This window comes from Pinus tabuliformis, chromosome 9, assembly GCF_031772625.1.
Source record: "Pinus tabuliformis cultivar Carrire ecotype Pingquan chromosome 9, CPIR1, whole genome shotgun sequence".
Lineage (NCBI taxonomy): Eukaryota > Viridiplantae > Streptophyta > Pinopsida > Pinales > Pinaceae > Pinus > Pinus tabuliformis.
In genome coordinates, this window is record NC_142307.1 from 1688686151 (window position 1) to 1688974508 (window position 288358).

Genomic DNA, 288358 nt, shown 5'->3' on the forward strand with positions numbered 1-288358 from the left:
TTCAGATTGTGCATTAGAGTTCCTTGTCTTATTTTGTGAACTAGATTCACCTTCAACAGATTCATGAAAACCAAGACCAGTTTTGATAGCGAGAGACCTTTGACTACTAAGAATATCATCCAAGATCTTAGTACTATCTTGAAATCGTAAGAGCTTATCCTTTTCTTCTAAGTTATCTTTTAGAATATTTACCTCAACCTGAAGCTGCTCTTCCTTTTCATGCTACTGCTTTTTCATGTTTTCTTCAGCTTTTCTTCCTTCTTCCAACTGGTGTCTTAATTCAAGAACTTCGTTTTCTTGTTTTTCAAGAGCTTGGAGTAGTTCTTTATTTTGCTTATTTGATTCTTCAAGATCTTCTTTCAGCGAGAGGATCGTAGCTTCAAGACTTTCATAGTAACTGGATCTTTCTCTGAATTTCTTGATTGTTGTTCTTCTTTCATTTACTTCATTTCTTAATGATGTCACTTCATCCTGCAACTTTTGACATTGATCTTCCTTTTCCTTGAATAGCTTCCTTACCTTGTTTCCTTCCTCTAGTTGAGCTTTTAGTTTGGTAACTTCTTCTTTGGAGATATATTCCCTTTTGTGCAATAGATCGTGTTGATCTCTAATTTTGTCTGTAAGCCTTTTAAATTCTACCTCTATTTGATATCTTTCATTCTCACCAATAAGAGCAAATTCAGTTGTTTCACTATCACTTTCATCATCTTCAAATGGATGAAGAAATGTATCACTAAAGGATAACAAATTCATACATGATAGTTCTTTTGCTTGTTCCTCTTCATTCTGAAGTGATTCTAAATCTAAAGTGCTTCTTCCACATATTCCCCAAACGATTCTCCCACTGTCATAGTTCTTCTGAGATGTCCTCTTCTTCTTAGGCGCTTTCTTCATAAGCTTCTTTCCCATTGTTCTACGGATCTCCTTCAGGCAATCAAACTTCTTCCAAAGGACCTGCTCTAATACCAATTGTTAGAAATAATACTAAGAACGGGGGGGGAGTGAATCACTGTTATCAAATCAATATAAATTTTTCATTTCCATATTCAGATTTATATACGCTACTTCAGTTAAGGAAAAACGCGTGTATACGCAATTGTGTTTAATGCAACAAGCGTATATCCAGTAAACTTATGATTCAGTTAGTTGATCCTTAATGAGTGCATCAGAACATTGTTAACCATATGAACAGTAAACAGGAGTAGTAAACAGAACAGATCATCACACACAAGAAGCACACATGAACACCATGATGTAAGGTGGAAACCCAATGTGGGTGAAAACCACCTACTGCAAGTCGTCTCTATCTTTCATTAATAAGAAACTTCTTTTTACAATATTTCTGTACTGGTGCAGTCTTATACCAGTACACAGGCTTCTACTTGCAGAAGGCTACAACCTTCTCTCGTTCCTCCATCTTCTCCTGGAAGGGAGCTACAACCCCCTTAGCTCTTGTACTAGTTGATCCTTTTACTAGTACGTAGGTGCCAGCCTACTGAATGCTCCAACCATCACTCGTTTTCCAGCTGCTACTGGAAGGGAGCTACAACCCCCTTAGCTCTTGTACTAGCTGATGTACTAGTACGTAGGTGCCAACCTACAGAAGGCTACAACCTTATCTTTCTTCCTCCAGGTACCATGTTTCATAAATTTTCAAACTAGATACTCATGGAACATATCATCATAATCTGAAGGCCACGTTTCATCCAATTTTCATACTGGACCCATCAATATCATTGAAGCACACAATCAATCAACACTAGCATCATCAATCTCTGAATCACCCAATACTGAATCACTGAAACCCTGTCAACAAACTGCAATCACCAGAACACAAAGCAGAACACAGAACTCTGCAACAATTTTCAGATCTAACTGTATCATCAAAAATCATGCATCAGAGTGCATACGCTACTTGGAAGAGCCGAGCCAATGTGTATACGCAACTTCACCAAAGAGAACCAGCGTATATGTCATTAATTACTTACTTATGTCTTCGCTGCACTTCCTGACTTTAGACATAACTAGATCATTACATATACAAGGATAATACACATGTTAGCAACCAGATCTAGTCCATCATATCACATAAATATAAGTCATTATGATCCTGATCCATTATAGATCTCATCCATCAACACTGAAGCTAAACACAATCAACCAAACTGAATATGCAGAATACTGACACCAGTAAACAATCATCAGAACTCATCAACAACCAGAACCACCTGTAACTTCAAACATCATAGTTCATATGGTATAAGCTACTTAGATGTATCTAACCTTCGTATGTACGCACTTTCATCATATTCAACCTGCGTATACATCTGTAAATATTCATTCATGATTTGCAGCTATTCCAAAACTTGAGTTATACCCAGATCATAATATTTACATAACATTACATGTGTCAGTATACAGATCTAGAATAAGTGTGATCAAACCATATAGAGATGATTCATTCCAAGCCATTAGATCCCAATCTATCCTTAGATCTTTTTCTCCATCAGCCGCTGAGATTCCTCCTTAGAAAAGCATTATGAACCCATAACCTGCATACTAGATCTCATACTTCATCAGATATTCAAGACTTTCTAAATACCTTTGCCTAATGATCTTCTTCTCCTTTTATAGTCTTAGTCCTTACTCAATACCATGGTCCAAAATCATTTAGAACCAATACTAGGGACCCAATACCTGGGTTCAACACTTCGGATGCAATACCAAGGTCTAAAACCATAGGTCTAAGTACCACGGACCCAAAAATAAGCTTTCCCACATGTACGCGCTTTTCTGTGCATGAAAGTACGTGCATACGCATACGCGACTTTTGATCAGCAATCCCGTGTGTATATGTGCCATTGTATATAGTGAACCTGCGTGTATAACCAATGTGTATACACTACTTGGTATATAGCGAACCTGCGTATATACGCGACTTGGTATATAGTGAACCTGTGTGTGTACACGACTTGGTATATAGTGAACCTGCGTATATACTTTCCTTTCTTCATTCTTTGTAGTCTAATCATCAATTCTTTGCTACTGACCTACTGCACTATGATCTGTCATCTGTGGGAGTTGCCATCAAGGACAACACTTGTATCATAATGCCAACACATGGATATTTCATTTAAGGGATTAGTAAACAAATCAGTGGTGATTTACTTGGATGATATAACAATATATTCTAAAAAACTAGGTAATCACCTCAGAGACTTAGAGCAAATCTTCCAACGTTTTTAAAGGTATGGAATCTCACTTAACCCAAAAAAGTCCTTTTTTGCATTAAGTGAAGGAAAACTTCTTGGATTTATAGTGTCAAAATCTAGAATCCATATTGATCCCAATAGAATTAAGGAGATTTCCGAAATATCCTTACCACATAATAAGAAAGCCATGGAATCCTTCCTTGGCCAGATTAATTTTGTTAAAAGATTTGTTCCAAACTTCTCAAGGATTGTGTCACCATTACAAGCAATGATCAAGAAGAATTCACTCTTCAAATGGGGCCAAGAAGAATATGAAGCGTTTAATCTGATTAAGCAAGCGATTGTTAATGCCCCATCTTTAGCGACTCCAAATTTTTCCGATCCTTTTATTTTATATACATTTGCCTCTGATAAATCATATGCTGCAATACTCACTCAAGCCAATCAAGACAAGGTGGAAGCCCCAATTTCCTTCTTTAGTTAAAATTTTCAAGGGGCTGAATTAAATTATTCTGACGTTGAGAAACAAGCTTATGCTGTTTTCAAAGCGATCAAACATTTTAGACCCTTTCTTCTTAAAACCCATACAAAGATCATAGTGTCATTTCCAGCAGTAAGAAATCTCTTAGTACAGAAATATGTGGGTGAAAAGAGAGCAAATTGGGTCACTGCCTTACAAGAATACGACACTGAGATCAAGCCAGTAAATATCGTAAAAGGTCAAGGCTTTTGCAAAATGTTGGCTGGAGCATCGCTTATTTCTGAAATACCATCTCCTGATCAAGAAATACAAATGTATGAGGTAAGCCTAAACGATATTGAATTGAGATATGCTGATATCATATTTTATCTAAAGAACGGATATGCTCCTTCAAATCTGAATTATACAAAGAAAAGAGCCCTAAGATTGAAGGCTAAGCAGTACCAACTCGTAAACAATATACCTTTTAGGATGAATTATGATTTTGTTCTCCTTCGATGTCTTGAGAAATCGGAAGCTAAAAAGGTGTTGCAGGAACTCCATGATGAACCAGCAGGTGGACATTATGTGGGAGATGCTACAACACATAAAATTTTGCACGCAGGATACTATTGGCCTACACTATTTAAAGATGTGCATAGCTATGTAAGGAAATGTCAAGTATGTCAAACTGCTACTAGAACACAGAAGAAACGATCGTTGCCTTTGCAACCAGTCAATATCGATCAACCTTTTGATCAATGGGAATTGGATATAATAGGTGAGATTGTTCCTCACTCTTCTAAAAAGCATAGGTATATCCTTACAGCTATAGATTATTTTACTAAATGGGTAGAAGCAGTTCCTCTCAAGACAGCTAATGCTGAACACATCATTGATTTCATAGATCAGTTCATAATTACCAGGTTTGGTTTACCCTCTGCTTTAATGTTTGATAATGCATCATATTTTCTGGCAATGCTATGACTGAATTTGCACTTAAAAGAGGTTTTAAGCTTAAATATTCTACCAATTATTACCCATAAGGGAATGGGTTTGTAGAATCAACGAATAAAAACTTAATCAAAATCATTAAGTGAACCATCGATCAGAATCACAAAAATTGGCACAAATCTTTGATGTGTGCTCTTTGCGTAGACCGAATAACACAGAAAGCCTTTTAGGAATTTACAGGGTAAGTTCCTCAGACAGAACACCAAAGGACACTGCTCACAAACAGATCACAGATCAATACACTAGTACTTTTGACGTGGTTAAAACCCTCAAAGAGGGAAACAGTCCACGGCTTGAGCCAACGTGGCCACTTCAGGCAATTTATTAATAAAAGAATGAAATTTTACATAAGCTTCTCTCATGAACAGTTAACCTACAAATGACCCTCCATGCTCTTTAAATAGAGATCATGGACCAATCAGGTGTTAAACCACGGATGAAGTGTCGGTAATACCGAGGAGAGAATGAACCGTCGAATCACTACATATCATGACCGTCGAATTGTAAGTTACAAAATGTACATAGTAAAGAAACACACTTTACCTAACTCTATACTAGACCAAGTTATACTTAACTATTTCTTATGTGTCGGAATATCCTAACATCCCCCCTTAAGAACAACTTGGGATAGGATTGAAGGATTTACAAATATGACACAATAGGAGAAGGAAGGAGGCACTAGAGCCTATCCCCCCTTAGTGACAACTTCCTGAACTCCAACCATAAATCGAAGTTTAGTGAACTTCGCCTCTGTGAGAGCCTTTGTAAAGATGTCTGCAACTTGATCATCTGTTGAACAATATTGCACTTCAAGAACATGGTCGTGGATGAGCTTTCTGATGAAGTGCATGTGCAGTTCAATGTGTTTGCTGCGCTGATGTTGGACTAGATCTTTGCATAGTTGAATGGCACTTTGATTATCACACCAAAGTGTAGTCGGATGTTGCTGCTGAAAGCCAAACCCTGATAGGATCTGACGAAGCCACAAGGCTTCCTTACTGGCTTCTATAGCACCACGATACTCTGCTTGTGCTGAAGAAAGAGAAATGGCACCTTGTTTCTTGCAAGCCCATGTAATAGGTCCTGAACCAAGAGTGAACACATAACCTGCAGTAGACTTCCGATCATTAGGGTCACCAACCCAATCGGAATCAGTGAAACCAACCAATAGAGGAGATGCTTCGGCACTGTAATGAATCCCAAACTGAACTATACCTCGAACATAACGAAGTATTCTTTTAGCTGCTTTCCAATGACTTTCACGTGGGTTTTGCATAAACCGAGCAACAAGGCCAAAAGCAAAGGAAAGGTCAGGACGAGTATGGGTTAGATACAAAAGTTTTCATACAAGTTGACGGTATAAGGTAGCATCAACTTCAGGAGAAGTACAAGTGACTGAAATTTTGACTCCAGACTGAAAGGGAGAAGGCGCTGGCTTACAGTCTTCCATGTAAAAATGGCGTAGAATATCACAGGCATACTTGGACTGGGAAAGGGAAATACCTTCCTTGGATTGCAAGACTTGAAGACCAAGAAAATAATGTAAGTGTCCTAAGTCTGTCATTTCAAACTTCCTTTTAAGGCTAGACTTCACATGGTTTATAAGGTTGGGATCACTACCAGTCAGGATAAGATCATCAACATAAAGAACAATAATGATAAGAGACTTGCCCACTTTCTTGGTGTAGACAGTATTGTCAGAATGACACCTAGAAAAGCCATTTTCTAAAAGCAAGTTATCCATTTTGGCATACCAAGCTCGAGGAGCTTGCTTGAGACCATAATGGGATTTCTTAAGCCGACATACAAGGCTGGAGTCTGTTTGTATAAAGCCAATAGGTTGTTCCATATAGATTTCTTCATGCAAGTCCCCATGCAAGAAGGCAGATTTAACATCCATCTGATGGACTTCCCATTTGAAAGAGGCGGCAAGGGAAAGAACAAGGTGGATAGAGTTCATTTTGGCAATAGTGGAGAAGGTTTCAGTGTAGTCAATGCCTTCAACTTGTGAAAAACCCTTAGCAACAAGACAAGCTTTATGTTTATCAACTTTCCCATTTGGTCCATACTTGGTTCTGTAAACCCATTTGCATCTAAAACGTTTTCGTCCCTTTGGTAGAGGAACAAGATCCCATGTATCATTTTCCAATACTGAATAATATTCTTCATTCATAGCTGCTTCCCAATCTGGATGGCCTAAAGCTTCTACAAAGGTGTCAGGATCATAATTCACTGAAGCTTGAGCCAGTAAAGAAGAGGCTCTATCAAACTGAGAACGTGTATGTCGTTGATCTGTAGGATCACCGGCAAGATCACCTGCTGCATCCCGAGTAGCACGGACCCATTTTGGAAGCTGAGGAGCTGAAGGAGGATGCTGAGAAGGTGGGGGAGGATTTTCATCCTCGCTTTCATCATCTGAAGAAGAAATATTTTTAAAAGTAGAAGAGATAGGGAAAGGTGGCACATCCGCTAAACTAGGCTCGTAGGCCGATATATTTTCAGCAAACTTTACATCTCTTCTAATGATAACATTTTTGGACTTAAGTGGAATAAGTCTATATCCTTTGACATCTTCAGAATATCCAACAAAAATACACTTTCACTCTTAGGTTCTAAAGCTTTATGTTTCTCATCTGGAATATGGCCCCATGCTTCACTTCCAAAAACACGAAAGTGACTTGCATATGGTTTAATTGAGCTCCATGCTTCTTCTGGAGTGATATTCTTTAAAACCTTAGTAGGAGTGCGATTTATTATGTAATTTGCACAGTTAATTGCTTCTTCCCAATAGTTAAGACTAAGTCCTTTAGATTGAAGCATACAATTAGCCATTTCCTTTAAGGTGCGATTCTTCCTTTCAGCTATACCATTTTGTTGTGGAGTATATGGAACAGTATGTTGCATTTGAATTCCATTCTCAGTGCAAAAGTTGATGAATTTGTTGTTAACATATTCTCCGCCATTATCAGATCTTAACTTAAGAATTTGATGTCCAGATTATTTTTCAACAAAGGCCTTAAAGGCCAAGAACATGTTAAATAATTCACTCTTGAGTTTTAAGAAGTGTACCCAAGTGCGTCTGGAGAAATCATCAATGAAAGTTACGAAATACTTGTAGCCAAAGAATGAAACAACTGGAAGAGGACCACATAAATCACTATGCACGAGCTATAAAGGGGCTGAGGCGTGCCAAGAGGCACGTTTTTCAAAACTATCCCGATGATGTTTCTGAGTACACATTTGGAACAAACACCATCTCTGCAAGATACCATTGGAAGACCTGTCACCATATTTTCTTTACATAGATTCTGAAGGGAGCGATAGTTTAAGTGACCAAATCACTCACGCCAAAATTTGCTCACTTCATCGTTATGAGCAACAAATACTGAGGGAAGATTTGATGACCCAAAGTTGTGAAACTTATACAACCTTGTAGAATCATCAGCAATGCCAGTAGCTAAAATCTGTCTAGGATCTCTTAGGTCCTTAATTACAACATCGTGAGGTGAAAATTCAACGATTTTACCTTCACCTGAATGAGTTATCTGATATATAGATAGAAGGTTGCAGGATAAGGTTGGAACACATAATACATCATTAAACTGACCATTGTCTATATGAACAGTTCCAGTCCCTACAACACTAAGACATCTATCATCACCAACATATATATTTTTGGTGTTACAATCATTTAAAGAAGAAAACATGGCTTTGTTTTTGGCCATGTGATAAGAAGCCCCAGAATCAATGAGCCACTCATGAGAATGAGAAGAAGAAGATACATTTAGTGCATAGCCAGACCAAGATGCTTGACAACCACATGCAGAAAGTGCCATTCCTGAAGATGAAGTTGAGGTTGAAGAGTGCTCCAAATGGATGTTATGCTTCTTCATTGCTGCTTCCAAGGCTTCCATCTTCTTAAAGCATTTCGATTCTATGTGGCCATCTCGATTACAAAAGTTGCAATGTCTATCAGTCTTCTTCCCTTTGTTTTTATTTGTCTTATCATTTTGTTGAAATGATTTTTCATTTTGAGGCTGAGATTGCTTAGGACCCTTGTTTGGTTTAGGACCATTCCTTTTAGGATACAACTTCTTAGGATTCTTTGGATTTGGTTGCTGCTGGGCGGTTAACGCTTTCTTGGAAGAGTTTCCAAGATTAAGAAGACCAAGGAATAAGAGTTTTTCTTGTTTTCTTATTAAAGAATCACAAAAAGAATCAAAGGAAGGGGACTTGTAGTCTTGTCCTTGAGAAATGAAGGCTTCTCTTGTAGAATGGAAGGTGGAAACAAACACAGAGTAGGCTGGTCCCAACTTAGTAAGAATGGAATAGATAAGGTTACTATCTTCTTTCTTAACCTTAACACCTTCCAAGAGAAGTCTAAGGGTCCTGAACTTGGACAAAAAATCTTCAATGCAAGAAAAATTATTGGGGTCCAATGTAAGCAACTCATTTTCAAGTTGATGGGCTCTAAGTTCATTTTTTATTCCAAAAAATTTAGTAATCTGTTTCAATGCTTCATCAATAGTATCAAGTTTTGCAATATGGAATCTAAGTTCTGGAGAAATAGACATCCCTATCAACCCACATGCTTGATCTTGCCTATTTTCCCATTTAGCTGCCTTATCTTCATCTTTCGGTTTGGTTTCTTGGCCTGAGGCTATTCTGTAGAGACCTTTACTTCTAAGTAAATCCACAATGTAGGACCACCATTGGAAGTAGTTGGTGCTGTCAAGAATAACTTGGCATGGATTTTCCATTTTAACAGAAACTGAAGCTATAGATGCTGAAACTAAGTGTTTCAATGGAAAGATCTCGAAAAATTAGGCTGTTTCAAAAAAACGGTTCTGAAAACGGCTTCCGGATGAAGAAGTTATGGCTTTTTGAAGAAAATTTGATGAAGATGCCGACGAAGTGCGGGAATGAAAAATCCACCCCCACAAAAAGGAGACTTGAACTCAAGACCTCTACTCTCATAAATTAGCTTTGGACCAAGTGAGCTATACAAAAACTTTGAGAGAGAGAGAGAGAGAGAGAGAGAGGATCTCAAAAAATTAGGCTGTTTCAAAAAAAACGGTTTTGAAAACGGCTTCCGGATGAAGAAGTTATGGCTTTTTGAAGAAAATTTGATGAAGATGCCGACGAAGTGAGGGAATGAAAAATCTGCCCCCACAAAAAGGAGACTTGAACTCAAGACCTCTACTCTCATAAATTAGCTTTGGACCAAGTGAGCTATACAAAAAGTTTGAGAGAGAGAGAGAGAGAGAGGTTGAAGCTTTGGGTTGCGTGCTTGCTTTGAGAAAGCTTGTTTTCCTACAAAACAAAAAACACAAAACCCAACACGGACATACAAAAAAAACGAACCTTGCGGCTCGAAGTTAGCTTTAGCCGGAAACTAAATATTTTCCTCAATGTTTCTGATTTTCCGAGATCACACTTAGGCGCAGCGGAAAAGAGCATACGCATGAGAAAAATCCTTCCTTTCTATTTTTGATTTTCCCAGATCGCACAGAGTCGCGGGGCAAAGAGCATACGCAGAAATGAAAGGTATAGATCTAGTAATAAAAAAGGCTAAATAAACCGAAACCGAAATAAACAGAGAGAAAATAACTATAAACTGCAAATAAACATTGTATACCTCCAGATCTTAAAAATGACGTAGCTAGGGCTACCGGAAACCTTTTCGCGTGAAACGAAAGGGGTTCCTCACTGGAACAGATGCTCCCAACACAATAGAGTAGTCCTCTTGGCCCAAAAGTAGTCAGAAATAGCAGATCTAGGAAACGACAGTCGGATGCAGTTCTACCGGCTTCATATTTGGATCACCAACGGACGCGGCCCTCAAATAGCTCTGATACCATGTAGGAATTTACAGGGTAAGTTCCTCAGACAGAACACCAAAGGACACCGCTCACAAATAGATCACAGATCAATACACCAGTACTTTTGACGTGGTTAAAACCCTCAAAGAGGGAAACAGTCCATGACCTGAGCCAATGCGGCCACTTCAGGCAATTTATTAATAAAAGAATGAAATTTTACATAAGCTTCTCTCATGAACAGTTAACCTACAAATGACCCTCCATGCTCTTTAAATAGAGATCATGTACCAATCGGGTGTTAAGCCACGGATCAAGTGTCGGTAATACCGAGGAGAGAATGAACCGTCGGATCACTACATATCGTGACCGTCGGATTGTAAGTTACAAAATGTACATAGTAAAGAAACACACTTTACCTAACTCTATAACTATTTCCCATGTGTCGGAATATCCTAACAAGCCTCTATTGGCACTTCTCCCTTTAATTTAGTTTATGGGAAAGAAGTAGTTCTCCCAACTCATCTAGCAATTCCTTCTTTGGCCTTAGTTCAATTTATTGACAAAACACCAACTTCATCTTTACAACTAAGACAAATGCATATCATTAAGCTAGAAGAGCAACGAGAACAAGCTAAAATCACACACGCTCATCATCAAGCATTAGTAAAGGCTTCCTTCAATTCAAACATGGTATCTACGAAAGATTTTCAAATTGGAGATTTAGTATTGAAATGGGATAAGGCTCATGAAGAAAAAGGAAAACATTCTAAATTCCAACGAATGTGGCTTGGACCATTCCAAATTGTTGAAATCATAGGTCCATCAACTTTTATGTTGCAAGATTTAGCAGGGAAAAGAGAATCTTTACCTGTTAATGGGAAGATCCTTAAAAAATACTTTCCATAGAAGATGACCTCTTCTATTTTATGTAAATTATTGTTTATAGATTTATTTTGATAATAAAACAGGTTGTAAATGGTTACCTTTGGAATTCATGAAAAAGATAGGTGTTTCTTTTAGATTTTGTTTTTCGCTTGTATAAATAGAACTGATTTGGAAAATCGATCATTATTATTGAAAGATACAGTCAAATGCTACAAGCCTGAATATTTTACTAGTTTCACCCTTATGAATTTTAATAAAAACAACCTTTAGTGGGAATTTGTTTTATATCAGTCATGAAAAGCATCAATAACAAAGCAAAGGTTCTTTGTGGAAAAGTTGTTTCCGAAAACTCTATAATTATCGTCCAGAGCTATTCTTAAGGAACCAATGACTTCCTCCCTACCTAGGGAATTACGAGTTTCAAGGAGTAACCCAATGATACACTATAGACTTAAATAATAAGAGGTCTCATCACGAGCCGAATTATCATGATCATAGATATTATAACTTGCTGACATTGCCAAAACTGCATACCAAAACAGGGCAATGACTCAAGATTGTTGCAATCAAAAGACAAGGGGTCTCATCACGAGCCAGCTTGTTCAGCAAAGCTATAAATCAATTGAATGGCACTGTCATAATTTGGTTATCAAACCAAGACATTGTTCTTTAAGAATTAAAAGAAAACAAAAGCAATAATTGTGGATCTGGATTTATCTTTGAGCATTGTAAATTTCTCCAAGTAAGATACAGGATCATTTATGGGTAACAGGTAACCCTATCGAGGCTATGAACGCCTACTAGCAGTAGTGGCTCTACCTACGACAAATGAGCATACTTAAAACTGATCTATAGAGAAGTCTTTGTTTTTATCTTTATAAACTAAGTGGTCGTTGATGTAAATACAATGACTAGCTTTTGGAAGGAAAGAATCAGATTTAACACGAAAGAAACAAACTACTATTAACGGCTGAAAGCATGATACACTTTATATTTCTATATTAAAGTTTGATTTTCCAGAAAAAATTTCTGTTTTGGAAGTTTAGAAAATTCAAAATATAATCAAAGATAACTGGTTCTTCCTGGTGATTCGCCAATTTTTGTGGCCAGCAACAACCCCCCCTTTTTATTTAGCATTAGTAATAAAACAAAATAAATGGGGACCTTTCTAAAAAAAATAAAAAAAATAGCACTTATATTTCCCTTTGAATAAAACATACTAGCATAAGCTTAGGAAAACACCCAAAACCCAAAAAACAAGTTTTATGATAAGTTCCGAATAAAATCGTTCTCTTAACAATACAACATCGCATCACAAAGGGTAATGGAGGACATCATCTAAACAAGCTTTCGAAATTGCGAAAACACAATGCGAGATCGTGCGCCTTAAAGACTCATCACACTTCGTGGATTTCATATCCCGCAAGTATCACCTAAGATAAAATATCCTGACCTAGCGATATGCGATAAGCCATCTCGCAAATGCATAAGGTAATAAATGATTGTTAATGAAAAGTATTAGTGATTTTACAATTTGCGATATTGTGATATGTGATATTGCAAAGCAAATCGCAAAATCGCTTTATCGCAGATCAATAGGGCTCATTGTTCAATAAAGTATTTCTTGTAATCCGATACAGAGTTATGGGCATTAATGTCAACTTAGTGGTTTATTAATGGTCATTTATGAGATAATATTTAGATCTAATCAAAATGTTGTTTCACGTAGGGTGATATATTTGATATGATTTCAGAATTAAGAGCTTTCCCGACACTTTATCTCTTACCATTATTCTTTCTTTACTTCAAAAACTTGCAGGAGCGGCAAGCAGAATAATATACACAGTGGTGTGCAAAACGTAATGGGAAAGAAGGGAAAAGCTCCAGTTGCTGAGGACAAAGAGATGATGCCCTTATTCACAGACACCACCTGTACCAGAGATGTCGGCATAACCACTTAGGAAGGCATGTATAGCCTGCTCAATGAAGAAAACCCCAGAGTTATGGAATTCAAAGCAACAGCAGACTCAAGCGGGTCATCTAAGGCATCAATTACTGAACTTGCATGTTCATTCCTTCATCGAATAGTGGCAAGGCCTAAAATACTTCCATACACAAACATGGTCAAGTGGGCACTAGACAGTGCTGATATAACAGACAAATAATTCAAGACTCGGAGCCAAGACCTCATTGGGTCATTCACCCCATAAGATTTAAGGCTTATGTATCATCTACCAGAGCCGCAGGCAAGCTACAACAAACAGTTCGTGGAGAAGTTTGCCAAAGAAAATGAAGATTTGGTGGAGTGCACCAAGAACTAGTCGGCAACGAAAGAACCATTGAAAAAGGACAAAAACGGTATGTACAGTGCTAGTTCCCTCTCCTCCCCATATTTTTTTGCTGCTGCTATGCTATGTAGGCTATTTGGAAGGCCCGACATCAACAAATTTTCATCCGAGTGGCTACCCCTATTAGATGCAGCCACTAATGCCACTATCATGGATTGGGCTCAGATATTGTCTGATAATTTAGCTTCAGCTATTTGGAACTACCAGTCTAAAAGAACTACCTCTCAGAGGATTTATCCTCCTTTCTTTTTAGCTACTTATGTTATGGATGCAATCTGTTATGTTTCCAAATTTCCTTTAATGGGTTGGAAGTGGACTATACAGAATCCCTTGCCCATTCACATTTATCATAAAGAACTGTGGGATTCCAATTTCATCCCGTATTTTTATAGAATTTTTCATAGAATTATGTTACCTTTTCACAAAATGTTGTATAATAGGGATACCCCAAGATTTCCCCCGAAGCAGAAGTTGATATTCTCCCTATCGGAAGATGGTTCGGGGAAGAATTTTTCACCTATATCAGAGTATTTGGAAGCATTTCTCCCCTCATGTGCTACCCTTATATGTTCCTGATAAGTTATTGGCTCGAGAAATTGCCTACTAGACCTGCGAGGTGGGAGGAATGAGCAAAGAGTTGAAGGAAAAGAAGAAGGCCCTTTTCACTGTTTGATTTAGGTCATGCATTCAAAGAAGTAGACAATATGCTGAGTCTACAACTGTTCAAGTTTCCAGGGAGACAATTCGACCCCTTTGATGTCATTAAGAATTTTACTACTGCTGTCAAGATAAAAGTATTTTCTAAAGAAGATGATCTTTTTGATGATATCTTCCAACAGAAAAGCACACTGAAAGAAGTTTTTCATATGGCTCAAATTCAATTTCCCCTAGCAGAATTCCAAGAATTCAAATTGTACAGAGAAAGGAGACTAGCAAACATCCCCTTGGATAAGTTGCGCTTAGAACCAATAAGGGAGCCAACTCCCAGTATCAGTTTAAGTGGAAGTTTGGGTACAGACAAGTCCAGGTCTAAGTCTGGGAAAGAATCACTAGAACGCTCTAAGCAGTCCGAGAGCGACCATAATAAAAGTGAAGGGTCAGTTAGAGATACTGCCCAATCTAAAGAGCGCCCAGAGCAATAGGTCTTGACTACACCATAGGTAAAGGTTCCCCCTCCCCTCATCCAGCCACCAAAGCCAGTGAGAACTGAGCTGGATAAAGAGTGGGAAACATTTAATGAATTAATTAATACTAAGGAGCAGAACACAAAGACACCTAAGAATATGGTGCAGACAATGATAGATATGTTCATTGGAACAGTCAGTAATGCTCCAGAAATGGAGCATATTCCCATTACCCCATCGTCTCAAATCATGCTTAAGATAGAGGAGATTCCTCCTCTAGATGTATTTTATAGTTCGCAGCACAAGGCAATGGTAAGAAGACAAAGAAAGAAAAGGAAATTGGACAGCGTGCTCTCACCTGAGGCAAAGCAGCTAGATGTCCATTGGCGAGACCCTACCACTGACCCTACTGAAAATCTAACTAAGTTATCCCAAATCGTAGGACCCTATGCTTCTGCTACCATTGATAAAGCATCCGAGGTACATCAATTACTTAAGGATAGAGAGGAAAAAAACCATGTTTTGCAACAACAGCTATAGCAGGCTAGCGCCAACCAAGAAGAAAAGGAGAAGTTAGAAAAATTACAACAAGATTTTCAACAAATGCAACTGGGGTATCAGAATAATTTGGCTGAAAAGGAAAATCAATTACAAACTATGCTAGAATTGCATAGAGATGACCCCAAAATTACAAAGTTTGTCTCAGAAGCCCTTGCCTTAAACGACCAACTCTTGCAACAACAAGAGGCATTATGCTAAAGAATATCACAATGGAGTCCCCATTGCGAGATGAGTGATAAAATTACAAATCAAGTCGTGGATTTGTGACTCAATTATGATTTGATTGATAAAAGAATTTCTGATTATTTGAAATGGCAAGAATCATAGGAAGGGAAGAAAGCAAGCTTGCTCAGAATCAATGAAGCCCACAAAGAAATGCTTTTCCATAAGTGGGACACAATGATTAAAAAGGTAGAACAGGCAGCGAAGGAAGTAGCGACAATGGCTAACAATGTCATTAATTGTGTCAATGAAAATCTTCATAGAGCAAACCTGATATCAGAAACCGCTCCAAGATTTCTCCCAAAGGCACAGCAACTGCAGACAAGCTGGAGACAAAAGGCTGAGGAAAAGGCAAAGTCCATCAAAAAGTTAGCCAAGTTGAATTGGGACACTTACTAGCAGTACTTGGTTAGACCACACAGTCAATGCATGACTCTCAAATGCCTTACAAACTCTGCCGAGAAGATAGCGCTAGCACTTGCCAATTTTGTTTTCGCAGGACAACTAAAATTGAAGGTCAGCCAACCGACACTCCTCAAGTCGATGTTGAATTCTTGTGATCTCAAAGAACAGATACATAGATAGTTAATTTCTAGATACAGTTTTAGTTTTATTTTTTATTTATTTTTTCCTTAGATGAGGACAGTCATTTAAACCTCCTCCTATATTTTTGTAATAAACTATTTTTAGTTTTAGTTAGTAGTATTTTAACCCCTCGCATGCATTTAGAGAGGGGTCCTAAACTTTTTCAATAACGTTTCCTCAGAACATGCACTTCTGCACCCTCGAAGGAGGTTTTGATGAATGAATGGAATGAGATTTATTGATATCTGTGTTTAATGTCTGCTACTGAAATGCATTTCTATATTCTTAGTAGATATTGAATTAGGAAGAGATAAATATATATTGTTGAAGCTCATGAGTAGAACTTGTTATCAATGGTACTTTTATCTCTTAATAATTTTTTCTTATGTGTTAAAGTAATATTTTATGTTCAGTTATTTATATATGAAAGCTTGAATTTTTGAGTTATCATTTGGCACTTTTGTACGATGATGACTATTCTGTTTATGCTTAATGTATGAATGACTTATTATGCGATATGCTTCTCACAATTGTTTCGGCTAATTTCTTATATGAAACAATTCATTTTTAACGAATTCTTTTCTCGTAGCAATTGAATGATCTTTATTACCAATTGCTGTTAGAAATTATTTTAGATCACATAAGTGAAAAGTTAAATCCCGGGTTAGTTTTAGAATAGGATGTTTCTGTTCATTAGAATATAATTGCATGTTTTAAATTAGACTTAGATTAAAAGCATTGTATTTAGAAATCTTTAGAAAGGGAAACATCAACTCTTATCACACACACAAATTGGGAAACTAGTCCCATTATCCCCAGTCGGACCCACCATCCCAAACAGAAAAGTAGTTGCTTTCAAGGTCCGGACCGGGTGGGTATCCCCCTTTTTGTAGACCCAATTTTCGGGGCTTCAACATGCCGAAAGGGCCAGTAGTGTAGGGATTTTTTTGGCTAACTAACCCTAAACTTGGGTCAGGCCCCACATAGACAACCAATATGGAAACTCCCTCTACATTCATGTTGTTGTTGGTCCTGCCACCCAAAACTGCATCCTGCTCCTACTACTGAAATGGATTTTCAATCATACCCAACTACTCTCTGAACTAAGTAAACTTAGCTCTTCTAAGAGCCTTTATGAGTATATCGGTCACCTGCTCTCCTATGTTAACATATTGTAGTTGTACTACCCCATGTTGAACATAGTCTATGATAAAGTGACAACGGATATCTATATGTTTCGACCAATCATGAAATATTGGATTCTTAGAAAGTTTGATGCGACTCTGACTATTGCAGTAAACCTTGTTCACCTCCATCCTTTTCCTGAATAGGCTCACAAAAAATTTTCTGAGCCATGTAGATTTTCACATAGTTGTGTTTGATGCCATATATTATGCTTCTCCTGAACTAGTGATACCGATTCTGCTTCCTGCTGCACCAGGATATCATCCCTGATCCAACACTGAAGCAGTACCCAGAGGTAATTTTTTGAGCTACTGAATTACCTACCCAATCTACATTGGTGAACCCATTCAAGCTAATATCCTCTCCCCTATATTACCTCAACCCATATCCGACTGTTCCTCGTACATACCTAAGTATGTGTCTAGCTGCTGCCCAACGTACCCTTTTTGGTTCCACCATGAACTAACTAAGAGTGTTAAATATAAAGAAAATGTCTTGCCTAGTGTTGATCAGATACATAAGCAACCCAATGACTTGTTTGTACAAGGTGGGATCTACTTCTTTATCCTCTTATGCATCTACTTTCTTCTAGTTGGTGATCATGGGAGTAGCCATGGATCGGAAATCTTGTATTCTGAACCTCTTCAGAATATTTGTGACATATCTTCCTTGACCAAGGAAGATCTCCCCATTCTTCTTCCAAACTTCCAACCCCAAAAAATAATGCATCAATCCCAAGTCCTTCATGTCAAATCCAGCTTCAGGATTCTTCTTGCAGTCCTGGATGATCCAATTAGAAATAGATCATCTACATATAGTACCAAAATAAGTGGCTCATTCTCTACCAGTAAATAGTAGAGATTGGTATCAGCATCACTCTTGACAAATCCAAACTATTGCAATTAACTATCAATTCGACCATAGCATGCTTTAGGTGTCTGTTTGAGCCCATACAGGGCTTTCTTTAACCTGCAAACATGAGACTTCTTCTCATGAGTTTCAAATCCTTTAGGTTGTTCTATATACACCTCTTCTTCTATCACCCAATTCAAGAATTTTGTCTTGACGTCCATCTGGTGAATCTCCCATCCCATTTGAGGTGCTAGGGATATAACATATCTGATAGAGGTGTAACGAGAAACAGGGGCAAAGGTATCTTCATAATCTATCCCTTATTTCTGAGCATACCCCTTTTCCACGAACCTCTCCTTGTACTTCTCTATGTTGTCATCTACAACATACTTGACCTTGTAGATCCATTGTGAACCCGCAACTAATCTATTTTCCAGTCTAGGTACTACTTCCCATACATCATTCATCATGAAGGAGTTGTACTTTTCCACCATGGCATCCACCCACAGTTGGTTTTGAACAACTTCCTAAAAGCTAGAATTTTCTCCAACCTGAGCTACCAATGCTTGGTATCTATCTGGTTTTCTGCGTTGCCTCTTCTCATCTCTAGGAGCTCCAACAAACTCCTCTGCATCCCTCAATGTTTGTTGCACATCTCTACTCGTTCTACCACTGGTGGTGGGAAGTTCAACCAATTCTTCCTCTCACTTTGTTGTTTCGTCTGTTAAGAAGCATCTGCATTTCCTCCCTCTGAGGAAATACGAGTACTAATCATTGTACTTGCCCCAAGTGTACGTTCTCCTTCCTATCATTCTTGTCACCCATGTTGTTCTTGGACTAATGGAACATCTCCTGACTGATCTTCTACAGGCATTTCGCGAGATTTCCTGAAAGCTCTGTCTTCCATGAACTTTGCATCTCGTCTTACTACAATCTTCCTGTTTCCTAGAATGTAGATTCTATATGCCTTTGAGGTCTCGTTTTATCCTACAAGATACCCCTTCTCTACAGTTTTATCTAGTTTGCTACACTTCTCTTCTAGAATGTGGCAAAAATCCACGCTTTTGAATATCCTTAGATGACTTACTTTTGGCTTCTTCCTTATAAATACTCCTTCGGGCATTCTCTTCCCCAATGCTTTATGAGGATTTCTATTCTGAATATATATTGTTGTGTTACAAGCTTCTTCCCATAGATACTTAGGTAGATCTTGCTCATACAACATGGTCTTGGTTACCCCAACAATAGTTCGGTTCTTCCGTTCTACCACTCCGTTCTACTCTAGGTTATATGGAGTCCACTCTCTTTTAACGCCCTCCCTTTCAAAGAAATTTGTGAAATCCTTGTCTGTATATTATCCATTGTTATCTAAATGCAATACCCTTATCTTTTTCCCTGTCATATTTTCAACAAAAGCCTTTAACTCCTAGAAACGATCAAAGACCTCATCCTTGGTATTTAAGAAATATATCTACGTTTTTGTGGAGTAATCATCGATAAAATTGACAAAGTATTTGCCACCACTACGAGCCCTTGTGGATACAGGATCATAGATATGTAAGTGTATTAATGCTAATACATCCCTTTCTCTATCGTTACTTCTAGGAAAAGTGTCTTTAGCGTACTCTCCTAGTACACATACTCTACATAAGTCATCATGTTCACTACTTAGGACTGGTACCCCTGTAACCAATGTGGAAAAAATCTACAAAAAATAGGGATTAAATCCTAAAATTGTGATTTTTTCAACAAAACGATTTAATCCTTCGATTTTTTGTAGACTTTTTCAAAAACGAAAAAATCGTGATTTATTCATTACATGCCCGATTTTATCGGCCGTCGGCCCAGAAATTCGGTTGTCTTGAGAGTTGGGACTCAGACAAGACTCAAGATTCAAGAGTTGATTCACTATTTTGATATGTGATGTAGCACTAGACTTCATATACATATTATATATTAGCTTTCTTTACATGTTTATGTGGAAATGCATTTATTTGATGTTGTGGATAGTCTATATGTTAAAAAAAATAAAAAATAAAATGAATATTTTTGTGTTTTTTTCATTTTTCCAACTTTTTGCCGACTTTTTCAAAAAACTCATGACTTTAACAAGTTTTTCAACTTTTGGACCCTTGCCGAATTAATCTCGACTTTTACTTTTTCCACATTGCCTATAACAGTCTCTCTAAGCATCCTCAATGCTCCATGGTGTAATTTCCCCATTCACCTGTGCCATAATTCATTTCGCTCATTCTACCCATTATAGTTGTTGTCTATCAGTTCCATTGTTGATTTGAGCTGCAACCTATACAACTTGTTACTTCAAACACCAATTTTCTTTTTCCTCTTCTAGCCTAGATGCTTAACGTATACTTTCTTTCAGATGAAGTATACATCATATCCCCTGTCCTGTAACTGGGACACTAAAATTAGATTCATCCCTAATCCTAGCACATGCAGAACATTGGTGGATCGGATTTCAGTCGTTGCTTCCGTCTGAAAAGTTCTGGTGCCTCTCCTTGTAGGAGTACACTTCATTTTGTTTCCCATAGTTATTTGGAAGTCCATTTGTTCTTCTTGGTAGCTCAAGAAATGTTCTCGTACTCCAGTCATATGAGTTGAAGCCCCACTATCAATGTACCAAACATCTGTTGATGCTGAATTAGCTAAGCATGTGAATTCTTCATGAAAAATCTTGGATATTTTGAGTACCCATATTGTGTCAATTTCTCACACTAACCTATCCAAGCAACTTCTGTAGGAAAAATTGTCTTCCTTGCTGAGTCTTTTGTTACATTTTTCCTTCTACCACTGATAAACTTCAACTGAAAACACTTACCTCTCTGTCAGCTCGCTCAGAGAGAGTTTCCCACAAAATTTGATCTCTTTGGTTTGAATTGCTCAACCCTCTAGGAGATTTGAATTTCTTCCCTTGCAAGGAATTCGAATTCCCTTCCTTTCTCAGCATTGGGTCTTCCGATTTTCTCTTCTGCTTCCCTATAGCTTTGATACCATGTGAAAATTTCTAAAACGGAAATCCTATTGCAATGATTAATATGACTTCTTCTACTTGTTACTTCGAAGATAAATTATCTATTGTATTCTTACTGGAAATATCGAAACATATTCTATTGCAGCCTTCACAATTAAAAAATTCCAGAAATTAAATGTAAGTAAAATGTCGACACATATACAAACACAATGTCACAGTTTGTTTTGGACAATTGTCCCAGGAAAACCCCAATGTGAGAACATTGGTGCAGCAGAAGAGGGTTTTATTATTCTTCAGCAAAATCAACACGGGAAAAATTTCACCCAGCAATATAGAACTAAGAGATATTTACATATGTTCTTGAACAAGTGTTTGGCCTGAGAGAGAAGTTCCTTGACCCTCTACATCATTCTGGCTTGCCTAGTGTCAATTTCTTTGGCCTGTGGACTGGCCTGTGCAATGCCTATGTCACTCAAGCTAGTGCTACCACTCCCAGCGTCAATATGCCCGGCGTTGTTCCTTATGCCACTTCGTGCCTTTTTCCCTATCTCCCTGACTGATGTTGAACCCTCTCTGGCTCTCCTCCACCTATAACTCTCCCTCTGAGTCGATTTTCTCTTGCCGAACTTCGACTAATGAGAAAATCAATTTCTCTTGGGAAACTGAGTATCTTCCTGGTGTATTTTCCAAATGACCCTCAATTCGCTTCTTATATCTTCCTATTGAGCAATCAACGACCTAGATTAAAACATAATCAAATGCTCAAATTGATATTAACTTGATCGATGGATTTTTCTGGAAGTTTCACCTCTGATTAGATTAATACCCATTAATATTTTAATTTTCCTAAGTTTAGACTTAGGAACCTCATTAAAAATATCAATTATTTTAATAAAATCACTTCTGGGTGGAATTTCCCAAAACGTATTTTGGTTTCTTTGGCATACTTGTACGCAAGCCTCCTCGCAAAATTTGAGGCGTAGAGCACATCCGATGCTACCCTAAATCAACAGATGACATGTTAGTTGTTGAGAAATCTAGGGCAGAGAGAAGAGGTGATTTCTCTAGTAATGATAATTGCTTTTGAATATTTTCTACTTATTTTGATTAGGTTCTTCTTTAGCTAGATTATTATACTGATCTTTTCATCAAACAGCTACCAAAATATAAACAATAATGATACAAGGGACATAAGATGTAGGCGATCAACCAGGACCAAAACCTCTCCAATATTGAGAGGAAAACCAAACAAATTTATAGAACCTTAAATTGATGAATTCCAAGTCCAACCCCCTTAACCTACTAACCTCTCCAAGACCAGGTCATAAAACTTCCTTGAAACAATTCTTCTTCCTTGAGTTAATGCTATTCAAACTGATTGTTTCACCATAGATCTTAGCTTCTCTTTATATTTCGGCCTATTGTAACTGGCCTACAATTCTTAGCCTCTTCAAAAACCCTAGTTGTAGCACGTGAGAGGAATAAACAACGATTTTATCCCTTGCTTCCCTTCTTGCTTGGATAGTGTCTCACCAGGAGCTCAAAATTTCCCAAAACACTCAAAGTGTTAGAATCTTGATAAGCTTAGCTTCATATCAAAGAGCTCATCATTCTAAATCCAATGGTGTGAATGACACTCAAATTCGAGCTCATATGCAGAAGTTAGAGCAACTCAAAGTTTAAGTTTGACTTGTCCACATAGCAAGATTGGATGACATGGAAAAGGTCCCAGCCAATTGGGAGGCGCCAAGTGTCACTCTGTTTTTGGTCCCACAAATCAGCCCATCGCATCGCATATCATAGGAAAAACAAGTCACCATTAAAAATCAGCCCCTGAGCAGGGAATGGTGCGATGTGATAAAGGCAAGCGGGAAGGTATTCGGAAATTGGTCAGAGTTGCGATTAAGATGGATCACAATCGCACATCGGCAAAGGGAACAGCATGAAGAATTAGCCCTAGCACAAACAGGTTGTGATGCAATCGCATATAACAAGTGGATAAGAATATCCCCCGAGGTACCCGAGTTGTGATGCGATAAACGCAATCGCAATCGCAACTCGCAGGAAAGCAAAGTTCCGCATAAACAAAACCCTAGGACATCTGTCGATTGTGATCTGTAGTAAGGAATGGATGTGGTAAAGTATGGGTTGAAATTTATAATCCCTGTCAGATCCACCGATACCGATCCGATACAGCATCGATGTGATATAGATAGTTGATTGCGATTGCAATATCCGATAGGGTGCAAAATGTCGCCTTTACCACCGAAAAAGCCACTACGCATGTGACCACTCGGGCCTTAACTACGAGATAGGCTTGAAAGATGGTGGGACCACCTTTTTCGTTAGAACTACAAGATTTAACTCCATATAATGAATTTAACTAGCAGTAAGCCAGATTTGGAGGAGAAAATTGTGGAAACACTGATAGAAGTCATAACTAAGGCAATTTTCGACCAAATGGGATGCAAAAAGAGGCTATATAGCCATTTTTTGACATTCTAAACTCATTGGAACAAGATTCAGGATCAAAGGAGCACTTATAGATAGGCTTTTTGTAAAGTGAAGCCTATGGGTTCTCTGGTTAACCAGAGTGTTGATTCATTTTATGGAGGAGTATGAAGGTGGAGATGACCTTGCTAGGGTCTTCCAGCCTCCATGTGCTTTCTGTAGCAGCCATTACAATAGTGTTGTAGTTTTATTTCTTCTTTTCTCTATATGTGTATAGAGAAAGAGACTTGTTTAATTACTTCAAGTGGATTTAAGTACTATTTATGCTCTTGGAAGTTGGAGTATGGGGTCTTGATTTGAGATCCCTTAGATTGTTGATTTTTTCATGACTAATTATAGGTTGGCATGTGTCTAGAGTGAGAGTTATTTGCAAATGAATGTTTCCTTTAAGGGGAAACTAGCCACTCTTTTTGTCAACACATTTATATACTCTTTATTACTAAAGAAATTTGAGCATAATGAGAAGGGGTCATGCCTTTAGAGCTGATCCAAGGAGATGTAGCGCAGGAGGGGTGAACTCCTTTATCAATGCCTAGTGTCTTATTGATTGATGCATGCTTCCATTCAGTGTTTTGGTTTCATGTTTTAAGTTTTATTCATGAAACTAACTTAAGTAAAACACACATAAAATTCATTTTTTTACTTATTATTTTGGAGTACAACCTCAAGCCCATTTTTATATTCTGAATGGAGAATTAGCACAACATTACTATTCTACTACATTTCAGATGAAGTTGGTATTAGAGCATAGGTTTTCTTTGTGCAAAGAGGAATTGACTATTGTTTGCAAGTGAATGTGTTTTGAAGCTCAAGTGAGGAGAAAGTTTTGGAAAGGAGATAAAGATTATTACAATCTCTACAACCAAGTTCTACCTCAAATTGCAGTAGAAGATTCAAGCAAAGCATGTTCTAAGGAGGAGAGCCTGCAAGAATATCAAAGTATGTGAAGGCTATAGGAATTTACAGGGTAAGTTCCTCAGACAGAACACCAAAGGACATCGCTCACATATAGATCACAGATCAATACACCAGTATTTTGACGTGGTTAAAACCCTCAAAGAGGGAAACAGTCCACGGCCTGAGCCAACGCGGCCACTTTAGGCAATTTATTAATAAAAGAATGAAATTTTACATAAGCTTCTCTCATGAACAGTTAACCTACAAATGACCCTCCATGCTCTTTAAATAGAGATCATGGACCAATCAGGTGTTAAGCCACGGATGAAGTGTCGGTAATACCGAGGAGAGAATGAACCGTCCAATCACTACATATCGTGACTGTCAGATTGTAAGTTACAAAATGTACATAGTAAAGAAACACACTTTACCTAACTCTATACTAGACCAAGTTATACTTAACTATTTCCTATGTGTCGGAATATCCTAACATCCCCCCTTAAGAACAACTTGGGATAGGATTAAAGGATTTACAAATATGACACGATAGGAGAAGGAAGGAGGCACTAGAGCCTATCCCCCCTTAGTGACAACTTCCTGAACTCCAACCATAAATCGAAGTTTAGTGAACTTCACCTCTGTGAGAGCCTTTGTAAAGATGTATGCAACTTGATCATCCGTTGAACAATATTTCACTTCAAGAACATGGTTGTGAATGAGCTTTCTGATGAAGTGCATGTGCAGTTCGATGTGTTTGTTGCACTGATGTTGGACTGGATCTTTGCATAGTTGAATGGCACTTTGATTATCACACCAAAGTGTAGTCAGATGTTGCTGCTGAAAGCCAAACTCTGACAGGATCTGACGAAGCCACAAGGCTTCCTTACTAGCTTCTACGGCACCACGATACTCTGCTTCTGCTGAAGAAAGAGAAATGGCACCTTGTTTCTTGCAAGCCCATGTAATAGCTCCTCAACTAAGAGTGAACACATAACCTGTAGTAGACTTCCGATCATCAGGGTCACCAGCCCAATTGGAATCAGTGAAACCAACCAATAGAGGAGCTGCTTTAGCACTGTAATGAATCCCAAACTGAACTGTACCTTGAACATAATGAAGTATTCTTTTAGCTTCTTTCCAGTGACTTTCATGTGGGTTTTTCATAAACCGAGCAACAAGGCCAACAGCAAAGGAAAGTTCAGGATGAGTATGGGTTAGATACAAAATTTTTCCTACAATTTGACGGTATAAGGTAGCATCAACTTCAGGAGAAATACAAGTGACTGAAAGTTTGACTCCAGACTGAAAGGGAGAAGGGGCTGGCTTACAGTCTTCCATGTGAAAATGGCGTAGAATATCACAGGCATACTTGGACTGGGAAAGGGAAATACCTTCTTTGGATTGCAAGACTTGAAGACCAAGAAAATAATGTAAGTGTCCTAAGTCTGTCATTTCAAACTTCCTTTTAAGGCTAGACTTCACATGGTTTATAAGGTTGGGATCACTACCAGTCAGGATAAGATCATCAACATAAAGAACAAGAATGATAAGAGACTTTCCCACTTTCTTGGTGTAGACAGTATTGTCAGAATGACACCTAGAAAAGCCATTGTCTAAAAGAAAGTTATCCATTTTGGCATACCAAGCTCGAGGAGCTTGCTTGAGACCATAAAGGGATTTATTAAGCCGACATACAAGGCTGGAGTCTGTTTGTATAAAGAAAATAGGTTGTTCCATATAGATTTCTTCATTCAATTCCCCATGCAAGAAGGCAGATTTAACATCCATCTGATGGACTTCCCATTTGAAAGAGGCAGCAAGGGAAAGAACAAGGTGGATAGAGTTCATTTTGGCAACAGGGGAGAAGGTTTCGGTGTAGTCAATGCCTTCAACTTGTGAAAAACCCTTAGCAACAAGACGAGCTTTATGTTTATCAACTTTCCCATCTGGCCCATACTTGGTTCTGTAAACCCATTTGAATCTAACAAGTTTTCGTCCCTTTCGTAGAGGAACAAGATCCCATGTATCATTTGCCAATAATGAATGATATTCTTCATTCATAGCTGCTTCCCAATCTGGATGGCCTGAAGCTTCTGCAAAGGTGTCAGGATCATAATTCACTGAAGCTTGAGCTAGTAAAGAAGAGGCTCTATCAAACTGAGAACGTGTGCGTCGCTAATCTGTAGGATCACCGGAAAGATCACCTGCTGCATCCCGAGTAGCACGGACCCATTTTGGAAGCTGAGGAGCTGAAGGAGGATCATGAGAAGGTGGGGGAGGATTTTCATCCTCGCTTTCATCATATGAAGAAGAAATATTTTCAAAAGTAGAAGAGATAGGGAGAGGTGGCACATCCGCCGAACTAGGCTCGTAGGCCGATATATTTTCAGCAAACTTTACATCTCTTCTAATGATAACATTTTTGGACTTAAGTGGAATAAGTCTATATCCTTTGACATCTTCAGAATATCCAACAAAAATACCTTTTTCACTCTTAGGTTCTAAAGCTTTATGTTTCTCATCTGGAATATGGGCCCATGCTTCACTTCCAAAAACACGAAAGTGACTTACAGCTGGTTTAATTGAGCTCCATGCTTCTTTTGGAGTGATATTCTTTAAAACCTTAGTAGGAGTGTGATTTATTATGTAATTTTCACAGTTAATTGCTTCTGCCCAATAATTAAGACTAAGTCCTTTAGATTGAAGCATACAATTAGCCATTTCCTTTAAGGTGCGATTCTTCATTTCAGCTACACCATTTTGTTGTGGAGTATATGGAACAGTATGTTGCATTTGAATTCCATTCTCAGTGCAAAATTTGATGAATTTGTTGTTAACATATTCTCCGCCATTATCAGATCTTAGCTTAAGAATTTGACGTCCAGATTGTTTTTCAACAAAGGCCTTAAAGGCCAAGAACATGTTAAATACTTCACTCTTGAGTTTTAAGAAGTATACCCAAGTGCGTCTGGAGAAATCATCAATGAAAGTTAAGAAATACTTGTAGCCGGAGAATGAAACAACTGGAAGTGGACCACATAAATCACTATGCATAAGCTGTAAAGGGGCTGAGGCGTGCCATGAGGCACGTTTTTCAAAACTGTCCTGATGATGTTTTCCGAGTACACATCCGGAACAAACACCATCTCTGCAAGATACCATTGACCTGTCACCATATTTTCTTTACATAGATTCTGAAGAGAGCGATAGTTTAAGTGACCAAATCGCTCATGCCAAAGTTTGCTCACTTCATCATTATGAGCAACAAATACCGAGGGAAGATTTGATGACCCAAAGTTGTGAAACTTATACAACCTTGTAGAATCATCAGCAATGCCAGTAGCTAAAATCTGTCTAGGATGTCTTAGGTCCTTAATTACAACATCGTGAGGTGAAAATTCAATGATTTTACCTTCACTTGAATGAGTTATCTGATATACAGATAGAAGGTTGCAGGATAAGGTTGGAACACATAATACATCATTAAATTGACCATTGTCTATATGAACAGTTCCAGCCCCTACAACACTAAGAGATCTATCATCACCAACATATATATTTTTGGTGTTACAATCATTTAAAGAAGAAAACATGGCTTTATTTTTGGCCATGTGATAAGAAGCTCCAGAATCAATGAGCCACTCATGAGAATGAGAAGAAGAAGATACATTTAGTGCATAGCCAGACCGAGATGCTTGACAACCACATGCAGAAAGTGCTATCCCTGAAGATGAAGTTGAAGTTGAAGAGTGCTCCAAATGGATGTTATGCTTCTTCATTGCTGCTTCCAAGGCTTCCATCTTCTTAAATCATTTCGATTCTAAGTGGCCATCTCGATTACAAAAGTTGCAATGTCTATTAGTCTTCTTCCCTTCGTTTTTATTTGTCTTATCATTTTGTTGAAATGATTTTCCATTTTGAGGCTGAAATTGCTTAGGACCATTCCTTTTAGGATACAACTTCTTAGGATTCTTTGAATTTGGTTGCTGCTAGGCGACTAACTCTTTCTTAGAAGAGTTTCCAAGATGAAGAAGACCAAGATGTAAGAGTTTTTCTTGTTCTCTTATTAAAGAATCACAAAAGGAATCAGAGGAAGGGGACTTGTAGGCTTGTCCTTGAGAAATGAAGGCTTCTCTTGTAGAATGGAAGGTGGAAACAAACACAGAATAGGTTGGTCCTAACTTAGTAAGAGTGGAATAGATAAGGTTAGTATCTTCTTTATTAACCTTAACACCTTCCAAGAGAAGTCTAAGGGTCTTGAACTTGGACAAAAAATCTTCAATGTAAGAAAAATTATTGGGGTCCAATGTAAGCAACTCATTTTCGAGTTGATGGGCTTTAAGTTCATTTTTAATTCCAAAAACTTTAGTGATATGTTTCATTGCTTCCTCAGGAGTATCAAGTTCTGCAATATGGAATCTAAGATCTGGAGAAATAAACGTCCCTATCAACCCACGTGCTTGATCTTGCCTATTTTCCCATTTAGCTGCCTTATCTTCATCTTTCGGTTTGGTTTCCTGGCCTGAGGCTATTCTGTAGAGACCTTTACTTCTAAGTAAATCCACAATATAGGACCACCATTGGAAGTAGTTGGTGCTGTCAAGAATAACTTGGCATGGACTTTCCATTTTAACAGAAACTGAAGCTATAGATGTTGAAACTAAGTGTTCCAATGGAAAGATCTCGAAAAATTATGCTGGTTCAAAAAAACGGCTCTGAAAACGGCTTTCGGATGAAGAAGTTATGGCTTTTTGAAGAAAAGTTGATGAAGATGCCGACGAAGTGCGGGAATGTGCGGAAATGAAAAATCCGCCCCCACAAAAAAGGAGACTTGAACTCAAGACCTCTACTCTCATAAATTAGCTTTGGACCAAGTGAGCTAAACTAAAAGTTTGAGAGAGAGAGAGAGGGGGGGGTGTTGTGTTTTTTTTAGTCACTGAAGCTTTGGGTTGCGTGCTTGCTTGAGAAAGATCTTTTTCCCTACAAAACAAAAAAAAAACACAAAACCCAAACACGGACATACAAACACAAACAAACCTTATGGCTTGAGGTTAGCTTTACCCGGAAACTAAATATTTTCCTCAATGTTTCTGATTTTCCGAGATCACACTAAGGCGCAACGGAAAAGAGCATACGCATGAGAAAAATCCTTCCTCTCTATTTCTGATTTTCCCAGATCGCACAGAGTCACAGGGCAAAGAGCATACGCAGAAATGAAAGGTATAGATCCGGTAATAAAAAAAAGCTAAATAAACCAAAATAATAAACAGAGAGAAAATAACTAGAAACTGCAAATAAACACTGTATACCTCCAGATCTTAAAAATGATGTAGCTAGGGCTACCAGAAATCTTTTCGCGTGAAACGAAAGGGGCTCCTCACTGAAACAGATGCTCCTAACACAACAGAGCAGTCCTCTCGGCCCAAAAGCAGTCAAAAATAGTGTATCTAAGAAACAGTAGTCGAATGCAGTTCTACCGGCTTCAAATTTGGATCACCAACGAACGCGGCCCTCAAATAGCTCTGATACCATGTAGGAATTTACAGGGTAAGTTCCTCAGACAGAACACCAAAGGACACTGCTCACACACAGATCACAGATCAATACACCAGTATTTTGATGTGGTTAAAACCCTCAAAGAGGGAAACAGTCCACGGCCTGAGCCAACGCGGCCACTTCAGTCTATTTATTAATAAAAGAATGAAATTTTACATAAGCTTATCTCATGAAAAGTTAACCTACAAATGACCCTCCATGCTCTTTAAATAGAGATCATGGACCAATCGGGTGTTAAGCCACGGATCAAGTGTCGGTAATACCAAGGAGAGAATGAACCGTCGGATCACTACATATCGTGACCATCGGATTGTAAGTTACAAAATGTACATAGTAAAGAAACACACTTTACCTAACTCTATACTAGACCAAGTTATAATTAACTATTTCCTGTGTGTCGGAATATCCTAACAAAGGCTTTTAGAAAGGCTTTCTTAGACATGGCATAAATGGTGAAAATACTCTATGAAGAGAGGAATACCAAATTGCAAGGTGAAAGCTCTAGAATTCCAAGAGTAGAATGTTCTCCAAGGGAAGAAGGTAACAAGAATGGTGATAAACCACCATCTTCTCCACAATTTTCATGTTTTTCTACAACTCTTATGCAAGATGATAGTGTAGAAATTCCCTCCAAGAAGGAAGATGGACAAGTTTGTACCTTTCGTCCACATGATGTGAGAGATGAGGTTTTATGAGCACCCAAATTCAAGGAGCTTAAAGAAGAGAGCCAAAGAGTCCAAGAGGACATATCCAGAATCAAAAGGGAGTTCGAAAACATCTTTGTATGTCAATCAAAATATGCGGAAAATGGTAAGAATTTACATGCTTCTTCCTTATGCGAAAGTGTTGATGTAATTTCATTTGCAGCCTTTGAAAAACATAGTAAAGGAATTGGATCCAAGTTCTTGACCAAGATGGGTTTCAAGGGAGGAGGCCTTGGAGTAAACCAGCAAGGCATTAAAAATCCAATTGAGGCCAAGTAGAGGCCTAAATACGAAGGCTTAGGCTATGTAACAAAAGAAGAATGGTCTTCTAGCGACATTTCATGGGTATCGTGTTCCTTTTGTTGTAAGAAAGGACATGAGGAGGCAAGATGTTGGGAGTTGCATCCAAAATTGGTTCCCGCTTGGTTCCTCAAGCATAAGGAGGACTCAAAGTGCAAAGCATCTCCAAAGAGAGATGAAGATGTTAAATAAGAAGGGAAGCTAAATTCTTCTTGCCATGCAAGTTCCTCAGGCAAGTAGTGTAAGCCAAAGGACAGCAAACAGAGATATATACGTTCTTGTAATTCGAATGTTGTGCATAATCGAAAACAACACGCAGATTTGAATAATGTGTTGAGGAATATGTTTCCATGAACCTTTTGCCTTTCAACTAAACATTTTGTATATAAGTGTGATAAAAGGAAAGAAGTCATCAAGAAGATGTTTATGTCTACTGGAATTGAGACCGAAAAGAGGAAATATCATCCAAGGTTAAAGGCAAGTGAGCCGAGAGGAGCTCAAAAGAACTTTTGTACTCACTGCAATATCAGTGGGCATTGGCTTGAGAAGTGTTGGAAATTGTTTCCACAACTTCATCCTGGCAAGGGCAAGCAAATCATGCAAGCAACAGAACAAGAAGTGACAAAGAAAAAGTGGTACAAGATTTGACCATCCTTGAAGTAGCTTAAAAGAAGAGAAATTCCAAATAGAGGGTTCATCTACGTAGTTGGGTAAGAAATGGGCGGACTATTTGTCCAGCTGAAGTTTGTAAAATTCTATTTTGCACTAGTTACATATCCCCATAGTTGGGTAACTTGTAAAAGTGATGTTCATAAATAAATCACTTATATGCAACAGTGTTTTCTTTAAGAATTACAATGCTAGTTTGGCTTGTTGGTAGTCAATTTGAATGGAAATTTTGGGAGTCAAGTTTATTCCATTTTGTAAAATGAATTTCTATTTATAGTTTGAGAAATCATTTTAAAATTATTGTATGAGTAGTTGCAGCACATTTAGTATGTTCTAAATGTGTTTAGCACTCAAGTTATACAAGTATTCACTATGTGAGGCTTGTTTTGGTTCATTTGGAAAAGTTTTTTTAGGATCTTATCCTCAATAAGGATTTTACAGATGAGCACCTTGGAATTTCTTGGGAAGGATGTTGTTTTAGACTGCCATAGTGACATGGACAAGCCGAGAAGAACACCGAACTTGACTTCTTTGGTCAAGTTATATTTTAAGTTCAGCTTGAGAAAAAGCCAAGACAAGTACAAGTGAGGGAACTTCAAACATCGATTGGATCGAGTTTGGAAAAATGAAGGAATTGTACCTTCAAATGCTAAACAATTGAAAATAAACTTTTGGAGACCAAAAGTTTTTCAATGGGGAAGAGTGATCAGGAGCTCAAAATTTGCCAAAAGAATCAAAGTGTCGGAATCTTGATAATCTTAGATTCAAATCGAAGAGGTCGTCATTTTGAATACAATGGTGAGAATAGAACTCAAATCCGAGCTCGTATGCAAGCAAAGGTCCTAGCCAATCGGGAGGTGCCAAGTGTCACTCTATCATTAGTCCCGCAAATCAGCCCATCGCATCGTATATCACAGGAAAAACAGGTTTTCGTTAAAAATCCCAGGAGGGATGAACTCTTTTATCAATGGTTGGTGTATTATTGATTGATGCATGCTTCCATTCAGTTTTTTTTCTTTCATGTTTTAAGTTTTATTCATGAAACTAACTTAAGTAAAACACACATAAAATTCATGTTTTTACTTGTTATTTTGGAATACAACCTCAAGCACATTTTTATATTTTGAATGGGGAATTAGCACAGCATTACTAATCTACTCCATTTCAGATCACTCTTTCTTCTGCAATTTGACTTGGTAAGTAATTTTATTTCTTCCTTAATTTGGCCTCCCATGCTGAGTGTGATAACTCTGCTTCTTCTGCAATAGATACTACAATCCATTATCATACGTGTGAGAGATATTTGCTCCAAAATAGACCCAAAACACTTTGGCTCCTTATTCTCCCTTGTTTGCTAGATGAGAGGCTCTTATTCGTGTGTTTCTCGCACTGCTTCTTCTATTTCAGATGCGATGATTTTCTCTTCAAGTGAGGTCAAGTCCTCCTTTAAATAGTGGTATTTCCATGCAAAACAAGTCGACTTGCACTTGTGTCTAGGCCGACATCTCCTTCTAGAACGATCCATAGCTTCTTTGGTAAGCTAACTTGATTGAGTACTTGTGACAAGCTCTTGGAAGGATTTTTACTCTTCTAATGACTGAAATAAATTCCCTTTTACACCATGTAACATGCCCAAATGGGTCTTCAATACATCCTAATATCTCACAATGGGAGCTTCATCTATAAAATAAATTCCTTGAGCATGAAACTCATGTATCAAGAACAAAATAATTTTATTTCTCTTCTTTATATAAAATCATGATTACACATGTCATTATGAAGACTGAACCTAGTTACATATTTCAAAACTCCCTCTTAACTATGGACGGATTGATAATCCATACAAGGTACTTGGACATCTCAATCTGAATAATTCTCATCAGAATATTTGGATTGGTAACCCATTTGTTTAGCATCATATCATCCATTATTGTCACATATCAAGGCCTTAACTAACCGCTCTATCTCTCCATAAGATTAGAGCACAATGTTGGCGAGACCAATGATTTATAGACACCCTCATCATTGTCTCTCTCAGAACATACCCCACCCGAGTTCTCTCAAAGTATGTTTCGCCAGGACTACTCTTATCTTGGATTCTCAATCCTCAAATACTATAGGTCCTCTATGACTACTCTTATCTTGGATGCCTTAACACGTCCTCAAAGAGTATCAAATGCCAAATGCTTACTCAATCCTCCATTCTATCTTCCCAAGTGAAGGCAAGAATGATGTGTCTATCTCTCCCTATCAACTAGGGAGGATGTACCCATTCCATTGAAGGAATGTACCCATTCCTATAAAAGGAATGTATCCAAGCTCCCTTTTAATTAGGGACTTGACCAAGCTCCCTCTTAACTAAGGACTTCATTTTAACGGCTCTTTAGGTGGAGATCATGGGACAAACAGCTACTTGTAGGACTCCCTCCTTCAATGTCATGAATTTCTTCTTTGTTATGGAGCCTACATCCTTTTGGTACTTCTCGTAGGGCACATTCCATCCATCACTTTCGTTCATGAATCATGTCCTTCATTTCATCCTTATTTCCATCATAAAGCGATCCATTATTGTATATCTGGCCTTCCTTCGTGCCTTTCTACCTTCTTCCTATCATGTTTCCTTCAGGATCTTTCATCCTACCACATTAATATCAGTTGTAGATGACATCTACAGCTCTTCCCTTGGCAACCCTACATAATCCCATCTAGATATTGCTCCAAAATAGAAAAGTAACATTTAGATCAAAATTACATTTTGTGATGGTCATTCATCATGACATATCCTTGTTTGCATCAACATCCTGCATATATACTGGCACATCTCCAAAAGATATACAATTTCAAGGGTCTATTTATTGTTCCAGACTTTCTCAAAATCTTTATATATATCTCATGGAGATATCATAGTCAAATATTTTAGTCCTTGGATGTCGATTGTCCTCTCCATAGTTGCATTTTTCATGATCTCTTCCCTTCTTTATTCACACATTTCTTCCCAGTAACATCCAATCATAGTTCCTTCAACTTTTTCAACTGCCTCATATTTCATATGAGGACATATTAAGTTGATTTTATCTAGTTAATGTGTGAACCATGCCTTCATGCATTTTTCTAAGGAGGAGATTCATTCTTTTGATCATGCTCACAAGGTAGAGCATTGATTTCTGCAACCATATGACATGACTCAATTTTATCTAAATATATGCATACATACCTCATTTGTTTCTTTTGGTCATCTAGACATCCTTCAGAGGCTTCCTTGATTGAAGGTATGTCAATCATCCTGAACTTCTTCACTTTTTCATCACACCATCATCCCACGAATTACTTACAAGTTGGAATTATTAATGAAACACTTTCTTCTTTCAATTTCGTGAATCTTCTCATTAAGATTCCAGCAGAGGATCATGATCATCCTCATCCTAAAAATGCCTCTCTTGAATGATATATGATGATCTCTATCCTATATGAGTTTATTCTTCCCATAAGTACTACTTATGCTTCGAATGAGGTTAGCAAGAGCTACATCCTTCTATAGGTGACTATTATAGACTTCTATTTCACTATTTTCATGCTTCTTCATTATGATGTCACGAACTCTTTATTTCACTCATATGCTTCTATGATGACATCTCTTAACATGATGCATCCTATAGTACTTCTAATGATTCATAATATCTATACTTTACAACTAAAAACTTGAAAATAACTAGGTGAGGAAGATTATCTCAATCATAGTAGAGATCTTTTACTTCCTCCTTCTTGGATTTCTTCTTTTTAGCTTCTTCCACTTCCTCAATGATATGGGCTTCTTCCCTTCTTCTTTTGTTGTTGTCATTTTTTATCTTAGGAAAATCTTTATTGTAGTACCCATATTCTTGACATCCATAACATTGAACCTTTTCCATATTCTTCTTTCATTTCTCAGGACCAAATTTCCAAAACCTCCCTTTTCTTTGTGCCATAGCAGCATATGCTTGAGTTTTCTCATTTGATCCTACATCAAATTTTGACTTCAACCTAGTTTGTTCAATTTTACATAGTGACCATAGATATTTGGATGGATTAACTTCCTTCTTTCAATAAATTCTTGATGTAAAGTTACCCCATTCCTTTGGAAGTGCATTTAGTACTATGGTATTCATCTCTTTGTCCGAAATTATTTCTCCCAAATCTTGTAGTTGGTCCCTTATTTCAAATATCTTCATAAAGTATGAGGCTATTCCTTCTTCTTTTTATATCTTCATCTTGTATCCATGACCTCATTTTTTATGAGGTTCAGATCTGTCCTTTTCTTCCATGCAATAAAGTTTGAAACCCTAATGCACATACAATCAATCAATCTTTTTGCAAGAATGAAGACTTTACAAAAATTCATTTTCGAAAGAAATGAAGAATTTTATGACACTTTCTTTTGAGAAAAGCTTAATCGACTATAAACTAACTTCGATAATGAATTGATAGTGATAAAGAAATAATTTAAGAAACACTAAACAATCAAGGCCAAAGTAGGGCTAGGAAAGAAAACACAAATTGATTTCAGAGACACAACAATCATTGATCTTTCAGCAAGCAAAAACAGAAGGAAATTTGTGAAAAATCAAGTCAAAGGTGGGATTTTTTACCTAAGGAGGATCAGCACATCCCTAAATGGGATATAGTGCACTTCAAAGCACTATCCTCAAGCCAAGGTTGCTCTGTAGCACTCTGTGTCCTGACCAAGCCTGCGCTAGTGTGAGAGAGGCCATTCTATGGGCTTTCAAGCACAATTTTTACCAAAAAACACTTCAAAAAGGCTGAAACAAGATCAATGGAAGCACGTAAAGTCTACTAGGGTGTACTAGGATGAAGGTAAACTAACCGAATGATGATCGTTCCCCAGTGGAGTCACCAATTTGTTATGTGGAATTTTGCATCTACGAATAAATACAATTTCCCTAGGTGGGTAGCTACACCTAGAACAACAGAATTAAAGTGCTTAACCTTTTTCTATAGAAGATAAAAAAGACAAGGGACCTACTTGTTATCTTTCTCTTTCCCTTTATCTCCTTTGTATGGCTCCCGCCGCTCCTTCTCGAACTTAATTCACTTGACAAGTACCTACAATCATAAATAGAGGACAAAAACTAATCAAAGCAAGAGATCTTTCAACTATAAGCAAATGGAATTGAAATAATTTACACATATAATCATCATACATAAAGACAAGAATCTGGGAAAATGCGTAAAAAACTTTATTAAGTAGAAGGAAGAATTACAACCATGAAATCTGATCCAATGTCACTCCTCCAGCTTGAGTTCCATCCTTCATCACACCATAAGCATAACAATATGGCAGCATAACAATACTGTCTTACAATCTCAAACATCACACCAACAGTATCTCCTTACAAATTCTCAAAGTCCAACCCCTGATAACTTAGATGAGTGCTCAATTTATAGGAAAATGGAGGTGGTTTGGTCATAAATGAGGGTATCGAATGGCCTTCCAAACTTAAAGTTAGTTTCTATGGAGGAAGGGATGAGAGGATAGGAGGTTACTTCAACTCATTCCCTATCCAATTTCAAGTTCATAGGAGATGATAAGTGTGGGAATCTTCTAGAATGCTCAAGAATATAAGAATATTCCCAGAACCCTATGAAGAATTCGCTCAACCTCACCTAGCGCAAGTCAAAGTGGGCCTAAGTGCACTGAAATTCACCCTTACATGGGCCTACCTACATTGAAGCGCATTTACCCCTGACCAAGGCTACGCTGGTCCCTCAAGGAGGCATTTCTAGAGGGCTTCATGCCAGGAAACTTTCAGGGAAGGAGGCATTCAAAGTGATGACTTGTCTAGGGCATGTATCAATTGGATTAGGTTTTGATAAGCCCCAATAGTATTGATCTGAATGTTGGGAGTGATGTGCCAAAATGGATCTGTAGCAAACCCAAACCAGTTTGTTGCTTTCCTTCCAAAAATAAATTTTTAAAGATTCATATGTAGACATAAATATACTCACTTGTGAAGATGTTTGTTGGACCTTAGAATTACTCTCTCTTTGACAACTTTTCTCATTTCTTTCTCTTGTTTTCCATAAAAGACAAATCCCCATCACTAATAAATGATAGATTTTGTCTCAAGGAAGACATTAAATGATTGACATGTTATAATTTTATGTTTTTTCTATTTGAAATAATTTCTTGCAAATTAGCTACGGAATGCAACCTATTCTGTAGCTAACCGTGTGTTCCGTAGCTACTTCCATGGTTGAACGGGTTATAGGTGTCAAACAAAGAAACCGGCCACATGGGCATCTCTGGAATCATCTTAACATGGATCCTATCCTAGTCACCCAACCCAGATCGACAAAAAAGCCAGCTCAAGACCACAGTCAAAGGTGGAGTCAAATGTATGAAACCCAAAAGCAATAGGACTCTTTGTCTACCCTTTCGTGGTTAATTAATAAATCCAACAGATCTATTGAAGCATTAACTTGGATCAGCCACCTGTGTCAACAGTTCTGTGCAACCACCTTATTCGAATTCAAGTCACCTGTAGCTAATCAAACATTTACACAGATTGGTTGTAATACGTATAGACCACCTGTAGCTAATTTTCCTCAAAAGACAGTTATGAATATTTTCTTTTAAATACCAGTTGAACGGGACCGGAGGGTGTGAAAAAGTTTTTGATTTATTAAGTTTAAACATATCATCTCTGTAATTTTGGACTTTTGTTCCTATTTTATAATACAAAGCCATGCGTTGATTGATGATCATTGGAAGGAGCATTTTGAATTAAGTTAGCAGCTCAACCTAGTCAGTTGCAGAGGGGCCCTATGCTAAAGGAGGTTTTCTTTTCATTTGTTTTCTTCTTTCTGTTCAGTTTTAAATTCTTCATTTGCTTTTAGCAGTGTTTATAACTTAGGTGGATTTCTTATAGTTTGATTCCTTTTATTTTTAATCAGTAGCATAATGTTAGAATTCAATTATGCAGTCTTGTTTCTCCAATCCGTCATAAAGGAAACGACTTTGTTTCTAAACAGAGTAAGGTTGAAAGTAATGAGTATGTGTTGTTGATTCGTTTACTCACTGTTTTTGTTATTTACTTCCTAGTTCAAGTTGTCAATGCACTGTACTAATGAATGTTTTGATCACCATTTCAAGTTGATATCCATCCTAAACTAAATGGTTAATAATTCACTTTACATAAGGGTTGAAACCAATCAGTCACCTTCTGCATGTTTTTATTTAGTTTCTTTTCTAGATCTTGAAGTACAGAAGTTTCTTGAATTCCATCTTAAGGAGCTTATCCTTCAAAATTAAAGGTTATGGTAACTAGAAGTACTTCAGTTAATTTCATTCTCTGTATTTATTTCAACATGACTTACAACTTTACCTTCTAGTTTTAAGAATTATTCATGAATTAGGATTAGATGAGAAGATGGGATAGATGCTCTGTTTTTTTTTCCTTCTTTTAACTTAGATTTTGACTAGCTTTTGAGCTCTTGGTTCACCTTTAAGAAATTTAGATTCAGTTTCTCATAGTTCAAATTGTACATCATTAGGGATCAAAGAACAGAAACCCCAAAAACAATATAAAATACAAAACAACGAAGTAAGAAGGGTTAACTAGCACATACATTGCACTACACTTCATCAGCATACGAGCCTCGATTGATAATATATGCAAAGCAATTTAGGATACTAAATTGACTAAACGTTTTGGCGCTGTTTTCGGGGAAGTGTAACTAGGTAACTTTATCTCTTACATTCAAAAAAAATGATATGCATAGAGAAAGAGACTCCAGGGGTAGATTTATAGCTAGAGGCGGGAGTTCAATTCCTATAACGCCACCTACTCCACCAAGAATAAGAAGAGATACACCTCCATCCCAAAATCATACTCCCAGCCATAGAACTCTTGAAATTCCAGGGGCAGAAATCCAATCAAAATAATCTCCTACTTCATCTACCAATGACAGTCCTAGAGGAGAAAAATCTTGGATCTCCAACAGCAGATGTATCCTTTTTCACCTGTATAGGGGAGCACATTTTAGTTGAAGAATTAGGAATAGATGGTGAGGAACAAGAAGTAAAACCTCTCTCCCATATCCCATTAATAGAAGAACCAGAGGAGGAGAAAGTAACCTTGCAGTTTGAACCCTATATTGACCCTGAAGCAACTATAATGGTAGAAGAAGGAGAGCATGAAGAATTCACACTGTTTGGAGGAGGGGGTAAAGGAGGAGTTAGAGGAAATAGGGAAATATATAATTCTTTTGGATTCCCTATAGTGGATGAAGAAACAAATGCCACAATGAAAAATATCTCACCTTTTGTCCTCCCAAACTTCCATGGGTTAAAAAGTGAGGATCCTGAAACATTTTTATTTGAGTTTGAAGTCTTGTGCAGAACCTATGATTATCTAGAAGACTCTCAAAAACTTAAGTTGTTCCCTTCAACACTGAAAGGAGCTGCTTTGAAGTGGTTCATGGGGTTAGTCACTCAGTCCATTAGAACATGGAATGACATGAAAAAAGTGTTTTTGGATAGGTATTTGGATTATTGCATGCCTACCAATCACAAAGATGAAGTGTTCAAAATGATGCAAAGAGAGGATGAAAATTTAGAGGATTTGATTGAGAGATTCAACTATAATTTGAAAAGAGCAAAGATGGACAATTTAGATGAAGATACCTTAAAAGCTCTTTTATTAAAAGCCATTAGAGATGAGTGGATAGATATCCTTAACATGATAGGGAAGGGAGATATCTCTCAACTCCCATTATGATATAGGAGAATTATGTGTTCATCTCTCAAGAGGGAAATCCAAAACTGGGAAAGGTCCAAGAGATCCTTCTCTTGTTAGAGTAAATAAATCTGTAATTGGATCAGTGAGTAGGGCAGAAATTGGTAATATGCTTGATGAATTCAAAACAGATATTCTAGGGAGTCTTAGTGAGAAAATAGACACCGTTAAGTTGCAAAACAAGCAGAAAACCGAGGCTGATGCTTTAGCTATTTTCTGTACAAAATGTAGAAAAAAATTATGCTCTAAGAGAATGCCCTTTAAATGAAAAAATTATAGAGACTTGTATGATTTTCTCAGAGAATCATGAAACTAAGGGTTGTCCTTCGATTCTAGGTCTTAAGGTTGTTTTCAAGAAGAAACAATTCCAAATTCAGCAGAACCTCTTTGCTTTGTCTCTAGAAAACCTTGGCAGGGGCCACAAAATCAAGGATTTAACAATAAAATGTATCTTCAACTCCCACCAAATTGGAATTCCTTGTAGCAACCTTGGCCTCAACCTCAATCTCAATCTCAAACTTGGCCTCAACCTCAATCTCAATCTTAACCTTGGGCACAAGGAGTACAAAATCCTTATAGGAGATTTTCTCAATATTATCAATATCCTCCATCATATCAGAATTATCCTCCCCCACACATTTCACAACAAAATCAGTAGCCACAACTTCAAAATAAAAACCCTCAACTTTCATTACCACTTCCACAATAAAACCAAAGTCCTCAACTCTTACTACCATTTCAGCAGAGACCAAATCAGCGACCTGCCCAACCATTACCAAACCCCAACAATAAAAATCCTCAGAATACTTACATGGTTGTTATAGACATTTTTGGGCACTGCAACCCCAAGCATAAAATGTCCATAAACCAAGGGCTCCTAAGTCCCTAAAAGTGTTGTTCTAACCCCTAAAGGAACAAGGTCAACTGATTACAGCTTCTCCCAGAAGTTCTCCATGAAAAACCACTCATAACTGATCAAAACAGGATCACTTCATCTGCTCCATAGGCAAAGTGCGTTGCATCTCACCTAAGTACACTCTGTGGGTGCGTTGCATTTCAAAAAGCCCTTCTATAGGGTGCAATGGGCGAGAAGTGACAAATGGCAGCGTCAATCCGCGAGGTGGATAGGCATGGAATCTTCCAGAAACTTCTCCTGTGACACTTGCCTCTCTGAATTCGACCAAGGATGAGTAAGAGATCATCAATATCCAAGTGGAAGCAAGGACTGTCAGAGGGAAGACACTAATCAAATCACAGGCTGACTCGTCTCCCTTACAGATATCTATATATGGATCCCTCATCCCAGAGATCCAGAGGCTGGAATTTTGCATCTTGTAAGGAATTGTTGTTGGTTTCTTGAGGCAACATCATAGTGTTGGGTGATCTAAGCTTTGCATGAGGTGAAGAAGGGCTTACTTGCTAAGAGGATGATGCTGGGTCAGAACAATTGGTTGTAACTCTCTTGGCTCTTTCTTGATTATCAATAAAGCTATTCAAGTTTTCCTCCATACTCGTGTCATTTATGTTTCATGCATTTGTATGGTCAATTTACATCTGATCCTAGATTGTTTATGATTATAGATCCGTGTTCTTGTATAGTGTTATGCTACTTTGGTTCTACAGGTACTCTGTGAAGCTGGGCATACAAGGAAGCAAGTAGCAAAGGACTATCAGAAGAGAGAGGAATCGAACTAGGAACCAAGTGCAAGATAGAGGTTGGTCTCCTTTATTCGTCTCTCATCTATATTTCATAAAGGAAAAACGAAAATAGATTTACTTTGTTTGTTTCTAAGGTAGCTACCACACCTTAGTGGGACTAGCAATTCTGCATAGACACTTTTCCCTGTAAGAAAATGGCGACTCCACTGGGGAGCGACTAGGTTGTTTGTTTATCTACCTTGTTGTTTATTTTATAAACTTACAGACGGAGCCTGAAGTCGAGCCAGGTAGCTTTCGAACTGCATTTTCTATGCGAATGCAAAGTAGATAAATGCCGCTTCAGTCAATCTCCGGGTTTTGTTTATGAATTAAACAACCGATTTACAAACTCTCTAATTTCCCTTGTGGTGGCTCTAGTAACCTCTTTAGATCTACCCCTGTTGTTGATTTACTGATTACCACTTGCTCGGCCAAAATCCCTGAACTGAACTGCAAACTGTGACCCAGAACCCAAGCAAAGTCTCGTCTCTGGCCCAGCGCACTCTCTATTCTGTGAATCTGAACTTCAGCGCACTTCCCGAGTGTATAAGGTGCGCTGCATTTCAAATTCACTGTGTTACAGGTGCACTGATCAGACTAGACATTGTTCCTGAATGTTGGTTTCTGTTCATTCTTTTCAGTTCTATTCATGAGTTTTGCTGCCTATGGTCAGTACACCTCTGTTTGAAACCCTTTTCCTTGCTATTATTCCGCCTCCATTGTGCAAAGAACTGTAAATGGTTTTGTGTATTTGCTGAGTCATTTTCAGTTCTCCTTTGCAAAAAAGTAACGTAATTGTACTGTCGTTTCTTGATTTGAAAGTGTCGCAAGTGTCGTTTTCAGTCGTACAAGAGAGTCTGATTGCTCTAGATAGTCGATTACCCTGTTACTGTTGTATTTGATCTGGATTTTGTAGTTTTTCTAGTGTCGAAAGCAAGTATTCATTTCTAAATCGCAAAGTGTTGTCATTATCTTCATTTTTCATTTTGAAAAGAAAACTTGTTAGTAATTGTCGCTTGAAAAAGTAATTCAGATTTGCGCATTAGCTTTCTTTTTATCATTCACATATTAAGAAGGCTGAAAACAAATACATGCATGTGCATTTGCATTTAGACTGTTTGATTGGTTTGATTTAGGACAGTGCATATAGTGTGTGCTCTTTGCTCTTTGTTGAAAGAATTCTGTCTTTCTTTCCTTAGTAGCTAGGATTTTCATTGCACAAAGAAGATAAAAGATTGTTTATCATCTTAGATTGCATTTTAGGAATTGTACATCTACATCACGCGGTGAACCTGAAGGCAAATTTCTTAAGCAAGATCAACTATAAAATAAATTTAATGAATCTAACAACGCTTTGGAACCTAACGCACAACTTCTAGAAGTCTAGACTAGAGACGTATTCCGGCGTCGTAAAGCCTGGTAACTGTTGTTCTCACTGTTGGTTGGGTGATTCCTCCACTTTGAGACGATAAGTGCTAGTACGGACTTGTGCTCCCACGTACCATCGAGTATATTTTGGGAGACCACAATAGGCTTAATCCTTTATCCATAGGAAGCCGTGTCTGTCGCCCTATCGATCGCAATGCACTGAACACAGCATTCGAGAAGATTGACTGCCGTACCGTAAAAAGTATTCTGCAGTTTTGCAATTGGTTTGGTAATCCCTCTGCCTAGATTTCCAGAGCAGTCCCTTTCGTTCCTTTTCAGACTCCTTAACAGAAAAGGTCCATCTGAGCACTTGTCACTTCAGGCTCATTAAAAATCGAAGGCAACTAGAGTCATCTTTTGTTTTTTCTCGACTCTTTAAAATTGAAAAAACAAGTTGTGTCAAAGCGTCTAAAATTTATTTTAAACGGAATAATCATCACCTTTCCTACGTTGGTCTTAGGTTGAGAAAATGGAATCCACCAACCAAGGAATTCCCCTTGGAGGAAATCCTAGTCCCTTCTCCTCTTGGGGAGATGTTTGTGCACCCCACATGGCCACATTGTCACTTCCAGGATTGACAATTGGATTGCCCGTATGGCTCTTCTCAACCTCTGTAGTTCAGAACACTGCAATTCCTGAACAATCAAGTCAGCAACTAAATGATTCCAGAATTACCCCCCAACCATCTACTTCCTCCAATTCTTCCTCTCCTCCTTCCTCTTCGCTTGATGGGGCTGGTAAATCCAAAAATCAAGTATCTGGGAAGAAGAAGGAAAAGAAGAAGAAAGAGAAGAAGAAGAAGGAGCCAAAAGCGAAAGGGGGCAACCAAGCATCGTCTAGCGAAAATCCACACACTGCACCGGCCAGGCCTAAATCACCATGTGTCATTTGCAAAGGAGACCACTATCATAGAGATTGTCCCTGCATCCCTCGAATCTTAAGGGACTGGTCTCCTCGTTTGCACAACCCAGTGTCGTCAACCTCTGATGATCATATTGAAAACACACCGTCGACTAGTGAAAGTGATGCCCCAGGACAAAAAGGAAAATATAGATTTCCTTGTAAACTGTGCGAAGTCGATCATGCCGTCCACCGTTGTCCCTTCTTAGAAGAGGCTAAAAGAGTCTTGGACAATCGTCCGGTTTCACCGTTACGACTTCCTCCTGGATATAAAAAAACTCTTGCCGAGTCTGTCACTAGTTGAAAATTTGGCTGACCCGCCCAGGTGGTCGGCCGAAGCGTCTATCATTGAAGACAAACCATCTGAACCCATACAAAACGAAAGTCAAAAGGTCGAGGCGACAGTTGACCCGGTCTTGCCTTCAGAGGTTCCATCTTCAGATGATACAGTCACAGAAGAGAATAAGTATGACACCGTCCAAATTATTTTCGTAAGCACAGACTCCGATGAACATGGGGGAAATTACCCATTCCTTTACCGCAGGAAGGAAGTTCGTCAGAGTCGTACCCGGCCGTCTATTCGGTCCCACCTCCAAGCAACCTAGTTGTTTCCTTCGACTGGAATCAACTAGGCAGACCCCGCTTACCGGCTAGTGTACCATTCTGAATCATTGCTCAAATATATAGAATGGTTATGGCCAGCACCATCATAGATGAAGGGGCTTCTGTGAGTATCCTTTCCTCGACTGCTTGGAAAGCGCTTGGTTCGCCATCGCTTTTGCCTGAGATGAGAAATCTAACAGGCTTTGACAAAGGAACCAGTCGACCGTTAGGGATCCTTCCCAATGTGCCCATAACATTGAGAGGGAAAACCGTTCATATGAACGTAATGGTAGTCCAAGGACCCCTGGATTATAATCTACTCCTTGGACGAGACTATATTTATTGCATGGGAGCCATTGTCTCATCACTCTTTAGAGTAATGTGTTTTCCGCACGAAGGAAGAGTGGTCAAGCTCGTAGACCAGCTTTCATTTCCCGGATCACACATAGAAAATAGTCATATGCCATCCCTGAATGGTCTTTTTACACAAGGAATGTCTCATCAATCCCCAGTCCGTCCACCTGATGAGCACGAGTGATACGGGGGACATGACTGAAACCCAGGGGGCATGCACCCTGGTCTGCTTCAGCAGGAAAACTTCGGGTATAGGGTAGGTTTCCGCGAGAGATATATGATTGGTCTGTACTCCCGTCCGTGATTGGAAGAGGGGGTTAGACTGGAATAAGATTCCCTCGTCAAAGTTATGTGAGTGGAGGCATCTGCACCGCTCACCTTTGTCTATTTCGGTAGACATCGCCGAAGAAGTGTTTTGTTTGCGCTGTGAATAGAACAATCTTTGGTAACCTGAAAGAGGTAGACCTTTCCTGATAAAACAAATGTTTTGTCGGTAGAATAAAAGGTGACCTTGAAGCTTTATTTTATACCTGGGGGCATGCAAACCTTTTGGCGTGCAAGCGAAGAGCGACTATTTATTTTTTTAAATTTGTAGGTCCTCTAACCCTTTAAACTCGTAGGATTGGTCGTTTCCTAACTTGCATAAAGAAAGGATGTGGGGCAAAACTCTAAAAATTGTCGTTTTCATATATGAGACATTCTTATTATACGACTGGATTAATCGAGCAGTTTTAGCACATAGTTCAAGCTCGTTAAAAATTAAACATAAGTCATGAGCAAATGTTTCTCCCCGCGTTTAAGCTCATTAAAAAACGAACTATTTCCCGGTAAATAACCATCGTGAATGTAGTACTTCAGCCTTTAAAGCCTTGGTCGTGTTCTCATCATCACCTCCACTCTGTATTGGCCGATCATTCACCTCCATTTGATTGTTTACCCCTTTTGAGGAACAGCTGCGAAGAGTGATCCTGCTAGCCATCCTTGTAACACTGCCGTGATTGGAAAATTCCAAACCTTACCTGGAATCAACTGCTACCCAATTTTATCACTCATTCCTCAAAAGACGAGTCTCCTTTAAGCTCTTTTCAACTGACTCGTAAAATATGAAAAGATTGACGAGCCATTGGCCTCTCCAGCTCGTTAAAGGGACCGGAAGTGCTATCCCTCCTTTAGATTTTAATCTTTTTGGACCTGAGGGATTAGTACACAAAAAGATCGAGCGCTTGTTTTGTTCGGCTCGTTAAAAGTATCGAAAATTCATCCCTTCTATATTGTTTTATACTTTTTCGGACTTAAGGGATTAGATGACGAAAAAGGAATTTTGGAGTTTCCTTTAGGTCCCTTTTCAGACTCTCTAAAAATGAAAAGGACCGAGTTATCTTTGTCGTTAAACTCGTTAAAACCTAATAGCGACAAACTTGTCCATAGTAGACAAGAATGAGTTTCACTATCACTAGGCTCGTTAAAACATAGCGATGGGTTTGCCCGAAGGGAAAATTATAGAACAAGCATATGTTATCCTCCTCAAGCTTGACAAAAATAAAGAGGTACTGGTCAGCAATGACTGGGGAAAAATTGGGAAGAAAACTTGAAGAAACTTTGTTGGTAGCAAGTCGCTCTTGAACATGACACTTTCACTCCGCATCCAAGTCAGGTTGGGTTGTTTCATTCACCGGTCACATCGCCATGGTCCCATCACACCATCCACATTTGGGGTTAATGCTACCAATCCATCACGTCAGTGTCGCCGATATGTTCAAGAGAAGTCATTCAGAGAATTCACCTGTGTCTCACCCGCTGCAATACATTTACGCTCCATTTCAGTACTTTGAAGCTTGCATGCCTCAATGGCAAGTTTCTCACTTCCGGCGACAGGTTTACATCAATGGCCTTCGACCGAAATATTTTGCGTGGTGTTCGATGCCAAGTCCTTTATTCACACCACGTGAATTGTACTGCAGTACCTTGAGGGTCATTATCATTATCGGTGATTCCTCTCGTGCCTGTTAACAACTTACATCATTGGCTGGTAATCAGGCGATGTCTTTCCATGTTCGACTCCAGAACATCTCTCACATGGATCGACTTGTACTTCGAGTGAAAATCGAACGAGATTGAAGACCCCGGATCTAGTTTCATCCATCCGAGCTGCGATATATATTCAGGGAAATAAAGACATCAAATGTACATCGTTGCTGCACAGATAATCATCCAATCAAAGGGATGATGGCTCTACCAGAATCATCAGTCTACACTCAGACGATTATCTGTCCTATGTACATGAAAATGAATTTATAAAGCTGAGCATGGGAATGCCCGCCTCAGCTAGATCATGAAAATATTATGAGGATAATGTATTGTATTATATCTTATTATTGGTCCCCTCCCAGCTTGAAAGAACTTCGGATCCTCATGATAAAGCATTTCACCTGACATCAAAAAAGATTAACGAACTCATGCTTTAGGGGGAAACTGTTATAGACATTTTTGGGCACTGCAACCCCAAGCATAAAATTTCCATAAACTAAGGGCTCCTAAGTCCCTAAAAGTGTTGTTCTAGCCCCTAAAGGAACAAGGTCAACTGATTACAGCTTCTCCCAGAAGTTCTCCATGAAAAACCACTCAAAACTGATCAAAACAGGATCACTTCACCTGCTCCATAGGCAAAGTGTGTTGCATCTCACCTAAGTACACTATGTGGGTGCGTTGCATTTCAAAAAGCCCTTCTATGGGGTGCGATGGGCGAGAAGTGACAAATGGCAGTGTCAATCCGCGAGGTGGAGAGGCATGGAATCTTCCAGAAACTTCTCCTGTGACACTTGCCTCTCTGAATTCGACCAAGGATGAGTAAGAGATCATCAATCTCCAAGTGGAAGCAAGGACTTTCAGAGGGAAGACACTAATCAAATCACAAGCTGACTCATCTTCCTGACAGATATCTATATATGGATCCCTCATCCCAAAGATCCAGAGGCTGGAATTTTGCATCTTGTAAGGAATTGTTGTTGGTTTCTTGAGGCAACATCATAGTGTTGGGTGATCTAAGCTTTGCATGAGGTGAAGAAGGGCTTACTTGCTGAGAGGATGATGCTGGGTCAAAACAACTAGTTGTAACTCTCTTGGCTCTTTCTTGATTATCAATAAAGCTATTCAAGTTTTCCTCCATACTCTTGTGTCATTTATGTGTCATGCATTTGTATGGTCAATTTACATCTGATCCTAGATTTTTTATGATTATAGATCCGTTTTCTTGTATAGTGTTATGCTACTTTGATTCTACAGGTACTCTGTGAAGCTGGGCGTACAAGGAAGCAAGTAGCAAAGGACTATCAGAAGAGAGAGGAATCGAACTAGGAACCAAGCACAAGACAGAGGTTGGTCTCCTTTATTCGTCTCTCATCTATATTTCATAAAGGAAAAATGAAAATAGCTTTACTTTGTTTGTTTCTAAGGTAGCTACCACACCTTAGTGGGACTAGCAGTTCTGCATAGACACTTTTCCCTGTGACAATGGTGGAAGGACAACAATTTCCAACTTATATGATCAGTCCTCTAGATTTCAATGATGTTCAACTAAGATCTGGTAGGATATTAGAAAAGGAAAGACCTTCTGTAGTTATTCAGGAAAAAGACAATTCTGAGGAAGATTCTCTACATACCAATAAAAGTTTTGAGGGAACATCTCTCCGAAACCATAATACTGAAAATGAAAAGCAGAAAGAACCAGTGAAATCAACTCCTATCATTAAGCGGCCAGTATCTACTTCTGCACCTCCTTTTCCTAAAAGATTACAAGTTGATAGAGGAGTAGAAAAGCAGATCATGTTGCCTAATTATGATTTTCTAGATGAATTAAAAAATGTCTGTATCAAAATTCCTTTGTTACAAGCCATTAAGGAGATTCCAATCCTAGCTAAAACAATAAAGGAGTTGAGCATAAAGAAACCAGGAAGAAAAGAAAAAGAAACAAAAATAATTCACCTGGTAGGAAAAATAGCAGATATAATGATGGGGAAAATGGCCATACAAAAATATGTAGATCTAGGAAGTCCAATTGTGAAAACACATATCAATGGAGTTGAAATTCCAAATACATTGATTGATTTAGGGGCAGCAATAAACATCATGAGCAAACAAACCATGGAACAGCTCAAGCTTCCTAATCTTCTTTACACCCCTACATTACTGCAATTAGCGGACAGATCTGTAATCAAACCAGATGGAGTGTTAGAAGATATTTCAGTATCCTTAGATTCTTGGGAATATCCTATTGATTTTATGATCTTAACCCCCAAGAACAATCTAGGAGGACATCCACTCATATTAGGAAGACCTTGGCTGGCCACAGTTGATGCTTTCATTAGTTGTAGATCTGGTGATATGTATATTTTTGACAGGAATTCAACAAATAAATTCACTCTATATCCTCCAGCAAGAACAATCACAGAAATAGATGACAAAGAATGGATTGATGATGAAAATGACATTCAACCTCTCTTTACTATTTCGAATATTAGTGAAGATAGTCAAATCTTAAATACAATGGAAATTTTTTAATCATCTCCAGAATATGAACATGATAAATTCCAAGAAAAATCCAATATTGAATATTTGCCATCTAGGCAGACGTCTCTTTATTCTATGGAAGAATTTGGTAGCTCTACAATTGAAATCTTTCCAGGGAGAACATTGAACATAAACAATAACTTGGAAAAATTACAACAGGAAAAGCTAATCAAGACATTACAACAACATTCTGCTGCATATGCATGGGAATATACTGACATGAAAGGAAATAGTCATAAGGTTTGTATACAACACATCTACATTGAGGAAAATTGTAGACCTATCAGACAACCTCAGAGAAGAATGAATCCAAATCTTATGGAAATTGTGAAAGAAGAGCTACAAAAACTATTGAATGTAAACTTCATTTACCCAATTTCAGATAGCCAATGGGTTTCCCCTTTAGTAATTGTGCCTAAAAATAATGGTAAATGGAGGGTGTGCATCGATTACCAAGAATTGAATAAAGCTACCCTTAAAGATCATTTTCCTTTTCCCTTTATAGATCAAGTGTTAGATACATTAGCAGGTAAGAAGTATTTCTAATTCTTAGATGGTTTTAGTGGTTATAATCAGATTCAGGTGGCACCTGAAGATCAAGATAAAACCACATTTACTTGTCCATGGGGAACTTATGCCTATCGAGTACTTCCTTTTGGGTTATGTAATGCACCTACAACATTCCAAAGCGCGGTGCTAGGAATTTCTTTTGATCTAATACATGATTGTGTAGAGGTATATATGGATGATTTTACTGATTATGGGAATACATTTGAAGAAGCTTAGGAAAATTTGGAAAGAGTTATTAAAACATGTAAGGAATAAAACCTTTCACTAAGCCATGAAAATTGTTTTATGATGTTTACAGAAGGTATTGTTTTAGGACGTCACATTTCAGGAGATGGGATTAAAGTTGATAAATCTAAAGTTGAAATCATATCTAAATTATCAATTCCAAATTGCCAAAAGGATGTTCAAAGTTTTCTAGGATTCACAGGATACTATAGATGATTTATAGAAAATTTCACTAAAATAACATCCCCACTCTTCAAATTACTCACCAAGGATTGTGAATTCGATTTGAATCCTGACTGCCGGTTAGCATTTGAGACTTTAAAAACAAAAAATTTTGAAGCACCCATCTTGAGAAGTCCAAATTGGAAACTACCTTTTCACATTTCAACAGATGCTTCAGATACAGCTCTGGGAGTTGTATTAGGACAAAAAGACCTGATTCCCTATGCCATCTACTATATAAGCAAGAATTTGACTCCCATTGAGTTGAACTAAACTGTAACTGAAAAGGAATTTTTAGTTGTTCATGCAATCAAGTTCATACATTATATAACAAGGTATGAAACCTTTGTTCATACAAATCACTCTGCAATTAGATATTTAATGAATAAACCTATTACTAATGGCAGAGTTACAAGATGGCTTTTACTCTTGCAAGAATTCAATATTACTGTGCTAGATAGACCTAGAAAACAAAACACAGTTGTTGATTTCCTGTCTAGAATTAAAAATATCAAAAATGACACTCCAGTTGAAGATAATTTTCCTGATGAATATCTTTTTGCAGTGAATACTCAAACTCCTTGGTTTGCAGATATTTCTAATTACTTAGTCACAGGGAAATTACCTTCACATTTGTTTCCTAGAGAAAAAAGAAAAATCATTCAGATAAGTTCAAGATACTCATGGATCACTAATGAATTGTATAAAATAGGCCCAGATCTTATGATCAGAAGATGTGTTAGGGAAGATGAAATTCCTGAGATTCTTAAGGCATGTCATGATGAGCCATGTGGTGGACACTTTGCTGACAAGAGGACAGCCTATAAAATCCTTTCTTTAGGATATTATTGGCCATCCATCTTCAAAGATGCCAAAGAATATGTCAGGAGGTGTGACAACTGCCAGAGGGTAGGGAAACCTGCTCCTTCAAATGAAATGCCACTACAAATTCAGGTACTCATTAAACCTTTTGAAAAATGGGCCTTAGATTTTGTTAGGCCAATTAATCCTTCATCTAAGCAAAAGAAGTATATATTTGTATGCACTGATTATGTCACTAAATTGGTAGAGGCAAAAGCATTATCTTTTTCTAATTAAAAATATGTAGTTAATTTTCTTTTTGATGACATATTCACTCGTTTTGGTGTTCCAAGAGAAATTGTGATAGATCAAGGATCTCAATTTACATCTAAAATGGTGAAGGGTCTTGTGGGAGTTACAAGATCAAACATAGGAAATCTACTCCCTATCATCCACAATCAAATGGTAAAGTTGAATCTACAAATAAGGTGATTGAAGGAATTCTCACTAATATTGTGCATCTACATAGAAGAGATTAGGAAGAAAGGCTCCCTGAAGCCTTATGGACCTATAGAACTACATGGAGGAACACAACGGGACATAGGCCCTATGAACTTGTTTATGGGAAACAAGCCATGTTCCCTATAGAGTTTCAAATCAAAACCTTCAAGATGGCAGTCCAATTGGGATTGGATTTATCAGAGGCACAGAAACATAGATTGGAGCAACTCAATGAACTTGATGAAATCAGGCAAGATGCAGTCCAAAGAACCAGTATAGTCCAACAACAGAGGGCTAAATGGCATGATAAATATATTAAGGAGAAGAAGTTTCAAGCAGGAGATTGGGCACTGTTGTTCGATTCAAAGTTCAAAGATTTTCAAGGGAAGTTTCAAACTCATTGGCTTGGGCCATATGAGATTGAAGAAGTCTTTAATAACGGAGTAGTAAAGATAAGGACAATAGATGGAAGCAAAATACCTCTTCTTGTGAATGGTCATTGATTGAAGATATATCAAAAACCAGTTTCAAGAGAGGAGTTCATTAAGATTTTCCAGGATAACTCTGAAATGAAGCTAGTGAAGAAGAATTCTTCTTCTCCACTAACTTAGTCTTTATTTTTCCTATAAATAAATAAATAAATAAATAAAAATTGTATGAGGTTGAAAACCAATCATTGATTGGCATCCTTATACAGAAAATACAGGGTGAAAATCAAAGATTTCTGACATCCTATATTTTCCATTTCCTTTCTGTAATAAGTAGTGACAAAGAGCTACATTAATTTATAGTTTAGAGTTTACAAATTCATCATCTTGTTATGTCTTCATTTTTTTCTATAGTTCCACTTCATCTCACTGTCATATTTCATTTACGTTTTATCTTCTTACAGTTTTACCTCATTTCACCCTATTTTTCATTTTATCTTACATATCATTCCATCTCATTGTCATAACTCATTTCCATTTTATTTTTACATCCATATTTCATAAGACATATTTCATTTTTCCTTCTTTTCACATTCTACAACTGATTCCATTCCGTGGCTAATCTGATTTTGCAACTACAACTTACTTATCAGCTCTGGCACAATTGTACATCTTACAAATAAATCATGAATGCAGGGAAATTGAAGAATCAAGTTTTGGAGATCAACCATGCTCAAAGTACCTACGGATCAACACCAAAATAATTATCAAGCAAAATGTTAAGTTCTAAAGATAAAATGCAAATTTATTTCAAACAGAAAGTCATAAACATAAGTCATGTATAATATGAATGATCATATGTCTCCTTAACAAGTCATCATTTGAGTTGACTGCCAATTCATGATACCACATCTTCAACATTTGATACCAAATGGTCTATAATGATTTCATCATACCACACCTCTGCTACTCTATACTTAAACGGTTTCTAATAACTCCATTTGTTAACGGTCAAAACTACGATGTGACCAACGTATTCACATCTCTCCAAACCCTCAAGGTCTACTTATTCCATGCAAAACCATAGTTCTTTTTCACCATACTCGCAGTCAGTGCATTTCATAGACCAGGAGAGTAATTTTGAAGGTTAGAAAATTCTATGAAACAGAGACCATGGGACTCATTGTCAGGGCAGAGCCCGTAGGGGCAAAGTTTATGGAAGGGTACCCACAACTCAAGGAGATGCTACAAAAGACTGGATGGCTCAATTTCATTGAAAATTTTGATGGATATCACATGGAGATCACAAAATATTTTGCTAGATCATTTGATGGTACAGAAGTAGAGATTGGAGACATTAAGTTTGCAGTAACTGAATCTTACATAGAAGAGGCTACAGAACTGCCAAGACTTGGTGAGAGATGGTTCAAAAAAAAGAATTTCACAGTGAATCATGGAAGGTAATCCTCAGGGAACCAGGTATGGATGTCACTGTGTTTAGAAAAGGAATTCCTATTTCAGCACTCAAAAATAAATGGAGGAGCATGCTTTTGATATTACAAAAAATTATTACCTGTGAGGGAAGATTCGGATGCATGTATGTTTATCATATACATTTATTGATGAACTTTCTAGAAAATGGAGACATCAACCTCCCTTTCTTCCTTCTAAACAGTCTAAGGAGGATGGCTTCAAATGTACAGAAGAAAATAGAATTCATAGACAAAACTATGTACCACATGGGTTGGTAAAAATACTAGTTGAGTATCATCTAAAAAGAATAGGAGATACTTGGGAAAACTTCTTAATAAGAAACTATTTCCAAGAGACACCAAAATCACCTGAAGAGGGTAATGTCAGAAGGAGTAAGAGGAAAAATACTAGTATGACCATTCAAAGCAAACCTGAGTCATCCACACAGAAAATGATGAAGAGCCAGTCTCTAAGATAGAGATCAGGGAACATATCAAGCAAAAAGGAAAGGTAAAAAAGAAAGCTGGTGGAATTACTAAGAAAAAACATGAATCTTCATTACAAAAAGATGATGAACAACTAATCTCTAAAAAATTGACAGAGATTAGGAAACAAATCAAGAGGAAGGAAATATAGGAAAGGAGAAAAAGGGTACAAAGGAGGAGAACATAAACCCCCTACAACTTAGAAGAAGCTCTAGACTCCGAGGTATGGTAAAGAAGGTATCATCAAAGGGAACAAAGTTCATAAATCTAGAAGAATAAACCCCAGTACCATCTTCTGAAAATGTTCCATTTACAGACAGTCCTCAAAACTCTCCTAAATAGTATTTTGAAGGCAACCCCAACAGAGGATCCCTAGGCATAGACCCAGTGCAGCAACAAATTTATGATTACATAGAATCACTGGAAAAGAAAAGTGCCTCAATGGATCCAGGATCCTCAACCAATCCAGAACAACCCGTCAATCCATAGGAACCTCTGACTGACTCTCTCAAACAGGAAATATATGAGTTAGAGATATTGAACATGCATATCAAGAAAGAAAATGAAACCCTGAAGGAACAAAGCAAATTGGATAAAGTCATTCATGATAATACAATACTACACCTAGGGCTATGGTACAAGAAGAATAGGAAGTTGAAGAGGAAGAATAGAAACTTGAACAAAACAGTCATCAACCTTAAATACAAACTTCTCATGAAGAAACCCAGGATAGGAGTCACTTCAAAGAGGAACAAGAGAAGAAAGTTAGATGTACTAGTAGAGGTATCTGAGCAAATGCAATAGGAAAGAAGAGTTCACAGTTTTGGCAAAATTGCATGGGGACATGCAATGATTTTGCAGTGGGGGTATGTTGGACCTTAGAATTACTCTCTCTTTGACAAATTTTCTCACTTCTTTCTCTTGTTTTCCATAAAAGACAGATCCCCATCACTGATAAATGATAGATTTTGTCTCAAGGAAGACATTAAATGATTGACATGTTATGCTTTTATGTTTTTTCTATTTGAATTAAGTTTTTTCAAAGTAGCTACGGAACGCAGCCTATTCTGCAGCTAACCATGTGTTTCGTAGCTACTTCCATGGTTAAATAGGTTACAGGTGTCAAACAAAGAAACCAGCCACATGGGCATCTCTAGAATCGTCTCGACATGGATCCTATCCTAGTCACCCAGCCCAGACCGGCAAAAAAGCCAACTCAAGACCACAGTCAAAGTTGGAGTCAAATGTATGAAACCCAGAAGAAATATGACACTTTGTCTACCCTTTCGTGGTAAATTAATAAATCCAACAGATTTGTTGAAGCATTAACTCGAATCAGCCACCTGTGTCAACGATTTTGTGCAACCACCTTATTCGAATTCAAGTCACCTATAGCTAATGAAACATTTAAGCACATTGGTTGTAATACGTGTAGACTACCTGTAGCTAATTTTCCTCAAAAGACAGTTATGAATATTTTTTTTTAATTACTAGTTGAACAGGACCGGAGGGTATGAAAAAAAATTTGATGCATTAAGTTTAAACTTATCAGCTCTGTAATTTTGGACTTTTGTTCCTATTTTATAATACAAATTCGTGTGTTGATTGATGATCATTGGAAGGAGCATTTTGAATTAAGTTAGCAGCTCAACCTAGTCAGTTGCAGAGGTCCCCTGCGCTGAAGGAGGTTTTCTTTTCATTTGTTTTCTTCTTTCTGTTCAGTTTTAAATTCTTCATTTGCTTTTAGCAGTGTTTATAACTTAGGTGGATTTCTTATAGTTTGATTCCTTTTAGTTTTAATCAGTAGCATAATGTTAGAATTCAATTATGCAGTCTTGTTTCTCCAATCCATTTCATAAAGGAAACGACTTTGTTTCTAAACAAAGTAAGGTTGAAAGTAATGAGGATGTGTTGTTGATTAGTTTACTCATTGTTTTTGTTATTTACTTCCTCGTGCAGGTTGTCAATGCAATATACTAATGAATGTTTTGGTCACCATTTCAAGCTGATATCCATCCTAAACTAAATGGTTAAGCATTCACTTTATATAAGGGTTGAAACCAATCAGTTACCTTCTGCATGTTTTTATTTAGTTTCTTTTCTAGATCATGAAGTACAAGAGTTGCTTAAATTCCATCTTAAGGAGGTTATCCTTCAAAATTAAAGGTTAAGGTAACTAGAAGTACTTCATTTAATTTCATTCTTTTATTTATTTCAACATGACTTACAACTTTACCTTCTAGTTTTAAGAATTATTCATGAATTAGGATTAGATGAGAAGATGGGATAGATGCTCTGTTTTTTTTCCTTCTTTTAACTTACATTTTGACTAGCTTTTGAGCTCTTGGTTCACCTTTAAGAAATTTAGATTCGGTTTTCCATAGTTCAAATTGTACATAATTAGGGATCAAAGAACAGAAACCCCCAAAACAATATAAAATACAAAACAACGAAGTAAGAAGGTTTAACTAGCACATACAGTTCACTACACTTCATCAGCTTACTAGCCTCAGTTGATAATCTATGCAAAGCAATTTAGGATACTAAATTGACTAAACAATGCTCCTTCAACTGGCTTCCTTCTTGAATTTTATGATGATATAGATAATATAAAAATTCTTGATGAGGATGGTTTTCTTCAAAAGTGATCCTTGACGTCAAAGAGAGGGAGATCACCTTGAATCCTTTAATGATTCCAATGGCTCCTTTCTTCTTGATTCCCTTGGATGAATATACTTCAAGATACTTTGATTTATTATTTCTTCAATTCAAGTAGATTTGGGCTCTTTTGAGGTCTCCTTCCTTGTGATGATGATTTGAGTGAGGTTCCCAAGAATTCTTTAACTATGGACTTCTTTTATGTTCGATCTAGGGTTTTGACACTACCTTCAAGATAATGAGGTAGCCTTTGACTTCAAAATTCCTTGGAGATGAGAGGACCTTCTTGATTATTTTATGCCCTTGATGCCTTTCTAGAACTTCGGTCTTTTAGTGCTTGAGAGTCCCTTATTGAGCTTCCCTTCCTTGACTTTTCACCTTAGCTCTGAGGCCATGCTGAGAAATCTAGGGCGAAGAGAAGAGGTAATTTTTCTAGTAATGATAACTACTTGTGAATACTTTTTACTTCTTTTGATTAGGTTCTTATTTAGCTAGATTATTATAGTGACATATTCATTAAACAACTATCAAAATATAAACAACAATGAGACAAGGGACACAAGATGTAGGTGATCAGCCAGGGCCAAAACCTCTCCAATATTGAGAGGAAAACCCAACAAATTCTTCTTCTTATAGAACCTTCAATTGATGAATTCCAAGACCAAGACCCTTTACCTACTAACCTTCTCAAGACCAAGTCATAAAGCTTCATTGAAACAATTCTTCTTCCTTGATTCAACGCTAGTCAAACTAATTGTTTCACTATAGATCTCAGCTTCACTTCATATTTTTGCCTATTGTCAAAGGCCTGCAATTCTCAACCTCTTCAAAAACCCTAGTTGTAGATCATGAAAGGAATAATCAATAATTTTATCCCTAGCCTCCCTTCTTGCTTGGATAGTGTCTCTTTCTTCTGCAATTTTGCTTGATAAGTGCCTTGATTTCTTCCTTGATTTGGCCTCATAGGATAACTATGATAACTTAGCTCCTTCTACAATAGATAGTGTTAATCCTTCTCACACGTGTGAGAGATATTTGTTGGAAAATGTAACTAGATTTTGTCTTCATTATTGTACTTGAAGTCAAAATGTAATATATTTGTCAAAAGAAAGCAAAAATAAATTTTATTATTGATTTAATTGACATGTTAAAGCATGGGTTTCATGCTTGGGTCAACTATTATAGGTCAAGCCTCCATTGTAGGATTTAGGATTATTTATTTAGGTCAAAGTCAAATTTTGTATTGGTCAAATACTCCTCCATCAAGTCTCCTTCAAAGACTACTTCAAATACGTCATCAACAAGTCGAATTCATTTAATAGAACTCAAATTGACCTCAACATATGAATACACAACCCTTAAAAAGTCATATTGGCTAATTTATGATGAATGAACTATTATATATACAAGACTAAGTTTTTCACATTACATGAACTCAGAAATTCGGATTTCAGAGAACAAGTTTTTGGTGCTATAACAGAGACAAGAAGTTCGGATAAGGCAGATGGTTCAGTGTCATTACAGGGAATTCGGATAGGATATTTATTCTTCCACAGTTCGATGTTATGTAAACACAGTTTGGTACTATGTCTCCCACAGTTCGTTGTTGTTATAAGTTCAGTTTTATTACAGTTTGATGCTTTCACAACTTCGATGATATGAAACATGACTCAATTCTACTATAGCCTCACAATTTGGGTGTCATTTCAGTTCAGTACCACTATAGTGACCTCAGTTCGATGATCTTATAGTAAGAAGATCTCGGTGGTATCATAATGGTGATATCTCGGCGCATACACAGTTTGAAGCTAACATAGTGACATGTATCATAGTATGCAAACACAGTGAAAGGAGGATGACTTGACAGAGGAGTCTCAAGTCTAAGTTGTGAGTATCTTGGTCGTCTCATCTTCAATCTACTAAAGGAAGAATTTTTATTGGGTTTTCCCCTAGAGAAGGGTTTTTCCCTAGAAGTGTGCCTACATCTTGTGTTCTCTTCTATTTTTTGCTTGGCATTAATATTGATGATGAGAAAATATAATTAAAAGATATAATACTAATAATGAAAACATCACAAGTTAATTTCTTAATAAGAGAAATCATTTAACTTCCAACTAAAATATGGATTTCTCTAACATGGTATCAGAGTTATGGTCAAAAGGAAGTTTGAATATCACTTGGGTGTATTTGCATTAAATATCAATTGGGTGCTTCCACATTATTATGATCTCGTGACCTCAACATGGTACTATTTTAGTGATGCTAATACAGTGTATGAGAGTTAGTTCTATCACAGTGGTGATAACACATTAGATAAAGTCTGATTTTTATGAAGATATTTCAGTATTGTTATAGTGGAGGAGTTCAGATTGGTTGATTATATCTTCAATTCAATGCAACCACATAAAGAAAAGGTGTTGATGCCTCCATAGTGACAAAGAAATCGGACTTGGGGCTATTGAAGTGATATGATCTTCATCGAAAATGGATCTTGGATAGACTCCTAAGTCTAAGTGTTCCTCATAGAGGAAAATGAAATTCCAAGGAAGTTCCTGGAAATAGCCCCATTGCATATATCTTTTTCTTCTGAATCTACCGCAACATGAATGGACTAAAATGGACTTAGGGTGTAGAAGTTATCATAGAGAGAAGATGCCATGTTTCTTTGGAAAAGGAGGCAAAAACCCCTGAAAATGGAAAAAAACCCTTATAAAGGGAAATCGCATTAGAAAAAGGCAAGGGGAAGGACTTAAGCGGAGGAGAAAGAAACTCTTATCCACCGATCCGATCAATCGGATCGGAGACAGGCCCGCATGTGATATCAGGACCCTGGGCTCGGCGATTCGATCATGCGATATGTTGATCGCTGATGATCTGATCGGCGAATCGGCATCGGCAATGTACAAAACCCCTGGGCCATGTGCAGCGTGATATGCGATAGCGGTCGCGACGAGAAATCTTAGTCGTTGAACCGCGAAAGGAATGGATGGCCAGGATTAAATCAACGATCGACGATTGCCGGACCCGACGGATTTCATAAGTGCAATGTATAAAATTTGAAATCTGGTAAAAGGGATTTTCTATGTATTTACGCATTTCCACTACAAAACCAAAATACAAAGGAAAACGCTCGAAAATGATAAAACCGGACCCGAAGGGGAATTTAGTCACGATCTATATAATTTTAGTTCCGTGAAGGTGGATTTCGAGCAGACCTCAAGCGGTAAATGGTTTTGGGCCGGCTCCGCCCGATCCCACACACTAGTCGACATGTGGCTGGTGGAGGAGAGAGGAAAACCACCTTTTCGGGCGGGTAACCTCCGTACTCCTAAACCGCCCGAAAATCCATAATGACCATTGAATCAAAGGTCCCGTAGATCAATAGTGGAGAGCGCGATAGCAGCCAAAGGTGGACCTGATGCGATAGTAGGGTGGATACTATATTATTTGAAGTCCGACATAAAACCATTTGATGGTATTTTTAGTGTTTTAATGTACTTTTACAAATACAAAAGAAACCATGGCACAGGGGCATTGCAACTTGCGATAGTGATTACAAGCGGATCCAATAAGAATCTAGGGAAGATTTAATGATTTTGAAGTCCGATAAACGGCAGTTTTGTGGATTTTTCCCGTATTTTAGTGTATTTCTCTATGTAAGCAGAGAACAACCATTCTGGGGATTTCAAATTCATCGATGTTCCTTCCATTACAAAACAGGTGGCCACCATCCTTGAAGGCATTTAGCAATGATTGCTAACGCTAAGAGGGGGATTTGAGCAAACAGAGGTCGGGAGCCAAAAAGCTCAGAAGGTGAAACGAACAGACAGCGCTGATTGGCTTAAAAGCCACGAAATGGCTAAGACAGGAGCGCATAAAGCTGAGCCAAAGCAAGAAACAGAGGCAAAGAGAGCCAAATTCAGGAGCCAAAAGCCGAGAGCCATAAGAGTTGAGAACTTCAGGATCCAGGGATAAAATGGTGTCTAAACCCATTGTTTCTGTGTAAAACAGTGGAGTTGAGCCAAGAGCTTGTAAAAGGGACTTTGCCATAATCCCAGAGAGCCTAGTTGAGTTGACTAGAGCTCATGGAGACGTAGCCCAAGGGTTTTGGGTGAACTCCTAATTAAATTGTTGTCTTATGTGTGTTGTTTTATTGTTGCATTATATATGTTGCTTTAATTGTTGTTATATCAATTCAAGCAAATAGACTTAAAAACACATAAACAGTCAACAATAAACATAATCATACACCTTATCTTTTCAAGCACATATTTAATTCTGCATTGGTTAATCATAAAAACTTGGGAATATTTAAAGCTTTTTTAGTGGGAGAGGTTCTTGTAAGTTAGACAAGAAGCCTAAGAGCCCCATTTTTAGATCAGATCTCATGAAGAAAAATCACAGAGATAACTTTGGTGCTATCATCAGTAAACTAACTTCAGTACTACAAGTTCAATGTTGTTACAGTGATGCCTATCATAGTTTTGGTGCCCATCACAATGAATAAGTATCACTACAATGGTACCTATCACAGTCTTAGTCATATAGATTTCAAAATTCGAGCTCAAGAATATGTTGAAGCACTAAGTGTTGAAGATAAGGTCAAGACATGTCTATGAGTTCAATAAAGAAGTACATTTGATCCACATCTTGTCAAAGGAAAGGAACTCGATTTTGTCACCCGTGGAGATCTATGTCTACAAGAAATATGATAAGGGCTACTACAGGACCAAGGACAAGGCCATCTCCACATAACTGAAGAATTCGAAGTCTGTTCTAATTCAAGCCTTAAGGAAGTTCAAGTAAGTATTGTCAAAATGCACATGCAAGTCTAATAAGTTATCAGAGGTATGTAATCACAAGGTACGTATAACATAATATTTTAACTTTTCAATGATCCTTGTTTATGGCTAGTCTAGGATAAATATTGCTACATGCATTTTTATCCTCTAGGGATTGCAAATAATCAAGGATATCAAGTAGAAGCCCTTCATTGAAATAAGGAATAACTTTTATAAGATACCATCCTCCATGGTTATGTAGGAGATCTAACTTAAGAAATTAAATCATGTTCATGGTATCACGTGTTTTTCTTGAAAGTATGTATTACAGGTATAGAAGACCATGGCTTACACTTCAAGGAATTCCTACAAGGTTTGTCAAGAAACATCTCTAGGTATGTCTTAGACCATACATCTTGTAAAATTCTCTTCATCTTATTTTGAAATTTGTGTTACTAACATTGCTATGTCTAGCTCTCTTGAATCGTAATTATTCTTGTTATTGGTGTTTCATCACTTGATAAATCTACCCCCCCCCCCAGCATATTCTTAATTAATTTTATAGAACCCTAGACAAGTTCTCAAGAAAACCCTAACCTAAGGGTACGCTAATGTTAATGTCTGAAACCCTAAAACTGCTTAGGGTTATTGAGAAACTATATTTGAAGTTTTTATTGATGATGTAATGTTTGGGGTTTTGGTATGATCATGAAAACCTAACTTTTTAGGGTTGAATGATAATGTCTAAAATCCTGAACCTTTAAAGTATTGGTCATTTAGGGTTTTCTATGTTCCTATATTGAAAATATAGCTCATTAGGGTTTGGTGGAATGCGTAAGCAAGACCCTTATGATGTCTTAGAAATGATTTCCTTGGAATGTGTGTTTGTCCGACCAAACCGTAGTCTAATCATGTTTGTTGTATGTCTAACTCTTATTAATATTTCTAAAGTTGGGTTCGACCAACACATGATATGAAATGCCTATGCATGATGATGAAGTCCTAGATGTATGAGTTGACCTATTTATCAGTGATCATGAATCCTAGGGTTTGGAATTAAGCCCTAGTCAAAGTTTGTTTCTCTAGGATGATAGTATTTGTGAAATTATATGGTTTTGGAATTAAACCTTAGTAGAAGTGAGAATATATTATGTATGATGACAATGTGATAATTTCAGATTTTTTGAAATCTGAGTTTTAGTTGTGATTGATGTTTGATTAAAATATAGGGTTCGAAACTAAACCTAGTAAAATGTGTTCATCTTGATGACTAAGATGTGTGTTGTAGCAGCTACAACCACCCTCCAAAATTTTGGCTCGCATGCAAATTTTGGAGCCTACCATGGATCATGTGATCAATCGTTCCTTAGTCATTTATCGGTAAGTTGATAATCTCAAGCCTCCTCCTTGATCTTAAGAGTTGTTCACGTTCTCATCTTTATGCAACATGTGTCATCTTTGGGCATCAGGATTATCGTTTTTCATATAAAGGGAATTTTGTTCTACTGCAAGAGGAAATCTTTGTGCATATGGCTTTTTCTCATTACATAGACATGTTTCACACTCACTTCACCCACTCTTTTCATGAAGGTTGTTGCATCAAGAAGAGTATGTTTTATATACTCTGGATGGTCTGTGTTGTATCACTAAGTGTTCTAGTGTACAATCATAGTCAAGTTCTATCATTGTTTACATCAGTTACACGGACCTCACACTTAGCCAGTTTCCTGAGAAACCTAGCCTCATCCAACTTTCTAGAACTGCACACTTTGCTTCTGCAACCCTCAAGATTTTTCCCTTACCTGCTAAAACTAGACAATGCATAGGAACCCTAGCCTCTCTTGGCAACAAAAATTGCGCAGAGGTGTCCTCCCAGGACCCCATCCCGTAGCAGTGTCTTGCATCTCAAAACCACGAAGTTTTTTCCTAGCTATCCAGTCTACCTTGCATTCAGAAACTACACAGATGTCCTCCCAGGACATCATCCCAACAACAGTCACTACCCGCTGAAAATGCACAGATGTATCTCTCAGTGACCACAAGGAAATATGACATGCTAGATGACTCTTAAGGAGTTTAGGAGAAATACTAAGGAATCAAGTTATGATAAATGATCGGGACCACATGAGAACTTTGTCGAATGCATAACCATCTCTAGGGTAAGTATTGTAAGAAAATCTCATCCTTTTCAAATAGATCTCTTAGTGTAGCTTGAAGTATTGTTGATCATCGTCATATCATTATGTCTTCAATGACATCCATGAAAGTCATTCCATGTGTTTCCTCTATGTGTCTTTCTCCCTGTCACTTGTTGGATCAGCCGTCATCATTTAGCATATTGATTTCTTTTTCATGCTTGTGATCTTATTCTGGTGATTTTGAAGGTTTTTCTTTGTGTGTATGAGTTGTCTTCACTTTGTGAACATTAGTCACACTCAAAAAAAAAAGTTGCAAGAACATTTGTGCAAGTGTCATCAAAGTCGTTCGAAGGTCTATCTCAAGTGTCGCACTTGTCTCTCTTAGCTTTAAGACAGTCTCACTGAGCACATGTTTTATCTTGTTGGTCTATGTTGTCTTATCGATAAAATATGATAAGTGTATGATAGCATTTTCAGTCTGCACCAATTCACTTTCTTTTGACACAGCCATTTTTCTGAAAATCTGCTCAATCGAACAACCTCCTTTATCCTGACCTCGACTAATCTGCATTGCGCAGTCTTAGCCCTCAGTCAACCTACTCAGCTGGCTAGAACTACGTAGTTCTTGAGGCTATCCTCCAGGACAGCTCCACTGCACAATCCTGGAAGTGAGCAGCCTGTCTACCTCTAAGAACTGTGCAGAAGTTTCCTCCAAGCCTAATCCAAAATGCGCTTCCCACAAGATCAGTTGTCAAGCCTTCCTCTGGACTATCGGAAACCTGCACTGCACTGAGACCATGGGCTGCATTTCTCTCCAAAATTGTGCAGACATGCCCAGCTAATTCCCCTATTTTCTGCCCCGCACTGCCTTCAGAAACTACTCAATCATGATCATCAAGACCTCTGCTGCCTTGCTTTGCATTGTCTCCAAAATTTGTGCAGTCTTTTCTAGAAAATCCTCTGCTAGTTTTCTATGCACTGCCTCAGGAAACTGTACAAAATTCCCAGTTGGTCTCTTTGTGGAATGTCTTGTCTTCCTCTTGAAAACTGTGTAGAATTTTCCCTGCACTTTTCCTTGTCTTCGTCTAAGGAAGTGTGCAAAACTAACTAGTAGTCCCTCTGCATGCATGTTTTTTCTTCCCTTTAGAAATTGCGCAGAAATGCCCAGTAGACTTGCTCTATCTTCCCTCTGGAAGCTGCGCAAAACTGCCCAACAGTCCCACTGTAGCCCCACTCTTTCATCCCTCAGGAAACTGCACAAAAATTGTCCCCATCACGATCCCATCCTATAGTTGACATTGGTGATTGTCACTACTCAATTCTACCTCCCAGTGATCATTGTGAAATTTTTCCTGATAGTGTAGACTGAGCTCCATAATTCCTCATCCCAACCTGATTTATGCTCTATACATTTTCAGTGTCCTGTCCTCCCTCCCAGGCACCTGGACCCGAACACAAAAAAAAATGCATCATGCTAGACTAGGAGATTTATGGATTTGATGTCGTTCTATCATGAGTGAATTGTAGGAACAGGTACATTGGTGGAACATGGAAAGATGAAGAATGGGACAAAGAAGTAGTGCATGCTAGAAGACTTTCTTGCAGCTAGATAGACATACAAATGACATCAAGAAGCAAGCGAAAGAAAAACATGCATAGAACCATCTTGTAAAGACCAAGACCATTGAAGACCCTGCAACACCAAGCTATGCGGAGGTGAAGACAAAGTACATCCAAGAACACATCTATCACTCAGCATAATAGATGCTTGACATGGACACCACAATCGGCCAATACATGTTAGTAGTGTCATGTCAATTTGTTTCATGAGTTGTCTCGACAACCTCAGTACTATGATTTGTATCTGTTGTAATCAAATGTAATGTAAATTGAAATTCCAATTGTCAATAGTGGAATACAAACAGTCATATGTAATGTAAAGAGTTGTATGTAATGAAGTTGAAGACTCATGAGGGTAGTCCAAGAGTCAAAGGGGAATGTCAAGAGTCACCCCACCCTTTGCTCTATATAGAACCTCATATTTCATAGAAAAGGATTTAGGGAACCAAGATTTTTCTAGGCATTGCTTAGAGAGGGCTTGGAGAGTATTGTGACGACCCTTGGCTTCTCCACAGTGCAGAGCAAGTACATCTCTTTGGAGGAGCAAGCGGTGTTGACTGTAATGTTCCACTATCGGGGCTAGTTATTATCAATGGTGTATGTACAGATGGAACTTTCACTTTATATAATATAACAAAGCCAACATGTCTTCAAGCATATGTTGTTATTATAGTTTGACTATAATTCCGAATACTTTAGCAATGTATGTTGTTTAACTTATGCATTTGTGTATGAACTATTTTGTATATGATTTTATGAATCTTGTTGAATCTGTGTCATTGGTTTAACCGATCACTTTGGATTGTCAACTATTATGCTTTCCATCTTGTGATGTCATTCAACTCGTGTGTTCCTTTTAGGCTACATACTATTACAGGCTTCTAAGGGACACACTTCCATTTTCCCCTCCACGTGTTAGAACCCCATCCATCTCACTTGACTCGTTGCAAGGTTAGATACTTGCTTCAAATAAAGATATCTCGCTTACCTCTACGCGCTACCACAGTCAAGGCACTACTGTACTACCCACTATTGGGACTCCTACTCCAAACGATCTAAGGTCTAGTTGGGACTTCTTACCGAGGAGATACCCTGACATGTTGGCAAGTCCAGCACCATCAACACTGTGATTTGTTTTGATTGTTAATTCTCATGTATGAAATCTAGGATTTGTATGGAATCTAGGATTTGTATGAAACCCTAGAGGAAAGTCTAGCATATGAATTCTGAAAGTTGTTAGATACTTTGTAGATCTATATTTATTTGAATTGTTTCTAGGGTTTGCTATATGTTGTAGTAGGGTATGTCATACCTTTGGAAGATACATTGAAACCCTAGATGTAATGAAAGTTGTTATGAATTAGTCTAGTGTTTATGACAAAGTCCCTAGCAAAACGTGGAAGAATATATATCTCTTGTTTGTAATTAAGTTTTGGTATCTGATAAAGTTGAAATGATTCCATAATTCTGATATGTATGTCTTCATGATTATATAATATTTGGCTGTACTTGTGACCTAAGTTGTGCAGGTACACAATCTTCAACATGATGAAGATGTTTGTTGATGTGATAAGCATGATGTGGATAAGTGATGGTAATTATAAATCTGATGAAAATGGTTGGAAGCCACAAAAGATTCTTTGATGTCAAGAAGATGATATCCTTGGGTTAAGAGGAGCTTGAATAAGAAAGATGTCCTTGAGATTAAGAGGGAGCCTGGATAAAGGGAAGCTCCATGATTGAGAGGGAGGGCATAACATAGTGTTAATTGGAGAATTGATTTTGGCAGATATTTTGTTGTATATGAAGTAAGAAAGGAAAGTGTATGATTGAGGAATATTTTTTCAAAGATTCTGTTGAAAGTAGTATTATGAAAAGTTGAGAAGAAACATCATGTTGTCTAGAAGAACCCAAAGGTTTGTATTTGAATATGTACATGTGAAAGTGTATTATTGATTCGGGTTGTGTTTGTGTAGGTAATATCTCGAAGGTTTTGATAGCATGTAAATTACCAATCAATTTGATTGGGAGAGATTTTTTGTCCTCGATCTACTGGATCAAGGAGTGTTGAGGCTTTGTGAATGAAGCATTGCCTAGGAGGACATACATCCAACACTTTGTGTTAACGTATAGATCCCGAAGTTGGAAAGGTGATGTTGATTGTAGAGCTTTGATTTTGGATACACACCTGGATGGGTTGATGGTTAGAAAGGAAGATTGATGGTACCTAGAGAGTTTGAAAACTTGAGTCCATCTTAGTCCCACTTGGATAGATTGCCCTGGTCAGGAATCTATTCCATGGCATTATGATGCCTAAAGTTCTTCATAGTTCATATAGTTGACATCTTCCTTTTACTTGTATATAATGAATACCTCCCTAGTCAAGAGGGAGTGTTGGAAAATAAAGAAAGAAAAATTTATTATTGATTTACTTGACTTGTTAAAGCATGGGTTTAATGCTTGGGTCAACTTTTATAGGTCAAGCCTCCATTGTAGGCTTTAGGATTATGTATTTGGGTCAAATTCAATTTGTTTATTGGTTAAATACTCCTTCATCAAGTCTCCTTCAAAGACGGCTTCAAATAGATCATCATCAAGTCAGCTTCATTTAATAGAACTCAAGTCAGCCTCAACATATGAAAACAAAAACCTTCAAAAGTCATGTCACCTCATTTATGATGAACGAACTACTATATATACAAGCCTATGTTTTTCTCATTACATGAACTCATAAATTTGGATTTCAGAGAACAAGTTTTTGGTGCTACAATAGAGACAAGAAGTTCAGATAAGACAGATGGTTCGGTGTCATTACAGGGAACTCGGATAGGATATATATGCTTCCACGGTTCAATGTTATGTAAACACAATTCGGTACTATGTCTCCCAAAGTTCGGTGTTATTAAAGGTTTAGTGTTATTATAATTTGATGCTTCCACAATTTTGGTGATATGACACATGACTTAGTGCTACTACAGTCTCACATTTTTCATTCCATTTCAGTTCGATGCCACTACAGTGACCTCAATTCAAAAGCTATCACGATTATTTCAGTTCAGTGATCTTACAATAAGAAGATCAGGGTGGTATCACAATGGTGATGTCTCGGTTCATACATGGTTTGAAGCTAACACGGTGACATGGATAATGGTATGCAAACATAGTGAAAGGAGGATCACTTTATGGAGGAGTCTCGAGTCTAACGATTGTGAGTATTTTGGTCATCTCATCTTGAGTCTAGTGAAGGAAGAATTTTGACTGGGTTTTCCCCTAGAAAGGGGTTTTCGTTGGAATCATGCCTACATCTTGTGTTCTCTTCTATTTGTTGCTTAGCATTAATTTTATGATAACAAAAGATAATTAAAATATCTAATACTAATAATGAAAACATCAAAATTTAATTTCATAATAAGATAAATCATTTAACTATCAACTCTATGGATTTCTCTGACAATATTTTCCTCAAAATAGACCCAAAACACTTCATCTCCTTCTTCTCCCTTCTTCACCTGATGAGAAGCTCTTATTCTTTTGTTTCTCACACTTCTTCCTCTATTTCATATGCTTGCTAATTGTCTCTTCAAGTGAGGTCGAGTCCTCCTTTATATAATGGTATTTCCATGCAAAATAAGTCGACTTCTGCTTGTGTCTAGGTTGACATCTCCTTCTAGAACGATCCATAGCTTCTTTGGAAGGCAAACGTGATTGAGTACTTGTGACGAGGTCTTGGAGGGTTTTGACTCTTCAAATGACTCAAATAAATTCTCTTTTACACCATGTAACATGCCCAAAAGGGTCTTGAATACATGACAATGACTCATTTGAATTTATGGCTTGATGATTGATCTTAATAGCTCACAATGTGAGCTTCATCTATAAAATAGAATCCCTTGAGCATGAAACCCATGTCTCAAGCAAAAAAAAAAAAAATTCCTCTTTACATAAAATCATGATTACAGATGTCATTATGAAGACAGAACATAGTTACGTATTTCAACATTACTGAGGTGCTTTTGATGTTTGCAGAGGCTTTATAGGTTATGGAGGTGCTTGTAGAGGAACATGGACATAATTTAGAAATGTTGAAGCAATCTAACAAAGGTTTGGGCATAGAATCCTAGTAATGTAATTGAGTAAGTAGACAAATAGTATTATAACACACCCTAGAGATCCTCTTACCTGCATGTAGTTCTCGAATAGAGAGGGTATGTTACTACCTGTGGGTAGATTTCCTTAATTGTGAGCACACTCGGTTAAATTCATGGGATTTTTCTATGGTTTATTCACTTGGTATTTGGTCAATTAGTTCAAGGAAGGTAACTCTTCATTTAGAAAATGGTTAAAGTTGAAAATATCCCTCATTTAATGAATATCAAGGAGGATCAAGTTAAGGAGGATAAATGTTCAAAATACAATACCAGTTCAAGGATGTCACTACACCCTATCACATCAGGCCACTACTTGCCTCACTAAATGCACCAACCTTCAATATCCTCTTGTGGACCTCATTTTGCAATTTTCACATTGGATCCACTACTTTCTACAATTAGACATTTTTGAGCCACATTTCTTCCAATTTCATACTAGACTCACAAATATCCTTTAAGCTCATACAACTGAATACAATCTAAAACATAACAATCGATCTTCCCTCTAATCAACTCAACAAACCATCATACAAACTCTCACCATCTCAGCAGCAAACATACATCAATATAACAATCTCACTCACCCATAGATACACTAATTACAGAGCATATACACTGACTCAAAATATTGCAAAAATTCATTACAGTCCTCTCACATAGAAGCTAAAACAATATATAAAATGGAAGCTATACAAGATATAACATTTAGTGAATAATATGTAACCCCTAAAATCATAAACATGTCAAAAATACTTTGCATACAAGCTATATTCAGCCATGAGTTTTGCACACAACACAATATTTGTCTCTGCAGGTGATCCATGCACACTTTGCTACAAAAGTATCAACCATATACTACAACAATATCAATCATATCGCCATTGTCTCTTAATGCTCTACAATACCTCTCTCTCATAATGGAACCAACCACTCCAACATGAAGTTATCTACTATAAATAGATGATCTGAAGTGATTAAACAATAATAGCTTCAAGGGGAGCGTATGGTAGTGTGATGAGTTGATGGAGATGAGTAGCAGCAGCATGGTATGTTCATGAGCCTCATGCACATTCAGGTCCCCAGGATCAGTCTACCTATTGGAGGTATAATGAGCTCAAGGGGAGCTCTGCATGGTATGAGGTTTGCATGGTTTACTTGTCATTTTCCTGATTTCTTTAACTCATTCATTTGTAGCAGCTTTACATATGTTTTCATGAGTGAAAATGTTGGAAAGTGTAATTATTTTGGTCTTCATAATTTTCATTGTACTCATGTCAATATGTATATCTTATGCAATAAGAAAAACAAGAAAGAAAAAAGTATTATTTTAAAGCAAGGGTTCATGCTTCTTTTGATTGGTCTTCTAAGTAAATCATGTGCTTCATGCCTATATGGTTTTTCATATCATAATATTTATTGTCGTGAGTCAAGAGAGTCAATGTCATGTATATAAGACCCATCTGGGAGAGATGTATCATGTAAAAGAATTTATTTTGAGTCAAGGCAATCAAAATGAGCCTTCTAGCACAAGTAGACCCTGCCAGAGAAAAATCGGCCCAGAGAGGGCTATTCGATCTCAATAGATGAGTATAAATAGAAGTATTTCAACCTCATTTGGAAACCAATTCGATATGCAATCAAGAAGTTCTATATGAGGTGTGAAATTCGAGAAGGTAGCCAAGAAAGGAAGGGTTAAAAGAAGTTGGAACAAGAAGGAAGAAAAATCAAGTTTTTGGTCAAGTTTTTTCCTCAATTTCTCTCACACGTGCAAAGATATTGAGTTGTTGCAGGGGTCGAATTTGTATACCTACTGCAGGTCTAAAACATTGAAGCTGGGAGCCAAAATTCTGAGTTTGGTGTTGTTTTGAAAGGGTTTGACTCTTGTTGACTTCGATTGACTTTGACCTAACTGGAATGGCTTCTTGGAGGGTTTACTTGGTGCTAGGAGGAGGTCTTAGTCTTGAGGTTTGGGTCTTAGTTTTATCATTTGAAGCATATTCTATAAGAAGAGAAGAGATTTTCTGGGTTTTCCCCTTGGATGGGTTTTTCCCTCGCTTGGAGCCTAATTTTTATATCCATTATCTAACCTATTATATTTTTTATTATTGTTTGATGAAGAAAGTCCAAAAAAAGAAACACAAGAAGATAAACAAAGTTGCAAGAACATTCGTGCAAGTGTCATCACAGTCGTTCAAAGGTCTATCTCAAGTGTCGCACTTGTCTCTCTTATCTTTAAGATAGTCTCACTGAGCACATGTTTTTTCTTGTTGGTCTGTGTTGTCTTATCGATAAAATATGATAAGTGTATGATCACATTTTCTGTCTGCACAAATTCACTTGCTTTTGACACAACCATTTTTCTGAAAATATGCTCGACCGAACAACCTCCTTCATCTTGACCTCGACTAATCTACATTGTGTAGTCTCAGCCATTAGTCAACCTCCTCTGCTACCTAGAACTACGTAGTGCTTGAGGTTGTCCTCCGGGTCAGCTCCACTACATAATCCTGGAAGTGAGAAGCCTGTCTGCCTCCAAGAACTGTGCAGAATTTTCCTCCAAGCCTAATCCAAACCGCGCTTCTCGCAAGATCAGTTGTCAATCCTTCCTTTGGGTTGAAGGAAACCTGCACTACATTGATACCATGGACTACATTTCTCTCCAAAATTGTGTAGACATTCCCAGCTAATTCCCCTATTTCCTACCACGCATTACCTTCATAAACTACTTAGTCATGATCAACAAGACCTTTGTTCCCTTGCTCTGCACTATCTCCAAAAATTGTGCAATCCTGTCTAGAAAGTCCTCTGCTTGTTTGCTATGCACTGCCTCTAAACTCCATAGAATTCTCGGTTGGTCTCTTTGTGGCATGTCTTGTCTTCCTCTTGAAAACTGTGTAGAATTTCCCCTGCACTTTGTCTTATCTTCCTCCTAGGAAGTGCGCAGAACTAACTAGTAGTCCCTATGCATGCATGTTTTTTCTTCCCTTTAGAAATTGTGCAGAAATGCCCAATAGCCTTCCTCTATATTCCCTCTGGAAGCTACGCAAAACTACCCAACAATCCCGCTGCAGCCCCACTCTTTCATCCCTCAGGAAACTGCACAAAAATTGTCCCCATCAGGATCCCATCTTGCAGCTGACATTGGTGATTGTCACTACCTAATTCTACCTCCCAATGATCATTGTGAAATTTTTCCTAACAATGCAGACTGAGCTCCATAATTCCTCATCCCAGCCCGATTTATGCTCTGCGCAATTTCAATGTCCTGTCCTTCCTCTCAAGCAACTGGACCCAAACACAAAAAACAATGTATCATGCAAGACTAGGAGATTTTTGTATTTGATGTTGTTCCGTCATGAGTGAATTGCAGGAACAAGTACATTGGTGGACCATGGCAAGATGAAGAATGGGATGAAGAAGTAGTGCATTTTAGAAAACTTGCTTGAAGCTAGATAGACATACAAATCACATCAAGCAGAAAGCGAAAGAAAAGCATGCATAGAACCATCTTGCAAAGACAAAGACCATTGAAGACCCTACAACACCAAGTTATGCGGAGGTGAAGACAAAGTACATCCAAGAACACATCTATCACTCAGCAATGTAGCAGCCTGACATGGACACCACAGTCGGCTAGTACATGTCAGTAGTGTCATGTCGATTTTTTTCATGAGTTTTCTCAACAACCTCAGTACTATGATCTGTATCTATTGTAATAAAATGTAATGTAAATTGAAATTCCAAGTGTCATTCGTGGAATACAAATAGTCATGTGTAATGTAACGAGTTGTATGTAATGAATTTGAAGACTCATGATGGTAGTCCAAGAGTCAAAGGGGAATGTCAAGAGTCACCCCACCCTTTGCTCTATATAGAACCTCATAACTCATAGAAAAGGATTTTGGGAACCAAGATTTTTCTAGGAATTGCTTAGAGAGGGCTTGGAGAGTATTGTGACGACCCTTGGCTTCTCCACAGTGCAAAGTGAGTACATCTCTTTAGAGGAGCAGGCGATGTTGACTGTAATGTTCCACTATTGGGGCTAGTGATTGTCAATGGTGTATGTATGGATGGAACTTTCACTTTATATAATATAACAAAGCCAACAAGTCTTCATGCATATGTTTTTATTATATTTTGACTATTTCGGATACTTTAGCAATGTATGTTGTTTAAGTTACGCATTTGTATGAACTATTTTGTATATAATTTTATGAATCTTGTTGAATTCGTGTCGTTGGTTTAACCGATAACTTTGGATTGTCAACTATTATGCTTTCCATCTTGTGATGTCATTCAACTCGTGTGTTCCTTTCAAGCTACATACTATTACAAGCTTCTAAGGGATGCACTTTCTTTTTCCCCTCCACATGTTAGAACCCCATCCATCTCACTTGACTTGCTGCAAGGTCAGACACTTGCTTCAGATAAAGATATCTCACTTACCTCTACACGCTACCGCAATTAAGGCACTACTGTACTACCCACTGTTGGGACTCCTACTCCAAACTGTCTAAGGTCTAGTTGGGACTTCTTAGTGAGGAGATCCCCTAACATGTTGGCAGGTCGAGCACCATCAACACTGTGATTTGTTTTAATTGTTAATTCTCATGTATGAAATCTAGGATTTGTATGAAACCCTAGAGGGAAGTCTAACATATGAATTCTGAAAGTTGTTAGATACTTTGTAGATCTATATTTGTTTGAATTGTTTCTAGGGTTTGTTATATGTTGTAATAGGGTATTTCATACCTTTGGAAGAAACATTGAAACCCTAGATGTAATGAAAGTTGTTATGAATTAGTCTAGTGTTTATGACAAAGTCCTTAGCAAAATGTGGAAGAATATGTATCTCTTGTTTGTACTTAAGTTTGGATATCTGATAAAGTTGAAATGCTTTCGTAATTCTGATATGGTTAACTTCATGCTTCTATAATATTTGGTTGTACTTGCAACCTAAGTTGTACAGGTACACAATCTTCAAGATGATGAAGATGTTTGTTGATGTGATAAGCATGATGTGGATAAGTGATGGTAATTATAACTTTGATGAAAATGGTTGGAAGCCACAAAATATTCTTTGATGTCAATAAGATGATATCCTTGGGTTAAGAGGAGCCTGAATAAGATATATCTCCTTGAGATTAAGAGAGAGCCTGGATAAAGGGAAGCTCCATGATTGAGAGGGAGGGCATAACATAGTGTTAATTGGAGAATTCATTTTGAAAGATATTTTGTTGTATATGAAGTAAGAAAGGAAAGTGTATGATTGAGGTATCTTTTTTCAAAGATTCGGTTGAAATGGGGTAGCAAGTTAAGTGGGTTTGATTGTGGGGAAAACTCCAGAGTTAAGCACGCTTGAGCCAAAGGCGATCTGGGATGGGTGACCTCCCGGGAAGTCTTGGTTACTTGGTGCAAACCCCGGAAGTGATGATTGATGCTATGTGATTCATTTCACTAGTTTCAATCCCACTTCTTCACCCCTGTGGGCATCACCCGATGCAATGAGTGCTAAGTGAAATATTCAAAAATCATGAGAAACTAGTCAGTTATGACTACCTCTCATGGAAATGGTCATACATGAATGACTTACTTAACGCAGTTGAATCTCAAAAATGATATCTAATATAATGCACTGCGTAAACCCCCTGATACTTAAATTCAAAAAGAGTGAAGGGATCTCTTCTTGAATGGTTCATGAGGCACAATACTTGCTAAGGTTTTGCAAATGGAGTAGCAAGCTAAGTGGGCTTGATAGTGGGGAAAATTCCACAGTTAAGCACGCTTGAGCCAAAGGCGATCTGGGATGGGTGACCTCCCGGGAAGCCCTAGTTACCAGGGCAAGCCCCAGAGGTGATGATTGACGATATGTGATTCATTTCACTAGTTTCAATCCCATTTCTTCACTCCTGTGGGCATCACCTGACGCAATGAGTGCTAAGTGAACTATTCAAAAATCATGAGAAATTAGTCAGTTACAACTACCTCTCATGGAAATGGTCATACGTGAATGACTTACTTAACGTAGTTGAATCCCAAAAATGATATCTAATATAATGCACTGCGTAAACCCGCTAATACTTAAATTAAAAAAGAGTGAAGGCATCTCTTCTTGAATGGTTCATGAGGCACAATACTTGCTAAGGTTTTGCAAATGGGGTAGCAAGCTAAGTGGGCTTGATTGTGGGGAAAACTCCACAGTTAAGCACGCTTGAGCCAGAGGCGATCTGGGATGGGTGACCTCCCAGGAATTCCTGGTTACCGGTTGCAAGCCCCGGAAGTGATGATTGACGCTATGTGATTCATTTCACTAGTTTCAATCCCACTTCTTCACCCTTGTGGGCATCACCCGATGAAATGAGTGCTAAGTGAACTATTCAAAAATCATGAGAAATTAGTCAGTTACAACTACCTCTCATGCAAATGGTCATACGTGAATGACTTACTTAACGTAGTTGAATCCCAAAAATGATATCTAATATAATGCACTGCATAAACCCCCTAATACTTAAATTCAAAAAGAGTGAAGGGATCTCTTCTTGAATGATTCATGAGGGACAATACTTGCTAAGGTTTTGCAAATGGGGTAACAAGCTAAGTGGGCTTGATTATGGGGAAAACTCCACAGTTAATTGCGCTTCAGCTAGAGGCGATCCAGGATGGGTGACCTCCTAGGAAGTCCTGGTTACCGAGTGCAAGCCACGGAAGTGATGATTGACGCTATGTGATTCATTTCACTAGTTTCAATCCCACTTCTTCACCATTGTGGGCATCACCCGATGCAATAAGTGCTAAGTGAACTATTCAAAAATCATGAGAAATTAGTTAGTTATGACTACCTCTCATGGAAATGGTCATACGTGAATGACTTACTTAACACAGTTGAATCCCAAAAATGATATCCAATATAATGCACTGCGTAAACCCCCTAATACTTAAATTCAAAAAGAGTGAAGGGATATCTTCTTGAATGGTTCATAAGGCACAATACTTGCTAAGGTTTTGCAAATGGGGTAGCAAGCTAAGTGGTCTTGATTGTGGGGAAAACTCTGCAGTTAAGCGCGGTTTGAGCTAGAGGCGATCTGGGATGGGTGACCTCTCAGGAAGTCCTGGTTACTGGGTGCAAGGCTCAAAAGTGATGATTGACGATATGTAATTGACCCCAAAGGTTTGTGTTTGATTATGTACATGTGAAAGTGTATTATTGATTGGGGTTGTGTTTGTGTAGGTAAATCTCTCGAAGGTTTTGATAGCATGTTGATTACCAATCAGTTTCATTGGGAGAGATTTTTTGTCCTTGATCTGTTGGATCAAGGAGTGTTGAGGCTTTGTGCGGCCGACACTTTGTGTTAATGTATAGGTCCCGAAGTTGGAAAGGTGGTGTTTATTGTAGAGCTCTGATTTTGGATACACAACTGGATGGGTTATGGTTAGAAAGTAAGCTTGATGGTACCTAGAGAGTCTAAAAACTTGAGTCCATATTAGTCCCACTTGGATAGATTGCCCTGGTCAGGAATCTAGTCCATGGCATTGCGGTGCCTAAAGTTCTTCATAGTTCATATAGTTGAGATCTTCCTTGTACTTGAATATAATGAATACCTCCCTAGTTAAGAGGGAGTGTTGGAAAATGTAACTAGATTCGGTCTTCATTATTGTACATGAAGTCAAAATGTAATATATCTGTCAAAAGAAAGAAAGAAAAAATTAGTAGTGATTTAATTGACTTGTTAAAGCATGGCTTTCACGCTTGGGTCAACTTTTATAGGTCAAGCCTCCAATGTAGTCTTTAGGATTATGTATTTGGGTCAAAGTAAATTTGTTTATTAGTTAAATACTCCTTCATCAAGTCTCCTTCAAAGACGGCTTCAAATAGATCATCATCAAGTCAGCTTCACTTAATAGCACTCAAGTCAGCCTCAACATATGAAGACACAACCCTTCAAAAGTCATGTCACCTCATTTATGATGAACGAACTACTATATATATAAGCCTAAGTTTTTCTCATTACATGAACTCATAAATTTGGATTTCAGAAAACAAGTTTTCGGTGCTACAACGGAGACAAGAAGTTCGGATAATACAGATGGTTCAGTGTCATTGCAGGGAACTCGGATAGGATATATATGCTTCCACGGTTCGATGTTATGTAAACACAATTTGGTACTATGTCTCCCAAAGTTCAGTGTTGTTAAAGGTTCAATGTTATTACAATTTGATGCTTCCACAATTTTGGTGATATGACACATGACTTGGTGCTACTACAGTCTCACATTTTGCATTCCATTTCAGTTTAGTGCTGCTACAGTGACCTTAGTTCAAAATCTATCACAATTATTTCAGTTCGGTGATCTTACAATAAGAAGATCTGGGTGGTATCATAATGGTGATGTCTCGGTGCATACACGGTTTGAGGCTAACAGGGTGACATGGATAATGGTATGCAAACATAGTGAAAGGAGGATGACTTGATGGAGGAGTCTCGAGTCTAACAGTTGTGAGTATCTTGGTCATCTCATCTTGAGTCTAGTGAAGGAATAATTTTGACTGGGTTTTCCCCTGGAGAGGGGTTTTTCCCTGGAATCATGCCTACATCTTGTGTTCTCTTCTATTTGTTGCTTAGCATTAATCTTTATGATAATAAAAGATAATTAAAATATCTAATACTAATAATGAAAACATAAAAAGTTAATTTCATAATAAGAGAAATCATTTAACTATCAACTCTATGGATTTCTCTAACAATATTTGCCCCAACATAGACCCAAAACACTTCAGCTCCTTCTCCCTTCTTCGCTTGATGAGAAGCTCTTATTCTTTTGTTTCTCGCACTTCTTCTTCTATTTCATATGCTTGTTGATTGTCTCTTCAAGTGAGGTCAAGTCCTCCTTTATATAGTGGTATTTCCATGCAAAATAAGTCGACTTCTGCTTGTGTCTAGGTCAACATCTCCTTCTAGAACAATCCATAGCTTCTTTGGAAAGAAATCTTGATTGAGTACTTGTGACGAGGTCTTGGATGGTTTTTGACTCTTCTAATGACTCAAATAAATTCTCTTTTACACCATGTAACATGCCCAAATGGGTCTTCAATACATGACAATGACTCATTTGGCTTTATGACCTGATGATTGATCTTAAGAGCTCATAATGTGAACTTAATCCATAAAATAAAATCCCTTGAGCATGAAACCCATGTCTCAAGCATAAAACAATATTTTTTTCCACTTTACATAAAATCATGATTACACATGTCATTATGAAGACCGAACATAGTTACGTACTTCAACATTACTGAGGTGTTTTTGATGTTTTCGGAGCCTCTATAGATTATGGAGGTGCTTGTAGAGGAACATGGACATAATCTACAAATGTTGAAGCAATCTAACAAAGGTTTGGGCACAGGATCCTAGTAATGTAGTTTAGTAAGTAGACAAATAGTATTATAACACACCCTATAGATCCTCTTACCTGCATGTAGTTCCCGAATAGAGAGGGTGTGCTACTGCATGTAGGTGGATTTCCTTAATTATGAGCACACTCAGTTAAATTCCATGGGATTTTTCTATGGTCTTTTCACTTGGTATTTGGTCAATTAGTTCAAGGAAGGTAACTCTTCATTTAGAAAATGGTTAAAGTTGAAAAGATCCCTCATTTAATGAATGTCAAGGAGGGTCAAGTTAAGGAGGATAAATGTTCAAAATACCATACCGGTTCAAGGATGTCGCTACACCCTATCACATCAAGCCACTACTTGCCTCACTGAATGCCCCAACCTTCAATATCCTCTTGTGGACCTCATTTCGCAATTTTCACATTGGATCCACTACTTTCAACAATTAGACATTTTTGAGCCACATTTCTTCCAATTTCATACTAGACTCACAATTATCCTTTATGCTCATACAACTGAATACAATCTAAAGCAAAACAATCGATCTTACCTCTAATCAACTCAACAACCCATCATACGAACTCTCACCATCTCAGTAGCAAACATACATCAATATAATAATCTTACTCACCCATAGATACACTAATTACAGAGCATATACACTGACTCAAAATATTGCGGAAATTTATTACAGTCCTCTCACATAGAAGCTAAAACAATATATAGAATGGAAGCTATACAAGATATAACATTTAGTGAATAATATGTAACCCCTAAAATCATAAACATGTCAAAAACACTTTGCATACAAGCTATATTCAACCATGAGTTTTGCACACAACACAAGCTTTGTCTCTGCAGGTGATCCATGCACACTTTGCTACAAAAGTATCAACCATCTACTACAACAATATCACTCATATCACCATTGTCTCTTAATGCTCTACAATACCTTTCTCTCATAACGGAACCAACCACTCCAACATGAAGTTATCTACTATAAATAGATGATCTGAAGTGATTAAACAATAATAGCTTCAAGGGGAGCATATGGTAGTGTGATGAGTTGATGGAGATGAGTAGCAACAGCATGGTATGTTCATGAGCCTCATGCACATTCAGGTCCCCAGGATCATTCTACCTACTGGAGGTATAATGAGCTCAGGGGGAGCTCTGTATGGTATGAGGTTTGCATGGTTTACTTGTCATTTTCCTGATTTCTTTAACTCATTCATTTGTAGCAGATTTACATATGTTTTCATGAGTGAAAATGTTGGAAAATGTAACTATTTTGGTCTTCATAATTTTCATTGTACTCATGTCAATATGTATATCTTATGTAGTAAGAAAAATAAGAAAGAAAAAAGTATTATTTTAAAGCAAGGGTTCATGCTTCTTTTGGTTGGTCTTCTAAGTAAATCATGTGCTTCATGCCTGTATGGTCTTTCATATCATAATATTTATTGTCGTGAGTCAAGAGAGTCAATGTCATGTATATAAGACCCATCTGGGAAAGATGTATCATGTAAAAGAATTTATTTCAGGTCAAGGCAATCAAAATAAGCCTTCAACACAATTCGACCCTACCAGAGACAAATCGACCCAAAGAGGGCTATTCAATCTCCATAGATGAGTATAAATAGAAGTATTTCAACCTCATTTGGAAACCAATTCGATTTGCAATCAAGAAGTTCGATATGAGGTGCGAAATTCGAGAAGGGAGCCAAGAAAGGAAAGGATAAAAGAAGTTGGAACAAGAAGGAAGAAAAATTGATCTTTTGGTCAAGTGTTTTCCTTAATGTCTCTCACACATGCGAAGATAGTGAGTCGCTATAGGGGTCAAATTTGTATACCTACTGCAGATCTAAAACATTGAAGTTGGGAGCCGAAAGTCTGAGTTTGGTGTTGGTTTGAAAGGGTTTGACTCTTGTTGACTTGGATTGACTTTGACCTAACTGGAAGGGCTTCTTGGAGGGTTTACTTGGTGCTAGGATGAGTTCTTAGTCTTGAGGTTTGGATCTTGGTTTTATCATTTGAAGCAGATTCTATAAGAAGAGAAGAGATATTTTGGGTTTTCCCCTTGGACGGGTTTTTCCCTGGCTTGGAGCCTAATTTTTATATCCATTGTCTAACCTGTTTTGTTTTTTGTAATTGTTTGATGAAGAAAATACAAAAAAAGAAACACAAGAAGATAAATAAAGTTCACAATAAATTATTAAGGTTAAGGGGAAATTGAATTAATAGTCACCCTAATGCATTCTCCAATAGAAAGGGTACATTTTCATCCATACATATGTATTTGTTTACTTTGAAAATTTGGTTGCAAAGCATATGTATCAACCATTGGTAAAAGAAGATCATTGATTCAACTAGTGTAGAGGAAGGTGATACTTTCATCCATATGTTTCTACATGTTCTCATTGATATTATGGCTGAAATGGCCCATGTATATGCATTTTATTTGGTCCATTAGTTCAACAACATTTGATGTTGGCATGCATTAGACATTATTTTGGCCATGAAAGCACTTTCATGAGCATGATGTAACAACCATATATTTTACATTGTATATCATCATTTTCAGCCATGTACTCTCAATATGAAGCCTTGTAACGTGTTGTTTTCATCATTTGGTTATTGGTTGATGGGTTTTAGAGTCAAGAGAGAGAGTCATGGGTCATGTCAAGCATGTGTTGAAGTGAGTTATGTTTGAGTGATGAGAGTTGTTACAACCATGTTTGGGATGGTAGATGTCATGTGTTTCAACCATGTGTGAGCTTGGAGTCATTATTGTAGCCATGTACTATCATGTTTTTCTTATGGGTCATTGGTTGAGTCATATGAGTGATGTTCATGCATGAGAGAGGAGTCATGGTTCAACCATATATTAGTTATTTGGAGGCATTGTACAACCATGATATATCATTCTAGTAGCCATGTATTAGGCCTATGAAGCCCTGTAATCATTGCATATATTTTGGTCATGTATGAGTTGAGTCTTTGGTCTATGAGGAGTATCTCTTGCATGTGGCAAAGAGAAATATGGCAACAACAAAACTTGATGTACAACAACATAGTGATATTGTTTTCAGCCCCATTACATGTTCATGGGGAGCATGTTCAACCTAGAAGCATAGGGAATCACATGGTGTTGGCATAGAGGCATTGTGTTGACTTTTTGGTTTGCTGGCATGGTGTTGGCTTGTTGGCATGAGGATCTGATCAATTTTCATTTGCATATCAATTGATATTAACAATGTTCAGCATGTGGTTCAACCATACTTGGCCACCCTTTTCCATTGGTGTCAAAGGGGGAGAGTGACACGACCATAAGAGGAGAATGAGATCAATTAGTTTGAAGATTTTATGGAGATCAAGTTGGTTTTTTTGTTGTAGATTGAGACAATGCCAAATGGGGAGCATGTTGGCCTCATGGTGTTGGCATTGATGTCTACCTAAGGAGTCAACGTGGAGTCAATTGTGTTGGCACTGATGTCAACAATCTTGGAGGATTTTTCATGATGATCAAAGGCTTTATGACATGTTCATGAGGTGTTTTTGATGTTTTCATAGGCTCTATAGATTTTGGAGATGCTTACAAAGGAAGATGGACAAGTTTTGGAAATACTAAAGCGATTTGACAAAGGTATGGGCAGAGGATCCTGGTAATGCAGTTAAGTAAGTAGACAACCAACATTATAACACACCCTAGAGAGACTATTACCTATGTTATAAAGAAGTTCCTGAATAGAGAGGGTGTGTTACTACCTGTAGATGGATTTACCGAATTGGGAGCACACTCAGTTAAATTCCATGGGTTTTTTCTATGGTTTTTGCACTTCGTATTTGGCCAAAAAGTTCGAGAAATTTTGGTATTCATTATAGAAGTTGATTAAGTTAAGGATAAATCTCTCATTGAATGAAGAAGATGGTGGATCAAGTGAAGGAGAATAATACCAAAGTATGAACAGGAGTGTTCATCTCTCCATATCTTTGAGCTATTATTGCTTAATGACCTCAAATCATATGTTTATAGGAGATAGCTTCATGTTGGAGAGGTTGGTTCTATTGTGAGAGATAGGTATTGTAGATCATTGAGAGACAATGGTGAGAGGAGTTATATTGTTATAGCAGATGGTTAATACTCCTATAGCAGAGTGTGCATGAATTAGTTGCAAAGACAAACCTTGTGTTGTGAGTAGAACTCATGTATGAATATAGATTGTATATAGAATGTTGTTGGCATGTTTTTGATTGCAAGGGTTACATCTTATTGGGAGTGGTGGCTCTCAAAAAGTGGTGTTCTGCAAAGTTCATACAAGTAGTGGCCTGGAGCGAGTAGAATCTCACGTGATTGGCAAGTTGAGGCTTGCACATTGGTGGTGGCCAGTGATCATATGTAAAAGAAAGATTTGAAGACTAATAAGAAAGACAAAGATGAAGACTATCAGTCGATGATGGTTTTTACCCTTTGGGTTTCCACCTTATACCTTGTGTCCTCATGTGTATGATTGATGCGTTGTGCATTGCTTCTCTTATGGTTGTTTGATTATTAGTTTTTTTTTGCTCGTATGATTCACATGTTATGATTTTCTAATGTTTAATGTGTGGTTGATTATTTAACGAATGATTCAATCAATTGTGTAAGAAAGGAAAAAAGTGGTAAAATTGATCCATATAGCACAATATTGATTCACACCCCCCCAAGTGTTTTTCACGCTTCCAACAAGTGGTATCAGAGCATCAACTTTCTAACACAAGGAGAAGAAGAAGAAGGATATTTCAAAGGTCAAGTGCTTCCTTTTCAATAATTTTGTACACTATGCCTCTAGTGTCCTAAGAAGAAAAGGAAGAGAAAGAAGCATGCATCAACAGTCAATGGTGATGATGATGATGATGAGCATCCACCTCATTAGAAGTCATAGATTTTTCAGAAAGAAATTTGACAATCCTAAACAATTTCTTCTTAAATCAAGATATAAGTACTTCCAATCATATTTTGTCCCTTGATTATTATTATTATTATTATTGGAGTAGCATTGTTATAGACATTTTTGGGCACTGCAACCCCAATCAAACATGTCCATAAACCAAGGGATCCTAAGTCCCTAAAAGTGTTGCTTCAAACCCTAAAAGAACAAGGTCAGCTAATTACATCATCTCCCCGAAGTTCTCCACAGAAAACTGCTCAGAACTGGTCAAAGCTGGACCATACAGACTGCCCAATGCAGAGGGTGCAATGCATCTCACCTGCCCAGTGAAAAGGGTGTGATGCATACTGGAAAGCCCTTCTGTGGGGTGCGATGGGCGAGAGTAGACAAATGGAAGAGACAATTTGCAAGGTGGATCGTCATGGAATCTTCCAGAAACTTCTCCTGTGACACTTGCCTCTCTGAATTCACCCAGGGATGAGTAAGAGATCATCAATCTCCAAGTGGAATCAAGAACTATCAAAGAGAGGACACTAATCAAAATCCTAGAAGTTGACTCACCCCCCTGCAATCATCTATATATGGATCCCTCATCCCAGAGATCCGGAGGCTATAATTTTGTATCTTGTAAGGAAGTGTTGTTGGTTTCTTGGTGGAATATCATAATGTTGGGTGATCTAAGCTTTTCATGAGGTGAAGAAGGGCTTTCATGCTAGGAGGATGACGCTGGGTCAGAACAATTGGTTGTAATCCTCTTTGCTATTCTTGATATTAATAAAGCTATTCAAGTTTTCCTCCACATTCTTGTATGTTTGATGATATATGCATTTGTGTGGTCAATATATATCTAGTCCTATATTGTTTATGATTGTAGATCTCTGTTCTTCGATAGTATTATGCTGCTTTGATTCCACATGTGCTCTTTGAAGCTGTGTAGACGAAGGAAAAGCGGCAAGGATCTGTCAGAAGGGAGAGGAACCAAGCAAGGAACTAAGCGCAAGACTGAGGTTGGTATCCTTTGTTCCCATCTTATCTACTTCTCATAAAGGAGAGCGAAAGTAGTTTTAGTTTGTTTGTTTCTAAGATAGCTACCAGTCTTAGTGGGACTAGCTGCTCCGAGTGGACACTAGATTTCCCGATAACAAAATGACGACTCTGCTGGGGAGAGAATAGATTGTTTTCTTGTCTATATTTGTTTGTTTTATAAACTTACAGATGGAGCCTGAAGTCAAGCCAGCTAGCCTTCGAACTGCATTTGCTATGCAAGTGCAAAGTAGATCAATGCTGCTTCAGTCTATCTCCGGGTTTTGCTTATAAAATTAACAATCAATTTGCAAACCTTCTAATTGCCCTAGTGGTGGCTCTAGTAACCTCATTAGATCAACCCCTATGATTTATATTTACTGAACATCACTTGCTCGGCCTAAATCCCTGAACTGAGCTGCAAACTGTGACCCGGAACCCAGTTGAAGTCTCGTCCCTGGACCATCACACTTTCTCCTCTTGGGAATCTGGATGCATCGCATCTCCCATGTGCAGTAGGTGTGTTGCATCGCACCTTCCCTGTGTTGCAGGTGCGCTAATCAGACAAGACCTCTTCTGCCCTCAGATTTTGGTTTCTGTGTTCACTCTCTTCAGCTTTATTCAAGAGTTTTGTTGTCTGTGATCAGTATACCACTGTAGAAACTCCCTTCTTTTGCATGATTCCGCCTCCATTGTGCAAAGAACTATGAATGTTTTTATGTATTGTGCGCCATTTTCAGTTCTCTTTTACAAAGAAGTAGCATAATCAAACTGTTGTCTTTTGATTTGAAAGTGTCGCAAGTGTCATTTTCAGTCAAAGAAAAGAATTCTATTGTTCTTGATGGTCGATTATACAGTTACTATTATATTTGATTTGAATTAGTAGTTTTTCAAGTGTCGAAAGCAGTTTTCAATTCAAAATAGCAAAGTGTCGTCATTATCTTCCTTTCGTTTTTGAAGAGAAATTTGTTAGTACTGTCGCTTTGAAAAGATAATTCAGATTTGTACTTGGCATTCTTCTTGTCATTCACACATTAAGAAAGCTGAAAACAAATACATGAATGTGCATTTGCATTTAGACTGCTTGTTGGTTTTATTTAGGACAGTGCATCTAGTGTGTGCTCTCTGCTCTATGTTGAAAGGATATCGTCTCTCTTTCTTTAGTAGCTAGGATTTTCATTGCAAAAAGAATATTAAACAATTGTTTATCATCTTAGATTGCATTTTAGGAATTGTATATCTACATCACGCAGTGAACCTAAAAGGAAAATTTCTTAAGGAAGATCAACTGTAAAATAAATTTAATGAACCTAAAAATGCTTTGGAACCTAACGCACAACATCTACAAGTCTAGGCTAGAGAAATATTCTGGCGTCGTAAAGCCTGGTAACTGTCACTTTCACTGTTGGTTGGGTGATTCCTCCTCTGTGAGACGACAAGTGCCAGTACGGACTTGTGCTCCCACATATTGTCGAGTATATATTGGGAGACAACAATAGGCTATATCCTTTATCCATAGGAAGCCGTGTCTGCCGCCCTATCGATCACAATTCACTGAACACAGCATTCGGGAAGATTGACTACCGTACCATAAAAAGTGTTATGCAATTTTGTGATTGGTTTGGTAATCCCTCTGTCTAGATTTCCAGAGTAGTCTCTTTCATTCCTTTTCAGACTCCTTAAAGGAAAAGTTCCATCTGAGCACTTGTCACTTCAGGCTCATTAAAAATCGAAGGCGACTAGAGTCATCTTTTGTTTTTTCTCAACTCTTAAAAATTTAATTTTGAAAAAACAAGTTGTGTCAAAGCGTCTAAAATTCATTTAATTCGAAAACATTTTCCCCTTTATTTTTAGTTGATCAAGTAATCAGCAATCCTGGAAGAAAGTCAATTAAAACCCCGTCATTCGTGGAGACTTACGAGTCAACCGTCTTTGTCTCCAGAATAAAAACTATTCCGGACAAAGTGAACTCGTTTGACCAGTTCAAAGTCCCCTGGTCTGGTTGGAACAAGTATTCCGACACCCTCGGAGACTCCGGTTACTCCAAAAAATTTTGGTACCCCTGCCTTTACAGAAGAAGTTCCGCAGCCACTATAGGATAGTAGAACTGATCCTAGTGTGAGGGTAAACACTTCTATACCTGAACCGGCCCCATATACAGCTAATTCGGAAGGTGTTATTTCTCAAACATTTGTCACTACAGAATCTATACCTTCTTCGGCATCGGAAATATTTTACGGACTTGACGGTCTACCTCTTCCACCTGGTTTGATTGCTATAGAAGAGATTGTAGAGGATCCTACATCTAGTATTCCATCGCATTTTGGAGTTGGGATCACCCTATATCCTTCTTCGTCAGAAATTAGTCTACCATCATTGGAAGTTCCTATAGAATCACTAGGAAACCTTTTGGATAGACTAGATATGTCTGAACAACCGTCGACATCTAGGACTGTGTCATCTGACACAGCAACAACATAACTTTTTGTTGCTACTCCGACAATGTTCGCCAACGTACCATCTGTCGCAACTAGCTCTCAATCGCTGGATGGAATCCATCCAGGGGTTGTTTCAACAGTATGGTCTATTCCCATTTGTTCATCCGAAATAATATCTGGAATCTCTTATGTTGAGTCTCAGCAAATTGATCCTTCGCAGTGTCAATTTGGGCAGTCTGGTCCTCAAAAGCAAATCATTCCCTTAAGAATTGGATTACCGCCGTATGGGGGGCAATATGCCCTTTCATTGTCTCCTCTGGGAGGTCAAACATACGAGAGTTTGCAACAGAATTCAGGTTATGCTGGAATTACATCCAGTGGTTGGATGCCAATACTGCCTGAACAACCAAGAGTTGTATACTTAATGCAACAAAGTCTGCCTATGTCAAATATCCCCACTACACTAGCTATTGTGACAGTGTCGCAAGTACAAGCGTTACCTATTGTATGCCAACCTCAAGTCTCTCAGGTCGCAATCCAACAGCCCCTTGTCCCTGCGATGCCACCACAATCATCGATTAGTGGCTCCTTAACTAGAGTGACCCAGGCTCAAACTGATACCATTACCCCTCATCTTGGTCAAACAGCCAGTATTGGACAACAGCACATGGTCTCACAACCATGGCTGGTGCAATATCAACAACCACAATTCCAACAAGTTTACCAAGGATCTGAGCACCAAGTCTTTGCAAGTAACGGGTAGTCGTATATTCAAAACGGTCAATATCAACCATTTCATAATGGTTATGCCCATCAACCTTACCAAAGTTATCAGCATCAAATGCACTATGCTGGTATGCAAAGACCCACTGCTCAGGCAATCCCATCTTATCCTGGGTATGCTTCGCCGAACCTGAATCAACAGTTGCCCTTCGTGGCAACTTTAGAGTTACCAGATCTAAATCGGCTAACAAACGATCCAATCGCTTACACCCCTTGGTGGCCAGCGATTCCTCATAAACTTCCATCAGATATTCCTAAATTTAATGGAAATCCGGGTGAAGACCCGTCGAATCATGTGATGACCTTTCACTTGTGGTGTTCATCTAACACTCTAAATGATGATTCAATCAGGCTTCGCCTTTTTCAGCGAACGTTAACTAGTCTGGCAGCAAAATGGTATATCGAATTGCCTAGAGCTTCGTTTGATAACTTCAGTACCCTAGCCACAACCTTTTTAACCCATTTTCAGTTACCCATAAGGTACGAAACGGGAACAGAGCTTCTTACCAATTTCAAGCAAACGACAGCCACTCACATATCTGATCATATTCATGAGTGGTGACGTCGTCGTAGAATGGTAAAAACATATGTTCCTGATCAGCTATTGGTTGAATGGTTTATTAAGTCGTTTTTACCTTCTATTACAGAAGATGTGGCAAATGGAGAAGTCATCACTGAAGAGCAAGTAATTACACGTATGCAATATCTAGACTTGATCTATACTCAGTCTGGCACAGTCTACGATAAAATTCCTGATGCTCCGAGACTGGAATTTTTCGTTCCTCCCTCTCCTAAATCAAACAAAGACTCTCATGCCAGGGAATGCGTGATAGGAACGACCAGCACGAAAACCGTAAAGGCTAAGTCGAAGAAGGCCTGTACGGTTTCAGGTCAAAATGAAAATGAAGAACTTCTCGCCTCGGAAGTAAATGTCGTATCGACTGACAAAGGCAAAGAAACCAAGCAACCAGGAGGCAAGAAGAAAAAGAAAGGGAAGAAGAAGAAATAGGAGGAGTCGTCCCCTAAAAAATCTTATGCAAACCCTTCTGGAGATAGGAAACCAAATCGTCCATGCCTTATATGTGATGAGGATAATTGGACAAGAGAGTTTCCATATAAATCTGAGCTTAGAAAATTCTTCAAGAACTCAAAAACCTTGGCGGTATTGACTGATCCGTTTCCAAATCCAGGAACAAATCTGGTTGCTAGTGACAATGCTTCCCCATCCCAAGTGCTAATGTTGTCGGTTTCAAAGCAGCAAAATGATTCTTTGATATTGACAAGGAATAAAGATTACGGGAATCCACAGCTGTCGGACAACAAGGCCAATGATCAACCTAGTAGTTCAACAACAACTTCGATTGAAGTTGTGCCACCCATCATTCCTGAACTAATGATAAAACTGCCAAAGGGAGTAATACACAAATCAACATTTAATCCTCGTGCCAGAGCAGCACAGCATTATAATATAGTGGAGGATCTGGCCCAATTGCCATCCGTTATGTCGACACTTGAGGTACTGCAAAATTGCCCCTCCCAAAAGCAGGCTTTATTATCAGCGATAGGTTGGATTGACCCAACGAATTCCAATATTGTGTCCTTTAATCACAAAGGATATGACCCTCAGTTACCAGCTCAACTAGCTTTCCTCATTCAAGTGAAAGCCCTCAACAAACTTGTTCATCGAACAATTATTGATGAGGGGGCATCTACATGCATTATATCGATGAGTTGCTGGAAAACTTTAGGATCTCCACCCTTGTCGCGATCTTCGACGACATTAAAAGCATTTGATGGACGAACATACACCCCATATGGGATTTTAAGTAACTTGCAAGTCGAACTGGGGGGAAAACAGTAGAAATTGATGTTTAAGTGATCGACGGAAACCTCAATTACAACATCTTACTGGGAAGGCCCTAGATATATGCTATGGTCGTCGTTGTGTCGACCTACTTCAGGAAGATTGCATTTCCCTTCCAAGGAAGTATTACAATCGTCGACCAGCAAACATTTCTCCCCAACAGTTCACAAGTTACGGCAAGCATTCTGATGATCCATGGAAGCCCTCATTCACTTCAAAATATCAGAGTAGGCCTACTAAAAGACCCTACATTGATGGGGAATTTTTCCCTACCGCCTCCAAACAATCTGCCGGAAGTGGCCACAGTGGGAACCTGCAATATGATATCTTCTAGATATAGAAGATTCCTGAACATTTTGTCAGCATGGATCATCGCCCTAATAGAAATATTGTAGCAATCAATTTTCTTAGCCTGGGGGGAAAACCCAAATCAATGCTCATCGAGTGTTTGGATAGATAGGTCTAAGGAATATGGTACCTCTTCAAATCCTTGGTCACATGTACATTCTACAGACAAAGGAATCATTCAGTCAATGATGTTAGGAGAGGCACCATGGCATTACTGCGAAGTTTATTCCAGTGACCTTAATCATCGTTCAGTTTTTGCTTTTCTATCAAATACTTTAAATACGGTGGATTATGAGGATAGTTCTTTTACTGTGTCAACCTCATTAAAAATTGAAACAACTCCCTTTCCAAGTCGATTCTTTCAAAGATCTTGGAGGTAAACCTTCATTCCAACCACCGAGTTGAATGCAATGAAGTTTGGGGGGCATGCACCTCCATTTGCGTTATTATGCTGGGGGCATGCAAACTTATCATGAGCAGTGTTACCGCAGGGTTCAAGCTCGTTAAAAAATAAACCCACCATGAGCAGTGTTACCACAGGGCTCAAGCTCGTTAAAAAATATACCCGCGTGTGAGCAGTGTCACCGTAGGGTTCAAGCTCATTAAAAAATAAACCCGCCACGAGCAGTGTTACCGTAGGGTTCAAGCTTGTTAAAAAATAAACCTGCAATGAGCAATGTTACCGCAGGGTTCAAGCTCGTTAAAAATAAACCTGCCACGAGCAGTTTTTATGCGAAGTTCAAGCTCGTTAAAAATTAAACCTTAGCAATGAGCAAACGTTCCCCTAGAGTTTAAGCTCATTAAAAAATGAACCAATTTTCGGTAAATAACCATTGTGAATGTATTATCATCAGCTTTTTTGAGCCCTGGTCGTGTTCTTACCATCATCTCCACTCTGTTTTAGTCGATCATTCACCTCCATTTGATTGTTTACCCCTTTTGAGGAACAGCTACGAAGAGTGATCCTGTTAGCCATCCTTGTGACATTGCTGTGATTGGGAAATTCCAAACCTTACCTGGAATCAGCTGCTACCTGAAATTATCACTCGTTCCTCAAAAAACAAGTCTTCTTTAAGCTCTTTTCATCTAACTCGTAAAATATGAAAATATTGTCGATCAATTGGCCTCTCCAGCTTGTTAAAGCTACCAGGAGTGTTATCCCTCCTTTAGATTTTAATCTTTTTGGACCTGAGGGATTATTACACAAAAATATCGAGCGCTTGTTTTGTTCGACTCGTTAAAATTACCGAAAATTCATCCCTTTCGTATTATTTTATACTTTTTCGAACTTAAGGGATTATATGACGAAAAAGGATTATTAGAGTTTCCTTTACATCCCTTTCAGACTCTCTAAAATTGAAAAGGACTGAGTTATCTTTGTCGTTAAACTCGTTAAAACCAAATAGCGACAAACTTGTCCATTCAGACAAGAATGAGTTTCACTGTCACTAGGCTCGTTAAAACATAACGACGGGTTTGCCCGAAGTGAAAATTATAGAACAAGCATATTTTATCCTCCTCAAGCTTGATAAAAATAAAGAGGTACTGGTCAGCAATGACTGGGGAAAATTTGGGAAGAAAACTTGAAGAAACTTTATTGGTAGCAAGTCGCTCTTGAACATGACACTTTCACTCCGCATCCGAGTTAGGTTGGGTTGTTCTGTTCACCGGTCATATCACCATTGGTCCACCGCACCATCCATATTTGGGGTTAACGCTACCAATCCATGTCAATGTCGTCGGTATGTTCAAGAGAAGTCGCTCATAGAATTCACCTGTGTCTCATCCGCTGCAATACATTCACGCTCCATTCTTTCATGACCGCCACCCTGAACCCTGTATCATCATATCGTTTTCACCTCCAAAATCATTTAATCCGTTCCGTGTCGTAGATGTGGGATTCATTTAGGCCCTCCTACGACGGGTCACTTCTTGTCGACATCAGCTCATTATCCAAGAAGTCAACTTAGGAACAACCCTTTCAGTACTTTGAAGCTTGCATGCCTCAATGGCAAGTTTCTCACTTCCGGCGATAGGTTTACATCAATGGCATTTGACCGAAATATTTTGCGTGGTGTTCGACGCCAAGTCCCTTTTCACACCACGCGAATTGTACTATAGTACCTTGAGGGTCATCATCATTATCGGTGATTCCTCTCGCGCCTGTTAACATCTTACATCATTCGCTGGTAATCAGGCGATGTCTTTCCATGTTCGACTCCATAACATCTTTCACATGGATTGACTTGTACTCCAAGTGAAGATTGAATGAGTTTGAAGACCCTGGATCTAGTTTCATCCATCTGGGCTGCGATATATTCAAGAAAATAAAAACATCAAATGTACATTGTTGCTGCACAGATGATCATCTGAACCAAAGGATGATGACTCTATCAGAATCATCAGTCTGCCACACAGACGGTTGTCTATCTTATGTACATGAAAATGAATTTATAAAGCTGAGCATGGGAATGCCCGCCTCAGCTAGATCATGAAAAATATTATGAAGATAATGTATTTTATTGTATCTTATTACAGGTCGCCTTCCAGCTCGAAAAAACTTCGGATCCTCATGATAAAGCATTTCACCCGACATCAAAAGATTAACGACCTCATGCTTTAGGGGGAAACTGTTATAGACATTTTTGGGCACTGCAACCCCAATCAAACATGTCCATAAACCAAGGGCTCCTAAGTCCCTAAAAGTGTTGCTTCACACCCTAAAAGAACAAGGTCAGCTGATTACATCATCTCCCAGAAGTTCTCCACAGAAAACTGCTCAGAACTGGTCAAAGCTGGACCATACAGACTGCCCAGTGCAGAGGGTGTGATGCATCTCACCTGCCCAGTGAAAATGGTGTGATGCATACTGGAAAGCCCTTCTGTAGGGTGTGATGGGTGAGAGTAGACAAATGGCAGAGACAATTTGCAAGGTGGATCATCATGGAATCTTCCAGAAACTTCTCCTGTGACACTTGCCTCTCTGAATTCGCCCAGGGATGAGTAAGAGATCATCAATCTCCAAGTGGAATCAAGAACTATCAGAGAGAGGACACTAATCAAAATCCCAGAAGCTGACTCACCCCCCTGCAATCATCTATATATGGATCCCTCATCCCAGAGATCCGAAGGCTGGAATTTTGTATCTTGTAAGGAAGTGTTATTGGTTTCTTGGTGGAATATCATAGTGTTGGGTGATCTAAGCTTTTCATGAGGTGAAGAAGGGATTTCATGCTAGGAGGATGATGCTAGGTCAGAACAATTGGTTGTAATCCTCTTTGCTATTCTTGATATTAATAAAGCTATTCAAGTTTTCCTCCACATTCTTGTATGTTTGATGATATCTGCATTTGTGTGGTCAATATATATCTAGTCCTATATTGTTTATGATTGTAGATCTCTGTTCTTTGATAGTATTATGTTGCTTTGATTCCACAAGTGCTCTTTGAAGCTGTGTAGATGAAGGAAACGCGGCAAGGATCTGTCAGAAGGGAGAGGAACCAAGCAAGGAACTAAGCGCAAGACTGAGGTTGGTGTCCTTTGTTCCCCTCTTATCTACTTCTCATAAAGGAAAGCGAAAGTAGTTTTAGTTTGTTTGTTTCTAAGATAGCTACCAGTCTTAATGGGACTAGCAGCTCCAAGTGGACACTAGATTTCCCAATAACAAGCATGATCCGGATTATCCACAGTGTCATGTTCATTCTGTCGACATTTCAAACCCCAAAGGGGGTCCATCATTAGGACTAATTTTAGAATATGATTGATAGTTCCTTGAGAGAAGAATCTTGCGACCAGAGTATAAATAAACCTAAATCTTGATCAATTTTATAAAGAAGCCGACCCCTATATATACATATGAATATTATAATAATTTTAGTTTAATTAATTAATTTTGATTTTATTTTAATTGTTTTACTTAACTAATTTTAATATGTAGATTATTAATCCTATTTATTCCCTTGAATATAGGTTAATTTTATTTGTTTTAATTTTTATCTTCCTTTCTATTTTTATTTTTATTTTATTTAACCTAAGAATCTAAAAAATATATCTTTTAATTGATATAATTGATTCATAAATTATTTTAATTAATTAATTATAATTCTATCCATTGTTTTTATTATTATTTTTATTTTAGTTAATTAATCCTAAGTATCAAATAAAGAAACATTCTTATTTAATTAATTTAATTAATTTTATTTGATTTGATTAATTAATTTAATTCATAATTTTGTTAATTTTATTTTACCCTAATTGTTTAATTGATAAATAGCTAAATTTTTATTTTGATTAATTCATCAATTAATTAATTAATTTTTAATTTATCTTATTTTATCAAATGTTAATTTTTTATTTAACTTTCAGTTTTAATTTTTATTTTTATTTTTATTTTTAAAAATAATTTAATTAATTCCAATTAATGTAATTAATCAAAACAAAAAAAAAAATTAAAATTAAATTAATTAATTTATTTTAATTAATTTAATTTAATTTAACTATTTTAGTTGATTAATGTAATTTAATTAGTTTAATTTAATTAAAATTAAATTTATTTATTTATTAATTTTATTAATCTTATTAATTTCGAAAACCTATGATACTATGCTTCTAAAGGTTTCGAGGGATTTATTTGTCTAATCAGGGGAAGCCAATTTCCACTAATCTCACTCCCATTGTCCCTATTGAGGTTCTGAGGAAATTTCATAATTTTGATGGCCTCTCTGATTTTCCTTTTTTGATAATTATCCTCTCTAGAAATTATTTTAGCATCTTCTGGTCATCCTCTTGTCCTTGTATTCTTTGATTGGTTATACATTTTTTTCCATGGCCTCGTAAATGGATTTTATAAAAATGAAGAATAGGTCCATAGTGGAGACTACCAAGGTGATGATTCATGTAACATATGGCAGCATAGAAGAGAGTTTTGTGGCAAAAGGGTTCTCCCATAAACAGAAAGTGGACTACAAGGATATTTTTTTTGCTCCAGTCAATAGATGGCCAAGTTCTTGGGCTCAAGAATAGACTTGGCAAGATTGATTGATGTTCAAGAGGGAGGATTGTACATACATTCAGTACCATGTTAGATGATAAAAAGAGCTTCCAGTTCCAAGGGAGAAAATAGTCAGGCAAAGTGGAAGGAGAAGCCTTCCAAGAGGATGTTATAGATTGAGATTTTCAAACAAGATGCTCAAAGACAAGAGGTCTCTAGGAGTTGTATGCCTTCTATGAAGGCACCATGCCAAACGATCGAGTATGCTTAAGTGAGAGAGGGAGAAATACTAGCAGGAGGATTTGTTTCCATGACAAAGGGAGAAGCCATGATTTCCACATGAGGATTTGCTTTATTTGTAGAGGAAGCACCCAGTCAGGGTGACCAGAAAGCAGTTGTGGTGATGGATCTAGTGAAGGAAGCTAACTAGTTTATGGTTGAGCCAATGCATGCAATGAAGGATGTGTTGATATACCTGTATGGTACAGTTGGATATGGTTCGATATATGTCTCAGGTGATGAAGTGAGGCTACAGGGATATACTGATTCAGACTGGGTTGTGAGTGTAGAGAACAGAAAAAGCACCTATGGGTTTTGCTTCAACTTGGGATCGACCATGATTTACTGGTTTAGCAAGAAGCAAACTTCTGCCACACTCAATACAGCAAAGGCAAAGTATAGTGATAGCCAGTATTGTAAGTCATGAAGTGGTGTAGAAGGGAGTAGTGAAGCTCCAATACATATCCACAGACGAGTAGATTTTAGACATTCTCACCAAGCCTCTATCTAGGGTGAATTTTGTATACTTCAAAGACAAGCTTGGTGTGATACAGAATGTCTCCCTCATGGAGAGGGAGTGTTGATGTCTTTGCATGATCAGGTAGACCATCTCTTAAGAAGCCAGACGAACATGGCTAGGTCATGTTGATTTGAAGAGGGGAGATGGATACTTTCACCTAAGTAATAATGAAGGACTTTGGTTGGGTTATGTTGATTTGATCAAAGGTGAATGGCCTAGAAAAATTGCAAGATTAGACATATTTTCTCTTGGGAAGATAGAAGAACTTGGTTGGGTCATGTTGATTTGACCGGAGAAGATAGATGAAATTCACTTGAGAAGCCATAAAGGAATTTGGCCATGCCATGCATATTTGGCCAGGGTGAATGTTCCTAGGTAAAATCTCTGCTAAGAAGCCATGAAAGACTTTGGCTAGGTCATGTTGATTTAACCAAAGGAGATTTTTACATTTACCTGAGGATCCATAAAGGACTTTGGTCGAGCCATGCTAATTTATCCAAGGGTATTTGGTCTGGGATACTCACATTACCTACTCTAAAATGGAGTGATATATAGACGTGCATGTGAAGATTCATGTTTCCTAATCTAGGATGGAGTAATCTATAGACATGCATCTACATAGCAAGCTCATGAGCATTTCTTATGAAGTAGAAATTTCAACTAAGGGGAAATATTTTGCAACTAAGGAGAATACCTCCCTCACTGAGGAGTGTTGACTTTTGTGTATCATCGAGAGGTTTTCCCACATGCCCAAGTTGGCCTTGATGAATTATGAAGAATTAAAATAAAAATTATTTTTGGAGTACTAATTCAGCCCGGGAAGACAAGTTGGCCCAACACATGAAAGGGTGTGTCCCTTGGGTGATTTTACCCCCATTTTACTAGTATATATAGATAATGTGAAATTTCATTTTTCTTCACCAACGAAGAGAAAGAAGGATTATTCTCACGTGGAGAGCTAGCAAGCAAGAAGTCGTAGCAAAGGATAAAGCCTGTGGAGAACCAAAGAAAAGCAACAAGGAGTCACATCCAGAAAGAAAAGAAGGTCAAGTATCTATGGCTGAAAGGAAGACTGAGGCAATTGTTTGAGGGGATGAATGAAGGTATTAGGCAGTCGCATGCCGCATGGCCAAAAAAATTAACTATTTGACCAACATTGGTTTGTTGGAGTTTGACTAGGTTTAACTAGTATTTTTTACTTTGGTTTTGGCACAGATTTATAGACAGCTTGGATGTGTAAACCTTGTTGAAGAATAATTTATCCTAAAGAAAATTTGTTGGGTTTTCTCCCAAGGTTGGTTTTCCCAGGATAAAAATATTCTCTTTGTTGTGCATGGTTGTCTTTCTAAGATCTTTACTGTTTTTGCTAAATTTATTGTTGATATTTTATGTGTATAATTGCTCAATGATATCAGTGGCATGAGATAAATTTCTTGAATATCATTAGGTAGTAATTATAAGATCGTAAAATGTTTTCTGTTGTATATATTGTAGCAAAATTCAACAGAAACACCCTCTAGTCTTAGGGTTTCCATGTGGCTTTCCTACCAAATCAAGGAATGGCATTCTAATTTCAAACGAGCTAATGAAATTTTATATTCCTCATCTATGTGGTGAATGCTCAATTAAACCTCTATTTTATGAAACCAATGATTTAAATTCAAATCATTAATCTCACATTGATACAACTTGATGTCCATCTTTGCTTTCATCTTGAAGAGAGATTGTGAATGGTTCATGGTGATTGAACTCAATTGCTCTTTTTTTTTTCTCGATTTCTTCTCTAGTTCGTTTTCATCCTTCAATTTCCCCTTTGATTTAGCCTCTATGTTGGAACCTCACTCTTCTCTAAAAATATGAAGATTATTGGTTAGGGTCCCCATGAGGAGGCTTACATTGTGGTTTATATCTACATTTTTCACTTCTAACCACGAAACCTCTCCTCTATCTAATTAAGGGTTATCATAAAATGATTCATCAACGATGTATGGGGTTTTATGACTTTATACTTAAACCAATATAGTACCCTACAAATTTCCATAATATACCTAAAGAAATCTAATCTAATACCAACATGATTTGTAAATTTTCCTTCATATCCTACTACACAATTTGTCACAATAGGTCTAATACAAATAGACTGAAATCTAAAATCTACACTATGAGGATTAATTTTCCTTATATTTATGGATTTGTTAATTATTGTTTTTCTGAATATGCATTCAATAGATAAAATGTGAAAAATATCTAATAGTGAATTAGAAACACACACCAATATATGAGCTAGTAAACCCTTTCAAGAGGAAACCCAACTGAAAGGTGAGGTTTCTCTACTCTCTTTTTTTTGGATGGAAATGATGCAAATACAAAAGAGTAGGCATTCTTTATAGATTTCTTGAGACTTGTGGCTTGTGGGATGCTACAAAACACAAATCGCTCTTTTATGCTCTCTCCATATCCACACTCAGCTACTCTACTCTACTATGTAACCAAATGTAAGCAAATAGAATGGAACCTATTTCTCCTTGTGGCCTGGTTGTAACATGGCTCAATAACCAAATAGGGGTTAAATTTACCCTTTCGCACTTCATTATTAGTTACACATTGACCCTTATAGAGTCTTCTTCATAGTACCTAAATTTCTATTCCATTTTCCATGAGTAACAGGAGTTGACATGGCATTCTCTCGAATTATGGTAGTCAATCACAATAGATCAACTTTGGAGAGGGATAACTTTTTCATCCAAAATATGATTGATATGATTCATACACTATTGAAAAGGTCTTCAAGTGTAGAATAGTTCCATGGGTTGTGGCACTTCACAACAAATATTTACCCATAAAAATGTCATTTAGGGCCTCAAACTCGCCCTAGAAGGTTCTGACCCCAATTCTACAAACTAGGCTCTACCACTAACACTGCTCAAAATCAATATAATGATCTAATATAGATCTTTCCTAGTAGCCCAATAATCAACTAGGGGTAAGATTTGACTCCCTCAACCCTCAACTAGAGTTACAACTTTGGACCTTATAGAGTCTTCTTGAAATTCCACACATGAATAGCCCCATATGTATAAATAATGAGTGCTAAATGGCATCCCCTCAAACCATGCTAGTTAATATGGTAGGTCAACTTGAAGGAGGCATAACTTTTTCCTACAAACTCCATTTGACGTGATTCTTGCACTATTGGAAATGTATTTGAGTGTAGAATAACACTAGAGGGTATGCATAAGTGAGAATTTTTTCCCCAAGAAGACATCATTTAATGCCTCAAAATGGCTCCATAGCGTTTCAAACCCCATTCTCCAAATTGGAATCCATTGTTAAAAATGACCCTACAAGTCGATTCCTCCAATGTTTCACTATAAAAGCATCAATATATTTGACAAATAATATAATGATCCAATTTTAATCAATATGGTTAACAATTAAGCCTCTAGGAATGAAGGGTTATACAAAAAAAGGCCTTCTAAGGCTTAACCAAAGGCTTCTAAACAATGCACAACCCAAAAATTCTAAGTCAACTACTTGGATTTAAACCTCTGAGGCAAGTTCAAATGGGGATTGAACATGAGTTTATGGAATAACCACATGTAGCCATAATGTATCTTGTATTCCTTGATTTTTTGGTTATGTTCATGTTGCAATCCTTCCATCACGTGGGGGGTCAAATGCCCTAGATTCATGGAGAGAGAATCATGAAAATCTCCTAAATTCATTTGAACAAGTCTAATTAGAAAACCTTGAATTTTCCTTTCACTTTTGACCAAGGAACCCAATCATGAGATTTGTTGTAAAACTTGTATTGGATAGCATTGACACCTACACTAAAAAGATCATACCATTGACAACCATGTTGTCTTAACCAAAGCCTTCCCTTTGTGCAATGAAATTTTGGATGACCATAAGGAAAGTTCATTATGCTAGGGACCAACATGCCAAGATGTCAAAAAGATTTTTAGAAAATATCTATAAGATAATATTTATACATGAACAAGAAGATTATAGATTTGTCCAAGGTCGTCTTGGGCAGTCAATCATAAGCATTGTGTATGGGGTTGAGCACTACATGGCATGAAATCAAATCAACTGAGGACATTTTGAGTCGATCAAAGTTTATCATCAAATTGTGCATGATCGTTATGACGATTGAATCCACTTTGGCAACCCAATGTGTCTTATGTGTGGTTCCTTTTATCTATGAGCTATCATTAACATGTTGCTACATTATTATTGCATTGATGCAAAGTTGAGATTGTTGAAGTAGAAATGGAAATTCTCAACACAGTAATTGAAAATTTAGTAATGTATGTTTTGTGGGAAGTGTTGTCATACAGAATGTCTAGGCACCACGACAACGGCTTAGATAGAGGTTTTCACGATGATCCTCAATCACTCTATTTGAGTTGTCTACCAATAGCAGACTAAGGGGGGTAGACCCTATGGAAATGGAAAAAAGAAATATTAGTTGGGAACCAACTAACCTGGGAGACACAGCTAAGAAACCAATACTTGTTTTACATTGTGCAAGATTTTAAGGATCAAAATGATTTGAAGAAAGTGATACCAGTGCCTTGTGGAGTCAACTATCTTGCGAAGAAAATAAGGTTCAAGTAAAGGATGGGAAACTGCTACTGAAAATACTTAATTGTTTCATATGCAAATGTAAAACTTCAAACTATGTGAAATGCAAGGACTTGGTTAATTTTAGATATATGAGGGCCTAAAATTATTTCTGAAATATGCCTTAAATGTTACTTAACTTAAGGCTCAGAAAGGTTGTTATCTAAATGTAAAAGTAGGTACTTATACCAGCACTACAAAATGTAAAATTTGCACAAACAATTACTGAAATATGCAATGGACTGAAATGTAAAATGATAGAAATAAAACAGTTTTAAATTCAAAAATTCATTTGTATGAAAAACTCAATCAAGATCATTAGATGCATAAGTAAAACTACATTAGTCCTACTTGCATAAGCATGTAAAAACAAATGAACATCATAAATTAAACTAAATTTTTTAAGCTCAAGTCATATTAATGAAATATCAATCTAGTATTTTTCTCTTAAATCAAGTGTTAAAACCAGCAATATATTCTAAAACAACAGTCCTTTAACCATGCAATATTCAGAAATCTCTATGTATAACAGCGGAAAATTTTAAATGACAAACTGATAACTACAATTTAGAAAATTTATGAATTTAATTCTTTCTAATCTATTGATGTATTTGATCTAAAAAACTCATAAATAAACTACCGAAAAACAGTAAAACCATTTTCAAAAATTTGTTTGCAAAAGCTACTGAAGTTAACTTCTATTTCTACAATTATATAGCAGTAAAAATGTAAATTAAATATGTTGCTAAACTCCAGCTAATTGCAAATCTATGCTAGTTTTAGTCTTTCTTTCAAAATTAAATGAGGAAAAGTTAGAGGGTGTGCACCAGTTAGCCCTTAGGGGCTTGAAGACACTTAAACATATTCTACCCAAATCACTAAAAATATTCAACTGAAAATTTTTTGTGAAAAACTTTTTGTTAAAAAATATGTTAATTTTTTTAGGGAAATTTACGAAAAATTTAGGAAAAAATAAATTATTGAAGAGGGGAGGCTTGAGGATGAAATGATAGAGCTGAAGGGAGGATGAGAGGAGGATGAGAGGAGGGTGAGGGAGGTGGACAAGAGTGAGGTTCGTAAGGCTAGAGGGATAAGGAGGAGGGGTTGCGAGGAGATGAGGGAGAAGAGGAGGGAGGTGAGATGTCAAGAAGAGGAGGGGAAGGCTTAGAGTGAGGAGGGAGGCCGTAAGGAGAGAAGGTAGACTAAGAAAGAGAAGGGAGGCTGAAAATGAGAGGAGGGGCTTAGAAAGAGGCTGGAGTTCATTAGCACAGGGCCTCAAGGCCCTAAAACACATTGCCCACAATCCTTCTAAAATCTCTCCTCAACCTACAAACAAAAAGGAGATGCCTTCTGGGCTTGAATCTCTCTCTATAATCCACAAAAATCACCTGCAATCTTCATAAGCCTTTCCTGCAAAAACAACAGATGAAAACCCAAAGCATGTACATGCAAAAATGTGAAATACCCAGAACCCTAATGCATTAGAAATTTGCTATTTACAAATCTACAATAATATTCTACAGATCTAGTAGATCTGCATATCAAAGCTCTCTATTATCCATATTTAAACAAATTTTGCACAACATTTAGAAATAAATTTGAAATTTTAAAGAGGCACAAGCCCAAGAAAAACCCTGCAAGTAAAATATTCTATAAAATAACTTCAAAAAATAAAAAGACAGTGGGCTCTTTTAGATTCTGAAACTGGGAGTCAGTTGGTCCAATTGAAGACTTCTCCAAACACCCAAATCCTGAATGATAATTTCTACACACTTAGATCTGATTGTTAGATTAATAAAGATTTAAAAATGATCATAAAATCGTCAAGAAATAGAGATAACTGCTACTTCTATCAAATCAAAATGTTCTTCTAAAAACCTAGAAATTTGTGCAAGATACTTGTACACAGTTCAATCCTCAAAGGCTATTAACCAACAAATGCAAATAAAAGAAGCAAAGTATTAAGAGCAATATTACCACATAAATTTGAAAGAGGAACTCCACGATCTCAAACCTCAAAGTCTTTGCATTTTATTAACTAGAAAAAAGTTACAAGAGTTTTCTCAAAGCAAGTATGTGATTGAAAAATCAGATCCAAATAATGGAGAGAGACCTCTCATTTATATAAAAATTCTTCAACGACTAGTTGGTTTGATCCCCGTCAAATCAATATCAACTATTGATTAAGATCAAATGATCTTTTAATCATCACTGTTGAAATAAATTTACTTTTTGAGGAAATTTGAATTTCATTTTTAATTTCTTTTTAATTAACTCATAAATGATTATTTTGAGTTAATTGCCGCAAAAAGTTGACTTTGACTTAACTACTATGGCCCAAGGGTTCAAAATACCTTGAAATTTTCAATATTTCCTTAGTCGGCGACCTCCAAAAATTAATAACTTTAAGACCCACGAATTTTAAATGTTGGAGAATTTAATTTTTCCTAGGACCTAAATTAATGAAATTTATGGCTTAAGCATTTTAATTTATTTTTAACCAGAAATTTTAATCAATTGACTCATGAGGGGATTATTAATTTTTCCAACTCTCTCATATTTAGCCATGGTCTAATTATGTGGGACCATGCACTAAATATTTTTTACATGAAATATTACATTTCTAATCCATGAAGGGGCAACACTCGTTCGTTATAGACCCTCAATAATTATCCATTTCTACAACACAAAATATGATCTAGTAGACTAAGTGACTTGTAATAAAATAATCTAACCAAATAGTTAGAATTATTCCCAAATCACTTTTATAGAGACTCAATAAATAACACTATGACTCATCTAAAATCTTGACGACAAAATCCACCCTAGCTTTGGGTGAGGCTGGAGGGAAAAACTATGTCGATCATTCGAGCTTAGAAACACACATGAATCGGTGAGAATAAAAACTCTAGGATAGAAATCATCATCAAAAAGATAAATTTACCTAGGTTGTTACATACATTTGTCTTACTAGGATCATTTACATTACAAAATGCATAATGGATTTACAAAACTCTAGTGTACATGTAGCTGATAATGATGAATATGTGGATCATCTGAGTGCTCAGACATGATGGAAATCCATGCGCGAAAAATTGTACAACTATCGGGTAGTTGACATGGAGTGGTCAACATTTGGCTCTACTTTGGGACATGTTGTTTCATCAAAGGAATGTGAGAATTCAGAATCTACACCCAAAGAAAACACATAATGACATAAGTAGCATCCATCCAAATATAATCCAAAAATCATCACATAAAATTAAGCATATGAAATAAAAGCTTTGTAACAATTCTACAAATATGAAATATAAACTCAATCTAAAAACAGAAATAAAATGCTAAAATGACAAGGTGTAGGCTTAGAAATACAATACAAAGGATGCCCCATGGCATCAGAGATCATCTTTGAAGAATAGCTTCAGAATTTTCCCATTTGCAGGTAAGTAAAATGGTTCACCATCCAATCTGCTCAAGTGGAATGAATTTAGACCAGCAATGCCTCTAGTGATGTAAGGTCCTAGCCACAAACTGTCAATTTTTTATGCTTTCCTGATTTTTCATTTTTTGATCCCATAGTAAAACCATATCTCCAACCTGCAAAGACCTAGACAAAGAAGTGTAGAAATTTTGAATAATATAACACTTATTCACAGAGATTATCCTGATTATACACTATTTGTGGAATGCATGCATAATACATAACCTCCTTTACCATTGATCATCAATTTGCGGAATTAAAAAAAAACAATCGCATGCGCACATTGAAACATCAATCACACATATCAATACAGTATGTAATGGAGAAAGCATACAGCTGAAAACCCCCAACTATTTGTATATTATAATGATAGAGAACATGTAACAATACATAGTACAATACTCCTCACAAGTACTCAGTACTATCTCCACATGCTACACACAAACTAGCTTAGATATGAACAAGTCACGAGTTCAAATCTCCTCCATTGTTTGCCTGCCTCTACTGCGCAATCCAAGTTGCGAATGGATCAGATCCAAGTTCGAATTCCCTTGGCTTGTACTGTGCAATCCTCATTGGCAATCTCAATCAATAATTGTGCAAATCTGCTATAGTCACAACTGATAGTAGTCTCACCCTTTCACACACCTCTAACACTTTTTTCCACTGAATTGTCCATACACTGAGTTAACTGATGTATTCTTTAGTTGATTTATGAGTTAATAATTAGTGAATTAATTAATAATTAATTCACATCACTCATCACTAGTGTATTTGGCAGTTAGACTAAATACAACTAGTTCAACTAAGTCAAACTGAACACAACTCCATCAACTCCTCAATCAACTCCACCAAGCTCAATCACTTGAGTTCTAACTGAAGTCCATCATGCAATAGCTCAACTAACCCATAGGAAAATCATATTTCCTTCTGGCAGTTGCATGTGCCACATCCGTAGCTCGAACTGAAGTGCTGCAAGAGGATAAGATAATGCTTATAGTCCAAATATTATTACGAGCTAATAATATTCGACTGTTCTATTTTTTGACTGGAAGTCTAAAAATAGACTCCGCCCATATGTCTAAAAATAGAGGTCCATCTATTTTTACCAACATGACCAATCATCCATAAATAGCATCCTGCAACTCATAGACCTTGATCCATATGTCTAAAAATAGACATAGTCTAAAAATAGACTTTGCACCAAAAATAGCCTGCGGGCCCACTTAGTGAAGGCGACTTCTTTTCACTAAGCTCCATCATCTTGTTGCATTTTCAACACTCCCTCTCAACAAGATATAGATTATCTGCAACCCCTGTCCTGCCTCTGTGGTATTCGAATTTGCTCCTGGTGAGCACCTTCGTCAAGATATCAGCATCCTGATCCTCCGTGGGAATGTATGAAATTAACATGATTCTCCGCTACACACAATCTCTGATATGATGGTACCTGATGTCAATGTGCTTGGATCTATCATGAAATACTGGATTAGTTGAGAGTTTAATGCAACTCTGGTTATCACAATAAATCACAGTAGGCTCCAAGTGTGACTCGAACAACCCGACCAGGATCTTCCTCATCCATATAGCCTCGCATGCAGCCAAACTTGCTGGCATAGACTCGGCCTCTACTGAACTGAGTGCCACTGATCTCTGCTTCCTGTTGTACCAAGAAATTATTGTCGACCTGATACTGAAGATCCCTCCAGATGTGCTCTTTCTGTCTGTTGGGCTCCCTGCCCAATCTGCATCCGTGAAGCCACATAGCTTCACCTCATCCTCCTGTTTGTACCACAATCCATATCCCGATGTGCCTCTGATATAACGCAATACATGCTTTCCTGCATTCTAGAAGAGCTTGGTTGGCTTAACCATAGCTTGTGAAAGCTGGTTAACACCATAGCATATATCGAGTCGTGTATTGACCAAATACATAAGCGACCCCACCAACTGTCGATAAACAGTGGCATCCACTACCTCCGCTGAAGTAGCATCCTCCTTCCTCCAACCTCCAGGAAGAGGAGTATCAACAGGCTTGCAGCCATGCATGTTGAACTTCTCCAGTATCTACCGCGCATACTTACCCTGAGAAACAAATATTCCATCACTGTGCTGCCAAATTTCCAATCCCAGGAAATAATGAAGGAGGCCCAAGTCCTTCATCTCCAACTCTCTAGCAAGATCCTCCTTGCATGAAAGTATCAACAACTCATCTCCCATCAAAACCAAATCATCTACATAAATTACAATGATCAGCAACTTACCCTCCACCACAATCTGGTATAGGTTAGGATCCACCTCACTCTTGGAGAATCCAAGTCCATTGAAATAATTGTCTATCCATGTGTACCAAGCACGAGGTGCTTGTTTCAACCCATACAGCGCTCTTTTGAGCCTGCACACATGCAACTCGCTGCTAAAGATCTCGAAACCTTCGAGCTGCTCTATGTACACCTCCTCCTCAATGACTCCATTGAGGAATGCAATCTTCACATCCATCTGATGGATGTACCACCTCATCTGCGCTGAGAGAGCAAGAATCGTCCGTATGGAAGAATACCTTGCGACAGGTGCAAAGGTCTCCTCATAATCGATCCCCTCTATCTGTGAGAAGCCTCGGGCAACAAATCTTTCCTTGTACTTCTCCACACTCCCGTCAGCTGCCTGCTTCACTTTGTAGATCCATCTCGAACCCACCACTGATTTCCCCTCCGGTCTTGGGACAATCTCCCATGCACTGTTTCTGACAATCGAATCATACTCTTCCACCATGGCATCTACCCATGCGGGATCCTCCACAGCTTCCTCGAAAGAGGATGGCTCAGTCACAAAACATTTGCTCACAAGAGCCATGTATCCAGTGTACCGATCAGGTGACTGTCTCTATCTGCGCTGTGTTGTAGGTGGTCCTACAACCTTCTCCGCATCTTGAGCCAGTTGCTCAGCTTCTGTACTACGCTTTTGCCCTCTGATGGTTGGCACTGCATGAGTGGTCTCTTCCACTCCATGAACTTCATCTTGTGGTTGATCCACATCCTGAAGCTCATCCTTAGGAACTAATAGTTCCTCATATGCATGCAAGTGTGGCTCCCTCTCAAGCGAACACTTCATGGCTTTCTCCTCCTGAAATTTGATATCCCGTCGCACAACAGTCTTGCGACTGTCTGGAAAGTACACACGATAGTTGTGGGGCATATCAGTATACCCCACAAATATCCCAACCTCTGCGGTCGACTCCAGCTTCTTCCTAGCATCCTTCGTCACATGCATGTAAACAAGAGAACCAAAAATCCTCAAATGGGAAATATCAGGCCTCTTACCAGAATAAGCCTCCTCGGGTGTACTCATGCCAAGTATCTTGTGAGGACAACGGTTCTACACATATACTGCAATATTGCATGCCTCTGCCCACAAGTGAAGGGGTAGGCCCTGATTATGCAACATTGCCCGTGCAGCACCCATGATCATTCTGTTCTTCCAATCAGCAACCCCGTTCTGCTGTGGGTTATGGGGAGCTATGAGCTCTCTTCGAATCCCTTCTGTGCTGCAGAATTCCTTGAACTTGCCAGAGATGAATTCACCACCATTGTCGCTCCTAAGAGCCTTCACCTTCTTCCCCAATTCCTTCTCGACCAATGCTTTGAACTCACAGAATTTTGAGTATGTCTCGCTCTTCTTCTGCATGAAGAAGATCCAACACTTTCGAGAGAAATCATCAACAAAGATCACATAGTACTTGTGCTTTGCTGTCGACGCTACTGAGAAAGGTCCACACACGTTTGTGTGAATTCTCTCAAGGATCGTCGTGGCGCAACTATCCTTCTTGTGAAAGGTGGCTTTCACAAATTTTCCCAAAGTACACCCCTTGCACTGATCTGACTATGCAAGAGTGCCTTTAGGAAGCCCAGTAAAAATATGTTGCAGTATCTTCAAGGCTCCATGGTGAAGGTGGTCCAATCTCCGGTGCCACAGCTCGCCATCATCCCGGCTAACCAATCCTTCTACCTTGCATGCCATTACCATGCAACCATCTACATGCAATTGATAAAGGTTCTTGACTCGAACCCCTATCTTCCGGGTTTCTCCAGTTGTCTTACTGCACAGGAAAGCCTTTCCCTCGCTGAAGACAACATCATATCCCTTGTCTTCTAAAATTGCCACAGAGATAAGATTCTTCTTCAATCCTGGAACATGCATCACCTCCTTCAATACGAAGGGTTTACCAGACTCCCTCTCAAAGGAAATGGTACCAATACCGGTCGCACTGTATCTACCATCATCGCCCATCTCGATGTGCACTCCAAGATCTTTCTCATCCAAATCAGAAAACAAATCTCGATCTCCTATCATGTGAAAAGACACACCACTGTCCAAAAACCATACTGATCCCATCACACTTGATACCAAGCATGCGATTAGCAAAACATCCAGCTCAAACTACGAGGCTAAGGCCTCTCCCGCTGCAGATCCAGCAGCTTGCTTATTTTTCTTCTTCTGCGGACAATTTGTGGCATAATGTCCGTGCTGGTGACAGTGAAAGCACTTCACCTTGGACATGTCCTGCTTCTTGCCTTTCGCACCGAAATGAGAAGCTTTCTTTTTCTTCCCCTTCTTTGCTTTGGCAGCCAAAGTGCAATTTTCTTCATCAGATGCCTTTGATGAAAATCCGTCCCTGGTATTCCCCCTGATCTCCTCTTGCACAAGATCAGACCAAAGTCTCTCCCATCCTGGCAATTTCTCCCGACCATTGACAGAGTCCTGATAGGAATGCCAACTCTTCAAAAGACCAAGGAGAGCCAAGCTCACCAAATCCTCATCATCGACAGTCACCCCCACACTTCCTAGCTCATCCCGGCATTAGGTGAACTTTGTGAGATACTTGGGCATACTGTCTCCTTTCTCACACTTAATTTTTCTGAGTTTATCCTTGAGCACCAACTTCCTCTGGTCACTCTTGCTTTGGAATAAATCTGCCAACGCTTTCCACATCAAGTATGGAGAAGCCTTTCCATGCAGGCTGGATACAATGTGATCCTTCACGCCCTCCAACAGAATCCTTCAACACTTTGTTGTCTTCTTTTTCCAAGCCTCAACTTGAGCAGCATCAGTAGGCTTTGGGACCTCAGCCTCTATGAACTCCTTCAACCCATTGTCATCTAACACCGCCTCCATCCTGTCTTTCCATGCAATATAATTCGAGCTACCTTCAAGGGCATACTCCAATCGCAATCCATTGAAAGACATTTCAACTTCGACACCAAGAAAACACTGCTGCAAATTCGAATTCCACCAGCTCAAAACTCAACCGCTTCTAATCTAAAATTCGTGAGAACAAAGTATTTCTCATACAGAGATTGACTATATGGGCATTTACCGGATATCTCACCTTCCAAAAGAAGGATGAATCCAGAGGCTACCTGGCTCGATTACAGACTCTACCTGAAGAAATAAAATGTAATCACTTTCTGAATAATAGATATGATGAACAACTTCGCTCTGATACCATGTAGAAATTTTGAATAATATAACACTTATTCACAAAGATTATCCTGATTATACAATATTTGCGGAATTAAAAAAAAAAAAAACAATCGCATGTGCACATTGAAACATCAATCACACATATCAACACAATATGTAATGGGGAAAGCATACAACTGAAAACCCCCAACTATCTGTATATTATAATGATAGAGAACATGTAACAATACATAGTACAATACTCCTCACAAGTACTCAGTACTATCTCCACATGCTACACACAAACTAGCTTAGATCTGAACAAGTCACGGGTTCAAATCTCCTCCACTGTTTGCCTACCTCTACTGCGCAATCCAAGTTGCGAATGGATCAAATCCAAGTTCAAATTTCCTTGGCTTGTACTGTGCAATCCTCATTGGCAATCTCAATCAATAATTGTGCAAATCTCATGCACAGCTATAGTCACAACTGATAGTAGTCTCACCCTTTCACCCACCTCTAACACTTGTCTCCACTGAACTGTCCATGCACTGAGTTAACTGATGTATTCTTTAGTTGATTTATGATTTAATAATTAGTGAATTAATTAATAATTAATTCACATCACTCATCACTAGTGTATTTGGCAGTTAGACTAAATACAACTAGTTCAACTAAGTCAAACTGAACACAACTCCATCAACTCCTCAATCAACTCCACCAAACTCAATCACTTGAGTTTTAACTGAAGTCCATCATGCAATAGCTCAACTAACCCATAGGAAAAGTGTATTTCCTTCTGGCAGTTGCATGTGCCACATCCGTAGCTCGAACTGAAGTGCTGCAAGAGGATAAGATAATGTTTATAGTCCGAATATTATTAAGAGCTAATAATATTCGACTGTTCTATTTTTTGACTGGCAGTCTAAAAATAGACTCCGCCCATATGTCTAAAAATAGAGGTCCATCTATTTTTACCAACATGACCAATCATCCATAAATAGCATCCTGCAACTCATAGACCTTGATCCATATGTCTAAAAATAGACTTAGCGCCAAAAATAGCCTGTGGGCCCACTTAGTGAAGCCAACTTCTTTTCACTAAGCTTGATCATCTTGTTGCATTTTCAACAAGAAGATTTGTCAAAGTTATTCTTAATGTTAGACTGATTCTTGCATATACTATCAAAAACCTTCCTGCGAGTTTCATTCAAATCTACGATTTGATCAATCATGTTTTGGACAGCATCATTATCACTAGAAAAATGTTGAAGGAGTTGGTAAACTGGTAATTTAAGATGGACGAGTAATGTCACATCCATGCCATAGAAAATTTCAAAGAGACTTTTTCCAGTAGCTTTCTTTTTAGTAATCCTATCTGCCCATAAATCATGCTTGATTTTGTTGTCCCATGATCACTTGTTATCTCCTATTATCTTCTTGATAATGGTTATAAGATTTTCTTTATTTGATTCAGCCATGCCATTACCCTAAGGATAGTAGTTAGAAGAATGAGATAACATAATTCCATACTTAAAACAAAAATACAAAAACTCGATAGACCTAAAATCCTTGGCATTATTGATGGATATTTTATCTGGGACACCAAATAAAATAATAATGTGATTTTCAATAAAATACATTATGACCTTTTCAGTAGCATTCTTAGCATCAATGGCTTCAACCCATTTAGTGAAATAATCTATAGCCGTCAAGATCCATGAGTAGCCATTGCTATAATTTTCATTGAATTTCCCAATGAAATCCAAGCCCCAATGCTGAAAAGGTGCCTCAACAACAATAGGTTGTAGGGGCAGGGTAGCTAATTTTGCTTCCCAGTGAACATTTGGCAAGCTTGGAAACTTATAACAAATTTATGAACATTAGAAAAAAATAGAAGGCCAATAGTAACCAGCTCTAAGGATTTTGTGGGCGGTGGTTCTAGCAGCGTAATGACCACAACAAAATCGTGAATGAAACTCGGAAATCAACTTTTTAGACTCTATCTCATCAACACATCTAAGTACAATTCCCTCAGGATTTCTACATACAAGGTCATCCATCATGAGGCAATACTTAGCGGATTTTAATCTAATATCCCTTCTCCTATGGCCAACTAAATGGTTAGAACATGTAATATTTAACAAATAATAAATAATATCCTTGTACCATTCATGCTCTCCTAATATTTGCAGCTTAGGCGAAGATGAATCATTAAGACAAATAAAACCAAGAGCTTTTTCATTTCCCTTGGTCATCATTTCAGCCAAACCTTGACCTTTGACTAACTTGGTGGGTTTAATCTCTAAATCATATTCTTGAATCTTAGTAACCCACCTAGCACAAGTCCCTACATAATTAGTTTGAGTTAATGTATCTTTAATAGCATAGTGTGGGACAAAAGCAATGATCTTGGAATAACCCACATAAGTCCTGAAATGCTTGAGAGATTTAAACTAAGGCATAGGTTTGCTTTTCCATGGGAGCATAATTTAATTCAGAATTATGAAGCGCTCTACTCGTGAAAGCTATAAGTTGTTCGTGACCGTCTTTGTTCTTTTGTAACGGGACACCAGCGATGATATCTTCAGAAGCAAAAGAGAAAATCATGAATTCCTTTGAATAATAGGGACTAACTAAGACATGAGCTTTAGCAATAGCACCTTTGATCTCCTAAAAGCCTTTTTTCCATCGTCTTTCCATAAGAATTTAACATCCTTTTTCAGAAGACTTCGAATAGACTTAGCTATTTCTGCGTAGTTTGGAATACATCTTCTAAGGAAATTGGTTTTCCCAAGAAAACACTGAAGGGACTTAAGATTATGAGGGAGGAGAATCTTCTAGATTACCTCAACCCTCTCAGGTTCAATCTTGATCCCATCCTTGAAAATGATGTGACCAAGCAAATTCCCTCCTGTTACTCCAAAAACGGACTTAGCAAGATTCAAAGAGATTCCAAATTTTCTGCATCTGTTAAAAACCTTCCTAAGATGACCTATATGACTGATGCAATTCTTAGAAAAACCATAAGATCATCTTAAAGGCATAGTCCATAGCCATTTGAAAGGTAGCCTCAACATTAGTTAACCCAAAAAGAATTCGAATGTATTCAAATGTACCCCATGGTGTGGTGAAAGTAGTTTTGTGTCGATCTTCTTTCTTAACCCAAACTTGATTATACCCAGAGAAACCATCTAACAGGGAAATTGTTCCAGAACCCGTTATCCTTTGCAACATGGTCTCCTTATTTGGTAAAGGATAATTATCCTTCTTACATGTTAGATTAAGGTTTCTGAAATCGAGATAATGTTTGATTGTTCCATTATTCTTTATAAAAATCACGAGATTGTAACACCATGATGAATGTCTAGTCTGAGCAATGATTCCAGCTGCAAGCATTTTGCAAGCTCCTTTTGGACTAAGGGGGCCAACCTAGGGTTTATCTGCCTAAGCTTCTGACAAAAGGGCTTAGCATTCTCATCCTTTAAAGGGATAGTATGTTCCATGACATATTCCCTATAACCCTTTAGCTCATCAAAAGAAAATTCTAATACATCCCAATATTCATGAAGTAAATCAATTATCTTTTTTCTTTCTTCCTTACTAGTACCCTACCAATTTTAACAATTTTATGGTCATTAAGGGTACCTATATTTACTTCAATAAATTCACCAGGATCCATCGTACTCTCTTCTCCTTTCTTTATGGTATCATGTCAATCAAAGTGTTGCTCTAAGGCAGCAACATTCCTGGCAGTAGGGTTTATAATATCTTCATAGTCATCAGACCCATCCTCCCTATATCTTACCTAGAAATTCTCAAACTCATCCAAGTTATCTAAAAAGTTATTCACTTTCTTTTCATCATCAAAAACCTGTCAATGCTCTAAGTTATCGAGAACGAAAGGTCTGAAAATAATTTCCATTTTAATCTTATCCTTCATTAATTCATCAGACAACTGCAAGGTAGATGCGGCTACAGCAAGCTCATCGGCCAAACTATTCTTCTCTCTTGGGATAGATTCGAGGTCCAGAGCATCAAAGTATTACAAAATATATCAAACTTCATTCAGATAGTTTCTCAATCTCTAATTCTTACAAGTAAATTTATTTTTAACTTGCATGATAACCAAATCAGAGTCTCCCTTAATATGAAGCCATTTAACCCCTAAGCCCTTTTCCAACTCAAGGCCCAACAACAAAGCTTCATACTCAGCGATGTTGTTGGTTGCTCCAAATTCTACTCTATAAGAAAATTTGAAAACATGTCCCAAGGGAGACTTTAAAATTATCACGACACCTTTACCATGCCTGATGATGCACCATTGAAATGCATATACCATACTTGAATATTCAGATCACTTATCTTTTCATCAACCTTAACTTCTGAGGGTATTATGGAATTAGACAAAATAGCGTAATTCCCCAAGTCAGGTTTCTCGGTGATCACCTCATTATGGGATCTCTTATGACCTTCCACATGCAATCTCCTATCTATCTCCCTATTTAGTCTAATGAATCTAGAGCCTTTAGGAGAAGGAATCATAGCATATGACCAATTCATTTGGATACTTCCTCCTAGATTAGAGGCCCATTTTCTAGACAATAACATACTCCAAACATCATGAACATCAACTACAACTATGTCCATCACGATCATAATGTCAAGGTAGATAGACAAATGGACTTGTAAATCATTGATTAACCCATGAACCTCGATTTTCTTAGAATCCATGGCACATATGTTGTAGTAAGGCCTGGAAATCCTTAACTTTAGTTGTTCAATGACCCTCTTGGTCATAACATAAGCCTAAGCACCCGAATCTAACACGCAATTCTACAACCTATAACCATTAACCATAAAGGTAATGAAAAAAGGTTGATGCTCATTTTTGTTAGAATCCATACTTTGTAAATATACAGGAGCATCCTGGTAGACAGTCTCAGGAGCCTTGTCTTGAGTAAAATTAATACAAGGATTCTCAATGGTATTTAACAACTTAGCCCTTTCGGAAGGGATTTTCAAAACTTCAGTGACAGGAACCTAGATTTTGGAATTGTTCAACCATCCACCCAAATCAATATTCATTTCAGAGGAGGGGCTAAAATTTTGAAGGGGAGCATGACTATCACTTTGATCTTTATCCCTTCTTTGATAATTTAGCCCCTTATCTCTCTTAATTTCTAATATTTGATCTGGAGAGGGACTTTCACCAAATAATTTAACCAACATATCATTGTCATGGTCAAAATTATTTATACTATAGGAAGACGTGAAAGGTCTGACATCATGACTATGCTCCTTAACCCCTTCCCAGTTTTAATTTGATAAGTGATATTCCCTACCAACGACAATATTCTGGTTACTTTCCCCAATGATACCATTATCCACAATTCTCCTAATAGTGGGGAAAGTAGCTTATTCATGTAATGCATCACAAGCCCTACAATATGGAGGAGCATCCTAAAAGAGATTGGCAGATTCAAGGGGATTTGGCAGTCGATGTTCATTTGATTGCCCTTTCCTCTACCAATCATTATTATTTTGGTTATTATTTCTAGGTTGGGAACTTTGAGCTTGCAGCCTTTCCATTTGGACCAACCTACATTGCAGAGTACTTATTTCTTTATCATGGTTAGAGATTAATTTTGCTTGGTTAAGCTCCATGCTTTCAAACTTTTGAAGTAACTTCTGCATAGGATCATCGTCAGATTCCTTAACTTCTTTACCCTTAGCGTTGTGGAAGATATATCAATGCCTGGAACCTCGTATTTTCCAAATGCCTTCTTATCCTTCTCAAGCTCTTCGGCTAAATTTTGACACTCCTTATAATCAGGAAGTTAGCACGTCTTAATTCATAAGAGGTGTCAGTGTTAAAGGCATCAATGTAGAAGTCCCAGAGATATTTATCAAGAGGTTTATAATCTTAAGGTGATTCTTTAACTATACCATTAAACCTTATGTTAAACTATTCAATGGTTTCATTCTCTTTTTCCTTTATGATACTTAAGGCTTTAACCAAGTGCATTTCTTCCCTCTTATCCCCAAACTTATCCTTAAAGGCATTAGTAAGAGCTTGCAATGAATTGAAGGAATGATCAGGTCTCTCAGTAAACCATTCTAAAGCATCCTCTTCCAAAGAGAGCACAAAGAGCTCCATCCTCACATCCTCATGAGAAGCATTAGCACCACCCAATTTGTTAATGAAATGCCTAAAGCGATTAAGATGATATTTAACGGTTACCGTAGTATTGCCTTGGAAAGCAGGAAATTTATCCAAACCTGTAGTAGGGAGATCATGTTGGTAACCCTAAATGTTAGCAAAATGTCAAGGAAGATACAAGCCATCCATGATGTATTGTTGAATAGGATCTGAAAAAAGCGAATGGATATTAGAGAGAGATTCTTGTCCAAGATTATCGAGGTGTGCACAAGAAGAGAGCCTTTTTAATCGAACTTTAAAAACCCTTTTCAAGATCTGGAGTGGGATTAATCAGGGTATTTTGATTCCTTGTAGAGAAAACCCTTGTAGGAAATGAATGAAGTGGATTCGCCACTTGGACAACGCTCTAACTCAGACACCTAAGATGAAAGATGAAAGATATAAAATGAAAGACATGAATTGTCATAAAACTTAGGTCCAATAAATAGGTCCCCAACAACGACGCCAAAAAATATTGTCGCACAAAATGTCTAGGCACTGCGACAACAGCTCAGATCGGGGGTTGGCACACTGATCCCCAATCACTCCATTTGAGTTGTCTCCCAATAGCATACTAAGGGGGGTAGACCCTATGAAAATGAAAAAAAGAAAGATTAGTTAGGAACCAACCAACCTGGGAGACACAGCTAAGCAACCAATACTTGTTTTAGATTACACAAGATTTTAAGGATCAAAATGATTTGAAAAAAGTGATTCCATTTCCTTGTAGATTCAACTATCTTGCGAACAAAATAAGGTTCATCAAGTAAAGGATGGGAAATTGTTGTTGAAAAGACTCGACTATCTCATATGCAAATGCAAAACCTAAAACTATGTGAAATGCAGGGACTTGGTTAATTTTAGTTAAATGAGGGCCTAAATTTATCTATAAAATATGCCTTAAATGTTACTTAACTTAAGGCTCATAAAAGTGGTGATCTAAATGTAAAAGCAGGTACTTATACCAACACTGCAAAATGTAAAATTTGCACAAATAATTACTTAAATGTACAATGGACTGAAATGTAAAATGTTGGAAATAAAACACTTTTAAATTCAAAAATTCATTTGTATGAAGTACTCAATAAAGATCATTAGATGCATATGTAAAACTAGATTAGTCCTACTTATGTAAACATGTAAAAGCAAATAAACTTCAGAAATTAAACTAAATGTTTTAAGCTCAAGTCATATTAATGACATATGAGTCTAGTAATCAGTTGTTAAAACTATTCTAAAATAGTAGTCTTGTAACCATGCAATATTCATAAATTTTTGTGTATAATAGCAGCAAATTTTAAATGACAAACTGATAACTACAATTCAAAAATTTTCTGACTTCAATTCTTTCTAATTTATTGATGTATTTGATCTAAAAACCTCATAAATACACTACCAAACAACAGTAAAACAATTTTTAGAAATTTGTTTACAAAAATTAATGAAGCTAACTTCTATTTTTTCAATTATACAATAGTAAAAATGTAAATTAAATATGTTGTTAAACTCCATCTAATTGTAATCTATGCTAGTTTTAGTCTTTCTTTTAAAATGAAATGAAGAAAGGTTAGAGGGTGTGCACCAGTCAACCCTTAGTGGCTTGAAGACACCTAAAAATATGTTGCCCAAATCATTGAAAATCCTGAACTCAGAATTTTTTTGTGAAAACTTTTTGTTTAAAAAATTGTTAAATTTTTTAGGGAAATTTAGGGAAACAAATCCTGGTGAGGAGGGGAGGCTTGAGGATGGAATGATAGAGTTGAAGGGAGGCCGAGAGAAGGGTGAGGGAGGTGGACGAGAGTGATGGTCGTAAGGTTGGAGGGATAAGGAGGAGGGGCTACGAGGAGATGAAGGAGAAGAGGAGGGAGGTGAGGATGTTGAGAAGAGGAGGGGAAGGCCGAGAGCAAGGAGGGAGGCCGTAAGGAGAGAAGGCAGGACGAGAAAGAGAAGCAAGGCCGAAAATGAGAGAGGGGGCCTAAAAAGAGGCTGGAGGTGGCCAGTGCAGGGCCTCAAGGCCCTAGAAAAAATTCCCATAGTCCTCCTGAAATCTCTCCTCAACTTGCAAATAAAAGGGAGATGCCCTCTGGGGCTTAAATCTCTCTCTGAAACCCACAAAAATCACCTGCAATCTTCAGAAGCCTTTCGTACAAAAAGAACAAATAAAAACCCAAAGCATGTTTATGCAAAAATATGAAATACCCAAAACCCCAATAAATTGGAAATTTTTTATTTACAAATCTATAATAATATTCTGCAGATCAAAACCCTCTATCAACCAGATTTAAACAAATTTTGCACAATGTTTAGAAATAAATTTGAAATTTTAAAGAGGCACATGCCCAAGAAAAACCCTGCAAGTAAAATATTCTATAAAATGACTTTAGAAATTAAAAAGATAATGGGCTCTTTTAGATTCTGCAAACTGAGAGTCGGTTCAGTTAAAGACTTCCCCAAACGCCCAAATCCTTAATGATAACTTCTGCACACTTAGATCTAATTGTTAGATTAATAGAGATTTTAAAATGATCATAAAATCGTCAAGAAATAGAAATACCTGCTACTTCTATCAAATCAAAATGATATTCTAAAAACCCATAAATTTGTGCAAGATAATTGTACACAGATCAATCCTCAAAGGCTATTAACCAACAAATGCAAATAAAAGCAGCGAAGTATTAAAAACAATGTTACCACATAAATCTGAAAGAGGAATACCACAATCTGAAACTCCAAAGTCTTTGCGTTTTATTAACCAGAGAGAATATATATATATATATATATATACAAGAGATTTATTAGAGCAAGTACACGATTGAAAATCGGATCCAAATAATGGAGAGAGGGCTCTCATTTATATAAAAATTCTCCAATGGCTAGTTGGTTTGATCCCCATCAAATCAATTTCAACCGTTGATAAATATCAAATGATCTTTTAATCATCATCGTTGAAATAAAGTTACTCTTTTAGAAAATTCGAATTTCATTTTTAATTTCCTTTTAATTAACTCAAAAATAATTATTTTGAGTTAATTGCCGCAAAAAGTTGACTTTGACTTAACTACTATGGCCCAAGGGTTCAAAATATCTGAAATTTTCAATATTCCCTTGGTCGGGGACTTTTAAAAATTAATAACTTTAAGACCCATGAATTTTGAATGTTGGAGAATTTAATTTTTCCTAGGAACTAAATTAATTAAATTTCCGGCTTAAGCATTTTAATTTATTTTAGCCAGAAATTTTAATTAATTGACTCATGAGGGGATTATTAAGTTTTTCAACCCTCTAATATTTAGCCATGGTGTCTAACTATGAAGGACCATGCACTAAATATTTTTCACATGAAATATTACATTTCTAACCCATGAAAAGGGAACACCCGTTTATTATACACCCTCAATAATTACTCATTTATGCGACACAAAATAGAATCTAGTAGACTAAGTGACTTGTACTAATATAATCTAACCAAATAGTTAGAATTATTCCCAAATCACTTTTATAGAGACTCGATAAATAACACTAGAACTCATTTAAAATCCTGACAACAAAATCCACCCTAACTTTGGGGTGAGGTTGGAGGGAAAAACTTTGTTGATCATCCGTGTTTAAAAATACACATGAATCAGTGAGACTAAAAACCTTCTAGGATAGAAATTATCATCAAAAAAATAAATTTACCTAAATTGTTACATACATTTGTCTTACTAGGATCATTTACATTACGAAATGCAAAATGGGCTTACAAAAATCAAGTGTACATGTAGCTAATAATGACGAATCTGTGGATCATCGGAGTGCTCGAACATGATGGAAATCCATGCGCGAAAAAATGTACAACTATGGGATAGTTGACATGGAGTGGTCAACTGGAAGTTCTAATGTGGCAAGAACAATGAGTGTTGTTGGGGTCCTAAAGCAATGAAAAATGTTACGACACAAACATGACACACATTGTCAAAGCCATGGCATGGAAAGATGGTATAGTGCAAAACTAGTGTGGTGCTTAGTGCATCGCGAAGTGTAGCACCCTTGTTGGCAGAATTTGTAAGGAATGAGCATGGATTATGCAATTTAGTGGTGGCTTCATACATATGAAATGACAAGTAAAGCTTAAGTTGAAAGGTCAAGTCACAAAATTGAAATGAAATATTATTTGAATATACTCATGAAAGGATTAACAATTTAGCACTTCAGAAGGGGCACTAAAAATGCCCCATTTTTTATGAGCTACCCTAAAATCCAATGAAACATTACACCCTAAGTTCTAATGGATACAATACTTTTGGGGTTTTTCAAGGTTCTAGGTCAATTTTAAGAGAACTAAAAACACTTTGAAGCAAAGTTACACCATGGAGTGAATTCCAACTATTGTGGAACTTTGAATTATATCAATTCTTTGGTTGAATTTGAATCAAAAAACTCAATTGGAAATGAGGATAGATTGAATGCCCCTTGTCCCATGCAGCGTCCTTCAAAATATTAAACATGCCCTCTCACTCTCTCCCTTTTCTTTATTCTTAAGAGGTGCATTCTACACACCATCATGAGGGAAATGTGTCATATAATGATGACCCAGTTTGATCAATTTAAATAAAACTAATAATATTTAAATTTATGTGTGTGTATGTGTATATTAATTATATTATCTTCACATTCTTTTGTTTATGAGATCTCATTTTTGTTATAAACAGGGTAGGATTGACTTTGGCATGTCCTTAAATTGTAATAGGGGTTCCCATTTTTAATATCATGTGTGATAATAACACTGATTGAGTGAACCTGCAAGTGGCCCAAGCCTAGGTATCCTCAATGATGGCCTAATTAGAGTGGAGACTTCTAAGAGAGAGACCATGTTGATACCACCCTTAATCTAAAATAAGGTTATAAACTATCTTCAATTGGTCGTCTATAGTTGAGCTTACTAGACTCTCAAAAAATGCACAAGATACTAACCATCTAATAGGAGTGGTAACCTACCTAGTAAAGTCAATGACCCTACAATAAATATTGAGTAAGTTCTCCAAGTGTTCCTATATCCTTTTGAACCATTACTTTAAATATAATAATCATTAGAAGCAAGATGAAATAATCACTAATATAGGGTGCAAATAATTGTCTCATTTTGGAAAAAAAAAAAAAAAGATGACCATGAATTTTCATAATATGGTGCAAAAAAAATTCCCTCCTTTTGAAACAAAAGAGAGATCACTGTGAGCTTTCATGTGATATTGTAACAACATAGGGATTAGGATGAGCCAAATGATGAACAATATTGATATGGGAAGATAATTGAAGGCTACATAAAAAGGATTACAATGAGTTTTCATATGATATTGTGTGAACGTTGAGCTTGTGATGAGCCAAGCGATGAATAATATTGTACGGGAAGATATTTCAAAGGCATGGTAAGTGATGGAGTGATTATGCATTGAAAGGAAAGGCACTTAAGGTTTTTTTTACTAAAATCATTATCCATCTATGGAAGTCGAATTCATAGGGGACAAACATAACTCGTGAAGAATAAAAAAGGCTTGTGCAGAAGATTATAAGAAATTGGACATTTGGAGGTTTTCACGATTATAAGAAATGAAGGTTTTCAAGATTATAAGAAATGACTTGCATAATGAGCACCCAATAGAAACAGATGCAACAATATGACCAACTAAGAAGTGCCAATGGCCCAAAAAGTGCAAAGATACAAAGCAACTTTGACTATGAACAAAAAAATAAGGCACAATTTGCACATATTTTATGGTTTGACCTGTAACTTATATAAGGATTTTATTTTTGCAAATGAGCAAGGAGATCCATTTTTCATATGACATTGTCAATAAAGATGCCCTGACTAGGGCACAAGTTCAGTGATTTGCCTAGATACCACATGCAGTCCACAAATTTGAAAGTGTTGTGGTATTGTTGCAACTATTTGAAGATGTTTTGAGGAATTGTTGCAAAACAATGGCCTTCTTGGATGCAAATGATTTTAAATCAATTACAACTGAGGCAGAAGAATTTGATCAAAGTAAATAAAATTATGTGACCTTGATGAATGAGAAATTAGAGATAATATGGCTAATTCAATAATTGGATGAGACATTTCACATACAAAAAATCAGGAAGGAGCTCAATGGATCGGTTTGGTAGCGTACTTTAAATGTCTAGTTGAGTGATACAAATACCTTACAATATGTAAGCGATACTCAAAAGAAGTTGAAGTACAAAATAGATGGAGAGGAATGAAAAAACATATTATTGTTGAAAAGTTTATGTTGTGTCTTAGAGAAGCCTTACTTTTTTAATTTTGCTTTTATTGTTTTACGAATGCAAAACAAGTTTCACTTTGACTTTCATATTTCAAAACCAAAGTATGCAAGGCTTAGGATTTTCTTAAACTATTCATGATTTCAACTTTAGACTCAACAATCCCCACTAAGGTAGAACTCAAAAGTACACTCTGACCAAATTAAAATTATGAGACTTTATCGTTATCCCCACTAAGGTAGAACTCAAAAGTACACTCTAACCAAATTAAAATTATGAGACTTTATCGTTATCTTTGGATGTATTGTGGCTATCTTTGGATGGTTCGTTGTTTAATCCCATTGTTTTAAGAATCCGCTGGCTCATAACCGATTCGGCCGAATTGGTCCGAGTCAAGCCCTCACTGGGTCGACTCGACCATCAAACCGATTTGGCCGGCTTGGTAATAACCCAGCCGCCTCGGTGACAGTGGCCCGAAAACTCAAAAAACGACGTTTTTTTTTTACTTGCTTTTTGGTGAAGAGATTTGTGTTAAACGCTGATGGACACATGAATTCCACATTAGCTGACTATTTTTATAAGTTGTTGTTCACACGGCTTCCTGTGGCATGAATCGTTTGGTGCTTGAAAATAAAAAGTCATGAGTCTGGCACTGGCAATTTGATAGGATCTAATGTTGTGAACTTTTTGCCGAGAACATGAAATCTCCTGTAAGAATGGAGCAAGACATCTATTGCCTTCATTGTATAAAATTCCCCAAGGAACAATGTGAATTTCTAAGTAGACAATGATACTATCTGAGAACCATGTAATAAAAAGGGCACATGAAATTGAAATGTTGATCAAACATGTGATCCTAGTTAGAATGTTTATAGGTGCAATTCTCTCTTGGAAGATGGCAGATTATCTTTATACATATTACAAAGTTGATGGGAACAAACTTGAAGTTGCCCCAAGGGATCCTAAAACTAGAGAATAGCCACAAAATATTCTATGGGGTGTAGATGGGTCTATCATTACTGCATGTAGATGTGGATGCAGAAGTTTTGGCGTTAGGGATCCTATATCTTGATCTGTGTCACATACAAATTGCTTTTGTAGTTCTTCTCATGAATACATCTATTAACATCCATCTTGGTGAGATGGTCTAAGATGATTGATGAGGGTACAAGATTAAAAATGAGTCACAAACTATGAAGCATGTAGATATGCTACCAGTGGTTGATCCAGATGATCTTGGCTCCTCTAGCAGTGGCCACTAGCAAGTAGTCCTGGTCACAGTTTACTTTTGTTGTAGAGGCCATTTCTAGCCTCCTTGGTTAGGTGTTTTTGTTTTGATCTCTATATCATCATCATGTATGTATTGGACAGTGCACTGGGTGCCATTTTGATATAATGGATATAGTCATGAGCCTACTTTGATCAAATGTTGTCTTCTATCTATATTCTAATGCGGTGTGTTATGAAACATGAATGAAAATCTTTAAAATTATGTTTTTTTATAAATAAATAAAATATTTAATGTGTTTTTTACAACGACCAAGTCATTGAAATTGAACCGGCCGAATCGACACCGAGTCGGAGTCAACCCTCGGCCGAGTCGGAGTCGGAGTCAGAGTTCTAAAACATTGTTTATTCCTACCCCTGATTATGAGTAAACACATCAACTGAAAAAGACTAGGATATTTGAATAATAGCATTAATATACAAAAATTCATAATTATGACACTAGAAATCTGCAGAATTGGATATATATATATATATATAGATACTTGTTGAGTAATGTCCTTGAAATAGTGGTATCAATCCACTAACAAATTTCAGAGAAGCAATGTTTTATTCTCGTCTTTTATTTAAGTAATATGGATTATCAGCATAGTTCATTCCATTTTCAGAAGTTGAGCATGGTTCTCAACTAAAAGTCGCTGTTTCTCAGCAATCAGAGATAATATTAACTTTAAACTTTTTTTAATTGCAATACAAAATATGTAGAGCAATAACCTTATCAGATTAGAAAGAATAACAGTTGACACATCATTCAGGATGTTTTTGCCAACCAACAAATTAAACTCCCTTACATTGGTCAGTGAATTCTGAAATTTCCACCGTTTATTTTGCACAATCATCACACAATCACCATGATTACATGACACCAACACTTGGAAGAAAAGGGAGTGGATCTTTGTCTGAATTTGGTTCCTATGCCCTTTCTGATTCAGCCTCTTGTGAAAAAATATCAGAACATAAGAGAAGCAGAACTGAACATCACCAAATACATTAAGGCGCACACACCGCAAGATTACTCAATTGAAGAAGTGCCTTTCATCATATAGTTGAATAAGCATACATAGTATAATAAACTACAATGACCCTTTTATCTTTTGAGATATGCATGTGAGCACATTGCATGATAAAAATAATGCAGTCCTACATTAATCTCATCTTCGTACATGATACCTGCATCTTAAATACATACTGCAAGGTAAAAATCATGTAATTCTACATTAGTCTTTCGTTCGCATGTCATATCTGCATGGAGTCATGGACCAATATCTCTAAGATAAATCTGATCTAGATGCAACTGTTCTCTTAAGGAGCATGTATCTTCAAAATAAACATGTACCCATAAGACGTGGAAATCCAGTTGCATTCCTAACAGTTATGCTGTGAAGTATCTACCATCTTCTTTCTCTGGGCATATCTTTTGACTTCTTAGTCCAATGCATATGTTCCAGCTTCTTCGTCAAAGACACATATTCCATATTCTTATAGTACGATGCACACCTTCCATCTTCTTAGCCCTATTTAGATCTTTCATCTTCTTAACCTAAGGCACATCTTCCATCTTCTTAGACCTAGGTACATTTTCCATTTTCTTACGCTGAGGCACATCTTCCTTCTTCTTAGTCCGAGGCATATCTTCCATCTTCTCAATCTGATGGATAATGTTGTTTTTCTTTTCCACCCAGTTCTTGATCAAGTCATGATTGGGACTAGGCAGAGAGCAAGGCGGTGATTTTGTTGCAGTCTTTGGTATAGACTTTTCTAAAAACATCCTTTCCTTTGAATCTGCAAGGCAGAGAATAGATGCTCTGCATACCTCCTGTGCAGTAGTAGGAATCTGAGGCTTGAATTTTTGTAGCTTTGAATATTCTGAAAGAAGATGAAACATGTAATCATAAACATTTTCCATGTTTAAGTTCTGCATAAATTGTTGGCCTCGTTTCCCAATGGCTTCTGCCTGCAACATTATAACATTACAGATGTTATTTGTGCCAAAAATAGCATAATTGAGTTTGAGATTATTGATGGGTTATACAAATTCATAGATGAAGAGGATTTCCCAAAGAAGGAAAAGTCATCAAGTAAAAAATTTAATCACCTAGACAGGCCTCTGAGGAAAGAAGGGAAAGGAAATTTAGAAGGTCACTACGATCTGATGGTTAAAGTTGATGGAAAAGAAGGCTATGCATAATGATAAGTTGAATGCATTATATTAGGGGAAGTTTCAGTCTAGTAAATTGTACAATTAGCTGTGTCAGTTACACAATCTAGCTCCACTCTTGTGTAACTAACTGGGGGAGCAAGCTAGAATGTAATGAACTTTGTGTGCAGTGTGAAGCATGCAATAGTGCAAAGATGATTGTTGTCCTCTTGGAAGTCCCCTTAGGGGATGCCAGGCATATTTATATCAATATTCATAGATGATATGTTATATCCATTACTCATCATGGATGTATCTCATTATTTCTATGCATGATGATTACAGTCGTTTCCATCTAGAATGCTGGATAGCTGTATCCTACAGCATGTGAAATACTTCTGCCAACAGAGATCTAGTCAACAGAAATCTAACCGCAAACAATCACCTACAAGATACGTTGTCTAGCTACAATATTTCTTTATTCACTACAAACAACAATTAGAATACAGAAAGGAATTTCACTGGTACTTGATATGTGTACACACAACAATTTGTGTCATTCACAATATTGGAGGTAAAAAGGGGGTGTTAATGCATATGGAGGAATGAATGAATACAGAGGGTAGGCGATAGAGTACCTCAGTTGGATGGCTGTTTCCCCAGTCAACAGCAAACTTAATGGACGAACAAAGTTTCGAAGACCTCACTGGCAAATAGTTTTCTCTCGGCATGAGCCCACGTGTGAAGAAATCATAGTATTGAGGGCTTACAACAAGCACAGGTGAATCACATGATAGTATATACTTGAAGCTCACAGACCATGCAAAACCTTCCACGTAGAGTTTATACCTGTGTGAGGAGAATAAAGGCTAAGACAACTAAAATTTTGCCACTGATAAAGCATTGCTGATTGAAAAAAACTCAGAAAAAGAACAAGCATAAAAACACAGTACAATAAGCAAATGCTACATGAATCACTTGGTAAGACTTCAGATGTATGCCTGAATATCCAAGCTTAGTTATTCTCACCTGTGCCTGCACTGCTTCGAGAGTTTGGACTGCTCATAGCCCATACCTGCCTCTGCAATCCAATCCTGCAAGGAAGCATAAGTTGTTAGAATTTTACACAACATACTCAGGTTAGTGTTTGAAGGCCTGCAAGAGATTACAGGACAGTAGCATCTTATTGGTGAATGGACCCATGGACACTACTTTAAAGACCCTCGAACTTATCAAGAAAGACAAGTTGTTGGAAACCCACCTGCCGCATAATTTCAGCCCCCGATATCCGGGACTTATTGCATTCAAATAATTGTGCCCGTATAGGAGCACCCACATCAGGATTTCCTTTCCAATATGCCAAGGGTTTTCTGTCCACCCACTTCACAGCTTTGGACCCTACTTTAATGTCATCGAACTCTTCCTCCCAAGGTGGTAGATTCACTTCAGCCCTGAGAAAACACTCAGGGATGTCAATGAAGATAGCTATAAATCAACAAGAAATAATATAACTGGAAAAATGCTACTCAAGAAGATATTATTGCCGGTATCTCACAATCGATATTAGTGAAGAACCGAGATCACAGTGTAAGAGCTAAACAAACATGATACAATGATGATTTTGACCACATTGTATTTGAACCTTGTGTTCAAAGATATGTTATAAGAATGCCTCAAAACCCATATATATCAGTCTCTGTTAAAAATATGGTTCTGGTTCATGGGTTGATAGGATTGGATGGCAATCAGTTTAAAAACCAGGCAATGCATAATAAAGTTCAATTACACAATTTAAACAAGTGCTTGGTTATTATGAATATATTGGATATGCCATGAAAGGTTAAGCATGGATTTTCAAAGATCATAATTTGGAGAATGGAACATTTTGACTCTCAAGCATATGGCTGACAGACCATATATAGGTGGGGTTTAACTACCCCTTTGACTGAACAACTCCAATTGCAAAGACCTGCAATTTATAAAAACTCCATCTCAAAGATGTTTCGGGAGTTTGAGGCTTTAGCCATTTCAAAGAAGTGGATTTTGCTTTTAAACATGACTTCATGGCTTGGCCCCAATTAATACACATGGAATTGATAAGATTGGGTGTTCATCAGTTTCAAAACTGAGCAAGGCATGATAAAGTTCAATTTCACAATTTAATCAAGTGGTTAGAAATCGTAACCACATTGGTTATGCCATGCAAGCTTAAGTCTGGAGTTCCATGTATCAGACTTTAAAGCATACGATGATCTTGACTCTTGAGCAGCAAAATATGACTGTGATACCATATATAAGTGCTCTATTTACCTTTTTGACTGGAAAACTCCAATTGTAAAGACCTGAAACTTACAAGACTCCTATTTCAAACAGATGTTTCAGGAGTTGGAAGCTTCAGCTATTTCAAATACAAAAATTTGCATTTGAGCGTGATTTCATGACTTCACCCCCCATGATTGATACATGGAATTTGGAATTGAAACATATTTCCTATAGTTTGACATTTTTTTCATTTAACGCCCAAGCTTTTCTTTTCTAAGGCTCGAGATTTAATTGAGTTGAAATTTCCATCTTAATACCTCAAACAGAAAATTCATATTACAATTGTCATGATTTTGTCCACTTTTGCAAACATTAAGAGGACCTTAATATTCAATGATCAGCTTCAAAGGATGGTTATTATTTACAACAAAAATTGTGTGGAAAATTATGAACTTTTCACCATTTAGCTAATCATATATTGTGAACTATTTGGAAATGGGTTGCAAGAACGATTTTAGATTTTCCTATCCATAAGGCTTTTTATTTACAGGTAAGATGACCTGAAATGAGGAACCGATAGAAATCTAAAAGCCCACTGGTAGAATTGGTTCTGCATCAATCATTTTTAAACGTATATTTTGGCAATGCTTGGTTGTTTGATTGTCTGGATCTTGTTGCTTGGTGGATAGAGTTGCAACTTGTTGTAGGCACTTGACCAAGAGTAAAGCACCTCTGGCCATTTCCACTTTACCTACCACTTTCTGGTAATACACTCCTGCTGAAATTGAGTCCCTATATGGCTAGTACTCCCTAGAGAGAAAGAGATGATCTTAAGGTAGACCTTGGGAAAGCCTGTGACCATGTTTTAGATTGTTCTTCAGTGGGATTTTTCCTAGGTTTACATATGGGCTTGCTTACAACTGTTTGTAGTACCTTGGAGACTCATTTGAAACTTGCAGCCTTGTTACCCTGTGTCAGATGCATGCTTATGGCCCTTTGAGTTAAATCCATAAAAGAGAATAAACTCGGAAATGCTAAACAAGTCAAGCTAACCTCAGAATAATTGGTCTTAATTGAACTTGATATGGCGAAAATGACGATATGGGAAACCTATTCAGTATCACGAAGTAGACATTTGTGTTCTCACTTCTGTCACAACCTATAGTCCATGCCACTATGAGAATCTTTGTGATCGGGCATGCAACAGACCCTGAAATTCTGCCATTGTGAGATATTGTTTACAAACATTTCAATGCTGCTCTCAACCACACTAGACAGCAGCAGGGTAAATAAATGTTCTGTGACATATTGTAATAATGCCAAGTACAAGTACTGGGTTACTTTGACAGAGTAAATACCCTCATCAAAACTAAACCAAAGAGCATCACACGTTATGTCCAATGAACATCCTATGGAGTTTTCTGGATAAGGCCAAGTAAAACTCCTGGGATGTTTCGACAGAATAAATAAATTCACATAAATGAAGCCAAGGAGAAACAGGCTGGATATCTGATGAACATTCTATGATGTCTTGTAGATGAGGCCAGGCACATGTCCTGTATTATTTTGACAGAGCAAATACGTCCATGAAAATTAAGCCAAAGGAAACGTGATGGGAGAATATCAAGGAATTAATAGAAAGTCTAAGTACTATCTTTTTGTCAATTTCAAGAATCAGTTGCAAACACTGCTCTCAAGGTTCCTTTGAAGCATTCAATCTTGATGATCATTTTCTAGACATGGAAACATCTTCAGAGGTCAGAAGGAATTGTGTAGACTAGAGTTGATTGGATTTGAATGTCAAAAATGTAACTGTCTAAGTTTATTGGACGTTAGTTGTGAATATGGCCAACAAACGGATTTGGAAGTCAAAAATGTCAGCCTTTATTGGATAATGGTTGGAGCACAAGGGGCTAGCTTAACTGTTTGTTGCCAATGTTGTGGACATTTGGCTAGCTCCATACTAGCAGGTGCTCAGCCAACTGCCTTGGGTTAGGCACACTGCTCTATACCAACAGGTTTGCTGGGAATAACATCCATGAACTTGGGGAAGCATCCCTTGGGTTTCCCTGCAAGTTTTTCCTTAGAGAAAAAGTGGTTCTGTATATAGCCAACTTCACTATATCCTATAAAATTGCATTTGATTAGCTAAAGTAAAACTATTTGCCTCTCCAAAAAAATTAATTGTAAATAATAATCAGCAGAAGAAAAAAAAACTGACCACAATGTAAACTAGTTGGACAATGGTAAGTCGTAACACTGTAAAAAAATATTAATAAAACACACAGATATTTTCCGAGTGTATAGAACTGGTATGAGAAAAGAAATCTATTTAAGGAACGGGCAAATTGCAAAACACTTCACCGGATAAAGTGATATCGGAACTCTTGATATACAAGCCAAACAGGAATGCAGGAGGATTGACGAATGGACGGGATGCCATGCTTTGCATGGTTAGGTAATAAATTGATCTTATCTTAATACTAATCATGTTAGGAGAGGGATTGGGTGAACTTACGCTGTTCTTCAAAACATCTGCCATTTAATTTGGGGACTTGCTATTACTGAACGCACCTTTCTTCGAAATTTTGTAAACCAGGTTTGATGCTACCCTTAAAACGGACAAAATGCTTTTCCAATCACAGTTTGCAGAAGCATACATACACATGAACTACTAAGCATGAATTACTGAAAAAAAAAACTACTAAGCATGAATTGACCATTTTGCTTACCATCCCCAGAAGGACCAATCTGGAAAAGGAATGTCAAAATGATCTTCGTTGCTACAGTACCGAAACAGAGGAGGTGGCGATTTCTTGCCCAAATCATATTCTGATCTTCTAATCGTGGGCCTATCCATACACTCGAACATGAGATCCACGTCCGGTACCAAACCAGGATACCGTTCCAGGAGCTGCAACAGTCCCCAAATTGTAAACATCATTCTGGTCTGGGTACAGCATAGTATAGATCCACATACAGGCGACTGTCCACGATTATAACCCGAAAGGCAGCGAATTCTTGGGCAGCCCTGATGTGGTCTTCTGTGATTCCACCTCGCCACGGAGCAAGATCCTCGTGAATCCACTGGAAAAAGGCGGGGCAGGACCTGCTGCTATTCTGGAAGCGGTTATATCTACTGGTGGATGGCTGTATCAATCTCAAAGGCGAAGCGCAGCTCAAGTAGGAACACTGGAATATCTGTGAAGCTCTCCCATATTTGCTAGAAGAGGAAAATATTTTCAGTGGAAAATCATGCCATGGGGTGGGTTTCAGATTGTCCCCAGCAACTGTCTTTATTCGTTTGATAGCATCGAACTGCATATTTATTTTAAAAAACTGAGAATTAAACAGAGAATACATCTAATTGAATAACAGCAGAATCAGAAAACCAATAAAGAGGCTCAGAGGCTTTGGGGTCTTAGAAAAAAAACCAAAAAAATATTCAAAACCCAAAATTGGGAATGTCAGAACTGACCTTTTTAGAAACCAGCAAACATGTTGTAGTGAATACCAGAAGCGCAAACATTAAGCTGAGAAACCGAAAGTCCATTAATCTGGAAAGCCATTGTTGCCGAAGAGGACGAGGCTTCCTTGCTACCACCATTCTCAATTACCCTGAAAAATGAACGCTCTCCTGATCCTGCAGCCGTTGCCTTATTTATAAACTCGCACCTGTAAGCAGTGCAAGCTTTATCAATACCCAATTCTGGTCTCTGGTCACAGCAGGTTAGGATTGTGTCCGTCCTGGCCCAAATCAGCAATTTTAAAGTACTTTAAAGAGAATGGAATGTAAAGGAATGTAAGGCAAAATCCTCACCGAATCTCCAAAACCCATGACAGGGACCTGGACAGGCCACCGAAAAAAGCAGACAGGGATACCACTTCCAGGGGCGGGGGATCGAAAGGACTCTTACAAAATAAGCCAATTTAAATCAAACAAACAGATGGGTGATGAGTATATGGCTACAAACGTTATTTTCTGCGCGCACAGGTGGCCCACTTATGCCCATCACGCATATCTCCATTTGCCCGCTTGGTATGACATACTCATCATTGATTCATTCAAACAGGGCATAACTGATTTATCTCTATATATATGTTATTATTTTTTTGGCTTTCCAATCGGTGACATTGGCGAATTGTCATCCATTATTCGTTCTCAACGAATTTAATTAAATGCGAAATGGTGGAAGGGCGGGTCCATATTCAGACGCCGGACTGCCTCCGGCGCGTGTGAATCTCGTTATTATTGAATCGGAAAAGTTGTGTGTCGCCGGAAATTGGAATTTTGGTCGTCGAAAGTCGAAGTGGTATCGGGATCCGAGGAATTCCGAAATGAAATGCGTGAGGATTATGAATGCTCGTCAATGACGCACCGACCATGCTGGTGAGGAACTATTCGGTGTTCTCGACTCCTCGATTTAACATCGATCCAGTTCAAACAGCTACCATTTGGATTTATCGACCCATTGATTTAACATCAATCCAGATCTAGCACATCGGATGATGGTAGAGGGTTAGGTTGCCTTTGGAGTATTGGGATTTTTAGAAATGTGCTTTTCATGTTCACGAGTTTTTTTAACACATTTATCCTTTATTTTTGAAAATTTAAAATGGTAGAGGAGGAAAATTCAAAATAGTATATTTTAACTATGAAATTTTTTTTGTTTTTTCTTCGCATGTTTTTGTCTTTTTCTTTGAATGTGGGGATATAATATTATAATTTAACTATGAAATGTTTTTGTCCTTTTTAAAAAAGGTGTGATATACTGTTTTTGGTAATTTTGGTGATATATTTTTTTTTTTTGGTAAAATCATATATTTTAATGGCTTGGTCTAATTTTTAAATAAAATAGTTTTTTATTGGAATCAGGTTATATAATTTTATGCATGATATTTTATTGTTTAAAATATATTTTTGAAAGCATAAATGGATTCAATATCTTGGAAGGCACTGGAATTCTATAGATTCAACAACTTGAACTCAATTATTTTAAAATCTCTAACCAGGAAAAAAAATTGCCCCAAAAAAGTTCATTTCGTCTCTAAGTTAGACCAGATTTTGGGTTAATTGACTGTAAGAAAAAATGTCTAATAATTCATCTAATTAAATGATTTAAAATTAGCATAGTTTAGATGTTACTATTTTTTTTTTGTGTTGAAGTGTATTTTGTTATGAATTTTGCTTCAATTCCAATGAAAAAGTGTGGAATGGTGAATTGAGTTGTTAAATTTGTGTAAACTCCTAATGAATATTTTGAGTACTTCAAATTTTTTTCTTCATTTAAAAATACATTTCAAATAACAAAAAAAAAGTGATTTTACTAATAGTTGTATTGTGGAATTATGGTGAAATAAACAAAAGTATAGTTAGAACATTCTCTTGTCATATCTTTTCTTTGTGACCAATTTAACCTAAAATCTTACTAAAAATCCAAAAAAAATGTTGGAATTGTAAATGTCATTTTTTAATCCATTTATACATTTAAAAACAATTTAAATAATGACAAATTACAATTTCACTATAAATTATATAAACTCAAAAAACTTGTTTGTTAGGTAAACGTGTATTATTTAAAATTTTATCTTAAAAAGTGGTTTGGTTATTTAAATTGAGTTAAAATCTTTGGAGTACGAATATGTTAAATTTAGTTGTGTAATTTTCTTTGAACATTGTTATTTGGTGATTTTCTTTTCAAACATGGAGTATTTTCCAACTGTAAAAAGGAAATATAAAAGATTAATAGTTTAATTCAATTAGAACTCTTTGTGATTTAGTAAAAGATTTAGTTTAATTCAATTACGATTCTTTGTGGTTTAATAAAAGATTAATAGTTTAATTCAACTACGACTCTTTGTGGTTTAATAAAAGACTAATAGTTTAATTCAATTACGACTCTTTGTGGCTTAATTTTGGGCATTGTGATCATTTTAGCGAGTCATTATAATTTATAACTATTATATTTTAAGATGTAATTCATTTTTTGTTGATTCATATGCATGTAAGCCTTTTTAGAATGAGAAAGAGAAGGCATTTAAGTAAAAAGAAAAAAATGTTTTGTTTTAGAATGTCGTAATCAATGCTAGATTTGTCTTAGGTTGGCAACTCTGCATAGTTTCTTCTCTCGTTCACCCAAGTTCAATTCCAAAGGACATGTTTGGCCCATTGTGATAAGGCTTGAAGAGTAGATGTCTCAACTCACATGAGATCTCAACTCTTGCTAACTCATAAGTTATTGGTATATTTGGCTTGTGGGCTATTGGATATGCTCTTATTATTATAGTGGAAATCAAAATATTTCATCCTGGGCCTTACCCAGATTACTCCAATATGTTACTAAATAACCATGGTGAAACAAGAAAAGCACTAGATTTACATCCTTACACTATGATCATATCATGATTTTATCATTGGTACGTGGCAACTTCTAAGCCAAAGCCAAAGCCTTTTTGGACTCCAAAAAGAAAAACACAAAAGCCCTCTTATGAAGATGGATGATCATTGGGTGAATCTAATTAAGACTTGAGGTCCATATTGTTTTTATGAACTACAACAAATCATATGCTTTAGGGTAACGCAGAAGTTGTCCATCGTTATATCTAAAAAAACTCCTTTTTTTGTTTATTCCCATGCATAGAAATCCCTTTGAAACGGGAAAGAGGAAACATTTAAATAAAATTATTTTTGGGAACATTATCTTAGAAATTGGCAATCAAATCCAAAACTAAGCATCGCATACTTTGTTATGACCATCCCTAAGTGATGGTTTTTATTGCAAAGGTAACTTCTCCTCCAAATCCAAGAGCAAAAAACATGAAATCTATGTTATGAAGATGGATGGTCATTGGGTAGATACCATTAAGTCTACCTAAGACTCAAAGCATGCTCCTTTCTTTCACTACAATGAATCTGGTGTTTAAGGGTAGTGGAGAAGAGATTGTAATTATGATATCTCAAGAGGTGACTCCCCTCTTATTAATTCCTATGCATGGAAGCACCTTTGGAATGAGAAAGATGAGACGTTTAAGTAAAATTATTTATGGGTAGACTATTTTAAAATTGGTAGTAGATTCTAGGCTAAAACCCTTGGATTACTAAAATGTTGGATGCATTGGTTTCAAGCCCAATGGAAAAAATTTCCAACTCAAAAGGAATTCCACAAATGCCCTCTTGTGAAGATGGATGACCATTGGGTGATCATGTTAAGACTTCCTAACGCTCAATGCATGGTCCTTTCTAGGATTATGATCACCCTAGTTCTTGAGACCAGGGAATAATTCATTGTATTTGCAATATGTTGGGAGGCAACTCTACTCTTGTTGATTCTCGTGCATGAGATTATGTATGGAATAACAAAGAAGAGACATTTAAGTAAAAAGAAAAACACGTTTAGTGTTTATCAACTCCCCTCTTATTGATTCTTATGCATGGAAGTCCCTATAGAATGGGAAAGAGGAGACATTTTAGTAAAAAAAAAAAGTCTTGGTGCATTCTCTTAGAAAGTGTGGATTAACACTACAATCAAACCCTTAGTAATAACACATTGTCTTTTATTACATACTTTTCTTTAACCATTTATGTGTGACGACTTCTAACTCAAAGACAAAGTCTTCCCCTAACACCAAAAGGAAAAACATGAAAGTCTTATGAAGATGGACAACTATTGGGTGGATTCCATTATGACTTCATGTAACTCAACACCTACTCCTTATGTGTAGTGTGATGACTCTAGTGCTTGAGAGTGGTAGAGAAGTTTTTGTAACTACTACATCTCAATGGCAACTCACTCACCTCTTGTTGGTTCCCATTCATGGAAGTCACCTTCTAAAAAGGGAAAGAGGAAACATTTAATTAAAAGTCTTTCTTATTCATTATGCTGGAAAGTGGCAATTGATATTGAACTCGAACCTTTGACTAAAAATACGTCGCCTTTTGTTGGATACTTTTCTTAGACCAACAATATCTTCTCCAACTCCAAAAAGAAAAGTATAAAATTCCTCTTGCAAAATAGTTAGCAACTAGGTTAATGTGATTAGGACTTCCTCGAGAGTAACATGTGCTCATTTCATATTGACTCTAATACTTAAGAATAACCACCATATTAATTCATTTATAGCAAAGAAAATAATTCAACTTTTTAAATAAAAACTAAGTTTTAATATTTAAAAAATTAATAATAAATATTTGAAAAAAATTAATAAAAGAAATAATATTAAAATTAATTAGTAATAATAAATAATTTAAAAACTAATTATAGAAAAATAGTCAACGGGAACAGCGTATTATATAAACCATATGAATCAAGATTAAAAAATAAACAATGAGAAAACGAAAAGAAATAATATAGGATTATGATTATATTAATAATATTAAATATTCAAACTAAAGCCTTCAATACCAACCACAAATAAATTTTATTGATAAGGGTATAATTCATGAAACTTCTTTTATACTTTGTGCTTTTTGACTTCTTTGACCATCCTCCTAGATGCCTTGTCGTGTACGATTATAATTATATGGGTGGTTAAATATTCAAAGTAAGCTTTCAACACCAATCACAAATGTATTTTATTTATCAAGGGTATAATTCATGATGAAAGATATATATTATGCTTTCTGCATTCTGACTCTAACCATTGTCTAATATGCCCTGTTATGTGCCTTTTGACTTCTTTAACCATGCTCTTATATGTCTTGTCCGTAATAAAATTTTTGTTTGATTTATTTTCTTATATGCTTTTGTAATAATCATCATGTTGAAAATAAATAAGTTCATAGAGTTTTGGATTTGTGCTTTCAGTCACTAGTTTAAATCCGTCATAAGTGTTTACCTACCAAATAAAAAATATTATTATGAATTTGTGTAAAAATAAATATTTTAATTATTTTTAATTTAAAAGAATATAGATATATAATTTTATTTCAAAAAAATAGTAAATTAATTTTATAAATAAATTAAAATATATATATATATGTTAAAAATAGTTGTAAAGTAATTATTAAAAAAATTGTAAAATAGTTAATTCCTATATATGAGTAACTTATACATTCATTATGTCTTTAATATTTATTCTTTTCAACTTTGATCGTTTAGTAATAATGTGTCGGTGATGTCTTAAGATTACTTTTTGATTCTTTTTTTTTCTTTTTTTTTTCAACTTTAATGGTTTAGTAATATTCTGTCGGTGATATGTTAAAATTGCGCATATTATCAAAATAATGCATGTTTTTTTTTGTGACTACATCATAGGCATGGAACTTAAGTTAATATACTATGTGTCCTAAGGGTTTCAAGATTGTCGTTTGTCATCTCAAATGAATTTTATAGTCCGTTTTTCATTTTAGTATTTTCCTTTTCAATAAAATAATGGAATTTTTTAACATTATTTTATTTTATTAAATATGATACTAAACATAAAGGTGACAAGAGTGAGCGTTGTTTCCTTATAAACAAACAATGACACAATATGTTTGGGGTTTGGGCATCACAATTAACAATCAAGCTAAATATCTAGTATTTTGGTAAGGATTAGAATTAGCAATAGCGAGGAAAATATTCAAAATTATGTTGTTTGGAGATTCAATGTTTGTAATCTGATAGGTGTGGGAAGCAACAATATTGCAAATATCTATTCTTTCTCCTATATTGCAAAGGATTGTTTTACAATCTTAACATTTTGAACAAATCGACTTCTTCCATGTGTATAGGAAATTGAATACCATAGTTGATACATTGGAAAATAAAGGGACTATATCGGAGTAGGGATCCTTAGAAATAGATAAAAGGTTGATAATAAACTCTCCCTTATCATGAATCAAATTAGCGAACCCTTTGATCTAAACACTATATGTAAAAGCGCCTATAGTCGAATCAATGCTCAAAAATATAAGGTGGAAGACATTGTATTCCATTACCCCCGAAATCAATGGACCCAATCCCACATTCCAACGATTGCAATGAAGGAACGATGACTCTCATTAACTTCTTGACCATGAAGATCATCAAACATGTACTTTTATACAAATATTTGCAACATCTGGCATTAGAGCGAAGCCTCATGTAAGCACATGTGGTCTCATATTTTAATATTTCAAGGCGGTAATTGGAATATAAAGGTAGGGAGAGCATCGACATTGTTAATGCATTCAATACAATTCAAAAGCGAATTAATCCCCCTCTCCCTCTATATCATTTATTTGTCATCCCGAGAAAATTGATGTGATCTAGGCATGGATTTGGTAGCCCTACAAATTAATGCTCCAAGGTGGCAGAATAGAGGTAAAGGAGGATATATTAGGCTTGGTGTTGTTCACAATCGAAATTGCACGACACTGTTACTAAGGGATGAATATAGTGAGAAATGACAAACGACAAGCGAAGGAGGTTATATTTGGCATGGTGTTGTTCATAATCGAGCCTGCACTACGTTTTCATTGAGTACTCACAATAGTAAGTTGTGGAGGACATCAATTATTGGAAGTCAAGGAGCAATGCAACACAAACCTCTCATGGCAGACCTGGGAACTGTTGAGAAATCTAGGGCAGCTAGAATAGGTGTGATTTCTCTAAACTTGATAACTGCTTGTGATGTTCTTTTACTTTAACTTGATGTACTTATAATTTGCTTCTTCTTATCTTGATTATTATGGTGTTCTTATCATCAAACAACTACCAAAACATGAAGATCAATAGAACAAATGGACACAAGATGTAGGCTACTAGCTAGGGCCAAAACCTCTTCTAGAGAGGAAAACCCACAAGAAATTCTTCTCTACTTATAGAATCTTCAAATGATGAATTCCAAGACTGTTTGACCCAAGAGCGAGGCCCTTCCAAGACCAAGTCAACCTTCTTGAGGATGTGCTTCTCTTCACCAAGTCAAACCAAGTCAAATCTCTTCCAAATGCTCAACTTCAACCCCCGGCAACAAACTTCGACCCCTAGCAACAAACTTCGACCCCCAACAACAAACTTTTACCCTCACTACAGTCCTACAACTTCAACCCTCCTGCAATTTTCTACAACTTCGCATGTGTGGGTGATTAGGGCTCTTTTAGGCTTCCTCCTTTCCTTCGCATGGGATGCTTCTTCTTCAAAGGCTTGTGGATGATCAACTTGACTTTGTTACTTCATATTTCATTCCTTTTTTTTTAATTCAAAAACTTTGTCCTTGTGGTTGCAAAAACCCTAGCCTCCTTCGCATGTGTGATAGATATAAAGAGAGAAAAATAAAATTTTATCTTTCCTTCTTTCTTCTAGCCCTTCGCTTGCCTTCTTGTTGATTGTCTTTGCTTCCTTGATCTAATGAGTGAGTAAGTCTCTAAATGAAGTCAAATGGTTTCTTATATATAGGCTTTCAAGGAGGACAAATAATCCTAATGACGCTCACTTCTTCACCGCCAAGCCAACTTGGTCTTGAAGGGATACCTTGACACATTTTGACTCAAAATAAATTCTTTTGACATGATACAAGATGCCCTATAGGGTCTATTACATATGACGATGGCTCGTTTGACTTTATACAACAATGACAAACCTTAGAAGCACACAATGAGTGTTTTGACCTAAAACAAATTGAATTTGAGCATGAAACCCATGCTATAAAATAACAATAATAATTTTTTCTTTCTCTTTTACATCAAATATATAAAATAAAGAATACATAAGATGTTATGAAGATTGAACCTAGTTACATAATTCAACACTCCCTCTTAAATAGGGAGGTATTCATAATACATGATGATACATGGACAGGCTCATACTGAAGAATTATCATAAGAAGAATTAGATTGGTAAGCCATCTCATAAGCTATCTTTTCAACTTATATCAGTGCATCTCATCATATCAACCAACATTGTCACATAGAAAATACTTGACTAACAACTTTATTTCTCCACTACATTAGAATACAATATTAGGGAGACAATGATTTATAGACACCTTCATCACTGTCTCTCAAGGAACATACCCCATCTAGAAGTTCACAAGGTATGTCCTTTTAGGACCATTCCCCTCTTGGAATTACACATCCTCAAGGAATCTCCTCTTCGACTACTCTTTCCTATTAGAAGCCCTACCTCATCCTCAAAGAGTATCGGTTCCCGAGACTACTTCTATCCTCAAGAAGTATCAGTTTCATATGCTTACCCAATCCTCCATTCTTTCTTCACGATGTGAAGACAGGAATGATGTGTCTATCTCTCCCTCTCAACTTGGAGGATCTTCTCATTCCTTTACATGAAAGGAATATATCCAAGTTCCCTCTTAACTAGGGACTAGTTTCCAACAATAGTTGTCTATTCTTTCATGGAGATCATGCTACTATCAGTTGTTTGTAGGTCTCCTCTTAATGCATCATCATGTCGTGAATAAACTTCAACTTCTACGTCATGGAGCCATCTTCTTCTATAACTTCTTCGTATGGCTTTCACCATCTTTCTCATCACTTTCCTTAAAGGAAACATAGTGTTGAAGCAATTAATGTTATTCCTATCATTCTTATTTTCATCGAAAAGTGCCCTTCTTTATCATCATCTGGTTATTTTTCATACTGCTACCTTTTCCAAGCCATGTTCCTTTCAAAATCATTCAACCAATTTTATGTGTACTAGTTGTAGGTGAATTTCTACAACTTTATGTCGATATCCTTGTTCCAATCCAACCATATGCTTGTTTTTCAAAAATCAGAAGTGAACTTAAAAAATAGAATTACCTCTTCATGATGGCCCTTCATTATAACATCTTCTTCTGCAACATCAACATCTTTTTGTATACTATATGAATCCATCTCCAACACATTTATTACCAAGGTTTTCCTATTACACTTATTAGAGTCTTCATAGCTTCTTCATGGAGAAGTCATAGATAATACTTCTTAACATCATATGTTGAATGTCCATATAATCATATATATAGTTGTTTTTTCACAAACCCTTCTTTCAACTTCTTCACATATTTCTTCCTTGGGATCTCTATATGTAGCTCCTTTTGCATAGGAACAATTGTTTCCCATCTTCTCATATTCTTCAGGAGGTCATATAATGTTGATTCTATCATGTCATCATGTTGAATAGTTCAAGGCATATTGTATTTATGCCTTCATGTATCATCCATAAGGAAGAGTTCCTTCTTCTTCAATCATTCTCATGAGTTGAAGCATTTCAATCATTTTCTTCTGTGAGAAAGTGAAGACATGACTTTGTTTATCTATAAAAAAGTTACCAATTTTATGCATACCTCTTCCTTCATGTGGTCATCTAGACTTCCTTTAGCAACTTATTTTCCCTTGCTTGAAGATGGAAAAATACTTCAACTAAATTATCATGTTGCACATTTTTGTCATCATACTTTCATCCTTCCAAAATGTGGATCCCACACTAGGTGGAATGTAGAATATCTATGTAACACTTTCTTCTTCCAAGTAGGGGTGAACCTTTTCAACAAATATTCCGATGGAAGATCTTGATGATCCTTATTCTCCAAATGCTTCTATCTAATGATGATGTGATGAGATTATTCCTTTCTATCTAGTAAGATGACCGCTTCAACCATGCAAATTGCTAATTCTACTATCCTTCTATGCTTCTAATAATGATTCCATCTCAATCACTATTGCAATGCATCCTACCATAACTGTAATGCTTCTTATCATGATTGATCTCTTGAAAATGAAATTAATGCATGAGATACCTTTAATAATAGAGGTCTTTCACTTCTTCCTTCATTGTTTTCTTCTCTTTCTGTTCTTCTACTTCTTCGGTCACATGGGCTTCACTTCCCTTTTTTCATTTTCTTGTCACCCTTCTTGAGTTTAATACAATTCCTTTTGTAGTTCCCATATTCATTACATTCATAACATTGAATTGTAGACATTTCAACTTTATTTTGAAATCTCTTTCATGGCTCAAACTTCCCAAACTTTTCTTGCTTCCTTGCCATAGCCGCAAATGCTTGAGACTTCTCATTAGATTCAACGTCATTCTTTGCATAGATTCTTAATACAAAGTTGCCCCATTCATTTAGTAGTGCATTGATTACACAAGTGGTCATTTCTAGGTCTGACATTGTTTCTCCTAACTCTTGTAGTTGATCTTTAATTTGAGATACCTTGATGAGATATGAAGCTACCCCATCTTCCTTTGATGTTTTCATTTTGTATAATTCGGTTCTTAAGGATATTATTTCCCTAGTTGTACTTACAAAGTATAGCACTACCAATTTGTCATAAATCTCTTTTGGTGACTTCAATTTTACTACAAAGGGAATGAGAGAATCTTTAATAGACTCAATGAGTATTATTTGATCCCTTATTTATCCTTTCATATATTTTGATAATGCTTGATATTATTCTTGAGGAGGCTTTGTGATGGAGTTGTTGACATAATCAAAAAATTCATTTTCTGTGAGAATCAAATCTATTTTTTTTCTTCCATGCAAGGTAATTTGATGTCCCGACAAGTTTATTGTTCTCCTTGCATAAAGTAGTCATTTGATTTGCAGATTGAGACACGAATATAAAGTACTTATTTGATGAATGAAGATGCCTCCTTGATGATGATGACTTCCACTAGAGTGTAAGCTTTAGAATGAGAGAGGGATGATCTTCCTTCTTCAAAATGACAATGCTTCTTCTTCAAGATGAGGAGAGATGTTTTTCTTTCCTCAAAAATTCTTGAGTTATGCTCTTTTTCTTCAATATGAAGAAGATCACTTTGATTCCTTTGATGATAATGAAGAGATTTTCTTGCTTCCTTTGGATGATGATGTGGAATGTGGGAGGCTTCCCAAGATGCTTCAAATGTGTAAAGTCCTTCTTTATTTTAGATGGAGGTAGGGTCCTTGAGGTCTTCTTTTATTCTTCCAAGAGTTTTTTCTTCAAGATGATAGGGTCTTTGTGATGTCATGACTAGATCTTCTTGATGTTATTCCTCTTATATTCGACCCTTATGTATCCCTTTGTTAATTGAATAATATTCAAGTTGCCTTTCTTGTTACCTTACCTTTGATACCATGTTGAAAAATCTAGGGCAGCTAGAATAGGTGTGATTTCTCTAAACTTGATAATTGCTTGTGATGTTATTTTACTTCAACTTGATGTACTTATAATTTTCTTCTTCCTATCTTGATTATTATGGTGTTCTTATCATCAAACAACTACCAAAACATGAAGATCAATAGATCAAATACAAATAGACACAAGATGTAGGTTACTAGTCAGGGCCAAAACCTCTCCTAGAGAGGAAAATCAACAAGAAATTCTTCTCTTCTTATAGAATCTTAAAATGAAGAATTCCAAGACCCTTAGACCCAAGACCAAGACCCTTCCAAGACCAAGTCAACCTTCTTGAGGATGTGCTTCTCTTCACCAAGTCAAACCAAGTCAAATCTCTTCCAAATGCTCAACTTCGACCTCTAGTAACAAATTTTGACCCCCAACAACAAACTTTGACCCCCAACAACAAAATTCGGTCCTCATTGCAGTCATGCAACTTCGCCCCCCTGCAATTTGCTACAAATTCGCACGTGTGGGTGATTAGGGCTCTTATAGGCTTCCTCCTTTCCTTCGCTTAAGCTACTTCTTATTCAAAGGATTTTGGATGATCAACTTGACTTTGTTACTTCAGATTTCGTTCCTTATTTTATAGTTCAAAAATTTCATCCTTGTAGTTGCAAAAACCCTAGCCTCCTTCGCACGTGTGAGAGATAGAGAGAGAGAATCAAAATTTTGTCTTTCCTTCTTTCTTCTAGCCCTTCGTTTGCCTTCTTGTTTCTTGTATTTTCTTCCTTGATTGAATGAGTGAGTGAGCCTCTAAATGAATTCGAATGGTTTCTTATATATAGGATTTCAAGGAGGATGAATAGCCCTAATGAGGCCAACGTCTTCACTATCAGGCTGCCTTGGACTTGGAGGGATACTTTGACACATTTTTACTCAAAATAAATTCCTTTGAATTGATAAAATATGCCCAATAGTGTCTATTAATATGACAATGACTCTTTTGAATTTATATAATGATGACAAACCGTAGAAGCACACATTGGGTGCTTTGACCTAAAACAAATTGACTTTGAACATGAAACCCATGCTATAGAATAACAATAATAATTTTTCTTTCTCTTTTTCATCAAATATATAAAATCAAGAATACATAAGATATTATGAAAGCCAAACCGAGTTACATAACTCAATAGGGACATCATTAGATGGGAATGAGCAAGCTAAAATGAATCAACTTCAAGAAAGGCTTCTCGAGGCAGTGGAAGGGTTGTTGAATGCCCTGAATCAAAGGAGCGATGCAGAGGAAAAGGGAAGGAAGACATACTAATTGTTAATGGATACTAAACATGATTTAATGTAGATAATAATGGAAAATTTCCAAGCTAAGGTACGAAATGTTTTGGCAACAATGGATATTAGACTAGTAGAGGCCGAGGAAAATTACAATGGTGGAGCAAAGTTCACATTGGAAGAGGTCAAGACCAACAAGGGGCCAATGAAGAAAAAGGCCAAAAAATCATGGGGGGCATGAACAATAAGACAAGGATGATGAAGTTTAGATGCAAGGAGAATCTGAAGAGGCAAGATTGTCATCTCCCAAAAACATTTCCAAGCCTTGAAGTTTTTTTATTTTATGTAGATATAAACTGTTATTAGGATTTTTCTATAAGGAATATGGTAGGCACCTTTTTAAAATATTTGGGAAAAAATGCCATAAACATAGGCTATTAATATTTTATACATCTGAATGTAGTATAATTGTGGAGCATGAAGAACTATGTAAGGGTTATTAACCAAAAACTAGACTTTCATTTTAATATCAAATTCCTATCCATCCCTTTGATAAAAAATATGTATATAATGCTAAACATAAATTTCTTATGACAATGTTAAATATACTTTTAGGTACACTATGATAATATGTTTTTATTAATGTACAACTAAATAAACTCCTAGGTACACTATGAGAATATATTTTGATTAGGCATGGATCTTGTTATGTTTATACCAAAATTTTTCCTGAAGTATGTGGATGGGTTGTAACTTGTCTGTTGTGTTAAGATTTGTAATATTATTTAATTTCCAACACATGCATCTCTTTTATAATATTTTTTTCCTTATACACTATTGGTAATTCACTTGAGTCACAATATAAAGGGTTTAATTTTTAGTTGTGTGTCAAGTTAGTGTCTTTCAAAGTGGTCAGTTTTCATGTCCAATGTTCTTCTCAAACATAATATATTTAGTTTTGGGATTTTTTGGCTTAGAACACCTACTCTTAGCTAGCACAAAGTCACAACTTTTGGCCATTTAGTTTAGGATTCTCTTGTAGAAACCATACAAGAGTGCACCAGAGGGTTTTAGAATATCATATTGGAGCTCTTCCAACCTAGGTTGTAGGAGCACCTATGAACCACAATCAACAACCATGAGCCATTTAACATATAAGATCCCTAACTTACAAAAATCATGTGGGGAATGCGCACTTTGGTGATTGATACTTCTTCAACCGAAAATATTTGTTAATTTAATTATGTTTTAGTATTTTATTTGTTTATTTTGGTGGAAGGAAATTATAGAAATTATTGGTGGGATTCTTGTATTGGTTTTTCTTGAATTATTGTTATTCCATCTTTGTTCATTCAACTAAATCCCAATAGAAATAAGAGAATGTTTCCATGTTAAAAGGTGTAGATTTTTACTTGTAGATTCAACAGCTTATGTGTTTTTATAAAACACAAGACAAAAATCTATTCTACTCTTCAGCGGAAACCAAAATTGGTCAATGAAAACAATAAGCAGAAAGAGGAAGAATATATCAATCACACATAACACAATATTTCTCTAGGGAAAGAAACTGCTAAAAACCCTGACTATCTATATTGCATTAACTAAAAGATCTGAGAAGAAAATACAATGCTTGTTCATCCTGAATAATTCCTACACTAGTACAATCTAACTCTCTACTTCCTAGGCTGACTCTATCCAACACTTATCCAATTTTCTATCCTACACAAGTATTTTCTATCCTCTGCCTAACTGACATCCTTTGGCAAATTCTTAGCCAAATTCCTAGCCTTCCAAGCCCCTAATTCCTTGCAAAATTGCTGAGAGACAACCTCTATTTAATGTGGAAATTCCCTCTCTATAAATGCGCAATCCAAACATAGGCCCTCAACTGATTGCATGCACCATCTGTACAACTCGGAAAATTATACAACTAATAGTACACTATCCTTGAACTCTAATCTCAACTAGGTCTTCCTCTGAACTGACATGCATGAGTTATTTATGAGTGAATCTTCAGTTAACTGGTGTGGTACTGGTGATGCACTAGTGCACTACTCCACTACTAGACCTCTACTAGTTCCTCCAATAGTTAGAACTAGTTTAACTGACTATAACTCAGTTAGACTGAGTTATCTAATTACAACTCAAAAGAACTCAACCTGGGCCCCTAAAATTTAGGGATCACTCTACATGACTCTAGATAGACTTCCAACTCGAATTTCCTAAGTCAATTAAGTCAATTTAACTTAATTAACTATTACAAGTTGCTATGAGAATATAATTTCGATTTAATTCACAATTTAATTCAAGGACAAATTAAATTGGAATTTCTAGATGTTATTTTTAACATTTCTTGTTGCTATTTTCAACACTCCCTCTCAACAAGAAAGGAATTCAACTCTATCCCGATCCAGTACCTTTGGAATGTTCTGCATGCAACACTTCTCTCTAGTGTTGTTGCTACTACAATTTCTGAAACTAAAAAAAGCATCCAACCTAAACCAGTATGATGCATCTGTCACCAAAGTCTCTGATTGCTACTAGCTCTGCCTCTATCGACTGAAAACAAAGCACTTCTGCTGACTTTACGTCTGTGCCATGTACACTGTTGTTAACTCTGCTTTCGCTCTCCAGTATCTAACTGATGCTAGCCTCTGCCTCTGTCACTCTGATACTTCACTGCATCAACCGCCACTGATCCATCCTGCTACTGTGTGCTATGGGCTCTCGTAGCAAGGTAATAATCCATGAGACAAAACCTCTCATCGGACCCTACCCAAATTTCTGCACTTGTGGGACGATTACTTTATGTCGCCTCACATCTCACATGGATGTATGGATGCATGTGCTCTCTATGCCCACTTGGCTTGAAATTTTCCCCTAATAGAGGTCTCTTCTTGAATGGATGTCTCCACTCGGTCTCCTCTATGCTTCTCCAATTGTGGCTGCTCCACAACTTTCTGAGGCTTCTTCTGAGGATGCATGTTGAAAGGTAATTCATGCTCCCTCTCAAACACCAAATTTCTAACCTTTTCCTTGCTCCTCAAGGCTTTGCATGCATATTGTATCTCAAGTGCATACAGGTTCTTGACTTGCACACCAATCTATTTCATCTGCCACGTCGTCACAATTTAAAAAAAAAAGAGCTAATTTTAAATCGACGATATCTCCCTCATCCAAACTCCAATTCGAACGATGTTTTTTTAGAATTTGGGTATTTTTTCACAAGGAATCCATATCTGTTATTTGTTTTTGAAATGTTTCAACAAACATTTTCATATTTTCTTTGCAAACTAGGCACCCAAAAACACCATGCTCCTTAATTTTCCAATATCAATGATTACAAATCCTTTTGTGTCACTAAACATTGGCTCACTGATCTGCCCACTAGCAGCCTTCTAGATCCATTAAGAATTCTACACATATGGTCATCTAGATCTGCCCTAAACTAGGCTCCATCAATCTACAAGGACAACTTTGAATTCTTCTCTTCTATTGTCTTCAACTTTGATAGCATGTATATTTTACTTGTAGATTCAACAACTTATGTGATTTTCTAAAACATAAGACAATAATCTATTATACTCTTCAGTGAAAACCAAAATTGATAGATGAAAACAATAAGCAGAAAGAGGAAGAATATATCAATTGCACAAACACAATATTTCTCTGGGGCAAGCAACTGCTAAAAACCCCGACTATCTATATTGCATTAACCAGAAGATATGAGAAGAAAATACAATGCTTGTTTGTCCTGAATAATTCCTACACTAGTACAATATAACTCTCTACTTCCTAGGCTGAATCTAGCCAACACTTAGCCAATTTACTAGCCTTCCAAGCCCCTACTTCCTTTAGCTCTTTGTCAAAGAATCTCGATGAATACAATATGCTCTGCTCAACCTTGAGCTCAACCTGCACAAGTATTTTCTATCCTCTGCCTGACTGACTTCCTTTGGTCAATACTTAGCCAAATTCATGGCCTTCCAAGCCCCTAATTCCTTGCACAATTCCTGAGAAAATTAGCTTCTATTTAATGTGGAAATTCCCTCTCCATAATTGCGCAATCCAAACATAGGCCCTCAACTGATTGCATGCACCATCTGTACAACTCGAAAAATTATACAACTGATAGTACACTATCCCTAAACTCTAATCTCAATTGGGTCTTCCTCTGAACTAACATGCATGAGTTATTTATGAGTGAATCTTCAGTTAACTGGTGTGGTACTGGTGATGCACTAGTGCACTACTCCACTACTAGACCTCTACTAGTTCCTCCAACAGTTAGAACTAGTTTAACTGACTATAACTCAATTAGACTGATCTATCTAATTACAACTCAAAAGAATTCAACCTGGGCCCCTAAAATTTAGGGATCACTCTACATTACTCTAGATAGACTTCCAACTCGAATTTCCTAAGTCAATTAAGTCTAGATAGACTTCCAACTTGAATTTCCTAAGTCAATTAAGTCAATTTAACTTAATTGACTATTTCAAGTTTCTATGAGAAAATAATTTCGATTTAATTCAAGGACAAATTAAATTGGAATTTCTAAATGTTATTTTTAACATTTCTTATTGCTATTTTCAACAAAAGGAAGCTCACCATCAAGTGAAAACCCCAATGCCTACTACACATGTCTTAGTGTCCAATATGTCCATTGGAAGGACACTTCCTTGTATACTTGTAATTATGCATATTCATATCTCCTATAAAATGTTAAAAAATTATCTTATTATGCTTCAGATAAATCATGTAAAAGGAATAACTTGTAACCATACTTTTACAATTGCAGGTAGGTTTTGAAATACAAAATTGTTGTTGATTGAACAATAAATTTATACATTGCATATAAGAGTTATTCATTAATTAGCAAAATTCACTCTTTGTGATATGGTCACAAATTTACAGAAGTTGTAACTCCATATGTTTGATTATACAAAAAAGTATTCCATGTAATATATTTAAAAATGATCATCTAAAATTGGAACTAGTAAATATACAACATATATTCTTCATCTCTAGTTGTGAATTATAACTATTAGTCTTAGTTTTTGGATGTAAAACTATGGGTAAATGCAAAATATAGTTCCTAAGGGATGAAATGCTTCGCATGAAAATTTACAGATACATTACCAAGGAAAATCCCTATGTGAAAAGTTAAAACATAATATTGTTTCAGGCATATCAAAGCCCATTGTCCACTATGAGACCATGGACAAGGTGGCCCCATTATGGAATTGAACGAGTTCTCTGCACAATTTAAATATTTATCGTGCTTCATCCATTTTTTAATTCAGTGGGATCTACAAACAATTCACAAGCCGATATCCCTTCATTAGGAGTCACCTTTTACACTGCAATGAAGTGAGGTCGTTTGTGATATCCAAACCTAGAATCGAATTTAAAAAATAAAAATGGATCAAGAGTGAATTAGGTTCAGATGTAGTCACAAGTAAACATAAGGGTGTTACTTCCTTTGATGCCAACGAAATAAGTGAGTAAACCTTTATAGTACGGGGTCAACTGATAAAGCAACCAGAGAATATTTTAGGTCAACTTCATTGCGCTACAATATTTCCTCTTCTAAAATCTCCATTGAATTCTTTGCTTCTTTCTGTGATGTTAATGCTACTTTTAGATACTAAACTAGTTCTCTTTTCCAGTTATCACTAGAGCATGAAGGTTAGTAGAGAAAGTACTTAGAGCTAAAGCAAGTAGACTTAACTAGTTATTAAAATTTCTTCACCAAATTTGTAGGCCTTGATATTCATTCTATATAGAATGGCCTCTAATTTTATAGTAATAATATAGAAGTCATAATACAACCCCAACCAAATTCTATGTTATAACATCAACTATTCATTTTCAATTCAATGGCTAGAGGGGCAATCCATGCATGTTTATAGAATGTGTCATGTGTCATCAACCTTTGTAGAATCGAGTGAGATGTATCCTTACCTTGGATAGACCAACATTGCCAAACATTTCCTTTCCTTGTCATATGGATGACTAGGCATGGAACCTGCTGAAAACCACAACAATGGAATGGCATAAATTGATCAATAACTTAATAGGTAGAATATGTGCTTTGTTGTTGTGATATTTGTTATCTCATACGTTATCTGAGATCATTCTATTATTCTATTAGACTAGATATTATGTCATTACCATCATCATTATGTTGGAGAAAAGGAATAAGGGAAACTTCAACTTAAAAATATTTTAAATAATTGGCACATTTTGAGAGAGCCTCAATTTTTTTTGGAACTTCAAGCATTAGATAATCTAGACAACTAACTATATAAAGTGTTCCTATGGATCTCAACTCCAAATTCTTAGCATTTTCAACAACAAGTTCACCATAAATTACTTGAAATTATGGAAATTTGCATGAGTTTAAATATAATTATTATTTACTTGCATTCTTACTTCTATGGTAGATTTCTTAGACATTTAATATTTGCAACATGGAATTTTTATTTAAATTCTCAAATACAATTATGGTGATTTTAGGAAAAATAATTCTAATACATTCATTCCATTCCAAAATATCTAATTAATCGTTAATAAAATGGAGTATATCTATGTAGAGATAGATGGAAATATCAGAGAGAGCACCTTGCTTTAGCTTCAAACACAAGGGATCCCTTCTTACCTGTGCTTGGTCAATTTTAGGCTCGACCTTCTCTTAAGTGGACATTTTGTTGTTCATTGGCCAAAGATTATTCAATAGATGCAATGTTCAAATAAGGAAGGGTTGAGAGGATCTTGATAGGACTCAACCTAAAGAATAAGTAAGCCAAATTGATATCAATGGTAAGGTCGTAAGCGACCATACAAAAGAGGTGAGGTAGTGAAGTAAAAGACCATCAACTGCAGAGTTGCAGAGTTCAACCAAGGAGATCTTTATTTAGAAAAATGGATATGGATGTACGTGGAAGTTTTATGCTTTTTGAAAATTTTATATTTAAACATTAATATTTAAGTCTAACAAATCATGTATACTAGGGGAAATTAAGTATCATTATACAATATGAGTGAATATATCTATATATATATATATATATATATTTTTTTTTTTTTTTTTTTTTTTTTCAAACAAATAGAATTTGAAAAAATTGCAATTTTTTTTATATAGTTATGATTTCGATTGAATTAATTAAAATTCATAATTTCACTACAAGATAATAACTATAATCCCTAGCTAGAAGCAAGAAGTAATAATATATTGATTTTATTTCTTGAGAGTAGTGGAAAAGTAGATGTAATTGTGATGTCTCGAGATACAATGTTTTTTAAATTAGTTCTTATGCATGGAAACCGTCGGAAAGATAAATGTTTAACTAAAAGTTTTTATAGGTCATTTTTTTAAATAATCAAGATTGATATTAGATTCAAATACTTAGGTACAAACAAGTTTTTTTTCTTTTTTTGGGTAAATAAGCAACATTATATTCCATTAACAAAAAATAATATACATTAGAGAATACATCAAACACACTGACCATAAGTTGGTCAGAACCATATAAAGAAATCCAGCTTCAAGATCATTTCCCAACACCATGAGTAGCAGAGAATAGCTACGCAGACATAAGTTAACATCAAAACTAAAGGAATGTATTACATGTACATGAAGGGCGTAAAACAAATATAGAGCGATAACACCAATTTGAAATAAAATCCACAATAGCCATGGTGAGCAATACAAAAGGAAATCGAAAGATAAATATAAATAATGACATGATTAGGCACATCACCAGATCCAAAATAACCTGCCAACCAAGTGACCAACATCCAAGAGTTATACTGCCAACACGATACGCATAAAACCAAGGACGAAGCATTCAGTAGCCAAACACGTCCATAGGTCTAGGACTATAACTACATCCACCCAAAATCTGATCCAAAAAACATGCAATCAAAAACAAACATAAACCTTCATTTGTCCGCGCCTAATGAATCATGGTTCGAAGAAAAGAGAGCACGAGTGTGCCACTATGGGCAGGAGGATCTGTGAGGTCTCTTGAACCAGAATCAATAATTAGAAAAGATTCCACCTTTGCCAGTCAAGAACCCACATTGTTTAAACAAAATTAGATATTTATTACTATCCGCTTAATGTCCCCCAGAGAAGAGAACACATTGTAAGTCTCAACCTACTTTTCCCTGAAGAAAAGATGCAAGAATGTAGAAGTTTGTTGATTCAAGGCCATGGACCTTAAAAAATGTAGCCTCCGCTTACGGGCATGACCCAAATTTGGAAATCACTTGGTGTGTTTTCTAGCCATTTCATAGTCTTACGCATAAGCGCAGTCAACACTCTCCAAATCTTTGAGATATAAAATTTCGTGACAGACCTCCAATGGAACAGAGTAAAAAACAGAGGCAATGAAATCATAAGAGAAGGGGCATGAGGGGTGTGACCTTTTCTTCCCAGATATAGAGCCACCCCTCAATGACTGGGAATTCATTGCAAACACTTGAGAGGCAAGACATTGATAACAATGACAAGATAAACAACACCTAATGAAAGAAACTGAGGAACGAGGAGGGAGACACTGATGACCAAACCTGAAAACGATAAGGTCATCCCCGATAAACCACTTGATAGGGCCCTGACCCAAGAGAATTTAAAACTCACTACACATCCAGATAGGAGACTCAACCTTCCACATGAGAGACTACTCACAATGAATTCCACATACCACCGCACAAAGGCACTAAAACAAGACCACCAAACTAAGGCCCCAGAATAATGAAAGCCACCACCTTTAATTGAAAACACACTTGAGCAAGATTGTGACTGCAATAGAGCCAAAAATACACAATAACCAATAGTGACCACAAAAAAGGAACAAAGACAACAATGGTGACTAAGAAATTGACCAGAAACCGAACAATCCTCTCCATTAAATAGAGAATAAAACAATCCACACGGGGTGGTAATGAATAGCTCACCAAACAAAGATTGTTTGTTGGTGTAATTCCTCCATAAACCAAGGCTACTCCATAGTTATAGACTACACACCATCCTATCCATAAGGAATAACCAGAGCTAGAGGACAAGATGGTAACCTCACCCTCGTATCCCCTATGCCACGACCAACAAACATTCCTCATCCTGAAGAAATATTCAATAGAGTTAATGGCACACATTTCAACTGCAACTACATTGACTGCCTGTAACCACCACATCATGTTGAATAACTAGGTGTTATTGTTGCTCTCATCCCAAAAATACGAAATCTTCCACTTATACACCCCCATAAGGGATTAGGTGATAACAAGTTGTTTTTAGTTGCAAACTTTATTTTTCACCACTAGCATGTGGTAGTGTGGAAACTTCCATTTTAAAGCAAAGTGCTCTCTAATTCTGAAAGCAAAAACAAGAAATCCCTCTTCCAAAGATGGAAGACCATTGAGTGGATCCCATTACCACTTATTAGGGTTCGTAATTAGCTCTTTTTGTGCACTGTCATGTTATATAGTTGATAAGTCATTATTATATTTATAAGTGTTTTTTATAATTTGTTATGAATATTTTTTATAATTAATATGAAGTTATTTTAATGTTTATTTTAAATAATATTTATAGAAAATATAATTAAAAGGAAAAAATATTATATGATTGATGAGTATTTTATATTTTATTACAAGAGATATGTATAATTACATCAAAGAGTTGACATATTACATCAAAGAGAGAGAGAGAGAGAGAAAAGAATAAATACATAAAGAGATAGAGGTGGAGTGGCAAGGGAGATATGGAGAGAGAGTGAGAGAGAGGAGAGGGGGGAAGACAAAGAAGGGGAGAGGAGAGAGACAAGGAGAGAAGGGGAAGAGAAAGAGGGAAGCACAAAGATGGAGGGGAGAGAGAGATGGAGAGAGGGAGGGAGATAGTGACAAAGTTGGAGGGAAGAGAGAGAGAGAGGGGGAGACACAAAGATGGAGGGGAGAGAGAGAAGGAGATAGTGACAAAGTTAAAGGGAAGAGAGAGAGAGAGATGGGGGGAGAGAGAGGGAGGTGGGAGAGAGAGGAAGGAAGAGAGAGAGGAGGAGAGAGAGTTGGAGTTGGAGGGGGAGAGAGAGGAAGGGAAGAAGAAATACATAGAGGGATAAAGGTGGAGAGATAGAGGAGTGACAGGGGAGCAATGGAGAGAGAGTGAGAGAGGAGAGCAGGAGGGAAGAGAGGAAGGGAGAAAAGGGGAAGAGAGAGAGAGAGAGAGAGAGAGAGAGAAAGGAAAGAGATAGATAGATATATAGAGAGAATGTGTATGTTTGGGGGGTGAGATAGAGAGAGGGAACAAGAAAGAGACACATTGATACAAATATAGATATTATATAGTATTATATAACTAGTCTAGATCCATCTTAACCCCTATCTATCAAGCGTCGAGAGAGATCAAATCTCTTGAGGTGCAATCCTTTCCTCAAGTTTCGCACTCAAAAAATAAGTTTTCACCTCGAGAGATTGGATCCCTCTCGACGCTTGATAGAGTTGGGGTTAAAATGGATCTAAGCTGGTATATAAATAGGACACAAAAGGGACTAAATTTTGGAGTGTGGACAAGGAGACTTTAACATGTGAAAATATGTATCATTTTGAAAATGTGATCATATGGACAAATTACATTTCTTTTTGAAGGTACTAAGCCTTCAAAAATCCGCGTTGACACATATATAGATATAATCTCATTATCAATAATAAAATTACATGATTTTTTTTAGGGTAAGAGAAAAAAAATCCAAAAACAAAAACAAACAAACAAACAAATTTTCATATAAAATAGATAAACATTCTAAAACCACTTCTCCTTGGTTAAATTTTTGGGGGTAAGAAAATAGATTAACACCACATGAGTGAAAGTCTACCCAAAACTAGTTTCAGGTGATGAGTCAACTTACATTAGCAGATAATGTCCAATAATGACTATGCCCACTACTAGTTATAGCTGAATTATGAGTTATACTAAATTTCCAACTATTAAAAAAAAAAAAACATGAAATGAAATCCAATAAGATTGTCCAGACTGTTTGCACTGCAACTTCCAATTGCCATGCATGGAAGTCCATTTGAAACGGCAAAGAAATACATAGATCCAATTTGATTGCGTCTCTCGACAAAGTTGATTGGTTCCTCCGCAACTGGTTTATTTTAATGAGAATCTAGTTACTATTAAGTTATGTTAGAGAATACTTTAGATTGTTTTAGAGAAGAACGGGATGCTTCCGCAACTAATTTAATTTAATGAGAATCTCTGTATAACCGTCTCAGAAATTAGAATCTCATTACTATTAAGTTGAGTTAGAGAAGAATTGAATTCTTCTGCAACTAATTTACTTTAATGAGAATCTGTGTATAACAGTTTGAGAAATTAGACTCTCGTTATGATTATGTTGAGTTAGAGAAGAACTGACTGCTTCAGCAACTAATTTAATTTAATGAGAATCTCGTTATTTTTAAGTTGAGAAAGCTGTGTATTGCAGGAATATCGGGAGAATTAACGGAGATTTAGTCAATCTCGTCATTAATTAGTCGAGAAAGCTGTGGATGGCCCGAATTTCAGGCGAATTAGCAGATGATTACTTAAGAAAACTCTGTATAGCTGTGTGTCAATCACGTAACTGTTAAGTGGAGAAATCTCTGTATAGCTGTTTGTGAATGTCGTAATTATTAGGCCGACAAAGCTGTGTGTCGCCGGAATTTCAGGAGAATTGCGGGAGAAAATTCGAATAGGCACCGGGATTTGCGTTGGTGACTTTAGTAAAAGGTACGCCGAGGCCCGCTGAGTGGACCGAGACTGTGATCAGCGATCTTGTAATCCAGATGTCTCAGATTACTCGTATTTAACATCTGACACATGTAATGTTGTGAGAAATCGTGCGGACGTGTGGGTCCACCGTCCGATTCTCCCTGGAATATTTGGATTTCTCGAATGTACTTCTGAAACACGTGATCAGCTAATTTATTTTCTGCTCACAAATCCGCCATGTCCGTAGCATTCAAATTTTCCATGGATTTCTCGAATGTACTTCTGAAACACGTGATCAGGTAATTTTTTTTGGCTCACAAATCCGCCATTTCCGTAGCATTCATAATTTTCAAGGTAAATGGTGATTAAATAAATTCAATTAAAACTTAATTGTTATAGTTTCTAGAGGTTCATCAATTTAAGCCTTTGCCATGGTCTGCCTTTTCATCTAGTCTTCATGATGAACCACACTTGTTGGTTCGAAACGCCTTGGCCAAAAATTTCTCCCATATAATTTCTATTAAAAAACTTTGTTTAATTCATTATAAATCACGGAAACTTGAATACATAAATAATTAAAAAAATATTATTATATCTTTTATACACCCAACAACTTTACTACTTTAGAATAATAAAGAAATTATTGTAAATACAAAGACACTTCTTTACGTATTGAATTTCCTTTGAAATGGAATAGAAAACATTTAAGTAAAAAAAATTGATGTACTAACATGTTGTCTTTTATAATATATTTTGCTTTCATTATTGTCATGGTATAACTGTAATTTTTTGTATTTTCCAAATGTAAAGATGGATGACTATTGCATGATTCCCATTAAAACTTGCTAAAGAATTAACATATTTTTTTTTTACATATTGTCATAACTTTAATGCTTAAAAGTACTGAAGAGACTATTATAATTGTGATATTTTAATAGTAATTCCCCCTTTTGTTGATTCTTATGTGTGGAAGTTTCTACGAAATGGGAAAAAAGAGACATTAAAGAAAAGTGGTTGATTCTTATGTGTGGAAGTTTACATAAAAAAATAATTTTTTTTTTTCAAATATTTTATATTAGAAAATGATAATAAAAATTGGAATTCATAATATATTTTTCTTTAATCAATTTTTAATTTAAAAATAAAATCTTTTTCGAATTCAAAAATAAAAAACAAAACCTTAGTATAAATACGAACCACCATTAAATAAATTCAAATAAAATTTATTAAATTTCAAATTTTGTATCAACAAACAAAAAGTTATAATGACCATTATATTTATTTTTAATAAAATTTAATAATTGAAAACAAACACACAAATATACTATATCTTAAAAATATCTTTCTTTATCAATTGCCATATCAATTGCCATAATATAAATAAATATGAAAAATTTATAATAACAAAAACTCTACCGGTCAGTTTCAAAAACAACCCTAACGAATAATCTACTGAATAAAAATTAATCTAAATATTATATATATATAAAATATGATTTGCTAGGTAAAAGAGATAATAGCAATATGATTGGTTAAGTAAAAGAAACAAAAAGATGATTATTATTACTCCGATTTAACATTAACAATAAAAGTCAAACACCAATCTCAATAAAGTTTTCTCGTTAATGGTGAAAGCTATTGGATTGAAAGCTATTTTCTATTTGTTTTAACCTCTAATAATTTGATTTTAAATTTTTAAATATTTTATAAATATTTATGTGGATAAGTCTCTTTATTTTTGAATAAAGGTTTTAGAGTTTTATTATGTCATGATATTTAGGGATAAGTTAGAGGCATAGTTCGCTTGTACTAAAAAATATTTAGGTTTTTTACTATATTGATTATGGTTTTGTATGTTAATTTTTAGTGGACATTATCTCATCGTCCACTCTAATGCTCGAGGGATGACATTTATTTTATTTATGTGTTGATCATAGCAGAGTACAATTTTTATGTATTTTATTGTCGAATTTTTCTATAAATAACCCTGCAGGTCTTGGAGGAGACAACATTTTCCTTGGTCTGCCTAATATTAATGATTGCACAGAATGCAAAGGAGAATCTTTTTTTACATGATTGATACTACTTGCAGTGCTAGCTTGCTGCACACAAAGGCGAGAATTACTATGAGTTCACGACTTTTTTTTAACGAAGTGTAACTAAACCAAAGGATAGTAAATGCAAATTAATGAGAAAAGACATAACAATCATAACTGTGGGCTCGTTTCCAAATAAGACCATGTGAATATGCCAGATGGTATGTGTCAAATGATGGGTTTGAAGTGACATGTGATGATGTGGAAATGCCACCATCCCAAGAGAAACTAGCCTAGAAGGAACTCGCGAAGTATTTTAGAAGAAAATCTTTGGGGAATGTTAGCTGGGATGATTTGGATGATGAGGTCAGCTAAGATTCGTGGACCAATGACAATTAGAGGGAAAGTCCTATAAGAATTCCCCAACCGATACTTCCTCAAGATGTGTTGGAAATAATACTGAGAGGGGGGTGAATCAGTATTATCATATCTATAATTTTATTTCCCAAACAGATTTATATACGCTACTTCAGCGAAGTGAACTAGCGTGTACACATGACTGTACTTAAAGAAACCAACGTATATGCAGAGAACTTTTGATTTATACAATTTATCATATATTGAGCTTAAACCAGTATATCAGAGATTTATTAGACAATGCAGTAAAAGCAGAATAAATCATCATCCATAAGCAACACACATGAACACTAAGATATAAGGTGGAAACCCAATGTGGGTAAAAGCCACCTGCTGCTGTCATCTCTGTCTTCTTTTAATAATAAGAAAATCTGTTTACAATCTTGTACTGGTGCATACTCATAGCAGTACGCAGGCAACCACCTGAAGAAGGCTACAACCTTCTCTCGTTCTCCAGCTACTACTGGAAGGGAGCTACAACCCCCTAGCTCTTATACTAGCCAATATGTTTACTAGTATGTAGGTTCCAACCTACAGAAAACTCCACTCTTCCACCAGGGACCACGTTTCATGAATTTTCAGACTAGATACTCCTAGAACACAACACCACAATCTGATAGCCACGTTTCATCCAGTTTTCATACTAGACCCATCAACATCATTGAAACTCAGAAAATCATAACTGCTATACAACCATCAAATACATCTGCATCAACCAATCACTGAAACTCAATCATCACTTTCTGAATCAACCATAACTAAATCAATCAATCACTGACAACCCATCATCACTGAAGCAAATCACAATCAATCAATCCGATCATTCAGAACACTGTTACGAGAATACAGTTACCAAAACACAAAGCAGAACCCATAACTCTGCAACAACAAACAGAAACAACTGAAACTTAAACATCATGCTTCATAAGGTATATGCTACTTCCATGTGTCGAACCAGCGTGTATACGCACTTTTACCTAAAGGGAACCAGCATACAGATTTGCAAATTCCAATTTATGATGTATACACTACTTTGATATGCTGAACCAACATGTATACGCTCTTTTACTAAAGTGAACCTGCGTACATATCTGTAAATGCTAACTTAAAACATCACAACTATTCCAGACTTCAGTCATACCCAGATCATCATATTTACAGAATAAAACACGCGTCAGTATTCAGATCTAGATTGTTTAAGATCAAACCACATAATGATAATACTTTTAAGCCTTTATGATCCCGGTCCATCAACCTTCATCAGCCATATAGGTGCCTCCTTAGATCAGATCAAGCAAACCATCAGAAGCTCATTAACCTACATATATGATCCAACACCTCATAAGATATTCAAATACTTGCACATCTGGCCTAATGATCTTCTCCTCCTTATATAGTTTTAGGCCTTTCTCAATACCATGGACCAAAACTACTTAGGACCAATACCTTGGACCAAATACCTCAGACCAATTACCTTGGGTCAAATACCTTGGACCAAAAACTTTGTTTTTCCAAGATATACGCGCTTTTCCTTCTGTGAAAGTGCGTGTGTACATATACACTCCTTTTGTTCAGTAAACCTGTGTGTATATGCAGCTTGGACAAGGTGAACCTGCGTATACCTCTATTTCTTCATTCTTTGTAGTCTGATATGTGATTCTTTGACCTGTTGTACGGTGAGATTTCATTTGAGTGAGTTGCCATCAAGGACAACACTTGTATCATAATGCCAACAATCTCCCCCTTTGGACATGATGGCAACAACAACACCAAGACACTCTCCCCCTTTGACATCAATGGCAAAGGGCAGACCAATATATTCTCTCCTTTTGACATACATTATGTTGTTCATGCTCCCCTTGAGTACATGCTGAATTCTATGATTGAGCTCCCCTTTTGTACATGTTGAGATGCACTGAAACCATCCATGCTCCTCCTGAGTACAAGCAGAGTTTGCAAAAATATTTTCCAAAAGAATAACATGATTCTATAACTCAACTATGTGAGTATGACCTTCCTATCACCAATGACTCATACATACATCCATTCTCCCAACCAAGTGGGGATATACCAAACTTGACTCATCCACCCAACCAAGTGGGGATATACCATGATGGAAACAATAAATATTACATCATCCATCTTATGCAAAGTGGGGATACAAATTACATCATTTGTCCAATAGGACTCATTCAAATGTATGAGAAGACATATCACATCCTAGACTTTTACATGGCTTAAGCAACAAAAGGTATAAATATCTGAAGCCATAGCTGGACTCAGCAACCATAATGTCAACAATGCAGAATGCGAGAGAAGGTTAATGCTCCCCCTGAACCTATGCTACTTGTGCATTGTTAACAAGTCAATGATCAAGGCGTCTTTGTTAGTTAGATAAAAATTAATGAATAGAGCATATCAATAGACTGTGATCATTAACATCAGACAGAGCACCCATATGAGAGCTTGCCCCACTGTTTTTCTTGTCTAAAAAACATATACGCTCCTTGTCCCACCGAAACCCGCGTGTGTACGCGACTCAACTTCATGAAACACGCGTATAACAACTTTTCTGTGAAAAAACTAGATTTAATAGCAGGATGATGCAGCAACTACTCCCAGCTTTTGTCTGAGATATTCAAATGTTTCTCTGGGCAGTGGTTTAGTGAATATATCGGCAACCTGTTCTTTGGAGGGAACATACTCCAATTTGACTTTTTGTTCAAGCACTTGTTCACATAGAAAATGGTATTTGATGGGTATGTGCTTGGTCTTGGAGTGCATGACTAGATTCTTTGAAATACTGATGGCACTTGTATTATCACATAGAATGGAGATGGGTGGAGTATATGTGATCTGAATGTCTTGCAAGGTTTGCATCATCCAAAGTAGTTGTGTGCAGCAAGAGGCAGCAACCACATATTTTGCTTCAGCTGTAGATAAAGAAATTGAACTTTGTTTCTTGTTGAACCAAGACACTAACCTGGAACCCATATAGAATGCACCACCGCTAGTGCTTTTTCCGTTATCAACACTTCCTGCCCAATCTGCATTGATATATGCATGAAGAGTAAGATATGCATCTCTAGGATACCATAAACCAAAGTCCTAAGTTCCTTGAAGATATTTGAAAATTCTTTTGACTGCCTGAAGGTGTGATTCCTTTGGATTTGCTTGGAATCTTCCAACTATTCCTACTGCATGCATGATGTCATGTCGGGTACCTGTTAGATAAAGACGATTTCCAATCATGGATCTGTAAGTTGGTTGATGTACTACTATTGATTCATCATTTGAGCTGAGACTGCATCCTATTACCATTGGGGTACATATAGGTTTAGAATCTTCCATTCCGTACCTTTTCAAGATCTGTTTGAGATATTTGGTTTGTGAGAGAAAAATACCATCTTTATTTTGTTGAACTTGTAGACCAAGAAAATAGGTAAGTTCACCAAGCAAGGACATTTCAAATTCTTGCTGCATTACTAAAGCAAAATTCCGACTCATGGATTCTTCATTGCTACCAAAAATGATATCATCAACATAAACAATAATAATTAGCAATTTATCAGTTTCAATCTTTGTATATAGATTGCTATTTGCCGAACCTTTTGTAAAACCTTGTTCGTGTAGATATTTGTCAAGGCGGTAATACCAGGCCCTTGGAGCCTGTTTCAGACCATAGAGGGCCTTTTTGAGTCTGCATACAAGTTTTGCATCATTTCCAAGAATGAATCCTTTTAGTTGTTCAATATAAAATTCTTCTTCTAAATCTCCATTTAGGAAGGCTAATTTTACATCCATTTGGTATACTTTGAATTTCTGAAAGCTAGAAAGAGCAAGAAACATCCTTACGGCTTCAAGTCTGGCAACAGGTGCAAAATTTTATTCAAAATATATACCTTCTTGTTGAGAATACCCTTTACAAACAAGTCTAGCCTTGTTTCTAATGACTTCTCCATTTTCATTTAGATTGTTTTTGAATATCCATTTAGTTCCTATAATATTTTTATCATGAGGTCTAGGAACTAATTCCCAAGTATCATTTTTTTTCAATTTGCTCAAGTTCTTCATCCATGGCCTTGACCCAACATTCATCTTTGCATTCTTATTTTACATTTTGAGGTTCGGTGGACGATAGTAATGCTAGATAGCTTGAGGTCCCTGTAATAGTTCTTCTTGTCTGTACACCTGCCTCTTTTTCCCCTAAAATTTGAGTTTCTGGATGATTTTTCTAAACATACTTGGACGGAGTCTTTTCTTCTACCATTATCTCTTCTTCTGGTGCTTCATTGGTTTCTTCTTCAATATGATTTTGATTTGATGTGGGAAAATAATCCCCATTTTCTTCATCATCATAATCTTCTGTTGATTTTATCTGTTTTGGATTTTTGCAAGCTTCATCAACTACAACATCAATGCTTTCAACAATTTTTCCAAGTCTTTTATTATAACATTTATATCCTTTACTTCTGGAAGAATAACCAAGAAGAATACCTTCATCTGCTTTGGGTTCAAACTTACCAAGTTTTTCATCAGTCCTTTTGATATAACATTTGATTCCAAAAACTTTAAAGTATTTTACAGTAGGAGTCTTACCATACCAAAGTTCATGTGGAGTTTGAGTGCTGTTTACCCGAACATTTGCTTGGTTGAGAATAGTTACGACAGCGAATGCAACTTCACCCCAGAAGGTTGCAGGAGTTCCAGATTCATCTAGCATAGCTCGAGCCATTTGTTGAATAGTTCTGTTCATTCTTTCTACCACTCCATTTTTCCGAGGAGTCCTTGCAATGGAGAATTGCCTTTTTATTCCATGTTGTTCACAAAAGTCAAAGAATTCATCTGAGGTAAATTCCCCTCCTCGATCAGATCTGAGGCATTTGATTTTTCGATCTGATTCATTTTCAACCAAAGCTTTTAAGGCTTGGAACTTTTCAAATGCTTCATCTTTATGCTTTAGAAGACCTGTCCAACACATCCTGTTAAAATCATCAATGAGAAAAATAAAGTATTCTTCTCCACGAGTTGACTTTTTCCTTGATGGTCCACATAAATCAGTATGGACAAGTTCAAGAGGCTCACTAGCTGACCCTTCCTTTTCCATGAAGTGAACTCTGGTTTGCTTGCCGATTTGACATGGTTTGCATATTGTATTTTCTGGGATGCTGATATCTGGAAGATCACGAACAACCTTGAATCTGCATGCTTTTCTTATTTGAGAAAAGCTTAGATGTCCCAATCTTCTATGCCACAGCCAATTTTCATCATTTTTTCTTAGATAACACTGTTGTTGTCCTCCCTTGAGTATGTATATGTTGTTTGGAGTTCCTATACCTTTGATCATGGTCTCTCCTGTATCAAGCTCACGAACAACACATCTATTTGATCGAAACACCACTTCATTTCCTTGATCACACATTTGACTGACACTCAACAGGTTATGCTTTAAACCGTCTACATACATAACATTTCTAGCTTTAACCTTTTCTTTCAAGAAAACAGAGCCTTTACCTTTTATGACAGCAGGAGTGTCATTTCCAAATGAGACATTCTTTTCCTTTTCTAAGGCATTATATGAGTGAAGTTTTTCTTTGTCACCTGTCATGTGTTTTGAGCATCCACTGTCGATGTACCACTGATTTTCTTGTCCTTCTGCATACAAGGCTATACCACATCTTTCTATTTGAGATTCTTTCCTTCTCCATATCTTGGGATTTAATGGAGTTTGCTCCTTTTGACATGTTTGCTAAAATTCGCTCCTGCATTCAGATTCTTCATGACCAAAGTTGTTACAGATTGAGCATTCTATTTCATTTTCAAGAAGAGAAAAGTTATTATAGGAACTTTTCTTGATCCCTGTTACATTCCTTTGATTTTGTGCTTCTCTAGTCATGATGGTTTGTAAGCAACACATTGAGCAGATTTATGTCCAAAATTATGACATGAAAAACATTGCCCATTAAAGAAGTTCCTGTGACTATCAAATCTATTGACCTGGTGATTGTAGTTTCTATTGATACTCATCTTTGGAGCAAATTGAGTATGATCTACATGAGGTTTCTTGTGGCTTCTATTCATCCTTGGATTAAATTGAGTCTGATTTACCTGGTGATCTGCTTTATGCCTTTGCTGACGATTGTCATACTGTTCACTAGTCTTTGCTACATCAAGATAGCTTTTGGTGGAGGTTGACAGCTTCTGTGATTGAGATGCTTCTTCAGTATATCCAAGACCTATCTTTATCAGAGGAGAATGCTGAACTTTGATAATTTCATTTAAAGTTTTTGATCCTTTAGCAAATCTAAGATTGAGAGATTTCATTTTCTCAAGATCCTTTCTTAGACCCACAATTTCACATTCTAGTTTTTCATTGTGTTTTTCTTTTTCAGCAAGTTGGTATGTTAAGGTATCTATAATCATATTCTTTTCTTCTAAACAGATTTTGAGTTTAGATATTTCTTCATGAAGGTCTTCCTCTTCTAAAGCATCCCAAAAATTATCATCGTCATAAGCCATGAGAAGTCTATAATCTTGTCCAGTTTCATCTTCATCACTATTAGATAAACCATCACTATCTTCATGAGTATAGTAACTCCTTTTATTCACAACTTGTTTTCTATTCCCTTTTGCATATTCCTTTCCTTTTTCAAATTTATCTTTATGAGGACATCTAGCAGCATAATGACCGACTCTGCCACAAGAAAAGCATTTGAAGGGTAACTTACCTCTAAACCTTCCAGAACCCTATTGAAGCTTTTTGACAAAGTTTACCTCATCTTCTTCTTCTAAAATATGTCCTGATTCATTGTGTTCTTCCTTTCCTTTTGTTGAAGCTTTGAATGCGGCTTCTCTCATATCTGATGGTCCTCCTTTTCTCATCTCAAAGGCAATTAAGATTCCGTGAAGCTGTGTCATAGTGATATTCTGTAGATCCTGTTTTTATTCTATGGAAGACACTTTGGATTCAAATTTAGTAGACAAGGATCTCAAAACTTTCTCAACTAAGGTAACTTCCTTAATTTCTTCACCCAGATTCTTCATACAATTGACAACCTCATCTATACGTAGGAAGTAACTAGCTATGCTTTCATCACTATGCATCTTAAGAGTTTCATACTGAATTCTGAGAGTTTGAATCTTAGCACATTTTACCTGAGAGTCTCCTTCGTAGCTCAGAATGATTTTGTCCCATATTTCTTTGGCTGATTTGAGCTACATGACTTTGAAAAACTCTAATTGTGACAGACTTCCCAATAAAGTATTGATAGCTTTGGCATTGGTTTCATATTGCTTTTTACCTGCCGTATCTGTAGGAATTGCTGTTGGAAATGTATATCCTCCTTCCACAATTTCCCAGACATCCATTCCAAGCGATTGTAGATAGGCTGTGGTTCTTATTTTCCAATAAACAAAGTTTCTCCCATCAAAGATTGGGGGTCTGATGTATCTCATGCTTTCTTGAATAGTCATGTTGATGGATCTCCCTTCAAGAGATCAAGCTTCTTCTAAAGGACTTGCTCTGATACCAATTGTTGGAAATAATACTAAGAGGGGGGTGAATCAATATTATCAGATCTATAATTTTATTTCCCAAACAGATTTATATACGCTACTTCAGCAAAGTGAACTAGCATGTACACGCGACTGTACTTAAAGCAACCAGCGTATATGCAGAGAACTTTTGATTTAGACAATTTATCATGTATTGAGCTTAAACCAGTATATCAGAGATTTATTAGACAATGCAGTAAAAGAAGAATAAAGAATCACACATGAACACTAAGATATAAGGTGGAAACCCAATGTGGGTAAAAACCACCTGCTGCTGTCGTCTCTGTCTTCTTTTAATAATAAGAAAATCTGTTTACAATCTTGTACTGGTGCAGACTCATACCAGTACGCAGGCACCCACCTGCAGAAGGCTACAACCTTCTCTCGTTCTCCAGCTACTACTGGAAGGGAGCTACAACCCCCTAGCTCTTATACTAGCTAATATGTTTACTAGTACATAGGTGCCAGCCTACAGAAAACTCCACTCTTCCACCAGGGACCACATTTCATGAATTTTCAGACTAGATACTCCTGGAACACAACACCACAATCTGAAGGCCACGTTTCATCCAATTTTCATATTGGACCCATCAACATCATTGAAACTCAGAAAATCATAACTGCTATACAACCATCAAATACATTTACATCAACCAATCACTGAAACTCAATCATCACTTTCTAAATCAATCACAACTGAATCAATCAATCACTGACAACCCATCATCACTGAAGCAAATCACAATCAATCAATCTGATCATTCAGAACACTGTTACTAGAATACAGTCACCAGAACACAAAGCAGAACCCAGAACTCTGCAACAGCAAACAGAAACAACTGAAACTTTAAACATCATGCTTCATAAGGTATACGCTACTTCCATGTGTTGAACCATCATGTATACACACTTTTACCTAAAGGGAACTAGCATATAGATCTGCAAATTCCAATTTATGATGTATACGCTACTTTGATATGTTGAACCAGTGTGTATATGCTCTTTTACTAAAGTGAACCTGCGTACAGATTTGTAAATGTTAACTTAAAACATCACAACTATTCCAGACTTCAGTCATACCCAGATCATCATATTTACAGAATAAAACAAACGTCAGTATTCGGATCTAGATTGTTCAAGATCAAATCACATAATGATAATACTTTTAAGCCTTTGTGATCTCGGTCCATAAACCTTCATCAACCATATAGGTGCCTCCTTAGATCAGATCAAGCAAACCATCAGAAGCTCATTAACCTACATATGTGATCCAACACCTCATAAGATATTCAAATACTTTCACGTCTGGCCTAATGATCTTCTCCTCCTTATATAGTTTTAGGCCTTTCTCAATACCATGGACAAAAACTACTTAGGACCAATACCTTGGACCAAATACCTCGGACCAATTACCTTGGACCAAAAACTTTGTTTTTCCAAGATATACGCGCTTTTCCTTCTGTGAAAGTGTGTGTGTATGTGTACACTCCTTTTGTTCAATAAACCTGCTTGTATACGCAACCTGGACAAGGTGAACCTGCGTATACCTCTCTTTCTTCATTCTTTGTAGTCCGATATGTAATTCTTTGACCTGTTGCATGATGAGCTTTCATCTGAGTGAGTTGCCATCAAGGACAACACCTGTATCATAATGCCAACGAGATGAACTCATGAATGAAAGATATGTTTATTCCAAGATTGATTATGTGCGAGATATGTATCACCTTAGGATGGATTTAATTAATGAGAACAATTTCATCTCAAAGGAAAACAGTGGGGCACACTTGTACCTAATTTCCAGCGAGACTTGCATAATAATTATTAAATGGATGACAAGGATTTAATTTCCACTAAATATTTTAGAATATTCTTAGCAATATTCACAAACCAAAGGTTAAGAATTATCTCAAAAATAATTATGCCCTTTCTATCCTTTTAATTAAATTGATTAATTAAAAAAATATCATATGAACATGTGTCATATGAAACGAGTTAGGGTTTTTTGGGCATGTGGTATTGATAATGTATGGTATTGGCCCATGATAGTGTAATAAAGCCTATTTATAAGTTAAGAATCTCCATGGCTAAGTGGGGTGAATCTCCATAGTTAAGAATCTTGTTACATATTTTTTTTAAATATAACTCATATATCAATTCTTTTTATAAATAATAATAATAAAGTAGTTTAATTTAGTTCTTTTTTTTTTATGATTTTTTTTCAATCTTGACAATGTGATATGTATCATGAAATGAGTGTTTTGATGCTTTTATGAATTCATGCTTATCGGTTTTTACCAGATTTAATTTATAGGGTCGTACTAGTGATAATTTTTGGCGAATGGTGTTATCTTATCATTAATGAAGATTTTAAACTAGGGATAAGTTTCCAAATCAAATGGGTCAAACCCACTTAATGAAATGGTTTCAAAAAGAATATTTAATACCTTAGAAGTGGTATAGACAAAATTGGGCTTAACATCCTTGAAGATGGCTTGGTCACAAGACAAAAAAAAAGGCTAGCATAAATATTTAGGAAGAGAAACCCAACATCTTACCAGAACAAAGTCAATCTTGCTCTAAGTAGTGAGATGATATTTCCATGATTCAAATATCCTTTTTGAATCCTCCAATATGTTCTGCATTTCCCAAATTGGCTCCAGAGATAAGTTCTAAACTTCCAAGGAGAAGGAGAATTACTGAAATACATGTTCAATGCTTTCCTCAGTAGTTCCATAGAGAACATATTATGAGGGATCGTGAATCATTCCTTTTTTAAAATTCTTAGAACTCAATATTTTTCCATGGAGACGCTGCGAACAAAAAAGGTTTATTTTAGGAAGACCATCTTTATTACATATTTTTCCCCATATGTTTGAAGTAGGGGGATGTGGGGGTTTTTGGACTACTGTGTCATATCCCTCATTACCGTGTATTTGGATTTCTTCCCTCCCATCCATATTCTAAAATCCAACTAATTTGTTTCTACTAGAGCATATCCTTTCAGAGACTTGATCAATGCGTTCTAATGTTATTCAAGATCGGGTGGAAAATTTTGACATTGCCAGCCTATCCATATACCATTTTTGTTCCAAGCGGAAATGTCTACTAATCTGCACGTATCATGATCGTCCATCCAAGATGAGTGATCTAAAATTGGATTAGGTGATTTCTTCCTCTTTTTCAAAATCAAATAAAATAAAACTTAGGACCATGTTAACACTTTGCAAGACTAAAAATGGGTCTTAAAACAACAGGTTTATTCAATGTCTCTTCAAACATGAATTTATTTTTCACATATAACAGAACATAATGAAGATAACAGACATAATCCATGAAAGCACACAGAAGAGCAATATAAAGGATTGCTGATGGAGTTCACCCCTCATGGGCTACATCTTCGGGCTTGCCAACATGACTAAACCACTCATATATTCAATTTCAATGAAGTACATAAACATTTGCTGCAGGTAAATAAGTGGCTATTACCCCTACAAGGTAATTTTCTCCTACAAATAACTCTCACAACAACAACAACTCAAGAAATCTCCTTCAAAGATGACATACTTCAACTGAAATGAGTTAAAAACATCATGTGCATTCTTTAATTCCACATTTAAACATATAATCAAAACTTCATGATAAGAGAATTTGAACATGGAATGTACCCTGCTGGTTACAACTATTATAGTAGCCTTATGGAAGTGAAAATACCCCTATTAGGTCTTCTCCAAGCTTAAAAACTTCCCAGAATTGCTTCCAAACCGTGATTGATCCATACACCTTTAGTCTCAAACCTACAAAAATACTTTGTAGATGTGCTCAAATAAGAGAATATAGGTTACCAATGGATTCAAAACATCCAAAAACCCCTAAGTAGCCTCTTCATGATCTCAATTCGGATAAAAAAATCCAAAAGTTATGAGCCTTCAAGCTCTCTAATGAACTTCTATGTTAACCATCCTACAATTCGACATAAACCTGGCTTGAGTTCCCCAAACCTGGAACTAGTGCGCAAACTTTGCCTATAATCCCACCCCATGCGCAAAATTGTTGGATAGTTAGACTGTCTATTAACCCCCACTTTCCTAAAAATCGGGTCATATGGGGGCCACCTTGCCTAGGGGTTGGGGCTAACCGCTTGCCCCTGCTAGTTGGGCCCTTAACTGCCTTGGCACCTGGGTGCATTGGTGGCGCATATGACCAGGCTTGGTGTCGAAAACTGCGTGCATGCCAACTGTCAGAGGTACTAGTCATGTGAGGGTCTATGTTACCTAGGTTTGGCCCCCAATTTTGAGCTCCTTGGGATGGCCCCCTCTGCTCCCTACTTGTGGTTATATGGGTCGCATATGGCTCAGGGCTAGACCCCTTCCAACTTCACCCGCAATCCACTTGCCATATTTTGTGTGTGATGAGACTAAGGCTTGGGGATGGGGCTAAGGCCTAGCCCACAATATCGCCCCTTGGTTCTGAGGGTGCGGGGACTAGTGCTGGGGCTTAGCCTTAACCCTAACTCCAATATGTATTTCCCTCTCTCTTAAATGAAACCCGTGCCCATACTTTGTTAGGTAACATGTGCGATGGCACAGTGGTAGTTGATCTTGCTTCTGGGTGGAAGGTCTGGTGTTCGAATCCCGTGGGTTGCTTCTGTCCTCAACCAAAATTTTATACTGTCACCTGGAACGTTTGGGCTCCAAATTTTAGTTAGTATAAATAGGCTGGAACTCTAAAATATCCAAAAATTCAATCCAAACTGCAAATTTTCAATTGGTGCCATTCAAGCCCCAATTAAGGCACTTCACTTATCATCCTCATGAAGACCTGCTGTCCTGTTAAGAATTGAGCCAACATTCTTATCATTGTTGCAGGACCAAAATACTGATGAGTGGAAATTGAACATTCGCTTTAGTCTCATCTTTGCACGACTCCAAAAACACTTCATATTGAAGTTTAAATAGTTGAAGACAAACTTGACTCCATATTGGAAATCATAAACAAAATAAATTTGCTTTAACATCTTCAAGTTGAGCTTGTACATGAAAACTACACTGCTGCAAAATATTTCCATGATATGATTGACCTTTCCTACAATACTCAGTCATCTTATACAATATTAAAAACAAATATTCAATTCCCACAAGTTCCAAATTGAATACTTGTATCAGTGAACAAATGACTTGAATTTGTAGACAAATTTGAAGGACAATCTTGTACATACACAAAATTCCTTGAACATGTGGAATTATAACAATTCAATACATACATCAATGAGAAAATCTACTTGTTGAACATAGTGACAATAATTTTCACTTTAAAAAAGTACCTAAACAGGTAATGATAACGAGTATTTACAAAATTATTCAAAAGAACTTTACAATAAGTGTATCCAAACCTTTCCTCTCCTAAGCTCATGGGTTCTTTTCTTGCATCTTCTTGTCTTGAAGGTCGCTTAGGATCTTGGAGAGTACTCTTTTCCACCATTTATTTTCCTTGCATTAAGCAACATAATCTCTTTACCTTTCTTTGAATGAAGCTCCGGATGAAACTCCCAACGTTGTTCAGTGTCATGTCCATGCACTTTTCAATGAGAACAAACAAACTTCTTCTTGTTTACTGACATAGAAGTCCACTCATGCAAAATAAATTCATTATGCTTGATGCCCAAAATTTGGTTCATTCATTTAATTATTATCATACGTTTCTCACATACAACCACGTAATGGTCAAAAGCATCACAAAATGTACAAGGGTACTGATTCCACAAGTATTCAAAATTTCCATGCATTAGAAAACACTTTTGAGAATTATACCTATCTCTAGAGTTGTAGCTTCAATGGTTGTCACAAGGTGGTGACATCTCATGCTAGATGTTTGATACACCTCAAGTTGTTTGGAGCATTTTCAAAAGTCCTTTTGGCTATATCCCAATCCTTGGCACTTCGGTCTTTCCTCAACCATAATCAGATTGGTAATACCTTGACCATTTTTGCCAAGACCTCCACCTTCATATACCAACCTGGAGAGAAAATTCATACATATTCCCTTGGTATGTTGCTCGAATGTTGCGAAAGAGTTGTTATGCATGAAAACAGAAGGAGTGGGATTTGAGATACTAATTACCTCTTTAAATTTGTCATTCATCTTGTCATCTTTTGATGATGACGATGATGAGAAACTTGTAGATGACTCTATCCAGCCACTCTTGTCCACTGGCATATGGTGTGATTCTTGAATATGTTTTCAAAAATAACATGCAACATCTTCCACATATGGTCCAAAATCACTATTTGAACCATGACCACACACTGGCCTCATTCTAGAGGTTTCCCTTGCCGGTGCAGGAGTAGAGCTTTCTGCAACTTGCTCATCAAGAACTTGTTGAAATACAAAACACATGTGTCTCTTCTCCTCTTCAACTATCTCCAACATCCTTCTCAATTCTATGTTCTCCATCCAAAGAGCCAAATTCTTCTCCTCTAGCTCTTAGAGATTCGTTTTTTTGCCCGTCTTGTAACTTGGTCAACTGGTGCTTTGATACCAAACTCACCTGAAATTGGATTAGGTGATTACTTCCTCTTTTCCAAATTAAAATAAAACAAAACTTAGGATTTTGTCAATGCTTTTCAAGATTAAAAATGGGTCTTGAAAAAACAGGTTTATTCAATGTCTCTTCAAACATGAATTTAATTTTCATATGTAACTGAACATAATGAACATAACACACATAATCCATGAAGGCATATAGAAGAGCAAGAGAAAGTTTTGTTGACAGAGTTCACCCGTCTTGGGCTACATCTTTGAGCCTGTCAACGTGACTAGATCATTCATATATCCAATATCAATGAAGTACATAAACATTTGTTGCAGGTAAATAAGTGGCTATTACCACTACAAGGTAATGTTCTCTTACAAAGAACTCTCACAACAACAACAACTCAAAACATATCATTCAAAGATGACATAGTTCAACTGAAATGAGTTAAAAATATCATGTGAATGCTTCAATTCCACATTGAAACATATAATCAAAACTTCATGATAAGAGAATTTGAACCTGAGTTGTACATTGTTGGTTGCAATTGCTATAGTAGCCTTATGGAAGTGAGAATACCCCTACAAGGTCTTCTCCATGCCCAAAAAGTTCACAGAACTGCCTCCAAACCCTGACTGATCCATAGAACTTTAGTTTCAAACCTACACAAATACCTTATAGATGTGCTCAAATCAGAGAATAGATATTACCAATAGATTCAAAACATCAAAAAACCCCTAGGCATCCTATTTCTGAGCTCAATTTATATAAAAAATCAAAAAGTTATGACCTTTCAAGCTCTCTCATCAACTTCTATGTTAACCATCCTACAATTCGACCTAAACTTGGCTTGAGTGCCCCAAACCCGAAACCGGCGCACAAACCTAGCCTGCAATCCTGCTCGATGGGTGAAATTGTCAGACAGTTAAACTATCCATTAATCCCCACTTTTCGAAAAACTGGGTCTTATGGGGGCCACTTGCCCAGGGGCTCGGGCTAACCACTAGCCCTCGTCGGCCAGGACCCTAACTGTCTTGGCACCTGGGATCATTGGTGGTGCATATGAATGGGCTTGGTACCGAAAAATGTATGCGCGCCAACTGTCGGAGGTGCTGGTCATGTGAGGGTCTATGTGACCCAGGGCTAGCCCCCTCTGCTCCCTGCTTGTGGTTATATGGGTCACATATGGCCTGAGTTTGGTCCCCTAAGGGCTAGCCCCCCTTCCAACTCCGCCCGCAGTCCACTTGCCATATTTTTTGTGGGTTGTGACCAAGGCTTAGGGATGGGGCTAAGCCCTAGCCCACAGTCCCACCTCTTGGTTCTGAGGGAGCGGGGACCAGGGCTGGGGCTTAGCCCCGACCATAACTCCAATATGTATTGTACACTCTTTTAAATGAAACTCGTGACCATACATTTTTAAGTACCATGAGCAATGGTGTGATGTTAGTTGGTCTTGATACTCGGTGAAAGGTATGGTGTTTGAATGCCATGGGTTGCTTCGGCCCTCAACCAAAATTTTATACAGTCATCTAGAGGCCACGTGACAACCTCCCATTGGCCCATGTGGCTTCCCACCATTAGTCCTTCCAAAACACAGTCAACTTGAAATATTATAAAAGAATCCTGAGCCAATCAAATTCACCAATTTTGGACCAATTTGGAGTGGCCAAGTGGAAGCCTGCCACTGGCCCGAAAATGTACAGTCACCCTGTCAATTATGCAAATTTTTACATGTTTGAGAATTCAATTAGAACGCGATATCAGGAGCATACAATATCGGTTTTGAATATTTCAAGTTGCATTGGATTCATATCGTCGAGATCTATCCAATGGTATAGGTTAGAGCTCTATCACACACTTTGACTTTTGAGCATAAATTTGGTCACCTGATCAATGAGAGATCCCAAACATCATAATCCACATTAGCAAGGTAAGCCAAAGGGATACGATCTTTCCAATGATGGATTAAATTTCCATTTCCTGCAAGCTAGTGCAAATTATTCAAAAGCAAGGGAGTTGCTACCTTGTGTAGCTTCCAGATCTTAGAGCCTTATTCAGGCCACAATTCCTCCTACCGATGGATTAGGCAGTTTTTGTGGAAATATTTTCTGAGAAAGGGTAGCTTCCACCATTGTTTAGAGTTAGATAGAAGATGCCATACCAGGTTTTCACTCAGGGAAAGATTCATGTATTCTGGATCCTTAATGTCCAATCCTCCCAGTTTCTTAGGGAGTCGCATTGTAGTCCAGTTTACCAAATTAAAATGATTTTCATTGCCTTTGCCCCCTTGCCACGAGAATTTCCTTATCATGTTGCTAATTTGATAGATGATATTTTTTGGTGCTAGGAGACTTGAACCCATGTACACAAGAAGAGATGAAAGCACTAATTTGATAAATATAGTCTTCCTAACCATGTTTAACCATTAAGCTCCATAGGAGAATATTCCTTTTTAATATTTTTACAGTACTTCTTCACAATCTTCCCCCTTAGAAGTTCCTATTGATATCAGAATACCAAGATAAGAAAAGGACCTCCATTCACGCATGACACGAAAATCCAGAATGTGAGAGATATATGATAAGGTTGTTTCTATGTAGTTCCATCCAAATAATTAACTCTTTTTCTTATTTATCATCCCTCCTCACAAATACACATAGGAATCGAGTACCTTTTTAAACTGGGAAGCTATAATCTGATAATATCCTCCTAATAACAGGGTATCATCTGCAAACTAGGAATGATTGATCTCTTTAACATTCCTATCAATGCACAATCTTGTACGTTTACTTCTATTTGGCTACTTCTAGGTTTCGACTAAGACATTTTTCCATGATGATGTACAAGAGGCGAGATAGGGGAAATTCTTGTCTCATACCTCTTTAGGCCATAAAAAATGGGACTAGCCATCCACTGACTAGAGGAGAGATCCAAGGGGATCCAATGCAAGCCTTTATCCACTTAATAAAATCTTCACAAAACCCAAGTTTTTCAAGAATGAGGAAGAGGAAGGAATGATTTACCTAGTCAAAACTATTTTCCAAGTCTAGAATTTTCACAATCCCTACTTCACTTTTCTCCTTGCTTGAGTGAATCGCCTCTTGAACTAACACAATATTGTCAAGGATATTTCACTGCTTCATGAAACCCCCATGTTTTTTAGAGATTAAAGAAGGAAGCAACTTTTTAAACCTATTGGATATGATCTTTTTGAAGACTTTATAAGCAAAATTGCACAAATAAATGGGGAAAAATGAGAAAAAATAGCTAGATTCGATACCTTGGGAATAAGGGAAAGGAAGTAAGAGTTTGTTCCTCCTCCCAACTTAGCTTTCAATCTGGCGGTATTTAGCATACAGAGTATATATTTCTTAACTAAGAGCTAGAAGGAGTGAAAGAAGTTGATTGTGAATCCATTTGAGCACGAAGCTTTGTCCGGATCTAGATCCCAAATCACTTCCTGAACTTCTTCTTCATCTATTTCCTTGACAAGGGACATGTTCAAGGAATGTGAGACCACCATCGGGATATCACGTAGAAATTATTGAGATTGATCCATGGATATATTAGGGTTTGCATGATAGAGGGATTGAAATTGAAGAAAATCCTCTTGTTTAATTTCTTCAAAAGAGTTGATGCATAACTTTCCTTTTGGAGTGATTTCCTTTACATGATTTCAAAGTTCTCTAGCCTTGACCTACCTATGAAAGAAAGAGGTATTCTAGTCCCTAGCTTTCATCCTAGACTATAGGACTTGAGACTCCATAATTCCTCTTCCCATATGCTCAATGAGAAAAATTTCACCGTCAGTTCTCTTTCCTTACCGAGATGTTGTTGATGGTCCTGGAACCGCCAACATGTCAAGGGGATATCCCTGATAAGAAGTCCCAATTATACCTCAAACTGTTTGGTGTAGGAGTCCCAGCAGTGGATCGTAAGGTAATTCCTTAACCGCGATGTCACACATAGGCAATTAAGATAACTCTGTCAAGGAAGATGTATGAGAGATTCTAACACAAAAGGGGGGAGATAAGAGTGAAGGTGAGTTCCAGGTTGAAAGGGATCAATCCCAACTCGTCTAGGAACACACAACACAAAAGGACATATAGAGCTTCCAGCGGAGCAGTCCACTCAAATGCTGTAGTCACAACATACAAGGTAAGATGACACGTACACCACTCATGGATTAGTCCGAACGAGTGCAACAATCGTTACAACAAGGTTCATGTGAAAGGTCTGTCTGGTGTCCGGAAGAGTAGTCGACACGAACAGTGACAACATTAACAGCATATACAACACATTTGCAACAAGATTCATATAATTGCATGTGAATCAGTTCATACAAAAATACTTAAGTTAAACAACATATATCATTAAGGCAACCAGAGTAGTCGAACTACAATAACAACATATGCATGAAAATGTGCTAGCTCTTATTATATAAAGTGTAAGTTCCAATCATACAATACATCCATGTAAACTTGCTAGCCCCATCAGTGAAATGTTATAGCCACATCCACCTACTCCTCCAAAGAGATGTACTAACTCCGTGCAATGGAAAATCCAAGGCGTGTTACAATACTGTCCAAGTCTTCTTCAAGATAGTCTTAGTAGAAGCTTGGCTAACCAAAAGCCTCTACAATGAGTTATGAGGGACTATTTACAACAAAGGGTGGGGTGCCCTTGACATTCTCCTTTGTGATAGTTCAACTACCTTCATGACTCTTCACCTACTCTATGACTGTTACATCGAACCATTGACACTTGACTTACACTTGACATGACTCAACATTACAATGCACATGTACTCATGTGAGACAACATGGCTTGAGCAAGCCTTGCAAGACATCACTGGCATTCGGTCCGCTGTGATGAGACCAAATCTTTAACATGCTTTTGATGGTGAAGGTGGTAAGCTGATGCCAAGCTTGATCATCCGTGGTGGTGTGTATGCACCTCATGGTGACATATTGTTGAAGCGAACTCTTGCCTCCATTGCAACCGGTGCATTGGTTCGGCCCCTTCATCCAACTCGTCTGCTAACATGCGCATGGTATTCTTGGGTACGGCTGAACCGTCAACACACTAATGCATAGTGTCCATGTTCATCTTCAAGTGTGTGCTGGTGGTCATGCACATCAACTTGCCGAAGCATATGTTCAACTCCAATTGGACTTGCTTCTTGTCTTCGCCTTGGTGAGTGTGTTGAATGGGTTGGATTTCATGCATGCACACAATGACATGCATGCTGCTGAATCCCTTGCATGCAATCACCAACACTGCTCACCATATCTACTCCATGTTAGCTGTTGGGATGGATCTTTAACTTGTACAGGAACAATTTCATCCGTGAGTGCACGATGTGCCCACTGCTGTTCCTGATCTTGATGCAACTCATTCGTCTATCTGTGCAGCTTCATATTCTTCCTTGAGTTGCTGCTTCGGCACATGAAATTCCTTCTTTGTTCCATTCTATGTCTTCACATGATCTTCATGTCACACCATCACCTCATAGCCGGAGTCTCCAAAGTTGCTTTCATCATCAATGGATCTGCTTGAGCTTGCAACCTTGTTCTGCCTTCGTGTTGTCAACAACCCTCCTCTTGCATTCGTTGCATTTGGTATGCTGTCTTTAGCTGCTATTCATGATGCTTCTTACTGTGATGTTCCTGTTGTCATATCTTGATGTCCTTGTCTACGAACAACTTGATGTCTTCGTGGGTAGGCAAGTCCATAGACACTTGATCGACTACATCCCCAAGTGTGCTCTGAACGGTGTCTTCATCTTTGCTCTCCTGGAAACCATTGTACCTGTATTGTTGAGAGGCAGATGAATGCCTGTGATACCTGGAGACATGGCAACACTCATGGCAAGAAATATGTCACTCAAAAACCAAAATGAACATGAGAACTGACTTGCAACATACTTGGGTGAATGATCACGAAGGTTGCACAATTTAGGGCGGGAGGTCGAGAGACTGACTACCAAGACTGCACAAGGCATAGTCTGGGCTGCTGGGAGACTGACTGTCTGCTTGAAATGCGTAATGCACAGTCCATTTTGGCTGTTGACTGTTGGGATTGTGCATTGCACAATCCCAGCTGGGAAGGACTGCTCACCTGGGGACAAATTTGCGTAATTTATTGGTCCAAGCAACCACTGTCCTCCAGAAACATGCAAAATAGTCCCAGAGGGTAGTGTTGGGCAGGAATGCGCAAATCTGGAGAGGAAGGTGATCCTTCCTTTCCCAGATTACACAATGCAGCCTTGGTGAACGCAGAGTCTGGGCCAAGGTTGGCCCGACTCGCCGACAGGAAATTGAAAGCAACTAAGACAGTAAATGCATTGTGACACTAAGTGATAACATAAGTGATTGATAGTGCATGCAAAACATGAATGAAAGATTCATCAAACAAATCAACATGCATGTGGGTGAGGCAGTTCGCCAGTTGGGCGAATGTCCGTGCAATAGTTTCATGCATGCGACAACAGTGAGATAGCAACGAAAACTGAAACAGAGCTAGGACAAGCTAGAATACATGTAAACGATAGCAAGCGTTCAAAGAAATCAAGCAAATAGTACTCACACAATCGAAAACACAAAAGTGACAGAAATGCAGCTCAAGGCATGGGAAGCGGGCTTACCCCAAAACAACCGAGCAGAATGTGACGAATGCTCCTAGATGTGATGTGGGATGTCAGAGCTGCAAGGTTGATGTGAGGAATGAGCTTTCCAGTGTTCGACTGATGAGTTTTGATAACATTGAGGTTGTGATGCGCATGCCACAAATCTAGGGCAAGCGACACTTGGTGGGAGGTTTCTCAATTGCTCCTTGCATGTAAGATCCAACTGCTAAACATAGATTCTTGAGACAAGGGATTCATTTGCATGCTACCTTAGGAGAAGAAGCCTATGCATACAAGTTTTTTTTGCTCGGTCCCGGAGGGAACTGGTCAACTTAGTTGCACATGCAAGAGGTTGTTCGACTGCTTGAAGGAAATGCGCATTTCTGGCTGGGATCTGGGCTCACTCCACAAGAGATTTGCGCAATTTCTGGGTAGAGTAGCTGACTGCTACCTAGATTTGCACAAATTCTTGTTTGAGCGGCCTTGTTGGGGAAATTTGTGCAAATCCTGCTGGGAGTGTTAGCAAGTAGGATTGTGTTTGGTCAATTTAGTGTGATCTAAATTGCTATTTAAAATGTCAATCCGGGGTTCGTAAACTGACGAAGTGAAGTGTACTATATGTACTAGATAACCATTTCCTTAATCTTTTGTCGTTTTTGAGTTTTTTTTAGTTTGTTTTTGGATTTATCTTTCCCTAATGTGTGATGGCGAAAATGAAAGTGAAGTATGGAGTATGGATGGTGATGGTGGTTTCTACAGTGATTTTCTCAAACTTGAAAGTGCTCAAGAAGAAAGCTTTAAAACAACTAAATTGAAATCAATTCTTAAGAGAAAGTAAATGCATCAAACAATGAACTAATGACAATGGCCTAGTATCCTTGCTGCTGAATGAAAAGAAAATAAAAACTGAATTTAAAGCAACTCAAACCAAAAACAAAGCAACTAATTCACACTACTTAAACTCTTTAGATCCTTTACCCTTCAGCTCAATCTACCTTGTGGGAAGTAATCATGAATAAGTCAAGCAATATGCTATCTAAATGGCAAGAAATTAAATTGCATAAAAGAAACTAGTCACACTACTTTAACTCTTCTGGTCCTTTACCCTTCAGCTCAATCTACCTTGTGGGAAGCAACCATGAATAAGTTTAAGCAATATGATAACTAAATTGCAAGAAATTAAATTGCAGAAAGGAAACTAATCACACTACTTCAACTCTTCTAATCCTTTACCCTTCAGCTCAATCTACCTTGTGGGAAGCAATCATGAATAAGTTTAAGCAATATGATAACTAAATCACATTACAGTTAGTAATATTCTGATTTCTTGCTAATAGAGTCACTTCACTATAGAAAGAAACCATAAATTGATGAGCAGTATGATATCTAAATAACAAAAAAAATAAGTAAGCAAATCACAACTTGAAAAAGACAGTGCTGAAATTAAACTTAAGAAAATGAAAGTGAGCAGGAAGGACAAGATGATCTCATATGTCAATAGTTATAAAAAAGATGAAAATTTGCCCGGGCTGCCTAAGAAAACCTGCAGAAAAGCACTGATCAGTGGACAGTTATAAGAAAACAGAGGTGAAAATATAAACAGCAGTGAGTTAAGAAACATCAAACAGTGTGTTATGTACAAGCTAATGATACAAGAACATAATAAAACCAAATGAAAACTTTACAAGGCTTCAGCGCGCAGGGGCCCTCTGCCACTTCAGCCGGTCAACAAGTAGTCACACGAATAAACTCAGAAAAGTCTTCTCATATATTAAAACAGCAACATATATAAACAGTGGGGTGATAACACAACAGTTCAGAATTTACATATCCAAAAAAAGCTTCTTTACAACGTTCATCGACGCGTTATTTATAATGACAAAATGCTGAAACTAACTAACTAACTCCTACGCTATTGACTGTGTTGCCAAAGACACGTAGATCCCTTCAGCCGAGATCTAGCGGAACTGTCATCATGTCTATTAAATCTCCGGAGTGGTAGCTGTTAGATTCAGGTTACAGAAATGATCTCCAGGTGTGCCGGTGTCTTCGTGAGCTGAGGACTGTGCCACGTAACGTTCACGTGCTCAAAACAGAGACGTGCCACCGCTGAACTCCTTAGTTGGCTTTGCCTTTGACCCTCGTTGACCGTGACCTTCTAAGGATGATTTGGCTGATTTGAAGGGACACGTTCCATGTATCCGTCACCTGGAGCTTGCCCATGTGGCTCGTTTCTTCATAGGACACCTGTAGCACAGCTTTTAACAAAATAGCTGCAGAATCCTGTGCTGGCTGCGGAAACTGACAAGTTTCCGCAGCTACATGAACAAAAAAACTAAACCAAACAACAGTCATAAGCATAGTCAGAAAACCATATAAAAAGCTCTTTTTAAACTACAATGCAATGATTTAACAACTGGGTGGATGAAATAAGTGGAAAAGGAAGGCTGAGAGGGTGTATAGGAAGGTGCAAGTTTGAGGCTCAACATACCCCCACTGTGAAGGTGTTGCATGTCCTCATGCAACAAAAATTGAGTTATTTCCCTCTAATCCATATGTTCTGATGCTTCTGCAAGGACATCTAGCCCTCTTTTCTTCTTCCTTGATGCTAACATCATCCTTGGCTTCCTGACTAGGCATTTGAACTTGAGGTTAATCAATGCTCTGCTTAACTTTTTGCACTTCTTCTTCAGTTTTCTGTTTTTCTTTTGCCACAGTCCTAAATGGAGCATGGTATTATCATGGACAATCTTGTCTACTTTACTCTGCTCTTTGAGTGCTTCATTTTCCTGTATGATATGCCTATTTAGGACTTCTAACTCAAATATTTCCTGTTTCAAAGACTGAACTTGTGCATCAGGTGGCAGAGAGGTACTTGGTCCTGCAGCTGATTGTTCTAAGGTTTCCAGGTAATTGTATGCCTCTTGCTGATTAGAATCTACCTCAGGTGTCTTTCTCGGCCTAAACTCAAAATCTGGTGGAGGAGGACTGCTCTCTCTTTCCGGCCGAAAAGGGCTTTCCTCACGTGGAAGACTTGACTCAATGCTTGGCTGAGTTGGAGATTTCTCAAGTGTCTCTTCATCTAAATCAATAAAGTGAGACTGTTTTTCTTTGGTTTTATTCCCCTTCCCTTTTAGCCTAGTGCTCCTTCTTAAGTATGAACTAGTACTCTTCTTTTGTGCACTCTGTTTTCCTTTTTGCTTTTTCTTGGCTATAGCAGCAGTTTGAAGATCTATTAATCTTTCTGACAGAGGTTGATAATCCTCTTCTATGGATTTCTCAGGGGATGGATAGACTTCTTGGATGGTTCTTTTGCCTTTTTCCTTCTTCTGTTTCTTACTTCTAGCTCTATCTTCTTTTTCTTTTTGGACTGTTTCTTGAATTTCTATTGTAGGGGAATCTTGGATTGTAATGTTCTTTTCTCTCCTCCTACTTTTCCTTGGAATCTTTGGTGGACTGCTTCCAGAGGCCTCAGACGGCTCTTGGAAGTAGTTTCTTGTCAAGAATTGCCCCCAAGTATCCTTAGTTTTCTTCAACTGATCCTCAATAAGAATTTTGATGAGCCCATGATGGTAAAGATGAGGTTCAATATTGCCTACATGTTTTTGAACTGTAAAACTCATCTTTTTCAAACTTGATAGCAGAAAATGAGGCAAATTAAGAGTGTAACCGTCTATGAAATTCATCATCATTCTAACATGATACATATACATAGAGCCAAAACGACCTTCACACGTGATAAATTTCTGGATGACTAACAGTAGACTAGACCATTCCTCTTTTAATACATAAATAGGGATGCCTCTTGTAAATACGGTTGTATCCATACCTTGGTTTTGTAGCATGGTTCTCCATATTTGATCGTCCACACTTCTATTTTTAAACCACCTTTCACCTTCTTGAGGTAGGCCCGTGGCAGCTGCTACTGTGGCCTCGGTCACTGTGAATTTCAAGTCTCCAACCTCCACTGTTTGTCCATTAAAGGACCTTGCAAAAGCTTTGGTCACCTCCTTGTTATAGCCTTTAAACTTCTGGATAAATCGTAGCCATCTGACTTTCTTCAGCAATTCCTTAACTTGAGGATAACCCTCCAAGTATTTCGGTCCTTCCGGCTCAGCTCTCAGTAATTTTCCCATCCTCTGTTTTAAATTCCACTGAGAGTTCTTCTGTGTGTGAGGGTTAAGGGAAAAAATAGCTCTGTTACAGGGTTTAGGATAAAATGTAATGACTGTAGTCAGGGTTTAGGATGACTGTAGTGACTGCAATTGGGGTTTAGAGAAAATTGTAGTGACTGCAGTCGAAAATAGAGAACAGTGAATGGAAATATCCGAATTACGGGAGGAACAGTGGGTGAGCAGTGGTAAACGAGTTCATAAAATGAAATGTGGACGCATGCAAGGAATATGGTATAAGTGGAGTATGAGTGGAGTGATAAGCGAGTGGAGTAACGACAAGATTCTTTCGAGTCAGATGACTGTGTATGAGATTTTACACGTCTCAATAGACGGCTGCGGAAATTACGGCTTGGGAAGAGCCGTAACACAATAGGTCACGTCTCAAGAGTACGGGTAATAACTAGAAGTGCAGTCATACTTGAGTTCAAACTCGGAGTAATCATGAGACCGTTAGGGAAATGAATGCGAGGTGTGTGGAGTGATATCACGGAATAAGAGTGATAGTGGGCTAATATATCAAATCATTGCACATAGGAGAACCTGTTATGGTTTAATGACTATACGTAATTATGACTTGAATTGTTATTTGATAAAGATTTTTGATCATACCTTTGGAAACTTTGTCAATTCTTGCTCAAGGCTTCTAACCAGTTGCTCTTCTTTGATATCTTGGAGATGCCCCATGTCTTTAGCTCAATTACACCTGCATTTCATGATTATGGCACTAACAATTGATTGTATTTTTGAAAACAGAGTGATGCTGGCTGCGGAAATCGTTTCTGGCTGCGGAAACTGCTTCTGGCTGCGGAAACGGTTCCCAGCTGCGGAAACTGAGACAGCACCCCCTTGTCTGCACAAAGATAGTTAGAAAAGAACTAACTGAATGAAAATAGTCCTGAAGGGGACTTTTATTGATGGAATGAAATGGAATGAGTGAAATGAAGTGGAATGAAGTGAAATGGAGATGAAAATGAGATGGAGGTGAAGTGAAATGACAAGTGAGATGAAGTGAAGATGGAAAGAGAAGGAGAGGAGATTTTTTTTTTGGAAAATATAGAGTGTCAGGTGTCCTTGATTTTCACTCTATATTTTCTGCATAAGACCGCCAATCTGGGATTGGTTTTCAGGCTTATACACATTTTTTTTTTTTCAAAAACTGAAAGAAACAAAGATTAGGCTGGTGGGAGAGAAGGATTCTTCTCCACCAGCCTTATTGCAGAATTCTCTTGGAACATTTTGACAAACTCCTCTTTTGAAAGTGGCTTATGATAAATTTTCAATCGGTGGCCATTCACAATAAGAGGAGTCTGAAATTCATTAATGGTCTTGATTCTTACTGCTCCATTGTTAAAGACTTTATCAATCTCATATGGCCCAAGCCAATGAGTCTGAAATTTCCCTTTGAAGTCTTTAAACTTGGAATCAAACAGTAAAGCCCAATCTCCCTCTTGAAACTTTCTCTCTTTAATATATCTGTCATGCCACTTAGTTCTTTGATGTTGAACTGGATCAGTCCTTAAAATTGCATCTTGTCTGATCTCATCTAGCTCATTCAGCTGCTCCATTCTGTGCTTTTGGGCTTCTGATAGATTCATCCCCAACTGGACTGCCATCTTGAAAGTCTTGACTTGAAACTCAATGGGGAGCAGGACTTCTTTCCCATAAACAAGTTCATAGGGAGAATGTCCTGTTGTGTTCCTCCATGTAGTTCTGTAGGCCCATAAGGCTTCAGGAAGCCTTTCTGCCCAATCCCTTCTGTGGAGATGAACAGTTTTGGTGATGATGCTCTCAAGAAATTTGTTTGTAGATTCCACTTGACCATTTGCTTGAGGATGGTAAGGAGTAGATTTTCTGTGCTTGATTTTGTATTCTTCCATCAGCTTCTCCATCAAGTTAGATGTGAATTGACTTCCCTGATCTGTCACAATTTCTCTTGGGACACCAAAACGAGTAAAAATATCCTCAAAAAGAAATTGAACAACTGAATTTTCAGTGGCAGAAGGCAATGCCTTGGCTTCTACCCATTTAGTGACATAATTAGTGCAAACCAATATATATTTCTTTTGTCTAGATGGTGGATTAATGGGTCCAATGAAATATAAAGCCCATTTTTCAAAGGGTTCGATGAGTACCTGTGGCTGTAATGGCATTTCATTTGAAAGAGTCGGTCTCCCAACTCTCTGGCAGCTGTCACACCTTCTGACATATTGTTTTGCATCTTTGAAGAGAGAAGGCCAATAATATCCTAAAGATAGGATTTTATAGGCCGTCCTCTTGTCAACAAAGTGTCCACCGCATGGTTCATCATGACATGCCTTGAGGATGTCAGGCATTTCATCTTCCTGAACACATCTTCTGATCACACAATCTAGCCCTGTTTTAAACAATTCATTAGAAATCCATGAATAATTTGAGCTCTCCTGAATAATTTTCTTTTTCTCATTAGGAAATAAGTGTGGAGGTAGCTTCCCTGTAACCAAATAGTTAGCAATATCTGCATACCAAGGAGTCTTAGTAGTTACTGCAAACAAATATTCATCTGGAAACTTATCCTCTACAAGAGAATCTTCGTTAGTATTTTGGATTCTAGACAAGAAATCAACTACTGTATTTTGTTTCCCTGGTCTATCCAACACAGTAATATTGAATTCTTGTAAAAGTAAAAGCCATCTTGTAACTCTACCATTAGTAAAAGGTTTGTTCATGAGATATCTAATTGCAGAATGATCAGTATGGACAAAAGTTTCATAGCCTGTTTTATAATGTCTAAACTTGTTGATTGCATGAACAACAGCTAAGAACTCTTTCTCAGTCACAGTATAATTTAACTCAGTAGGAGTCAAATTTTTACTGGTGTAGTAAATGGCATAAGGAACTAAATCCTTTTGACCCAACACAGCTCCTAGAGTTGTATCTGAAGCATCTGTAGAAATATGGAAAGGAAGTTTCCAATTTGGCCCTCTCAAAATGGGTGCTTCAGATATTCTTGTTTTCAAAGTTTCAAATGCAGATTGACAATCAGGATCCCAATTGAATTCATAGTCTTTTGTAAGTAATTTGAAGAGTGGAGATGCTATTTTGGTGAAGTTTTCAATAAATCTTCTATAATATCCAGTAAATCCAAGAAAAATTCTAACATCTTTTTGACAATTTGGAATAGGCAACTTGGAGATGACTTCAACTTTTGATCTATCAACTTTAATCCCATCCCCTGAAATATGATGTCCTAAAACAATCCCTTCAGTAAACATCATAAAGCATTTCTCATGACTTAATGAAAGGTTTGTTTCTTTACATCTTATAAGGGCTTTTTCCAAATTCTCTAATGCCTCTTCAAATGAATTACCATAAACTGTAAAATCATCCATATAAACCTCTACATAATCATGAATTAGATCAGAAAAGATTCCTAGTACTGTCCTTTGAAATGTTTAGGGTGCATTACATAATCCAAAAGGAAGTACTCGGTAAGCAATAGTTCCCCATGGACAAGTAAATGTGGTCTTGTCCTGATCTTCAGGTGCTACCTGAATCTGATTGTAACCACTAAAACCATCCAAAAATGAGAAATACTTTTTGCCTGCTAAAGTATCTAATACTTGATCAATAAAGGGTAAAGGAAAGTGATCCTTCAAAGTTGCTTTGTTTAATTCTCTGTAATCAATGCAAACCCTCCATTTACCATTCTTTTTAGGTACTATAACCAAAGGAGAAACCCACCGGCTATCTGAAATTGGATAAATGAAGTTTACATTAAGTTACTTTTGGAGCTCTTCTTTCACTATCTCCCTAAGGTTTGGATTCATCCTTCTTTGAGGTTGTCTGATTGGTCTATTGTTTTCCTCAATGTAGATGTGATGAATGCAAGTCTTAGGGTCAATACCTTTCATATCGGTATACTCCCATGCAAATGCAGTAGAATGTTTTTGCAAGATTTTGGTTAGCTCTTCCTGTTGTGATTTTTCCAAGTTTTTGTTGATATTCAATGTTTTTCCTGGAAAAATCTCAATGGCGGAACTACCAAACTCTTCCATAGAGAAAAGAGACATTCGTCTAGATGATATACACTCAATGTCAGAATCCAATTGAAATTGTGTGTGGTCATATTCTGAAGATGTTTCAAAGTTTTCTAATGTGTTCAGAATTTGACTATCTTCACTAATCTCAGAAATGGTAAAGACAGGTTGTATAGTATCTTCATCATCAACCCACTCATTATCTCCTATTTCTGTAATTGCTTTTGCTGGAGGATACAGATTGAACTTCTTTGTCGAATTACCATCAGAAATATACATATCCCCAGACCTACAACTGATAAAAGCATCAGCTGTGGCTAGCCAAGGTCTTCCTAAGATGAGAGGATGTCCTCCTAGATTACTCTTGGGAGTTAAAATCATGAAATCCACTGGATATTCCCAAGAGTCTAAGGAGACTGAAATGTCTTCTAATACACCATCTGGTTTAATAATTGATCGATCTGCAAGTTGCAATAAAGTAGGTGTAAAAAGAAGATTAGGAAGTTTTAGCTGTTCCATAGTCTGTCTACTCATGATGTTGATAGCAGCCCCTAAATCAATCAAAGTATTTGGTATTTCTACCCCATTGATATGTGTTTTGACAATTGGACTACCGGGATCTACATATTTCTGCATAGTAATTTTTCCCATCATGATATCTGCAATTTTTCTTACCAGGTGGATTCTTCTTGTATCTCTTGGTTTCCTTCCTGGTCTTTTAAGACTCAACTCCTTTATTGTTTTCGCTAGAATAGGAATATCTTTAATGGCTTGTAACAAGGGAATCTTGATACAGACATTCTTCAATTCATCTAGAAAATCATAGCCAGGCAACAAGATTTGTTTTTCCACCCCTTTGTCAATTTGTAATCTTTCAGGAAAAGGAGGTGTGGATGAAGATGCAGGTTGCTCAACTATAGGAGTTGTGGGGGTTAACTCTTTTTCTTTTTCTTTTTGAGTGCTTGGGTTTTGAAGAGATGCTTCAGAACCGTTATTGGCTTAAAGAGAATCTTCCTCAGAAATGCTTTGCTTTTGAGCATCTATAGAAGGCTTATCTAGGACTCTACCTGATCTGAGTTGTACATCATTGAGAGGAACAATCATATAGGCAGGAAATTGTTGACCTTCCATCATGTAAGCATTTTGAGGGTTTTTGTTATTGGGGTTTGGCAATGGCTGAGAAGGAAGTTGATTTGACTTTTGTTGGAATGGAAGCAAGAGTTGAGAATTTGGATTCTGTTGAGAAGGTTGTTGTTGTTGTGGAAATGGCAATGATAGTTGTGGGTTTTGATTTGGAAGTTGTGGAGCTTGTTGGTTTTGAAAAGATGGAGGATATTGATAAAATTGAGAAAATCTCCCATAAGGATTTTGCATACCTTGTACCCATGATTGAAAAGGATTTTGAGGTTGGGACCAAGGTTGTTGCCAAGGATTCCAATTTGGTGGGGGTTGAAAATTCATAGAGTTGTTAAACCCTTGATTTTGTTGCCCCTGCCAAGGTCTCCTTGCAACAAAACAGAGAGACTCGATTGTATTTGGATCTTCTTGAAAGAAAGCTTTGAGCCCAGGAATTGAAGGACAATCCTTGGTCTCATGATTCTCTGAACAAATTACACATGTTTCTACAACTTTTGCATCCAAGGGACATTCCCTTAGAGCATGTTTCTTTCTACACTTTGGGCAAAAGATGGCCAAAGCCTTAGCTTCTGCTTTCTGCTTATTGTGAATCTTAAGGGTGTCTAGTTGCTCACTAAGACTCCCTAAGATGTCAGTCTTAAATTCATCAAGTATGTTGCCAATCTCAGCCCTACTTACTGATCCAGTTGCAGATTTGTTTGCTCTGATGAGAGAAGGATCTCTAGGCCCTTTTTGAGTTTTAGATTTCCCCCTTGAGAGATGGACACATAGCTCTGCTATATCATGAAGTGGAAGTTGAGATATGTCTCCTTTTCCTATCATGTTCAAAATATCTATCCATTCATCTCTAATGGCTTTTAATAGAAGGGCTTTCAAGGTCTCCTCATCTAAGTTACTCATTTTTGCTCTTTTCAGGTTGTATTGAAATCTTTCAAGTAAATCCTCCAAGTTTTCATCTTCTCTTTGCACCATTTTGAATACCTCATCCTTGTGATTGGTGGGCATACAATAGTCCAGGTACCTATCCAAAAATGTTTGTTTCATATCATTCCAAGTCCTAATGGATTGAGTGAGTAATCCCATGAACCATTTCAAGGCTGCTCCTTTCAATGTTGAAGGAAACAGTTTGAGTTTTTGAGAGTCTTCCAGATAATCATAAGTTCGACACACGACCTCAAACTCAAATAGAAATGTTTCAGGGTCCTCATTCCTTAACCCATGGAAGTTTGGGAGGACAGATGGTGAGATGTTTTTCATTGTGGCTCGGGAGTCCTCATCGACTATAGGAAATCCGAATGAGTTATCTCCATCCCTATTTCCCCCAATGTTACCTCGACCTCCTCCATTATTTCCTCCTCCTCCTCTACCTCTACCAAATCCATTTGCTCCTTCCTTTGTCATGGTAGTTTCCCTGGAGACTTCAGAGTCTTCTGGTTCCTCTACTAAGGGTGAATGAGAAGGAATTTCTCCCTCTTCTTCTTCAAATGATTCTACTTCTTCAATTACAATTTGTCTCTCTGTAGAAGGAAGGAAAGGATCTCTTTCTAATTCAGATTCGATGGAAGGTGTGGGAGAGTCGACTACTGCCTCTTGAATTCTAGGAATCCTAGGGCTAGGAGTGTAAGTTGGAGATGATGGAGGTGTCTCTTGTCTATTCCTTGAAGTAGATGGAGTTGTAAAAATCGAACTCTTGGCACTAGCTAAAAACCTTCCCCTAGAATCTCTTGCTCTATGCATGTCATTTTTTTATTTTTCTTCAAGTCGGGCTAATAATTCTCTTTCTGATCTTCCAGGTCACTCTAGGTGCAAGAAGAGAGCATACCCAAGAAACTATTAAACCAATAACTTTCTCTTTTCTGATCCTCCAGATCACACTAAGTGCAAGAGGAGAGCATACTTTGAGAGGTTATCAATTTTCCTTCCTTGAAATTTTCTTGTTTTTTTTTTTAGAAATTGGCTACCTAATTTCACTTCCCCGGAAACGGCGCCAAAATGTTTGGTCAATTTAGTGTGATCTAAATTGCTATTTAAAATGTCAATTCGGGGTTCGTAAACTGACGAAGTGAAGTGTACTATATGTACTAGATAACCATTTCCTTAATCTTTTGTCGTTTTTGAGTTTTTTTTTAGTTTGTTTTTGGATTTATCTTTCCCTAATGTGTGATGGCGAAAATGAAAGTGAGGTATGGAGTATGGATGGTGATGGTGGTTTCTACAGTGATTTTCTCAAACTTGAAAGTGCTCAAGAAGAAAGCTTTAAAACAACTAAACTGAAATCAATTCTTAAGAGAAAGTAAATGCATCAAACAGTGAAATAATGACAATGGCCCAATATCCTTGCTGCTGAATGAAAAGAAAATAAAAACTGAATTTAAAGCAACTCAAACAAAAAACAAAGCAACTAATTCACACTACTTAAACTCTTTAGATCCTTTACCCTTCAGCTCAATCTACCTTGTGGGAAGTAATCATGAATAAGTCAAGCAATATGCTATCTAAATGGCAAGAAATTAAATTGCATAAAAGAAACTAGTCACACTACTTTAACTCTTCTGGTCCTTTACCCTTCAGCTCAATCTACCTTGTGGGAAGCAACCATGAATAAGTTTAAGCAATATGATAACTAAATTGCAAGAAATTAAATTGCAGAAAGGAAACTAATCACACTACTTCAACTCTTCTGATCCTTTACCCTTCAGCTCAATGTACCTTGTGGGAAGCAATCATGAATAAGTTTAAGCAACATGATAACTAAATCACACTACAGTTAGTAACATTCTGATTTCTTGCTAATAGAGTCACTTCACTATAGAAAGAAACCATAAATTGATGAGCAGTATGATATCTAAATAACAAAAAAAATAAGTAAGCAAATCACAACTTGAAAAAGACAGTGCTGAAATTAAACTTCAGAAAATGAAAGTGAGTAGGAAGGACAAGATGATCTCATATGTCAATAGTTATCAAAAAGATGAAAATTTGCCCGGGCTGCCTAAGAAAACCTGCAGAAAAGCACTGATTAGTGGACAGTTATAAGAAAACAGAGGTGAAAATATAAACAACAGTGATTTAAGAAACATCAAACAGTGTGTTATGTACAAGCTAATGATACAAGAACATAATAAAACCAAATGAAAACTTTACAAGGCTTCAGCGCGCAGGGGCCCTCTGCCACTTCAGCCGGTCAACAAGTAGTCACACGAATAAACTCAGAAAAGTCTTCTCATATATTAAACCAGCAACATATATAAACAATGGGGTGATAACACAACAGTTCAGAATTTACATATCCAAAAAAAACTTCTTTACAACGTTCATCGACGCGTTATTTATAATGACAAAATGCTGAAACTAACTAACTAACTCCTACGCTATTGACTGTGTTGCCAAAGACACGTAGATCCCTTCAGCCGAGATCTAGCGGAACTGTCATCATGTCTATTAAATCTCCGGAGTGGTAGCTGTTAGATTCAGGTTACAGAAATGATCTCCAGGTGTGCCGGTGTCTTCGTGAGCTGAGGACTGTGCCACGTAACGTTCACGTGCTCAAAACAGAGACGTGCCACCGCTGAACTCCTTAGTTGGCTTTGCCTTTGACCCTCGTTGACCGTGACCTTCTATGGATGATTTGGCTGATTTGAAGGGACACGTTCCATGTATCCGTCACTTGGAGCTTGCCCATGTGGCTCGTTTCTTCATAAGACACCTGTAGCATAACTTTTAACAAAATAGCTTCGGAATCCTTGTTGGCATTATGTTTCTGGTATGGCTATATGTTACAGATGTTGTACTTGATGGCAACTCCCGTGGCAAGGCTCTCAATTTGTTGAAAATTAAGATGTACGCAGGAAATCGGTTCAGAGGGTGCGTACCTGCAGGTACACCATGCAGGGACCGCGTCCAGATACGCAGGCCAGCCGTTCAGGAGGTGCGTACCCCCAGTGCACACATTTCAAGGCAAATAAATTCACATGTGGGGTTTTCTTATGTGTTACTCTTGGTATTTAGCCGACGGTATTGGGTTATTATGGTGTCGGCTCGTGGTATTGTTCCATGATTTTAGGAGGAGCTTGCCTATATAAAGCAAAGGAGATCACTTGGCTAAGCATCTTTTGCAATTGAATATCTTTAGATCTGAAATATTGGGTTATGGTCTTAAAAGCTTGATCTATATGAAAGGGAAGTTGAAGGCGAATCTGTGAAGGGTGATCTCTCGAGCGCATGATCAGATCTGAGCAACTGTGCCATTCTGGTGGACTGCCTATTCGGCCCTAATCAGAAGGACGCAGGTGTTTTAACAGAAGAGCTGCGTGGGTACGCAGTGCAGAAGCAGGAGATCTGCGTGGGTACGCAGTGCAGAAACAGGAGATTTGCGTGGGGACGCAGAGCAGAAACATGAGACCTGCGTCGGTACGCAGAGCAGAAGAAGGAGGACTGCGTGGGTACGCAGAGCGACTAAGGTTCAGGTGCGTCCGCATAGTAAAAGTACGCGGCGCGATAGTATTTTTGGGTGCGTCCCTGCAGTAACAGTACGCGGCGTGATAGTATCTTTGGGTGCGTCCCTGCAGTAACAGTACGCAGCGCGGTTCAAGGAACAGTGCGTGGGCACGCAGTGTGGCAGAAGGATCTTTGCGGGTAGACGCAGGAAAGCAGAAGGTGAACTGCGTCGCGACGCAGGCCACAGAAGGAAAAACTGCGTATCTGTCTTAAAAAGTTCTGTTGATTGAATTTTTCTGTTGATAAGGTGTTCTGGGTTAGTTCTGTTATTGCTGATCTGATAACTGTAGTGGACTGTAACTTTTATGTACTTGATGATCAATTGATGCTTTATGAAAAGAAGTTGGGGGTTGTAGCTCCCTTCCAGGAGAGACTGGAAAACGAGAGAGAGAGAGTTGTAGCTCTCTGCAGGTTGCAGCCTGCGTACTGGAAAAGGACTGCACCAGTACAAAACCATTGTAAAAGAAGTTTCTAATTTGAAAGAAGATAGAGACATATTGCAGCAGGTGGTTTTCACCCACATTGGGTTTCCACCTTATATCTTGTGTTCTTTGGTGTGACTATCTGTTTTTCCTTGTTCATGCTCATTATTTTATGGTACTGACATGCAAAAATAATTCAAAGGACAAATAAGGAAGATTTATTAAAATTGTTAGATAATACTGATTCACCCCCCCTCTCAGTATTATTTCCAACAATTGGTATCAGAGCAGGTCCTTCAGAGAAGCTTGATCGCTTGAAGGTAGATCGTTCATCATGAGCAACTACGAGAGAGAAGCATCAATCAGGCCACCGGTTTTTGATGGGACAAACTTCAATTATTGGAAGGTAAGAGTTACTGCCTATCTTCAGTCTCTTGGTACAGAAGTTTGGGACATCATAGAGACAGGCTATGCTTTTCCTTCAGCTACTCCTACAGATGCAGCTGAGAAAAAGAAGTATGAAACAAATGCGAAAGCAGTCAGTACTCTATTAGGATGTATATCTCAATCAGAATTCATGAAGGTAATGCACTATAAATCCGCAAAAGAGATATGGGACAAAATTGTCACGAGCTATGAAGGAGACGAACAGGTAAAACGTGCTAAACTTCAAACTCTCAGAATTCAGTATGAGACTCTCAAAATGTACAATGATGAAAGTGTGGCAAACTATTTTCTTCGGGTAGATGAGGTTGTTAATTGTATGAAGAATTTGGGTGAAGAAATAAAAGAGGCTATTGTGGTTGAAAAAGTTCTAAGATCATTGTCCCCCAAGTTTGAATCTAAAGTATCTGCAATAGAAGAAAAGGAAAATCTACGAATTCTTACTATGTCTCAGCTACATGGAATTCTAACTGCTTATGAAATGAGAAAGGGAGGCCCATCAGACATAAGAGAAGCTGCTTTCAAGGCATCAGGCAAAGGAGATTATTATGAAGCAAGCCACGTCCTAGAAGAAGAGGAAGAAGAATCAAATTTTGTCAGAAATCTTCAAAGGGGTTCTGGAAGGTTCAGAGGTAAGTTACCTTTTAAATGCTTTGCTTGTGGAAGAGTAGGTCATTATGCTGCAAAATGTCCTTAATAAAGGAAAGGAACCTGCTAGATGGAACAAGAAACAAAACGCAAATAAGAAAAGCTACTACACTCATGAAGATAGTGATGGTCTATCAAACAGTGATGAAGATGAACAAGGTAATGAATATAAGTTGTTAATGGCATTTGAAGATGATGATTATATGGATGCTATAGATGTGGATAACGTTTATGATGAAATTACTAGACTCAAGAGATGTATAGAAGAAAAGAACATGATCATTGATACTCTACAATTTCAAATTGATGAGAAGGAAAAACATCTTGAAAAATTAGAAGGTGAAATTGTTGGTCTTAGAAAAGAAATTGAGAAAACAAAAGCTATTAATCTCAAGTTTGTCAAAGGATCTGAAACTTTGGATGAGATTATCAATGTGCAGCGGTCTCCACTAAACAAGACAGGTCTGGGCTATAATGGAGAAACTTCTCAAGCATCCACCTCAAAAAGTTATCTTGATGCAGCAAGAAGAAATGAGCAAAAGAACAATGAAGATCATCAGGTAAAGCAGGGACGAATTACAAATAGAAACTATCAGGGGCAATCCAGCTTAAGGGTGAACAAAAGTTACAACCAGCCACAGGTAAAATCTTCTCAATTTGGTTCAAGAATAGATGAAAATAGAAATTACAATCAGTTGGCTGGTAGATTCGATAACCACAGAAGTTTCTTCAATGGACAATGCTTTTCTTGCCATAACTTTGGTCACAAAGCAGCTCAATGTGTTGCATATAAAACGATCATGACTAGGGAAGCTCAAAAACAAAGAAGTATGACAGGGATTACAAAAAGGACCTATAACAACTTTTCGGTTCTTGAAAATGAAGTTGAATGTTCTATTTGCAATAACTTTGGTCATGAAGACTCTGAATGCAGGAGCAGGTTTCAGCAGAAAAAGGAACAAGCCTCAAGCACCAAAACATGGAGAATAAAGGAACCTCAAACAGAAAGATGTGGGATAGCATTTTATGCAGAGGGACAGGAAAATCTATGGTACATTGACAGTGGATGTTTGAAGCATATGACAGGTGATAAAGAAAAACTTGAGTCTTATTCTGCTCTAGAAAAGGGAAAGAAAGTCTCTTTTGGAAATGATACTCCTGCAACTATAAAAGGAAAGGGCATTGCTCAGTTAAAAGAAAAGGTCAAGGCTGGAAATGTTTTGTATGTTGATGGATTGAAGCATAATCTTCTAAGTGTCATCCAGATGTGTGATCAAAGAATCGAGGTTATATTCAGATCAAATGGATGTCTTGTTCGTGATCTTGATACAGGTAAAACAGTGATCAAAGGCAAAAGAACTCCAAATAATCTATACATATTTGAAGAAGGACAACAACAATGCTATCTGAGCAAGGATGATGAGCACTGGTTATGGCATCGGAGGTTGGGGCATCTAAGCTTTTCACAAATAAGGAAAGCATGCAAATATCAGGCAGTTCGCGATCTTCCAGATATCAAAATTCCTGACAACACCATATGCAAATCATGTCAGTTTGGAAAACAAACCAGAACTAACTTTCCAGAGAAGGAAGGATCAGCTAGCATGCCTCTTGAGCTAGTACATACAGATACATGCGGTCCATTCAGGAAAAGAACACCTAGAGGAGAAGAATACTTGATATTATTCATTGACGATTTCTCCAGGTTTGTCTGGCTAGGACTTATGAAGCACAAAGATGAAGCATTCGAAAAATTCAAATCCTTCAAAGCCTTGGTTGAAAATGAATCAGGTCACAAAATTAAGTGCCTCAGATCCGACAGAGGTGGGGAGTTTACCTCAAATGAATTTTTCGATTTCTATGAAGAACATGGGATAAGAAGAGAATTCTCTACAGCTAGAACTCCTCAGCAAAATGGAGTTGTGGAAAGAATGAACAGAACAGTCCAACAAATGGCTCGTGCTATGCTTGATGAATCAGGAACTCCCGCAACTTTCTGGGGTGAAGTTGCACATGCTGCAGTTGTTATTCTCAACAAAACAAATGTCCGGGTGAACAACACTCAAACTCCTCATGAGCTTTGGAGTGGTAAGACTCCTTCGGTAAAGCACTTCAAAATCCTTGGGAGCAAATGCTATATCAAGAATACTGATGAGCAGCTTGGCAAACTTGAACCTAGAGCAGATGAAGGCATTCTTCTTGGTTACTCTCCACATAGCAAAGCATACAAATGCTACAATAAAATACTTGGCAGAATTGTTGACAGCATTGATGTAGTGATTGATGAGAAGGGATACATTCCTAGGCAAGTACATCATGAAGAAGAAGATGAAGGCTACCCCCAACGACAGAATGATGAAGAAGAAGAACCTCAAGAAGAACCTCAAGAAGAACCAGAGGAGCAAACAAGAATAGAAGAAAAGACTCCATCCAGATATGTTCAGAAGAATCATCCAGAATCTCAGATTATGGGGCAGAAAGAAGCAGGTGTACAAACAAGAAGAACAGTTGCAGAAGCTTCAAGCTATTTGGCATTACTCTCCTCTATTGAACCACAAAATGTGAAAGAGGCATGCAAAGATGAATGTTGGGTGAAAGCAATGGATGAAGAACTTGAGCAGATCGAAAAGAACAACACTTGGGAGCTGGTTCCTAGACCAAAAGATAAGAATGTTATCGGGACAAAATGGGTCTTCAAAAACAAATTGAATGAAAATGGAGAAGTAATTAGAAACAAAGCCAGACTTGTTTGTAAAGGGTATGCGCAGCAAGAAGGAATAGACTTTGAAGAAACCTTTGCTCCTGTTGCAAGACTTGAGGCCATCCGAATGTTCCTTGCTCTCTCAAGTTTTCAAAACTTCAAAGTATTTCAAATGGACGTGAAATCAGCCTTTCTGAATGGAGACTTGGAAGAAGAAGTGTACATTGAACAGCCAGATGGGTTCATTCTTGGAAATGATCCAAATCTTGTATGCAGATTGAAAAAGGCTCTCTATGGTCTCAAACAAGCTCCAAGGGCTTGGTACTACCGTTTGGACAAATATCTTCATCAACAAGGCTTTTCAAAAGGATCGACAGATAGAAATCTTTATATAAAAGTTGAAAATGACAAATTGCTAATACTTGTTGTGTATGTAGATGACATTATTTTTGGGAGCAATGAAGAAGCTATGAGTCAAAACTTTGCCTTGGTCATGCAGAAAGAATTTGAAATGTCCTTGCTAGGAGAACTGACATATTTCCTTGGTTTGCAAATCCAACAAAAAGGAGGAATCTTTTTATCTAAAACCAAGTATCTCAAACAGATTTTGAAGAAATATGGTATGGAAGATGCAAAACCAGTATGTACACCCATGGTCACAGGATGTAGCCTCAGTGCAAATGATGAATCTGCAGCAGTACATCAACCAACCTACAGATCTATGATTGGAAGTTTACTTTATTTGACAGGTACCCGCCCAGATATCATGCATGCAGTTGGAATAGTTGGAAGATTTCAGGCAAATCCGAAGGAGACTCATCTTCAGGCAGTGAAGAGAATTTTCAAATATCTTCAAGGGACTCAAAATTATGGCTTATGGTATCCTAGAGATACAGATCTTACACTTCATGCTTATACAGATGTAGATTGGGCCGGAAGCATGGATGACAGGAAAAGCACAAGTGGTGGTGCGTTCTTTATGGGTTCCAGACTGGTATCTTGGTTCAACAAGAAACAGAGTTCGATTGCCTTGTCTACAGCTGAAGCGGAATATGTTGCTGCTGCATCTTGTTGCACCCAACTCCTTTGGATGATGCAGACTTTGCAGGATTTTCAAATCACTTGTACACCACCAATTCCCATCTTATGTGATAACACAAGTGCAATCAGCATCTCAAAGAATCCTGTTATGCATTCAAAAACCAAGCACATACCAATCAAGTATCATTTTCTCCGGGAACAAGTGCTTGAACAGAAGGTTAAGTTGGAGTATGTTCCTTCTAAGGAACAAGTTGCTGATATTCTCACCAAACCATTGCCCAGGGACACTTTTGAATACCTCAGGCAAAAGCTGGGGGTTGTTGATGCATCATCTTATTGTTGAACCTTTTCTGATTGATGGTACAGGTTCAGGGGGAGCATATAATGCATTGTTGGCATTATGGAGGATGGTCAGAAGGAGATCTTGGAAATAGCTGCAATATGTCTCTATCTCTTTCATGGTGGATTATGGTTCTTTGTTGCAGATCTGGTTCATTTTCAGGGGGAGCATGATCTTAGGGGGAGCATACCCCTTTGCCCTTGATGTCAAAGGGGGAGAATGAAGCTGAAGTTTGTGAGGTTGCCATCAAGTCCAAAGGGGGAGATTGTTGGCATTATGTTTCTGGTATGGCTATATGTTACAGATGTTGTACTTGATGGCAACTCCCGTGGCAAGGCTCTCAATTTGTTGAAAATTAAGATGTACGCAGGAAATCGGTTCAGAGGGTGCGTACCTGCAGGTACACCATGCAGGGACCGCGTCCAGATACGCAGGCCAACCGTTCAGGAGGTGCGTACCCCCAGTGCACACATTTCAAGGCAAAGAAATTCACATGTGGGGTTTTCTTATGTGTTACTCTTGGTATTTAGCCGATGGTATTGGGTTATTATGGTGTCGGCTCGTGGTATTGTTCCATGATTTTAGGAGGAGCTTGCCTATATAAAGCAAAGGAGATCACTTGGCTAAGCATCTTTTGCAATTGAATATCTTTAGATCTGAAATATTGGGTTATGGTCTTAAAAGCTTGATCTATATGAAAGGGAAGTTGAAGGCGAATCTGTGAAGGGTGATCTCTCGAGCGCATGATCGGATCTGAGCAAATGTGCCATTCTGGTGGACTGCCTATTCGGCCCTAATCAGAAGGACGCAGGTGTTTTAACAGAAGAGTTGCGTGGGTACGCAGTGCAGAAGTAGGAGATCTGCGTGGGTACGCAGTGCAGAAACAGGAGATCTGCGTGGGGACGCAGAGCAGAAACAGGGGACCTGCGTCGTTACGCAGAGCAGAAGAAGGAGGACTGCGTGGGTACGCAGAGAGACTAAGGTTCAGGTGCGTCTGCATAGTAAAAGTACGCGGCACGATAGTATTTTTGGGTGTGTCCCTGCAATAACAGTACGCGGTGCGATAGTATCTTTGGGTGCGTCCCTGCAGTAACAGTACGCAGCGCGGTTCAAGGAACAATGCGTGGGCACGCAGTGCGGCAGAAGGATCTCTGCGGGTAGACGCAGGAAAGCAGAAGGTGAACTGCGTCGCGACGCAGGCCACAGAAGGGAAAACTGCGTATCTGTCTTAAAAAGTTCTGTTGATTGAATTTTTCTGTTGATAAGGTGTTCTGGGTTAGTTCTGTTATTGCTGATCTGATAACTGTAGTGGACTGTAACTTTTATGTACTTGATGATCAATTGATGCTTTATGAAAAGAAGTTGGGGGTTGTAGCTCCCTTCCAGGAGAGACTGGAAAACGAGAGAGAGAGAGTTGTAGCTCTCTGCAGGTTGCAGCCTGCGTACTGGAAAAGGACTGCACCAGTACAAAACCATTGTAAAAGAAGTTTCTAATTTGAAAGAAGATAGAGACATATTGCAGTAGGTGGTTTTCACCCACATTGGGTTTCCACCTTATATCTTGTGTTCTTTGGTGTGACTATCTGTTTTTCCTTGTTCATGCTCATTATTTTATGGTACTGACATGCAAAAATAATTCAAAGGACAAATAAGGAAGATTTATTAAAATTGTTAGATAATACTGATTCACCCCCCCTCTCAGTATTATTTCCAACAATCCTGTGCTGGCTGCGGAAACCTGTGCTGGCTGCGGAAACTGACAAGTTTCCACAGCTGCATGAACAAAAAAACTAAACCAAACAACAGTCATAAGCATAGTCAGAAAACCATATAAAAAGCTCTTTTTAAACTACAATGCAATGATTTAACAGCTGGGTGGATGAAATAAGTGGAAAAGGAAGGCTGAGAGGGTGTATAGGAAGGTAAAGGTTTGAAGCTCAAAAGATTGCACAATCCTGGAGCCCAGCAGGCTGCCAGAGAGGATTGCACAATTTCTAGAGAAAATTTTGGTTTCCCTACAGAAATGTGCAATTTTCAAGGGGAAGTTGCTCAGCCTGCAGCTAGACCAAGTCTGGGTGAACAACCTGTGAGGGGAATGGATCAAGCTGTGACCGACAGGCTGCCTTTGTGCAAGAAGACACTTAAGCTTGTGAACTTGATGAAGCAAGGCAAGCTGCTATGAAGGTTGGAAGGGAGGCTCCAAAACGAGGCTAAGGAAAAATTTTGGAAGGTAGTTGTAGCTGCTAAAATAGATGCCAATCCTCAATCAGCTGATGATGCTCTTCTAGTTGTTGTACTAACTCCTGCCTATTTTCTCCTGGGGGTTGATATGATTCTTGTAACCATTTCCTTAATGTTTTTTTTACATTTCTCAGCTTCATCTTCCAAACAAATGTTGACGAACCTATTATTAGGAGCTTCCAATCTTGGAAGATTAAGTCCACAACCCCATCCTCTTAAACCCATGAAGGGTTGAAGTGAAATGGAATGGGTCCAAGATTCCCCCAATGTTCCAGGATTAAAGTAATTGGGTTGTGATCATATTCGAATTGATATTTTATTGAGGATGATCAATTTAGGCCTTTCATGATCCAGTTGTTATGAACTAAAAATATATCCAACCTCATTTCCATGTGATTATCCCCCACCCTGCGATTTGTACAAGTATACTACCCCACTTTTGGAAGATAATCAACCAGATCCCATCCAAGGATTAGGTCTTCCATATGTTCTCTAGATGGGTCTCTTACTATGTTACCTCCTCTTTTCTCTGTATCTTTTAGTATTGTGTTGAAATCACCCCCAATTATGCAAATTTTGAGGAGTCCCTTATTCTTTATTTCATAAAGAGAGTCTTAGAACTCTGCTTTCTCGCCATACAAGAAAGGAGCATAAACATTAATAAATGCGATATGCTCTCCAGAGTCTGTGGATTCCAAGAGAGCCATAATCCAAGATTGGTGCTTCAGACTTTCCACTAATTTAAAGTGAAGGGATACCTAAAAAAATACCCAACCCACCAGACGATCCTCTTGAACTCTAAACCACTACTTTGCAACCCTTCCAGAAGACACTTTGTACTTTGAAAACTTATTCATTTAGTTTGGTTTCTTGTAGAAAGAAAACCCATGGATTTTCTTGCATTACTAAATATTTTACAGCTACAGATTGTGTGGGGCTTCATAATCCCCTTATATTCCATGATAAAACTTTCATTTGGAAGGAGGTATTTGTGAATTGTCTTCCCCTTATGATGCCTCATAACCTTTTCCTCATTTCCCTTTTAATGTGTTAGTAATCACTTGTTGATTCTATAACTTATTATTTTGTTATGTTGTGTGTTATATTCTTTCCATGACTAGCTCCATGCATTGTACATTTCATCGGGTGCAGCGGGGGTGGTAGCTCCCCTACATGGGGACTAGGGCAACGTGCCAATATTTTTTTATGTGGACCGAATAATAGTTGGGAGCACCCACAGATGGTGGGTGGACCTATCCATGATTATGTGCATGGGTTTTGCACATGGTTTTTGCTATGATGGTTTTCTGCCCATGGTATTTTTAGGATCTGGTCAAGGGAACTACGATTATGTGCTAATCCAGGGTTAATGGAATGGGGCTTTTGTTTTTTTGTTTATGTGGACCCAATAATAGTTGGGAGGACCCACATATGGTGGGTGGACTTAGACATGGTTTTTTGCATGGGTTTTGCACATGGTTTTGGGCATTATGGTTTTCTGCCCATGGTATTTTGCAGATCTGGCCAAGGGAACTACGGTTATGTGCTAATCCAAGTTTAATGGATTGGAGTTTATGAATGCTTAGGCATGTATATATATGTATTAAAACATTGAAAGGAATATAATGAAAAATCAATCTAGTAATCCTAGTTTTAGGATCCAAGGGAAAATCTTTGTGTATATATTTTTTTTGCTCTCATCATTGTTTATTTTTTTGTTTGAATAATTCGTTTGTAGGTAATTTTTGTATAGGGTTAAAACGTACATTTGGTATTCGAGTTGTTTCGGCTTCAAGGGGATACTTTTTCTGCTGAGGGGTTTTGCTCGGGTCGATGGTAGACCCTATTATAATGGGAGATCCGCAGAATTAATTCTTGCGGTAAAAGAAGATGGTGAATAGTGGAAACATGGAGATCAACAAATTCAATGGACAAATTTTTGAGTTGTGGAATCTCAAGATGGAGGATCAGTTGGTGGATAGAGATCAGTGGATCGCGATAGATCCAGGTACTAAACCAACGATCATGTCAACATAAGAATGAGGGAAGTTGGATCGGAAGGCAAAGAGCACAATATGATTGTGTATCTTAGATTTAGTATTGTTGAATGTATCAGGGGAAGCTACAATGAAATATTTGTGGGACAAGTTAGGGACTTTGTACCAATCTAAGTCTTTGGTGAACGAATTGTTCCTGTGGAAAAATCTATATAACTTGAGGATGAAGGATCAAGACTCAGTAACAAAGCACCTAAACATCTTTAATACTATGGTATACCAATTTTTATCCGTTGATCTAAAAATTTTAGATGAAGATAAGTGCATCAGTTTGTTGTGTTCTCTACTAGATTCGTGGGATAGTCTAGTTGTTACTATAGGTAGCAATACAACTTCCTTGAAGTTTGATGAAATAGTCTCATCCTTGCTGTCGGAGGAGATGAGATGGAAAAATATGGATATACAGAATGGAGATGCCTTGTCTATATGAAGACAGTCCCAAAATAGAGACAAAAATAAGTCCCCGAGTGGGATATCTAAATCTAGAGGGAGTATAAATCTCTAGGAAAACCTGTAAAGTGTGCTGAAAATGCGGAAAGGAAGGGAACTACAAAAAGGATTATAGATCTAAAGCTCTTGAGAAAGGAAGGGGATCTAATGATGCTCCTTCTGCAGAGGCAAAAACCACCTCAGATGAAGGTGGGGATGTGTACTTGGCTTCTTCTTCAAGTACACATGTAGATCATGAGGCATGGCTGATTGACTCAGGTGCATCCTTTCACTTCACTCCCCATAGGGAGTGGTTCCGAAAGTACGAGAAATATGATGGTGGGGATGTATTCTTAAGGGATGATAGAAAGGCCAGAATCATCGGATGGAAAAAAATCAAGATGAAGTTGCAAGGTGGAGGCATTAGAACACTTCCTTGTGTTCTGCATATTCCTACAGTGGCCAGAAATTTGATTTCTGTAAGCAAGATGGATGATGCAGGTGTAAAAACAGTTTCGAGAAAGATACTTGAAAGATGGTCCAGGGAGCACTAATATTGATGCGGTGAGTTAAGATTGAAACTATGTACAAGATTTTGGGTAGCATTGTTATTGATGGGTGCAACAATTCTTTGGTTCCATGAAAGTGGAGGAAAAAACCTAGTGGTCTCTAGAGAAAAGACCATGTTATGGCATCAAAGTCTTTGACATATTGGAGAGAAGGGAATTCAAATACTGCATGGTAATGGCATGGTAGAAGTTATGTTTAATTTCTCTTTGGATTTTTATTTTTATAAACATTGTGTATATGGGAAGAAGAATCGGGTGAGTTTCCCCTCTAGTGCTAAGAGGGTGAAAGGGATATTAGAGCTTGTGCATAGTGATGTGTTTGGACTTGTGTCGGTTCCATCAGTGGCTAAGTATATGTACTATGTCTCATTTATAGATGACTTCTCAAAGAATACATGGATATATTTCCTCAAGAAGAAATCTGAAGTATTTGACAAGTTTAAAGAATTTAAAGCTCTGGTGGAAATAATCAAATAGAGAAGAAGATCAAGGTGTTAAGGACAAATAATGGTGGAGAGTTTTGTAAGAAGGACTTTGAAGAGTTTTGTAAGAAGTGTGGTATACCACGGAAGAACACTACTCCATACACACCTTAACAAAATGGAGTTGTAGAAAGAATGAATAGGACGTTGATCGAAAAGGAAAGAAGCATGCTCAACAGTGTCGTGTTAGGACAAGAATTCTGGGCAGAGGTGGTGGAGACTGCATGTTACTTGGTTAACATATCACCTTCATCAATGTTTGAGGATAAGACTCGACATGAGGTATGGACCGGTAAGAAATCCTCTCTTTCACATCTGAGGGTATTTGGTTGTGATGCATATGTACACATTGCAAAGGAGAAAATAACCAAGATGGATAGTAAATTTGAAAGGTGCATCTTTATTGGGTATAAGGATGGTTTAAAAGTTTATAATCTTTGGAACCCAGAAACAAGGAAGGTTGTGTACAACTGACATGTTGTGTTTACAGAGGTGAAATATGTTATTAAAAATGAAGTCCTATCAAAGGAACTTGAGAAGATAGAGTTTGAACTAAAGGAGGAAGAATCAGACTCTACAACAAAACAAGAATCAGAAGAGGAAGAGCCACAAACTACATTTTTGAGAAGACCAATTCGAGAGAGAAGGAAGCTAGAGAGGTATAGTCCATCTTCTTTTTGTTCAAATTTTGATTTATCTATTGCTGATGATGATCCCAGAATTGTCAGGGAGGTAGTGGATTTAGAGGATATCAAACTCTAGAAAGAGGCCATGGTTGATGAAATGGAATCTTTGGATAAAAATGAGGCTTGGGATCTGGTGGAGCTATCGGTTGGAAGGAAACCCATTGGCAGCAAATGGGTGTTTAAAAAGAAGATGAATGTAGAAGGAAAGGTGGAGAATACAAAGTTCAGTTGGTAGAAAAATGCTATTCCCAAGTAACAACAATTTATTTTGATAATATATTTTCCCCTATTGCTAAGTTAGCTTCTATTAGATCACTTTTATTTGTTGTTGCTGCATTTTATTTTGAGGTAGAACAAATGGATATGAAGACAAAATTTCTTCATGGGGATCTGGAAGAAGATATCTATATGAAGCAACTTGAAGGCTTTGTAGTGAAGGGTAAGAAAGAACCTGTATGCAGGTTAAAAAAGTCTCTATATGGGTTAAAACAGTCACCAAGGATGTGGTATCAGAAATTTGATAGATATATATGGGGACTTGGCTTTACAAGGAGAAAAGAAGATCATTGTGGGTATTTTAAATTAATTGGTGACCGTGTTATTTATTTGGTCTTGTATGTGGATGATTTGTTGCTTATTGGAAATAACAATGAAATTATCCAGGATTTGAAGACCCAATTTTCCTCCAAATTTGAGGATCTTGGTGTTGCACACTATATTTTCGGTATGGAAAAAAAAACGAGATTGGGAAAAGAGGAAGCTATGGTTAAACCAAAGGAAGTATGTTAAGATAATATTACAAAGGTTTAATAAGCATGATAGTAAATCGGTGAAGGTTCCAACTCCTGTAGGTGTAAATTTATTTGTTGAGCAGTGTCCCAAGACACAAGAAGATGAAGTGGAAATGTCTCGTGTTCCATATGTGAGTGTAGTTGGTACCCTGATGTATGCAATGATATGTACTAGACTAGACATTGCACATGTAGTGGGAGTATTGAGCAAGTTTATGTCAAAACCAAGGAAGGAGCATTAGACAATTGTAAAGCGGCTTTTCAGGTATTTGCGTGGCACCAGTGATTATGGTCTGTGCTACCAAGGAAGACCAAAATTGGACAAAGTTTTGGACATCCATGGCTTTTTTATGAGAGATTTTTCGGCGTAAATCACATGAAATTTCATTTGTCGACACGTTTCGAACCAACCAGTGTGGTTCATCGTCAGGACAAATTGAAGAATCAGATCTAGCTTTGCATATTGAATAGACAGAGTAGAACATCAAACGACTATATTTCTTGACCAAGCAATGGCTATATTGACTAACGGCTAAATTTGACCAGTAGACGGTTAGTTGTACAAGATTAAGGGCATGACTTTTATTTTAATAATTAAGTTAATTCAAATAAATATCAAATTGTTAGTTAGTTATATTCTTATTAAAATCGAGGTTAAAGGGACTATAAACAAATATATCATAAAATAAATAAATTAATTTAAATTAATAGTTAGTTAAAAAGTTATTAAATAGAGTAATGAATATACATAGTTAGTTATATATATATTAAAGATAAAGGGACTTATTTTATATATTAAAATAAATTAATTATAAAATAAAATCATTTTTAAATTAGTAGTTATTGATAGATATTATAGAAAATTTTAGGGGGTTAGAAAGAATAATTTTTTTTTTTTTATTTTTTTTTTAAATTAATTAAAAGTTTAATTAAGGGTTAAACTAGCATATTATCATAGATTGATTTCAAGGTATAGAATTATTATTAGAGTTTTGAAAGGATTAATTGTATTGTTATTATCAATATAATAGTGTTATCATAATAATATTTAATAAATTTATTAATAAAGACGTATACTTATAACCTAAATTTCCTTATAATAAATAACATAACCCTGAAGAGCGACTAAGAGGCGAGGGTCGGGACCCATAACTAATACAAAATCTCATCAAAGACTAAAGGCCCATGAGAGAAGGATACAGGATAACAAGCTAAAAAAGGAGGGAGGGGAGGAAGGGAAGAAAATGACTAGGAAGAGAGGGCTGGGATCCAACAACTACTGATCTTCCATCCGTCTTCTCTATTGAGATTGTTCGGTCTTTTCTCAATCTCAAGGGCTTCCCTAAATTTGTGGTGATGGAATTGCGAAACCTTAGCAATAACACTCGCCTCCTCGATACATACATGATGTTTGGTACTCTCCACATGCTCAGCTAAAGCGGAAGACTTGGTTCTCCTATGCTTGAGGTCAGCTGCGTGCTCACTAATCCTTTGATTAATGGAGCGACTAGTCTCACCAATATAGGGGGTCCCATAGGAACAAGGAATAATATAAACCCCTTTCATGTCCTTAGGGTCGATAGGATCCTTCACAGATCTGAGGGATTTACGAATGGTGTTGAGGGGTCTAAAGGTCGAGGGGACATTATGTTTCTTAAGAATCCTAGCAATCTTATCAGTAGTCCCCTGCACAAATGGAAGATGGACACCTGGGACCCGCTCTTTCGGTTCTCTTTTAGTTAATGAATTTTTGGCAGCTTTGAGGAAAGCTTTCTGACCCAGGTACTTACTATAACCATTCTCAACAAAGACATTAAGGAGGTGGGCTTTCTCTTTCTTGAAGCCTTTTTCATCAAAGATCCTAAGGGCATGAGTAGCAAGGGTGTTGAGAACACCCAACTTCTGAGCCGGGAAATGGTGGGAATTGGCATGAAGATACTGCTCTGTATGTGTTTTCTTTTGAAACACTTGGTGGGAGAGGGAACCATCACTATTCTTAGAAATAAGAATATCAAGGAACGAGAGGCAACCATTGACTTCTTGTTCCTTGGTGAACTTAATGATTGAGGATTGACTGTTGAGATGATCGAAGAAGAGATCTAACTCCTCTTGGCCGTGAGACTAGATGACATTAGTGTCATCTACATATCTTTTCCAAAGCTTCGGCAGGAGGCGGGCCGAGTTTAGAGCCTTGGATTCAAAATCTTCCATAAAAAGATTTGCTATGACAGGGGATAGGGGGAGCCCATGGCAACACCAGGTTTGCTCAAAGAACTCCCCTTCAAAACTGAAGAAGGTGGAGGTGAGGCAGATCTCAACTAATCGAGCAGAATCAGGATCTGTTAGGCGGTTGATCACCTCCATGGCCTCATTTATAGGGATGTAGGTGTACAGGGAAACAACATCAAAACTAACAAGGATGTCCTCGGGGTCAAGCTTAATGCCCTTGAGCTCCTTAATAAAGGAAGCAGAGTCTTTGACGAAGGACTCTGTATGGCCAACTAAGGGCTTAAGTTTTAAGGCAAGGAACTTAGTAAGAAGATAGGTAGGACCACCAATGGTGTTGACAATGGGCCTAAGGGGAGCTCCTTCTTTGTGGATCTTAGGAAGTCCATAGATCCTAGGAGTGATGGGATTGCTCTCAATGAGCTTATGGTGTAAGTCACACACAGATTTACAGGATTTAATGGCAAGGGCCACATTCCTAGAAATCTTCTTTAAAGGGTTTTTGGGAAGCTTCTTATAGCTTCCACTATTATGAAGATGATCCAACATCTTACTGCGGTAATCAACTTTGTTGAGAATGACAGCAACCCCACCTTTGTCGGCTTTCAGAACAACGATATCATTGTTCTGGTTTAAGGATCTAAGGGCTACAAATTCCTCCTTGCTAAGGTTGCTCTTAGGGGGCTTTGCCTTCCTCAGGATTACTGCACAATCCTGCCTGATAGTGTTTTTAATATTATCAGGTAAACCTCTAATCCCGAACTCTATGTCACAAATAATGTCATCCACAGGAATCTTCTTAGGGGCTAAGGAAAAATTTAACCCTTTACTTAAAACATTAAAAAGAGAGGGGGGAAGGGAGAAACTAGATAAATTGATAACCTTATTATTAATATGAGAAGGAGGGGGAAGATTATTATTTATACCATGATTCTTCCTACCCCTAAAATTATCATCAGTAAATACATTATTATTAATAATGTTATTATTCATAGAACCTTCCACCTCATTATTATTCATAGAACCATAACCATTCATGGCTTTGTTGATGTAGTTTGGGCTGGAGATATAGATCAAAAAAGATGTACAAGTGGGTATGTGTTTAACCTATTTGGAGGAGCAGTCAGTTGGATGAACAAGATATAGTCTATAGTGGTTCTTTCAACTATAGAGATTGAATACATGGCAGCTACTCATGCAGGAAAGGAAGTAGTTTGGTTGCAAAGATTGTGTTCAAGTATGGGGTTGGTAGAATGAGCTATAAGGATAGATTGTGACAACCAAAGTGCAATTTTCTTGGCAAAGAACCATGCTTATCATTCAAAGACAAAGAATATTGATGTTTAATATCACTTTGTGAGGGATATGGTTGAGGAAAAAAAGGTGTTCCTGGTAAAGGAGGACTCTTTGAAGAATGTTGCATATGCATTGATGAAGTCTATGAGCACTAAGAAGTTTTCTTGGTGTAGAGAAACAATGGGCCTTGTAGGAATGGACCAATGAATAAGCTCTCCTATGACCCCCTGTGTGGAAATAAAACAACAAGTGGGAGAATGTTGGATATGTGTTATATTATTTCCACGACTAGCTCCAGGCATTGCACGTTGCATTGGGCACAGTGGGGGGGGGGGTGGTAGTAGCTCTTGGGTAGTGCCCCAAGAATTTTTTTCTATGTGGACCCAATAATAGTTGGGTGGATCCAAGGATGGGAGGCGGACCTACCCATGGTTTTGTGTATGGGTTTTGCAAATTGTTTTGGGCACGATGGTTTTCTATCCATGGTATTTTATAGATCCCGTAAAGGGAACTACGATTATTTTTTAATCCAAGGTTAGTGGATTGGGGTTTATGAATGCTTCAACATGTATATACACATATTGTAACAGAAGGAATATAATGAAAAATTAATCTGGTAGTCTCAGTTTTGGGATCTAGGGGGGAATATTTGTGTATATTTGTTTTTTTTCTCGCCATTATATATTTTTCTGTTTGAAGAATTCATTTGCAGCTAATTTCTTTATAGGGTTAAAACCTACATGTTCAAATTCCTTTTCAATTACAGTTTTCTTAGGCAACCTTCCTTTTTTCTTGGAGCTCTTAGTTTCCTGGCTACTTCCCTCATTTTCCAAGACTAAATGTTGATCCATGTTGCAGGTGACTACCCCAGCAGTTGAGAGACTCTCCCTGCCTGCTCCAATGATAGAGGATTTGAGGGGAGGAACAAAAGGATGTACTTCCTTCGATTTATTCAGATCTGGTTATGGTTGATATGGGGCAGCACTTCCCCATCCTCACATTTTACATTTTCTTCCTCATTATCTGAACCCTCCTAATTTAGATTTGAGTCCTCCTAACCTTCTCCTTCTTGATTTTACATCATATTGAAAGGATTTTCTGATGTAGATGTTGCATTATTTCTAGGGGGTTGTGGGTTTTTTGCAAATGAGGTTTTCCATGATTTCCTCATCTTATTGGATGTGTATGCCATTGCTCCTTTGTATTCGTGTTTGAATCTTAAACTTTATTCTTCAGAGTCTTAGTAGTCCTGAGCAAAGTGGCCATACTCGTGGAAATGATGACATTTAAACATAATCTGCTCATAATCAAGAATTTGTCTATGGATCCAGTCACCTAAGGTTAGGATGATCTCTACTGGAATCCCTCTTTCTAGGTCAACCTCCACACATATTTTGGCACAGGAAAATTGGGATCCTTTAGGTTTGACATTATAAAGGTATTTTTTGACCCCATTCCCAATTGCTCTTAAACAATCATCACTGCAGCATGTCAGAGGCAGATCAGGGAGTTTCACCCTCACTGGAATTTCTATGGGGATATCTTCATCTAGGTTAAAGTATAAATTGCATTTGTTCAAATACATCCCATGGAACCAAAGAAATAAAGCCCATTTCTAAAAATTACATCCCTTTCCTCTTTGAGTTCAAATAAGAATGTAAAGAACCCACTGCAAAGAGAGTAATATTTCCTTTCATCTTTGATTTCCAGGTTTTATCAATCCATATCTCCATCAATTGTGAGGATGGCCACAACCCTGCAAATTTACTGATCAATACACACTTAGAGTATGTAAGTGAGGTTCTACGTGCCCCCAAGGGAAGGGCCATGTTACGGATCTTGTCCTTTCGCTTCAAAAATTTGGACTGTGCTTAAGTGGTTTGAACCTTCTTTGGTATGTAGGCTACCAATGCTTGAAATGCAGCCACCTGATCTGCATATTGAGAGGGTTGGGGAGGGGGAGGATCTCCCTTCGGGGTTGCCATCGTTGAAGGACCTAGGGTTCCTACAACTGGAAAGCAAAGAAGAGCCACAACAACAACCATTATGTCTTAGAATTGATTGTTATAAGATATTTTTAGTTTTATTTTATCATTATATATAGATTATGGAGTGATTTAATAATTGGATAAACTTAACTCTTTGAAAGAGACCATTTTTTTTGGTGGAGTAAAATTTTATCTGGTTCATTCATGCTTTATAAATTAAAATTTTATCTTTCTCATTCATGTTTTCTAAATTCTAATGATATGTGAAGCTTTAAATAAACCAAATCTCTTAAAAGAAAAGTTCTATGGACAAAATTTCAGGTATAATTTCAGCAAATTTTTTAGAGAAACATTTCCAGAAGACGAGATTTTTTCACTTATTAATTTATTCTCATAAATTTCCTATGGGGTTTTGAATTGGCAGTGAATGACTGTATTGTTAAGGCACTACTTGAAAAAAGTGTAACCAATTAAAATCCCCTGTAAACTAGCCTAATTTTTTTTCTTATAGAGTAAGATCTTAAAAAATAATAAAATTAAATTCTTTAAATTGATTTTACTTTTCACCATTATATACCATATTTTTTTCTAAAAAATTATAGAACTCATTTTTTTAATATTAATATTTTAAATAACCTATTCTATATAATTTAAGACCATATATATTATGAAAAATACATTTAATATTATACTTGGTAAACATATACATGCTTATTTGTAGTCCCCATACATGTAGATTGTTAATTGGCCTCTCCTTCAACCTATTTGTAATAAAGCATATAAATAACTATTTATCATATAAATAATAAAATTAAATAATAAATAATTATAAGTTTGGTAAAATGTTTATTTTAATATTTTTTAAAATTTATATTTATAATTAAATTAAAAAAAATAACTATTATAATATTATATTTAATATTTATACCAAATACTCCCCGATGAGGTGAGTAATGGTGGTGAAGTGGTTACGACGAGGGCCTTGCCACCCTCGCCCACGTGACATTAGGTTTAAATAGAGTGTGTTGGGCATCTCTCTCTCAGTACACAAAGGATGAAACATCCAAAATTCATGAGTTTTAAATTGGTTTGAGCATTGAGTGTTGGACATTATGGTTGGTGGGAGGTTATGGGACTATTGGTGTTGAATAAATTTGGGCACTTCTATCTACAAGGTGGAACTTTAGCAGTTCCATTCATTGTGAACTAAGCAGTGAGGAGAAGGGTGGAATTGAAGCGTATGCGAATGAAAAATTTAGGTGGAGGAGAGTGTGGAATCCGGGTTTGCGCTATCAATCTTCCTTCATCCCAAGGTGTTGTACTTGTTTGGATGTTAAGGCACTAATGAAGGGAGGAGCATAGATGGATTGAGTCAACAGACATTTTGAGCTTCTAGCCTCATGTAAGCCTTGTCAATTTGGTTGAATTGTTAGTTTCTGTAGGTCTTTTCCATTGGTATGTTTTGTTGCGTGGGTGGTTGGGTGGCCAGTGTAGGAATTCTATGGGAATTCACCTAGCTAAAGAGAAGCAAGGTCATGACTCTGGTAGGTCCTTGTGTAAGCCTTAGTTGTGGTAGGAGACTATTCTGTTGGTATTGTTTGTTCAAGAGAGTAGAGTGGGCTCCTTTGGGGCACTTAGTTCGTTTTTGGGTGTTGACAATCATTTTCAAAGTAGTGTCTCTTTTCTTTCTATTCTTGGTGTTGACGATGAAGAGAGGTGGACTCCTGGTGTAACTTGGGATATTGTGGTGCAAATTTATTCTTCTGATAATTGGGGCCTCTTGGTCTATTGCAATGCCATGTTCGTCAGTGAGGTCATGTGAGAAGGGGAGTGGGGCCTCACGGACAAAGGGCATGCCATTAGGGATAATTTCGATATTCAGGAGAAGTTGTCCCTCCACAAGCACCGTCTCTTGGTAGGTTTGAGATGCCTCCTCCCTTTGAATTATTGGAGGAAAGGCTTCAACATATTTCAATGGTCCTAGACCAACTTGTTCAGACTTGACATGATGACAAAAATGAGGTGATCAACATTTTAAATGACCTCTAGCAAAACCAATGGAGAATTCTAGACTGGATGACTTCCCCCCATTGTGGGAAAAGAAGGATAAACGAAAGGCTAGCAAGCTTGGAAGGTAGAATTAAGCATATGGAAGCCCATGTCCACAATGCTTTTCGACCTTCGCCTCTAGGTAATGGGTAGGCTATCCCGGTTCTATCTCTCCTTCAGGACCAATGATGATAATAAGTTGTTTTCAAGTACCTTTTGGTATTTTTATGCTATCTGTCTACAATTATCTAGTTCGATGTGTCTTTTTGCAATGTGGTTATGTTTTTATCTTTGGGCCAACAAATCCAGTAATATTGCGGCCAATAACCTTTTATTTTGGAGATTTTCACGATGTAAATATAAGATGAATTAATTGAAAATTTTGATATCTATATCTATATCTATATCTATATATATATAACACAATATTATGAATATAATTAATATAATTTAATTATCTCGTGAAAAATAAATGTTTATATTTCATAAAATACAAATACAACAAAACGTCACATTTCAAAAGAAAAGTTAATGATCCGGATTTAAACAGGAACGCAAAAAATTACAGAGATAACCATATACACAAAGATGCAGCGGAAATAATACTTCATTTCATTAATGGAAAATACTGAAATATGCTTACAACCAGAAATGGAAATAAACCAGCTAGGGCGATGGTAGCTTATCTCTGAGAAGAGATGTGATGGCTACATGCCTCTGAACTATGTTACAATGAGGCTCGAAGGCCTATTTATTGTTGAGAAATAATGGAAAACCCTTAACATTCCAAAACCTAACCCTAGGAGATGAAACGCCAAACTGTGGGCCCCGTTTGGGGTAAATTGGTACATCAACTTCCCGGGGTCGTAACTTTGGCATATGATCTCCGTTTGACGCGTACAATAGCTCATTAGAAATATTTATCCGAGCACTATCATTGTTGGAACGGGCAACATCGGTCCATGGGGACCCATGTTGCCCCCGGATTCCCCAAAAAACGTCGTTTAGGGCCTCAAAACGGCTCCGGAAGTTCAGGACCCGAAAAACTGCTAAAAATAGTAAGTTGTGCTACAATTAAGGAAACTGAAAATGTTGAGAAAGACAATGGTGGGGGTCTAGGTGGACTTGGCAGGTGGCCACCAATATCCACCTGGATCATTCCTCCCCCCTTAGGAAGCAATGGTCCCCATTGCGTTGAGCTCCTCCATGAGATGAGGAAACTTCTGCTGAACTTGTTCCCTGGTGAGCCACTTGCCCTGCTGAAGGAGTTGGCCTGCTTTGAAAACTCGATACAGTTGGATATTCTGTTGGCGAGTGTTCTTGATCTGTGTGTCCATGATCCGATCAGTTGCAGCTTGTTCCATGCAATCTGGATTTAATTCTGTGCGTTTGAGCTGTTCTGCAATGTCGGATGTGTCTAGCAGTGGTGGAAAGTATGGCCGAAGGCAGTCCACATTGAACACTGGGTGCAGGCCAAGGAATGGGGGAATGCTGAGCTCAAATGCATTGTCTCCCATAGCCTTAGTAATGGTGTAAGGACCATATCGGAGTGGTCTCAATTTCCGATAGGCTCCAGTAAGGCGTTCCTTCTGCAAATGCAACCAGACTTTGTCGCCCACCTGAAACTTGTGTGGCACCCGATGTTGATCATGTCGCTGCTTGTACTTGGCATTTGATTTCTCAAGAATGTCATGGACCTGCTGGCGAATATGTTGGATGCGCTCAATGAAGATGGTGGCCTTATCTGTTTCGGACTGGACATGAGCTGAATTCATGTGAGTAGCTGCAAGTGGCATGGCCACATCAATGGGGCATAGTGGCTGGAATCCCAAACCCACCTTAAAAGGGCTATGGCCAGTGGAGCTGTGAAGAGCTCGGTTGTAGCAGTGCTGAACATAGGGGAGGCTCTCGTCCCATGTGCGTGGATGCTTTGAGTTATACATGTGCAGAATGTGCACAATCATCCTATTGACAACCTCTGTCTGGCCATCAGTTTGAGGATGGAAGGCTGTGGACTTCGTGAGTTTGGTGTCCAGCATTGACCAGAGACTGGACCAAAATGTGCTGAGAAACCGACTGTCCCGATCTGAGATGATAGACTGTGGGATCCCAAAGTGCACCCACACTCGTTCAAAGAAGAGTTTAGTAGTGGCTTCTACTGTGATATTCTTCTTGCAGGCCATCATAATGGCCATCTTCGAGAACCTATCGACGACAAAAAAAACACAGTCATTTCCATGCTTAGTGGAAGGAAGGCCTGACATGTAATCCATGGAGATGGATTCCCAAGGTCAACTAGGGGTAGGCAATGGGGTATAGAGGCCGTGCTTCTTAATGGTTGGTTTGGCAATGGCACAGGCAGTACATGATCGGATGTACTTCCCAACATCCTATCGAAGATTCGGCCAATAGAAATAATTTTGCAGTACTGCCACTGTTTTCTCGACCCCGAAATGCCCAGCAGCCCGACTGTAGTGTGCTTCCCAAATCATCTTGGCACGCTCGCTTGAAGGAACACAAAGGTGACCGAGGTGGCATAATAGGGCATCCTGGAGGTGAAAATCTGCAACATGCCAACCCTCCAAGAGTGTCTGGTATGTGTGGCCGAATTCTGGGTCGCTTTTGTAGAGAAGCGGCCAATCAGAAGTCTCGTGCCCACAAGAGTTGAGCACGGTGGTTAGCGCCATGATCGGTGGTTGACTGAGGCAATCTGCAACATTATTGGTGCTGCCCTTTTATACTTGATATTCAAGTGAAACTGTTGCAGGTATGTAGACCACTTCTGATGGCGATCATTCTGCAATTTCCCTTGGGTCTGTATGAACTGCAGAGGTCGGTGGTCTGTGTGGATGACCGTTTCCTTCCACAAAATGTAATGCTTCCATTGTCGGCAGGCCTGTACAATGGAATACATCTCTTTATCATAAGTGGGGTACTTCCGGACTGTGTCTGAAAGTGTTTCACTGTGATATGCCACTGGATGTCCATGTTGAGTAAGGACTGCCCCAATAGCATAGTCAGAGGCATCTGTCTCGACCTCAAATGGTTGTTGTAAATTTGGTAACGCGAGCACTGGTGCCGTGCAGAGGCGATCCTTCAACTCCCTGAATGCCTTCTGTTGAGATTCAGACCAAAAGAATTTTGCTTTCGCCCCGCCCTTGGTGACTTGACTCAAGGGCCAAGAAATATGAGAAAACCCCAACACAAACCTGCGGTAGAAGTTGGCAAGACCTAGAAAGCTGCGGAGCTCTGTTAGAGTGGTTGGAGAGGGCCAATCCCGAATGACTTGGATCTTGGCTGGATCGACATGCACCCCCTGTTCATCAATGATGTATCCCAGATACTGAACCTAGGTCATGCCAAAAGTGCATTTCTCCAAATTGGCACATAGCTTGTGTTGCCGCAGTGTTTGGAGAACCTGTCGGATGTGGTGGAGGTGCTCTTCCCAACTCTGGTTGAAGATCAGAATGTCATCCAAGTATACTACTACAAAGGAGTTGGTGAATGGCCGCAAGATGTCATCCATTAGCCTCATAAAGGTTGCAGGAGCATTCGTCAATCCGAAAGGCATGACCAACCATTCGAAGAGGCCCTCCTTGGATTTGAAGGCAGTCTTCCACACATCGGAGGGTTCGATTGGTACCTGGTGATATCCTAACTTCAGATCGATCTTGCTGAAATATTTCGCCCCCTTTAGTTGGTCTAGGAGGTCATCAATCCGCGGGATCGGGTACCTATTACGGACAGTGATCTTGTTCAGCGCCCGATAGTCAATACAGAGTCTCCACGTCCCATCCTTCTTCTGTACCAACATGATCGGACTCCCACAGGGCGATGAACTCGGACGGATGTGACCTTTCTGCAGGAGCTCCTGAATCTGCCTCTTGATTTCATTGTTCTCCAGAACGGAGCGCCGATAAATTGGTCCATTGGGTAGCGGCGCACCTGGGGTCAGATCGATGGAGTGCTTGACTTGATAGTGCAGAGGAACCCCTGCCGGGGAGGTGAAGATGTCCTCGTACTCCTCCACAATCTTGTCCATCTGTAGTTGTCATGCAGAGGGACCCCGTTTGGAGGCCGCAACCACTGTCTTCTTCTTTCCTTGAGGGCGTATCATCAGGAAAATAAATTTCCTGGTTTTGGAAATGATCTTACTGCATTGTTTTGCAGTAATCAAAGAGATGGCGGCAGGTGGTGCTACCTCTGGTATCCTGAACAACTTATTTCCCAATGTAATAATAACAGCACGGGGCCTTGATTCATACACAGCGTGTCGCTTCCACAAGTATGGTTGTCCTAGTAATACATCACAAACTTCAAGGGGAGCAATGTCACACAATACCTCATCCGTGAAGGGCTTGATGTTGTATGGAAGGCGACACTGCTGGCTCACGCGAAGATCTCGTCCTTGGTGAAGCCACCCAATGGTGTATGGTTGTGGATGTGCTGTGGTCGGTAAGCCCAACCTCTTCACGACCTCTGCCGAAATGAGGTTCTGTTGACTCCCGCTATCAACAATGAACTATATTGGGGAGCCCTTTACCCACATCTGGGAGTGGAAGAGACGCTCCTCCTCCTCAGGATCTTCGGGTTCATTTTTCTGGATCTTTGCGGTAGCAACAGTGGCACTGGGATCCGCATCAATGATCTGCTTCCCTTTTTCATACCCATTATCGGGTTCTGACTTAGAGTCGGAACATGCATATGATTCTGAAACCTTTAGCTCAGCCACCAGTGACTACTTGGCGCGACACTCACTTGTGTTGTGAGTGGAGCTCTTATGGAACTCGCACCATTTTCCAGTGTCCTTTCTCAGCTTCGCGGCACTGTTCTTTGCTTGCAGCTTCGGCTGGTTGTCTTGGGCTGTCCCGCCTTGGCTTTGTCCTTTGTTCTGTGGTTTAGGGGCACCTTTCCCCTGCTTTGGATTCGTAGATCCAAAGTCTCGCTTCTTTTGTTTAAACTTCTGATCGACCTTGACGGCATATCGGTATGCTGCACCGAGCGAGGGGATGTTTAGGAATTGTATTTCTTCCTGGATGTACTTGTGCAGGCAGCCACAGTATTTGAGTATCAAATGTTGCTCCGAATCCTTGATACCCAACTTTGTGCGAAGAGTATGGAAAAGATTGGTGAACTCCGGCACGTCTTGGTCCCTTCCCTGCCGCAGCGTGGTCCACTTTATGTATTCATCCTCATAGCTTCCGACAGGGTAGTACTGCTCCTTGATGGCATCCCGGAACGAATCCCAGGTGGGTGCGGCTGAAAATAGCGAGCCAGTATTTTCATCCTTCTGCTCGCAGTAGGTTTCCCACCATTCCTTGACGTGGGGGGCTGCTTTGAGAAGAGCAAAAACAATCTTTTCCCGACTCGAAAATTCATGAACAGAAAAATAACCCTCTAGCAGATTTAACCATTTATCTACGGCATTTGCGTCTATCTGACCCTCGAATATGGGGATTTCAAAATTAACTTGTACCTTAAAGGGTGTGGCGTTTCCAGAGTAGCTGCTGGAAGCCGATGCGTCGCTTCTGGGTAGCCGCTGAAGGATCTGGGCAAAGCTGTCCATCATCGCGTTCCGTTGTCGCTTGAGGGCTTCTTCGAGCAAGATTTTGATGGGATCTCCTGCCCCCTCATCTTTCTTCTCGTCCGCCATGGGAGGCCGTCGGGATTTGCGAGGCTGGTCTTGCAAAGGTTCAACCAGTTCAAGCCCTAACTCCTTATATCCCGACCTTGTTGGGGACATGCAAAGAAAAACCGAGAAAAAGCAGACCGCTCTGATACCACTGATCTGGATTTAAACAGGAACGCAAAAAATTACAGAGATAACCATATACACAAAGATGCACCGGAAATAATACTTCATTTCATTAATGGAAAATACTGAAATATGCTTACAACCAGAAATGGAAATAAACCAGCTAGGGCGATGGTAGCTTATCTCTGAGAAGAGATGTGATGGCTACATGCCTCTGAACTGTGTTACAATGAGGCTCGAAGGCCTATTTATTGTTGAGAAATAATGGAAAACCCTTAACATTCCAAAACCTAACCCTAGGAGATGAAACGCCAAACTGTGGGCCCCGTTTGGGGTAAATTGGTACATCAACTTCCCGGGGTCGTAACTTTGGCATATGATCTCCGTTTGACGCGTACAATAGCTCATTAGAAAGATCTATCCGAGCACTATCATTGTTGGAACGGGCAACATCAATCCATTCCATGGACCCATGTTGCCCCCGGATTCCCCAAAAAACGTCGTTTAGGGCCTCAAAACGGCTCCGGAAGTTCAGGACCCGAAAAACTGCTAAAAATAGTAAGTTGTGCTAGAATTACGGAAACTGAAAATGTTGAGAAAGACAATGGTGGGGGTCCAGGTGGACTTGGCAGGTGGCCACCAATATCCACCTGGATCAGTTAATCTTTCACATTCTAGTGAAAAGGACAATTTTAAAGTTATATATATATTTCAAGGAAAAAATTTCAGCATTGGATATCCGAGAACAAATTCAACCTTCCTCTTAGCTCGAAGACAAGATAGAGGTTACTGATACAACGTCAAGTCTTAGTATAGATTCACTTAAGAGCACAACAAAGTTACTTTGTTCTAGAGCATCAACATATCAACTTACAATTCTTGAACCTGGTAAGGAGGATAACAACTATTTCGCCCAACCACCCAAGCTAAACTAAATTCACTTGTATGTACACTGGTGTATATTACATATGAGAAATATACATATATTTTCAATACTTTTAACATATGTCATGTCATTTGCGGGAATTGAACCTAGGTGGGAAGGATTTTGTTCCTTCCTTCCAAGCACCCGGGTAATGCCAATTGACAACTATGAGAAGTATATATGGATAAATATGTTGTAATTTTCAAAATATATATCACACCAATTAAAACAACAAAACTATGTTAATCTAGGAACATTTCTCTTATTTTTATTTGAGCATAGAAATAATATGTTAAAAAATTTCCATTAATTTCTTACCTTTTTAAAATCTAATAAACCATATTAATTTTAATGAACATTAATCATCATCATAATATATAAACCTCTTTTACCTTATTAAATATGGCATCCCTCAAGCATCTATATCTAATGTGAGTGAACATGAATATAATTTTTAATTTCGATTCGTCCATTAATCGATCTTTACGATAAGAACTCAAAATTGCCTTGAACATTGGACATAGTGTCTTTTTTAATTAAGACTATGCTTTTTAAGTTGAGTTTGTCAATTTGGTCATGATGTAGTAGGTTAAAATAATTTAGATGTCTTTTCATTAATTGCTTTGTTTCGTTAATTTAGTCATGTATATTTTAAATATACCCATATTTTCAAAAGCAATTTCAAAGGCTCATAACAATAACAAAGTTAAAACAAAGGTAAATATAGCCTAGGTGAGGCATCCTGACTAGCGATGGCCGTGTGAGTGAGGACATTGATCCCCCACAGTTCTAGGATCAATTCCTTCTTGGGTGAACAATGTAATCATATGTAATATAGTATCAACCTACAAAAAAAACAATGACAAAGACAACGCTTTTCTAAATAGCTTGACAAGGCTTGCTCTTTCAATTTACCAAAATATTGACTTGTGCTTTCTAGGTAGTGTGCAACTTCTAGGTCTTTTCAATATAGTGGAAATTTGAAGGTAATGGAATCTGAATATTTTTTTTATAAGATATTTTTTTAATGGGCATTTTCCATATCTTTTTTTTGTGTAATCTTGGCAGTACTTCCTTTTTCTATTAATCATATATAGGCAGGTAGAAAAAAATATGTTTGGTGGCCTCAACCTACTCGAGGGAAACCAGGTCTATTGATCACCAATCAACATCATATGCCGTCCAAAATTTAAACAGTTTGAGAATATCCATCCATGCTAAATATGCTATTGTATCTACTATATGTTTAATCCTTCTACTATCAAAGTAAATGTTATCCAACCAGATCATTATAGAAACAAAAAACATTACTTTTATCTAATCTACTTTCAGTCATCTGATGATTCAATAGGAGTCAGGTCCTTAGCACTCGACCCGAGCACTTCATTCTATAGCAAGATTTGAATTTGTTTCTCCATTTGGCCAAAACAGGCATTTTGATGATATTGTTGCACCTGCATAGCCTGAATCTCCCTTTGAATGTCCTTTAAACTATGCCCCTCTTGGCATGTTCGCGATGGTTCTTCCGGGTCCCTGTTTTTTGTCATGGCCATGACCAATAGGTTCTTCATCACCTAGTATATCTATAATGTATGTCTAAACAATGTTTTCCAGCCTTGGGTGTGTCCTAGATCTATGAGCAGGGGATCCCATTCCTCCGTTGGAAGCAGTTCTGCCGCTGCCTTGGTGTTGAGCTTTGCCTCCCATGTTAAAATTATGGCCTTAACCTGTGCTGGAGTTCCTCCATGGTATGCATGCATGAGGTTTTACATGTTTTCCTCTCCAGTTTTCCGGCCCCTCATCCTCTGGGTCTTGTTGGTCGAGGCCAGGATGAATTATTTTTCTTGTTTGTCTGTTTGATTTTCTTCCCAGCCTCACTTTTGCCTTCACCATTTTGCTTTCACTCTGAATTTATTCTAGCCACCACCCCTCTCTAATTACTTCCTTCTCCCGGTGTAGGTGCGTCGGAGTCAGAAGGGGAGGAAAATTAAATAAACCTGTAAGAGTAGCATAAGCACAAACATTATAACCAGACCATATTTCAATATTGGCCTTTAGCCATTCCATGTGAAGCACCCTTATAGAATCTCGAATTCGGGTTTGAGGGAGATGACTCGAGTTCCCCCTAGTCCCTTCCCGTCTTTCCTTCATCCTCACTGTGCTCATTGTGCACAACGATAAGTGATACTCTACCCTCAACCACTTAATTCCCCCCTTGGAGTAGCCAACCCACTGGGTTCCAAGCTTAGGCCCAACGACACCCAGGTTGACGGACAAGCAGGGTTTGGGTAATTCAAGAAAAGAAATGCAAGAGGTTGACTCTGTTCTAATTGAAATTGCAAACCTGCCGAGGTCTGGAGCCCCCGTTCCTCCCTCCTACCCCTCTGGTCATTGAAGCTACCCTACGGCCTGACTTTAACTAGATTGGCTGAGAGAATGGTGAAGAACATACCCAGAACCACCTCCGATAAATGGTACAGCCCTGTACCCTGCCATATCTCCAGTGCCAATAGGTTGCACTTGCAATGGCGGAATTACCAGTTGCACCGGGGTTCAAGTCCCCTAACTCCCACTTATTGCCCCTCTACTCCACAGGATTACCAGGAAGCCAAGTTGTGGCCAGTTGTTCGAGCTTTCGAAATTTGTGGTGCCCCAACACCCCTTTCCTAACCTGTTACACAGTAATTTGTCACCATCCCTGTTACTCCTCTTGTCGTACCTTAGAGGACCCATCCCGGGAGTTATAAGAAGTGACAAAGTCTAAAAACACCTGCATTATGTTCCCCTGAGTATGTACTCCATGTTCCCTGAAGACACCTTCTGCAGATCATCCCTAAAAAATGCTCTTTTTCCATTGGCTCAAGTCCACAGTATCCTACCCACGCCAATGATGGCGATCCTCAAAAGGGGGCGCGACCATTGGCGCTCTATCTTAGAGCAACAGTCGCGCCAACCAAATTTAGTCGTGCTTTTTGCCTTAATGCACGTCCGACTGTTGTTTCCTTCATTACATGGAGCTTTTCTGAGGATAGAAAATCAGTTTTTGTCGAGCTTTATCCATCTTTATGGCTTTTTCTAATTCCACAAAAGGTGTCCCGGTTCATCGCATCCTCCTCCCTTCTCCATCTATATAAGCTTGTCATTATGCATTGGACAAGCTAGTGCTAGAGAGAGTGTTGGTGTTAGTGTTATGCTAGTGATTTGGTAATTGAGTTATAGTAGTGATGATTATTGGTCATGGAGGGAATGCTAATGAGTGCTAGAGAGGTTATGCTGCCGGAGAGGAGATGCATGTCAAGACACATATAGTTACTCACCCAGCCAGGAGAAGGGTCGACGTCAGAACAATGGCTGTAACTTTTCCTGTTTATTAATTGATGAGCGACTGCTATTATAGTTCCAATCTCATTATCTGTCATGGTGATATGTTGATTTATTTCCTTTCTGACTGAAATATAGTTGTGCCTTGGTAGTTTTTATGTTGGTATCTGTCTCTTCCTTTGTATGTGCAGGTATTCGTTATGATCTGTTGGAGCAAGGGAGCGAGGATATCAACTCTGCTTCAATCATAGCGTTGGACTCCAGGTTAGTCTTCTTGATTCACCTTTGAGGCATAACTAGGAACTTGCGTAGCAGCGTGGTTTGTTTGTGGCTAGTTCTGTCATAGGCTAGTGGGATCGCCTCTGTCCGCAGAGGGGATTTACCTTACCAACAAATTGGCGACTCCGCTGGGGATTAACTCTTTGTTTTCTGTCTTGCATGTTAATTTTCTTCTGCTTGCTTGAGTGCATGAGCTTCCTGAGTCAGTTCTGAGTTGATTCTTTACTGTTTGACCCATCTGAGCACTGTCAACCCGACCTGAGGTCGTATCATTTATCTTTTTAGTTGGCAAGCTTAATTGGCGCTGTTATTTCTCTGACAGTCGCGCCAGTTGGCGCACGTTGCTCAAAAGCAACTCGCGCCAATTCTGTGGTAGCGCAAGTTGCAGGCTGACAGTCGCGCCAGCTCTGTAAATTTTTCCTGTGTGTGGGTGGAAAGCTCATTCAGTCTCTTTATATATCTCTTTCAGCCTCTGGAACTGTGTTGAACCTCTGCTTGACTGGTTTTAGCCTGTATCCCTCAGCTGTTTGCTTATTTCCAGTGACTTTGCATGTCTAGCCTTCTGTGGGAAGTTTTGGTCTCTTGATCATCCAGTCAGCTTGTTGATTGTTCTACACCTATCCAGTGCTTTGTTAAAGCTTGATCTTCTATACTCTGAATACTTCACTTCTAGCCTCTTTGGAGTTCACTAGTTTTTGTGTTTTTTCCTTGCTTGCATGGTTCGTTTTGTGTTTTAGAATTGGTTCTATTTCATTGACTGAACTTGGATTGTGCATATCTCTTGGAATTTGTTTACATGCATCATGCTATCTTAAAGGAAAGGAAAAACAAAAAATCTCTTGCATTATAGTAGTTAGCATTTATTGTTATTTGTTGCTATTAAAAGGAAAAAGACAAAATTTCGTTTCTTGTTATTAGCTGCATTAGGATCTTTGTTCTTTGTTGAAGTGATCATTTCGTTTGTGAAAAAAGATCTCAACCCTCCTGTAGATAGGATTCATCGAATCAAATGATTTAATTTCGGCATATAGTTTGCATGTAAGAAGTTTTCGAGATATCACATACGGTAGGACCAAAAAACTGAAACATAATCAAAGATAAACTTTAAAATGAACTCAATGAACATAACAACGCATTGGAACCTAACACAAACACTCTAGAGGTCTAGGTTAGAGACGTGTTTCGGCGTCGTTAAACCTGGTAGTTTATCGTCGAGTGGTTGGGTGATTCCTCCACGGTGAAACGGTAGCTGCCAATACGGACTGTGCTCCCACGTACCGTCGAGTATATATTGGGAGACCCCTATAGGAATAAAGCCTTTATCCATAGGAAGCCGTGTCAGCCGCCCTACGATTCGCAATGCAGTGAACACAGCATTCACGAAGATCGACCACCCGTACCCTAAAAAGTATTCTGTGGTTTTGCGAAAAGTTTGGCACACCCTCTACCTAGAATTCCAGAGCAGTCACTTTTGATCCTTTTCGGACTCCCTAAACGAAAAGGTGCCTATGAGCGTATTGTCACTTCGTGCTCATTAAATATTCGAAGGAGACTAGAGTCATCTTTTACCCTTTTCTCGACTCTTAAAAAATGAAAAGGTTAAGTTCAGTGTCCACGATAACATCTACCCAATTAGATTTTGCGTGCGTTAGCTTGAGTAGGGTTATTCCTCGTTCAATGGCAGCCTTTCCGGTGCCCACCGGCCAAGGCATTCCTCCTGATGGGTACCCTCGCCCATTTCCTTCTGTTGGAAATGTTGGTGTTCAGTATATCGCAACTTTGTCTTTGCCTGGGTTAACCATCGGTTTGCCCGTATGGTTGTTTTCAAACTCGGTGGTCTCGAGTGTGATAACTTTTGCTCCGAATGAACCCACCTCCCAGGCAATACCCACTTCGAATGTTACTTCTGAGGTCAAAGGCGTCCAAACCACCACGGCAAACAAAGCCTCGAAAGCAAAGAAGAAAAGGAAACCGAAGAATAAGCCAGATCAACCCAAGCAGGAAGCCCCTAACCCTCCGCCCGAGGATGGTGCCAAACGCAAACCCAAGTATCCTTGTCTTATCTGTGATGAGGATCACTATACAAAGGACTGCCCCAGGCGGTCCGAAGTTAGTCGTTTGTTGAAAGGCACTCCCAGGACTCCTGCGGTGCTTAAAGAACCCTTTCCCTCACAGCACACTCAAAAAACTCAAATGGTGGCTGACCCTACTCAGCCTCCCTCTTCCTTTGGTTCTCAAGTGTTTATGGCTGGTACAATACCCATTAATATCAGTACTCGAACGAAGGATTATTCGTCATCTATTGGGAAGGAGCCTGAGATACCCTCTAGTGCTCCTCCGTTCAGTTCGGGTCCACCACCACCTCCTCCACCTGAACAACGTCTTGCTGATTCCAAGGTGGACCCTTCCCCTTCTTCACCTACTGCTGCGTCCTCATCTTCTACTTCGCCTGGTGAACCTCTGGATTCAAGTAACCAGGTGGCTAAGAAGAAAAAGAAGAAGAAGACAAAGAAGAAGAAGACCCCTAAACCAGAGGTTAAAGGTATAACCCAAGTCGAGCCACCTTGTGCTCCTCCGCGGAAGGTCAAATTTCCTTGTAAGTTATGCAAGGAAAACCATCTTCTCCGCGATTGTCCTGGTATTCCCAGGGTTTTAGAAGTATGGTCTCATGATCCGGACCGCCCTGCATCGTCCTCGGTAGATCATGGCGATGTTACCTTATCACCTGGAAACGGTAAGGGGAAAGAGAAGATTCGAATCCCTTGTAAACTTTGTGAAGGCAATCATCCCCTTCACCTTTGTCCATTCATGGATAAAGCCTCTATTGTATTGGAAAGTCTTACAGCTCCCTCAACCCAACTTCCTACTGGTTATCAACGTCTTTCTGCAATTGCAGAACGTTCCCCTGCTGACAAAGAGATCAACCAAGATTCCTCTCTTGTCCAGCCTCCTCTTCCTGAATCTGGTTCTGCCAAGCCTGTTCCAGACCAACCATTGGTCGGAAAGAGTGTCGACTCGAGTTCATCACCTGTCGACCACTCTATTTCAGAAGAGCATCATTCTCATGTTCTTCTCGTCTCCTCAGATACCCCTACATCTGAGAGTCCTACTGCGCTCTCTCCTGAGCAGGGGGGCAATCATACGATTCCCCCACCAAGTAGTTCAGTCGCTTCCTTCGACTAGAGACGTTTGACTACCTTCCGCCTCCCATCTCATGTGCCTTTTTGGGTCACGGTACACGCCTATGACAAGGCAATACCTGGCACTGTCTTGGATGAGGGCGCATCTGTTAGTCTTTTGTCTGCCACTATTTGGCAAGCTTTGGGTTCCCCACAGCTTGTGCCCGTAGCATCGAATCTGACTGCTTTTAACGGAAGAACTAGCCAACCATTAGGGCTCCTTCCAAAGTTCCCTATTACTTTGGGAGGCAAGACCGTCTATCTAGACGTATGGGTTACCCAAGGTGCTTTAGACTTCAATCTTCTCCTTGGCCGTGACTATGTTTATGCCATGGGGGCCCTTGTCTCTTCACTTTTCTGTGTGGTTTTCTTTCCACACGATGGAAGAATTGTGACTATCGATCAATTATCGTTCGTTCGTCCACGGGTCCCCCCTGCGCAGTCATCATCCCCTCCTGGTGTTTATCCACCAGTTGCATCTGTCCCACCACAGATCAACTACGTTGCCACCTATCCCATGCCTGTATCCAGCGATGCCGCCGTCGTGCACCGTGTCCTGGGGGCATTGGGTCCTGACTTCCGAGATGTTGACCTCCCACCGGGAGAGGCATTCTTGGAAGCCCCGACTTCTTATTCATTATGATGAAGTTCGGTAGGAGCATAGTTCCTTGTCTTGTGTCAAGCTCGCTAAAAAATGAAACAAGGAGTCTGGAGCATAGTTCGTTTTCCTATGTCAAGCTCCTTAAAAAACGAAACAAGGACCAGAGCATAGTTCCTTGTCTTGTGTCAAGCTCGTTAAACAATGAAACAAGGGTTATGAGGATAGTTATTTTACTGTGTCAACCTCATTAAAAAATGAAACAACTCCCTTTCCAAATCGAGTCTTTCACAGATCTCGAGAGTGAACCTTCATTCCATCCACTCCGTGAATGCCATGAAGCTTGGGGGGCATGTACCTCGATTTGCATTATCATGCTGGGGGCATGCAAACTTATAACAAGCATAGTTTTTCGTTTCAAGCTTGTGTAAACATGAAACCGAACCCAAGCATAGTTTTTCGTTTCAAGCTTGTGTAAAAATGAAACCGAATCCAAGCAAAGTTCTTCATGGTTCAAGCTTGTGTAAAAATGAACCCAGTTACATCCCGTGATTGCCTTTTATCCGCTAAAATTCTGCTAGATGAGCCTTGGTTGTTTCATTCCATCGCCACCATCTTTTTGGCCGATCATGTGCTTTCACTTGGTTGTTTCTCCTTTCCTGAGGAACCGCAACGATGAGTGGTCTTGTTAGCCAGCCTCTTAACCTTTACGTGTTTCAAGTAAAGTTCCACCATTACCGGAACCAGTTGCTATCCCTTATACCACTCGTTCCTTCAGGACGAGTCGCCTTTACGCTCTTTTCTGACTCGTAAAATATGAAAAGATTGCCGAGTATTTTTCCCTTTTTTACTCGTTAAAGAAAATAAAAATGAAGGTCCGCTTTCAGCTCTTTTCTGACCATTTAAAGAGGAAAAGATTGCCGAGTCGCTCCTCTTGACTCGTTAAATGGTGATAAGGGGCGGTCGTTTTAAGTTCTTTTTGTCGACCTTTAAAACATAAAAAGATTACCGGGTTTTTGTCGTTTCAAACTCGTTAGTGGTTACGAAACGACGTGGTTTTGACCGCTTTTTTACTTTTTCAGGTCGAAGTCACTAATCATGAAAAATACTCCTCGATCGTAATGATCGGGCGGTTCTTTCGGGTATTATTTTATACTTTTTCGGGCCCGAGAGACACAACTTTACGAAAAAGGACATCCCTGGAGTTTCCTTTTCCGCTGTCTTTTCAAACTCTCTAAACAAGAAAAGACGCCGAGTTCTTCCTTTGGTCAGACTCGTTAAAACTTAATGACATCGGATTTTGTCACAACGCAAGCATATGCTATCCCCATCAAGCTTGTTAAAAATAACTGGGGTACTCGCCAGAAATGGTGGGGGAAAATAATTTTTTTTTTGAACCATAATTATTACTGTAACGGCAGTATGTCGCTCTTGAACATGGCACTTTTTGCTTTCATGTCCAGGGTGGGGATTTTTCATCTCATATCTTTCACTTGCTCCCATGGATTTGGGTACCCTATTTGACCTCTCATTCACTCATTGCCTCGTCATAATGACCTTTGATACATTGATGTCAAATACTGTCAATTCCGTTAATGTGCCGCCGATATGTTCAAGAGAAGTTGACCTCTGCAAATAAACAACCTCCCTCTGATAGTTCGCGCAATCTTGATTCACAACATTATCTCTCTGTCTCGTGTCGATGATGTGGGAAACATTATGGCCCACCTTCGATCAAGGTCACTCCCTGTCGACTTCAGCTCACTATCCAGGAAGTTGACCTAGAGACTCCCTTCCGGTGCCTTGGAGCCTGCATGCCTCAATGGCAGGTTCTTCGTGTTCGACGTGAGGTTTTCATCATTGGCCTCCGATCGAATGATTCTACGGGTGTTCGACTTCAGCGCATTGATTCACACGCCGTAGATTGTACCTATAGTACCTTGAGGGCCATTGTCATTATTGGTGGTACCTCTCGCGTCTGTTAACAGTTTCCATTATTGACTGGTAATCAGGCGATGTTCATGCATGTTCGATTTCAGCTCATATATTCACATGCTTGGACTTGTGCTCTTGTTCGGGTCGAGATGGAGCGCAAGACCTTGGATTGTGTCTGTTGTAATCCAGACGTGTTTCTTGATACTTGACTCATTCACTGGATGGCTGCGACCATACCTGAGTCAAATCATTGATCATAACCAGATGGCTGCGTCCATACTATGGATCTAGATTATTTATGTACTCTCTTATGGATGGCTGCGACCATACCACGTACATCTTGTAATTGAACTATCAGTCATGTCTCTTAATACAGCTCCTCGGCGGCAGTAACTATATGTGCTCTTGTGTGCTCTTATGTGTGTGTTCTTGTAAAGCATTTCACCCCTCTCCACCTCTCGGACTTCATGCTTTAGGGGGCATCTGTTACACACTAATTTGTCACCATCCCTGTTACTCCTCTTGTCGTACCTTGGAGGACCCATCCCGGGAGTTATAAGAAGTGACAAAGTCTAAAAACACCTGCATTATGTTCCCCTGAGTATGTACTCCATGTTCCCTGAAGACACCTTCTGCAGATCATCCCTAAAAAATGCTCTTTTTCCATTGGCGCAAGTCCACAGTATCCTACCCGCGCCAATGATGGAGATCCTCAAAAGGGGGCGCGACCATTGGCGCTCTATCTTAGAGCAACAGTGGCGCCAACCAAATTTAGTCGTGCTTTTTGCCTTAATGCACGTCCGACTGTTGTTTCCTTCATTACATGGAGCTTTTCTGAGGATAGAAAATCAGTTTTTGTCGAGCTTTATCCATCTTTATGGCTTTTGCTAATTCCACAAAAGGTGTCCCGGTTCATCGCATCCTCCTCCCTTCTCCATCTATATAAGCTTGTCATTATGCATTGGACAAGCTAGTGCTAGAGAGAGTGTTGGTGTTAGTGTTATGCTAGTGATTTGGTAATTGAGTTATAGTAGTGATGATTATTGGTCATGGAGGGAATGCTAATGAGTGCTAGAGAGGTTATGTTGCCGGAGAGGAGATGCATGTCAAGACACATATAGTTACTCACCCAGCCAGGAGAAGGGTCGATGTCAGAACAATGGTTGTAACTTTTCCTGTTTATTAATTGATGAGCGACTGCTATTATAGTTCCAATCTCATTATCTGTCATGGTGATATGTTGATTTATTTCCTTTCTGACTGAAATATAGTTGTGCCTTGGTAGTTTTTATGTTGGTATCTGTCTCTTCCTTTGTATTTGCAGGTATTCGTTATGATCTGTTGGAGCAAGGGAGCGAGGATATCAACTCTGCTTCAATCATAGCGTTGGACTCCAGGTTAGTCTTCTTGATTCACCTTTGAGGCATAACTAGGAACTTGCGTAGCAGCGTGGTTTGTTTGTGGCTAGTTCTGTCATAGGCTAGTGGGATCGCCTCTGTCCGCAGAGGGGATTTACCTTACCAACAAAACCCCCTGGGTCTGGAGGTCTCCGGGGAACTAGACTAAGCTAGACTAGACAATAATGTATGCATTGTGAATCCCATACCCCCCTCTCGTTCTTCTCTGGGTTTGTAGATTTCCAGATGACCGCAGGCCCTCAGGGGAGCCTCAACCTCTTCTTCATCCCAGTCTTCTGGTTTCAATGAGGGCCATAGCAAATTTCGCTACCCGAGAGCCAAAAGTCACTCCTAACCCTCCATGGATCCCCTTATTCCCCAACAAGCTACCATACATTGCAGAAAGTAAAAAATCAGACATCAACAACAGAGAACTGAGCCAAATTTCTTCCGAAATATTCAAAACCACCACCATTCGTTGCCACACCAACATCCATTCTTGCACCATTGACTCCATTTCAAGTCTAAGGCAGGCCTAAATTACGTGCCAGTTTCCTTCCGAGGCGTTGAAGGCGTTTTCCAAGTGGAGATGGCAATCCCTTCTCCTGTAGGAAAGGTTCTCCCCCTGTCTTCTAGTCTCATCTCTTGCTGCTCGTTTCCTCCTCCAACCTTGCATGCATGCACTGACTTCCTTCACCATCTTTCCTCCTTGATTACCTTCTGACCTGCCCTTTTGTTTTCCTGAGGCGATCAACACTTGCCTTTGTCTCCTGTTACCTCCTTCTACGCACGTGTGGGGTCCTTGGGTGGGCCGCCCACTAACCTTGGCCACTTTTCCTTTAAGCATGTCCACGATCCATCTCTGGATCTCCTTTCCCATCACACCTCGATCAGGGGCATTTTCTATATCATTATTATTAATGAAAACTAATAGTTATTATTAATAACTATTAAAATATGTATGAATATATGAAATTATAATTTTTTTAATATTAATATCTATGATTCCAAATTTATAGTTATTAATTATTTTTAAAAAGTTTATAAATAATTTTTATAAATGAGAAATGAAATTTAATAAGAAAACATAATTATTATTATGATGGTTAAGAATTATTTAAGTATAATTTTTTTATTTATAGAATTGTGTTGAAATTTTTATAGACTTAAGAAAATTCCATGACACTAATATCTCTTGGGTACCATATTTTAAGTTTTTTTTTTGGTTGGTTTTTTATAATGTCATGAAGATAATTTCCATATTTTTAATTTTTGCTGTTAATGGTCACTGTGATCTTTTCCTTGGCTTGTTTCCCATTTCGCTAGTTTCCAACGCTAAATGCTTCCATGAAAAATTGATACAAGCCATTGATTGGTGTTTTTTCACCATAGAGTTTGGTTTTCCACTGACTATCCATGTGTTTGTTCAATGGCCTTTCACTGCTTTCGAACCTTTCCTTAGTTGCGCTCTTATCCATGATTCCATTTTTTTCTAATTCTTTCCTAGCCACCCATGTGTTATGTGTATGGCTGGTGGTGTTCTGACTATTGGGATTTTCCATAAGCATGTTAAGTATTGTGACAAGCTCCTTTCCCAAAGTTTCCACTGGCTATCCACATGTAGGGTCACTAAAGTTATTGTTTTCAGGTGGTCCATCATTGCCCCGAAGAAGTATGACCCAACTCTCATTTCCTTGACTTGGTATATTTATATATTTCATTTTTTGACTATGGCTATATGGTGGCTTCCCACCGAAAGTCATAGAGTCTTTCCAAATCCAAAAGAAGAACATGGAAGCTTGAAGTAGTAAAGATAGATTTCCATTGAGGGGACTTAAGTAACACTTCTTAACTTAGTTGTTTCTCCTTTTGTGCACTATGATGGCTCTAGTGCTTAAGAATGGTGGAGGAGTCATTGTAATTGCAATATCTCAAGAGTAATTCCCCTTTTGTTGAATCCCTTGGAATGGGAAAGAGGATATATTTAAGTAAAAGTTTATTTGAGTGCACTGGCTTAGACACTGGGGATTGGCGTAGATACTGGGGATTGGCGTTAGACTCAAATTCTTGGAGTATTAACATGTCTTTGTTTGCATACTTTGGTTCCACCATTATCCGGTGGAAACTTCCAACTTGAAGGAAAATCCTCCTCTAACTCCAAGAGGAAAAACAAAAATGCTCTTTCACAAAGATAGATGACCATAGGTAGATCTTGTTAAGGGTTCCCAATATTCAATGAATGCTCCTTTCGAACAGGACAATGAATCTAATGCTTAAGAGTAATGGACAAATTATTGTAATTGAGATATGTCAAGAGGCGACGTAGCTCTTATTGGTTCTAGTGGATGGAAATCCTTCTAAAATGGGGAATATGAGGCACTTACGTAAGCTGTGTATGCCCAGGATACGGGGAGAATTAGCAGAGAAAAGTAGGTCTCGGGGACCGGAAGAGTTCTGAGATGCACGCTGATGACTTATTGTGAAAGGCAGAGAGAGATTGGTGGGTATGTATGAGCGCCCATTTTGTCTCTCAACAATCTTGACAATCCAGATGCCTCACTCTAACAGATATAATTTTGGTTTTGGTATTCACATCAATCCATCAATCCAAATCCAAATCCAATTTTGGTAGAAAGAGTGCGGACCCAATATTTGACTTCTTGGCCCCCTCATATTCACGTCAATTCATCCATTGTTGGTAGAAATCGTGAAGACATGTGGGTCCGATTTCTATTGTGCAGGGAATCTCCTCTGGTTGCAGTGATATAATGACGAGATTTTTCAAAATTGTTTGGGCAGATGTGGATTAAAAATTACAATTCAAAATTTGAAAATTTAAATGTTATATTAAATATTGAATTTATTTTTACAAATAACAAATAAAATTTAAACCATCATATATATATATAACCTCTGTATTAACGTCAATCCATCATCGACCACATCAAAAAATTCGTCGATCCATCATCGATCACATCAAAAAATTTGGTAGAAATCGTTCCATCATCGATCACATCAAAAAAGTCGTCGATCCATCATCGATCACATCAAAAAAGTTGGTAGAAATCGTTTGGATCCAATATTTTCCTTACTCCACCTCTCTTATCCACATCTCATCATGTATCATGTATGTTCACCCAATATTGTAGATATTTTCCTATCATTGTTTTGGGATAGATAGATTTTCAAAATATAATAATTTAATTTTAAAGTTAAGATTGAGTCAAATTAAGTTAAATAAATTGATGTATGAGATTTTTTTGTTTATAGAATAAGTGATTTATTTTTACAAGTGATTTGATTACTAATATTGATAGAGGTGTATATACTCTACCACTTTTGGATTTGAACTTGTTAATTTTTAAGACGAAACACATGGCATTAACCATTAACACTGCTCAATCTATTGGGCTAGGTTGAACAATGAACGTCTCACACCTGAAAATATTTCTTCACTAATACCGAGGCCTAGCCAAGTTCGAAACTTGGTTAACTTGCTTAGCGTGGCTTGTTGGTAGTTGTGCTGGGCTTGAGACCATAGGGGTAGTCCCTCTGACTTGACCCCGAGCCTCCTTGGTGACAGGGGACATGTCTATCGATTTTCTTGATACAAAAAAAAAAACAAAAACAAAAACATTAGGCTCCATCAAGTTGTACACTTATAAACTATACGCGAGTTGGTGTGGTTGGGGTTTACTTCTAATAAAGTCACTGGTTCAACTTTAATGGTTGGGTTTGAGTGTGACAACCATGTGTAGGGGTGTGGGGATAAAAAATATCCCACTGAATGTTTAATCTTGATTGAGCCTTGCATTATCCTAATAATAACATCACACAAGTGTGTAAATTGTTTTTACATTTAATATTAAGACTAATTCATCTAATTTGTATATATGTTTTTGAAAATATACAGTTTCTATATTTTCTTTTGACCATAATTATGTAACGATTTTTTATTTAGAAATATAATTTTCTTTCAAGAAAAAATATAAAATTCCCTTTTACTGAGATGGATAACTACGAAATAAATCTGGTTAAAACTTTTCAAAATTCAATCATTATTTTCACATTGCAGCAACTTTAGTACTTAAAAATACTAAAGAAACTATTATAATCGCCACATCTCATGAGGCAATTGCACTCTATGTTGAATTTAATGTATTGAAATCCATTTGAAATGATAAAGATGAGACATTTAAATCATTTTTTTTTGCATTGTCTTAGGGAGTGGGCATCAACATTGGAACCAAACCTTTGGTATACTAAACCCTTGGTATACCACTGGCTCAATGGAAACATAGTGTCCAATATAAATACAAAGATTTCATCATCAACCACCTTGGAGGCTAGGACCTGAACTCCAGCATACTTCACATCCCAACTGAATTCAGTCATTTGCCATCTTGTTCCACCTAGAGAAGCGACATTGTCAATCACATAGTTCATGTAAGAAAAATCTCTAGTAGCCTCATGAAGCCATGCCGCTGCCCAAAGAAGCTCATCCTGCAGAACACCACCATCATCAACAAGAAGAGAAATATGAATAACCACAAACAAGTACCATTCCAGATAACCTCCATATCTAAATGACCCAAACAGAACAACTTCAAGACATTCCAAAACAACAAAGCCACAGTAGAACTGGGGTTTAAGCAGTCAAGATTACCACATATCCACTCTTGGAGGCATAATACTTCTGTGCAACAGTAATGTTGCTGTCATATTTTCCTCTGTACTTGTCAGCAAATGAGAAAAGCTGCAGAGTTCACACCGCATATTTGTTAGCGAAATAACACAGATACAATTATAAATAATGGCAGCATCCAGGGGAAAAACTGAAAAATGAAAGCAGAAACTAACCTGCTTGGCATGGTTGAGAAGCTCATTGGAGTAAGCGGGATTAGAGTGCTTGAAAACAATTGAAGCAGCAACAGCCATTGTAGCTTCCGTTTCTCGTGCGAGATATGAGTCGGGATTGTTTGCATCAATTCTATATGCCTGGTGAGGTGTGGTCATGTCTTCTGGCCTTTGCCAGCATTTATGGTTCGAGTTGCCATCACCCACCTAAGGGAAAGAAACACCAGGCAAATCCACAGATCAGAGATTAGTATAAAGCTTTTATAAGCTAAATAAGATGAATTCTGAGATCTTCCTTATCAAAAACTAACCTCTCCATACAGTACATCAGGCTTTGTATGTGCCTTGAGCAAATAATCAGTCCCCCATCTAATAGCCTCCATCGAATGACCCAACTCACCATTGCTGGCCAATTGTTTGCTATATTCAACAACACTCCACGAGAACATGGTGATTGTAAATGCCATTGGGAGGCCGAATTTAACATTGTCACCAGCATCATAGTATCCTCCTACTAGATCCACCTGCAGAAAAACAAAATGCAAGGATTTCGATCAATTTATTGATCTATTCAACACTGACATTAGTGCCCAAGTGAAAAAATATAGCAAAAACATATCTAAACCAAGCTCGGAAAACCTCATAGCCCTTGGCCGATCCATCAATGAGAGCAGAATCAACCCTCCAAGTGACTCTTTGATTGCTAGGAAGATTTTCAGATCTATGAGCCTTGTAAAACATGATAGTCTTGCTCAATGCTGCACCATAGTCATGACCAGCTTGCTGCCGCAGCGGAGCTCTTGTGACCAAGAAACAAACCGCTACCAGAGCCATCAAAGAACCTACAAAACCGATCAAACTTACCAGATTTAGTTAGGTAGTTAGAGGCCATGGATGAATGATCAAATGACTTAAAATATTTTAATCGTCTAACATTGGATCTAATGGTGCAAAAAGGTAAATAGTGGCAACTAGGGGAGTTGTTTTCAAAGGTAAACTTGTAATATATCTGACCTGCAAATATATTAAAATAGAAAATATGTCCAATACTGCAATTAAACCCAAGAGCTTATACAAGAGAAAAATAAATAAACTTAAGATCTTCATTAATATCAAACCCTTGAGGTAGGGTAACACCATACAATCACTCATTAAAGAAGGAGAACACTCCGCAAGCCATATGCTTGCCAATACAATAATCCAATAATCCTTCACATATATTCATGGGAAGTCTCTAGCCTCTATATAGGCTTCATACATACAATACAACGGGTCATTCCCATGCATCTATCAATACCATATATCTAATACAATGGGCTTATCACATTATTGCTAATTTCTTGTGGTCCCTTACATACTGTGGGTTAACCACTTTATTTATTAACTATGACTCATCCCATTATTACATTATTCCCTTGGGTACCTACCTTTCTACTCCATAATATCCCCTTAGGTATACTACAAAACGCCTTATGACGTAATTATGACATCTAAGAGTCAACTTCACTCCCCTCTTGTGAATTGTCACAAATAAAAGTCCCTATGAAAATGCAATGATGAGTTAGTTGAAAAAATTAGTTTTAATGAAATTATGATGCACATGTACCAAATATCTTGGAAATAACTACCATAATCATCGAGTTTGTGTTAAATTCTTTTGTTCTTTTGGAAAATGTAAAAAGGGGTTGATTCCATTAATTTGATGATGAAAAGATAAGTTTTTGTGTAAATATATCATGTAAATGAAGTTTTTGCGTGTAGATCTTAAAAAATAATAAAATTAAATTCCTTAAACTCATTAAATTTTTTTTATTTACTTTTCATTGTTATATACAATATTTCTAAAAAAATTATAAAACTCATATATATATATTTTTAAATAACATATTCTATATCATTTAAGACCATACATATTATGAAAAATACATTTAATATTATAGTTAGTAAACATGTACATGCTTATTTGTAGTCGCCATACATGTAGATGGTTAATTGGCCTCTCCTTCAACCTATTTGTAATAAAACATATAAATAACTATTTATCATATGAATAATAAAATGGAATAATAAATAATTATAAATTTGGTAAAGTTTTTATTTTAATATTTTTTAAAATTTATATTTATAAGTAAAGTAAAAAATAATTATTATAATATTATATTTAATATTTATACCAAATAATCTCCGATGAGGTGATTGATGGTGGCAACTTGGTTATGGCAAGGGCCTTGTCACCCTTGCCCACATGACATTAGGCTTAATTAGAGTGTGTCGGGCATGCCTCCCTTGGTAGGCGGAGGACGAAGTATCCAAAAGTGATGAGTTTTAAATTGGTTTGAGTGTTGAGTTTTGGACATTATGGATGGTGGGAGGTTATGGGATTATTGGTGTTAAAGGAATTTGGGACTTCTGTCTATAGGGTGGCACTTTAGTAGTTCCATTCCTTGTGAATCAAGCAGTGAGGAGAAGGGTAGAATTGAGGCATATGCCAATGACGAATTTAGGTGGAGAGTGTGGAATCCGGGTTCAAACTGTCAACCTTCTTCATCTTAGGGTGTTGTACTTGTCGAGATGTTAAGGCACTAGCGAAGGGAGTAGCATAGACGCATTGATTTAGCAGACATTCTAAGCTCCTAGCCTTAAGTAAGCCTTGTCAATTTGGTTCAATTGTTAGCTTTTGCAGGTCTTTTTCATTGGTATGTTTTATTGCTTGGGTTCTTGGGTGGCCGGTGTAGGAATTCTACGGGAATTTACCTAGTTAAAGAGCAGCAAAATTGTGAATTTGGTAGGTCCTTATGTAAGCCTTGGTTGTGGTAGGAGACTAGTTTGTTGGTATTGTTTGTTCAAGAGAGTAGTGTGGGATCCTTTGGGGAACTTAGTTCATTTTTAGGTGTTGACAATAATTTTCAAAGTAGTGTCTGTTGTCTTTATGTGCCTGGTGTTGACCCCAAAGAGAGGTGGATTGGTGGCATAACCTAGAATATTATGGTATGAATTTATTTTGCTGATAGTTGGGGCCGCTTGGTCTATCCCGACGCCATGCTTCGTCAACGAGGTCATGTGAGAAGGGTAGTGGGGCCTTGTGGACAAAGGGCAGGCCATCAGGGAGAATTTTGAGATTTAGGAGAAGAAGTTGCCCCTCCACAAACACTGTCTCCAAGCAGGGTTGAGATCCCTCCTCCCTTTGACTTATTGGAGGAAAGGCTTCAACATATTTTTGTGGTCCTGGACCAGATTGTTCAGACCTAGCATGGTGACAGAAATGAGGTGATCATCATTTTAAATGACCTCCAGCAAAACCAATGGAGAATTCTAGACTAGATGGCTTCCCTCTGTCGTGGGAAAAGAAGGATAAATGATAAGCTAACGAGATTGGAAGGTAGAATTAAGCATATGGAAGGCCATTTCCATGATGCTTTTCGGCCTCCGTCCCTAGGTAATGGGCAGGGCATCCCGATTCCGGCTCTTCTTTAGGACTAAGGATGATAATAGGTTGTTTTCAGGTTCTATGCACCTTTTGGTCTTTTTGGGCTATCTATCTACAATTATCTAGTTCGATGCATCTTTTTGTAAATGTGGCTATGTTTTTATGTCTGGGCCAATGAATCCAGTAAGATTGCATCCAATATTCTTTTATTTTGGAGATTTTCATGATGTAAAAATGACATGGATTAATAGAAAAAATGATATATATATATATATATATATATATATATATATATATATATATATATATATATATTATGAGTATAATTAATATAATTTAATTATCTTGTGAAAAATAAATGTTTTATATTTCATAAAATACAAATACAATAAAATGTCACATTTCAAAAGAAAAGTTAATCTTTCACATTCTAGTGAAAATGACAATTTTAAAGCTATATATCTATATATCTATATATATATATATATATATATATATTCCAAGGAAAAGATTTGGGCATTAGATATCAGGGAAGAAAGTCGACCTCCCTTTTAGTTCGAAGACAAGATAGAGGTTATTGATACAAGGCCAACCCTTAGTATAGATTCACTTAAGAACACAACAAAGTTACTCTGTTCTAGAGTGTCAATATATCAACTTACAAGAGTTGAACCTAGGTAAGGAGGATAACAAGTATTTCGCCCAACCACCCAAGCTAACCTCAATTCACTTGTATGCATAATGGTGTATATTACATATGATAAATATACGTATATTGTCAATACTCTTAACATTTTTCATGTCATTTGTGGGAATTGACCCTGGGTGGGGAGGATTATGTTCCTTCCTTCCAACCACCCAGTAACCCCAATTAAAAACTACGAGAAATATACGATATTAAGACAACAAAACTATGGTAATATGGGAACATTTCTCTTATTTTTCTTTGAGCATAGAAATGATATGTTAAATAATTTCCATTAATTTTTTACCTTCTTAGAGTCTAGTAAACTACATTAATTTTAATGGGCATTAATCATCATCATGATATATAAACCTCTTTTCATTTATATAAAACCTTCTTAAATATGGTACCCCTCAGGCATTTATATCTAATGTGAGTGACCACGAATATAATTTTTAATTTCAATTCGTCCATTTATCAATCTTTATGATAAGAACTTAAATGACCTTGAACATTGGACATTGTGTCTTATTTTAATTAATTCTATTCCTTTTAAGTTGAGTTTGTGTTTATCAATTTGGTCATGATGTAATATGTTAGAATAAATTGGATGTCTTCTCATTAATTTCTTTGTTTCCTCAATTTAGTCATGTATATTTTAAATACACCCACATTTTCAATAGCAACTTGAAAGGCTCATAACAACAATATAGTAAAAACAATGGCAAAGATAACCAAGGTGAGGCATCCCGACTGGCGATGGTCGTGTGAGCAAAGACGTTGGTCCCCCAAGATTCTGGGATCAAGTTCTCCTTGGATGAACAATGTAAACAATGTAATCATATGTAATATAGTATCAGCCTATAAAAGAAGACAATGACAAAGACAATGCTATTTCTAAATAGCTTGACAAGGCTTGCTCTTCCAATTTACGCATTTTCTATATCATTATTATTAATGAAAACTAATAGTTGTTATTAATAACTATTAAAATGTGTATGAATATATGAAATTATAATTTTTTAATATTATTATTTATAATTCCAAATTTATACTTATTAATTTTTTTTAACAAGCTCATAAATATTTTTTCTAAATGAGAAATGAAATTTGATAAGAGAACATAGTTATTATTATGGTGGTTAAGAATTATGTAAGTATAATTTTTTGATTGATAGAACTGTGTTGAAATTTTAATAGACTCAAAGAAAACTTTATGACACTGACATTTCTTGGGTACTAGATTTTCAGTTTTGTTATTGGCTTTTTATAATGTCAGCAAGTAATTTCCAATTTTTAAATTTTTGTTGCTTATGGTTACTGTGATCCTTTCCTTGCCTTATTTCCCACCTTGCTAGTTTCCAACTTCAATGCAAAATCGACAAAAGCCATCGATTGGTATTGGTTTTTTTTGCACCTTAGGGTTTGGTATTGGTTTTTTTTGCACCTTAGGGTTTGGTTTTCCGCCGACTATCCATGTGTCTGTTCAATGGGGAAGATGAAACATTTAAGTACGCTGTGTATGGCCATGGCCAGAATGCGGGGAGAATTAGCAGAGAAAAGTAGGTATCGGGGACCGGAAGAGTTGTGAGATGCGCGCTGATGGCTTATTGTGAAAGGCAGAGAGAGATTGGTGGGCATGTATGAGCGCCCATTTTGTCTCTCAACAATCTTGACAATCCAGATGCCTCACTCTAACGGATATAATTTTGGATTTCGTATTCACATCAATCCATAATCCAAATCCAAAGAGTGCGGACCCAATATTTGATTTCTTCCACCCCTCGTATTCACGTCAATTCATCCAATGTTAGTAGAAATCGTGCGGACGCGTAGGTCCGCTTTCGATCGTCCAGAAAATCCTCTGGTTGCAGTGATATAACGACGACGGGATTATTTGAAATTTTTTGGTATATGTTTTATTTTATTGATATTTTTTTAAAATAGAAATTTATAAAGTTAAATAGAAAATTTTAAATGTTTTTTTAAGAAGGAAAATCAACATATGGTCGAATCCCACAGATAATTATATATGGCCGAAACCAGCAGATGAAATGAATTATACAAGTATAGAATTCATTTTTAAACCTAACCAATACAATTTAAACAATTTAAACCTAATCCCTCGTATTAACGTCAATCCATCATCGATCACATCAAAAAATTTGGTAGAGATCTCTTGGATCCAATATTTTGCGAGACTCAACCATGCACATCATTCGAAATCGTTTGGATACAATATTTGCCTTACTACACCTCTCTTGTGCATATCATTCCATCATGTATGTTGACCAAATGGGGTAGATATTTGCTTATCATTGTTTTGGAATATATGAATTTTTAAAATATAATAATTTAATTTTAAAGTTAAGATCGAGTGAAATTAAGTTAAATATTAAATTTATCTATGTGATTTTCTTGTTTTTTTTTTTTTTTTTCGAGGAAAAAATCTGTAATTTTTTATTAAAAATGAAAAGTTACAATTGCAGATGCATGATGCATTTCCATAAGCTGCCCAATGGGCTCCAGTGCCATGGCACCCGACGCAACGTTACGTGACTAACGTGCAAAGAATGATGAGAAAAGAAATGAGAGAGAGAGGGGAGATAGTGAAAGCAAGAAAACCTGAATATACATTGATCACGCTTCAGGTTTTTCTTCCTTTTTTCTTTTCGACCTTGCGCCACTCTCCTTGGGTGGGCTCGGTCGAGACTATTACTATCTGTGTTTCAGCTTTCTGTGATCCTGATTCCTTGTCTGAATCTGATGTGTCTGATTGATGGTGCCGCTTTATCCCTCCCATGTTCTGGTCATCGTTTGTCTGATTTGGATGGATCTGTGGAGCCTTGTTGTCTGATGTGGTTTCCTTCTGATTCCCTGTTTCAGCTTCCTCTATGATGGTATCCTCCTCTTCTGCTTCTGATTCTTCATCTTCTGATTTCGGAGGGGCTTTCTTTTCCGGGACTCTCTTCTTTACGACATCTTCTATATTCTGCCATCCTTTGGGCTTCCTTTGTTGTGGCTTGCTCTTGTTGGGGCTTTTACATGCATTGTACAAATGACCTGTTTGCTGACATCCCCTGCATCTAAAAGCTGTATTTTCATAGTCCAAAGATTGTTTCCACTGTGAATTATTAAAGTTCAGAATGATACTTTCAGGTAATCCTTGGCTAAGGTCTACCTCGACACATATTCTAGCAAAAGTGAAGATTCCCTTTATATGTCTCTCTGTATCAATCTTTAAAATTTTTCCGAGGGTATTCCCAATAACTATTAAGGCCTTGGAGTGCCAAAAATGCAACGGGAGATTATGCAGCCTAACCCAAACTGGCATCCTTGATACCACCATAGTGTTGGCATCGAACTCCGGGAACCATGGGGTAACAAAGAGTCCAGCACTACCCCAGAACCATGGCCCTTGATTGAGTATTTTTTCCTTGTCTTCTTCTAAGAGGAAAATTACTATGAAGAAGCCCTTAGAGCATAGGTGTATTTGGCAGTTTTTTGTCCAAACCGTGTGGATCCATTGGTATAAAGCATCAGTTCTAGGCCAAAAACTGTTAAATCTACAAATGACAGCATTTTTTTGTAGATCTGAGAATATGTAATTTACCTCTGGTAAATCCAGGGAGATAGAGGGACTCTCTGGCGATTGATCCACGATATACTGCCCTGGAGGTGCAGCTGTGGATTCTTTTCCTTTTTGAGATTCTTTCCCTTTGGCTGCATCACGATAGGTACTTGAGGAGGCACCCCTGGATCCACCTCGCAATCGCAGATTGAGGATGATGGTTGAGTCCCTTGCAACCCTATAGTGCTGGAGTGTGTGTTGATCCTGTAAGCAGTGCCCTGAAAATAATAGATTTTGTGTTGCAGCTGGAATTCCCAGTTTATCCTGGATCTCTTTTTTTAACTCCAATACACTCATCCATTCCCAGATCTGCACACAAAAGTGTCTGCCTTCTGTTGATCTGATAAAGATTTGCTTCAGATCTGCTGAGTCTACCTTGGCCAAATCCAGTTTTGCGGATTTGATTTCTGGATCTGGCAGGTTTCCGCCTATCTTCTGCCTGGGTCTGGACAGATCGGGTTGATCCACCCCGGATCTGCAGTATTTGGCCCGATCTGATGAGCATCTTTCCAGATCTGGGCTCCTGATGGGGCGATCTCCCGTTTGCACATCGCGGACTGCCAATCCTCTGTTGAATCGATGCGAATATCCTCCTATTTGATCCGACCTAGATCTGCAGGGATTGGGGCTTTGCTCGGAAGGATCCTTCCTAGATCTGCTATGTTTGGGCCATGCGTTTTTGTGGTGGGTCGAAACTGCAATCCTCAGTCCCCGAATCTTGCATGCAGAGGTCGCGGGTGTAAAGACTGTGTTGTCTTGAGCGGTAAGGCCAGGCCCTGACAAATGTCCGCCTTCGAGGTGGATTCTGAGCCCAAAAATCGTTTTTGTGGCCAGATTTCTGTTCTCTTGCCTCTTGGCGGACTTCTCTTCCAGATCCGCCTCTGATGCGTTTGGCCCATCGATCAGGTAATGGTTTGGGCGATGCCGTTGGCGTCTTTGATCCAATCCATGTGTAACCTTTCCTGTAAAGAAATCCGGGGAGGACCAAAACGATGACTCGATTTTTGTCCCATCAACCAGACGCCAAGCAGATCCGGGGCCTGGCTGATCTCTGGAGACGGCGGCGCCATAGCATGATTGCTCTGAAACTCGCAGACCCACCATCGCTCTCAGCTCTCTCAAATCCCTATGTGATTTTCTTGTTAATGGGATAAGAGATTTGTTTTTACAAGTGATTTGATTACTAAAATTGATAGAGGTGTACATACTCTATCATTTTTGGATTTGAACTTGCTAGTTCTTAAGACGAAACGCATAGCATTAACCATTAAACCTGCTCAATCTATTGTGTTAGGTTGAACAATGGATGCCTGACACTTGAAAACATTTCTTCACCAATATCGAGGCCTAGCCAAGTTCGAAATTTGGTTAACTTGCCTAGCGTTGCTTGTTGGTTGTTGTGTTAGGCTCGAGACCATAGGGGTAGTCCCTCTGACTTGACCTCAAGCCTTCTCAGTGACAAGAGACAGGTTTATCGATTTTCTTGATACAATAAGAAAAAAAACATTAGGCCCAATTCAGTTGTACACACGAGTTGGTTTGGTTAGGGTTTACCTCTCATCTGGTTCAACTCTCATCACAGGGTTTGAGTGTGTCAACCATGTGTGGGGTATCAAAATTATCCCACTTGATGTCTAGGCTTGATTGAACCTTATATTATCTTAATAATAGCATCGCACAAGTGTGTAAATTGTTTTCTATTTAATATTAAGATGAGTTCATCTAATTTATATATATGTTTTTAAAAATACGAAATCCCCATTTAAATTTAATTTTTTTTTTTTTGATTTAGATTTTTTATTTCTAATATGTTTCCTTTTCTATTGATTTTTTATTTAAAAATATATATTTTCTCTGGATTTTAAAGAAAAAGTATGAAATTCCCTTTATTGAGATGGATAACTGCGAAAGATGGCATTGTCTTAGGGAGTGGGCATCAACGTTGGACCGTAACCCTTGGTATACTAGCATATTATCTCGTTATTGCATAATTTGTTTTAACTATGATCACATGGTAATTTTTAGGTTAAAGTCTCTTTTAACTTAAAAAATATAAAATATGAAAAAATAAAACTTTTTCCAGAGATGTATGATCGTTGAGTGGATTTTTTAAAAATTATAATTATGACATCTAAACTACTTTCACCCATTATGACAATAGTATTGAAGAATAGGGAAAAAAAAGAAGTTATAATTATGACATGTAAGAGTCGACTCCACTCCCCTCTAGTTGGAAATAAAAGTCCCTATGAAAATACTATAATCCGTTAGTGGAAAAAGTTGGTTTTAATGAAATTATGATGCGGATATACCATATATCTTGGAAATGACTGCCATCATCATTGATTTTGCGTTAAATTCTTCTCTATTTTTTGGAAAATGTTGCGTGGCCATTATATATATGTGTGAGAAAATTGTATACGTTTGGAGAAGTTTTTGTATATATATATATATATATATATGTGGATATATAAGGGTTTGATTCAATTAATGTGATGAAGAAAATATATATATATATATGGGGGGTTTGATTCAATTAATGTGATGATGAAATTAGAATGCTGTGGAAAAATGGTTTGTAATGTTGTTATTATGATTATATTATTTTTTTAATATAGTATTTAAAAAAATAGTTTAAAATTTTTAAAATGTAATAATAATAATTTAAAGGTTATTTGATAGATTATTTTTAATTAATCTTTGGATGAGAGGGAGACTTACATGATTACAAATGTCTATAGTTCTCAAAAACTAGAAGACAAACTCAAGCTTCTCACCTCCCTTGAGGAGCTGAGAGAGAGATATCTTGATATGTCTTGGATTCTGGCAGGGGATTTCGATATGCTTAAATCTCTTATAGAGAAAAAAGGTGGCACTAGAACACTAGGTAGAGACTTCATTGCCTTCTAGAACTTCATAAATAAAATGAGACTAGTGGATGCTGAAACAATAAATGACACTTTCACCTTGAACAACAAGAGAGGAGGGGCTTTTCAAGTTGCCTCTAAACTAGATAGATTCATAATCTCAGAGGACCTCCTTCTCACAGGCCTTGACATGTCAGCTCTAATCCTTCCCTTTGGAGGCTCGGACCACTGGCCTGTCCAACTTGAAGCCGCTTTCATGGGTACACCGAGGAACAAACCTTTTAGGTTTGAAAATGTCTGGTTCTCTCACCTTGACTTCACCAGCAATATTAACAAATGGTGGATGTAATATTTGCCCATTCAAGGCACAAAAATGTTTATGTTGCAACAAAGACTTAAACACATCAAATCCAGACTCAAAGATTAGAACAAGAAAAAATTTGGTAATATTTTTAAAGCCAAAAGAGAAGTTGAATAAAAACTCCATGGGATTAATCAAATCATAATCACAGATGGTTTTACCGAGGAAAGGAAAACTCAAGCTGAGTCTCTTCAGAAGGAATGGGAAGATAGGTGCATCCAAGAGGAGATATTCTGGAGGTAGAAATCGAGAGTGCAGTGGATTAGAGAAGGGGAAAAAACACAAAGTTTTTTCATAAATCAACATTGGATCACAGGTCACATAATAGAATTTCAAAACTCAGAGATTTTCAAGGGCAAGAGCTTGTCTCCCACAAAGAAATGAAATTTGTCCTAGTACAACACTTCCTTAGCATTGAAAATGAGTCTCTCTTAGACAGGTCACGGTTCATTAACAATTTCACAAAGTACATTCCCAAGCTTGTAACAAGGGAAGACAATCACAATCTTAACAGGTTAGTGTCTAAAGATGAGGTCAGTTAAATTATCAATGAGATGCAAAATGGGAAAGCTCCTGGCCCGGATGGATTCAATGTGGAATTCTTCAAATCATGCTAGAAAACAGTCAAACAAGACATCCTTGATGTAGTGGAAGACTTTAGAAGATCCAGAACGGTTTTGAAGGCTCTCAATGTCTCTTTCATAGCTTTGATTCCAAAGCAGGAAAAAGCTATGACACCGGACAGATTCAAACCCATAGCTTTATGTAATGTGGTGTACAAGATTATTTCCAAAGTGATCGCTAACAGACTCAAGCCCCTTCTTCTAGCTCTTGTCTTAGAGGAGCAAACTGGTTATGTGGAAGGAAGACAGATTCTCAATAACATCATACAAGCTCATGAGGTGGTACACTCTCTTAAGAGAAATAAGTAAGTTGGCATGATCATACAGCTTGACCTAGCGAAAGCTTATGACAAGCGAAGCTGGTCTTACATCAAGGTAGTGCTGAGAGCTTATGGTTTAGACCACAACTAGATTAGATGGGTTATGGCCCTGGTATCCATGGCTAGTTTTTCAATCCTGCTTAATGGCTCACCCTCAGGAACCTTTATGCCTTCTATGGGTCTTAGACAAGGAGATAAGCTCTCCCCTTCCTCTTTGTGATCATGATGGAAGGGCTAGGCAGAGCGATCAAAATGGCAAATGATTAAGGAAGAATCCAGGGATTGAAACTTACCATAGATGGTGTTGCTTCGACTCATCAACAATTTGTGGATGACACTATGTTGCAGGGTATTCCCATGGTCAAGGAAGACAAAGCTTTCAAAAAAATCCTGAATGACTTTGCTATGGCTGCCGGTACAGAGGTAAGCCTTGACAAATCAAAGGTTTTCTTTTTTAACATTGACATTGCTATTCAGAGGAACCTCACTAGAATTCTCGGGTTTTAAAGGGATCAGTTACCTTCTAAGTACCTTGGAATGCCTCTTATGGACAAACCTTTGAGCAAGGGAGTGTGAGATCCGGTAATTAAAAAACTTTAGGACAAGATTAGGAAATGGACTTGCAGGTCTTTGAATTTGATAGGGCATCTTGTGCTTGCAAAGGCTATCCTACAGGCCATACCCATTTTCATGTTGTCAACTCTTCCTGCTCCTAAAGGAGTTATGCAACAAATCAGGAATATTCAAAGAGATTTTCTTTGGGGCAAAGGGGAAGAGAAAAATAAGTGGGCTTTGGTAGCTTGGGACAAGCTCTGCAAACCTAAGGCCCATGGTGGTTTGGGGCTTCACAACCCTAAAATCCTCAGCAGAGTATCGGGAGCCAAACTATGGTGGAGGTGGCTTAAGGAATCGGCTACCCCTTGGGCTAAGATTTGGAAGTAGAAATATGCAAATAACTGGAAGGAGAGGGATCATATCAGAATGTTAGGACTCATCAAGGGCTCTCACATTTGGAACCTTTCTTGGGAAAATAGAGCCATTGTCCAGCAGCATAGTTTCTGGGAGATCCGAGATGGGAACCTTGCACGGTTTTGGGAGGATAACTGGCAGCAGGAACCAAATTTGTTTAGAGAAGAATTAACCACTCTAAAAAATGACACTGATAACAAAGGCTTACTTATGGTAAGTGACTTCTGGGATCAGGTAAGGGACAATGGTAAATGGAGAATGTATAAGAATCTTGGTTACAGTGAAGAGAGTCCTTTGAGGGCCTAGGCAGATTCCCTTGCTTCTGACTTGGAGTAGAGGAAGATTTTGGTGTCTTCCTCGTCTAACCAACTGAGATGAGGTCGAAACATTGAAGGCACTTTTAACCTCAAAGAAGCTAAATGCATGGCCCTAGGTTTTGATTATCCAAACCCTGATCAGGTTTGGAATGACCTTTGGAAGAACATGCAATGGATGAAAATCACATTGTTTATGTGGTTGGTTCACCAAAATAAAATTCTCACATGGGAGAATCTTCTGAAAATGGGATTTGTTGGCCTATCTAAATGCCATCTATGTGGCTTACAGGAGGAGACGATGGAGCATTTACTAAATCTCTGCCCCTTCACCTCTACCATGTGGGATTGGGCGGCCTCAGTCTTCAGGCAAACAGACAGGGACAGACTCAGTATCACAAATACTTTGAAGAATTGGAGGAAAGACTTCTCAGATAATCAAATCATTAACAAGGCTTGGACTTTGGTTCCAGGCTTTATTATCTGAGATGTATGGAAAGAACACAACGACAGGATCTTCAAGAACAAAATAGGCTCGACCTAGAGTATCATTGTCCAAATTTTATGAAAGCTTAAATATACAATAGGAGCCCTTATGTGGAGAATTCCTGAGGACCTCCCTTCACCCTAAGATGCTTGCATACTGATGCAGTTGGGTCTCCATTATCTGGTTCCCCAAGGCGTTGGCAAGGGTGTGAGAAAAACGACTGTTGGTAAAGATATCTGGAAACCTCCTCCTCTTGGTTTTTTGAAAATCAATATAGATGGGAGCTCTAAGGGCAACCCAGGGATGGCTGGATATGGCGATGTCATAAGATATGAGTAGGGGCACATAAAGAATATCTTCCATAGTCATTTGGGGACTACCACAAATAGCATGGCAGAGCTTATGGCCTTAGAGCAGTGCTTGGAAATCCTGATGGAGGCAAATTCACACAACGCCATCATTGAAGCTGACTCTGAACTGGTCATTAATGCGACCAAGAAAATGTGTAATGGAACGACACATGCAAAAGTGTCGAAACATTGGAGGCTCTCGTAGGTCTTTCAGCATATTCATTCCCACTTGCAAACCCTGAGAACAGTCATCTTTGTTCATGTGAGAAGGAAAGCCAATATGTTAGTTGATTGCCTGGTGAATGAAGGGGTGCTATGTAAGGAAAGCTATATTTGGTATGACTGGGAGTCTATACCCTCTGGTAAATTGCGTGATGATTGTCAATGATAGGCATCCAAAGACATGGTGAATCTCCAGAACAATGAAGAAAGAGCAGGAGGAAGAACAGTAGGAGATGAAGGAATGGCATAAACCCAAAGTGAAGAGAAGGATGAAGAGGTAAGATGCAGGAACGACATAAACACAAAGTGAAGAGAAGGACGAAGAGGTGGGGTAATTATGCATAGGAGTCATTAGATCATGGAAGATCAACGGACATAATTGGTGGAAAAGATAAGCGGGAGTAGTGGGAGTAGGAGAGGGCAAAAGTCCTTAAACCTAATTGAAGTGACCATTTAATCTTGACTGTTGATCTTATTTCTTTGTACTGACGTCACTTGCCTTTATGGGGTTTCATCTACCTGTAACCCACGTGCTAGTTGAATAGCCGTAGACCGTAGGTTTTAAGCGGCCCCAATCATCGAATGGATATCGGGTTTTAAAGTGGAGTGAGGTTAAGTCTAAGAGTGGACCTGAAAATTATAAACCAAAGGCTCATTTTCTTTATCGGGTCTGGAAAGCGGTTAAGTGGTGCGCAAGTTTCTGGCACGTTGCTTTTTGATTGGATATTGGGTTTCAAACTAGAGGGAGGTTAAGGCTAAGAGCGGACCCGAACTTTTATAGACCAAAGGTTCATTGTCTATTTCGGGTCCAGAATGCGGTTAAGTGGTGCGCAAGTTTCCGGCACGATGCTTTTTAATTGGATATCGGGTTTCAAAGTGGAGGGAGGTTAAGGCTAAGAGCGGACCCAAACTTTTATAGACCAAAGGTTCATTGACTATATCAGGTCCGGAAAGCGGTTAAGGGGTGCGCAAGTTTCCGAAGCGATGTTGTGTCAACCACCAGATCAAGAACCAGACCGACAGCGGGGATTTATTCGTAGTTAGTCTTTCGGTAAAAGAGGGTAAATTTGTTTTGCTGTGTGATGTTTAGGGTATTGTTGACCCTATTGTTTGTTTTCATCAACGGGTCTGTCTTTTACTGGTCTTTACACTTGTAAAGACGTGTACCATATGTAATCATGTTTTTCGGTTAATTGAAGGCTCCACTCTTACTTGACCAAAAAAAAGATAGATTATTTGTAATCAAAAATTCACTTTTCTATACAATAATAATGAAGCAAAGGTTATATGATTCAAATCAAATAATATTTATTGGTTATTTAACAAAAAAATTAATTATATTCATAGTAATACATGTTACATAAGTAATATTAGAAGTTTTTATCCAATCCTAAATTTTGTGTCTTTTCTAGATTACCTAGTGAGATGATGTGAAGATTTCCTTCCCAAATTTGTGGAATAAATCATTTCTTTATTTCCAAGGGTATCTTTAGGGTGTGTGCTTATTCTTTCTACTTTTCCACACTGGTCTAACCCCCTTACTAGTCTTCCTTGGGAGGATAGAAGGGTGATTAACCTACTTTAGAGAGGTTTTGTGAGGAATTTTTTCTTCATTATTATCTCCCATCTCTATTGTGAATTTCTCCACTTCTATTGAGTGTTGGTGCTCCTTCACTCCTTTCCACTAAGTGGGGCTTTTATTTTTTTCTTTGTGTTTTTTTTAGAAGTATCCTCCCTTACCTTATACCTTAGATAAGAAGCTATCAAATGACCATACTCATATCATGATTGACATTTGAAAGTCACTTGCTTGTAATCTAGTTTTTGCTTCAACATTTTGCAAGCTACCTCAAGCAACATATCTTATGGTACACCATTTATAAATTCCACTTCAACATAAATCTTTACATGTGTTGTCATAAGTTTATTATTGGTTGATGAGGTGTGGAAATGAAATTTCCTTAGGGAATTTCCAATAGAGGATCTGTAAGCTTCTAGATTGTTTTGAAAATGTTTGCACCATGCTAGGGGTATGCTTCATATGATGTGGGATGTCTGGTGAAATCATTTCCCCTTGTTGCATATTACATTTTTTTAGTTGATCGACATTTGGATAGCTTACTATAAGTGCAATACTACTATTAAAGGTTGTGGTATCATTTCCCAATGCATTTTTCTAAGGAAAAAGTCCAAGTTTGAGTGTTGCAAAACACAATGTCGAAAGGAGCATCGTGATTTGTGTCAACCTTGTGTAAACTTTGATTCAACTTTTTTGGCACGTCTTTTAGAAGTAATTGTATTAACGATGAAGAATATGACACAAAAATATTGCATCCGTCCCATCACTGTCATATTGGATTGAATAATATTGAAAAAAATACTTACCGAGTTACTTTTGCATTGAGTCTACACCATATGCATGTGCATTGTATCATATTGCATCAATATGTAGGAAACCGGGAAAATAATAAGAGGGGAAAATCAATATATTAACACTTTTAACAATTATTAGCCAATTGAACACATTGAACAAGGCAATAATATACCAATCACATAAATCTTGAACACTAGAAGTTTATTTGGAAACCTATAGGGGATAAAATCACAAAATTATTTTTATTATGATGTAAATGTAAGCACCAACTCCAAATTACATCAAATTATGTAGGTGCTAACCTAAAGGAGACTCCAACCCCCTTTTTCATTACAAACATCCACTTGTTGGAAGCACTAACTCCCTAAATTTTACAGGCTCCAACCTGAAGGAAATTTTAATTCCCTTGATTTGCAAGAACCTAGTTACTCAACCTTTTAGGTCTCTCTTTGATTAATTTTCAAACTCATATCTAAATATTTTTAATTAAAGATATCATCGCTACAATAGCTAAATCTCAAATCAACTTCTCCTTGCTTTGCAGCTACCTATCTTTCTCTTATTCTCTAATTCAGTTAAAATTCTTCTCCACTGATATTCTCCTTGATGTAGTTTCTTTTCTACAATTCAGATCTTAACACTTTATATTTGACTTCTTCCAACTCACGTCAACTCCAAGTCTGGGTTATTCATGAATCTAGGCTCCGTACTACACCTATTTTCAGTTCTGTTTTAGTTCCGCATCAATCTTCACTCAACACCAATTAATATTCTATAACCCAACTCCCCTCTCATTTTTCTTTTCAAACACACACTCGTCTGCCTATTCAGTACATTTATACACTTGAATTTGCATGGGAAATACTACATCTTACGTTGCCTTGTTTTCCTTTTATAAACACTACCAAAACATAATTTAATTTATTCCAGCCACTTTTACTAAATTTTTCGTCCAAAACAAACTCTTTTCCTATAATAGAATTTTGGCACCCATATGCCAAATTTCTATCTTATAGCTCCCCTAGTGGTTAGCTTCCTAGTTCACATGACTGTGACTATGAACCAAAGGTTTAAGCCCTAGGAATGCGTAGCCCTAGACGAATGTTTGTCAATGGTTAAACCACCAACAACTTTGGAGGCTTCTTAGTAGTTCCAATTGTAATCGAGGGTTGAAACATCACTTCACCCCCATGTCTGTACGAGCTTTAACAAGAGAGGTGGGCCTATAATGGTTAAACCACCAACAACTTTTGAGGCTTGTCAGTAGATCCAATTGTAATCGAGGGCTGAAACATCACTTCACCCCCATGTCTGTATAAGCTTTAACAAGAGGGGTGGGTCTATAATTTTTAATTTATGCGATTTAATCAACCCTTACCTTTTTAGTGTGCACCAAGCAATCTCATACACTAATCAGATTTGACAGCATAGACCTCACTTCGAGAACACCTTGTCTTTCTTATTTCTATTTTGTTTTTTGGCATGGGGGGGGGGGAGTGGGGGGGGGGTTCGAATTCCTTTATTGTATTTGCCTGTGTAACGTGGTGCCACAAATATTAGTCAAGGCCACTTCTTGTTGTTACCAATGGCTTATGGATTATTTCCCATGCCATGTACACATGATTTCCATGTCACTCTCTACCATGTGTCATACCACATCACTATCACGTGTCACTCAGAAAATGACCACTTAGCCACCTAAAAATTTAAAATCTACTTGCCACTTGACCTCGCCTTAGTGTGCCACATCATTGCCACCTATCCTAGCCTACTACTCGTTGCACATTATTTTGTGTGAATGTCATTTAGAATGGGTTATCTGATAAGCACCTAAGCACTAATTGTTGAGCCCCTTATGACTAGTGGTTGTGATCCACTACCTTGCTGCTCCATCGCTCATTGCTCCACTACTCATCACTCATCTCACTCCCCCATGAGCTTTGCTTCTATGCCCTGGTTGGTATGATAGACACCCGAGTGCTTATACCAAGCTTCCTATGACGAGAGGTTGTGACTATGGGCCTTTCCACCTCACTGCTTGTTAGTTGTTGCACTCCCTCTTGAGATTTATTTTACCATTTGGCATCGATCTAATGAGTGTCCTACACTAGAACCATGGCCAGCTAGAACCTTGCTTGAATTAGGATGCTTCAAAATGAGTTTTCTCCTTATTCCTTGCGATTTAGGAAAAGTTCCATATACCATCGGAAAGCTCTTCGAGAGGGCTATCCAATCAAGCAATTTTTCTATGCTTTTTAATAGTTACATGTAGATAATAATTTCTTCAAATATATGATACTAAGCAAACAACCAAGTCATTATAAGTTTAACATAACCAACAAACACATCAATAACAACATAAGCATCATGCATGAAAACTCAACAAGCTCCTCTTGAACTTGACATCAATGAAAATAATTGTTATCATATTCAACAATCTCCCCCTTTGGCATTGATTGCGTCACCACCTGACATTTCTAGTCATTGATGGATTTTAGGCTTGAATCCCCCTTATTGAGCTAAAAAACTACCATTGTGTACTCGCTATCCACCTTTGCTTTTGAAGTGTCAATGTCTTCTTTATTATCCTCTTGCCTTTGAGATACCAATGTTTGATCATTCTCCCCCTTCAACATAAATGGAAAAGAGATTTTAACTACCCCTCCTTTGATCATTATTTTCATAAAATCCTAGAGTGATAACCTTGGAGAAAACAGGTTGTTGATTGTAGCTGTTGTTGAAATTTAATGGTAGTTGTAGCTTAAATAAATTGATACCAATGTAAGGAAAAATAATAATACCAATTGATATCATTTCATCATTCTTGTATTTTCAATCTGCTCCCCAAAATCTTGTACTATTGTTATTGATCTTAAATCTCCCCTGAGTTTGGTCTCTTGTCTTTCCTTGAATCATACAACTATGTTGGAATTATGATTATATTAAGTCAATCATAACATCATTACACAAAAACATAAAAATGCATCAACAAAGCCAAGCATCACATCAATACACAAGAACACCATATATACATGGAAACCCTTGTGGGAGAAAACCACAAATATTCTTAGCTTCTTCTTCAATCTTTAATTACAATAATTTATTGGCACCAACGTTTGATCATTCTCCCCCTTTGACATCAATGTCAAAGGGATTTTAGCTACTCCCCCTTTTATCATTATTCCCCTAAATGGTTGGAGTGATAACCTTGGATATAACAGGTTTTTTATTTTAGTTTTTAAAATTTAATGATAGTTGTAGCTTAAATAAATTGATACCAACGCAAAGAAAATTATTATACCAATTGATATAATATCACCACTCTTGGACTTGTAGTCTACTCCGCATAAAATTGTACTACTATTGATGATCTTAAAGCTCCCTCTGAGCTTTGTCTCTTTTCTCCCCTCAAATCATACAACTATGTTGGAATTATGATTATATTGAGTCAATCATAACTTCATTACACAAGAACATAACAATGCATTAACAAAGTCAATCATTACATCAATACAAAAGAACACCATATATACATGGAAACCCTTGAGGGAGAAAACCACATATCTTATCTTCTTCTTCAATATTTGATTACAATAATTTATTGGCACCAACCAAAAGGAGATACCAACCCCTTGAAATATGAAACCTCCATCTTTCTTTAGATTACAACTTGATTGACTAATCAACCTCAGAGATATGAAAGAACCAACTTGCTATAGGATTCAACTTGATGGAGTCACCCACCTCCTTAATCAATTTGTAGGCACCAACCTACTAGAGTCACAAACCCCTAAAATCAATTTGCAATCATCAAACTGTTGGAGGCACCAACCTATTGAAGGAACCAACATGCTGGAGGTATCAACCCCAAAACCTCAATGGACCTCCATTTCATAACATTTTCACCCTAGATCCATAAGCTTTAAGTTAATCTTCAAAAACATACTTTCACCCTTATTATTTTCCTTATGATATTTACAATTTCCTCTTAACTCATCAACACATTAATTATGTTATCCAAATTGGAAAAATGCTTTATTACCAATCTCGATATAAACAACAGACTTCATACTTATCACTTTGTCGTCATTACTCAAACTTTGAAATTACTTAAACTTCGTAATCATTATGGACAATAGATTTCCTTCCTCAAAATAATGGAAAACATACATCATGCAATCTTCAAGTCAAAATTCTATTATGGATAGGTGGACTACTCATCTTCTTCTCCTTTCATTTCAATATGTCTAATCATAGAAAAAAACTACACCCGTATCACGAGGTTAGATCTTCAACCCTTGTACAAGAAATAGAAAATAAAGTGATGGATCAGAAAGCTTGGTCTAGGAAGGATATTCCCTACAAAGAAAACTCAAAACTTCAAATAAATTTGATCCTATGACCATAGATGAGTTTTTGAACCCATAACAAGAAAAAAAATATAAAAAAATAATCTCTACTCTCAAATTTGTGATTTCTTTCTTATTTTACATTTCTATGATGTGCCACTCCATCCATGTCCTCGTGGCATCACAATGCGTTGTGCCATGTTTCTCGACTATATAATTCGTTTGTGATTTATATTACGTAGAGGGATTCAGAACTTTGTATACGCCATCACGCACACTACTTACACATCAAATCTCCCTTTGTTGTTCCACACTACATGCATAATCCACAACTATTTGAATATATCTATCTATATATATATATATATATATATATCTATATCTATATCTATATCTATATCTATATCTATATCTATATATATATATATCTATCTATCTATCTATCTATATATATATATCTATATATATATATAGATATATATATATATATATATATATATATATACATTTTTCATTTTTTAAGTTCAATTGATGTTGAATTAAAACTATTAGACATTTACCACGATAAACATGTTTTTACCATCTCTTTTGACTAACGGTATCGACATCGATGCCCTTGGGGGCTCAATGTTTAACCAATATGACTATATAATTCGTTTGTGATTTATATTACGTAGAGGGATTCAGAACTTTGTATACACCATCACGCACACTACTTGCACATCAAATCTCCCTTTGTTGTTCCACACTACATGCATAATCCACAACTATTTGAATGTGTGTGTGTGTGTGTGTATATATATATATATATATATATATCTATATATATATATATATATATATATATATATATATATATATATATATATATATATATATATATACATTTTTTAAATTCAATTGATGTTGAATTAAAACTATTAGACATTTACCACGATAAACATGTTTTTACCATCTCTTTTGACTAACGGTATCGACGTCGATGCCCTTGGGGGCTCAATGTTTAACCAATATGACCAACTATTAGAACCACTTCCTTAACAATGCTTTCATTAGATCTAGAAATTTGGCTCTTTTAACACAAGCCGATGTCATTATATGGAGCAACCCCTATATCTTTAGATACCCTTTTACACAGAACCCCAACTTCAAAACTTTGACCAAGCATCCTTTATTGTGCCTTTATTACACCGTTGTGTATTTTACCATCAACTAGAACCATATTTCCCATCCTTGTCCATCAGTCCCTGGGTGAGATCATTTAACCAACCTTGAAAACCATCTAGGGTCGTGAGGTCGATGGGATTTATCCCTTAAGCACTTAACACTAGTCCCTTGTGACCTCGAGCATGACCATGAGAAAAAACGTCACTCACTGCTCTACTACTTGTCGTTGTTCAGTATTGCTTGTCCCCATGACTGTTGGTCAATGGGAAGTGGTCGATAAGTCCATTTTCTTGGTCATCCTACCTTCAAAACCGAGGGTTGTGACCCTACCCTACTAATCATCACTGACTGCTCGTTGTTGGCTACTCACTGGTGTGTACAACACTTTACACTATGATAAACTGGGCCATCATTTGACAGTGTCATGATTTAATGAGAAAATCCCGATATAACACCTCATTACTTGTCACACTCCCCTAGTTACATGTTCTATTCTCAATCGATGGCCCCACCTTCATAAAACCATGAAAAACCATTAAAGTCATTAAAACTGAAAACCTTTGCAAAACTGATCCTTGGTGTAGATCTTGCGCTTCTGCCATGTCACCTGCTACATCAAATCCTTCCATATGTTAATAAACATCAACCAATTAGAGCATGCCATGTCATTTCCACCGCCACCTGTCATGCCATGTCACTGCCATGTTTCACCTGGAAAATATCCACTTGGACACCCAAAAAGGCCAAATATACTTGCCACATGTCATGACCACAAAGTGCCACATGTAATCCAATACACATCATTGATACATGTCATCTCCTTGTTGAGCCACATCATTCTTCTGAGTCACATGTAACTTGTACACACCATCCATGTTATGGTTATGTGTCTAGTGAGGTGGAGGCTAGGTAGTGTGGCATGGAAAGTGGATGTTCTAAATCCAGAAATCTAGAAACCCAAATTTTTGGTTAATGAAGACTTTTCAAGTTTTCTTGGATCTAGATGTTTTCCTAGCTAGTGAAGTGTTTTCTTTGATCTAAATGGATTTGGAGGTTTATAAATTCCAAGATGAATATCAAAGTTTGGAGATATGGAAAAATGATAGAGAAATAGATTCTTTGAAATCTTGGATATGGATAAAAGTGGTAGGTTGAAGTATCCCCATTTGAGGATGTGGCCCTAGGCCATGCCAACACATGGATAGGGATTGGAACATGTCTACAATGTATATATGACGTGGCATTGTGCAATGGGGAAATGGGGATAAAAAATATGCCCATGTGTCTTCAATGTAGCAACGACATATATGCTGACATGGTGCCACGGGGGCTTCACTAAGGGAGAAATACCATACCATGTGCATTCATATTGGGGGATATATATTAAGGAAAAAATGACACAATATATTGATCATATAATATGGGGTAAAGAGTTTTTATATTTGTAGGTATAAAAAATGGAGCTATAAGTTAATGAAAAATGGGTACCTACAATATCTAGTGAAAGTAGGGGTTTTATAAATTGGAAGGTGTACTGGGTTCGTATATGCAAGGGGTTAATAATATTATTTTTAGAGGTATTTTCAAATATGTACTCAAATTAAGGGTATTGTTTAGTATGCCACGAACACATGTGAAATGTTAGAGGTTCATTGAGTGAAGCCCCTATGCATGGTGCTTGGGAGTGTAGATTTTCAAATGAGCATATATTTGTTTCTAAAGCTCGAATTATGATGAAATTAATATCATTGGAAAGCTCTCAACAAGAAGAAGATGATGGTAATATCATAAAGGAGTTTCAATATGGTTTAAGGAAGATAAATTTAGATAACGCAATATCCATAAAGTAACCTTAGAGGTCATGTCTAAACACTCTATTCCTTTAAAAAGGCCTTAAGGGGGTTGGCTAACATTATAAAGTGGTATAAGAGCTAAGGATCAACACTCGAGATGAATGAGATCAAAAGAAAGAGTGGATTTAGTTTGTTAACGAGAAAGGTAATTTTACAAATAAAGGTTTGTTGTTGTGAAATTGCTGAATTAAAATTTACATGATTTATCTAACCTAGATCTAAGTGTGATGTGAAATAGTAAAAGAACATCAATTTCATGCCATCATAGGCTAATGCATGTGCAACCAAGGAAAATAGATATGATAAATTCTTATCCTTTTCCTAATAAAGCATTGATGTTTTATTTTAGCACATAAGAAGTCATACAATAGTAATAAAGGAATTATCAACAAAATGGTGCACTATAGTTTGGAAAGACTTCAGATAACCAAGAAGATGAGTTAGATGAAAGAAAAGTGTGTGAAACCCCTCCTAACTAGGTGAAAAAAATTAGAGGTTTTAAGGATGAATTTTGGATCTATAAGATAAATAATGAAAGGATTATTAAATCATAGGAGAAGCAAGATGAAGTAAATGTAGTGATGTTGCAGAGCATATAATATTTATAGAGGCAAAGGTAGCATGATCCAGCTACTAGTTATGTGGACAAGAATACATAAAAGAAGGTTCTTATCCCATCAAAAATATAGAAATATGGGCCAACATGAGTAATTTATGAAGAATTACTTCAAGGAAGATGCATGGGAGGGCTTGGACATATACATCGAGTGAGGGCACCTCAATAGACACCTCTAGTGAGGAAATATATAGTTCATACAATTTTTTCCAACATAACAACTAGATTAGTGTTTTACAAGAAGAAGAAGAAAAGGCTTGTAAAAAGTTCCCTATATGAGGAATTCATAAAGGCCAAATCTCATGCTTTTGATAACGAGGTTAGGAAAAATGAAGAAGTTAAAGCATGGCTAATGGGCTTGAAGAAGTACGTTAGGGAACATAATTACTCCAAAAACATGAAGGTTAGAGTGGCCATATTTAACTTGAAGGGAAAGGCAGGTAGATGGTGGGAAGATTTCATGAATGTTAAGGGAATTTTAGGGAAGAAACTAACCTGGAGAAAATTAAAAAAATGCTTCAGGGGAAATACCTATATGAATGATATTATTATGGAAAGATCATAGAATTACATGACAATATATTTGGGAAACTCACTATGGATATTTGTTTAAATAGCTTCATAGAATTGCTAAGATAGGTGCCATATATCAAATATAAGAATGTGAATGTACAATGCTTTCTTAGTGGACTACTCTAATCCTATCTAGACCACATCAAATTCGATGAAGCAAGAACACTTGATGACACCATATGGAAAGATACATATTGTTATGATCAATCAAAGCACAAGTTGGAATCCCAAACAATACGGAAGAAGAAAGAAAAAAATCACTTCAAGTAGAAATGATCCAATTTCTCATGCTACAAGCAAGCTCGAAAAAGTGTCAAATTGAGTGTTCTAGTGATTAGGTGCTCAAAATTATGCTTAAAAATCAAAGTGTTAGAATCTTGTTAAACTTAGCTTTAGATTGAATAGCTCATCATTCTAATTCCAACAGTGCGAACAACACTCAAATCCGAGCTCGTATGCAGAAGTTATAGCAAGTCAAAGTTCAGGTTTGACTTGCTCACATGTCAAGGTTGGATGAGTAGCAAGGTCCTTCAGTGAATGAGGAGGTGCCAAGTGGCAAGACGCCATTGGCCCCGCATGTCACAAATTGCATATCGGAGGCGGGTTGGCGTTACAGATTCAACCCCCGACAGGTATTGGGTTGCGATACGATTGCACATCGCATATCAAATGACACTACAAGATTGGCCACGGTAGGTTTGGGTTTCGATGCGATATCGCAATGGAAAATCGCAACAGGGCAGAGTCTCGTAGACCTTAAGACCATTGGAACTCCGCCGATTGCGATATCCCGGATGCGATAAGTTATGGTTTCTAGTTTAATATCTCGTCGGGTATGCCGATATCGCAATCGCACATCGCCCGCTTTATTCATAGATCGTAAGCCCGCAGGACTCTGCCGATTGCGGTTTGTGATAAGATAGTCATACCAATAGATTATGGCCCACTGCACGGCAAAATTCTCGCTCAGTTAGCTCTTTTTGGAGCGAAATTGTGGGATCTTGTTGGATTTGGAGCAAATTGTGGAATGGATAGTGGGAAAACAAGGGGAAGTCATAACTTCTTCAGTTTTCCACCAAACTGGTTGCAAAAAGAGGCTAAATGGCCATTTTTTTAGTTTTTGGACTCATTGGAGCAGGTTTCATAAGCATTTTAGTATTGTAAACACAACTTTTTACACTTTTTAGCACAATAGGGAGGCCCAAGCCATTGGAAGCTTGACCAGGGAGACGTAGCCTAGGAGGGGTGAGCTCCTTTATCATGTGCTTTTTGTAATATGTTTTTGATGATGTTCTATACATGTTTACGCTGCTATTTAGTTTCTGGTTTATGTTAAATTACTTATAAAATTAACATAAAAACTCTTCATTTTACTTGCAAAAATTGATGAATCCTTAAGCACAATGAAAGCATTTTGTTTATAATATGAGATCTTAAAACTAAACTAATATTATAAATCAGATCAATTTGGTATCAGAGCACTAGGTTTTTCTTTATGAAAGACGGATTTAATTTTTTGCAAGTTTATGTCATGTTTACAAGGTTAAAACTCAAAAGAGGTGAAGGAAATCTGGTTGGAAGCCTTGAAGTTGGGTCAAGGGGAAGAAGAGCAAGGTTGCCACAATCTCTAACACCAGTTCAGCCTCAAGTTGCAGTTGAGACTCCAGAGATCATGTCTCATGAAGGAGAACCTACAAACATGACAGAATATGAGAAGACCTTCAGAAAGGATTTCTTTAATATGACAGAGATGGTGAAGGTCCTCTATGAAGAGAGGAATAGAAGGTTGCAAGGAGAAAGTTCCAAAACTCCCAAAGGAGAAGGTTCTTCAGGAGGAGGTAATGGAAAAGGAGGTAATGGGAATGGAGACAAACCTCCACCCTCTCCACCATCTTCTTCATCTTCTTCTTCACAAGCATGTTCAAACTCTTCCACTAATAAAACCCTTACTCATACTCATCATCATTCTTCAAATGGAACTGGTAAATCACCTTTTTTAAAACTTGATGTTAAATTTGATTTTCCCATGTATAATGGTGAGGTGAATGCAGAGAAGCTTGGTAATTAGATTCATCAGTTGGAGGTCTATTGCAGGATTCAAAACCTTCAAGAGGATGACATAAAGATTCAGTTAGATTCCTAGAGAATGGAGGGTGCAACACTAGTATGGTGGGAATCAAAGACCCAAGAGGAGATTGAAAAAAACAATAAGATATCAATTTCTTGGAATGATTTCATTACTGCAATCAAAAGACAATTCTACCCTCTAGCTTATATGTAGAAAGCCATCATGAATTGGCAGAATTTAGACAACTTAAAGGTCAAAATGTGCAAGATTACACCCAAGAAATTAGAAAAATGTCTTTGATGTTAGGTGTAGATTTCCAATCACATGACACATTGCTGAAGTACATAGGGGGTTTACACAGTTACCTTAGGCATACTATCTTAATGTTTAATCCCACTAATATAGATGATGTGTGTGCGCAAGCCACTCATCTTGAGGCAAGAGGGAAAAACACCCCAGAAGAAGGTAGTAAAAAGCCATTTAAGGGTAAAGAGAAATAAAAGGGTTTCAAGGGAAAGAAAAATGCATCCATTAAAAAGGAAGAAGAAAAAAAAAATCTGTAAACATTGTTCCAGAGAGGGTCACGATGAAGCTCACTGTTGGAAGCTTCATCCTAAAATGAAACTAAAGAAATTCAACAACAAATTAAAAGAAAAGAGAGCTACAATCACTCAAGAAGAGGATTTGGGATCCAAATCAGGTGATGAAACAAAAATCATAGCCATGGGTTTTCAAGGAAAGGAATCTGTTGCCAACACTAGTTCTTCAGACTCGCAAAATGAAACTCCAAATATAAAAAGGAGAATAGAACTGTTTCACATAAGAGTTATATCGAAACATAACAAGATTGATACGTTGTTCGATAATGAATCTCAATCCAATCTTATCTCAGAAAACATTGTCAAGAGTTTAAACATGGAAACTGTTCCACATCATAAACCATATCCACTTGGATAGGTGTGTGACAATGTGAAATTGCAGGTTACGAGAAAGTGTAAACTGAAATTCACAATCATTGAAAAATTCAAAGATGAAGTGGAGCTTGACGTCATGTCGTTAGATATCTGTGGCATCATATTTGCGCAGCCTATACCTTTATGACAGAAAAGCTATCTTCCATAGACATGAAAATAAATATAATTTATTAAAAAATGGAGTAGAATATATTGTGAGAGCTCACAACAAGAAAAAAAATATTTCACTTGTTAATTTAGGGTAGATGAAAAGAATGGTGAATCTGAATAAGAATTTCATGCTTATCATGATCAAACCCAAAAATGATGTTGATAATGAATCTTTTAAAGGTTGTGATTCAAATTTGATATCTAAATTGGTTGACGTAGTTAACCAATATGATGAAATGTATCAGGAAGCAAAGGGATTACCTCCCAAAAGAGGAATCCAACACGAGATACATGTGTAGCAAGATTGTCCTCTTCCTAACATTGGCATGTACAAGATGTCAGTGATGGAAAGCACAAAAATTAAGACACAAATCCAAGAGTTGTTGAATAAAGGGATCATCAGACCATCTTCCTCGCCTTGTAGTTCACCTATTGTCTTGGTGCCAAAGAAGGATGGAACATGGCGCATGTGTGTGGACTTTTGCACATTAAACAAAATTATGGTAAAGAACCGCTACCCACTACCCATAATAGATGATTTGCTCGATCAATTGAAAGATGCAAATTATTTTACTAAGTTGGACTTAAGAAGTGGCTACCATCAAATTAGAATAGCTGAAGGAGAGATTGGGAATACGAAATTCAAAACTAGGCAAGGTTTGTTTGAATGGATTGTTATGCTTTTCAGTCTTTGCCATGCTCCTACTACTTTTACGCATATGAAGAAATATGTGTTGAAGCCATTTCTATGCAGGATAGTCTATTTGGATGACATTTTCATTTTCAGAAAATTTCATTATGAACATGTCATGTGTGAAAAAAAAATACTTAATGTCGTATGTCAAGAACATTTGTTTCTAAAGATGTCAAAGTATATGTTGGATACAACTTCTTTGATGTACTTGAGACGTGAAATTGGTTCTTCCAAGTGTGTTCAAGGTCCCAAGGGCTTTTTGGCAGTCTGCGTGGGACGTGGAGAAGGTGAGCTGAGGTTAGATCTCTCCAAGATTGATGTCGTAACAGCCTGTGGTGCTATTGACTCCATTCTTGCAGACACAAGTGAAAGAATCATACATTCCCGTGAAGCAGCAGATGCCTTTTCTCTGCTCGCAATTTACATAGGAATGTTCAAGATAGTCATTTGGATAAGAGGTTTTTTGGGAGTAGCCCAATGTTGGAGGAGAAATTTTGTTAATTTTTCTTCTATTGTAGTTCATTTTCATTCGGTGGTAGTTGTGCAAACGGTCTTCTAGTGGGGAAGCAAACAACGAGAGGCATTTGATTCTTTAAAACAAAAGATCAGTACAACTCAGGTACTTGCTTTTCCAGACTTGAGACAATCATTTAATTTTTAGGTTTCTGTATGTGACTATGCCATGGGCGCAGTCTATTTACAATGTGGTAATCCCATTTCTTTTCATTAAGAAATTTTCGATGATAAAGTGTTTAAGTTGCAACAACAAAGGCACTTCCATTGGATGGGTTTTATTCTACTATTCCACTCAGTCAAAAGGTATAAGAAAGGTATAAGTGACAAGTTTGTTGATGTAATTTCTAGGCCTATAGTTTGTATAACTACTTTCCTCAAGCATCATTTTGTTTTACATGAAACTTATGTTAAAAAAATACATACTTTCAAGATGTATATTCAAGTTTGAGTCAAAGGAATCAAGTGGAGGAACTTATTTACCATTTGCATCATAATGTACTGTATTATTTTGGTAAGAAGGATGTTTCCACTGATAGTAACATGGAAAAGGCCAAAGAGTTCATTGAACGACTCCAAATGGTACATCAAATAGTGTAAGAACAAGTTGAAAAGGTTGAAGGCAAGTACACAGAAAGGCATGACAAGAATCGTGCAGATCACAAGTTCCAATTCAGTGATCAATGGATCGAGATTGGAAAGGTGAGGGAACTGTACCCTCACCTGTTGGTCAATTGAAAGTGATCTTTTGGGGTCCAAAAAGCTTCCAGTGGGGAGGATTGATCATGTGCTCAAAATTATGCTAAAAAAGCAAAGTGTCAAAATGTTGTTAAACTTAGCTACTTGTCATTCTGATTCCAACAGTGTGAACGACACTCAAATCCGAGCTTTTATGTAGAAGTTATAGCAAGTCAAAGTTCAGGCTTGACTTGCTCACATGGCAGGATTGGATGATGTGGCAAGGTCCTCTAGAGAATGAGGAGGCACCAAGTGGAAAACCACCATTGGCCCCTCCATGTCGCAAATCACATATTGGAGGTGGGTCAGCGTTACAGAATTGGCCTCTGGCAAGTACTAGGTTGCGATGTGATCATAGATCGCATATCGCACGACACTACAGAATCGACCCCAGTAGGTTTGGGTTGCGATGCGATATCGCAATCACAAATCGCAATAGGGTAGAGTCCTGCAGACCTTAAGACCACTGGAACTCCGCTAATTACGATATCCAAGATGTGATAAGTTATGGGACCCAATTTAATATCTTGTCAGGCTCGCCGATATCACAATCGCACATCGCCCGTTTTGTTCACAGACTGTAAGCCTGCAGGACTCCGCCGATTGCGATTTGTGATAAGACAGTTGTGCCAATAGATTATGGCCCACCATGCAACAAAATTCTCGCTCAGTCAGCACTTTTTGGAGTGAAATTATGGGATCATGTCGGATGTCGAGAAAATTGTGGAATGAATAGTGGGAAAATAAGGGGAAGTCACAACTTCTTCAATTTTCCACCAAATTGGTTGCAAAAAGAGGCTAGATGGCCATTTGTTTAGTATTCTGGGCTCATTGGAGAAAGTTTCAGAATCATTTGAGCATTGTAAACACAAGTTTTAACACTTTTGAGCATAATAGAGAGGCCCAAGCCATTGGAAGCTGGACCAAGGAGACATAGCCCAGGAGAGGTGAACTCCTTTATCATGTGCTTGTTGTAATGTGTTTTTGATGATGTTCTGTACATGTTTATGCTACTGTTCAGTTTCTGGTTTATCTTAAATTGCTCATAAAATTAGCATAAAAAATCTTCATTTTACTTTCAAAAATTGATGAATCCTTAAGCATAATGAAAGCATTTTATTTATAACCTGACGAAGATCTTAGCACTGCAAACTAATATTCTAAATAGGAGTGAATATGAACAGAATTATGCCACTCAAAGTGGGGATAAGAAAATTAGGTCAACAAAGGAAGAGGTCAAGGAATTAAAGAGAAATCCACTGATGTGTTGGGGGTGTGGGGAGGAGTACATGATATGGAATTTCCCTTTCAAGTAACATAATGACAGGATAACTTTCAATGTCGAAGAGGCTACAATAATCAACAATGTAGCTAGAAGAATACCAAATATTTATGTATCTGCAAAAAATAGGCAAGAATACAATCAAATCTTTAATGGTGGAGATGGAAGGTATAATCTCTAAACAAACTATTTCAATTCTTGTTGACCTTGATTCTAACCTTAGCTATATTTCTCCACAAGTCCTTGAATCCTGTATGTTACAGAAAAATAAGTACACTAATGCTTGATTAGTATAGACTAGCTATTAGAACTAAGAGAAAGGATATTGAAGTAATCAAAGAGTGTCCCTTTCAGATGAGTGAAATCCACACTCAAGCCACCTTAAATTTGTTGTAACTAGGTTCATAGGACTTGCTAATTCATATGGATTAGCTAGCAACACACAAGGTAAAATTGGACACAATTAATAAAGTTTTAGAATATAATGATGGAGAGTGAAGCCTAATAAGCTTGCAAAGCAAGAAAAATCCAATATTAGTTTGGTATATTTCAACATTATAGATTAATAAATACTATAGAAAAATATGCTAGTTGTATGTAATCCATGTCCTAAGGTCTATTGAGGATAACAAAGTAAAAATTGAGGATTACCCATTGTTGTAGGATTTCAAAGATGCATTTCTAGAAGAAATACTATGATTACCACCGTAGCAATTCATAGAGTTCTTAATATAACTTTTTCTTGGAGTTGTTCCTATGTCCAGAATGACCCTACATGATGAACATGCTTGAACTATTCGAATTGAAAATGCTATTGAAACAAATGATGGATAAATGGTACATTAGACCCACCGTATCTCCGTGGGGGGAGCTAGCACCATTTTTAAAAAATAAGGACAATACCCTCAAACTGTTCAATTATAAGTTGTTGAATAAGATTACCATCAAAAATAAATATCCCTTGCCCATGATCGATGATATCATTGATTAGCTAAGAGGAGTCATGTTGTTTTCCAAGATTGACTTGAGGTTAGGTTACCATCAAGTATGGATAAAGGATGAGGATATCCATCAAACCACCTTCAAAACTTGGTATGGTCTTCATGAAATTGTAGTGGTGTCATTTTTACTTACCAATGCACCATATATGTTTATGTGCTTGATGAACAACAATCTCAGCAAGTATTTAGACAAGTTTGTTTTCACATTCATTGATGATATTATGGTGTATTCCAAGAGAAAGGAAGAACATGAGGAACAACTCAAGACAGTGTTACATACATTAAGGGAGCATCATAATGTATGCAAAATTCAGTAAGTCTGATTTCTTTTAGAATTAGGCATGCTATTTGGCCATGTAATCTCAAAAGAAGGGGTTGCAGTGGAACCAAAAAATATTAAAGAGATCAAGAAATTGCCAAAACTTGGAAATGTGATTGAGGCGAGGTTATTTATGGCTTGTCCATATACTATGGAATATTTATTGAAAGGTTCATGAAGATAAGTCATCCGATTACTTCACTGTAGAAGAAAGGAGTAAAATTTAATTGAACATTAGAGTGCGTAACGATCTTCAAACAACTAAATTTCCTTTTAACAAATTCCCCTATCCTAAATATCATATATGCAAGCAAGGAATTCACCATTTGTACATATTCCTACAAGAGAGGACTCAAAGGAGTTCTTATGCAATAAGGTGATGGAAAAGTGCCATAGCGGAAGCTACACACACAAACTAAAACTAAATGATGTAACAGAAACACAAAAAAACCATGAAACAAATAATATTAATATCGAGAACTCATAATTTTATTCATGAATAAATTTGGGACCTTTGTCCCTTCTTTCTTGGCCCAATAAATGCATTACACCCCTATTTGTACTAAGAGGATAGATCTATAATTTTCAAGAGATAATTCCTCTACTAGACTTTTGGAAGAAGTTGAGATAAAATCCTATTTTTGGGAATCTATCATAACTTCTTCCTAAATAAAATATATATATTTTTTAATTTTATTTTTCCTTTTGGTTCTTCTCTTTTTTTTAAATTTATTTTTCTTCTTTTTCACATATTGTTTCTAGACCTTTTTCATAGTCTAGTATTTTTTAAAAATCTCCAAAATTTAGAATTCTCTAAAACTTCTTAGATTCATAAAAATACACACTTTATTAGGATGCTCCTGTTTCATAATACCATGGTATAAAAGTTTCATGGCCTCCTGGTTATGGGTTTGAATCTATTTCCTTGATGTGGTAGACTCTTTTCCTCCTAGATCTAAAACTTGATTTTGTTATTTCCCACTTATTTTACTATTTTGTTGTTGTATTTTTGTTGCCTGCAACCTTCCAGGATTTCACGCTTTATAAATTGATTCATCATGTTATCCTATTCATCCATTGCATCTATCCTTATGGTATAATATTCATCCATCTTTAGTTTTGTTATCCACTCTTCCAAAAGCTTTAATTCCATAGCATAATCAATTAGCATTGCATTTGATTGTTGTCCTTCTGCGTCAATGTTTACATTCTCTTTCTTTGTCACAAATTTTCTACCTTTCATTCCATAAGCTATGATTTTATTTCCACTAGCCTTTTCACTTTTTCTTACCTGAGATAATTCTACATTTTTATCTTGCTTTATGATATCCTTTAGTCGTTGTCCATCTTCATAACCTACATAACCTGCATTCTCACACAAATCCTTAGTTTCAAAATCATGAGACTCCTTGGTATTTGTTGATGCATCTAATATATCTTCCTTGTGTTGTTCTAAGCCCTCTCAACACTCCATAATACTTTCATCAAGTCTCTCATCTTATTTTCCATCTTCTCAGATCATTGCTCCCTGCTCTGGTACTCGAATCAAAACTCCTTCCCTTTTCATGGATCTTTGTCCATATGTAGCTATACTAAGTTTTTCCTTTATTTTAACCCACACTTTCACCCTGTGCATCACCTTCCTTGCATATAATTTCAAAGTAGGCCATTTAACTCTTTTTTAAGCTTCCGACGACAATCTAGGCTCTCTCTTATCAGCTTCATCAAATTACTAAACCTTTTAGACTTTAGCTCAATTGTCTCTTTCTCATTATTCTTGACAAGTTATTTTAATAATATCTTCTTTTTACTATCCATAACTCTTATAGTATTGTGTACCTTACAATGTACTTACCACACTTTCATTATGCTACTCAAGTGCCAAATTAATCAAGGTCCAATGTGTTTTGATGGTTCAGTTGTTCCGAGGGTCCTTGTGTTCTTGGTGATGGCTCTTTAGTTTCATGGAATAAAAAATGAAAATCAAATTCTTTTTTACACAACATTCACATCATCCATTTCAATGCACACAATGATAAACTCTTGGCAAAACATCATCGGTCTACTCTTTCTCCATATTTTTTGCAATACATCACATTTATGCAACTGTAGAACATCCACAATGTAATCTACATAGTGTTTAATACAACATCCAAGTATAATCAACTCCAGGTCACAACATTACATAGTTCCAATAACATTCATTTCCTCTCATCATTGGCTTGTGATAATGACACTTCCAACCCCTGCGGGATTCTGCAGCAGTGTTCAATTCGTCCAAAAATAAAAAATAATCCAACGCTTTCAACGATATATAGTTTTTCCAAATCTACATGTATGACTCAATACAATGCACCAACGATTCATGCTTACACATTCATGCTCTAACAACATTGCATAATCCTCACTCTATACCAAAATGATGGAAGAGTGTTAGGAAGCTACAAACACAAATTAAAACTAAACGATGCAACAAAAACATTAAAACTCTGAAACAAATAATATTAATATTCAAAACTCACAATTTTTTCCGTAAAGGAATTTGGGACCTTTGCCCCTTCTTGCTTGGTCCAAAAAATGCATTACACTCCTGTTTATACTTAGATAAAGGGAGATCTAGAATTCTCAAGTGATAATTCATCTCCTAGAACTTTGGAAAAAGTTGAGAAAAATCCTCTTGTTAGGAATCTATCATAACTTTTTCCTAAATAAAACTTATTTTTTTCTTTTTCTTTTCTTCCCTTTTTTTAACATATTGTTTCCAAACTTTTTCATAGTCTAGTATTTTTTAAAATTCTAAAATAATATAAATTTTTCTAAAACTTCATATATTTTTAAAATTAAATGCACATTTTATTAGGATGCTCCCACATCATAAGGGCACATGATAAGCAAAAAATCAAGGAAGCTAAATGAACATGAACAACATTATGTAACCAATGATTTGGAACTTGAAGCAATAGTACACACACTAAGGATGTGGAGGCATTATCTGCTACAGAGAAGATTTATTTTATTAATATATCATTGTGGGCTAAGATATCTATTTGATTAATGTCGCTTGAATGCCAGAAAAGCTCATTAGATGGACCTCATCAACGAGCTTGACTTCAAATTTGACACATAAAGGGAAATAAAAATTGAGTGGCAGATTCCCTTAGTAGGAACATGTATAATCTACATCTAGCAATAATAAGTATTTGTGAGGCTGGTATAAAAGGCAGAATAAAAAAAATTCCCAACAATGAGATGGGCACCACCATTATGGGAAACAATGTTTAGAGGAATAGCCCAAGGGGACAAAATGTATTGAATATCAATTGACAAAGGACATCTTACTAATGTCCAAGGACATATTTTACATACTTGACTCAATAGATCTAAAAATACTTGTAATGGACGAGCTCCATATGAAACCTTATATAGGACATCTCAAGAATTAGAAGATGATAACAACTACAAAGAACCTGTATTATTGGCCTAGAATGAAGAAATATATTGCATATTACATCGTTAGATGTTTGGAGTGTGTTGTGGCCACAACCACCACCTTATCAAAACTTGCCTTGGCAACAATTTTGAATGGGTCCCCTAAAAATTTGGTCTTCTACCTCTCCGAATGATCTTTTTAGTCCCAGAGACTTTAACCTGTTGCTGAGCCAAATTCTCAATTCTTGATGGTCAAGAATCCATTTTTAATCCCTGCTGCACGGTCCATTCACCACCCAGCCTAGTCTTCCATTCATTCCCTCTATCAGAAACTTTTTAGCCCTCAAAACCTTCTATCGCATCAATTTTCCCATTATAACTCTTTATAATGAAAATACTCGAAAATATGCATAAATCACCCCTTTTTGGCCTATTGCAATTAACATTGCACATTGCTTTCTTCTGGACCCGACAACATTATCAACCCAAATACATATATTTCGGGTCCGGAAGCCATATCGCACATTGCTATCAGCGGGCCTAGGGCTTATATATATATATAGACCCGATGGCTTTAGTAACCGCAATGTATACATTATCGGGTCCGGAAGCCATATCGCACATCGCTATCAGTGGGTCTAGGGCTTATATATATATATATATATATATATATATATATATATATATATATATATATATATATATAGCGTGCCACTCTTCCGGACTCAATGGCTTTATTAACCGCAATGTATATATCATCGGGTCCGGAAGCCATATCGCATAGCGCAATCAAAGAGGTCCAGGGGCTTTATATAAGGCGCATCGTTATACCCCAGACTCGCCGATAATTATAAATCCGGGCCTATAAATTTTGAAGTCCGCTGTACGGCCGAGCGTAGGCTTTTCCATATATTCTTGTGTTTTTCGGAAAAACATTGAAGTTGGGGTTTTTCAAAGGGAAGGCTTACATTGCGGATGGGCCAGGATTATTAACCGCGATATATATATTATCGGGTCCAGAGCTCTAATCGCATATCGCAATTGGCGGAACCCAAGAGCTTTATACAAGGTGCGCCACGATAATCCGGACCCACCGATAAATATAAATTTGGATGCATAAAATTTCAAGTTCGCTGTATGGACTAGCTGCGGGTTTTCACGTCTATTCCTGTGTATTCGGTAAAATGCTGCGGTTGTGATTTTTAATGTAAAAGCTCATATGGCAGACCCGATATGATATATATTCCCATCTATAAATTTTGAAGTCCGCTATATGGCCCGACCATGGGGTTTTCTGTGTTTTCCTGTGTTAAGCCACCCCCCACCGTTGATCTACCCTTCATGGATCCAATAGTCCACACAGATTTCGGGTGACCAAGTTGCTCGAGGAATACCCGCCTGAAAAGCGGTATCCTCTTTCCTCCTAGATGCTATGTGTCATTTGAAGAATGGAATCAGGGCTGTCCTTGCAATACTGGTTACCACTTATGACCCCTTCCGAAATACCATCCGTTTCTGTGTTTTACGGTGATTTTCAATGTAAACCAAGTTTTTTCTTGCAGGACTTGATCAATGCGTGAATAAAAAAAGGGAGCCAATTCTTTCACATTTATTCCTTCTGATGATTAAAAACGCTCCATGAAGGCAAGATTGGTGTTTTTAGGCATTTTATCATATTTATATGAGTATGACTGATGTCGGTTATCTCTTCAGGCAAAGACCGAGAGAAGGCAAGCAAGGTCAAAGGATAGGTGCATAGGCATCAAGTATGGCTCCAGATGAAAGATGCATGAGCAGATGTGTTCCATCCAAAGAAAGAGCCTTAGGCATTGTCGGTTGAGTTCCACGCATTGCCTGTGTGTCCCTAAAGCGAAACTTCCCTAGATCTCATCACGAAGAGGTGACACATAGTCATCATCCTCTAATCATCATCTACTCATTTCACCAATAAACAAAGCGCTCCAGTGACCAGAAATGCCTTCTACGTGTCTGTAGTGATACCGAGAGCTCTACATCTGTTTATTCGGATTGGTATATTGAAGAGAACAAGGGAAGACGAAGGGATGGGGCCTGGGGCATAAATACTACTTCCACATAGGAGAGGAGGGATTTTTGTTTGGAGAAAAATAGCTTTGATTTATTGTGAATAAAGAGGACTATTTGGTTCAAGAAGAAGCCTGTGTTTCAGATTTATTTTTCCTTTCTCTGATATGTTTGAAACCAGTGTGTTGTTTCTTGTATAGAAACAAATGTGATTTGTTTCATGCATATTGATAACTAGAAGTTCATGGTTATTCCTGGTTATCTGAATGTAATTCAATAGCATCTATAATTCATGAAAGGTCACTGATTTCAGACTTTGTTGAACATCAGTTGCAAGTGTTATTTGTATGGACAGGAATGTATATTTCTGTATAAGTAATTGCATTGCGATAAGTATTTAATACAACCTTGTTCTTATGTGGACCAGTAATTGATTCATTTGGACTTGGGATTTATATATGATGTTTAACCTCCTTTTGTTTTGCTCCTGCAGGATAGATTAGGATAATTAGGACTAGATTAGAGTAGTTAGAAGTAGTCTAGATAGGATTTAATACATAGTGGTTAACTGTTTTATTTTGTTGATTTAATTGAAGTCTTCTTCTCAGAAGTAATATTTCAACACCTATTACAGTTCACCGGGTCCCTTAAAACCCGTTAGAACTATCCATTCCAAATGAAAGCAAGCCTAATTGGGGTTTGTGATCGGGTTAGTTCCCCTTGTTGGTATAGCAAAAATTCGCCATGTCAACAAATTGGCGCTAGAAGGAGGGCCTGAACTGCCATCCACAGCTTTTCAAGATTTCATCTATAAGTGCCACACATGGATTCAAAAAGATTAATGCATGGATTGTCTAGGCCGAAAAGACCCTTCCTCTCATTCGGAAAAGCCCTGTTTCGAAGCAGAGACATTATGGGAGTATCCTGTCATTTAGGAACAACCAGTCAGAAGACTTACTCGGGCTTACACTCATTCCCTATCACAACTCCCTATCTTTTAGTCTTTACCTCTGACAGCAAAAAGAAAGCCAAGGGTCTATCACATAAACGAAGAGACATCTGCAGCCCCTTCTCTTGAAGATATTGTGCTTGATTCTTTGCAGAGTATCGACTCTCCTTGGGAAGAAATTCCTGAGGATTCCCCTTCTGAAGGTAATCCCTGGCCTGATTTGGAAAATCTTAACGAAGAAACCCTCAACTAGAACATCCTTATCCCCAATATGGCTAATATTCCTCAACCGGGTGGAAACCAACTCCCACCTCCTCCGGGAGCACTTCCTCCCTGGCTCGCTCAGGATGCCGTAGCAATACCTGGGTAGTAGCATCCCTTACCCAAGAATGCAGAAAGAGTACTGCCTAAATTCGACCCTGGGAAGGGAGACACCGCTGAGAACCATATTCACTCTTTCTTCCTGGCCGTGCACATGCTGGGGGTAGCTGATGAAGATATAGTATGTCGCCTATTCCCTTTTACCTTGATTGGTGCAGCTTCCACATGGTACTTTAGCTTAAGAACTGGATCGATCACCTCGTGGGCTGCCTTTCAACAAGCCTTTTTAGACAAGTATGGCAATGAAAAAACCCCTGCTGCCTTAGTTCTAGAACTATCCTGTTTGAAAATGGAAACCAAAGAAAAGGTTAAGGATTTTAATATCCGGTTCAACACCCTGTTCAACAGAATCCCAGCCACCGCTAGACTTACTGAGGAGGTGTTCATGGAATTCTACATCACTTCTCTCCCTGTCCCTACTGCGATGTGGGTCAAAAGGAGTAACGCACAAACCTTACAGGGTGCTATCGATGAAGCAGTAAAAGTCGAGAATGAAATGCTCAGTCTCACAACATGCCACCATACAACCAGAGAAAAGAAAGCCTCTCAAGCATCCAAGAAGAATAATGGGAGTGATAACAAAGGGGTTGAAACCAAAGAAAAGGATACCATAGATGTAGAAGGTTTGCATTGCATCATTAAGAAGTTGACGAATACAGTCATCGATATGAAAAGGAACTCTGGAGAAAGTGCAAGCGGGAATGGAGGAGAGTATAACAACAGAAAGCCTTTCAAACCTTTCTATCGTAAGAAGGCAAAAGGTGGTCATGGTCCACTTGTACTGCCTGCTCCACCCAATGAAGGGAATTTAAATACAGAAGAGCTGGCTCTTATCGGATCATTCATTAACCAAGAAGAACCTATAGTGGAGCTAGAGCCAGAACAAGAAGATGAGGAAGAATACCAAGTAGAAGATCCCTTGGAAGAAGAATCTCAAATCAACGTACTGTGGGATTTCTATACAAATGAGAACGATGATGACCAAGGAGACAGTATGGAAGAAATCCACACTAATGAAATCCCCACACAAAGAAAGGGGCCACTTGTAGGTGTGATGAAGCCTGTAGATCAGACCAAGAAAGATGTCTGCCTTGTGAAGGCACCTTCTCCCAAAGTCCCTGTTGAGAAGAGTAGACCTAGTGGTCAGTCCAAGAATACCCCTGTTGCAAACCATCCAGAGAAAGAAAATGCATATCCCATTGCAACGAAGGCTACTCAAGATGGTAAACTCCCACCTAAGAATGGCAAAACCGGTATGTTTACTCTGCCCTATCCTGTTTATAACATTGATTACAATATTGTGGATGATCTTAAGAAATCTAAGGCTAATATCACATACTTTGATTTGCTAAAATTAACGCAGCAAAGAGATTTGCTCTTGAAAGCTATGAATGAGTGGAACTATAAAAATCCCACCATCCCGAGCAGCCAAACCCAGAAGTCTGTCTCCAAACCTGTTAATACTCCCAGCATAGCCTAAAAGCCAGTAGCCATGGAAGCCACCCTATAAAAAATGAATCGAAAACCCCAAGATGTCAGTGCAGCCATGATAGGAAGGAAATCAAAATCCATGACTCCCCCTTTCCTAATCACATTTGAAATCTTCAACATGAATGTACACAACTGCTTGGTAGACTCAGGTGCCTCGTCCACTGTGATGCCTTACGCTGTTGCTAAAAGACTTCATGCGATACCTGAGAAAACTGGAACTCGAATCATGCAATTAGACAGGAAAAATGTGAAAGTGATTGGGGAATTGAAAGATGTATTGATCCGGATGACTGCTAAACCACAATACACACAAGTCATTGATATAGTGGTAGTCAATATACCCGAGGCTTATGGAATGCTACTTAGTAGGGATTGGTCAGCAAAACTGAATGGATACTTCTCAACTGATTGGTCCCATCTCTTGCTGCCTTAGAAGGGGAAGGGTGATATGCTAAGAGTTGATCGTGAAAGATACATGAAGTATGTAGTGACGGAGCTAAATGGTCCCAACGAACCTGTAATGTTTACCAACTCTATCCTTGGGAATTATAGTTTCAATGTTTGTGCCACAGAAACCTGTTTTGGAGAATTCCATGCAGAAACAACTGAAGAAACTACAATAAACACATAGTTGGAAGCTCTCCCCTATAATCCAACTGATGAACCACCTTGTAATATAGTAGATAATAGAACTAGTTTCGTAGGAAGCAATTCAATTGATGTAACATTAGACTCTGTATTTTGGACACTCTATTTTGATGGCTCTAACTGCCTTGAAGGTGCAAGTGCTGGGAGCGTTCTCATTGATCCACACGGGAACCAACATCTGATGGCAAGTCGGTTGGAGTTCATGTGTACCAACAATATGGCAGAGTATGAAGGCTTGCTGCAGGGCCTGAAGAAAGCCATTGATATGAAGGTAAAAAATCTTAAAGTTTTTGGTGACTCATAGATAATTGTGGATCAGGTAAGGAAGAGGATACACTACAATTCGCCACACTTGGTAAGGTACCAACATGAGGTATGGGGCCTAACTAAAAATTTTGATTCTTTTAATATCACATACATACCTCGAGGGAAAAACCGAGATGCCAATCTGATGGCTAGTATGGCTGCCAAACTTTTGCCTGATTTTAGATTGAAGAAGAATAAATGTTATGTTGAATTGATTTTCAGGCCATCCGTGCCTGATAAAATCTCAAACTGGCAGGTGTTTGAAGATGATGAGAAAATCCTTGAGTTCTTGCACTGCGAGAAGACATTCAAGAATGCAGTCATTGATGAAAAAGAGCACGACAAGCTTATGAATGAGAGGGAAGGTGAAGAAAAGAATTAGTCCAATATGATTCCCAAGTCAGTTGTGAAGATGGAGTACTTGTATGACCTGCATAGTAAATTCAAGAAGCCAACTAATTGAAAAACACATAGCTCATCCATGAAGTACGAATCGGTCAACCTTGGGGTCAAATAAGACCCAAAAACTATTAATTTGGGCTTGGGGTGCTCTGCACAAGAAAAGGATGCATTTGTCAAGCTATTTAGAGAATACAAGGATGTCTTTGCATGGACATATGGAGACCTAATAACCTTTGATACCAGCGTTACGCAGCATGTAATTCCTTTAGAAGAGGAGGCTAAGCCTTACCAACAAAAGCTTCGCAAGATGCATCCAAGCCTAGAACCGTTGATGAAGAAAGAATTAAAAAAAATGTTGGATGCTAAAATCATCTTTCCGGTCAGACACACCCGCTGGGTAGCTAATCTTGTGCTAGTAAGGAGGAAAAATGGAGATATCAGGTTGTGTATCGATTTCAAAAACCTAAACAAAGCATCGCAAAAGGATAACTATCCTGTCCCCTCTATGGAACACATCCTTCAATGCGTTTCTGGGTCTGAAATGTTGTCCCTATTAGATGGGTTTTTAGGATATAATCAAGTGTTGGTATCCAGTGGGGATCAGCTGAAGACAACCTTCAACACTAAATGGGGCACCTACACATATCGTAAAATTCCTTTTGGACTCATTAACATGGGCACCACATTCCAGAGAGCTATGGACATAGCTTTCCGAGGGTTGATTAACAGATCAGTAGTGGTTTACATGGATGACATCACTGTGTATTCATATCACAGAAGGGATCATATTTATCACCTGAGACAGATTTTTGAAAGATGCCAAAGGTATGGAATTTCATTGAATCCCAAGAAGAGCATCTTTGCAGTCATAGAGGGGAAACTACTGGGTCATATCCTCTCTAAAGAAGGGATTGTTATTGATCTTGAAAGAATAGAGACCATCATGAGAATACAACCCCTTGCCAATAAGAAATCCATGCAATCTTTTTTCGGGAAGATCAATTTCGTTAGAAAATTTGTCTCAGGCTTCGCGGAAATAGTGTGCCCCATGCAGCTGATGATGAAGAAAGACGTTGTGTATAAATGGAGCAATGAAGCCAAGAAAGCGTTTCAGCGAATCAAGGAAGCCATCGCTGAAGCTCCTGCATTGGTCAACCCCGATTTCGGCAAGGAATTCTTCTTGTACACTTTTGCTTCTGATGTTTCATATGCCGCAATACTCACTCAGAAAAATAACGAAGGCAACGAAGTCCCTATTTCTTATATGAGCTCTAATCTCCAAGGGGTAGAACTCAACTACCCAGACGTGGAGAAATAGGGCTTTGCAGTTTTCAAGGCCATAAAACATTTCCGCCCTTATCTACTAAAGGCCAAGACCAAAGTAATCGTTCCCCATCCTGCTGTAAGAGCCCTCTTTGTGCAGAAGGAAATGGGTGAATGGAGAGGAAATTGGATAACTGCCCTTCAAGAGTTCAACCTCGAGATTAAGTCGACACAGATAGTTCGAGGGCAGGGACTTTGCAGGCTAGCAGCAGAAGTTATGGTGGATAAAGAAGGGGCGTCTGAAGAACCAGAAACACGAAGCATGCAATATGCACAAATGAAATTCAGGGAGGAGCCCCTGTGGATTAACGAAGCGCTGATGTATGAGCGAGAAACATCAGAAGCCTTTTTGGATCCTGAGTCGTGGTACTACGACATATGCCTCTATCTAATACGGGGATCATGTCTTGAACACATGGATGCGTCACAAAGGAGAGGACTCAGACCGAAATCTAATCAATATCATTTGGCCAAGAACATATTATATAGAAAAATTATGATGGAATTTGGCTGAGGTGTTTGGAAAAGGGTGATGCCAACCATGTATTGAAAGAAATGCACGACGGCCCAGCAAGTGGTCACTACGGTGGAGAGACCATTGCTCACAAAATATTAAGAGCTAGATATTATTGGCCCACAGTTTTTAGGGACTCGCATGCCTACGCTTGCAAATGCAAGGTGTGTTAAATGGCCGCAGGACGAGAAAGAAGGCCAACTGTTCCCCTCAGGTCTGTTACGATTTATCGACCATTCCAGCAATGGGGCCTAGACATCATAGGCGAGATCACTCCAAACTCTTCATAACAACATAAGTATATACTCACAGCGACTTCCTACTTCACCAGATGGACCGAAGCCATCCCGCTTCGGAAGGTGAACAAAGATGAGGTAATATCATTCATTGAGAAATTCATTATCAACAGGTATGGCATCCCTGATGCTCTCATATTTGATAATGCTTCTTACTTTTCATCACTGAAATTGACTGAATTTGCTATTGATAAATCAATCCACATAAGGTATGCAACAAACTATTACCCCCAGGGAAATGGAGTTGCAGAATCCTCAAATAAGAACCTCATATGCATAATTCGTAAGTCTGTCGTAGACAACCAGAGGAACTGGCACAACGCTCTAACAAATGCCCTTTGGGCCGATAGGGTCACCCCAAAAGTGGCCTTAGGAAACTCCCCATACTTCCTCATCTATGGACAGGAAGCCATCCTACCTCCCAACATTACCCTTCCCTCTTTACAGCTCTCCCAAGCTTCAAGAGGAACCCCCTCTGCCTTACTCCAAGAAAGGATCAACCAACTGGTGAAGTTGGAGGAATTGAGAGAGAAAGCCAGAAATAAATTCAAAAATCACCAAATGATTGTAAAAAGATGGTTTGATCATCATCTGGCAGGAGATAAAGACTTCCAAATAGGAGAGCTAGTCCTAAAATGGGACAAGTTGAGTGAGCCAAAAGGTAAACACACGAAATTCCAACACTTATGGCTGGGCCCATTCCAAGTTGTTGAAAAAATTGGTCAAGGAACTTACAGGTTGAAAACTTTACAGGGAGAGACTGAAAGACTCCCTGTTAATGGCCAACATCTGAAGAGATACTTCCAGTAGCCACCACCTGGTGGTTGCTGCCTGAGTAGGTTAGAATTCATTTTATTTTGCTGTTAGTTTAGTTGCATTTCTGTCTTTTTCTTTTGTTTTCTGCAAATTTTATTTTCCTTCTGTTTTGAATTGCAGTCCTTTTCAGCCAGCTGATTTTGGTCCTCCAGTCTCATTCTACCTTTCAGATTTTCCCTCATTCACCACCTTCAGCCTTTCCCTTCCTCATTAACCTGCTGATGATTCTGCTGTTCCTAAATCCATCATTACCCTGCAAATCAAACAAACTTTCTATCAGCCCATGAGAACTTGAAAATCAGCTGTAGAATTCAAACCAAGCCACTCATTGGCATCTGTTGAGAACTGGGTAAGATCTATTGATAACTTGGATATCTGGAGCATGTAGGGGCATCTTTATAAAACAAGAATGTGTAACTACAGCTGGACTGGCATGGAGGGACGCTGCATTTTGAATAAATCCCACTCAAACCTAGCATATACTTGCCTGTAAGGTTTGCAGTCATTCTCCATTGGTCCCATCCACCACATTAAATTGTCCAATACCTGTTATCTACAAGTAAATTTCCTTTCATGGGCTAAACTCACTGTCATATACCATGTGGCAAATCCAATTGTGCTCTAGTCCTTGTGCCTGAAACTAGAAGGACTTATCTAAAAGAAAATGAAATGTCAAGTCCTTGTGCCAATCTGGAAGGACAGGTTGTTTGGGAAGCCGGTTAGGGTAAGGATTGTTGCTGGGCTCAGAGTACCAGTTGACACAGCAAGCCCAACCTTGCTTAAGCAATTTAAAAATATGGCATGATCCATGACTACGCCCCATTCAATCAATGAAAATATAGCATTGAAATTCTCATATAAAGTGCAAGATAAACATGTCTACATCAAGTTTGATGAGCAATAAAGCGCTGAGGTACACACTTAAACATGTATGGACAGATCAGTGATGGCCCCAAAAGGATTTTTGAAAGTGGGAAATAGGTAAAGGAAGGTCAATAAACCCCATAATACTGCCATTGGAGAATGCCTGTCAAAATCCTATCAGTAAGTAGAAGCTATTTGTCTCTATCCCACCTGAAGCAATTAATGTTTAAGTGGAACCCATGCTTGTTCATCTATATAGTCTGCATTTCAAGTTTATCCTAACACCCTGATGTTCTATTGATCCAAGGTTTATTGGGAAACAAAGATAACTGGTTCACCCAGCGGTTCGCCATTTGTTGTGGCCACAACCACCACCCTATCAAAACTTGCCTTGGCAACAATTTTGAATGGGTCCCCTAAAAGGTTGGTCTTCTACCTCTCCGAATGATCTGTTTAGTCCCAGAGACTTTAACTTGTTTCCGAGCCAAATTTTCAATTCTTGATGGTCAAGAACCCATTTTTAATCCCTGCTACACAGTCCATTCACCACCCAGCCTAGCCTTCCATTCATTCCCTCTATCGGAACCTTTTCAGCCCTCAAAACCTTCTATCACATCATTTTTCCCATTATAACTCTTTATAATGAAAATACTCGAAAATATGCATAAATCACCCCTTTTTGGCCTATCACAATTAACATTGCACATTGCTCTCTTCTGGACCTGACGACATTATCAACCCAAATACATATATTTCGGGTCCAAAAGCCATATCGCACATCGCTATCGGCGAGTCTAGGGCTTATATATATATATATATATATATATATATATATATATATATATATATATATATATATATATATATATATAGATATATAGCGCACCACTCTTCTGGACCCGTGGCTTCATTAACCGTAATGTATACATTATCGGGTCCAGAAGCCATATCACACATCGCTATCAGTGGGTCTAGGGCTTATATATATAGCGTGCCACTCTTCCAGACCTGATGGCTTTATTAACCGCAATGTATACATTATCGGGTCCGGAAGCCATATCGCATATCGCAATCGGCGGGGTCCGGGGCCTTTATATAAGGCGCATCGTTATACCCCAGACCCGTCGATAATTATAAATCCGGGCCTATAAATTTTGAAGTCCATTGTAGAGCCAGGCACGGGCTTTTCCATATATTCTTGTGTTTTTTGGAAAAACATTGAAGTCAGGGTTTTTCAAAGGGAAGGCTTACATTGTAGATGCGCTAGGATTATTAACTGCAATATATATATTATTGGGTCCAGAGCCCCAATCACATATTGCAATCGGCAGAACCCAAGAGCTTTATACAAGGTGTGCCGCGATATTCCGAACCTGCTGATAAATATAAATTTGGATGCATAAAATTTCAAGTCCGTTGTACGGACTGGCTGCGGGTTTTCACGTCTATTCCTGTGTATTCAGTAAAACATTGTGGTTGCGATTTTTAATGTAAAAGCCCATATGGTGGACCCGATATGATATAGATTCCCATCTATAAATTTTGAAGTCCGCTGTACGGCTTGGCCATGGGGTTTTCTGTGTTTTCTTGTGTTAAGCCCCCCCACCGTTGATCTGCCCTTCGTGGATCCAACGGTCCACACAGATTTCAGGTGACCAAGTTGCTCAAGGAATACCCACCCGAAAAGCGGTATCCTCTTTCCTCTTAGATGCTACGTGTTGTTTGAAGAATGGAATCGGGGCCATCCTTGCAATACTGGTTACCACTTATGACCCCTTCCGAAATACCATCCATTTCTATGTTTTACGGTGATTTTCAATGTAAACTAAGTTTTTTCTCGCGGGACTTGATCAATGCGTGAATAAAAAAAGGGAGCCAATTCTTTCACATTTATTCCTTCTGATGATTAAAAACGCTCCATGAAGGCAAGATTGGTGTTTTTAGGCATTTTATCATATTTATATGAGTATGACTGATGTCGGTTATCTCTGCAGGTGAAGACCGAGAGAAGGCAAGCAAGGTCAAAGGATAGGTGCATAGGCATCAAGTATGGCTACAGATGAAAGATGCATGAGCGGATGTGTTCCATCCAAAGAAACAGCCTTAGGCATTGTCAGTTGAGTTCCATGCATTGCCTGTGTATCCCTAAATCTAAACTGCCCCAGATCTCATCATGAAGAGGTGACACACAACCATCATCCTCTAATCATCATCTACTCATTTCACCAAGAAACGAAGTGCTCCAGTGACAGGAAACGCCTTCTACGTGTCTGCAGTGATACCGAGGGCTCTACATCTGTTTATTCGGATCGGTATATTGAAGAGAATAGGGGAAGACGAAGGGATGGGGCCTGGGGCATAAATACTACTTCCAGATAGGAGAGGAGGGATTTTTGTTTGGAGAAAAACAACTTTGATTTATTGTGAATAAAGAGGACTGTTTGGTTCAAGAAGGAGCTTGTGTTTCAGATTTATTTTTCCTTTCTCTGATATGTTTGGAACCAGTGTGTTGTTGCTTGTATAGAAACAAATGTGATTTGTTTCATGCATATTGATAACTAGCAATTCATGGTTATTCCTGGTTATCTGAATGTAATTCAATAACATCGATAATTCATGAAAGGTCGCTGATTTCAGACTTTGTTGAACATCAGTTGCAAGTGTTATTTGTATGGACAGGAATGTATATTCCTGTATAAGTAATTGCATTGCGATAAGTATTTAATACAACCTTGTTCTTATGTGGACCAGTAATTGATTCATTTGGGCTTGGGATTTATATATGATGTTTAACCTCCTTTATTTTTGCTCCTGCAGGATAGATTAGGATAATTAGGACTAGATGAGAGTAGTTAGAAGTAGTCTAGATAGGATTTAATACATAGTGGTTAGCTGTTTTATTTTATTGATTTAATTGAAGTCTTCTTCTCAAAAGCAGTCTTTCAACACCTATTACAGTTCACGGGGTCCCTTAAAACCCATTAGAACTAGCCATTCAAAATGAAAGCAAGCCTAATTAGGGTTTGTGATCGGGTTAGTTCCCCTTGTTGGTATAGCAAAAATTCGCCATGTCAACAGAGTGTTAATGGGTCAAAGTGGAGCATAAACTTCTTGCTGGATTATTGCAGCCCCTACAAATTGTAAAATAGAAGTGGGAAGTCATATTAATGGACTTCATCACTAGTTTTCCTAAATCAACAAAACAACATGATGCAATTATGGTGGTGGTGGACAAGCTTAACAAAGTCACTCGCTTTACCCCTGTGAAGTTCACCTACAAGGAAATAGAGATTTCCAATGTCTTCATGAAATAAATTTTTAGACTACATGGCATGCCCAAGACCATCATATTAGATAAAGATGCTAAATTTACTTCAAATCTATGGAAATATTTATTTGCAAGTCTTGGAACACAATTGGACTTTAGCACTTCCCATCACCTTCAAACAAATGTGAAAATAAAAAGAGTAAAAAGGGTGTTGGAGGATACATTGAGAATGTATGAAATGCGCCAACCCAAGAAATAGGAAGAGTACTTACCTCTCGTAGGATTTGCTTATAATAATGGCTACCAAGAATCCTTTAAGGTGAGCCATTCTAAGGCATTGTATGGCGGAAAATATAACATACCAATCAACTAGAGTAACCTAATAGACATGATTATACTTGGATAAGGTATGCTAAAAGAATTGGTATGGGATGTGGTAGAAATTAGGAAGAATATGAAGGAATTGCAAGTTCAACAAAAAAGCTATGATGATCAAATCATAACTCATAAAGGGTTCAAGGTGGAAGATCATGTGCACCTTAGAATAGTATCAAATAGGATTTCCTTGAGAATGGGATCTTGTGCCAAGCTACCACAAAGATATTGTGGACCATTTGAAATCCTAGAAGGAGTGGGACTAGTGGCCTACATGCCTTCTTTACCTTGGTATTATGAAAGTACACAATGTTTTCCATTTGTCCTTGCTTAAGGCATATGTACATGATGCTAACCATGTAATTGATTGGTTTGTGATTCAAGTGGAACCAAAGGGAGAAATCTAGCTAGAACCTTAATGCATTCTAGTTAGAAAGAAGACTCGGCTCTAAAACCAAACTATCGTGCACGTCAAGGTGTAATGGAAGCACTTTGGAGTGAATGAGGAAATTTGGGAACTAGAGGATCCATGAGAAGGCATACTCATTTTTCTTTATTTTAAATAGTCCTTTCCAGGAATAGTAAAACACCAATGATGATGTTCCTTTAAGGGGGAGGGAATTGTAACACCCCTTTTTTAACCCCCAAGTTTTGCAATCCGTAATTAAGATTGATAATGCTGGAATGGTCATCATGGATAGTTGATAGACTTCATCTAATGAAAATATGCATTTTTATTTAATATATTACTAAATATGAAGAAGGGAGAAGCCAACATGGATCCTGATACCTAGGGGGAAGATGTAAAGGGGATTTGGGAAGTTTTCTATCTTACCTAAACTAGATGTCCTAATACTTGAATTGGTAGTTGAAATACCCAATTGACAATAGTTATAGGAAGGAATGGAGAGCAATATTAAACAACTCTAGAGGTACGAACTACTTACCCATTTTGGATCCTTTTGAGTTGATCACATAGCTCGAGGAGGGATCCAAAATTCTCACGTTGGGAGTGTACATGTGCATGAGGAGTGTGAGCTATGAGGAGTAGAGAGAGGCAATTAGGATGTGTGTGAATGAGTAGTAATGGTATGTAGAGAGCAAGAATGTGGTCATGTGTGTGAGAAGGAGAAAGAAGTGTGTATAGCTAAACCAATGAAACTTATGGGAATATAACAGAACCTCATGTCGGTGTTGGGACCATGAATCTAAATAAAAGGAGATATAAATCCTTTTTAGTCATAACAAACCTATTTGAAGTTTTCATTTCAACTAAAATTGGATAAGAAAGTCACTATGGAAGCCTTTAGCCTGAGCTAGAGGGCCAAAATAATTTCTTGAATAATCGATTTTAACTAAGAATTTAAGGTAATGAGAATAAGGGAACAACCAATTAATTGTTGGATTAATGAAGGAATCCCTTTGTGCTATGCAAACCCATGGTGGCCTTATGATGAGTGTTAATAGGCCCTAGATTAGTGGTTGTAAGGTAACCTACTGATCCCTATGTGTGAAGGAGCGTGGACTTCATGTTCTCTACATTTATTTGAATATTGTTGAACCCTAAATGAGTCTTCCTCTTGAGGCATCATATCCAACTTGAGGGTAGCCAGTTGCAAGAAATATATAATTTAGTTGAGCATATGGTTGTGTGGAGAGTGGCTCTCCATTCTTTAGTTTCTAGCAAGCTTAAGTGAATCAAATAAACTTATCTATTTCTCTATTAATGAAATGAAATAATTGGTCAAAGTATTTCATAAATGTTGTCATGTTAGATTACTAAATATGTGTGTAATGATGAGTTGAAGTCACGATTAATTTTGTATGATTACTAGCTATTATCTACTATCATTTCTTTTAGAAAAGAACTCTGGAAATAAAAGAAATTTCTTAAAGTGTGTTATTTATGTTAAATTTGAGATGTATGGTTTTGTGAGGCAATATGCATGGTTGATTTGAACCTAAGGATCTTCTTGTATTTGTTCTATCAGTGTGTCTAGTCATTGTTAGGCTAGCAATGAGATTGAATAGATATGTTGTATCCCTA

The 288358-nt window shown here is 37.7% G+C and overlaps 2 protein-coding genes across 2 annotated transcripts; both read right to left on the reverse strand.

Moving 5' to 3' along the window:
• Positions 1 to 125458: 125458 nt before the first annotated feature.
• LOC149155364 (uncharacterized) lies at positions 125459 to 132575 on the reverse strand. Its single transcript, XM_089445428.1, is given in 7 exon segments — positions 125459 to 126134; positions 126956 to 127166; positions 127347 to 127411; positions 127579 to 127768; positions 131312 to 131540; positions 131543 to 131897; positions 132058 to 132575. Coding segments are annotated over 7 exon segments (1593 nt in total). The 5' UTR covers positions 132187 to 132575; the 3' UTR covers positions 125459 to 125720.
• A 103155-nt stretch (positions 132576 to 235730) lies between these two features.
• Positions 235731 to 236706, reverse strand: LOC149155365 (endoglucanase 2-like). Its single transcript, XM_089438668.1, has 2 exons — positions 236591 to 236706; positions 235731 to 236486 (listed from the first exon to the last, which is right to left on the reverse strand). Exons 1-2 carry the CDS (start codon positions 236660 to 236662, stop codon positions 236085 to 236087), a joined length of 474 nt encoding a protein of 157 aa, XP_089294794.1. The 5' UTR covers positions 236663 to 236706; the 3' UTR covers positions 235731 to 236084.
• Positions 236707 to 288358: the final 51652 nt, after the last annotated feature.

Excerpts from the sequence above, each read along its gene's own strand:
- LOC149155365 (XM_089438668.1), bottom strand. The coding sequence starts at position 236,662 with ATGGAGGCTATTAGATGGGGGACTGATTATTTGCTCAAGGCACATACA. Across the intron at positions 236,487-236,590 it reads CTGATGTACTGTATGGAGAG|GTGGGTGATGGCAACTCGAA; the intron begins GTTAGTTTTTGA and ends TCTTTCCCTTAG.